At 37.4% G+C, this 283,147-nt stretch overlaps 1 long non-coding RNA gene and 1 pseudogene across 2 annotated transcripts; one reads left to right on the top strand and one right to left on the bottom strand.

Moving 5' to 3' along the window:
- Positions 1–40,007: 40,007 nt before the first annotated feature.
- LOC307189361 lies at positions 40,008–162,921 on the top strand. The gene is made up of 5 exons (XR_013829168.1): positions 40,008–40,211; positions 104,642–104,717; positions 125,346–125,464; positions 136,510–136,671; positions 162,643–162,921. It is a non-coding gene; the product is annotated as an uncharacterized lncRNA (long non-coding RNA).
- A 57,101-nt stretch (positions 162,922–220,022) lies between these two features.
- Positions 220,023–220,745, bottom strand: LOC307189160 (ribosomal protein eL42-like; annotated as a pseudogene). The gene has a single exon. The product of its transcript is annotated as a ribosomal protein eL42-like (transcript).
- Between the last annotated feature and the right edge of the window lie 62,402 nt (positions 220,746–283,147).

Here is a 283,147-nt window from a genome sequence, read left to right as displayed (position 1 = left end):
TGACAGCTGCTTAACATTTTCCAGGTCTTTTATCTTAGGCATGAATTTTTTTTTTTTACTCCACTTGGATCAATTTTGTTTTGTTTTTTGTTGTTGGTTTTTTGTTTGTTTGTTTTTAATTTTTAATTTTATCTAGCATTGCTATGTTTGGAGCAAATGAGGTTTCAGGGCATAAACTTTATTCATGGGGTAACCTCCAAAAGTCAAGATACAAGGGCATAGCACAAATAATAAACTCAATGATTAAAATCATAGATATCTTGGTAGGCACAAAGGAAATAATGTAGTGGTAAAGTATGACTTTTGTCATTTCACTGGAAGGTTTCCATATACATATATATATATGTATGTAGTGTTATGTCTTCCCTAAAGAATATGGAAATGAGAATTGTTTACTCCACTATAATAGTCAGCAACAGTAATATTTATCGAGAACTTACTATGTACCAGGCAGTGTTCTAAGTGTCTAAAATGAATTAATGCACTTAATCCTCACAACAAGATTAGGTACAGATCTCATCATTAGCCTTCTTTTAAGCATGAAAAAAATGAGGCACACAATGGTTAAGTACCTTGCAAATGTCACATAGCTAGTAAATGATAGAGCTGATATTTGAGCATGTGTAAGCTAGGGTCTATATTCTTAACTAGTGTTCTGTGCTGCCTTTCAGTGACTGTGATGGACAACTGGACACATTGTAAGGTCACCCACAATGATTCACAAACTTGTCCTCTTGAATGAGAGCAAGACTTATGACTTGCTTCTAACCAATAGAATATGGCAAAGATGATGGGATGTCACTCCTATGATGATGTTGCATTACATAAGACACTGTCTTAGTGGACTGGAGCAGTAGACTCCTCTGTTGACTTTAAATAAGCAAGCTGATATGATGTGAACTGTCTATGGAGCAGGACCACATAGAAGGGAACTGTAGATAACCTCTAGGAGATTACAGCCTCAGTCCTACAACTAAAAGGAACTGAATTCTGCCAATAACTATTTTATCTTGGAAGAGACAATGAGCCTCAGAGGTGTCCAATAGACACCTTGATTGCAGCCTATTAGACCCTGAGCAAGGAACCAAGTTAGCCTGTGCTCAGACTTCTGACACAAAGAAACTGAAATAATAAATGTGTATTGTTTAAGCCACTATTTGTTGTAATTTCTTATGCAGCAATAGAAAACGAATACAGCAACGTGGATATGATGATGTTTTCCTTTTCTAGAGCTATATTTGTCCTCTATTGTTCCCATGACTATATAAGTTATTGTTATTCTTTATTGTTATTTTATTATCATCATAATGATGTTGAAAACAGTAGGTGTTACACAGCACTCTAACACACTAAGTGTTACACTAAGTCTCTATTCTTTCTCACAGGGCAATGTTATTCAATGCAAAAATTCTTAGGATATGAGCTTAAAAGGAGAGTAAAATAGAAATAAGCACACTTTATGGTACTAAAATTTTTCAATTCAAGTTTATTTTAAAGCCACCTCAAAGGAAAAAAGTATGCTTTGAAAATAAGGTCTGCTAAAGTGCCCCCAAATACTTGCACAAATAAGAACACCCACAGAGAACTAAAACCCATATTATACACAGAAAGGGTCATCTGCCAGCATCAACAAATTAATGACTTGTATAAGGAATTTCTTAGTGAGAGTGGATGTAAGGGTAGGAGCATGTCATCTCTTTTGTTAATGATGTTGCAGCAGTGAGCATATTCAAATGCCTTGGCTCTGAAGATAGTGTCACTTAATGAGCATAATCATAGCATATGACGTATTGCCTCAACTCAGAAATGTGTATGCAACACACAGCTCCAAGCTTTCAACGGCTTTAAAGAGCCCTCACAAACTACAACTGGTCACCTCCTCTCTGACCCTCGCAGACACATATAAAGCAGTGCTGGGGTTAGGTGTGTGCATGCAGGCATATTTTATCACCATTTTCCCCAAAGCATTTTATTTGTATAAACTCCTTGTGTTACACCCATTTTCATTAACCTTGTATCTCAGTCTTAGCCCAAAGGTGGCAGTTAAAAAAACAAACCCCCTTATATGATGTATGGATATGTCTGTACAACTTGTAATGTTTAATTAAAATAAATTGTTATCAACAGACATCATCTTTCTGCAACCATGTATGAGGAGCTTTATCTGTTGAAAATTAACTGTAGATTGACTTGACTTTTAAAGGCAGTATGTGAGTTTCTCATTAGCCTTATTATCATTTCTGAATCATAAATATGTAAATGATGAGTTTCACACGGGAGATTTAATTCTGCACTCTTATTTCTGATTAGCTGGAAATACACTCTGGCTCTGTCAGATAATTGGTAACACTGCACACCAATAAGGCATTTCCCTACGCTTCATCAGAAGCAGTTGAAATTAAAGAAGGCAGGGCTGTTACGTTTTTGACAGTTTTGTAATACCAACTTGTTAAAGTTTTAACTCAGCCATTAATGTAGTCCATGAATTATTAATACAATTTTTATGTCAAGGTTTTTTTTTAAAGTTGAGATCTAAGACTAAAGTAAAATGCTCTGGAAAAGAGAATGCTTTCATTTTTTCATTATATTTTTAAAAACATTCTACATTAAACAATAAACACCAACTCAATTTGAGTCAAGGGGGAAAAAGAATTGACCCCTTGCTGTGAACCCTCTACTCCCTAGCTCTTTGTGCCAAAATATTTGTAAACCTCTAAGTGTTTGGCACTAGATGAACTTTTACTACTTTAATATATGATGTTTTATATTAAACATAGGCAACTTAGAGTTTTTTAAAAATAGGAATTGCACAAGAGAAAAACCTTTTATCAATTTTTCACAAGTTGCCTAATCATTCTAGAAGAAAAGCATTTCATTTTGCTTCAACCTAGAGAACCTAAGCAATTTTCATTCATAAAGAATCCATTTTTTTCCTGACAGGGTGATGCTTATACCCCCCAACAAGATAATGAACTCCTATGGGTAAGAAGTAACTCTCTTTATCTGTACTCTGTGCATTAAATATCTGTTTACTAGAGAAATAAGTTGTCACTTAAAGAAAAATAATATTTCAAAGTATGCAAGTCATAATCTTTAGTGGAAATTTACGTGAACTTTTAAAATATATAACAAGTGGCCATACTTAAACTTAGTAGACAAATTAGTTAAAGGGACAATCTTTGGATGGCTATTATCATTATATTTCTGTTTCAAAAATTAATATCAATATATTTATGAAGATTTGTGCTATATTTGATTATAAGAAATTTCAAAACAATTCTATTTTCTTTAAAGTTTTCCTACGGAATGCATTCCTTATTATCATCTTTACTTCATAATGGATAAAATCAAGGTGTAGAATGACTAAGTAAGAATTTCAGTAGGTAAGCTAGAAAGGCACCCCAAATGCCCTCCTTCCAATGGGCAGCATTCATGTTATTGATATTGCGTTCATTCAACCTCATTCCTCCTAGCAGCTTTTCTTGATTTTCACTACTTTCTTTCAGAGCTGATCACTACACAGCAACTTACTTCAGAGTAAGATCAGTTTCCTATTTTGAGTCCAAAGCAAAGAGTATTCCAATGCCAATTAAAACACTAATATTTAAAAATCAATACATATTTTCCTAGTGTAGGTTCATTTTCTTTTCAATAAAACTCATCTGTTTTTAAGAAGAATATGTTTAGAGTTGAATGAATAACATCTGTAGTATAGGTAAAAGATCACACAGTTACTTCCATAGGCCTTCATTCTGGCCTCTCTAAATCTAATTAATTCACAGCTGATCTTTCAGCATAAGTAAATTTTCCCTTAAAAAGATAAGTGAGCTATTACATGGAAAACAAGATTTGGTGTGAAATTTAATTCCGATTGTCAGCACACATGATTGAATGTAGTACGTTGTGCTTAATCAATCTTGTGCTCATGTGCATCCACACATTTGTTGATTCTACAGTAAGTTATGAAACAAAACAAAACCAACAGACAATGTGCTGAATATTACAAAATTGAGAAACAGCTAAATATGTAAAATGCTATATCCAAGACATGTAAATCAGTCCTATGAGGACTAAATAGAAAGCAAGACATAGTAAAATTTCCACTGAGATTGGAGTGTGTATGTTAGGATGTGAAGGAATTGTTCTATGACTATGAAAATATGATACTAGATATTCTTGGTAATTAGAAATGAATGCTCACTGCTGATCTGAGACCTGAGCTCAGGTGCACTTATCTTCACACAGGAACCAACCATATAACGTAGAGTGAAATGAGAAATGAGCTATCAATTCCCAACTCAATTATCAGCCATCATGAGCTGAAGAGTAAGGCAGCGTAACACCACAATTAGCCACGTGGACTGTGGGCCCAAATAGGCCTAAATTCAAATTCTGGTTTCATCATTACCTGGGCACAATATCTTTGAACTTCAGTGTCCTTATTAATAAGACAGGGAAATGAGATCTTCTTCATATGTTCTTAATAGGATTAAGTGAGATAATGTAAGGCTTGTTACATAATAAGCATACTCATTGCTTATCATGAGACTTTTTTCTTTAATTTCTTTTTCCTGATTATCAAAGAAATACTTGTAAAAATGAAATACTTGTAAAAATTCAAACACGGAATATCTCTCTCCATATATATATACATATTTATATATATATAATTTCAATATATATAGTTAATTCATACTGAAATTAGCCTAAAATCTTACCCTTTGAAGAAAAGCAATATTGACAGTATAATTTTCCAGATTTTTTTTCACACTGACTAGTTTAAGTATTTCACTTTTGGAAGGCATTGCTCTGAAAGCTAGAAAATTTAAAGAAATTATCAATTTTAGGATTTTAAGGGATCAAAAAAATAACACTATTCTTCCCATCATAAGGCCTGACTCAATTAAGTGATAAACCACAAGAACAAATCAGACAGAATATATATATATCAGCTTTATTGGTGCTAAAGTTGGTATTGCCTAAACAATAACACTTGTTTATTCTATTTGGTACCATCGCTCATTCTCAAGTCTCTGAGTACAGACAACAACATATATGGTCACCCCCATAAATTTTATATTGAAGAATGTTGACTAGATATGGGACAATATTTGACTTCCTAATAAGAAACCCCATAATTAAACAGACATGTCTATACAGTCACAGGCAGTAATGTGTCACCACAGGCCTTCCCAGGTAGCATGGCTTATTCTGACAAATGCCGTCAAGGAGGAGCAGAGCAGAATGCTTCCTGCTGTCCTTCTGGCTCTTTAGAGAAATGGGGCAGAAAGGCTGTGTGAAGCATCCCTGACATGTTTCCCTAACCTACCAATCTGGTCACCCATTCACCATTTATAGATAGGAGGAATAGCCCGGACACCAACCCAATAGGGTTTTACTGTTGCATGGTAATCAGTGTAGAAACACAAGTTGTCAAAAAAGAAGTGACTGCCTCCTGAAAAAATGAATCTGGCTTTCTGTCACAGAGAGGTCACTCAGTGAAAGCCTGAAGGAGCCCAATATAAATACAGTTAGATAGATGGAAAGAAAGGATAAACAGCAGTTACCTCCTTTACCTCGTGACACTTGAGGATTTGTCCTTTGATTGAATACTCCTTTTAATGATAATTCAAGGAACTTTTTGGAATATACTAAGATCCCAGAAAAATGAGAAGCTGTCCAAAGTAGCATGTACAGGATCTCCAAACACCTGAAACTTGTTGCCCAGATTGTTTATTGAGTAATGATATTTATGAAATGTGGTTGTACTAGTAAATGGAAGTTAATCATGTATTCCTCAAGAGACTACATAACTATAAGGCACAAAAGCTGAAGTCACCATAGATCTGTTAGCATCCCTGAACTGAGGTGGTTGATACCCAACGAGTCTAGAATTTTGTATCCATGCGGATCCCAAATGCAAAGTGGTTGAAGTGGATGGGACATTCAAAAGTCTCATGGAAGGGAATTCAGATCTCAGCTCCACTATGGAGTTGTCTCGTTTTGTTTTTCTACTGCTGTGTATCAAAACTTAGTGGTTTAAATCAGCACCATTTATTTGTCATCCGGACAGGGCAGGAGCAAAGCCCAACTTTGCTCCTTGTAGCATCAGCCTGGACAGCTCAACTGGGGATGGAGTATTGACATTCACATGGCTGATGCTAATATTCCCCAGAAACTCAGCTGGGGCTATGATCTTGGCACCTTGATTCATGACATGAAGCTATCCATGTAGCTTCTTAGCAGTCACATCACAGTAAGGAAGAAGCATAAACTGCCAGGCTTTCATGATGCTTAGACTCAAAATCCCAGAATACCAGAAAGCAGTTAAAGGTTCAGCCCAATTCAAGGAGAAAGGATATATCTCCACCTCTTGATTGGAGAAATGGTATGTACATAGAGGGAGGGAAATAATTTGTGGAATGAAGGGAGAATCGTTGGTCTCTAGGTAAACAGGGTTTATTGCGTTGCCTGTTTTATGTCCTTTCTTAACACAAGATAATCTTGCTGCTGGGGGAACTGAATCTTTACTCATGAATCCAAAATCAAGACCATTGCTGTTGGCTGAATAGAGTGGATGTTGCAATAAATACATTTGCTTGAATACATCAATGTCATTACAAATATGCTGTTGTGTATCCTTTTTATTTACTTAATATTATATTTTCAGCAACCTTCTCTGACATCAAATGTTTTAAAAGACATACTGTTCAAGTTCTGGGTAGTATTTCTTTAGATGACGTATTCGAGTTTCTTGACCATTGTTATTGTTGGATATTTGGTGTGCTTTTACTTTTTTATAAATAAGTATTTAATGATGCCATTGTTATATAAATATTGGTACATACCTGGGTTATATAAACCCCTAGAAGTAGAATTGCTGGGTCAAATATGTTTAAGGTGTGTCGTGAGTTAGCTTGACAAAATTTCTTCCAGAAATGTTTTCCATTTTATTGGTTTTTTTCAACCAATCTTGGATTTATGATTTTAAAAGTCTTGTCAGTACTTGCAAATGCCATCTCATTTGTTTTGGTTTGTGTTTTCCTGATGCCTTGAATATTGTATTACTTGTTAAGCACATTTACCTTTTTTTTTTTTTTTTTTTCCTTTTTTGTGGTACGCGGGCCTCTCACTGTTGTGGCCTCTCCCGTTGCGGAGCACAGGCTCCGGACGCGCAGGCTCAGCGGCCATGGCTCACGGGCCTAGCCACTCTGCGGCATGTGGGATCTTCCCGGACCGGGGCACGAACCCGCGTCCCCTGCATCGTCAGGTGGACTCTTAACCACTGCGCCACCAGGGAAGCCCCACATTTACTTTTTCTAAACATCTTTCATCTTTTTCCAAATATGATAAGTTATCATTTGTTTTCACTTTATTCTAGAAGATACCTTCTAAATTTTAAAAGTCAATGATACAAACAACACAAGATGGATTTACAATACAAGCATCTTGTGTATCATGGCTTGTTCTTCCCTTCCCTTAACTCATGGATAAACACCTACACCTCCTGTAAAACTCAGCTCAACTCTCCTCTTACCTGGGCTGACTTCTCTGAGTAGGAGCGTGAACTTCTTTCTCTGTGCATCCATTGTGTTCCATGCATACTATTACAGACTTTTCTTAGCATATTGCAACTATTCCTTTCTCTTACCAGACTGAGATTCTTCATTAAAATTCAACAAAATTTGGGTGCGTACTTTATAAATAGCATGCTAAGTACTTAGATTACAAAGGTAGGAATATATTTTCTCATTTACGGACAAAATAGACACCATATCTTTTTCTTGTATCTTCCATTGCTTTCCTTGAATATAGTAATTGTAAAATGTTGCTCAATATTGAATAAATGAATTACCAGAAAATAAAAATAACTCAACCTCAAGCCATTTTCAGAAGGTCCTTTTCTAAAAGGATTAACAAAGAATTGTAGTCAAGCCTGAATCGGCATAGCTTTGCCTATCAAGTTTTTAAATGTTTCTTTTTTCAGTGAGTATTTTTATCCCCTCAAGCATAATTATTAGGCATCATAAACAAGACGAAATAAAGATTTGCTTTCATCTTCTATTATTTTCATTTAAAAATCACAAAGCATCATAGGACCTTTCTTTCTATCTTGCTGGTTAGATGCTTCTATTCCCTGCTGCTATTAGTCCCAAGGATAAAAATGTGAAGTTTCTATAAATGACTGTGTCAATTTTATTTAGAAATCTGAAATTTCAAACTGACACCAAGTCAGGCAACTCCAAATGTTATTGAACTTCACCCTCATATGTATACCTTCAGGGGAATTTTCTTACCCAAGAAAGAAAAAGTAGCAGCAGACCATTGTTTTCTAAAGCACAAAATGATTTCCCTTGCTACCAGTGCCACCTATGTGATGACAGCAATTTAAAAATATATATTTGAGTTTTCCTTTTTGTTTTCTTTAGATCAGTCCTCAGAAGAGATAAATATTTTTTCAATACGTTAGATAAACTTATTTTTCTTTATCGCTGTACCTATTGGGCTGTGTTACTTAATTTCTGCACAGCCTGCCACAATACACTAAAGCAACAGAGGATAATTAAAATATTGAGTATAACTATATAGAATGTGGTAGAAAACAGATGAAGTAATATTTTCACCTGGGTTAAATAATAAATTTTATTGTCCTATACTGTAAGCAGGAATAATATGGTCAAAGTGTGAAAAAGCAATACTTTATAGAATAAGTAGTAGGGAAGGGAAGCAATGAAATAGCAAAAAGAAAGACTAAAGGGCTTTAGAAGGCAAATTGAATCATAATAGAAGTGTAGATAATGAAGAAGTTATAGGGTTTCTGAAATAGTGGCACATCTTGGAGTTGTATCAAAGTTATTAGAGCCTCAAAACAAGTAGTCAAAACAAGCTTAATGACAAAGGAATAACTTCAAATTGCCTTCTGAAAAATTTTAATGTGTTCATGTCCATTTACAGTATTCTCTATTTGAGTCTGTTGAGATTTTAGGTTTGTTTCGAAAGAAAGGCAGAACAAGTACTCTCATAATATCTTACAATAATACTCTGTCACGCCTTCCAGCTAGGGTTGCTGTACCTCAACCTCTAAGTTTATTCTAGCACTACTCTCACTTGAATCAGAATGGACTTAATAAATCCTTCCCAGCCAACTGTTTGGGAACTACACATCCTGAATCTCTCACTTCTGATTTGACTCTGACCTTGTCTCTCAGCTCTATAACTGGAATTAGGCATTGTTCCTCAGACAGCATCTTCATTTTGTGCCCCAGTTTGGATAACTGGATTTCTGTCTTCTTTCCTCTACCTTAGTCCCTATTTTTTCACCTGAGAAATTCCCTAATGCCATTAGGTCTGCACCTTTGCTTTGTTCATCATAGTCCCCTAACCAGGGAAGAGAGTGTGGCCTCTGGATCCCAGCCACATACTGGAGCCCTGGTACTCACTGACAGACCAACCCTTGCCTGGTAGCTTATGTTGCACTTGTTTTGTCCACCATTAGCCAACACTGAAGGGCATTATAAAAATCAGCCAACTCTGTGAAATCCATTTCTGTGAGCAACAGAAGGCTGCTGTTTGAACCTAGAAAGAGGAATCGTTATATTTTACTTGAAATTCATTATTTTTTGTTTATCGGCTTGTTTGTTTGTATTTTTTGGATACCTGAATTATGTAACTGTGTTTTCTACCTTTTGATAGCCTTTAGAAAAATTTAGCATCCACTTCGACCAATTATGCAGGACCACACAGCCAATATTTGTTTGCAGTAATCTCATCCCTGACACTCTCTACCAAGTTCACCTCCCCAAAGTCCAGAAAGGCTCACATAATTATTTTTAGTTTGCTTTTATCTTGCTGAATTGAGTGTATTTTTATAAGCTGTTTATAGTTTTGGAGAGGATAAAGGAGGGATAAAATGGATAAGTACTATAGAAACACTGCTTCCCATTCCAGCCTGCAATCATGTAATGCCAGTTACATTAGGGAGAAAGCTCCCCACTCCATACATTCTCCTCTGACTGCTGGTTTTCAGAATCTACACATAGGTCTGTGTCCACAGTATCTGCCCTAGGCTATAGGGGAGAATAGTCTAGGGTCTAAGTCTTCTCAGTCTGCTCCATGTTGCTGAAGATGACTTGTAAAAAGAAAAGTAAAATAGTCTAATCTTTCATCTGCTGGCCTGCAGGTATAATCAACTTCTAAAGCATCCTTCTCACCTTTAACAAACTCATTTTTTAAGTTCTTCAAAGAAATACATTTTACTACTTCCTTCAATAATCCATTTCAGTGTACGAGGTATTCCAGGTTTAGGAAATCCTGTTTGTATCTAACAGAAGCCTTATTGCCTTATATCAAGATTATTGTTAAGGCTCAAGGGTGGAAGAGAACATCTGTTTGTTCTTTCCTCATTATCTTGAAGATGATCAATCAGTAACCATAATCCCAGGCCTAAGCATTTTAAGAATATTCAACTGATATATTCGTTAGTTTTAAAAATGTCATCAAACATCCATCGGACAATGCATGTGGAGGAAGAACATACAGGGTTAGCTAGTATTATTATTATTGGCTGTCAGTTATCTTTCATACACTTATACATATGAATTTATGTAATTCTCTAAAAAGCCTTATAAGATGGAAGCTATTGTTATCCCCCTATTGCAGATGTGGAAACAGATATTTAGGAATCTTTTCCTGGTCACAATCGCCTTCAAGTGATGGAGCCAGAATTCAAACTCTGAACATCTGACACCAGAACCCATGTATGCTCTACTGCCTCTGAACTTCAAGGTCTATGCAAGCAATCAAATGTCCCCAATCTTTGTAGAAATCTCATTTTTGTTTATTTATTATCCTCTAAGTAATGCAAATTTTACTGAAACAACAATATCTAATATAACACTGCATATTTTATATAAAATTTGAGTATTTTGGTTTAATGAGTGCTATCATAACCACACAGTTTTATATTGTTTTCAGTGCAAAGGGACATTGTTTTAGTTTCAGACTTGTGTGAGCTTGCCTAGACTTGGCTCTTCATAATTGTAATCTTCTTTCTATGGACAAAAGGAAAAATAAAAACAATTCCCACTTTCTATATATCTGAACTTGAGGACTTCTAATAAATGAACAATATTCGTAATTCATAAATTAAGAATGTAACTCTATTTTACATGAAACTGATGAGAACTATCCTTACAACTATCAGTAATCATTATAGCAATTATTTTGAAAAATGATATCATCATATCAACGATCATATCACAGCTCTCATTTTCAACAGTCTACAAAATCATGGATCCAAGTCCTTGTAATATATTCTCTCATTTATTGTACCCAGGAATTCTATGACCTGGAGAGAATTATTAGCCCTATTTTACAGGTAAGAAAAATCAAGGCTCAGAAAAGTTAAGTAACTGGCCTAAGCTGATTTATTTAGTTCTGAAGGAGGATTAGAATGTCTTTTGCCAAGTGTGTCTAACAGGAAAGAACAAGGTTTTATGATAAGGGCATCATAATCCAAATCTTGTGGTCCAAGTGTAATTATTTACAAACATGCAATACTTGTCAGACACTCACAGCATGATTGCCCCTTTGCATCAGAGTTTACTACAATACTTTGCAATCTCTCCCCAAACCAGTTTTGCAAACCAGTCAACAAAAAGCAGGATCATGAAGTATTACCCCTTGGCCACCAGGGGGACTAAGGTCCAGCTCAGCCATTAGCCATGTCCTGAACTCAGCAGGCTTTTTCTTATTTGTATAAGAAATTCTGGTGGTATGTGGAAAGGGAGAACCTCTCAGGAAAAGCACAGAGTAAATCTAAGGGGTTTTGTAAATCAAAGGTCAACATCCCTTTGAACTACCCCTGGTGGTAAATGTATGTCTTTGAGTTATGAAATTTGATCGAGGACTGACAGAATGTGATAAAAAGAAATCAAAGAAATGAAACCTCTACTTACTCTACACTATTTTCAGTGTTATAAAAATTTGAAAGTGCCTGGCAGAACAGTTAGCCACAAGGGTTTTTAAGGTATTGATTTCTGGGAGACCATTTCTCTTGATAGACAGTCTGCATTTTAATGATGATCACTTCTAAAGGTGATCTTGCCTGTCTACATGTCAAGTCATGCAAATTGCATAGAGTAGGGTATATATGCCCAGCAAGGCAGAATGTGGATTCAACTTTGTGTACCTTTCTTTCTCAAAGCCCTGTTTGTATATCTAAAATTTATGTGAAATCTTGTTTCCTTAGGTATAACGCAACTGTTGTCCTATACCTGGGTCACTTTTGTTTGAATCTTTCCATTGTCATGCAGATTGTCAGCATGGTCCACAATTAGGGAGAGTTCCTGATCGTAAAATAAAACAATAAAGAGAAAAATCAGTAGGAGAGTGCCTGGGGTGAATATATAATGCATTTAAAGTGTGAAGCTGTCCATTTAACCCTTAACAATATTCATTTTCTTCACAGTGTGCAAACCTTGTCAGTAGTTTGAAAAGCTATGAATTTAAATAACCTTAAGCAGCCTGAGAAATGAATAATTTGATAGGTATATCTGGCAGATGGTTGAAATGTCTAAATTTTTTTTCTTTTTCCCTGAGAATATGCTGTAGGGTTTCTGCCAAACTTAGGTTGTAAGGAAGGCACAAAAATCAAACAATAAATGCTCCATATTTGCAAACTACCAACACTAAGGTAGCATTTAAGGAGAATAGTTGCCAGTCCCTCCTCCCTTGATCCTTTAGAGAAATGACCTGAAAATCAACAGCTTTTCTGTTATTTTTTTTAAGATGTATTTTTTTTTTTAGTTTGTCAAAATGAATATTTAATCTAACTAAGATTAAAACCAATGACTTTCTGGTACCTCTCCAGCTTGTCTTTATTGTCTTGTAAAGCTTAATGCTTCTTTCAGTATTAGTGTGGGTACTGACAACTAGACTAACATACTTTGATTGACATCTCATTGAAGTGACTCTAGTGAGAAACAGAACATATCTTTTTCCTTCTGGCTATTGTTGATGTGTGGCCACACACTCCTTATCTTGTTCAAATAGCTGAAAAAAATTAGCTGAAAATAATATTGTTGGCCCAGGTCAACACTCACTATTATCAACATCCGTTTATCAAAAGCCAGTGTGTTACCAGAAGTATGGTCTGGATGTAGAGTAGATATCCCAATACACCTGGTGCTGTAAAAGAGGATCCTGATATGAGGATGCCTAGGATTGATCTCATTACATTCACAGCTGAGTATGCCATGATCCAACCAAGAAATATATACCCAAGTCTTCAAAAATAACCCCAAGCAATAAAAAATAGCAACATGGTAGCATTCTTTGGAAAGTATCAAGGTGGGAGAAGACACTTTTAAGTAAGAATCAAGAATATACTAAAAATAATAATATAAAAGTCCATTAATTTATTTGCCTCCAGAGGGTATGTTCAAATCACAAATGTTTGAGGAAATTTCTGATAACAAAACTCCAACTTTTAATTCAATGACTACAATTTCTTAAATACTTCAGAATGTTGAGATAACAATAACAGCTAAAGTATAAAATATTTTAAACGTCAAAACAACTTATATAGGGCTTCCCTGGTGGTGCAGTGGTTGAGAATCTGCCTGCTGATGAAGGTGACACGGGTTCCTGCCCCGGTCCGGGAAGATCCCACATGCCGCGGAGCGGCTGGGCCCGTGAGCCATGGCCGCTGAGCCTGCGCGTCCGGAGCCTGTGCTCCGCAACGGGAGAGGCCACAACAGCGAGAGGCCTGCGTACCGCAAAAAAAAAAAAAAAAAGAAAGAAGGAAATAGAGATGAAAATACTGATTTTAAAAAGTATATAATGAAAAAATCAACAAATACAAATGTTGGATATTTGTAAAGAGTAATAAAATGGATATGCTCCCAAGAATACTGATCATTGAAAAATAAAGAGATGGTAAATACAAATGACTGATATTGAGAATTTTTAAAGGACATTACTAAAAATACTATAGTTACTAAAACTAGCATAATATGACATTATACATAACTTAATGGTAATAAATTTTAAAATGTAGATTTTAAAAACATTCCTAAGAGTGAAAATAAACAAAATTGAAATTAGAAGATAGGGTAAATCTGGATAATCTTACAACTATTAGAGAAATTGTTTCTTTAATTTAGAATATTTACACACAAAAAGAGTTGAGGCACAGGTGGCTACTGTAGGAATTTCTATCAGGTTTTAAATTTCCAGGCTGAGTCCAGTTCTGATGCTTGATAAAACATCTGATAGAATTCGGTATATTTTTCTGAACATGAGAATGCATACAAAATTAAGAGTAGAAAGGAATTTCCTGGATATGGGTTAAAAATCTACAAAAAAATGTGTATCACATATTACAAAATCTACACCAAAAATCCATAACATATATTTAACTGGATATATTGAATACTTTCTCTTTCAATTAGGGGAAAAAAAGCAAGGTGCCCAGGACCACCATTCCTTTTCAATACTCAACTTGAGGTCCCAGTAATGCTGTAAAGAAAGACAAACAAGCAAGCAAACTGACATATGGTATAAGGATTAGAGAGGGAAAAAGTAAAACTCTCATTATTTGCAGAAGATATGAGTGGGTATAGAAAATTTTAAAAAATCCACAAGCACAGTATTAAAATGAATTATTGAACTTAACAAGTTTGCTCAACACAATTTATTTTATATACCACTAACAAAAAGTTAGCAAATAAAATTTTATAACAGATACTCTTTACTATAGCATGAAATTTATCAAATACCTGAGAATAAATCTACCAGAAGAGTATAAGATATAAATGTAGAAAGCTATAAAGCATTTGATAAAATTAAAGAACTAAATAAATGAAGACATATACCACATTGATGAAAGACTTAACATTGTAATTGTCAAAGCTTCTCCAGTACTTTATACCACAATGGAGAGAAGAAAGATAGAAAAAGGAGAAAAGATGGAAAAATATAGGGTGAGAGAAATAGAAGGAGGACAAGGAAGAGAAAGGAACAGAGTGAAGAAAACGGAGGGAGGGAGAGAGACAGAGAGAGGGGGAAAGGGGGAGAGAGAAGGGCAGGGCCACAGAATCGTTTTAATTAGAAAGGTATCATTTCATATGTAGTTTTATTTCAAAATCAGTGTTCAGATAGAGTTATAATTACTTTAGATGGGAAGGGCTTCTCTATCTCCTTTCACAAGTGAAGAATCAAAGTTCTGCTCTGATCACCATGATTTTAAATGTCATTCTACTGGCTGAACCTATGAGGTTGGAAGTGACATAATGTTTATAGCATCTGCTTGGATGTCATACACATGAATTGAGCCTGTGTAAAAAAAATAGTAATATATATTCTGCATCATTCAGCAATCAAAAGAACAAGAAAGACCAAGAAAATAGCTTTTACATTTCCCTTTTCCCCAACAAATACTAAGAAAAAACAATAAAATGCACAAACAAATTTACTTACACAAACAGGCAAACTGGTCTTTTAAAATCTAGGAGCAAAATGCTCAGAAAAAAAGAAAAAGAGTGGATTGAGGTGTATTGTCATACAAGATTCACTTTTCTTTCCATATTTCAACTTGATTATTGTTTACAGTAGAGCACTGGAGTACCTGCATATATCTAAGGTACATTTCCCAGCACCAATGCAAATTATTCTTTTGCATTAGTTTAATACTTTACAGCAGTATGCATTGCATTGAGACCTTGTAAAGCTCAGTGTTACTTGTGAAACTTTGATCTCCAAAAAAATATCAGGATCAAAGTTTTCCCTGATTTGGACATAAATCTCAGCTAAAATAAAGTGATAATAGTCTAGTCAAGAAAAAGCAACCTGGTAAAAATGCCTTCAAATTGGTGTTACCGTACATGGTTGGTGCTTTACTGAGTTAATTAATCATTTCTTTGAACTTCCATATTCTGCTGTCACTAAGTTAGGAGTAAATGCCAGTCACTGTTACTTTATTTGATATTCATTTTCCATGCTTAATATTTGGTAAATAGAAAGAGAAATGAGTAAAAACTTGTGGCTCTGAGAAACACAATGCAGAGAAAGCTCATGAAGAAATGCACAGACAGGATTTAACATCTTTACTATTCTTAACTGGAAAATTCTCATCCTAAATAAAGGACTGATTGAATTTGTGGTTGTTATTTTTTTGTTGAAGTTAATTTGAGTGTCAACTGCTGTAATTAATGTAGTTATTAATGTGAAGTCAGGCAGCATGAGCTTGGATCACAGCTCCTCCAATTACCAACTACTTGAACTTGAGCCAGTTACATGACCTCTCTAAGCCACAGTTGCTCCATTTGCAAAAGGGGGATGCTAATAGTACCCATTATATAAGATGGTCTTAAACATTAGTAAGATAACAATTGTAAAGTGTTTTCCATAGTAATTGACTGTGCAGTATTTCCAACTCATAATTAATTAACTTATCATAGAGATTTCGAAAGTATTCATCAATGGCAGGAACTTTAAAGTTTATTCTGAGGAATTATAAGGATTCCATAGAAAAGCATCTAAGGAGATGAGGAAACGGGCCTGAGATTCTCATCCCTTGCTTTAAATAGGACAGTTCCACTCAGTTTCTTTCATGCTTTTTTTTTTTTTTAATGGAGAGTTTTAAACACATTCAAGAGTAGTGAGAACATTATAATAACCCCCCATACATACCCAGCTTTATATAATCAACATTTCAATATGTTTATGTAGTGTTTTCCTTCACAAGATTTGGCGTGCAAAGTACTTCTGATGCTAAAAAACATAAATAAATTTGAAAAACACTGATTTATAGGCTGAATACATTCTAGCGAAAAATAAAATCTTTCTTAGCCATCAATTTGAGTTCAGGTATCCAAAAGAATGCCATATATTAAAAGTACTTTAGGGCTTCCCTGGTGGCGCAGTGGTTGGGAGTCCGCCTGCTGATGCGGGAGACGCGGGTTCGTGCCCCGGTCCGGGAGGATCCCACGTGCCGCGGAGCGGCTGGGCCTGTGAGCCATGGCCGCTGAGCCTGCGTGTCCCGAGCCTGTGCTCCGCAGCGTGAGAGGCCACGGCAGTGAGAGGCCCGCGTACCACAAAAAAAAAAAAAAAAAAAAAAAAGTACTTTAATTTTGAGTCAGTTGTGTGCTCAACTTTCTCATTTCCGTCTACACACTCTCTCTAGATAATCCAATCCAGCTCCATGGCTTTAAACTCCACATGGATATCTCATAAGCATCTCAAACATAAAATGCACCAATTCTTTTCATTTTCCCACCCACGACCATCTCAGTCTCCCCCCTCTCAGTAAGTGACACTGTCATTCACCCAGTTACTCAAACCAAAGCCGTAGTGATTATTTTGCTCCCCACCCCCCTTTTTCTTCACTATTTGCGTAAGAATGTTGACGCTAAAAAAAAATATACATCTCATTTCTATCGACTCCTTACCATATCCTATGCTAACAATCCTAGTAGGTCTCCATGCCTGTTCTCTTGCTTTTTTTTTTTTATAATCTGTTCTCAGTGCAGCAACCTGAGGGATCTTTTTTTTTTTTTTTTTTTTTTTTTTTGCGGTACGCCGGCCTCTCACTGTTGTGGCCTCTCCCGTTGTGGAGCCCAGGCTCCGGACGCGCAGGCTCAGCGGCCATGGCTCACGGGCCCAGCCGCTCCGCGGCATGTGGGATCTTCCCGGACCGGGGCACGAACCCGTGTCCCCTGCATCGGCAGGCAGACTCTCAACCACTGCGCCACCAGGGAAGCCCATGAGGGATCTTTTTAAAACGTAAATCAGATAGCGTCTTTTCCATGCTCAGAATCCTCCAAGGGAATTATGTTGTCCTGTAAATGCAATCCGAACTCATCCCAAGGACCTGTGTTATCTTGCCCACCACCTCCTGTGTTACTCTCCTCCATATTCACCAAACACGTGGCTCTCTGCCATTGTTAGGTTTTCTTCACATAACCCACCAAGCTTGTTCCTGTCATATGCATTTGTGCTTTCTGTTCCCTTTTCTTGGAGCACTTTTCTATCAGATTTTAAAAGGCTGTCCTCTCCATAGACTCTTCATATCCTACAGGTCTCTGCTTAAATAGTACCTCATCAGAGAGTCCTTTCCTCTCACCCAGTCTAAAGTCATCTCTTTCCCAGTTACTCCTCTCCCAGTAACTATCATTGGAAAACCATATTGCATTGTCTTTACAGCACTTACCACTATCTGAAATGACTTTTTTCCATCATTTGTCTTATTTTTTGTCTTCTTATTTTCTAAAAGATAATCTCAGCAAGAGCATGGACTTTTGACTTTCCCGTTAAGTGAATTTTCCCCCAACATCTAGATATTGGGTGACATAATACATAATTTTGATAATATAAAATAAATAAAAATTTTATTTGTGATGGAGATAATTACTAAGATACATTATTGTTGAAAAGATGGCATGAAATGATATAAAGCTTATACCCCAGATCTATTTTCTACCCCTCTCCACTCTACTCTTGGCCATGCCTGACATCCATGATATGTATCACCTAGATTCATTTTCCCTTAAGCTTCTCTTTGAGATTCAACAATGAGAGGAACTTCCTCTTCCTGTCAGGTCCCCATCCTTTTCCCTGTGTGGCTATGATTTCTTCACTAGCTGACCATGGTAACAGCTTCTGCCTGGCAGCTCTCTTCTTTGCTTAGCCCAGCTTTTATCAGGCACTGGTAACTCCATTTCTTCCTCTTGCCATTTCACAGGTAGTAATGTCTTCCTGCTGTTTTTAGTGCCTGAATACCTCACTGCCCAAACCTTTGTAAATAGTCCTTTTCTTGGGTAGCTTTCGCTAAATCCTTAGGTGAGCATTTGTTTCCTGCCAGGACCATGACTAACACAGATATTGTATATGAGCATTTTCTATGCTTTCTAACACATGCTTTATTTCTTCAAATATTGAGTGCCTACTGTATATCAGGCACTAAGCACCCAATCAACACTACTTGTATCTGACATATATACCTGAGTCCTATGTAACTATTTTAATAAGATGGCAAGGTTTAGGCAAAATTAAAATTCAAAGTAAAGCACCACCAAATTAAAATACAGGTTAAGAAAATCATGCAGCAAATGATTTGTGTTCTGGTGTGTTTCTGTTAGAGTTTCCGTTAATTTTATACACGTATTCTGGAAATAGAAAATAGATATATACACATACACCCACATACATAAATAGGTTTATTTATACTTGATCTTATTCAGAGCTGCAGCTTATCAAACTGCAGGTATGAGTGTGTGTGTGTGTGTGTATATATATATATATATATATATATATATATATGGCAGCTATGCATTCACTGGCATGATCTACAAATGCAGTACTGAATCAGATGAGGCAAATACAATAGTGCTTATTTACTTTTTGTTTCATCAAGCAGCACTCCCTGGTAATCAGCTATCTGTAGGTCCATACTGTAGTGATGTTTCTACATATCCAAGGCAGGGTGGCATTGGGGCATTGGTTCTCAAGGGCTCTGACTCTGGAATCAGAGTTCTTAGGTTCAGATCCAAGCTTCGCACCTTACTAGCTCTTTGACCTTGGATAAGTTACTTAAACTTTCCAAATCTCAATTTTCTCACCTATCGAAAAAAGGTTAAATAAATAATTGTACCAGCTTCATAAGGCTACTGTGATAGTAAACGGGAATAATACATACTAAATGCTCATCAAAAGAGGATGGTAAGTGTTCATAAAATACTTATTAGTAATGTGTTATTAGTGATAATCCTGAAACTGGGTAAGATCCTGAAAGATATTCATATATCTAAAAGTTGTAGTCTACGTATTTGCAATAGCATATGACACTTGACATCCTTTCTGTATCAGACATTCTACGAACTACTCTATATTATCATCTTACTTGCCTTGTCGACTCTACACACACCCATACCTATAAAATATATAAATATATATTTCAGATTATATATAGGGACTTGATAGACCAAATATAGTATATGCTACCTCTGTACTAATTCAGGATAATTACTAAGCTCTACAAGCCCCAGTGAAGTCTGTGGATAATCTAAACTAATAGAAAAACAACAATAATTCTGAAGTGGGAATGATGCTATCTTACTAAACTTGCCTCTTCCATGAAATCTTCAGGAAACACAAATAGATCTTTTTTTCTATAATCTCTGGTCTTCATCCCTCACCTATAAAGCAAAGGAAATGAGCTAGATATAGTGCTTCTGAAAGAGTCATATATGAAACACATATTTAGGAATGACCTAAGATCTTGATTTTTAAAAGAAGATTGCTGGCCTCTATGCCCACATTTGTTGAGTCTAAATCTTAGAGAAAGAAAAGGAGGCAACAGAACTCTTTTTTAAAGAAGGATCTCTTCCTGGTAATTCTTATCCACGTTGAAGCGCTGAGAACTGCTCGAGTAGAAGATGGCCTAAATGATATCTTCCAACTTCAATCTCAATGAAATATGTCAAACTATTATCATTATATTTGAGATATATTCTTGAACTGGTGACTGCCCCCATGGATTATTGTGAAAATCGACATGTTTTAAAACATACAGACCTTGCTCTCTGTTAAAACTATTAGTATCTACCTTATTTTTTAACTGGAGTTTTTGTATCACCACAATTTTAACATCACCAAAGAGAAAAAAAAAAAAGCATAGCCTTAATGGACTGTGAAGCAGTGAGCCAATCACAAAGGCAACACAAAATTCAATCACAAACACCTGCAACTCATTACAAATTTAGCAGCACAAATGCCAGAGGCTGTAATGGGTCTCAGATAGTCTGTGCAACTCTGCCAATACTCACCTATAATTTGGACTTGACATTTACAAAAAAAGACAACATTTACAAAAAGAAAAGGGCAAAGAGTTTTACCAAATAACCCCACTCTTTCAACTTCCCCCTCCTGCCAAGGCACTGCAGGAAAAAAATCAGTTCTAAATACAGATGCTATTTGTATTCCTTCTGGAGTGCTTATGAAACCAAATTAATTGATGAAGAATATTCACTAAGGGATTTGGAGGTATTATATTTTCCCCCAGAATGTAACATTCTCTATAAATGTCTTTAGCATAAAAATTAGGGACCAAAAAGCAAAAGGAGGAAGAGAGATTGGAAATAAGAAATAATGTCAGTTTTGTTTTTAGGTTATCTTCCTATTTTGATTTAAGGATTAGGTGTATACGGTAAATGTAGACTCGAAATCTTACAAATGAAAACTGTCATACTTGCAGGTATGGAATATTATGGTTGTCATTGTGTGGAGTGGAAAGAAAACTAAACTCAAGCACCTGAAGAGTTTAATACTGGCTCTGGATTCGTTGCTAGTTGGGTGACCTTGGAAAAGTTGTTTAGCAACCTGGGATTCTCTTTCCCCCATTTTAACTTCTGAGAACTGCAGACTATGGCCTGATATCTCCCTCAGGAGCCTCAGTTCCAGACTAAGGACTCCTCATAAGCTCTGACCTATAGACAGTTAGTTCTCCTCTCCATACTTCCTTCAGCGTTCATTCTCTTCCCTATTTTTCATGATGTATACCTGAGAAACAGACCCTGTCACTGGGAACAGACTTTTAATGTGCCTACTGCTAATGCATCTGCTATCCTAAGGAGAAATTTTACTTTGTACCTTGTTCTGGAGTGTTCTAAAATCTTGGCATGATTTTCCTTTGCCCATTCTCTCAGCACATTCTGGAAATTGCTTTCCTTCCACACCATTTGATGTAAACTGAGGAAAGCAGATTCATTTTACTACTTGAAATATAAAAATAGTCTTAATAAGCAAATCATAAATAAATAAAATAGTTAAGGGTTACTCTTGGCTCTAGCCCACCATTCACAAGCACTATTGAAAGTTTTACAAGGAACTACAGTTTGTGTCCTACAAATGTGTGATTTCCCATCAGAAGTCACTCTCATTTCTTTTCTCACATGTTCCATAATATTTTTTGTTATTTCTCCATACTTCAGCTAACAAATATGCTTAAAGTTGACATATAAATACCTTCCTTTTATCTGTCAAGCATGCTGCTAAAAGCACTAACAATCTATGATTTAGGAGACTCACTCTCATGTTTTAGGTGCGGTATCATAACTCTCATCTAGAAGATACTCACAATTCATTTTCAAAGAAGTTCCAAGATATTCCTTTCAACACCTCATGCTGTTTGGGAAGGTTCTTTCTTTGAAAAAAAGAACATATACAGTTCCTGAGTATCACGACAGTGTGCAACAGTCAGGTATGAAGGGAAGAAAAGGAACTAGAAAAGGAAAGTGATAACCAAAGATAACTAGAAACTATATACAAATGAAGTCTGTCTATGTCTTACTCTGCTTGGGCTGCCATAACAAATACCATAAACTGAGTGGCTTAAACAACAGAAATGTATTTTCTCACAGCCCTGGAAGCTGCAAGTCTGGATCATGGGGCCAGCATGGTCTGGTTCTGATAAGAGCCATCTTCCTGACTTGCAGACAGCTACCTCACTGCATCCTCACATGGCAGAAAGAGAGAGAGAGAGAGAGAATCTGTTGTTCTTCTTTTCTTCTTCTTACAAGGCCACAGTCTTATGACTTAATTTAATGCTAACTACCTCCTAAAGACCTATCTAGCTCCAGACACATTGTGGGTTTCGGTTGCAACATGTTGAATTTGTCGGAGAGGACACAATTCAGTCCATAGCACTATTATAAAAGTAATGAGGAGGGGAGGTATCTGAAACATGTACTAGTTAAAAGCAACAGCTTACCGTGATATTGTGATTTATAATAAGAAATACATATTTGGTCTTCGTCCACTGTTTGTGGCACAGAGCTCTTAAAACCTCTGGAATTTCCTAAGGCTTCTTTTGTTATGTTAATCAGATGACTTTTATAAAGCTCCTAGGTAACCTAAGGATGGGGGGCTGGTTGCTAGAGAACCAACCATGTGATTGGAGGGTTGGAACCTTCAGTCCCACCCCCCAACATTGGGAGAGGGAAGAGGGGCTAGAGATTGAGTTCAATCACCAGTGGTCAATGATTTCATCAATCATGCCTATATGATGAAGCCGCCATAAAAAAAACAACAGGATGGTTGGAGAGCTTCCAGGTTGGTAAACACATGCATATCTGAGGCGAGTGGGGCAACTGGAGAGAAGCCCCACTCTCCTTCACAATGGAAGCTCTGTGCCCTTTCCCCATATCTTGCCCTCTGCATCTCTTCCATCTGACTGTTTCTGAGTTGTATCCTTTTATAATAAACCAGTAATCTAGTAAGTAAAATGTTTCTCTGAGTTCTGCGAACCTCTCTAGCACATTAATTGAAACCAAGAAAGAGGTCATTGGAATTTCCAATCTACAGCTGGTCAGTTAGAAGCAGAGGTGGTGATTACCTGACCTTGTGACTGGCATCTGAAGCACGGGTGGGGGCAGTCTTATGGGACTGAACCCTTAACCTTGTGGAATCTGATGCTTTCTCTCAGTGGATACTGTCAACTCAACTGAGTTGAACTGTAGGACACCCAGCTGGTGTCACAGAATTGCTTGGTGTTGTGGAAACCCTCCCCCCACACACTGGAATTGGTGGCTAGAACTTTTACTTACAAAAAATATATCTTAATATTTTGTATACATATTTATATATTCATAGAAAAATGACTAGAAAGATGTGCTCCAATATATTTATGGTAATTGTTTCTGGGTGGTTGAATTATGAGTAATATCTAATTAACTTTAATTTCTATTTACACAATTTCCTATAATTAGGAAAGTATTATTAATAAATATTATCCAAGTGAATTGACATACTCTGGAAAATAATTTGCTAACTTCTCTGGTGATTTATAACCCTCTAACTCACATCACTGTAAGTGAAACTATTTCTCTGTTCCAATGAATTCTTAACCTCAAAATGCTTTTGTGAGTTCTCCTAGAGTGTAAATTATGAGATTATTCCTAACCTTGTCAGGTTCTGGTGACATACTGCCTACTATAATATAATAGAAGCAATTCATAAAATATTCCTTCACCTGAACCAGTTTCAAGTTCTGTGGCTTTTCAGCTACCATTGTTCTTGTTCCACACAGAATGTTTAGTACAAGAGATCCTTTATGGAACAGACCAGATAGTGGAGAGCTGATTTTACTTGCTAATTCTTGACATTGTTACTCTGTCTTTAAGGTGGCAATTAGAAAGATGCAAAGCAGATGCTTCATGAAAGGGATCCATGTTCTTGTTGGTGCTCTGCAAATGCTTTAAAGGGATGGTACATGATATTGAGTCAGTGCATCTTTGGAACTTCTGGGTAGGGCCTGAGGTACGCAGAAACCCTAGGTTGGTTACAAACAGACTCATCAAGGAATTCTTGGATAGTGGACCAACAGCACCCTGCTGTCCTCACAGGCAGCAGGCATTGTAAAGCGGGGTTCAGCACTCACTGTTCCTTAGGGGTGTACACAGCGTGACTCTACTGCAGCACCTCAGTGCTGAAGGTGAACCATCTTCGCTCAAACAAGGCAGTCAAGACTTTGCTAAAGGAAGTTGTGTTCCAATCTAAGGAGGGCTGTGCTCAACCTGAGGTATGCGTAGTTGGGTTCAGGTGTAGGGGACAGTAAGAGTCCAGGCAGGGCTCTTAGCATGCAGTGTTTTGAGCGTAAATCTTCACATTTAAAATATGCACTTCATTTTGCAACTGATGACCCCTTTCAGTGGCATTCAAACTTACTTCATGAGTGATATCTAGGACAATATGCACTTTTTTTTCAATAGATGTATTTATTTTTGGCTGCATCGGGTCTTTGTTGCTGCATGCGGGCTTTCTCTAGTTGGGGCGAGCGGGGGCTACTCTTCGTTGCAGTGCACGTGCTTCTCATTACGGTGCCTTCTTTTGTTGTGGAGCACGGGCTGTAGGTGCGTGGGCTTCAGTAGTTGTGGCACACAGGCTCAGTATTTGTGGCACATGGGCTTAGTTGCCCCGCGGCATGTGGGATCTTCCCAGACCAGGGCTCGAACCCGTGTCCCCTGCATTGGCAGGTGGATTCTTAACCACTGTGCCACCAGGAAAGCCCATATGTGCTGTTTTTAATGTGCAATATCTGTATTTTCTATAATATTAAAAAGACTGGGAAGCAATGGGTTAACCAAATAGCATTTTGCCATCCTCTAGATTCAGCCCAATTGTGAGAATTTAAAGCAAAGGAAGAAGATTTGGGATATTTGGTAGTAAAGTAAAAATCATTATATATGCACAGTCCGTGTCTCTGCCCACTTAGCTGCCTCTGTGACTAATGGTCTAATTTGCAGATGACTTAAAATTCAATTTATTTAGTACTTCCTTTGCTGTTAAGCAAAACCTAGTGCACACAGTTGTCTAAACGCTCTGCTTAGTTGTGTCGCCAGTCATACACCGCTCTGGCTGGCAGCTTACCCCATCATAGGGCTAAGGGACCTTGAAGAGTGTTTATTTCACTTTCCACTAATTAGGTGTGTGTATTTGACCTTACAAATCTCTTCAGATGAACCAGAAGAGAAATACTGCTTTTTTTGACATAATGCTCTCTGAGAGCTAGTATGGGAGACAAAAGTAAAGCCCCAGACACAGTATTCAGGAGATGCAAATATCCTTCTCTATTTATATAATCCGAGGAATACCTCTCATTCTCTTGATCCAAAAAGTAGACTTAATATGTGCCCCACCAAAGGATGTCTGGTCGTCACAGATAGGGTATGTCTAAATGACATCATCAGGTTCATTTTTAAAATATGATGTATTAAACACAGGGATAATATTGGAGGAGCCCACACTGGAGAGTTCTTTAATGGGTTGGTTGACTTTCTCTGTAAGTATATAAGCACTCATTAACACAATAGATTATATCATCAATATGAGTTTTTCTTAAAAAAAAATCCAAATTCTATTTCTATTTAGTCTATTAGTTTCTATTTATAATATGCTTCTACTTTCTTCTTTAGACTCAATTACCTTGGAAAGCCATGAGGGCCACAGGGAAAATGCTTTGTTGTGATTTCAGATTTATTTCTTTGTAATGATGAACTCATATTTACTGTCTTTTCTTGGGTTTTAAAAGAAAAAGAATAACAGAGGCTTCCAGAAATTTCAAAATCTTCTTCAGTTTTATTCACATTCTTTCCTTCTCCCACTCCCACAGCATCCTACCATTTTAAAGTTGATAAAAGAAAGGAAGCCATCCATGGTGGCGCAGTGGTTGAGGGTCCGCCTGCTGATGCAGGGGACACGGGTTCATGCCCCGGTCTGGGAGGATCCCACATGCCGCGGAGCGGCTGGGCCCGTGAGCCATGGCCGCTGAGCCTGCGTGTCTGGAGGCTGTGCTCCGCAGCGGGAGAGGCCACAACAGTGAGGGGCCTGTGTCTGCAAAAAAAAAAAAGGAAGCCGTGGGTGAGACCTTGGTGCTTGAGCTCTCACGCAGGGAAAGGGCAGATCCAGTGCCTCGGGGGAGCCCCTGCCTCACTACTCGTATATGGCAAAGTTTCTCACCAAGCTCCTCAGCTGCACATTTCCAAGCAAGGGCGCCTCTCCCATGTTTGAGCTGTGTGGCAGACCAGGTCTTGGTGCTCTAGCCGGGTGTCACGCCTGAGCCTCTGAGGTGGGAGAGCCGAGTTCAGGACATTGGTCCACCAGAGACCTCCCGGCCCCGTGTACTATCAAATGGCGAAAGATCTCCCAGAGATCTCCATTTCAATGCTAAGACCCAGCTACACTCAACGACCAGCAAGCTACAGTGCTGGACACCCTAAGCCAAACAACTAGCAAGGCAGGAACACAAACCCACCCAATAGCGGAGAGGCTGCCTAAAATCATAATAAATTCATATACACCCCCGAAACACAGGGGCAGGATCTGGTGGGCAGGATGTGGTCCTGCCCACCAGAAAGACAAGATCCAGCCTCATGCACCAGAACACAGATACCAGTCCCCTTCACCAGGAAGCCTGTACAACCCACTGAACCAAGCTTAGCCACTGGGGCCAGACACCAAAAACTACAGGAACTATGAACCTGCAGCCTGGGAAATGGAGGTCCCAAAAACAGTAAGTTAAGGAAAATGAGAAGACAGAGAAATACACAGCAGATGAAGGAGCAAAGGAAAAACCCACCAGACCAAACAAATGAAGAGAAAATAGGCAGTCTACCTGAAAAAGAATTCAGAGTAATGATAGTAAAGATGATCCAAAATCTTGGAAATAGAACGGAGAAAATACAAGAAACATTTAACAAGGACCTAGAAGAACTAAAGAGCAAATAAACAATGATGAACAACACAATTAATGAAATTAAAAATTCTCTACAAGGAATCAATAGCCAAATAACTGAGGTAGAAGAACGAATAAGTGACCTGGAATATAAAATAGTGGAAATAACTACCACAGACCAGAATAAAGAAAAAAGAACAAAAAGAATTTAGGACAGTCTCAGAGACCTCTGGGAAAATATTAAATGCACCAACATTTGAATTATAGGGGTCCCAGAAGGAGAAGAGAAAAAGAAAGGGGTTGAGAAAATATTTGAAGAGATTATAGTTGAAAACTTCCCTAATATGGGAAAGGATATAGTCAGTCAGGTCCAGGAAGCACAGAGAGTCCCATATAGGAAAAATCCAAGGAGAAACATGCCAAGACACGTACTAATCAAACTATCAAAAATTAAATACAAAAAAAAAAAAATTAAAAGCAGCAAGGGAAAAGCAACAAATAACATACAAGGGAATCCCCATAAAGTTAACAGCTTATATTTCAGCAGAAACTCTGCAAGCCAGAAGGGAGTGGCAGGACATATTTAAAGTGATGAAAGGGAAAAACCTACAACCAAGATTACTCTACCCAGCAAGGATCTCATTCAGATTCAACGGAGAATTAAAACGTTTACAGATAAGCAAAAGCTAAGAGAATTCAGCACCACCAAACCAACTCTGCAACAAATGCTAAAGGAACTTCTCTAGGCAGGAAACACAAGAGAAGGAAAAGACCTACAATAACAAACCCAAAACAATTAAGAAAATGGTAAAAGGAACATACATATCAATAATTACCTTAAATGTAAATGGATTAAATGCTCCAACCAAAAGACATAGACTGGCTGAATGGATACAAAAACAGGGTATGTACATGTGCTGTTTACAAGAGACCCACTTCAGACCTAGGGACACATACAGACTGAAAGTGAGGGGATGGAAAAAGATAGTCCATGCAAATGGAAATCAAAAGAAACCTGGAGTAACAATTCTCATATCAGACAAAATAGACTTTAAAATAAAGACTATTGCAAGGGACAATGGAGGACACTACATAATGATCAAGGGATCAATTCAAGAAGGAGATATAACAATTGTAAATATATATGCACCCAAAATAGGAGCACCTCAATACATAAGGCAAATGCTAACAGCCATAAAAAGGGAAATCGACAGTAACACAATCATAGTAGGGGACTTTAACACCCCACTTTCACCAATGGACAGATCATCCAAAACGAAAATAAATAAGGAAACACAAACTTTAAGTGACACATTAAACAAAAACAACAGAATACACTTTCTTCTCAAGTGCTCATGGAACATTTTCCAGGATAGATCATATCTTGGGGCACAATTCAAGCCTTGGTAAATTTAGGGAAACTGAAATTGTATCAAGTATCTTTTCTGAACACAACAGTAGGACACTGGATATCAATTACGAGAAAAAATCTGTAAAAAATTACAAACACGAGGTTAAACAATACACTACTAAATAACCAAGAGATCACTGAAGAAAACAAATAGGAAATCAAAAATTACCTGGAAACGAATGACAATGAAAACATTATGACCTAAAACCTATGGAATGCAGCAAAAGCAGTTCTAAGGGGAAGTTTATAGCAATACAATCCTACCTCAAGAAACATGAAACATCTCAAATAAACAACCTAACCTTACACCTAAAGCAATTAGAGAAAGAAGAACAAAAAAAACATAAAAATAGTAGAAGGAAAGAAATGATAAAGATCAGATCAGAAATGAATGAGAAAGAAATGAAGGAAGAGGTAGCAAATATCGATAAAACTTAAGCTGGTTCTTTGAGAAGATACACAAAATTGTTAAACCATTAGCCAGACTCATCAAGAAAGAAGGGAGAAGACTCAGATCAATAGAATTAGAAATGAAAAAGGGGAAGTCACAACTGACACTGCAGAAATACAAAGGATCGTGAGAGATTACTACAAGCAAATATATACCAATAAAATGTACAACTTGGAAGAATTAGACAAATTCTTAGAAAAGCACAACCTTCTGAGACTGAACCAGGAAGAAATAGAAAATATAACCAGACAAATCACAAGCACTGAAATTGAAAGTGTGATTAAAAATCTTCCAAAAAGCAAAAGCCCAGGACCAGATGGCTTCACAGGTGAATTCTATCAAACATTTAGAGAAGAGTTAACACCTATCCTTCTCAAACTCTTCCAAAATATAGCAGAGGGAGGAACACTCCCAAACTTAGTCTATGAGGCCACCATCACCCTGATACCAAAACCAGACAAAGATGCCACAAAGTAATAAAACTATAGGCCAATATCACTGATGAACATAGATGCAAAAATCCTCAACAAAATACTAGCAATCAGAATCCAACAGCACATTAAAACAATGATATACCATAATGAAGTGGGGTTTATCCCAGGAATGCAAGGATTCTTCAATATATGCAAATCAATCAATGTGATGCACCATATTAACAAATAGATGGAGAAATACCATATGATCATCTCAATAGATGCAGAAAAAGCTTCTGACAAAATTCAACACCCATTTATGATAAAAAAAAAAACCTTCCAGAAATAGGCATAGAAATTACCTCAATATAATAAAGGCCATATATGACAAACCCACAGCCAACATCATTCTCAATGGTGAAAAACTGAAAGCATTTCCACTAAGATCAGGAACAAGACAAGGTTGCCCATTCTCACCACTCTTATTCAACATAGTTTTGGAAATTTTAGTCACACAATCAGAGAAGACAAAGAACTAAAAGGAATCCAAATCGGAAAAGCAGAAGTAAAGCTGTCACTGTTTGCAGATGACACAATACTATACATAGAGAATCCTAAAGATGCTACCAGAGAACTACTAGAGCTAATCAATGAATTTGGTAAAGTAGCAGGAAATAAAATTAATGCACAGAAAATCTCTTGCATTCCTATACACTAATGATGAAAAATCTGAAAGAGAAATTAAGGAAACACTCCCATTTACCACTGCAAGAAAAAGAATAAAATACCTAGGAATAAACCTACCTAAGGAGACAAAAGACTTGCATGCAGAAAACTATAAGACATTGTTGAAAGAAATTAAAGATGATACAGACAGATGGAGAGATATACCATGTTCTTGGATTGGAAGAATCAACATTGTGAAATTGACTATATGACCCAAAGCAATCTACAGATTCAATGCAATCCCTATCAAACTACCAATGGCATTTTTCACAGAACTAGAACAAAAAATTTCACAATTGTATGGAAACAAAGAGGACCCTGAATAGCCAAAGCAATCTTGAGAATGAAAAACGGAGCTGGAGGAATCAGGCTCCCTGACTTCAGACTATACTACAAAGCTACTGTAATTAAGACAGTATGGTACTGGCACAAAAACAGAAACATAGATCAGTGGAACAGGATAGAGAGCCCTGAGATAAACCCACGCACATATGGTCACCCTATCTGTGGTAAAGGAGGCAAGAATGTACAATGGAGAAAAGACAGCCTCTTCAATAAGTGGTGCTGGGAAAACTGGACAGCTACATGTAAAGAATGAAATTAGAACACTCCCTAACACCATACACAGAAATAAACTCAAAATGGATGAAAGACCTAAATGTAAGGCCAGACACTATCAAACTCTTAGAGGGAAACATAGGCAGAACACTCCATGACATAAATCACAGCAAGATCGTTTTTGACCCACCTCCTAGAGAAATGGAAATAAAAACAAAAATAAACAAATGGGACCTAATGAAACTTAAAAGCTTTTGCACAGCAAAGGAAACCATAAACAAGACGAAAAGACAACCCTTAGAATGGGAGAAAATATTTGCAACTGAAGAAATTGACAAAGGATTAATCTCCAAAATATATAAGCAGCTCATGCAGCTTAATATCAAAAAAACAAACAAGCCAATCCAAAAATGGGCAGAAGACCTAAATAGACATTTCTCCAAAGAAGATATACAGATTGCCAACAAACACATGAAAGGATGCTCAACATCACTAAGCATCAGAAAAATGCAAATCAAAACTACAATGAGGTATTACCTCCCACCGGTCAGAATGGCCACCATCAAAAAATGTACAAACAATAAATGCTGGAGAGGGTGTGGAGATAAGGGAACCCTCTTGCACTGCTGGTGGGAATGTAAATTGATACAACCACTATGGAGAACAGCGTGGAGGTTCCTTAAAAAACTAAAAATAGAACTACCATACGACTCAGCAATCCCACTACTGGGCATATACCCTGAGAAAACCATAATTCAAAAAGAGACATGTAAGGCAATGTTCATTGCAGCCCTATTTACAATAGCCAGGACACAGAAGCAACTTAAGTGTCCATCGACAGATGAATGAATAAAGAAGATGTGGCACATATATACAATGGAATATTACTCAGCCATAAAAAGAAACGAAATTAATTTATTTGTAGCGAGGTGGATGGACCTAGAGACTGTCATGCAGAGTGAAGTAAGTCAGAAATAGAAAAACGAATACTGCATGCTAACACACATATATGGAATGTAAAAAAAAAAAAAAAAGGGTCTGAAGAACCTAGGGGCAGGACAGGAATAAAGACACAGACATAGAGAATGGACTTGACGACATGGGGAGGGGGAAGGGTAAGCAGGGACGAAGTGAGAGAGTGGCATGGACATATAGACACTACCACATGTAAAATAGATAGCCAGTGGGAAGCAGCCACATAGCACAGGGAGATCAGCTCAGTATTTTGTGTCCACCTAGAGGTGTGGGATAGGGAGGGTGGGAGGGAGAGGCAAGAAGGAGGAGATATGAAGATATATGTATATGTATAGCTGAGTCACTTTGTTATACAGCAGAAACTAATACACCATTGTAAAGCAATTGTACTCCAATGAATATGTTAAAAAAAAGAAGAAGAAAGGAAGCTAACATCATAGGTTCTAAGGCTTTATTTTCATTCTCTACAGAAGTGGAAATACAGGATTGTAGTTGAGAACCTGTGTTCAACAGTTAAAAAAAACAGGATTCAAATTTTCTTTTAGTAATATCTGCAAAGGTTAATTATGACAGTTATTGTTATTTCCAATTTACTATCGAAAAATAAAGACTCAAAGTATTAAATATCATGTCAGAGTTCATATGATTGTTGAATCACAACCCAAGTCTTTTTAACTCCGTATACCTGCCTATGTTTTTCCTCCATATGCAATTATATGTATATTAGGTTTTTTATTTTTAAGTTCTAATAGTCTAGGTCATAAAACTATAGAAAGGAATTCAAAACAAACAAATCTTTTAAGAAACCCAAACCTGCTGGTTACTCCTGGTCCTTGATGGAACATGTATTAATTGTTAATGAATTCCAACCAGAATGGCCTGCTTCAACCTTTTCATCTTCAAATCCATCTGGTCCTGGCTGACCTGCACCAACAGGAAATATCCAGGATGCTTCTTTGCTAACTGAATTTGTTTGTTTGTTTGTCTGTCTCTCCCCTACTAGGTCTGCATTAACATTTTCTTTCTCTTATGAAAAAATATTCAAATGCAAAGAGGAAGCAAAACACTTAATCCATTCTAGTAGGTCTGTGAGACATATGGCCTGTGGAGTAATTTAATCCAGCCCACCATGGAATCTGAAAATTGCTTATTCCATTCCCTGCTGTACCTAAAGCTGAATGCTGGAAGAACAGTCTCAAAAACAAGAGCTTCTGAGTGCTGTTTCTAAGGGGCACAGCTACAGAGATGTACAACAGTGGGGGTTTTTAATTCAATTTACTCATATTCAGAACAGTTGAAGAGAAATGACTGTAGTTCCACTCTCATACAGAGCTCTAGGTTAGAACAGGAAGAAAAGAATGCAAAGGTTCTGACTCATGTAAGGAAATATACTGCCAGATTGGATCCAGGAGCAGAAGGGTAATTTCTGGAAATTCAGATAGCTCCAATTGATAAACTAACTAATCCCTTGTTGAGACAAATCTAACATTGTCACCTCCTCAATAATGATGGAGCTTTGTGCAAACTACCTTAACACACACACACACACATTTTTCAGCTGCTGATTTGTGGAATTTCTAGATTCTTTAGGAAAAAAATAAGATATAAACTTGCTTGAACCCTCCTTTAAAAGGTTCTTGAATACTCTTCTTTGAGTACACATGATTAGAATAATTAATGATGCCTCCTTACAAAAATAAAAGGCTCTCCATTCCGAGGAGTTATACCCCTTGTAAGAGTCTCATTAATTTGTTCCTTCTTAAACCCTATTCCAATTTATTTTATTTTATTGTTTTCTATTTAGTGAGCTTTCATTATCCACAGGGCTGGAGCATGTCCTAACAAGAACATGACAACTACATTGAATTAATCCAGTGGCCAGGAAATGTAATTCTTCATAAAATATAAGGCATATCAAGAAACAAAATTTGGTAGAGAATTCTCAAGGGTTAACATAATTTTTCCCAGCAAAGTATCATCATTATATCCCAGAATACTGCAACACACACAGAAAATGGCATACAGGCCTCCTCTAACTGCATGTCATTGCTGAATTTGGACTCCGAGAACCCGTTGTCTCACCTTCGTACTGTCTCTTCATCCAGCTGTCCATTCAGTCAGTTGATTTAACAAATAATAAAATAATATTGAATTTTTTTATGCCTGTAGAGCCTGTGTCATATTCAAAGATGAAGAGACAAAGTCCCCGAGGGCTAGCTTAATGGATTAGCCATCTCTTATTTGCTCTTCTAGCCTAGTCAGTTAAACTCCCTGAGTTCCAGTTCTAGCATTTGCTGAATGGGGATACTGCTACTTTATAGCCTTATTGAGAGGATTAAACAAGATTATCTATGTAAAAGTGCCTAGTATATGCCAACTGTTCAAGGAGTATTAGTTGGTGTTGGTTTCACTCCAGATCCAATATTAAAAAAAATATACACAATGAAATTACTATCCCTGTCTCTGCTCATTTTTCCATGTTCAGGAAGGGCCTTCTCACTGAGAAAACATGCTCTAAGGGACATTACTGGAGCAACTGACAAAATTGGAATACAGATAGCAAATAAGGGAAAGTTACTAGATCAATGATAAATTTACTGAAGTTGGGAACTACACTGTGGGTATGTAAGAAAATGCTTACTCTTAGGAAATTCACACTCAAATATTTAAGGTACAGTATCATAATGTAAACAATTTACTCTCAAATGGTTCAGAAAAAATTGTACACACACGTATATGTACACATATACACACACATATACATACATATTTAATAATGGAGAAAGAGAGAGTGGGCATGTGGAAAGCAAGTGGGGCAATAGATTAGCAATAGGTGAATCTGGGAAAAGGGTATATGGATTTTTTGATACTATTCTTGTAACTTTTCTGTAAGTTTGAAATTAAAGCTTACAAATAAAAACTAAAGTTATGATAGTAGTAAAGACAATGTAAATATAGCTATAGTTCAGCAGTGCTGCAACCGAGGAGTGAGGAAGGGAGTTAGAGGGTGCTTGAAGTACAAAGAAGCATCTAAGGAGAATCGGAATTCATCCTGGGGAAATAGGAGAGGTATAAGATGAAGAAGGGCCCCTTGTGACTTACAAAAAATAGATATAGGAAAAAAATCAGATATAATTTTTTTAACGGGCAGAAAGAAAACTCATTATTCCCAACAGGTGGTACAGCAAAATGTAATATGTTCAAAAATATTTATCTGAGTTCATGGCTGAGAAATCAACCTACAGTGGATCAGGAGAATTGCTATGCCAATTCTCTAACCCATTTTCTGCAGAACAATAGTCTGGTGAAATGTTCCTGGGGAAAAAAGTGACTATCAAGTTCGGGAAATGCTGTACAGCAGAGTCTGGTCTCAAAGATTCTTGATGCATAAGGGCATTTATAGGCTCTAAGAATTCAGAAGGAAAAACCTGGATGATTTCCCAAACGTTTAGTAGGGAGCCATTTTTCTGGTGTCCTGGATTGTGCTCCCCGATGTAGACATTGAGATGGAGCTCCAGGGTGCCAGGGGAAATGTCCTACCTCAGTCACCAGATGAGGGAGACCAAGAACGCAGTTCTCTGCAGCTGAGGCCTGCCCTGAAGGAGCTGAGAACTGGAGAGAGTCTGATGACCGCTGTCTGCCCTCCACAACTTCCTGTAGCCCAGACACAAGTCCTTCCTTGAAGAGAGCCTATCTCCATGTTGATCACATTTAGTTACACCGATTTCCATCCTGCATAATACACTTTAGGAAATGATGCTTTAAACTTCTGAGAGCAAACAAGTTATCTCTCAAGCCAAATATTAATTAAACTGCCAGAGATAGAACACTGAAGGATACAATTATTGCTTTCACAAGTAACTTTTCTTTCATTCTTCTGTGTCTGCCCCTGGTTGTATGATCCTGGTCGTAGAATATAAGTTGTTTAAGGAATATATTTCTTTGGCATAGTGTTTACACAGCATCATAGAAGTAGACTGTTAATACTTTGATAACAATATTCTCTTTTCTCCTAATGCCTCCTTTAGATAAAACCTTACATGTTTAACATCATGAAACCTCCTTGCTCCTCAATACCTTTCAGCTCAAGATAAATCATTATGGTCACAGTTCAGTATAATTAAAGAAGTCCTAGAATCAATGACAAAGGGACTTACCCGGATGGGAGTTACCAATACTAATGACCTGTAAAAAATAAGTGAATTCAACTCTCCTTTCTCTGTGAAAATTGGTTGACTCAATATATGTGAAAAGATTTTGCAAATTGCAATACAGTCTAAAATGCAGGGGATTTTCTTGTTATTATCATCCTCATCAAACCTGGCAATATTATTACATAAACAATGGAATACAATCACTCAGAAAGATATAGCAGGGTTCAGCCTTCATTATTTATACATTTGTTCAATCAATGATTTTTTTTAGCATCTATGATGGATCAGGCAATGTTTTTGGTGTTCATATCGAAGGATGAGTGCATTATTGCAGCAAAAGAGGCATCAACAATAAAAGCTTTAATAAGATGTGTATGTAATTTGTTGTTGGGAGACTTGTGGCTTCAGGCACAGCCACCTATTAATTAAAGCTGATTATTAGTATTACAAATCTGTGCCAGAGTACAAGCAAGTGAAGAATAATTCCCCGTTGTTAAATATTTACCATTTGGGTCCTGCACTCTGGTCTCTATCAGGCACAAGCAGCGGCTCCTTTGAAAACCACTTGACAGCGAATTCACCAAGTGTGCCTCCCCTCAAAGTAACTGAAGACCAAAAACACATGATATATTCTAGAATTGTGTTATCAAGACAATAAAAGTGGACTACAAGAGAGCCCTGCTTGATCTCAGTGAGAAAGTGTTTTCCTCAGTTTTTGCAGCAGTATCAGTAGAAGGAACTGGGGAGCGGATGGCAGAAAAAGAAAGGAACGCGGGTTAATAGTCTTTTTTTTTAAATTAGAGTGCTGTTAAAAACTTCCCAGGGCTCTTAAACATATAAATCTTGTATTTCACTCATCTAAAATGTTCTATCAATTCTGACTGCTATATAACAGAATAAATTAATAACATCTTTGGTATATCTCAGACCCTTCCTATTATCATCTTGGAGGGCAGAGAGGTGAGTAGAAGTAAAGGAGAGAGAAGTAGGAAGAGAGGGAGGGAAAGAGGGAGAAAAAATGAATTTGGTTTATTTCATTTCATTGACAGGAGATTTTGTAAATTATTGGGGAAAGATATTTAGACAAAATTTAAGCTAAGTGAATTATTTAATAAACAGATGCCAACTGGAAATGCATAATTTATTGCTAATATGCATAAGCTAGTTTAAAGATTCCAGGGTTATTCCTTGTTTGTTAGACTAAAATATTTCCACACATAACTGTGTACATTTGAGGAAAAAGTGCAAAAATAGTTTCATTCAATCAATCCATTTTCAATTTAGTTCAGCAATTATTTATACAATGTATATATTTTCTTATGTGTTTTAAGGGGTAGAGAAGTTATTAAATACACAGGAATGTAAAGAAGAAAAATACATAAACACCAAAAATTGTTTCCAGATTAATCTCTTTTTCCAAGTATCTTATTATGCACACCAGAGTACCTGCTTGCACTGTAAGGGCTACAACTTCCCATCTGACCCACTACTGCTCTTTCTTCTGACCTGTTTTCTCCTTTCCACAGCTGTTTTAAATGTCCAGTTGTCCTCTACTTCTTTCTCAACTTCCTAACTAATCAGTTTTCAAGAGCTGACCATTCTTCTTTTTGATGTCTCACATCCCCCCACCCGTTTTGGGGTTTTTTTTGGTTTTTTTTCTATTGCAGCTGCTAGCCTTCTGTTCAGGTCAGAGGTGTCACTTATGGTTTTCTGTACTGGTCTCGGCTCAGTTGAATTCAGTAAGCACTTACTGACGACCTAAGCAAGACTGCTTATTGGCCAAAATAAGTTAACTGACAAATAGCAACAATATACGTCCACTATGTTTCCACTAAGATTATTTAATTATTAAATTTTGAGTAGAAAGGTCTTTAAAAATAGTCCAGCGCATTCCAATAAAGTTTGGTGCAATGATGGAAACCTTCTATGCATGTGGCTACTGAGCACTTGAAATGCGCCTAATACTACTCATGAACTGAATTTTAATTTTATTTAATTAGTTTTAATTTTAATGTAAATAGCCATATTTATATGTAGCTAATGGCTACTGTAAAATGGATTTTATATATGAGAAAATATACCGACAAAAGGTAACGTTAGTAACCCAAGGTCACATAGCTATAAAACTCCTAAAATTAAATCCTCTCTTTTCTTTAAAAACTCATAATCATCCCAACAGCAAATTATAACTTTAAACTATATCCAGTATCTGAAAACTTCTCACCATTTCTACTGTTACCACCCTCCTCCAAGCCACCATCTTCTGTCTCTGCTCTCATCCTTGCATACAAGGAAGGCCTACAACACCTTACATGAACTGGCTCCTACTGCCTTTCTGACATCGTCTCACCCATCTCGCACTCATTCCCACTATGTCCTAGCCACACTTGTCTCCTTGCTGTTCCTCCAACACTCCAAGCACTTGTAGTGCCCTCTGCCTTAGAGCTCTTAACCCAGGTGTCTGCGTGGTAGGTTTCTCCATTCTTCTCAAATGTCCCTTATCAAAAAGAAATATATAGAGTTGTGTGTCCCCTTAATATCTGTGCACCATTTTGAATGAAAGTTTTGTGAGAGAAATTGGCTAAATCCTACACATACAGAGATGGTAATAGGGTCAACTGAGAAACATCAAAATGCCAAGGCTATGCCTCAGTTTGAAGTCTCAGTTGATACTATTTATCCCAGAATAAAGGTTAATATAAAAACTGGTCTGGAACCAGTAAAAACACTTAGGTTCTGAAGGGAAAACTTGGAAAATGCCTTGTAAGGGTACTTTGAATTTGAAATTACAAGGTGTAAGGAATCCCCACCACAAAAATAACTCCTGCTGAAGATGAGCTCATAGTCAAAATTTCCAAAAGCACTAAAGGAAAGGAGTTCTGAATGATAATGAGTCAATTTAACGAATGGGAGGATTCATATCCAAGAACCAATGTTAACAGAAAAATGTGTAAGTGACTTTCAAATGTGTCATTCCATTCTGAAACATGTTGGCAAGTCCCAAAGGTGCAGAGCAGTCCAGCAGACTGGAGACTAATGAAAGAATTCATGTTGTAGCTGGAGTCCAAAGGCAGTCTGTAGGCAGAATTTTTCCTTCCTCTGGGAACCTCAGTCTTCTTCTCTTAAGGTCTTTAACAGATCGAATGAGGCCCACCAGCATTATGGAAGGTAATCTGCTTTACTCAAAGTTGGCTGAATAAATGTTAAGCTTATCTAAAAAATACCTTCACAGAAACATCTAGACTCATGTGTGACCACATATCTGGGAACCATGGCCTAGCCAAGTTGACATATAAAATTAACCATCTTAAGCCCCAAAATGTTGGCCTAAATGCAAGGCAGCAGTGCAGGTTGCAGTGTCCTGTGATTTCAGCAATTCTGTTTGAGTGTCTGGCCTTATAAATATTATATTATAATATTTCACCATAAATTTCTATATTCATAGCTAGAGAAAACACAAGACAACTTGTGTTATGAATGTGTGCATTTATTTAGCCTGTAGCAATCATTTCTTTTTGAAAAGTTGTATCATCTAGTTCTGAATTTGTTTGCATGACCATCTCACTCTCTGATTGAAGCAGAGTGGCATTTTAAAAAGAGATTGAAATAAATCATATTTTTATTATTACTAAAATATTTGTATGATTTTCCTTCCTGTTTCTCCCCGCCCCTATAAGAAAATAAATCACAGAAAGAGATGACACTATGTTGTACATTGCCCTATCTTTTTTCCAACTCTATTTTCATCACCAAAACAATTCACAAACATAATAAACAGCACTTTTCTCTAAGAGAGGCAGAATAGAAATCCTTTAAGACTTCTTTTCAAATTTCTCTTTTAAGGTTTTTATCTTTTGTGTGTGTGAATATTTAGCATCTCATTATTTATATTGTTACTAAGTAGGATATAAATGACCTGGCTTTTCCTATGTGTCAGAGTACCAGTGTTTAGTTTTCATATGCCAAAAAGCATTTGCACTTATGCTACATAAAAAATGAATGCAGGGATTTTTTTATTTTATAATAACCTAAACATACTCAAAGAAGCTATTTTGAACTCCCTCAAGCCAATCAAAGACCTCTATTTAGATGCATAAAGTACAAGAGATAAGAGGACATTTTCCTTGTCAAAAATAATTATTCTATTTAATAATATGTTTTCAGCAATGACTACACTAGGCATCATCATACAAGACACTCACAGTAAAAAGTGAAAATGAGAAGTTTATCTATGCCATCAAGGAGATTTTAGTCAAGTAAACCACCTTTAACAAAGAAAATAAAGAAACTAGAGGTAAGTCCTCAAGATCTAGAAATGGAACTAATCTTGCAGAGAATCTTTTCAGCCCAAGCACGTCTGGCTCAGAAAAATAGAGGTAAGAGAACTTAGGTGGGTTTCATAATTGCTTTGTTCCTGATGCTAGATGCTCAGCTCAAAGCATCCCAGTTGTGTCTGAACATTTGGCTTCCCTAACAAGCTGTGTACACCACAAAGCCCCCTCCTATAGAAGGAAATTGTCAGCTTGCCCAGACACTTTTTCCTGTCCCAGCAGAAATCCTCCTGGTTGAGATAACATGTTTCCTCTGTACCAGGATCTGCATAATCATTATTTAACGTGCACTCCGCGTGCCATCCACTGGATGTTTAGTATCTATGAATGTCCTCCATTCAGATTCTTGCCTACATTTGTCCTCACCTACTTGCCTGGCTTTTAACTCACCCTTACCCCAGTGTTTAATATTTTGGACTTAGTGGCCTATTCTGTCAGCATTGTTTCAGCTGACTGCCCTTTTCCTAAACTATCTGAACTGCTTAAAGGTTTTCCTTGCAAGACACCAAGCCTGGAGTAACAAATCTGGAATGTTTACACTTTCTTTTAGGCAAAGTTTCCAGCCCTGCGGCTAGGCTCTACCAGCATGTTATAGTACAGACACAGTGAGTCTGAGTTCAGGTGTCTGATTTGCTAATTAGTTACTATAAAACTATAAGTAAAGTAGTTTTTCTTTCTTTCTTTTAGGTTATTATTAAAATGAATTGAAACATTGCTGGAATATATGGGGAAAGTTCCATGTAATCAGTGATTTGTAAATCTAGATGTGTATATATATATATAATGAGAGAGAAAAGAGGATAATATTGTGCTTCATTATCTTGGATATATTCTAGGTGCCACTTAGTGATACAGCAAAAGATAACATGAGCCCTGATCTTTAGCAACTCATGACTTAAAGGGCATAGTGTGACTTACATGGAGTTTGGAGAATTATGATTATTTGCATAGAATATTGAGGCTTATTGAATTTGATGTATTACAGTTACCTCTATCATTGGAAATCCAACCTTTCTTGATAAAATCCTGCTACCCTGATGTTTTGAAAGGTAATTCTTAAAACATGTAATATTTAGTATGAAATCATTTTACTTCCATGGATGAAATAAATTAGGTGGAATAAGTAGAAAGTGGTATGTTTTCTTCTGCTAGAATTCTTGCCTTCAGTAACAAAGAGAAGAGAGCTAACAATAAAGATTTACTAAGAATCAGTTATTCTACTAGGCTCTTTACACACATTAGTGCTTTTAATTCTAATAGGAATCTAATAATCAAAACATATTAATAAATTTTATACAATGGGTAAAATGTGGCTCAGGATAACTGAACAAATTTCTACAAATAAAATAACTAGTAGATGGAGCAGAGTCAAATTTGAAATCATGTCTATTTGACTTTAAAATCCATACTTTTTAAATTGCATCCTAAGAAGAATATCTTCCTAGAACTAGACAATAGGAATTAAAACCCTGGGTAATCCTAAAATTACCCTCCATAAATGTAATAAAATTTTATTGGCATTTTTTTCATGATACTCTACTCTGGCTACTCCAGTATACTCATACGGGGATATTATTCGCTTACATATTCTTGATGTATATTTTCTTCATTTTCTGTAAATTTTCCACTGAGTGGGTCTAAGAAGCAAGTCTGCTTAGGCTGTTACTGCGTCCTTATTGACTTATATTAAAAGATGACACACTCAATACAGTATACTTATTTAATAGAATACAAAAGGACTGTGAAGAGGGATAATTTTGTTTTGAATCACTCATTTACCTTGTTTTTATAGAAATCTAATGATTATCACTAGTCATTTGAATTGTAGATTATTTTATGTTGGAATATTTCTTCATTTCTTTTATTTAAGCCAGGAATATGATGTTTTAAAAATATAAATTGAATAGCATCTGTTTATTATTATTCTGAATTTTATAATTTACCATGTTTACCATAAAATATTGAGGAATTTAGTGTTACTCTCTGGTATAATATCTGATTTTACGAGTATTATAGTGGAAAAAATGCATTAAGCACCTACTTCTAGGTGTTGTTGAAGGCTAGGAGATCTCTATTACACTGTGGCTTTGATGTTACATCTATAGTTCTTTTTATTTTTAACACCTTTATTGGAGTATAATTGCTTTACAATGGTGTGTTAGTTTCTGCTTTATAACAAAGTGAATCAGCTATACTTATACATATATCCCCATATCTCCTCCCCCTTGCATCTCCCTCCCACCCTCCCTATCCCACCCCTCTGGGTGGTCGTACAGCACCGAGCTGATCTCCCTGTGCTATGTGGCTGCTTCCCACTAGCTATCTATTTTACATTTGGTAGTGTATATATGTCCATGCCACTCTCTCACTTCGTCCCTGCTTACCCTTCCCCCTCCCCGTATCCTCAGGTCCATTCTCTAGTAGGTCTGCATCTCTATTCCTGTCTTGCCCTTAGGTTCTTCATGACCAATTTTTTTTTTTTTTGTAGATTCCATATATGCGTTAGCATATGGTATTTGTTTTTCTCTTTCTGACTTACTTCACTCTGTATGACAGACTCTAGGTCCATCAACCTCACTACAAATAACTCAATTTCATTTCTTTTTATGGCTGAGTAATATTCCATTGTATATATGTGCCACATCTTCTTTATCCATTCATCTGTTGATGGACACTTAGGTTGCTTCCATGTCCTGGCTATTGTAAATAGAGCTGCAATGATCATTGTGGTACATGACTCTTTTTCAATTATTGTTTTTTCAGGGTATATGCCCAATAGTGAGATTGCTGGGTCTTACAGTAGTTCTATTTTTAGTTTTTTACGAACCTCCATACTGTTCTCCATAGTGGCTGTATCAATTTACATTCCCACCAACAGTGCAAGAGGGTACCCTTTTCTCCACTCCCTCTCCAGCATTTATTATTTGTGGATTTTTTGATGATGGCCATTCTGACTGGTGTGAGATGATATCTCATTGCAGTTTTGATTTGCATTTCTCTAATGATTAATGATGTTGAGTATTCTTTCATGTGTTTGTTGGCAATCTGTATATCTTCTTTGGAGAAATGTCTATTTAGGTCTTCTGCCCATTTTTGGATTGGCTTGTTTTTTTTTTTTGATATTGAGCTGCATGAGCTGCTTGTAAATTTTGGAGATTAATCCTTTGTCAATTGCTTCATTTGCAAATATTTTCTCCCATTCTGAGGGTTGTCTTCTCGTCTTGTTTATGGTTTCCTTTGCTATGAAAAAGCTTTTAAGTTTCATTAGGTCCCATTTGTTTATTTTTGTTTTTATTTCCATTTCTCTAGGAGGTGGGTCAAAAAGGATCTTGCTGGGATTTATGTCAAAGAGTGTTCTCCCTAGGTTTTCCTCTAAGAGCTTGATAGTGTCTGGCCTTACATTTAGGTCTTTAATCCATTTTGAGTTTATTTTTCTGTATGGTGTTCTAGTTTCATTCTTTTGCAGGTAGTTGTCCAGTTTTCCCAACACCACTTATTGAAGAGGCTGTCTTTCCTCCACTGTATATTCTTGCCTCCTTTATCAAAGATAAGGGGACCATATGTGTGAGGGTTTATCTCTGGGCTTTCTATCCTGTTCCATTGATCTATATTTCTTTTTTTGTGCCAGTACCATACTGTCTTCATTACTGTAGCTTTGTAGTATAGTCTGAAGTCAGGGAGCCTGATTCCTCCAGCTCCGTTTTTCATTCTCAAGTTTGCTTTGGCTCTTCGGGGTCTTTTGTGTTTCCATACAAATTGTAAAGTTGTATAGGAATGCAAGAGATTTCTGTACATTAATTTTGTATCCTGCTACTTTACCAAATTCATTGACTAGCTCTAGTAGTTTTCTTGTAGCATCTTTAGGATTCTCTATGTATAGTATCATGTCATCTGCAAACAGTGACAGCTTTACTTCTTCTTTTCCGATTTGGATTCCTTTTATTTCCTTTTCTTCTCTGATTGCAGTGGCTAAAACTTCCAAAACTATGTTGAATAAGGGTGGTGAGAGTGGGCAACCTTGTCTTTTTCCTGATCTTAGTAGAAATGCTTTCAGTTTTTCACCATTGAGGATGATGTTGGCTGTGGGTTTGTCATATCCCTTTTTTTCTTGATGAGTCTGGCTAATGGTTTATCAACGGTTTTTATCTTCTCAGAGAACCACCTTTTAGTTTTATTGATATTTGCTATCATTTCCTTAATTTCTTTTTCATTTATTTCTGATCTGATCTTTATGATTTCTTTCCTTCTGCTAACTCTGGGGGTTTTTTGTTCTTCTTTCTGTAATTGCTTTAGGTGTAAGGTTAGGTTGTTTATTTCAGATGTTTCTTGTTTCTTAAGGTAGGATTGTATTGCTATAAACTTCCCTCTTAGAACTGCTTTTGCGGCATCCCATAGGTTTTGGGTCGTCGTGTTTTCATTGTCATTTGTTTCTTGGTATCTTTTGATTTCCTCTTTGATTTCTTCAGTGATTTCTTGGTTATTAAATAGTGTATTGTTTGGCCTCCATGTGTTTGGGTTTTTTTACAGATTTTTTCTCTAATTGAGATCTAGTCTCATAGTGTTGTGGTCAGAAAAGATAGTTGATAGGATTTCAATTTTCTTAAATTTACCAAGGCTTGATTTTTTTTTTTTTCTTTTCGGTACGTGGGCGTCTCACTATTGTGGCCTCTCCCATTGCGGAGCACAGGCTCTGAACGCACAGGCTCAGTGGCCATAGCTCACGGGCCCAGCTGCTCCATGGCATGTGGGATATTTCCAGACCGGGTCACGAACCCGGGTCCCCTGCATCGGCAGGCAGACTCTCAACCACTGTGCCACTGGGGAAGCCCCCCAAGGCTTGATTTGTGAGCAAAGATACGATCTATCATGGAGAAAGTTCCATGAGCACTTGAGAAAAATGTGTATTCTGTTGTTTTTGGATGGAATGTCCTATAAATATCAGTTAAGTCCATCTTGTTTAATGTATCATTTAAAGCTTGTGTTTCCTTATTTATTTTCATTTTGGATGATCTGTCCATTGGTGAAATTGGGGTGTTAAAGTCCCCTACTATGATTGTGTTACTGTCGATTTCCCCTTTTATGGCTGTTAGTATTTGCCTTATGTATTGAGCTGCTCCTATGTTGGGTGCATAAATATTTAGAATTGTTATATTTTCTTCTTGGATTGATCCCTTGATCATTATGTAGTGTCCTTCTTTGTCTCTTGTAATAGTCTTTGTTTTAAAGTCTATTTTTTCTGATATGAGAATTGCTACTCCAGCTTTCTTTTGATTTCCATTTGCATGGAATATCTTTTTCCATCCCCTCACTTTCAGTCTGTATGTGTCCCTAGGTCTGAAGTGGGTCTCTTGTAGACAACATATATATGGCTCTTGTTTTTGTATCCATTCAGCCAGTCTGTGTCTTTTGGTTGGAGCATTTAATCTATTTACGTTTAAGGTTATTATTGATATGTATGTTCCTTTTATCATTTTCTTAATTGTTTTGGGTTTGTTATTGTAGGTCTTTTCCTTCTCTTGTGTTTCTTGCCTGGAGAAGTTCCTTTAGAATTTGTTGTAAAGCTGGTTTGATGGTGCTGAATTCTTTTAGCTTTTGGTTGTCTGTAAAGATTTTAATTTCTCCGTTGAATCTGAATGAGATCCTTGCTGGGTAGAGTAATCTTGGTTGTAGGTTTTTCTCCTTCATCACTTTAAATATGTCCTGCCAGTCCCTTCTGGCTTGCAGAGTTTCTGCTGAAAGATCAGCTGTTAACCTTATGGGGGTTCCCTTGTGTGTCATTTGTTGTTTTTCCTTTGCTGCTTTCAATATTTTTTCTTTGTATTTAATTTTTGACAGTTTGATTAATATGTGTCTTGGCGTGTTTCTCCTTGCATTTATCCTTATGGGACTCTCTGTGCTTCCTGGATTTGATTAACTATTTCCTTTCCCATATTAGGGAAGTTTTCAACTATAATCTCTTCAAATATTTTCTCAGTCCCTTTCTTTTTCTCTTCTTCTTCTGGGACCCCTATAATTTGAATGTTGGTGCATTTAATGTTGTCCCAGAGGTCTCTGAGACTGTCCTCAATTCTTTTCATTCTTTTTTCTTTATTCTGGTCTGTAGTAGTTATTTCCACTACCTTATCTTCCCGGTCACTTATCCGTTGTTCTGCCTCAGTTATTCTGCTATTGATCCCTTCTAGAGAATTTTTAATTTCATTTATTGTGTTGTTCATCACTGTTTGTTTGCTCTTTAGTTCTTCTAGGTCCTTGTTAAACATTTCTTATATTCTCTCCATTCTATATCCAAGATTTTGGATCATCTTTACTATCTTTATTCTGAATTCTTTTTTAGGTAGGCTGCCTATTTTCTCTTCATTTTTTTGTTCTGGTGGGGTTTTCCCTTGCTCCTTCATCTGCTGTGTTTTTCTCTGTCTTCTCGTATTGCTTTTCTTACTGTGCTTGGGGTCTCCTTTTCGCAGGCTGCAGGTTCATAGTTCCCGTTGTTTTTGGTGTCTGTCCCCAGTGACTACGGTTGGTTCAGTGGGTTGTGTAGGGTTCCCGGGGTGGGGGGGGACTAGTGCCTGTGTTCTGGTGGATGAGGCTGGATCTTGTCTTTCTCGTGGTCAGGTCCATGTCTGGTGGTGTGTTTTGGGGTGTCTGTGGCCTTATGATGATTTTAGGCAGCCTCTGTGCTAAAGGATGGAGTTGTTTTCCTGTCTTGCTAGTTGTTTGGAATAAGGTGTCCAGTACTGTATTGAGCTGAGTCGAGCTGGGGCTTGGCGTTGAGATGGAGATCTCTGGGAGATTTTCACCTTTTGATATTACATGGAGCTGGGAGTTCTCTTGTGGACCAGTGTCCTGAACCTGGCTCTCCCACCTCAGAGGCACAGCCCTGAAGCCTGGCTGGATCACCAAGAGCCTGTCATCCCCACGGCTCAGAATAAAAGAGAGAAGAAAAAAGAAAGAAGGAAAGAAGATAAAATAAACTTATTAAAATGAAAAATAATTATTTAAAAAATTTTTAAGTAATAAAAATATTAAAAAAAAGAAAGAAGAGAGCAACCAAACCAAAAAAGAAATCAACCAATGATAACAAATGCTAAAAACTATACTTAAAGAAAAAACAAAAAAAATGGACAGACAGAACCCTAGGACAAATGGTAAAAGCAAAGCTATACAGACAAAATCACACAGAAGCATACACATACACACTTATAAAAAGAGAAAAGAGGGGGAAATGCATATATCATTGCTGCCAAAATCCAACTCCTCAATTTTGGATGATTCGTTGTCTGTTCAGGTATTCCACAGATGCAGGGTACATCAAGTTGATTGTGGAGATTTAATCCACTGCTCCTGAGGCTGCTGGAAGAAATTTCCCTTTCTCTTCTTTGTTCGCACAGCTCCCGGGGTTCAGCTTTGGATTTCGACCTGCCTCTGCGTGTAGGTCGCCTGAGGGCGTCTGTTCTTTGCTCAGACAGGATGGGGTTAAAGGAGCAGCAGATTCGTGGGCTCTGGCTCACTCAGGCAGTGGGGGGGGGGGGGGGGGAGGGGTACGGAGTTCGGGGCAAGCCTGCGGCCGCAGAGACCAACATGACCTTGCACCATCCTGAGGCGCGCCGTGTGTTCTCCCGGGGTTGTTGTCCCTGGATCACGGGACCCTGGCAGTGGCGGGCTCTACAGGCTCCCGGGAGGGGAGGTGTGGATAGTGACCTGTGCTTGCCCACAGGCTTCTTGGTGGCGGCAGCAGCAGACTTAGCGTCTCATGCCCGTCTCTGGGGTCCGCGCTGTTAGCCATGGCTTGCGCCCGTCTCTGGAACTCCTTTAAGTGGCGCTCTTAATCCCCTATCCTCGCGCACCAGGAAACAAAGAGGCAAGAAAAAGTCTCTTGCCTCTTCGGCAGTTCCAGACCTTTTTCCGGACTCCCTCCCGGCTAGCTGTGGCGCACTAACCCCCTTCAGGCTGTGTTCATGCAGCCAACCCCAGTCCTCTCCCTGGGATCTGACCAAAGCCCGGGCCTCAGCTCCCAGCCCCTGCCCGTCCTGGCGGGTGAGCAGACAAGCCTCTCGGGCTGGTGAGTACTGGTCGGCACCAATCCTCTGCAAGAATCTCTCTGTTTTGCCCTCCGCACCCCTGTTGCTACGCTCTCCTCTGTGGCTCTGAAGCTTCCCCCTCCTCCTCACCACCCGCAGTCTCTGCCCGCAAAGGAGCTTCCTAGTGTGTGGAAACCTTTCCCCCTTCACAGCTCCCTCCCACTGGTGCAGGTCCCATCCCTATTCTTTTGTCTCTGTTTTTTCTTTTTTCTTTTGTCCTACCCAGTTACGTGGGGAGTTTCTTGCCTTTTGGGAGGTCTGAGGTATTCTACCGGCATTCAGTAGGTGTTCTGTAGGAGTTGTTCCACATGTAGATGTATTTCTGACGTATTTGTGGGGAGGAAGGTGATCTCCATGTCTTACTCTTCCGCCATCTTGAAGCTCCCTCCTATGGATTATTTAATTTCTCCATTTTAGTTGACTAAAGGCGAATGTTTCCGACTGGCTCCCAGGTGTCAGCCTGCTGCATGCTCTTCTCAGTAGTACAGTATCTTTATTTCAAGCCCAGGATGTCTGGAAGCAAGCATAAAAGCAGCGGTGATATAGCTGGTACTGCTAAGAAGCGCCAAGCGATAATGTTGGAAAGAAAAGTGAAAGTAATTGAGAGAGTGGAGCGAGGCGAAAGGATGGAATTGGAGGCCCAGAGAAAGGCTGAAAAGAGACAAGAAGAAGAAGAAGTAGCTGAAGAACCGAAGAGATTCACGACGCAGGAAATGGCATGGAGATTTTCTTCATTTGAGGAGGCACTGTTAGTTTTTGAGGTACAGGACCCACATGTAGAACAGTACACGAAGGTTGCAGCAGCCATTTGGGATGCAATCCAGTGCTACCGTCTCATCTATGATGAGAAAAGAAAGAGCTACTACCCAGACATCACTGGATCATTTTTTCAAGAGAATAGATAGAACTGAATCCAGCAAGGAACCAGAACTTGTGCCATCAACGTCAGGCGTGAGTGCAATTGCAGCCTGCCCTCCATCCCCTGTTGCTGACGATCCTTCAGCTCCACCGTCTCCCACCTCTTCTCCCTCCTCCAGTCAGTAACTCTTCTTGCCTGTTCACTAGATGCCAGCTCCTGTATGCCAGCTGTTGTACTGTACACTGTACTTTTCAAGGTACTGTACTGTAGGATTAAAAATGTTTTCTTTATTTATTGTGTTTGATTTTTATGTATTATTTGTGTAAAAAGTATTATAAACCTGTTACAGTACAGTACTATATAGCTGATTGTGTTAGTTGGGTACCTAGGCTTAGTTTGTTGGACTTACAAACAAATTAGATATACAAAGGTGCTCTCAGAATGGAGCTTGTTCATATGTAGGGGACTTACTGTATCAGGAAATTTATTTCAGTGTTGTTATTATTGCAAAAATTTGAAAAAAGAAGTAAATTCCCCCAGTAGAGAATGAATAGATAAATTATCATACAGATAGTATATTTTGCTGTAATTAAAAATAATGTTTTAAACGTTTTAATAATATGAGAAATTGTTAACCATTTTATATTGAATAAAAAATGCCAGACATAAAATATGCAGCAGGATTTTTAAATTATATAATATTATATATGTGTACTTACTTTTTATTTATTTCTGAAAGATAATATAAATGTGAACAAAATGTTAATGGAATTTTCCATGGTTAATAGAATCATAGTGGGTATATATTATTCTTTATACATTTCAACATTTTTTTCTAAAAAGAGTATGCATTACTTTTGTAATCAGAAATATTGGTAATTAACATTAACCATTTTTATATAATTACCATATTAAAATTTTTCTATAATACGTTATATAAAGACTTTAATTCTTTACATTGAAAATACTTTGAGAAGATTTATGGTATAGCAACCAGGCGCATTGTGAATATCTAAAATCTAAATAAGCCCCTTTACCTTTTTTTTTTTTTTTTTTTTTTGGTATAGCAGGGGTCCCCAATCCCTGGGCCACGGACCGGTACTGGTCTGTGGCCTGTTAGGAACCAGGACGCACAGCAGGAGGTGAGCAACGGGTGAGGGGCGAGCTAGCGAAGCTTCATCTGTATTTACAGCCTCTCCCCATCACTCACATTACTGCCTGAGCTCCTCCTCCTGTCAGATCAGAGGCAACATTATATTCTCATAGGAGCTCGAACCCTACTGTGAACTGCGTGTGCAATGGGTCTAGGTTGCACGCTCCTTATGAGAATCTAATGCCTGATGATCTGAGGTGGAGCTGAGGTGGTGATGCTAGCGCTGGGGAGCGGCTGCAAATACAGGTTATTATCAGCAGAGAGGTTTGACTGCACAGACACCATAATAAACCAGCTGCTTGCAGACTCATATCAAAACCCTATCAGTGAGTGGCAAGTGACAATTAAGCTGCATCTTATGGAGTAGAGTGGACATAAGCAACACACTTGGGGTGTCACTGTCTCATATCACCTCCAGATGGGACCATCTAGTTGCAGGAAAACAAGCTCAGGGCTCACACTGAGTCTGCATTATGGTGAGTTGTATAAATATTTCATTATATATTACAATGTAATAATAATAGAAATAAAGTGCACAATAAACGTAACACGCTTGAATCATCCTGAAACCATCCCCCGTCCCGGTTCATGGGAAAATTGTCTTCCACGAAACTGGTCCCTGGTGCCAAAAAGTTGGGGACCACTGTCATACAGCACTTAGCATGTCACAATTCTATATTTACTGGAGCCTGACAATTAGATTTCATTTTCATGATAGCTTATGTTTTGTTTCAGTAGAATTAGGGTTTTTTTTTTTTTGGTATTACCACAATAGACCTAATTCATAGGTAGTACTTTTACTCTTTGTAACTGGCTTTAGCTCTCTCTTACTTGATTCAGAAGGAAGTTGTGATCTTTGGCTAGTTTCTCAGTCTGAGACACTGCAGCTCAGGTCCACTTAAACACTTCAACCTGCTTCTTGTCATCTAAACTGTGAGTTTTTATCATATTTAAGACAAGAAATTCTGTTTCTTGTTTATTTTTTTCAAACCCTTGCTTTGATGGACCAGACTTATTTGACATGAACTTTGAGTGACTTTTGTAAACCTTCATTTGGTCTATCTCTTCTCAGTTGTCTGTGAGTGCCTTTGGAGAATAGAAACAACCTAACTGTATTAAACCACCAAAAACACTAGTCTAGTTCAAGGACACCTTGTTTGATTACAGATATTCAAATCAGTCTCTTTTCCTCTAGAGTGAAATAAAAAAAAATGTATTTATAGGCTTTAAGTGATTTGGCACAAAAGTTGTTTCCAGACAGTTTGATACCAGCCCCTTCCTTTAAGTTCTCAGTTCTTCAAAATATATTTGGGGAAATCCATCTAATGCATTGAACATATATTATATGTTGAAGCTTTGGCAGCAAAAGGTTGTTGACTTTTTCCCCCAATACTAATGCAGTATTTATCACTCTCCTGTATATTTGTCTCTATGCTGTGTATTACAGATACAAAGATGGCAAGATAGCTCTAGCTTCAAGGAGTCATGTTCTGATGCAGGATACGGACACATACACTTATACTACTGATTCCTTAAGTACTGTGAACATAAGGGGATATATGCACAGGGTGTATGAGAAAAGGGAGGTACAAATCAAATCGGAACCCAGAAGTTCATGTGTTATTTCAGAACGATTAAAAAATCCTTCCTTAGACCGTATTTTATGTTTATTTTCATCAACAGTAGGACAAGATTTATTCTTTTAGACACCATTATTCATTTAATTTCATTTCCAACATACAATACCTTCTTTTCATCACCATCATTTAATAGTGAACTAGGTTCAAGAATGTGGGAAGTGAAGTTTGCATTGGTAAAAGATGGAAGAGATTTAATTTCCCTTAACATAATTACAATTGAACTCTGCCTCATGCTGCCCACTGTCTTTTTTATTTATGGTAGTGATTGTTTTGTATATACATTTCAAACCAAAACTTTTCCCTTTGTTTGGGCTTTTGATTCTTTCACCACTTCAGTCTGCAGCTGGCATGTACTTAATCTTTTATTAAAATTTGCAGTGATTTTGGAGAATGGCATGGGCAAAATTTCTACCACAGATTCAGGCAGAATATTTCTGCCTAACTTTTCCCATGAAAGAGTAAATCATTTAGCCCTGGGAATTTTGCATTTAAAAGTCTAAGAAAAATTTTTCACATTACAAAATCACTTTGAATTTTAAAGTTATTCTGATTTGATAACAATATATATGGAATATCAGTTAGTTCACATGTTTGAAACTGCTAATTGAGTTCTCCTAGTTTTGGAAGCACATATACATCCTTATATAGAGATGATGATCAATAGTTATTTGAAGATGATGGTAATATTTTTCTAAGATTGTTTTATTTGTTATTAAATTACTAATCCAACCAATATGGAATTGGCAGGTTTTGGCACAATTTGGATAGATGTTTCACCTTTTGGAAGTTCAATTTAAATGCTCTACTTGCGATTTCAAGCTGTTCTGTTTTCATGATTTCATTATAGGGATGTATATAGTTCTCACACATTCCAAATATCTTACCCTTATTACTTTATGCTTCCTTCTTTAGTAATCCAAACTATAGCATCTCATGCTCAGTATGTTTATTTCCAACTTCAGCTGTAATGTCTTCCTTTGTTCAGTTTAGAGAATAATTATCACCTGTAACCCACCACCTATGAGAACCTAGAATATTCAACACTAATGAGGTACTTAGAAAACTTTTCTTTAATTGTGATTTTATTTGTGACAGAGAAAAAGACTGGATCATAAATTTTTGTATTTTTAAAAGATAAAGTATGTGATGTTACTTGACACATACAAATTACTAAGACATATTAGTATCTTCTATCCTCAATTATAGAAGAGATAAGAGTCAGTGGCATTGAAAGTAGTATATGCATACCTTTGGTGGAAGGAGGGTGAACAGAGGTTCCATTGGTCACATTTATTTTTTATTATTACATTCTATTATGTTGTCTATTTTTGTATGTCTTAAATTACATATATTTATATAGATTTATAATAATTTAATTTTCTTGATTGGTACATCAACAGAGTTTGGAATAACACTGGATTAGATTAGTTTTGCTCAAACATCAGTCCCTCACTCTTTCATGAATTTTGCTATATTTGACTAGCACTAAAGATAATTTTAATGCACTGCTGAAAAGGACACAGTGAAGGGCTTGGAAATTCAGAAAGTGAAAACCCATATTAGATAGACAATAGATAGACATATAAATGATAATTGGTGGGTGGATGAATGGGTAGATAGAGAGATAGATAGATCTAAATTACCTTTCTCAGAAGCTTTCAGCTAAACTTTATTTAATTAACACTTGGAACATTTATGGTCACCCTCAGTACCACACCAGTAATTCGTGTGTTCTATGTAAACTGGATTAGAATGCCCCTACCTTATTTTCTACTTTGTCCTAAAAAATGATGTAGCTGGATATGAATTATAGTAAGCTATTGACATTTGTATAATACATATTAAAATAAATACTTAACTATAAAAATAATATAATTTGAAGCCAATGCCATCTAAAAATATCCTCATCATTCACTCTCAGTACACATATTCCATTCCATACTCAGAGTAATTAACACTAAATGCCCATGTGGCTTGATGATCCCAGAGGCAGGTGTGTACAATGAACATGAGATGTGGCAGAGATCTTTCTCTTACTTCTGTCTACTAGCTTTAAGTCATTGAGCAAATGACTCACATTCTCTGAACTTCAGATTTCACTGCAAAGTGAAGATGGTAATGCTTACCCTGAAGGAGAGTAATGAGAATTTGACACCGTATAGGGGACTACCTCAGTGTTAGACACATAGTAGGTACTCAATAAATTAGAGCCACTAGCTGCTATAACTATTAGTGTCCTTGTGTTTGCATTTCCACTTGGTCAGAGTAACTTTTTAATATTGATGCCACGAATCCAACCTTACTTAATAAGCTTCCATGTGCTGTCCTATCTCCCCTCTGTGTTGAAAGCCTGGATTTATGACTGTGGCAAACCAGGAAATTAATTTCAGATTCAATTTTGCAATCTCCAATATTCCTTTCTTCAGGTATCTAAATGTTGATTTTCTACATCAATGTTCATATACCACATATGAGGAAATGATCTGGTATCTATCCCCAAAATTGTTGCTAGATCTCAGTGCTCACAGCTAATATTGAGTCCTCTCAGACTCATTTCTCCAAGTTTCTGAATTCCTTGAACTTCATCTAAGGTGGATACACATATCAGTCTTTCTCATTCCCCTTTCAAAATGAAATTTCCTTTCAGCCTTCTTCTCTGCCCAAAGCAGGAAACAACTCTCCTACTCCCCAGCAGTTCTCACTATTTTTACAATATTAGGAAGCACTGTCTGCAATTTGGAATCATTTTGGCTTATTATAAGGGCTCATACTGTACTTCATTAGCAGGGCTGCTGTGAAATTATGAAACATTTTGGTGAAAATTATAAGATACTTAGACTTGTTTCTTGCTGAAAATATGCAAAGCCCTTCAGGGAAGATACAGGCAGATAGTATTTGAGACATTTATTGTTTTCCTATGTATTTGTAAACAAATACTATAAATTAAGAGTTTCAGAATGTTCTTTAGGAAATCTAGTAGCAAATTAATATATGAACCCTCAAATTAAAGAAACTGTTATATCCATTTCCATCTTACCAGTCTTTTTCTTTCCTGTATTTAATGTTTTGAAAAGGTTTCAGAATTGATCCAAAATTGATTGTTGAAAAGCTCCAGAAAAGCAAAAGCAGCAGCCTCTTTTTTTTCCAGGTATAATTTTTGTAAGTCCTGTGTGCTCTATAATTAACACTACCAAAAATATTATTATTTCTCATGATATATAGCAATATTGCTTGTATCTACCCAGAAAATCTTAGGTAGCTCAAATCCACAGTCATCTAGAAGTGAATTGAATTATTCACTTATTTCCATTTAAAAGTCTAAAAATGTAATTTATATTCTTCGTGGGTTCTTTCTGAGGAAAGGCTGTGATTTTTGGAAGCTTACAGTTGCTACCTTGAGGACTTTATTGGAGAAAGTGATAGCACATGAGCAACTATGTATTCATAGTTTCTAGCTGCTTTGGCCATATATTACAAGCATCTAAGGCAAGAAATTATTTACTGGTTGTAATAGAGTTCAAACGGGATTCTCATGCAAATCAAGGAGGTACATTCTGAAAGTATAAACCATCTATATCCCTCCACTAATTGATTTACACTGTTCCCTTCTACTTTGCCTAATGCTATTTCCCCTTATTCTCATAGCAGTCTGTCTTCTCATTCTGTTCTCTCATTTGCCAATTTTGTTTATAGAAAGGCAGAGAAAAGGTCCAAATGTGTGAGTTGTCTGATCACCAGAAAATGTTTCTAAGGGGTATGAAGTGGAAATAAAACACCTTTTAGAGCACACCTTTGAAGATATGTTATTGATAAGCAATTTTATTTTAGTACAAGACATTTAATTGTATTTTTTTAATTTTTAAAACTTTTTATTATGAAAAATTTTAAGTATATACAAAGTTAACAGAACTGTATAATGAGCTCAATATGACTATCACCAGCTTCAACTATTATTAACATTCTACCAATCCTATTTCATCTTTGCTTCCACCCACTCACTTCCCATTGTTGTTTGACTATTTTGTTTTTTGCAGTTATTTTCTTTTAGGGGGGGATTTTTTTTTTATTTAAACAGAAAGTCACAAAAATTATAATCATCCTTATCAGTTCACTCAGTCCCATGTAATTAATTTTTTTTCATCTTGATCTTTTGTTAGCACTTTTATGAGTTCATCAGTTTTCCATTAGAGTTCTGAAAATGCTTATTCATTCAGTTCAGCAGTATAGTCAGTTACCAGAAACCTGTACTTGTCAGAGTCTTTTCCATGAATTCCTTGAAGGTGAAACCCTTTTATAGGAACACATTTGCAAAAGCATCAGAGTACACCCAGAGCTGTGTGTAAATGACAAAAGACTTAAAAATGACCACAGTTAAAGATTTGATGAAAGTTCATAATAATGCAATTGACAAGGAAATTTAGTTACTTCTGAGATATACATTTTAAAGTAATAACTAGAATTATGACTTATAACATTATACCAGAACATACAAGATTTTTAGAAATTTCATGTAATGTCTGAAATATTTATATTAACATATTTCCATACAAATAACCCAAAGAAAGTTTAGTATTAGTTGTTTTGTTTCTTTGTTTGTTTGTTTGTTTATACTGCAGGTTCTTATTAGTCATCAATTTTATACACATCAGTGTATACATGTCAATCCCAATGGCCCAATTCAGCACACCACCATCCCCACCCCACTGCAGTTTTCCCCCCTTGGTGTCCATACGTCTGTTCTCTACATCTGTGTCTCAACTTCTGCCCTGCAAACCGGCTCATCTGTACCATTTTTCTAGGTTCCACATACATGCATTAATATACAATATTTGTTTTTCTCTTTCTGACTTACTTCACTCTGTATGACAGTCTCTAGATCCATCCACATCTCAACAAATGACTCAATTTCATTCCTTTTTATGGCTGAGTAATATTCCATTGTGTATATATGTACCACAACTTCTTTATCCATTCGTCTGTTGATGGGCATTTAGGTTGCTTCCATGACCTGGCTATTGTAAATAGTGCTGCAATGAACATTGGGGTGCATGTGTCTTTTTGAATTATGGTTTTCTCTGGGTATATGCCCAGTAGTGGGATTGCTGGATCATATGGTAAATCTATTTTTAGTTTTTTAAGGAATCTCCTTACTGTTCTCCATAGTGGCTGTATCAATTTACCTTTCCACCAACAGTGCAAGAGGGTTCCCTTTTCTCCGCACCCTCTCCAGCATTTGTTGTTTGTAGATTTTCTGATGATGCCCATTCTAAGTGGTGTGAGGTGATACTTCACTGTAGTTTTGATTTGCATTTCTCTAATAATTAGTGATGTTGAGCAGCTTTTCATGTGCTTCTTGGCTATCTGTATGTCTTCTTTGGAGAAATGTCTATTTAGGTCTTCTGTCCGTTTTTGGATTGGGTTGTTTCTTTAATATTGAGCTGCATGAGCTGTTTATATATTTTTGAGATTAATCCTTTGTCCATTGATTATTATTATTATTATTTTTTTTTTTTTGCAGTACACAGGCCTCTCACTGTTGTGGCCTCTCCCGTTGCGGAGCACAGGCTCCGGACACACAGGTTTAGTGGCCATGGCTCACAGGCCCAGCCGCTCTGTGGCATGTGGGATCTTCCCAGACTGGGGCATGAACCCGTGTCCCCTGCATTGGCGGGCGGACTCTCAACCACTGCGCCACCAGGGAAGCCCTGTCCATTGATTGTTTTGCAAATATTTTCTCCCATTCTGAGGGTTGTCTTTTCGTCTTATTTATGGTTCCCTTTGCTGTGCAAAAGCTTTGAAGTTTAATTAGTTCCCATTTGTTTATTTTTGTTTTTATTTCCATCACTCTAGGAGGTGGATCAAAAAAGATCTTGCTGTGATTTATGTCAAAGAGTGTTCTCCCAATCTGACATTCAAATTAATTTTCTCTGGTTGAAGTTGAACACAAATACAGGGAGAAAACATTCTATTTTAGTGAAAAAGGTTAAGGTAGTGAATCATATTGTTTTTCTGACTTTTACAAATAGGCATAGTCATTTTCCCCAGTATTCTCATAAGAACTGAAGTCATAAATTAAATTGCCCATTCTTTTTCTTTATCTCTCTCCTTTGCTGTATTTCCCTCATATTCTCATATTGACACAGATATACGTGTCAGAAATTGCTGGGAGTTTATGAAGAAGTATATTGACTGTGAAGATGCTCCTAATGTCATGGACAATAGCCAGGTGTCCCTCTTAAAACTGGTTGCTGTTGAAGGATGAGCTCCACATTCTTTACAGACTGTCCATATGGGTAGTCTAGTGAAAATTATTTGTATTAAGTACCAGACATTTCAGTATGAAGAAGGAACAGTCTCATCTATTGAATAACTGTCCATCTAGAGGGGGAGATAATTACAATATAGTTCTCTAAGTCTTTATTAAGTACAAAAATAAAGTTTTAAAAAATGGTTTAAAGAATGCAGTACTGAAAGCCTCTTCCAGGATGACATGAATCCTTTCTTCATTTGTTTATACCCTGCTTTTGAATGTGAGTGACTTAATTTATTAAAAAACATTCCTGAGGTGAAATTTTTTAGCTTGCAGCAGAGCCTCCTAATTGCCTCAACTCCCAGTCCACACTTTTCTACTTTGTCCTTAAGTAACCAATAAAATGTTTTAAAAATACCGTGTAGAAACCGTGATACATCATGCCAATGGATTGAGGAAGATGAGTACACTTATTCCAGACCCAGAAGACCTAGACTATAACCCACTTTCCTCTGTTCTTCACAGGAACATAAAAGCACCTGGCGATACCACACTCATCGTCCCTCTTTGCCTCTCCTATGCAGAAAAATAATTATAGGTGCATTACATACGTTTTCCAGAAAACAGTTCCCTGGTACCTCCCTCTTTTTTTTTCACTCCTTTCCTGAAAAGCAAAATCAACTGCTTGAAGTTCACTCACATAAATAGAGAGAAAGGATATCCATACAGTATCCAGAAAGTCCTGGAAATAGAAACTTGGTTTCTTCAGAGGGTATATATATATATATATATTAAATTTATTTAATTAACTAATTTATTTTTGGCTGTGTTGAGTCTTCGTAGCTGCGTGCAGCCTTGCTTCTAGTTGCGGCGAGCAGGGCCTGCTCTCCATTGAAGTGCTCCAGCTTCTCATTACAGTGGCTTCTCTTGTTGCGGAGCACTGGCTCTAGGCACGTGGGCTTTAGTAGTTGTGGCTCGCGGGCTCTAGATCGCAGGCTCAGTAGTTGTGGCGCATGGGCTTAGTTGCTCCACGGCGTGTCGGATCTTCCCAGACCAGGGCTCGAACCCGTGTCCCCTGCATCAGCAGGCATATTCTTAACCACTGTGCCACCAGGGAAGTCCCCCAGAGGGCATATTTGTTTCAGAAAGATGGAAAGCATTCATGATATAATTACCTGTAATACCGTAAGAACAAAAAGTGACTGCTTTGGCACCCAGTGCACACGTCCCAGAAAATAAACCACCTTAATCTTCTGCACTTTATGAAGTTTGCCGACTCATGTTGTCGAACTTGGGAGCTTAGAAGTACCCAGCTACTTTGAGTTAGTGGATTTGTCACCCGATAATGAAAATTCTGCTTCAAAAATAAAATTATACTCTACAAATGACTTTGAACAATAGTGATGAATAGTTTTTGAAGAGGAATCACAACTCCAGCTTCAAAAAATTGAGCTTGACTAAACCATGCTGAAACAATATGCCTGAGACACAGCGGCAGAAGATGGCTCTTCCTATTGTGCGGAACTATTCATAGCTGACTCAGGACCAACAGGTGCATGAGATCACATCCAGGCATCTTGACATCTTGAGGAGATCCAAATTTAGCCTTCGGGCTCTTGAATTTTTCTGAAACAGGATACAACCTCTCATTTCTGAAATAAAATGGGGTGGAGAGAAGGGGGTGGAAATTTTAGAATTGTGAATATATTGAGTGAAGAGACTTAAAAATGATCTCAGGCATCCCCCTTATCTTATAGATTGTGAAAAAACAGAACCCAAATCAATGAGCCACACCAGTAAGTCAGGGACTAATCATTATATGGTCCATTCATTTAGTGAATATGTATTACGTGTCTGCTTTACGCCAGGCATTATTCTAGGTTCTGGAGATAAAGTAGTAAACAAAACAACATCTTTCTCTGACTGGACTTGCTTTGAGTGGGGAAAAGTGACAAACAAATACACAAGTAAATATATAGTATATATGAAAGTGATTAGTGCAATGAAGAAAAATAAAGTGGCAGATAGGGAAGAGGGAGATAAGGAGGTAGGGGAAAGTTATTTTCTTCAGTGTCTTCAGGGACGGCCTCAGTAACATTTAAGTGAAAACTGAAAGAAGTGGGCCGTGTAATTATCTTCTCATTTCTTTTTCAACACTTTCCCAGCAAACCAGGCTATTTTTTGATTGCTTACAACCATTAGAATCTTCAATTCTATGGAACTAATGCAGACTTTGTATCATTGACAGTGTGACCATAGAGGAGACCACCTTTCTTCAATCCAAGGTGCTCCAGAAGTAGCTCTCCTGCAGAGACCATACTCCTAATCACCTGAACTAACGAACCTCACGAGGTCTTCATTCTCCTTGATAATCCCCATCACCGTAGATCTCACCTTTTATGAAATGCTTTTCTATCTTGGATACTGAGAAACTACACAATTCAGATTTTCCTAATGACTCTCCAGGGCATGCTCTCTTTTGCTCTCTTCTTCACCATTTCCCTGACTTCATTTGGCCCATCAGTGCAAATTATCTCATAATATTCTGTGACCCACCTCTCTTCTTTCTCTACCATCCTCTGTACTGGCTGAAATTCAAGCTTTGTGACTAGATTGCATGGGTTTGAAACCCTGACTCTGACACTTCCCAGCTAAGTGATTTTGTGGAATTTACTTAACCTTTTGTTCCTCCCTTCCCTTGTCTGTTAAATAAGCACAATAATAATATCTACCTTCCAGGGTTGTTGTGTGGATTAAATGAGTTAATTTATGCGAAGCATTTAGGACAATCCCTGGCATACAAAATGTGCTCAATGTTTGTTAGCCATTATTATTAGTCCTTAAATGTCACCTCTTGTAGATTACAGATTTTTAAATTAACATTTCAAGTTCTCAATTCTGTTCTAAGATTTATCTTCATATTTCCCAATTTATGTTGAGAATGTCTTCCTAGATCAAAACCAGTACCTCAAATTACCAAACTTCACTATTTATTCTTCTCCAAATTACTCCTTTCTTGTTTCCTGGACCATCATATCGTTCCTCTTCTTATACTGTTCTCTACATACAGAGAAAAGAAGTGTAAGTCAGAATATGCTAAGAAAAACAATCCTAAATGGGGGGTTTTTTCTTCAGAATTGCCTCATTTATTTTTAAATAAAATTTAAAACCTAATACCTAAATAATTATTAATAATGTTTTATACTAAAATGAATATCTTAAAACTCGATCTAGAAGCAGGATGTGACAAATGAAATATTGGGTTATAGGTCAAGTAAGGAAAGGCAGTACACAACTTTTATTTCGCCTTTTCTTTTCCCTTTTCCTTTGCTTAATATTTCTGTTTTGTTTCACTCAGTTATGGTTGCTAAGGTAAATGAACATCTTCGTTTTTGTAAATCAATATTTATAAGTCTACATACATATGTGTACATATCTATAAAATGAAGAAAAATGTATTTACCAGGAAATCTCAAGAATTTCTGGTAATAATAACTTTCAGAGTGAGAAAATGGTACACTTCCTGGTACAGGTGCTATGAAGTTGCTGGGACCCCAACCATCATCAAAGCAGCCTGCATGACTCATGAGTGGCCGCAGATATCCTAGAAGCCACTTCCAGCCAGGAAGCACATAAAAGATCAGAGGAAACAAAAGGAAGTGAGAAAAAGAGGGATATATTTTTCATGGTTGCCTGTGAAATATGAGAACCCAGAATGTGTGCCTGCTAAGAACTGTGTGTGTGTGTAAGAACTGTGTGTGTGTGTACGAACTGTGTGATGTGTGTAAGACCCTGCACTGGCCTCTTTAGGAATAGGTACCTATAATTACAGTCATGTTATATAGGGTTCTAGATGGGATTTGTGATTTCTTCAAGAGAAACTGCATGAAAAAACTGAACCATGTATAACATACATAAACAGAAGTTATTAGAATATAACCCCTTAAAAATTTTATTCTCTACTCTTACGGCTTGAGATGAATGTATAATAACTAGTGGTATGAAGTCCCCTGTAACCAATGTTTACTAAAATCCTAGTCAAGAAATCAGTATCCAAACACATACAGGTAAATATAAACTATATGACTGACAAGTCTCTTACAGTTCTGATTCTATACTGACCAGACTCAACTTCAAAATCAGTGACATTGAATACAGGAAGAGATGTATTTACCGGATGCTACAGGTACGTTTCAAAATTAGGCTTCTACTTAAAGACAAGTAGATGAATCAGAGAAATGTATAGGGTCAGCAAAACGACTAACATTAACCTGAGTCCCATTTCCTTTCTTCCTTCCAACTTTTGCTAATGTTTCTGCTCCCTATTCTGCAGATGCTGTCCGTTAGAAATAAGACTTCTACACTCATCATCGATGATGTGACTGCCACAGAGAAAATCCAGGCCAGTTACAATGCATGGTACAAAGCTATCTAAAACACAAGTGTAGGCGTTTCAGCTTGGGTCTTATCTCATTTGAAATTGAAATATGTTTGCAGTGCTTGAATGTGGGAAGATTAATTATCACCTCTGTTTCAAAATAAGCAGCAGTAGAAACCCATCACATGAAAATGTGGAAGTGACATTGTTGACAGCTAAAAAGAGAGGTTTTCAGCTGGAAAAGTGTGCAAACAGAAACAAATACATTCATATTTCTCATCTGCAGTCAAACAAAAAACGTGCTTGATACTGGTGAGCTTGCCTCAGAAAGCCAGGGCCCCATTTTAGTTAGCACACTAAATGCAGCAAGATGAACCATGGAGTTTTGCCTCCCAATTATGTCAATGATCTTACATTTCCAAAGTCAGGCAGCTCTCATTTTTGTTTTTCCCCACTAAGAGAGGGGAAAACCTGCAAAGGCTCACCACTGACTAACAATGTGGCCTTAGGCAAAGCAATTGAGCTCTCTAAGCCTCAGTTCCCCTGTCTATAAAATGGACATACTAAGTACATGCTTAACTCATAGAGTGGATGTGAGTCTATCGTGTATTGGTACAAACAATTAGGATAATATCTGGCATGCAGTAAGAGCTCAATAACTGTTAGCTACTGCTACTGCAGTTATTCCACTACCTTAATACAACGAAAACAAAAATTCTTCCTTCCTGTCTGAATGCAGCTCTATCTCAAGTAGTAAAGGTATTATCCTTTCTTCTTAAACTTCATTGATTATAGGAGATCATTTTGATGCTTCATTCTGGAAAGATACTTCTTTTTGTTTTGTTTTAAATGTCATGTCAGGACCCCCATAGTTAATATCAGGTCTTTAAGAAAAGTCTCTTGGGTCATTTGAGCACTGGCATTGTGAAGCCCAGGTCTCCTTACGGATCTCTTTTGTTAATAGGAAAGTTTGAAGTTAGTTAAGTCTGCTGTCTGTACCATTAAGATAAAAATATGAAAATGGTATAAATTCAAATCATTTGGCTCCCTCCCCCATCTCTATTTCTTTCAATTTACGTTGCACAATGACATAAAGTACCACCTTTGGAGGTGAGCCTGCCTCGTGGTTAATCATCCCCATACGTGCTAAAATACCCCACACTATAATTTAACGTGAAGAACAGCTCCGGGTTGTGTTGAAACTGTCATGACTCACAGAAATCTACTAATTTTGTCCTATTCACCTTCATTCTACAACTTTGCAAGAATTTCTGCCAACATCGGCGGGGGTGGAGAGAGTGGGGGAAAAAAAAAAGAAAAAAAGAAGCTCTTTGTAAAATGGCACCTCGAGTCTATCCCATTGATAGTGTCTTCCTGAATCCCCAGGCAAGCTCTTCCCGAGCTACTCTAAGCCCTCCAGAGACAATTTCTCTTACGAAAGTGAAGCTTCCTTCTATCAGGCTCTCACATCTCCAACAACGGTAATCATTCCTGAAGCTGGAAGTGTTGTCTGCTCTCTTGATGTTGCTGGTTCTACAAGATGCAAACGAAGCCAGCTTGATTGTTTTAGGTCTGGATGAGTCTGGAGAGTATAGAGAAACATTTTAAAAGACTTATTTTGACTATCAAAGTGAGTCGATGTGACAGCAGTCGTCAGGGGAAAAAGGTGCACCACGCAAACACACGAACATCCCACAGCAACCAGCTCCAGCTACTTTGCAGTAGCACATTAGAGGAGAAACTGCTTTCCTGAACATCAGTGAGAAAGAGGGCAGTTCTCCAAGTTACTTAGGAAAAGATACAACCACAGAGTGGCATCCAGGATGACACAGAGGTCAAAGGGGTTTGGAAATAAACTCTTAAAGCACATAATCTCATTGCAAGGAGGGTAATTTGGGTTAGGAAATTGGGGAATAACAAAGTGACATATAACAACATAAAAGTAAAAGCGAAATTAATGACTAGTTATGGTAACATTTACTTGCTGAAAGCAGTTTGAGAGTTCAGCTCAACCACCTAAATATCTGAGTTTGTGAATGGAAAGCTATCTCGACGATTATGGTTATATTATGAGGTACATTCTTAGATTTGTCATTCAGGTAAGAAAACTCCCATTAACCTGGCATGGCAACTGCATGACTCCTCACTAAAATGCATTAAATTAAAGATGGACTTTTGCTATTCCTTCCAAATAATCAAATTTCTATTTAATCAGTTAGAAATGTCATATGATTGCCATTTTCCAAGAGAAACTAAATCTGCCAGCATTTATCCCAGCAAAATATTGATGTCTACCTAAACACAATTTGCATTTATCAGCTCTTTTTGTTAGAAAATAGAGCAAAATATATCTACTCACTTTGGCACAAACAAGTATTATTTGGAAATAATCATCCTCAATATGTTTCCAAGAGGTAGACACACTTGCTTGCTGTGTGATACGAAAACAAAATGGGGTAATTTCTTTCTATTACTTACAAAAGAGTTGTACAGAATTCTCTTTCAGATCATCTGGAGAGACTATATGAAATCGTATTTAAAAATACTTCTAAAAGTATTCAGAATACTTTTTTTCTGTATGTTTGTGGAAATTTCTTGCCTCTTAGTAGTTAGATTCCTACATCAGGCAACAAAACATATTTCAGATTTATTATAGAGATAAATACCTTAAAAGGTCATAAAGGTAACAAAAGTATAGTAGACATTCATCTTGTTTAAGAAGCATTCTTATGATTTTTAAGGCACGTGCTCAGAAGCTTCTATCAAGAATATAGACTTCTCATAGGAAAGCCTGGACTTCTTACCCACCTTGGGGTAACAGCTGGCCTGAGACCTGACCCTCTCCTCAATACTGGGAGGACAAGTTCAGTCAGGCCTGCAATGAAGTCCCTGATCCAGAATTCCAAACAAAAGAAAATTTGTCCTGAGATATTTTAGACAGAGTAGGCCTAATCCTATAGTCTTGATTTATCTCTGTTCTCTTCATGAATATGTATTCCTAGCATGACCTTCCTTATTATTTCATTTAGAGAGCCTGAATTCCAAGGTTAATTTTCTTCTCTCCAGGAATGCTCTTTAGGTATAGTAGACCCTTCTAGTGGTCAGGGCCGTTGTTGTCGGTAGGGGCAGAAATGTAACTTGAATTAGGCCAATAAAAAAGGCCTAATTGCCCCATGTACATTTTCCCTTTGATGGTTTTGTTTTCATTGCAATAAACTTAACCATGAGTACAGCTATACGTTGGGTTTTGTGAATCCTTGTAGCAGATCATCAAGCCTCTAACTTCCTAGCCACTCCCCTCAAATTCAGTACAACTTTCCGAAATCTCTTGTATACCAGCCTATGGCCTATTTCCTGTCAGTTCTACACAGATCCCACATGCTCAGGGACTGTAAACCTGAATATACACCCAAAGTAGTGTTGGATTTAGAATAGCAGTTATTCTTTCTATGATAATTTGCCCGTAGAGTTAGTTACCTAGATAAAGAAAATATAACCATATATTCTATATATAAAAATTTCAGTCTATGTCCCTAGTTAAGTAAACACATTTGATTATTTTACATGTGTAATTGATGCCCCAAGTGTTTATGTCATATGCATATTTATAACACTTTTAGTCTAGAGAAGTTTTAAAATAGGCATAACCAAGGTGCCTGCCTGAACCATACCAAAAAAAAAAAAAACCCAGAAACTTGTAGAATGCCTAATTTTTGAGCAATGCTCATTTATAGTGAAATTTCCAAAATAAAATAACTGTAAGGTCTATATCAAAGTTACTGGGTGAGATGACTGATGAATAGAATTCTGTGTATAACCAAGCATTTAATCATGGTAGAATAAAGATATTTTTAGTCATGCAAAGAATCAAAGGGAATTCCCAGGTGGTCCAGTGGTCAGGACTCTGTACTTTCACTGCCGAGGGCCTGGGTTCGATCCCTGGTTGGGGAACTAAGATCCCACAAGCCACGCAATGTGGCCAAAAAAAAAAATCAAAAATTTAACTTTCCTTTTACCCATCCTGTGGGCATGTGCTCACTAAAGTGAAATAGTAAATATAGAAAGAGAAAAAAATGGGATCCACAAAAACAGGGCAAAAAACAGTGAAGAAAAAAAAAAAAGGCAAAGGAAATTCCTAAAATGAAGAGGCCTAACAAACCATCAATCCAGTTGGAGCAGAAATATGGACAGCTCTGGAAGTGATATCTTACAGAAGAATATGGAACCTTTAGTTTGTTGATGTGTTTGTCCCCAATGAAAAGAATTCGTCTCTTCTGTCAAAGAGCTTGAGGAATATTTTATGATCTAGCCATTGAAAAGTTTCACAGGAGAAAGAAAGATCACTTTTAACTTATAGGAAGGTAAAGTTTTGCAAGAAATAAATGTATTTGTAGTTTACTATATAGTTTAATGCTGAATTATATTTACATAGTTTAATATTATTATGATAAATATTGATTGAACCAAAATTTTAGATATCATTATTTTGAGATTTGGAGGAAGAAGGGTTTGTGTATGTGTGTGTAGAAAGAGAGAGGGTGGTGTCATAAATGAGTCAATCCTAATTTTCCATAATAGAGTATCAATAAATTATGTCATTATGCCTAATATTATAAAATCAAAGTATTACAGTCTAATCATATTTATAGAATTGATCAATTAACTACATGAAGAAATATCTAAAAGTGATGAGATTGGTTTCAGAGTGGGTTGAAGATGGGAAGAGGAGGGAAAGAGGACCAGAGAACTCCAGTTATTTATGATAAACCTTGGCTATACATATGTACGTGTATATACATATATATACACAAATATACATATGTACAAACATATTTTTGTACATGTGCATATAAACATATATAAATATAGGTGTATATTATATATTTTTAAAGAAATAAATATTTGATTGTGGAAAACAAAAAAAACTAAATGCATTATGTGATTATTTACTATAGAAAAATATATCATGAGAAAAAGCCCTAAGGAAAATAGAATTTAATAACAGAGCATAAGTAAGTTGGAAAGAGGAAAAACTATAGAGAAAGAATTTTTATGGAGAATATAATATTTAGGGCTTCCCTGGTGGCGCAGTGGTTGAGAGTCCGCCTGCCGATGCAGGGGACACAGGTTCGTGCCCTGGTCCGAGAAGATCCCACGTGCCGCGGAGCGGCTAGGCCCGTGAGCCATGGCTGCTGAGCCTGCGCGTCCGGAGCCTGTGCTCCGCAACGGGAGAGGCCACAACAGTGAGAGGCCCGCTTACCGCAAAAAATAAAAAAAAAAGAATATAATATTTAAAAAGATCTATGACTAATCTAATTTTAGTGTGATATAATTCATAACAAATTTGAATGTCTGGAGCAATATAGCATTCAAAACTGATCCCCATTTTTCTCATGTCTCTTAAAGCAAATGAAAGGATCCAAGTGCATAGCTTTTCACAAACCTTACAGAAATTCCCTTTCTACAATATGTGTCTTCTCTAGAATGTTAGATCACTTGATACTCACAGCCACTACACAGATCTTGTGCTCAGGATGATTCATTCCAAGGTCCTTGTCTTTGCCTCAGTATAACGGACACTAAATGACTCAAAATTCAGCCAGAAGTAGAAAACTAGTCGATTACAGCTCTTTCTATATGGTTCATTAAAATTTGGAAACCAAATAATTGGTTTGAAAGAAGCCAGCTTCCTCACTTGTGTCACTCAAGGCACAATTGTGAATTTCCAGGTAGGCCATGATAGACAGCTCCTTGCAGGTCTTTGGCCCACATGCCCACCTCAATTGTAGCAGACAAAAGAATTGACCAAGATAAGGCAGAAATACATATTTAAAAACAAAACATGTGACTTTGAATTAAAAGAAGAGGTGATAATTTAGAACGTTTAAATATTCTTCATAAAAATTCTTTCTCTATAGTTTTTCCTCTTTCCAAGAAGAGGTGATCATTTAAACAATGATTATAAACACTGCAGTTCAGTGGTGGGGGAAAAAAGTTAAGAAGCCATATTTCCCATTAATTAGTGGAGGTAGGCATAAGAAAATATATTATAATACCCAGGATTGAAATCAGGGTTAATCAGAAGGACCCGAGAACCAGGTACCTGCACTGTACCACTATACAGATTCTATTGCACCATAGGGACAGGTTTTCACATCCAGTTTAAGGGAATGGTACCCTCTGGAAGGATGGAGAGTAACTTTGAATGGACATACATGGAAGCATTATTTACAAATTTCCACGTTTCTGTAGTGGAAACCTAAATTTAGTCCCTCCTTTGAAGAAAAGGGGGTCTTGTGAAACTGGAAGAACAACTTCTTGTTTGGTCCAAATACAGTGAGAGTTTGAAGGCAAACACACCTGATTTGGAGTCACTAACGCCTTCCATGTTTCTGACACTATTGGGACTTTCTCCGGCTTAGGGGGTCTTCTTCTATGGGCTCGATATTGTGGCTACAGCCTGAAATGTCTGTTGCCCAGTGCAGCTTATTCAAATTTTGAGAATTTTTTTTCCTATAGTCTCAAGACTTTGCCTTAGTTTTCTTCATTTAAGGTTCTACACACAGTGGTTTAATGGCTATCTCTATTCCCCCAACCCCAACACACACACACACACACACACACACACACACACACACACACACACACGTTTTTTGCAGTTAGCATCTTACATTGAACATGTTTAACGTTTCCATATTTTTATTAATTTTAGTATGCTTAAAGATTAGCTCACATCCTCTAACACTGAGTGACTTATGAATAGATCACATATATGGATCCTCTATGTGATGAAACATGAGGGAGAAAACTGTGTGAAGTTATACAACTTTATCACTGTAAGGATTCAAAACAACCTAAAAAGGATGAAACAATAAGTAAACTGTTACTGTCTTTTGGGGCTTTTTGGGGGGTTTGTTTGTTTGTTTAAACACATTTATTGGAGTATAATTGCTTTACAATGGTGTGTTAATTTCTGCTTTATAACATAGTGAATCAACTATACATTTACATATATCCCCATATCACCTCCCTCTTGCATCTCCCTCCCACTCTCCCTATGCCAACCCTCTACGTGGTCACAAAGCACTGAACTGATCTCCCTGTGTTATATGGCTACTTCCCACTAGCTATCTGTTTTACATTTGGTAGTGTATATATGTCCATGCCACTCTCTCACTTCGTCCAAGCTTACTCTTCCCCCTCCCCGTGTCCTCAAGTCCATTCTCTACGTCTGTGTCTTTATTCCTGTCTTGCCCCTAGGTTCTTCAGAATTTTTTTTTTTTTTAGATTCCATATATATGTGTTAGTATACGGTATTTGTTTTTCCCTTTCTGACTTACTTTACTTTTATGACAGACTCCAGGTCCATCCACCTCACTACAAATAACTCAATTTCGTTTCATTTTATGGCTGAGAAATACTCCATTGTATATATATGCCACATCTTCTTTATCCATTCATCTGTCGATGGACACTTAAAAAACTTCCATGTCCTGGCTATTGTAAATAGAGGTGCAATGAACATTGTGGTAAATGACTCTTTTTGAATTATGGTTTTCTCAGGGTATATGCCCAGTAGTGGGATTGTTGGGTCATATGCTGGTTCTATTTTTAGTTTTTTAAGGAACCTCCATACTGTTCTCCATAGTGGCTGTATCAATTTACATTCCCACCAAAAGTGCAAGAGGGTTCCCTTTTCTCCACACCCTCTCCAGCATTTATTGTTTGTAGATTTTTTGATGGTGGCCATTCTGACCTGTGTGAGGTGATACCTCATTGGAGTTTTGATTTGCATTTCTTTAATGATTAGTGATGTTGAGCATCCTTTCATGTGTTTATTGGCAATCTGTATATCATATTTGGAGAAATGTCTATTTAGGTCTTCTGCCCATTTTTGGATTGGGTTGTTTGTTTTTTTTTGATATTGAGCTGCATGAGCTACTTGTAAATTTTGGAGGTTAATCCTTTGTCAGTTGCTTCATTTGCAAATATTTTCTCCCATTCTGAGGGTTGTCTTTTTGTCTTGTTTATGTTTTCCTTTGCTGTGAAAAAGCTTTTAAGTTTCATTAGGTCCCATTTGTTTATTTTTGTTTTTATTTCCATTTCTCTAGGAGGTGGGTCAAAAAGGATCTTGCTATGATTTATCTCATAGAGTGTTCTGCCTATGTTTTCCTCTCGGAGATTTATAGTGTCTGGCCTTAATTTAGGCCTTTATTCCATCTGAAGTTTATTTTTGTGTATGGTGTTAGGAAGGGTTCTAATTTCATTCTTTTACATGTAGCTGTCTAGTTTTCCAAGTACCACTTACTGAAGAGGCTGTCTTATCTCCACTGTATATTCTTGCCTCCTTTATCAAAACTAAGGTGACCATATGTGTGTGGGTTTATCTCTGGGCTCTCTATCCTGTTCCATTGTTCTATATTTCTGTTTTTGTGCCAGTACCATACTGTTTTGATTTTTGTAGCTTTGTAGTATAGTCTGAAGTCCAGGAACCTGATTCCTCCAGCTCCGTTTTTCTTTCACAAGATTGCTTTGGCCCTTTGGGGTCTTTTGTGTTTCCATACAAATTGTGAAATTTTTTGTTCTAGTTCTGTGAAAAATGCCAGTGGTAGTTTGATAGGGATTGCATTGAATCTGTAGATTGCTTTGGGTCGTATAGTCATTTTCACAATGTTGATTCTTCCAATCCAAGAACGTGGTATATCTCTCCATCTGTTTGTATCGTCTTTCATTTCTTTCATCAGTGTCATACAGTTTTCTGCATACAGGTCTTTTGTCTCCTTAGGTAGGTTTATTCCTAGGTATTTTATTATTTTTGTTGCAGTGGTAAATGGGAGTGTTTCCTTAATTGCTCTTTCAGATTTTTCATCATTAGTGTGTAGGAATGCAAGAGATTTCTGTGCATTAATTTTGTATCCTGCTACTTTACCAAATTCATTGATTAGCTCTAGTAGTTTTCTGGTAGCATCTTTAGGATTCTCTATGTATAGTATCATGTCATCTGCAAACAGTGACAGCTTTACTTCTTCTTTTCTGATTTGGATTCCTTTTTTTCTTTTTTTTGCTCTGATTGCTGTGGCTAAAACTTCCAAAACTATATTGAGTAATAGTGGTGAGAGTGTGCAACCCTGTCATTTTCCTGATCTTAGAGGAAATGGTTTCAGTTTTTCACCATTGAGAATGATGTTGGCTGTGGGTTTGTCATATATGACCTTTATTATGTTGAGGTAAGTTCCCTCTATGCCTACTTTCTTGAGGGTTTTTATCATAAATGGGTGTTGAATTTTGTCGAAAGCTTTCTCTGCATCTATTGAGATGATCATATGGTTTTTCTCCTTCAATTTGTTAATATGGTTTATCACATTGATTTGCGTATATTGACGGATGCTTGCATTCCTGAGATAAACCCCACTTGATCAGGGCATATAATTTTTTTAACGTGCTGTTGGATTCTGTTTGCTAGTATTTTGTTGAGGATTTTTGCATCTATGTTCATCAGTGATATTGGCCTGTACTTTTCTTTCTTTGTGACATCTTTGTCTAGTTTTGTTATCAGGGTGATGGTGGCCTTGTAAAATGAGTTTGGGAGTGTTCCTCCCTCTGCTATATTTTGGAAGAGTTTGAGAAGGATAGGTATTAGCTCTTCTCTAAATGTTTGATAGAATTTGCCTGTGAAGCCATCTGCTTCTGGACTTTTGATTGTTGGAAGATTTTTAATAACAGTCTCCATTTCAGTACTTGTGATTTGTCTGTTTATATTTTCTGTTTCTTCCTGGTTCAGTCTTGGAAGGTTGTGCTTTTCTAAGAATTTGTCCATTTCTTCCAGGTTGTCCATTTTATTGGCATATAGTTGCTTGTAGTAATTGCTCATGATCCTTTGTATTTCTGCAGTGTCAGTTGTTACTTCTCCTTTTTCATTTCTAATTCTGTTGATTTGAGTCTTCCCCCTTTTTTTCTTGATGAGCCTGGCTAACGGGTTGTCAATTTTGTTTATCTTCTCAAAGAGCCAGCTTTTAGTTTTATTAACCTTTGCTATCGTTTCCTTCATTTCTTTTCCATTTATTTCTGATCTGATCTTTATGATTCCTTCCTTCTGCTAAGTTTGGGGTTTTTTTGTTCTTCTTTCTCTACTTGCTTTAGATGTAAGGTTAGGTTGTTTATTAGAGATGTTTCTTTTTTCTTAAATTAGGATTGTATTGCTATAAACTTCCCTCTTAGAACTGCGTTTGCTGCATCCCATAGGTTTTGGTTCGTCATGTTTTCATTTTCACTTGTTTCTAGGTATTTTTTGATTTCCTCTATGATTTCTTCAGTGATCTCTTGGTTATTAAGTAGTGTATTGTTTAGCCTCCATGTGTTTGTATTTTTTACAGATTTTTTCCTGTAATTAATATCTAGTCTCACAGTTGTGGTCAGAAATGATACTTGATACGATATCAATTTTCTTAAATTTACCAAGTTTGATTTGTGACCCAAGATATGATCTATCCTGGAGAATGTTCCATGAGCACTTGAAAAGAAAGTGTATTTTGTTGTTTTTGGATGGAATGTCCTATTAATATCAATTAACTCCATCTTGTTTAATGTATCATTTAAAGCTTGTGTTTCCTTATTTATTTTCATTTTGGATGATCTGTCAATTGGTGAAAGTGGGGCGTTAAAGTCCCCTACTATGATCGTGTTACTGTCGATTTCCCCTTTTATGGCTGTTAGCATTTGCCTTATGTATTGAGGTGCTCCTATGTTGGGTGCGTAAATATTTACAACTGTTATATCTTCTTCTTGGATTGATCCCTTGATCATTATGTAGTGTCACTCATTGTCTCTTGTAATGGTCTTTATTTTAAAGTCTAGTTTGTCTGATACGAGAATTGCTACTCCAGGTTTCTTTTGATTTCCATTTGCATGGAATATCTTTTTCCATCCCCTCACTTTCAGTCTGTATGTGTCCCTAGGTCTGAAGTGGGTCTCTTGTAGACAGCATATATATGGGTCTTGTTTTTGTATCCATTCAGCCACTCTATATGGCTGAATAGTTGTTTGGAGCATTTAATCCATTTACATTTAAGGTAGTTATCGATATGTATGTTCCTGTTACCATTTTCTTAATTTTTTGAGTTTGTTTTTGTAGGTCTTTTCCTTCTCTTATGTTTCGTGCCTGGAGAACTTCCTCTAGCATTTGTTGTAAACCTGGTTTGGTGGTGCTCAATTCTCTTAGCTTTTCCTTACCTGTAAAGGTTTTATTTTCTCCGTCGAGTCTGAATGAGATCCTTGCTGGGTAGAGTAATCTTGGTTGTAGGTGTTTCCCCTTCATTACTTTAAATATGTCCTGCCACTGCTTTCTGGCTTGCAGAGTTTCTGCTGAAAGATCAGCTGTTAATCTTATGGGGATTCCCTTGTATGTTATTTGTTGTTTTTCCCTTGCTGCTTTTAATATTTTTTCTTTGTATTTAATATTTGATAGTTTGATTAATGTGTGTCTTGGCGTGTTTCTCCTTGGGTTTTTCCTGTTTGGGACTCTCTGCGTTTCTTGGACTTGATTGACTATTGCCTTTCCCATATTAGGGAAGTTTTCGACTATAATCTCTTCATATATTTTCTCAGTCCCTTTCTTTTTCTCTTCTTCTTCTGGAACCCCTATAATTCAAATGTTGGTGTGTTTAATGTTGTCCCTGAGGTCTCTCAAACTGTCCTCAATTCTTTTCATTCTTTTTTCTTTATTCCACTCTGCAGTGGTTATTTCCACTATTTTATATTCCAGGTCACTTATTCGTTCATCTGCCTCAGTTATTCTGCTATTGATTCCTTCTAGAGAATTTTTTTTTTTAAAGAAGATGTTGGGGGTAGGAGTTTATTCATTTTTTAAGTTTATTTTTGCTGTGTTGGGTCTTTGTTTCTGTGCAAGGGCTTTCTCTAGTTGTGGCAAGTGGGGGCCACTCTTCATTGCGGTGCGCAGGCCTCTCACTATCGCGGCCTCTCTTGTTGCGGAGCACAGGCTCCAGACGAGCAGGCTCAGTAGTTGTGGCTCACGGGCCTAGTTGCTACACGGCATGTGGGATCCTTCCATACCAGGGATTGAACCCATGTCCCCTGCATTAGCAGGCAGAGTCTCAACCACTGCGCCACCAGGGGATCCCCCTTCTAGAGAATTTTTAATTTCATTTATTGTGTTGTTCATCATTGTTTGTTTGCTCTTTAGTTCTTCTAGGTCCTTGTTAAACGTTTCTTGTATTTTCTCCATTCTATTTCCAAGATTTTGGATCATCTTTACTATCATTATTCCTAATTCTTTTTCAGGTAGACTGCCTATTTCCTCTTCATTTGTTTGGTCTGGTGGGTTTTTACCTTGCTCCTTCATCTGTTGTGTGTTTCTCTGTCTTCTCTTTTTGCTTAACTTACTGTGTTTGGGGTCTCCTTTTCACAGGCTGCAGGTTCATAATTCCTGTTGGTTTTGGTGTCTGCCCCCAGTGGGTAAGGTCGGTTCAGTGGGTTGTGTAGGCTTCCTGGTGGAGGGGACTAGTGCCTGTGTTCTGGTGGATGAGGCTGGATCTTGTCTTTCTGGGGGGCAGGACCATGTCTGGTGGTGTGTTTTGGGGTGTCTGGGACCTTATTATTATTTTAGGCAGCCTCCCTGCTAATGGGTGGTGTTGTGTTCCTGTCTTGCCAGTTGTTTGGCATAGGGTGTCCAGCACTGTAGCTTGCTGGTCGTTGACTGGAGCTGGGTCTTAGCGTTCAATTGGAGATCTCTGGGAGAGCTTTTTCCATTTGATATTACGTGGAGCCATGAGGTGTCTGCTGGACCAATGTACTGAACTCAGCTCTCCCACTTCTGAAGCACATGCCTGACACCCGGTCGGAGCACCAAGAGCCTGTCAGCCACACAGCTCAGAAGAAAAGGAAGAAAAAAGGAAAAATAAAATAAAATAGTTATTAAAATGAAAAATAATAAATGATTATTAAAATTTTTTTAATTAAAAAGTAATAAAAAAGGAAAAAGAAAGAAAGAAGATAGCAACTAAACCAAAAAACATATCCACCAATGATAACAAACACTAAAAAATGTACTAAAAATTAAAAAACAGAAAAAACCCCGACAGACAGAACCCTAGGACAAATGGTAAAAGCAACGATATACAGACAATATCATACAAAGAAGCATACACATACACACTCATAAAAAGAAAATGGAAAAAAATATATGTATCTATATATTAAAAGAAAAGGAGGAAGAGAGCAACCAAATCAATAAACAAATCTACCAATTATAATAATCTCTGAATATGAAACTAAGATAAACATAAAGCCAGGAACAAATTAGATGCAGAAAGCAAACCCCAAGTCTACAGTTTCTCCCAAAGTCCACCGCCTGAATTTTAGGATGATTTTTTGTCTATTCAGGTATTCCATAGATGCAGGGTACATCAAGTTGATTGTGGAGATTTAATCCGCTGCTCCTGAGGCTGCTGGGAGAGATTTCCCTTTCTCTTCTTTGTTCGCACAGCTCCCGGGGTTCAGCTTTGTATTTGGCCCCGTCTCTGCGTGTAGATCGCCTGAGGGCGTCTGTTCCGGCTCAGACAGGACGGGGTTAAAGGATCAGCTGATTCGGGGGCTCTGGCTCACTCAGGCCGCGGGGAGGGAGAGGTACGGATTGTGGGGCAACCCTGTGATGGCAGAGGCCGTCGTGACGTTGCACCAGCCTGAGCGCGCGCTGTGTGTTCTCCCGGGGAAGTTGTCCCTGGATCACGGGACCATGGCAGTGGCAGGCTGCACAGGCTCCCAGGAGGGGAGATGTGGATAGTGACCTATGCTTGCACACAGGCTTCTTGGTGGCTGCAGCAGCAGCCTTAGCGTCTCATGCCCGTCTCTGGGGTCTGTGTGATAGCCGTGGCTCGCGCCCATCTCTGGAGCTCCTTTAAGCGGCGCTCTGTATCCCCTCTCCTCACGCACCACGAAACAGTGGTGTCTTTCCTCTTCAGCAGCTCCAGACTTTTTCTCCGACTCCCTTGCGGCTAGCTGTGGCGCACTAGACCCCTTCAGGCTGTGTTCACGCAGCCAATCCCAGTCCTCTCCCTGGGATCCGACCTCCGAAGCCCGAGCCTCAGCTCCCAGCCCCCACCCCTGGCAGGTGAGCAGACAAGCCTCTCGGGCTGGTGAGTACTGGTCGGAACCGATCCTCTGTGCAGGAATCTCTCCGCTTTGCCCTCCGCACCCCTGTTGCTGCGCTCTCCTCCGTGGCTCCGAAGCTTCCCCCCGTCCACACCCAGTCTCCACCAGTAAAGGGCCTTCCTAGTGTGTGGAAACCTTTCCTCCTTCACTGCTCCCTCCCAGAGTGCAGGTCCTGTCCCTATTCTTTAGTCTCTGTTTCTTCTTTTGCCTTACCCAGGTACGTGGGGAGTTTCTTGCCTTTTCGGAGGTCTGAGGTCTTCTGCCAGCGTTCAGTAGGTGTTCTGTAGGAGTTGTTCCACTTTTAGATGTATTTCTGATGTATTTGTGGGGAGAAGGTGATCTCCACTTCTTACTCCTCTGCCATCTTGAAGGCTGGTCCCCCATTACTGTCTTTTGGAATGTAAAGTTATGTGTGTTTGTCTTCCTCATGTTACATGATCTGATTGCCCATCAGAATGGCAATCCTTTGTAAGAACTTCTCCACTGTACACTCAGACAATGGATATAATTGCCTTGATGGTGGGTTAAAAGAAAAAAGGTATAGTAGAGCAATGTACAGAGCTTCCCTAACTTGTTCTCAGTCACTGAAAACTCCAAAGCCCTATGGTTGGTCCCTCAGTCACTGAAAACTCCAAAGCCCTATGGTTGGTCCCCGTGGTCAGGTTCCATCTAATCTTCCAATTATGATATATGCCATTCTTCAGCTGGTGACCAGGGGAATCTGGATATAGTTGCTTCAAACTATTAAAGTGACACATTTATTCATTCAGCAAATGGTTAAGAAGCACACTCTATGTCCCAAGCACTATCCTATGCGCTTGCCATACAACCATGAACAGACAGAAATCCCTGCCAACATAGAGCTTGCACTCTAGCACAGGTGTTCTAGGGATGAAGAGGTGTTGAAAAAACAATAGACATAATAAGCATGTAAGTTATAGAGTATATTATAATGTGATAAGTTTTATGGTAAAAATTGGAATCAGGGAAAAGTGATTAGGAGTGCTGGGGGCTATAGCTGCAATATCAAATAAGGCCATTAGTGGAAGCCTCATTATGGTGATATTTGAACAAAGACTTGAAAGAAATGAGGGAGTTTACCAAGCAGGTATCTGTGGGAAGTGTATTTGAGGCAGAGGGACAAGCCAGTGCCAAGAACCTAATGTGAGAGGTTGTCTGGCATGTTGAGTAAATATAAGGAAGACATTTTGCTGAAGACATTTTACCTTCAAGTGTTTTTCTTCTTCCTAGCCAGAGTACTAGCTCTTACATTTCCCTTTCTGGCCCACGCTTAGGCCCTAGGGTATACTCTCTTTTCCTCTGATCCTGTCTAAAACTAAAACCCATTTTAATGATAATCTGAAGTTTAACCTATGCTATTGTCTTTTGGTTTTGAACCTGACAAAAGGTGGACATAAACACCCACACAGTAAAGATGAAGATTCTGATATTCAGAGAGTTTAATTCCTTAAATTGGATGGCCAAAGGCAAACAGCAAATCTTTCACTTCAAGCCCAATGGTCTGTCTCTGCCTATTATGTCCTGGATTTTTTATTACTAAAGAAAACCTAGTCAAGTCTCTGTTTAGGAAAGGTGAAGAAAAGAAATCAGAGAAAAAAGGGAGGAAAGCTGACATTAAAAATGTTTGGGTGAAAAGCAACCTCCGTTGTGTCATCATTCAGGTATGGATATCACACTACTGCCAGGGGAAAAAAAACCCAACTGCACCTGTTTCCTACACACACACACACACACACACACACACACACACACGGACACACGCATGCTTATTTATGAAACACTCAGGCCTTCTCCACACTTCTTTACCCTGCTTTCTGCCATAGGAGTGGCAAACAGAAATTATCTGGCCCAACGTACAAAACAAATGTACAGCGTCATCTTGACTAAAAGTCTGCATGCATTCTCTCAAATGCATATTGTGTATTTATTGTTTCAGACTTTTTAGGTGGTTCTGTCTTCACAGTGATAAAGTTGCATAAGCTTACACAGTTTATCTCTCCCTCACATTTCGTTGCATAAAGAATCCCTACATGTGACCTCTTCATAAGCCAGTGTTAGAGGTAAGTGTACAGTCAGGCCATTCACAATGGCTGTTCTCTTGCTCTCTGTACATTCCCTGCTCAACCAGTCCCTGCTTCACTCACATCACTACCCAATTCCCTTAATTATAGGGCTTAATTAGTCCCTGGTAACTGATGAGCCCACCTGACGTCAATTCCCCCTATAAGTGGTAACCTCCTTCTCCCTCAACAAGCAAAGACTGTTGCTATGTCCTGTCCACTGCCTGCTGTGCACGGTGGATGTCGCTCCAGGACCTTTCATGTAAGATCCCCGTCCAATAAACCACTGATATCTCCGTCACTGTCTCTGGGCTCTTCGGTCTGGAGGCTGGGCAGCTACGAGGCTTGCAGGCCGGCGGGGTACAGCCCAACAGTAAGGTAAGATGCAAATTGCAAAAATCACCCAAATGAGGGTACTGTAAATTTGTGCGTACGTGTGAAGGAGAGGAGATATAGTTGAATTTTTTTCCTTGTCCATACAAAGAACAATTCTGTCCTCTTTCCTTCTTCCTCCGTTAACCATTCCCTTTCCTCATGTCTTAAGGTCCTATTCCGTACTAAAATATGACAGTGTTCTGGAATATGACAGTACCAATTTTGATTCCCTACACCCTGAAAACATCTTTTTCAGTGGTCCCTTTTTAAAACTTGCCTTGAATTATCCTAATTTGAGCATACCATCTGTTTCTTGCTGGAACAGTAACTGATAAAAGCACCATCTTCCCTTCTTCTAAGCCCACAGAAATAATAAAATATAAAATGATAAAAGTGAAATGAAATATTGGTGTCCAAAAGGGAAGATAAGCACTGCTATGGTCTCATAGTGAAAGAGGGACAGAGTAATAATCTGTCCCAAAAAGCAGATCTATAGAGCCTCAAACTTGCAAGTAAGGAGATCTATTCCTTTGGATAATGAAAGTTAAAAATTCTTCACGTGAGGGCAAAGTGGGCTGGATCTAGGCTCCCTACGTGAAATGTGTGGCTGCAGTTTCCGTTCTCTACCTACTAAAGGAGATATAAAACTAATCTCTCAACCTTACCCTGAATTATGACTGTCTACATGAAGCTGAAAACTCAGGCAAGAAATGAGACATATCCTGGCAGATAAAGACTTGAGACAAGCTAGTAACTCTCAGTGGCTGCAGTGTCCCAAATTATAACCTCATCAAGATCTTTGAGCTGTGAAGGTGTGACTGCATCTGAATTGGGACCCCTAGGGAGATAGGTAGAAGCTTTACAAAACTGTTAGACATTGTAGTTTGGGAAAAGGGGGAGGAAGAAGAAAAAGAGGAAGAGAAGCAGGTTTCCTTGTTGATGAGCAATTCAAAAGACATGAGTAAAACTCATTGCAAGTGAAGCAATGAAATCAAACAGAAGATGGATTCTCCCTAGAAAAAAATGAAAATCACAAAATAATCAAAAATGACTTTTAAAGATGCATATTAAAGTGTTAATGATTTAAAATAATGCTATATTAAAAATAGGAAAATCACGCTAAGAGACATGAAGAAGAAGATTCATGAATTTAAATAGAGGTTACAGAAGAAAACAGAAGAAAGGGAGAGGGAAGAAAATCACTGAAGAGATACCAGCTGAGAATCTTCCTGAATTGAATAGATACATCCTCATATTGAAAGTGCATATCAAGTGCTGTGCAGGATAAATAGCAAAGTCCACATAAAGACAGGAGGATACTAAAAATATTTAACCATCTGAGTGACACAGGCATCATTGCATCAGAGGGATATACGCCTTAGTGCTAAAGCAGGACTCAGGATGTCCTTACTAAAGTTTCTTAAAACTACAGTTTTGTTTTTTTTTTTTTTTTTTGGTTCATAGGGAAATCTGGAGGTTTCAGGGAGTGGGCTGAGTATAAAAGTCAGGGGCTTGGGCCAGTAGCTATGTACCAAAGGCTATGGAAGGATTTCAGTATTTCTACAACCAGTATGACCCTACTGATAAACAGTAATACCATCTCCTGCCTACTGTTTGTGCTAACTTGTTCCCATCTCTCTGTTGATAATACAATTGCTGTTTCTCTTCTCCTTATCATCATTTGCCTAGGCAATTGCAACATTCTGCTATTACAGATCTCCAAGTCCTTTCCTCATAGCTCTGCTCTAGATAGTGATAATTCAAATCCTGCCTATTACTTTCTTCACTTCTTGTGTTTTTGATAAAATCAACATTACTGAGGCATTATAAAAATAGTGTTTGCTTTATTTATATTTGCTTCTTCTTTGAGACTTTGTTGTCTCTTTTAGGTATTAGATGGTATAGGTCTTTACAGTTTTCAGGGAACTTTCAAAAAATAAGTGACGTTTTTGCATCTTTATTTTAAATAGAGCAACTTTGTTTTACATCCAATAAAGATGTAAAAAAAAATGTTACTTCATCATACGTTATAGTTCTGCTAGTGTTAACTAATATAACAGTTTCAAATAATATATTAAATATTATTTACAAAATAGAACAGCATATGTATGTATATGGCAGTGCATAGTAATATTATATTCATTATTATTATGTCACCATAAAAATTGTGTAATAATATTTGTATAATAAGATCTAAACCTATCTAATGTGTGTTTTAAAAACAGGAAAGTTCAACCAAAGGATTGAAATTCTAATACTTGAATTCAGGGGCGTAGCAAGCCCTTAAAAATATTAAGAATCCCAGATCACATCATGTTGGGATTTAGATATAAGCCATTTTGAAATAAAGAGAGAAACAGTAACCAAAGTTACTGTAACCAAAGATTTTTATTCTGACTTATTTTTAAAACTGTATATAACAGTGGCCTTCCTGCACAAGTAGTTTTGAGATGATAAGGGTTTTGATATTCCCATTAGAATTGAATCCCAAGAAGAACAGGAATTATTTTCTGCTTTATTCACCTCTGTATCACCAGGACCTTGTAGGTGCTCAATAAATATTTGTTGTGTGGCACAGAATAGGTATTCAATAAATATTTATATAATATATTTGTTTAATAAATAATTGATTCTTAGAAAGACAGAATGCTGATCCAACATATAAGACTTCGTTTTAAAAAACATTTATGAAAGACAAAAGTTTCTATTCTTGATACACGGAGAAAGAATGCAGCAAACGAACTGAGAGCATGAACAGGAAACTTACAAAAGAATATAAACAATTGATAAACACTAACAAAACATTCCATCTTGCTAACAAGTGTTCATAAAACAATACAAATACTTTATTTTTTTCTTATAAAAATTGGAATCTTTAAAAATGACAATAACCAGTCCAGAGGTGAGCAAGGAAGACCAAATTGACATCAACTCTAAAGAACTAAAAAATTCCCTTTTTGAACATTTAAATATTTACCCCAAAAATTGTTTATAGCAATCCCTAACCACAGTTATAGTCTCTAAAAACTATTCACCATTGAAAGGAATCGGGTCTGCTGAGAGGGAAAAAAATGGCAGATTCTAGGTCTAGGGCAGGAAAACTTGTCACACTAGGAAACAAGTTTATCAAAGACTACTGGAATCAGGACTTCCCTGGTGGTCCAGTGGTTAAGGCTCTGTGCTTCCAATGCAGGAGGTGCAAGTTTGATCCCTGGTTAGGGAACTAAACCCACATGCGGTGCGACCAAAAAAAAAAGACTACTGGGATCATGTCAAAAGGATGTAAGAGCCAACTCAAAGATTCCCACTGGCCAAAGACGGAGCCATTTTAGAATTTTTAAAACTGATTTTAAAAATTATGTGAGAGTACTTTTCTGCATTTTTTATCATAAGGATGATTGATAGATGTGTTAAAGCTCTATTCCAAAGAAAAATCTAATACACTACAGCCACTGTGATTTAAATACAGTACTATTTCAGTACAGCAAAGACTGAATGTATAACCAAATTTGTGAAAAAATGGAAAGCTTTAGTATATGAAAGTGTTTGGTTAGCTTTTAAATTTGAAATCAATAACCTATACTATTTCATTACAATTTAATTAATTATATTTATCATTTATACATTCATTATTTTAGTGCTTAACAAATGCTAAACATTCACATCTTCAAAATCATTTATTTTGGCTACATTTTCCTTTTTAAATAAATAATGACTTCTATACCATTTTATTCAAACTTAGATTTTACCAAGGAGAAATTTTGAAACTCCTGCTTCTGGTATACTCTTGTTTTGTCATTCAATATATAAAAATCTCTCTCTTTCGGTGTTGGAAACTCAGTTTCCATATCAGCCCTTAATGTGCTATCATTGAACTAACAAAACACCCATTACTCTCTACCTGGATTAAGACCAACATCTACAGAATCCTTGGTAAAATGACCCTCTCTTCTAAGTCCTCTCATACATCCTGATATCACATAGATTGCCAAAAATGTCACAGATAAATAAAGAGGAGCATCTTTCTACAGAAATTGACATCTAATATCTCAGGACTTCCTGCCAATGTAATGTTAAATTTGACAGAAATTTATTTATTCAAATAATCCTAGAATTCCACATGAAATTACTATCTTCCATGTGACCAATTTACTTCCAAAGTAGGTAAACTGCAGGAGATGCTCAGTTTAATTAAGAAGATTGAACAGCAAATTTTAAATAAAATAAAATAAAATGACAATTGAGTTTGCTCTCTCTTGAATTTTTCACTCAAATTATATTAGAGAATGTGGGCAACTCAAAAATGCATATTCCTCATTGTTTCTCAAACTTGATCATACGTAAGAATCACCAGGAGAGCTTCTTAAAACACAGATTCCTACGTCCCTCCCGCAAAGATTCTAAATCTTGAGTTCACTTGGGAGGGGGTTCCAGAATTTGCCTTTCTAACAAGCTCCCAGGTGTTGCAGATGGCCAATTGGAGCAGCTAGAGGTTGGCATTCCCAGTTGAATTTGTCTTGGTCCTTAGATAATTTGGCACTAGTATTTCCCTAATCAGTTTCCCCCCTTCCCACCTCTCTCCCTTACTTTTAACAGTGCCTGCTTTTGTGTCAGCTTTTATTTTAAAATGTCCTGGGAGCTACTGTTCACATGCTATTCTTTTACCCAGAAGATGACCTTAAGTAGTTCTGCTTATCATTTTATTGAAGGAAACACTCTACTATAGAGGCAAGTTTAAATAACCTATGGGTCTTGGTCATTGCCCCATACATTGCTGGAATTATAAACAGCTTCACTTCAGCATCTCAAGAAAATCTTTTTGCTTTGGGTAATAGTGTTTATGTGGCACAGTCCAAAGTAAAATTATTTATCTGATTTTGCCTTTGAACTTGAAAAGCTTTGTTCCCTAAGTAAACTTTTTAGAAAGAAATTATACAATATCCCTTTTCTCATTATCATACTTCCTATGGAATCATGTTCCATAGATTTAAGATTCATAAAATGTTAGGTTAATTACCACTTTATCTGTAAATAGGTTAATTACCAGTTTATCTGTAAATATCGATTCATTGTATGGTAGCACTGACAGAAAAAAATAATAGCAGATACCAATATGTTACAAAAGATTTCTATGATAAAATATATATGTATATGTGTATATATAGTACTGTGTATCTGTTAATCCCAAACTCCTAACTTATCCCTCCCCACCTTTCCCCTCTGGTAACGAAAAGTGTGTTTTCTATGTCTGTGAGTTTATTTCAGTTTTGTAAATAAGTTCATTTGTATCATTTTTTTGATTCCACGTACAACTGATATCATATGATATTTGTCTTTCTCTTTCTGACTTCACTTAGTATGGTAATCTCTAGGTCCATCTATGTTGCTGCAAATGACATTATTCCATTCTTTTTATGGCTCAGTAATATTCCATTGTATATGTATACCACATCTGTCAATAGACATTTAGGTTGCTTCCATGTCTTGGCTATTGTAAACAGTGCTGCAATATACATTGGGGTGCATGTATCCTTTTGAACCATGTTTTTCTCTGGATATATGTCCAGGAGTGGGATTACTGGATCATATGGTAGCTCCATTTTTAGCTTTTTAAGGAACCTCCATACTGTTCTCCATAGTGGCTGTACCAATTTACATTCCCACCAACAGTGTAGAAGGGTTCCATTTTCTCCACACCCTCTCCAGCACTTATTGTTTGTAGATTTTTTGATGATGGTCATTCTGACTGGATGAGGTGATACCTCATTGTAGTTTTGATTTAAATTTCTCTAATAATTAGTGATGTTCCTATGCCTGTAGGCCATCTGTATGTCTTCTTTGGAGAAATGTCTATGTAGGTCTTCTGCCCATTTTTTGAAGGATTATTTTCTTGATATTGAGCTGTGTGAGCTGTTTGTATATTTTGGAAATTAATCCCTTATCTGACTCATCATTCTCAAATGTTGTCTCCCAACCATAGGTTGTCTTTTCATTTTTTTACAGTTTCCTTTCCTGTGCAAGAGCATTTAAGTTTAATTAGGTCCCATTTGTTTATTATTGCTTTTATTTCCATTACTCTAGGACACAAATCCAAAAAAATATTGCTGTGATTTATGTCAAAGAGTATTCTGCCTATGTTTCTTCTAGGAGTTTTATAGTATCCAATCATACATTTAGATCGTTAATCTATTTTGAGTTTATTTTTGTATATGATGTTAGATAATGTTCAAATTTTATTCTTTTACATGTTGCTGTCCAGTTTTCTCAGCATCACTTATTAAAGAAACTGTCTTGGTCTTCCCTGGTGGTGCAGTGGTTGAGAGTCCGCCGGCTGATGCAGGGGACATGGTTTGTGCCCCAGTCTGGGAAGATCCCACATGCCGCAGAGCGGCTGGGCCCGTGAGCCATGGCCACTGAGCCTGCACATCTGGAGCCTGTGCTCCGCAACGGGAGAGGCCACAACAGTGAGAGGCCCGCATATTGCAAAAAAAAAAATAAAAAATAATAATAATATATAAAGACATCATATAATTCTCCATCATATAATCTTACCTCCATTGTAGTAGATTAAGTCACCATAAATACATGGGTTTATTTCTAGGCTTTCTTTCCTGTTCCACTGACCTATGTGTCTGTTTTTGTATCAGTACCATACTACTTTGTGTACTGTTGCTTTGTGGTACAGTCTGATGTCAGGGAGCATGATTTCTCCAGGTCTGTACTTTCTCAAGATTGTTGGCTATTTGGGGCCTTTTGTGTTCCCATATAAATATTAAATTTATTTGTTCCTGTTCTGTGAAAAATGTCATTTGTAATTTGATAGGTATTGCATTGCATCGGTAGATTGCCTTGGGTAGTATGGTCATTTCAACAGTATTGATTCTTCCAATCCAAGAACCAGTATATCTTTCCATCTGTTTGTGTCATCTTCAATTTCTTTCATCAGCATCTTAAAATTTTCAGAGTACCGGTCTTTTGCCTTTTTAGGTAAGATTTATTCCTAAGTATTTTTTTTTTGATGCAATGGTAAAGGGGATTGTTCTTAATTTCTCTTTCTGATCTTTCATTGTTAGTGTATAGAAATGCAACAGATTTCTGTAATATTAATTTTGTGTCCTGCAGCTTTACTGAATTCATTGATGAGCTCTAGTAGTTTTCTGGTGACGTCTTTAGGATTTTCTGTGTGTAGTACCATGTCATCTGCCAACAGTGACAATTCTACTTCTTCCTTTCCAATTTGGATTCCTTTTATTTGTTTTTCTTGTCTGATTGCTGTGGCTAGGACCTCCAAAACTATGCTGAATAAGAGTGGCAAGAGTGAACATCCTTGTCTTGTTCTCGATCTTAGAGGAAATGTTTTCAGCTTTTTACTGTTGAGTATGATGTTAGCTGTAGCTTTGCTATATATGGCCTTCATTATGTTGAGGTATGTTCACTGTATGCCCACCTTGTGGAGAGTTTTTTATCATAAATGGATATTGAATTTTTATCAAAAACTTTTTCTACATCTATTGTGATGATCATATAGTTTTTATCCTTCATTTGGATAATGTGGTGTATCACATTGGTTTACAGATGTTGAAAAATACTTGCATCCTTGGGATTAATCTCACTTGATCATGGTGTAGGATCCTTTTAATATATTGTTGGATTTGGTTTGCTAGTATTTTGTTGAGAATTTTTTCATCTATGTTTGTCAGTCATATTAGCCTGTAATTTTCATTTTTGTGATATCTTTGTCTGGTTTTGATACCAGGGTGATGATGGCCTCATATAATGAGTTCAGAAGTATTCCTTCCTCTGCAATGTTTTTGCAATAGTTTCAGAAATATAAGTGTTAACTCTTCTCTAAGTGTTTGGTAGAATTCACCTGTGAAGCCATCTGGTCCTGGACTTTTGTTTGTTGGGAGTTTTTAAATTACTGATCAATTTCAGTAATGTAATCAGTCTGTTAATATTTTCTATTTCTTTCTGGTTCATCTTGGGAGATTTTACCTTTTTAAGAATTTATCCATTTCTTCTAAGTTGTCCATTTTATTGGTGTATAGTTGCTTGTAGTAGTCTATTATAATTCTGTGGTGTCAGTTGTAACTTCTGCTTTTTCAGTTCTGATTTTATTGATTTGTGCCCTTTCTTTTTCTTGAGGATTCTGGCTAAAGGTTTATCAATTTTGTTTATCTTTTCAAAAAAACCAACTTTTAATTTCATTGATCTTTTCTATTTTTTTAATCTCTATGTCATTTATTTCTGCTCTGATTTTTATGATTTCTTTCTTTCTATTAACTTTGGGTTTTATTTGTTCTTCTTTCTCTAGTTCATTTAGTTGTAAGGTTAGGTTGCCTATTTGAAATTTTTCTTGTTTCATGAAGTAAGCTTGTATTGCTATAAACTTCCCTCTTTGAACTGCTTTTGCTGTATCCCATAGGTTTGGATTGTCACATTTTCGTCTTCATTTGTCTCTAGGTATCTTTAATTTCCTCTTTGATTTCTTCGGTGATCCATTGATTGTTTAGTAGCAGGTTGTTTAGACTCCATGTGTTTGTGTTTTTTTCAGTTTATTTCTTGTAGTTGATTTCTAATCTCATAGTGTTGTGGTTGGAAAAGATGCTTGATAGGATTTCAGTTTTCTTAAATTTACCGATGTTTATTTTGTGGCTTAGCATGTGACCTGTCCTGGAGAATGTTTCATGTGCACATGAAAAGGATGTGTGTTCTGCTGCTTTCACATGGAATGCTCTATAAGTAGAGCATTCCATGTGAAGTATGTTATGGTCTAATATGTTATTTTAGGGCCTGTGTTTCCCTCTTGATTTTCTGTCTGAATGATCTGTCCATTGATATAAGTGGGGTGTAAAATCCCCTACTATTATCGTGTTACTATTTATTTCTCCTTTTATGTCTGTTAATTTTTGCCTTATATATTGAGGTGCTCCTATGTTGGGTGCATGTATATTTACAGTTGCTATACCTTCTTCTTGGATTGATCCCTTGATCATTATGTAGTGTCCTTCTTTGTCTCTTATAACAGTCTTTATTTTGAAGTCTATTTTGTCTGATATGAGCATTGCTACTTGGCTTTCTTTTGATATCCATTTTCATGGAATAACATTTTCCATGCCCTCACTTCAGTCTGTACATGTCTGTAGATCTGAAGTGAGTCTCTTTTAGGCAGCATATATGTGACAGGTCTTGTTTTTGTATCCATTCAGCCAGTCTGTGTCTTTCGGCTGGAGCATTTAGTCCCTTTACATTTAAGGTAATTATCAATATGTATGTTCTTATTGCCATTTTGTTAACTGTTTTGGATTTATTTTTGTAGTGTCTTTTCTCTCCCTTGTTTTGTTCTCTTGTGATTTGATAACTATCTTTAGTGTTATGTTTGGATTCCTTTTTGTGTGTGTTATATATTTTTGGTTTGCAATTACCATGAAATTTTTGTACAGCAGTCTATGTATATATATGTGATTGTTTTAAGTTGCTGGTCTCTTAATTTCAAATGCATTTTACAACCCTGCGTTTGTACTCTCCTCCCTTCGTGATTACTCTTCTTGATATCATATTTTACATCTAATTCTTTGTATATCTGTTAACTGCTTATTGTGGATACACATGATTTTACTACTTTTGTCTTTTAACCTCCCTACTACCTTTGTGTGTGGATGATTTCCTACCTTTACTCTATGTTCGCCTTTACCAGTGAACTTTTTCATCTTGTAATTTTCTTGTTTCTAGTTGTGGCTTTCTCTTTTTTGCCTAGAGAAATACCTTTAACATTTGTTGAAAAGCTGGTTTGGTGATGGTGAATTCTTTTAGCTTTTGCTTGTCTGTAAAGCTTTCAATTTCATCATCAAATGTGAACAACAGCCTTGCTAGAGTATTCTTAGTTGTCGGTTTTTCCTTTTTATCACTTTAAATATATCATGTCACTCCCTTCTAGCCTGCAGAGTCTCTGCTGAAAAATCAGCTGATAGCCTTATGGGAGTTCCCTTGTATGTTATTTGTTGCTTTTCCATTGCAGCTTTTAATATTCTCTCTTTATTTTTAATTTTTGTCAGTTTGATTACATTGTGTTTTTGTGTGTTCCTCTTTGGGTTAATCCTGTATGGGACTCTCTGTGCTTCCTAGACTTGGATGACTATTTCTTTTCCCAGGTTAGGGAAGTTTTCAGCTATTATCTCTTCAACTATTTTCTCAGGCCCTTTCTGTCTCTCTTCTTCTTCTTCTGGGACCCCTATAATGTGAATATTACTGCATTTGATGTTGTCTCAGAAGTCTCTTAAACTGTCCTCATTTCTTTTCATTCTTTTTTTTTCTGTTCAGTGGCAGTGATTTCCACTACTATGTCTTCTGACTCACTTATCAGTTCTCCTCTATCATTAATCTACTATTGATTCCTTTTAGTATATTTTTCATTTCAGTTATTGTATTCTTCATCTCTGTTTGGTTGCTCTTTGTATTTTCTAAAACTCCTTATTAAAAACTTATAACTTCTCATTCTGTGCATCCATTCTTTTCTCTAGTTCTTTGATCATCTTTATGATCATTACTCTGAACTATTTCTTCGGTAGATTGCCTATCTCCATGTCACTTAGGTCTTCTTCTGGGATTTTATCTTGTTCCTTCATCAGAACATATTCCTCTGCGTCCTAATTTTGTCTATGTTTATATTTGTATTTTTGTGTATGAGGTAGGTTAGTTAAGTTTCTCAACCTTGGAAAAGTGGCCCTCTATGTAGATGTCCTATGCATCCCAGTAGTGCACTCCCCTCTCATCACCCAAGCTATGTACTCTAGGTGTTCCCCCTAACAGGGCTGCATGGGTCCTTCTGTTGTGGCAGGCTGACTGTGTGGACAGTCTGGTAGGCTTGGTTGACCCCATAGTCCAGTTCGTTGCCAGACCCTGCCTTGTGTGGCTGTTGCTAGCTGCTGTTTAGCAGGGCCTCGTTATGAGGTGGCTGGTTGTGGAACCCTAAGGGGCCCTGGGGATAGTGGTGGCTCACTGGTGGAGGAAATCAGAGTCCCAAAGGCTCTGGGGCTGTTTCCTGCCCACTGGCAGGTGAAACCAGGTCCTGGAGTTAGTACCAGACTACTGGCAGGTAAAGCTGGTTCCTGGAGTCCGGCTGCAGGGCCCAGGGATCCCAGAGCTCATTTCAGACTGTTGTGTGGGGAGCGGTTCCTGATACCATTGTGTATGGGGTCCAGGGTGTCCCAAAGGTTGTGTTGGCCTTCTAGTAGACAGGGCCAGGGCCCAGCTGGTCCCAGGATAGTATCTGGCCTGTGTTGGTAGACCCATTCCACAGGCTGTGGGATTGTAGTTTTCTTGCATCTAGTGTCTACCCCTGTTAGGTGAGGCTCATCTAGAAGCTTGTGCAGGCTTCCTGGCAGGAGGGACAGGTTCCTGTCCACTGGTAGGTGGAGCTGGGTCTTGGCTTTCCGGTAAGGAGGGCCATGTCTAGAGGCAACTGTGGGCTCGGGAAGTCTTTGGGCAGCCTGTCTGCTGATGGGTGGAGTTATGTCCCCACCCAGTTAGTTGTGTGGCCTGAGGCATCCCAGCACTGGTGCCTACAGGTTGTTGGATAGCAACATGTCTTGGCTCTAATGAGCCAAGGTGTCAGCCACCAGCAGCAGCAGCAACATTCACATGGCTGAATGGTCCCAAATATGTTTGCCACAAGTATCTATGTCCCTGGGGAGCCACAGCTCCCCCCACCCACCTCTCCAGGAGACTCCCCAAGACCAGCAGGTAGGTCTGGCCCAAGATCCTATCAAATTACTGCTTTTGTCCTGGGTCTCAATGCATGTAATATTCTGTGTCTGCCTTTTAAGAGTGAAGTCTCTATTTCCCCCAGTGCTGTGGGGCCTTTGGTTAAGCCCCACTGGCCTTCAAAGCCAAATACTCTGGGGGCTCACCTTCCCAGTGTCATAACCCTGGGCTAGGGCACCTACATGGGGCTCAGAGCTCTCACTCCTGTGAGAGAACTTCTACAGTATAATTATTCTCCAGTTTGTGGGTTGCCTCATCCAGGGAGGTATGGATTTGATTTTATCATAAGTGCACCCCTTCTACCCATCTCATTGTGATTTCTTCTTTATGTCTTTAGTTGTAGAAGATTTTTTCTGGCAGGTTCCAGTCTTTTTCATCAATGGTGGTTCTGCAGGTAGTTGTGATTTTGGTGTGCCCATGAGAGGAGGTGAGCTCTGGCTCTTTCTACTCCATCATCTTGGCCACTCTCTTGCCAGAAAATATTTTTATAAATCACTGGAGACTGAAGATAAGGTGCTGAGGGAGTCCGACCAACAGTAGCAAAGGAGATGATTTTTTTACTAAACATTTTGTTGCTTACTCTGTGCCAAGAACTATTCTAAGTGCTAATATGTGTTAACTTATTTAATTACTATAACTACTTTTATGAGATATGAATTATTTTCTGCTCCATGTTACAGATGATGAGACTGAGGTATAGAGGTTAAGTGACTTATCCAAGGTCATGCCACTGTAGGCAATGCTGTGATTTGAACCAAGGAAGCCTCAACCCACAGTCCATGCCTCAACCAGCATGCAATACTGACTTCATCTGATAAAAAATTTTGTAGGTGTTTGTTGTTTATCTGTTTTTTCTATGAAAAAGAAAGGGGAAATGGGAAAAAAAAGTGAAGCAGGAAGAGAAAGGAACCAGAGGAATGGCAAAAAGCCAGAGGATGATGAGGCCCAGGCTCTGCTTTCAGAGGTGGTATGACTGAAATGTTTTTTAAGAATGTTACTGAGTACAATCTCATACTGCTTACTGCACAACAGGCCAGTAAATTGAGAGACAAGTAGTTGGGGGAGGAAATAGCAACTTTATGTAGAAAGCCAGGAGACTGAGAAGATGGTGGACTAGTGTCCCAGGGAGCCATCCTACCCAAGTTAGGATTCAGGCTTCTTTTATACTAAAAGGGGAGGAGATATAGTTGGTTGTTGTAGATTTCCTGGTGTCAGAGTCTTTTGTTCTTGCAGCTGACCAAGTAGATCAGGTCATGATGTTCCTGTAAACCTCCAACAGGACAAATGTTCTTCCCTATTACAAGAATAGGAGTGTTTTATATGAAATGTTACATTCTTTTATTTTTCAGTGCATATTATGGTCCCTCCTCCTGATGCCCAAATCAACAATAAATCTAAAATCACAAAGTCTTGTAGAAAACAGCAAAGGGGCAGAGTTTTACATCTGGGTTAATGTGGTACAGAATGGAGATTTCACAGGGACAAAAAAAAAGCCACAAAAAAAGCAAGAGCCCATAAATAGAGGTGATCAGCTGCTCAAAATCCTGGGTAGCCTCTGAAATCTTGAATCAGTCTTTGGACTTCCAGGCTATGGAATTGTATTGATAGTTCAAATAATCTTTTGTATATCTCAAGAGGAAGGGAGTTCCAACTCACATTTGCATTTCATTTTTAAAAAAAATTTTTATAGAAGTATATTTGATTTATAATGTTGTGCTAATTTCTGCTGTACAGCAGAGTGACTCAGTTATACACATATATACATTCTTCTTTTATTTTCCATTATGGTTTATCCCAGGAGATTCTATATGGTGCTCTGTGCTATACAGTAGGACTTTGTTTATCCATTCTAGATGTAATAGTTTGCATCTACTAACCCCAAACTCCCAGTCCATCCCTCTCCCTCCGCCCATCCCCCTTGGCAACCACAAGTCTGTTCTCTATGTCAGTGAGGCTGTTTCTGTTTTGTAGATAGGTTCATTTGTGCCATATTTTAGATTCCACATATAAGTGATATCATATGGTATTTCTCTTTCTCTTTCTGACTTACTTCACTTAGTATGATAATCTCTAGTTGCATCCATGTTGCTGCAAATGGAATTATTCCATTCTTTTTCTTGGCTGAGTAGTGTTCCGTTGTATATATGTGCCACATCTTCTTTATCCATTCATCTGTCGATGGACATTTAGGTGTTTCCATGTCTTGGCTATTGTGAATAGTGCTGCTATGAACATAGGGGGGCTTGCATCTTTTTGAATTATAGTTTTGTCCGGGTATGTGCACAGGAGTGGTATTGCTAGATCATATGGTATCTCTATTTTTAGTTTTCTGAGGGACTTCCATACTGTTTTCCATAGTGGCTGCACCACTATGCTGAAAGCATTGCATTTTAAGTTAGGAAGATTATTCCATTTTCTCCACAATAAATTGAGGATGGTGGTGGACTTTATTAGCCAATTTTAACAATGAAGCACCATGTCCAGCTTGAGAAATATCATAAGTACCTATTTTAGTTATCACAGGAAATTACATGAACACTTTAAAGTTAAGGTAAGATTAATAAACAAAAATACTTTCAAAGATTTCCCTTTATCTGTGGACAACTCAGTTTCCATTGGATAGATAATTCCCATTCCAGTTTACTTTCAATCATTAGACTGTGTTTGCTTTATCATAAAGCTATATTTCCATGAGGCATAAGTAAATCATTTTCTTTCATCTATAAAGCCAAGATTTTCCTTTCTCTTATATGTGGCACCACAGTCCAAACAAGGACAGGCTGGCTGAACGAGGGCCATTTCCAGGCTGATGACCTAGTTTCCTGTGTACATTGGCTGTTATTGTGAATTTGAGGCCATTTGAGTCCCTGAGGGTTCCCAGACAAAGACTTAGCGGGTGGGCTTCCTGGTAGTGTCAATGGGAACACTAATAAACTTGTCTCAGATGGATGATATCCTGTGCATATCTTTGCTTTTCCTTGCTCTTCCAAGGAAGTGCCTCCAGGAGAAAATTGATCCAGCTCACCACTTATAGTGCTCCCCATTGGTTTGTGGATGTTTCCACAGACTTATTTGTTGCATATACAACTAACTTTTTTGGTTGCTTCCTCTTAGTTGCCACAGATTTAAAAAAAAAAAAAAACAGTAAGGAACTTCAGTGATTTGAAAAAGAAGACATTTTTATTCATTCATTCAATAATTAATACATTTTTATTCAGGATTCAATATGAGCTTAACCCTATGCTAGGCACTCTGGGGTGATATAGATAATAATAACAGTATTTATTGTTTGCCACTGTGACAAGGGCTTTAAACTCACCATCATGTTTAACCCTCACTACAACCATATCAGATATATTGCTGAGGCATTAACTAGGAAACAAGCTCAGAAAGATTAAGAATTTTGCACGAGTCCAAACGGCCTCTAGATTGCAAAGACTAGGTTTGTCTCTGGTTATGTGACACCAGGATTGATTCTCTTAATACTTCTTTAATAAGTTGTTCTGGCCCTCAAGAAGTTTATAGTTTAGAGATATACAGAACTCAGTTTAAGAGAAATCGGAATGCACTAAGTGCTATAATAATGGCATGATCAAGGTGCATTAACAAGACAGACTGAAATAATTCCACACTTTGCACTTTTCACTGGGGACAATGGAAATTACTCCAAGTCCTTCAGGCAAGAAAATGCAAGGGCAGGTTTGGGACAGCATAGAGTTCCCTCTAGGAAAAGCATGAGGAGTTGAGTGTGATGCTTGGAAATACGAGTTGTGGCCAAATCAAGAAGTGTCTTGGATTTTACAATCACAATTAGAAAACGTCAATGTGTGGTGGCTTCCAGACATGAACACTAAGGAAAACTCAAACTTTAACCCAGCTTCTCACATCAGTGTGTACGCTCTCTATTAATTAAGACCACCAGGTTTTGTGAATTTCTTCTATTTTGTGTATCTTTCTTCCTCTGTCTAGTTAACATAGACTGGATTTCACTAAATTACATGGACAATCCCACGTAATTCTAGGTCATGAGGTGTAGCAAGCCACAACTATATTCTTGTATTCCCCTTAGGTTCAAAGTTTAGGTTACCTAATTGGTGGTTGAGACAATGTCCAATTTCCCTTGATAATTATGTGAACAAGAACTGAAATCAAGGTCTTTCACCTTTCTGATTCTGTTCTCATATGTTGAAGAATAAAAAGGGGAAAAAAAGGAAGGAGGGCTAGATATATCAAAGAGTTCTCTGGTACACGTAAATGCTCCTGTTTGTGTATGTATGTGTGAAAGAGAGAGAGAGAGAGAGCAAGTGGATATATATGGTTTCCCCTTTCCCCTGTATTATGTAAGTGAGCTAAGCATGTCCATAATAATAGGATAACCAGTATTTTCCTCTTTTAGTGAAGACTTTGAGTTAATCATTTTCTTCAGGGAAACAACAACATGGAGAGAGAAGAGGTGACAGAAATTAGAATTTAAAGACTAAACATTTTATTATATGTGTCTTGAAGTAACTCATTGAAGTGTCATTCTTCAAATATATTTCCTGTTCTTGGCTTTTTTGGAATGCTGTGGCTTTGATAGAACTTCGTAATGTGTATCTACATTAGACTCTGTTCATAGAATTTCTTAAAACTTCATATGTGCCCAATGGAATGTGGGTAGGAAAATGGTTTTCACCCTTGCAAATCTATTCATTAGGGAGTTTTAAGATTTTGCCTTTTAAAATCAATGTCTTTCTGCCTTGCTGAGTCCTACCAGTCAACACAGAGTGAAGTTTTTTCTTCAGGAGGCCAAGATAGGGCCGGGCAATAGGGAGTCTCCTGTTTGTTCGTCTCTGTGTGCAAAGCTGATATGGAGCAGAATTAATTCTGTAGTGCTACTGGATGACCTCTCCTTAGGCCTTCCTTGGGGAAAGGCAACGTTTCAGAGGTACCCATTTTGCCTCATAAAAGTGAAGTTAATCCTAGTAAAAGTGGTGCTTTCTCTCCTAAACATTTTTGGACCGTGGAGTATATGCTAATAGCTATTATACTATTTTTGCTATGGTGACAGCAGTGCGTTGTCATCTAAATCCTTGTGCATGCATAATATCAGAGGCATGGTGCCAATAGGACAAACCACATCAGGGCTGGGAGTTAAGTTGATGTCACTTCCCTCGTTTTGTTTTAACATCCTGCTGAAATGTCTCTGAAGCCTCACAAGAGACTTTGCTTTGATCAACATCTTTCAACCTTCAAAGGCATCCTGGAGGTGTTTGTGAGACAGCTGCTTGCTGAAATAACCTTGATTGCTTGTTCTAAGAATTGTCAGTGCATGCCTCATAGATTTGTGGGAGTCTCTACCAAAAACTGCTGACACTGGCACCCAAGTTCAACTATACTCACTGTACTAAGTCCCCCCACTATTTTTCATGAGTGACACCTCAATTTTTTGTGTGCACAAATGTGCTTAAATACAAGTCATCTAAAACGCTACCCATTTTCTTATTCTAAATATTCACATAATTTTTCTTGTACAAAAGTAACACATGCTCAGTTGTAGAAAAATTGAAAATTCACAAATGAGAGACAAGGAAAAATATCCTCTCTGAGACCACTACAGAAACATAAGAGTACTCCTCTAGTAATCTGTAATGTGAATGATTTTTGTTTTATGTATTATTATTAAATATAATTGTAGTAAAAATGTATACAGAATAGAGTGTACCAGTTTATTTTTAAGTAATTACATAAAATATGCCTTTCAATAGTGAAAAAAATCATCCTGGTGTTACACTGACTCTCTGATGAAAACTTCCCTTATTCCATTAGCATTCTTATATTTTACTGTTTCAGTTCCTCGAGCATTACCAATACTCCCTGTTGTGGAAAAGGAAAAAAGCCAAGTTAAATGGTTGGACACTTGAAGAATTGTTGGTTTGGAACACATAAAAATCAACTTCTGAATTGTAGTTTCTTTTTTTATTATTGCACAAAAAACACACTAGTCTTCAAAGTATTCTGATTCACTGGACTGTGTATAGAGAAAGTAAGTTTTGCAGTGACTGTTGGAATGCTCACAGAGAAGAGATTGTCAAGGTGATGGGTGGGAGATAATTAGCAGCCACCTGGAATGGACTGTGGAATAGTAATAGGGAGATATTGAAAGCCATATGAAGGAATTGGAGGAAAAAAAGGCATAGAGACTTAGAAAATTATGTAAACATAATAGTGAAAGAATAAGAATAGGATGAGTACAAGGAATTGATATTTTGATTTATTACTTGGGCCAGGTACTGTGCTAGTCACTTTCCAAATATTACCTCTTTTAATCTTTACAATTATGCTGTAAAGTAGAGTGATACAGTGAAACACAGAGATGTAAAGTAACATGACCATTTTCTTGTAGCCAAGAGTGACAAAAAGCTGTCAGGTAGATTTTCAAAGCAAACTGAATCAGGTTTTTGGTTTTTTGTATTTTTGTTTTTTTTAAGCAACTTTATTGGCAGATAATTCATATACCAATGCAATTTAGCCATTTAGTGTGTACAGTTCAAGGGTTTTTAGTAGATTCAGAAAATTGTGCAAACTTCACTACTAATTTTAGAATGTCTTCATCCCCCTAAAAGAAGTGTACCCATGAGAAGTCATTCCCCAGACTTCCCTTCCCCAAGCCTCTGGCAACCACTAATCTACTTTCTGTCTCTGTAGGTTTGGGTTCATCCATGTTGTAGCATGTATTTGTATTTCATTTTGTTTTATTGCTGAGTAGTTTTCTATAGTATGGATATGTCACACTTTGTTTATCCTTTTATCTGGTATGGATATTTGGGTTGTTTCTGCTTACTGGCTATGTTGTGGGTTTTTTTCTTAATTGAGGCAACATTGGTTTATAACATTATATAAGTTTCAAATGTACAACATTATATTTCTGTTTCCAAAGACCCCACAGCGTGCTTACCACCAAAAATTTAGTTTCCATCCATCTCCATACAGTTGATCCCCTTTACACATTTTGCACTGCCCCCAGCCCCTTGCCCTCTGGTAGCCATTATTATGGTCTCGGTATTGATGTATTTGTTTGTTCATTTATTTTGGATTGTCTGTTTTTTATATTCCATATATAAGTAAAATCATATGATTTGTCTTTTTGAATTGATAATAGCTAAGGTTTTGCAACATCTGTTTGAAGTTAATATTTTATTTCAAATTAAATATAATCAAGAGTTCCCCTTACTCCAGACGCTTTTATCTTCCTTCTCGCAGAAGCTACTATTCTCATGCATGTCTCCTATCTTTCCACCTTATTTTTTAATGTATTACATAATTTTGAAATGTTTGCTTTTAGCTGCATATTTTTGTACTGAAAAATAGATAACTATTTTAAAGAAGGTAGCACGAGGAACTCAAATATTGAAAAGCAACCAGTTAGACAAAAATGTAGGAGACACACTCTACTAGAAATTCATGTCAAGATAATCTTTGCCAGATCCATAAATTGAATTCATCTTAGCAAATTCCTATATGGCACATCAAGATAACTTTAATGTTTAAAAAAATACATAGCAATATTTCTGTTCTGTTGTAATTTTCATTTATGAGAAATAAATACATTATAAATAAAATAAGAAATTAGAATTCAAAATAATTCACATTGGTAATATGTTTTTACAGGAGAAATGCTTGCAAAAAGTACCTAGCATGATCTCTATTATTTTGTTATCTAAGATAACATATGGAAGTTATATTTTTTTAATTGCTTAAGAATTCCAAACACGAAGACATGAAAGCAGTTTTTAACTATTTTGATAAAATCATGTTTCGTCTAAACACACAAAATATAAAATAGAACCTTTTACATTTCTTTTTCATCAAAACTGTTTTTTTCTTACATATTTATTTGATGTGAATTAACAAATGGAAGAGACAATATAAATTTATACGTTGTGGATATGTTGGATATGGTATTTAATTAATTTTATGTTATTAGATATTATACTGATATGATTTTAAATATTTGGCTTATAATCTATATAACCCATACCAAAAGCTTGAAATTAATGAGAAATTTCCACAGCTGTTCACTCAAATTATTATTATCAAAGTGTTTAGCAAGTTAAAAAACGAAATCAAAAGGCAAAAAACAAAAACGCTGAATTGGAGGCTCTCCAAGGCCTTCCTCTCCTGAAATGTCATGACTAAAGGATTCTCCTCTTTCCTCCACCCACGAACTGAAGGCCTTGACAGAAAGAAATGGAAAAGAAGATATATAATGGCTCTGGTTATATTCACTCATGAGGTATAAATCTAAGGGAAAAGACTGGATTATTTTTAAGAAAATCTATGGACCCCCAACTCCAGATGAACTTACTTGGACAAAACACTATAAAAAAACAAAATGTGGGCTTCCCTGGTGGCGCAGTGGTTGAGAGTCTGCCTGCCGATGCAGGGGACACGGGTTCGTGCCCGGGTCCGGGAAGATCTCACATGCCGCGGAGCGGCTGGGCCCGTGAGCCATGGCCGCTGAGCCTGCGCGTCCGGAGCCTGTGCTCCGCAACGGGAGAGGCCACAGCAGTGAGAGGCGTGCACACCACAAAAAAAAAAAAAAAAGAAAAAATATGTTCAACTCAGTAGTTATACATAACACTAGTTCTCAAAACTATTTTGACTAACAGAACTTTAAATTTCCCTGACAGCGACATTTCTAATGTTACAATTTATTTTACTTTGTATTTTCTGCAGTGTTGGCTAGTCAACAAAGTTAAAATGTGTAGCATTTGGTAAACCTGAAATGGCACAAAATGACTGATGCCATCTGACCTTTCTTTGGATTGAATTTCATGTTGTATTTTGGGAAAGGTAGTGACTGTGCTAGATAAGTAATGAATGCACTTTGGTGTGAGAATTATGGAGAAATATATTAAAGGGTTGAATTCAGCATTATTACAAATTAGCTAATCTAGTCTTTTGGCACAAAATAAGCAGCCTGCTTTGTACACACTTGGAAGGTTTTAAAAACAAATCAATATAGCCATACACTCAGGACTATGCTAAAGAGAGCTGCTGATACACACACACTGCTCCTCCACAGTGGGCCCACTGTGGAGAGCTGCCACATCCAAAGCACCTTCCAGCTGTTGCAGGAACCCACCAGAGGAGTGAGTGCAGATGCAGACACCCTCAGTCAGATAATTACCTTGATTAAGATTCTCAGAATTAAACGGAGTTTAATCAAGGACCCTGTGAAATTGTGAAAGCGCCAGTTTCCTGGGCTTGCCCTCCTTTTCTGCGGATGGTGAGTTGCCAGACAAAATCAAAAGAGTCTTAATTACAAGGATGAGAGGCAAAATCAAAAGGGAATGAGAGAATCTGACTTTTGTGATGGAGATGGACCTGCACCAGTCCCAGCAAACTCAGCTCTGTTCTGTGTGGAGAGAGCCACAACGCATCGCAGCTGAACACCATCAACATTCCTGACAATTCGAAGGACTGAATTAGTAGCTATGCCAATATATTGGTGCTAATACTGAATTCTCTTATGATACAATGTTGTATGTGAACTTTTAGGAAATATTTGGGCTGATATTAGAAAAAAAAAAAAAATCCATGCCACTCCAGTTGTTACTAAGAAAGCATGACTCAGCCTAAATCTAAACTAAACCATTATTGGAAATAAATTCCCACATAAATGGAAAGCCTGAGAATCAGTGATACAGGGAGGTATAACTTTTTTCAACTTTCTTGCTTTCTTTTAATTTGGATCACAAATAGAAGTGATTATAAAAGTGATCCATTCCATAAATATGTCAATAGCTCCTAAAGTTCACTCACTACAACACTAATGTTCTTTTCATGTAAGCTGCTCCTAAGCCTTTTCCACTGTTCTGAATGTCTGTACTTGGTCTTTTGATGTGCAGGACCTTGTATTGATTCCTTTAGTTTTATTTTCTTAAAATTTGGCCTGGTATTATAAATAACATCAAAGAGTCATCATTTATTGGTGCTAATTAATTTGGTACAAGCACTCTGGGGATAGAATATTATAAAAATCATTGTACCCCCTCCCCAAGTCATACTTATGATAATATATCTTCACATATAAATTTCATATTTTTAATAATATTTTGTAAAGTAAACATAAATCCATCCCTGTCTATTTTCCTATTATTTACCATTATTATAAGCCACAAATGCGAACAGTTCATGGATAATCGATTTCCCTACAGGCTTTCCTCATGTCAATGCTCTGCAATTTCTATTTTTAGGATCTTTATTTATTTATTTTTATTACTTTGCTTAGTCCTTCAAAGATTTCCTTTGAACTGCTCTTCATATACTCCCTCTCGGTTGGCACCTAAAGTTTTACATTTTCTCTTTTTCTCAGATTTTATACCATTACCCTCCTATATTCCAGTATCTTCTTATTCTTCTGACTTAACCTTATATTTTCTTCCATTCATGCATCTGGAATGATCTGGAAATAGTTTCCATTTCTATACCTCTGTGAACTAAAAAGCTAACTCTCTGACTATATGGCTGTTAATTGCTTTCCCCCAGCAAGACCCATCTCTATACAGCATTTTTGCAACTGTTGCTCATTCATGCTTTGTTTTCCTTCTACTTCTTCTTCCTCTATAATTTGCTATCTTATTTTTCACAAGATGATACACAAAGCCTGAATATCACTATCAATGAAAGAAATTTAATCTGTTATTAAAATAAACCTTCCCACAAAACCAGTGTTAATATTTTCTATAATAGTAATATTATTATAGAAAAGACATGCAATATTTATTTTATATTATATGGTTATGTTATAATTATTAGTTCTATAATAGTTATTTGTTAATCACAAAATAATTTGAGGTATAAATTATGCATAATATTACATAAAAAGTATAATTTCATGTATTATGTTACAGGTTTATTATTACCTATATATTGTTTATTTTGTACCAGATATTTTACATATATCATCTCATTTAATACAGCCATTCTGTGAGCTAGGTGTTATTATCTTCACTTTATCGATGAAGAAATTAAAGAACAAAGAACTTAATTACCTTGCCTAAACTCACAAAGCTAGTAACAGGCACAGCTGGCTCTAGAGTCCTTTGAGATGGATTGAGTTTAGAAGGTGGAAGGAAGGATTTTGAGAATATTCAGGTGTTTCTAGCTATGGTGTCCTGTGTAAGGTGTTACCATTCATGAGTTTAAGAAAAAGTAATAACCAACCATTCAAGTTCTACATGTTTGTAAAACTCTTGCTAAGTGCCAGGTAGTGTGTTCTGAACAGTTCACAATATTATAATATTTTTTTCACACCAACTCTTAGATGTGAGAGAAGTAAGACCCAAAGATATTCAATAATTTACTTTCACTAGATTATGCAGCTAGCAAATGAAAAAGGCAGAATTCAGACTCATGACTCCTGAGTCTTTCACTTTTAACTACTATATTATGGAAAAATCAACCTATGCTGAAAGTGGGATGTCTTCTTGTTATCTAGATAAATAGCCTTCTGCTTTGAACCTCAAAATCAGTTACAGTTTTTGGGAATATCAGTTTTCAGGTAGTCACGAAGCCATATTAATTGTTGATATGCTCCATTCTGTTTGTGTAGAAAAAAGATCTCCCATTTTATTTTTAGGAAAGTGCAATAAATCTAATGAGAGACATATTAAAGCTGACGGCACATTTCCAGAGTTGACACACCAAGAATTCAAGTTCACCTCTAACCTCTTAGGTAGTATATAATTCAAACTGAAAATAAAAGAACATCTTGGTATACAAGTTCAGTTTTTAGTGTAGAAGGAAGAAAAGGGATGATGTCAGAAGAGAAGAAAGATTTTGAGTGCTTTACAGCTGGTGACATCTGAATTGTTTTGTGAACTCTGTTCTGGACCTAACAGCAAAACTCAAAATAAATGAGAAAAGTGCATTTCCGCCCATTTCAATATATAGGGACACTGAGAAATCCAGCCACCTCATCCCTGTTATAGGTGCTAGCAGGATATGACAGCTGTGCCACTACCCTGGCCAGGACCAGGGCCCACACTGCAGTAGCAAGGGATCTACGCATCCATACAGTGAGCTCGAGGGTATCAAGAGAGGAAGAGTGGAGACTTCGATGTGACCGAGTGACCACTGATTGCTCTGCCTGGGCAAGAGTCCGTGGGGCCCTGCCAAGAGGCCCAGAGGCAGAGGCTCAGAGTCTACATCAGTGATAGCAGGGAGAACAGGAGATTTGCTTCTTTCCATGATCCCGTGCATCCTATCCAACTGCCCTGGCTGCTGTGGCCTGAGCAAATACACGTTAGTAATTGGCCATTCTTTCCTGTCACCAGACAATTTTTCTGAGTTCCGCGTACCCAATTCTAGTCAGTCATTCTAAAACTTGCTCCAGAATTCCTGAGTATCTAATGTAAAATCAGGATTCCTTTTTATAGAGGATACGTACTAAGCCCTGGATATATACTGCAATGTTTTACTACTGTGAGCCACAAGTTAATATTTTCCAGATTATATTTATTTGACCTATAATTTCACTAGCCTCTTTGATAGTTAAAAAATAATGAAGTTTTACACATGCATAATTAGATATGATAAATGCTCAGAGAAGTATATAATGAGAGGTTAAACTGTCCCACAACCCCATACCCCTGAGTCTCTCTTCTTAAAGGGAGCCACTATTAACAGCTACTTCTGTAAGTCCAGAAACAGTTTCCGTGCATATAGCTGCATATCTCAATTTTAAAACGTAAAGAATGCTTATACTAGACTCACTTTTCTACACCAAACTTTTCACTTAATGCATCCTGAAGGTTTTTATTCAAATCAACATATACTTATCTACAGCATTTCAGTAGTGTCTATGTCATGTGAACATATCATAAAGCACTTAACAAGCCCCTATTTACAGTGACTAACTGGAACTATATTTGTTCTTACAAAGAGAGCTATAATCGAAATAGTATACTAATGTCTTAGTATACTTTATTATATTTATTTCAAATTTGGTAAATATTGCCAGATTCATTTGAGAGTAGTTTTTATCCAGTTCCAACTTCACCAGAGCTTCATACACTGTTGGTGAAATTGGAACCAGATGAGGCCTTATTTCCTCCCCAAAACTGATATTACTAACCTTTAAAACTCTTATTTAACTGATTAAAACATTAGAATATGCTAATTGATAATATTGGTAATATATGGCAGAAAGCTGAGCCTTTGAATATAATAAAAATAATAGTAACAGATGAGTACACCAGGTTTGTTCATTAAGTTCAAACTATAGTTTATGTTTCATGGATTAATTGTGGTTTTTTTACCCAATATGATATTGGGCTATTTAAAAAGTGAGAGAAAAAAAATCACTTCAAATTCTTTTGAAATTAAATAAGATAGATTTTCCTCCTGTTATGGATTGTGTATTTTCTACATCTTCCTTAACAAATCAGCATGGAGTTATATAAGAACTCCAAATATTGAATTTTCTGGAAAATTGAATATTTATGTTAGAAAGGAAAAATGACATAGTCACTAGGATGGTTAAATGAATTTACAAATAAGAAATACATTTTATCACATCATAGGATGTATTTCATTGACGTGAAGCTCTTACTATATTGATTTTAGAAAATAATTTTTATTGTGCATTTGTACTTTTTTAAACAGCATATTCACTGGAGAAAGAAGAATCAAGGAGAGAAAGAGTTTTGGAGGGAGATGAAGAGGAAAAGATGTCAGTAGAGTGAGTAAAAGGGAGGGATAGAAGGAGAGAAATACTTGTGTGAAATGGCCGGTTTTCATTTCCTTGTGGGATTCCCTTTACTTACCAATAGATATTTCTTTCTGATATAGAAGATTCATGCTGAATAATCCCCATGTATAACATTGTCTTCTGAATTTTGGTTTGATTTTGATGAAGCTGATCCCTGAGTAGACTGGTTTTCCATTTGGGGAATTATCAGGTATAAGTCAGCAGAAAACAAAATGCTAAAATGAAAATGAATGATAACAGAATATACTTCAGACAGTTCAACTTCAAGGAATTCTCATCTCATCTGAAGTGATCACATATGAAATGAACAAAGATTTATACACCATTGCTTTTGTGTTAAATAATACAGGATACTCTAGTGTTGTACAAATGGATAAACATGTGTTAAAAAAAAGAAACAGCAGGCCAAAATGGAGTCACTTGTGTTAAGCCCCAGGTCAGTAAAACAAGACTAAATACCTAACCTAATTATAGTTTCAGCCTCTCCTAGGAAGGTAATCTTAACCAGTCAGTCTGGAATTTCCTGGCAGCACTAGTGAGGTAGTCGATGTGCTAGACCCTTGCCTTCCCCCAGAGGAAGATGATCTTACCTGAAATAATCCTCTTTTTTTGTTTACGACTACCTTGTCCCTCCTACTTTCTACCTTTAAAAACCTTTTCTGCAGCTCTTTGAAGCTCCTTCTAAATGAGTATTACCCCAGGGGAGGGGATCTTGACTCTATCAGTTGCTCCTTCTGTTCCAGTGACATTACATGGCCCATCAAACTTACCTGAAGTAATACTCTTAGTTTATCACACTAAAATAGTCGTAGTACTACAGTGGACGTCTCAAAACAACTAATACAGAGGTTCATATTTGCTACTGTGACTCCATTTTGAACTACTTAACATAGCGTAAATCCTATAAGTTTCACACAAGATGACCAGGAATCATAACACAAAAGAAATGATGTCATAACAAGTACAGAGCACTTAATTCTTATCAAAGGAAATAGACTGAGGCTGTACAGAAAAAAAGCTGTATTTATTGTGGATATTTCACCACTGAGTAACAGAAAGGTCATGATTCCCATTTCCAAGGCTTACCACATTGAACTGGATTGTTTAACTCATTATTTTCATGTGAAGGACAAGGTCATTTTTTAAATCTCCAAATATCTCTTTCTTTTAAATTCATAAAACTAAATTAAGCTCAAATTCTAATCGCCTGAAATTTTTTAACTCCTTTGCTTGCAGTTTTTGGTAATTCTCAAAATAATATGCTTAATGTTCAAGCTCAGCCCATTGAAATGGTTTCAGCCCATTTCAATTCATGGACACATATTCTAACAAGAATATAATGTCTCCTTGATATTGGTTTTAGGGAAATGTGACATCAGATTCTTCTTTGGGTGTTCTATAAAGGGATTTTATTTGAGAGAGAGTGTTTCAAAAGAATGTGTTTGACCTGAGGCATATCTGAAGTGAAATAATGGAGACATGAGTCAAAATAAGCTATTCTGTTACCTAAAACATTTCCCCAAATCTCCCACTGGTAAAATAATGATATTTTGATTCTGAAAACTAGGTCCACTCTGGTGGGAAAAGGCAGAGTCATAAGATCATTACTTCTATATTTCCTAAAATCTTATGATACCAGAAAAAATGTCACATTTTTCCCATTTGAGAACTCAAGTTAAAATGTTTTAAAAATAGAAAATAGTGAAAACTTTATTGTTTTTTTAGATTTGAGGCAAGTACTTAAAAACTTTATTATGTTTTAGATTTGGGTCAAGCACAAAAAATGTTAAACCTTTTTATAATGTTTGTCTCTATAAGACAACACAGTTATGTTTTGGTTAACATTACATTGATCATGGGCATGATGGGAACCTCTGAATTTACAGCTGCACTTAGACCACTCATCACCCTTGGGCAAGCTAATAAGCCTCAATTTCTCCATCTTTACTTCACAGATTTAAAATGAGGATTAAAATGTGATCATATATATATAGCATGACCATTATGTAGAAGAACCTCAACAAATGCAAATTCCCTTTCACCTTATGAAAAGATTCCAGGGACATCATCACCCAGATGATTAATAAAAGAGAAAATCACTGTGATCCTCTGCCCCAATTACAAAGCTGTAGGTTCCTGAAATGCACTGCAAGATGCAGTAAGTTTAGACAGTTGAATTCATCTGTTCAAACAGCTGGCAATGGACCACCTTTCCCCACTAGCTAACCTGATTGAAGTAACATAGTATAGCGTTTAGAGATTGGCTTTTCGAATCTAACACTCATGAGTTCAAATCATGAATCCACCACTTAGACACTGAATCATTGACAAGTTACCTTTGCTTTCTGAGACCTAGTTATCTCACCTACAAAATGAGTTAAGTGCCAAGTCCAGTGCTTTCTATTGCATGTTGTATGCACTCAATAAGTGTTATATTTTCTCCAATGTTTCTTTTTTCAAAGAAAAAAAATTAGCTAATGTGTGGAGTTTGAAAGTTCCTGCTAATCAGGAAAAAAATAAGAAGAACATTAAAACAGGGCATTGACCAGAAGAAAAAGTAAAAGTATTAATTAGGTAAACATGTATTCACAAATGGCAAATAGTCTCCAGACCTCCTGGTTCAGAAGAAATATGTTTTCCTCTACAATCACTGATATTACAACAAAATGCTATGCCATCCATATGACATCTCAAAATATCAGAGTGGACCACTTTATTTGCCACAATGTGGTTCTTGAATTTGATTTCCACCTGTCAATCAAAATGCTACCTTTAATCTTAATAGTTCCTGTCACTGATTTTTGATATGAACCCCATTAAATTTTATTGAAAAGCAGCATTCACAGTACAGTTGCCACCCAAAGTTAATGAATAATATATTTTTCATGTTACTTCGTGAAATCCATAAATAATGACATAAAATCTAATCAGTACATTTTAGACATAAATGTTTAAGAATGTTGTGATGGACTATATTAAATTGTAAATGTTGTTTTGTTAAGAGATTTACAATTTAACTACCATGACATCTTTATCCTGCGCATTTTAGCTTACTCTCTAGGTGACTAGCCATCTGCCACCAAAATAACATATGGTAGAATTAAACAGATGTCATTACTTGTAGATGAGGCTTCAAATTTCACAAAAGTAAGACAACTATCTAACTCACAGAAAGCCGAAAGAATTCCTCTCCTCCAAAATAAGGTATGTGCCAAGTGGAATACAATTCTCTCAGAAAATAATCACCTCCAGGAAATCCCTGGAGGTGGAATGAATTTAATACATTGTTCCACAGCCTTGGTGCACTGATTCAGCATAAGATAGCAAGAAAATTAAAAGATTAGTTTTGTGTACGGAAGACACCATCTTTCTTTCAATATTTTTAAATGAACTCATTCTTATTCTTGGAAGGAAAACACCCACACACTTCTATGAAACCAAAGTCAAAGAAATATCCACATATCCAAAAATAAGGATTTTTGTCAAAGAGAGAAGAGATGTGCCCAAAGTATTCTTAACATGAATAACTCTGTTAATTTAATTTGACAATGTTTCTTTTGCTGAAGTAAATAGAAATGCAGCTCCAAATTCATAAGCTAAAAACTACATTTTTCAGAACCTGCCCAACTATCCAGAAGTATGAATTCTAGATCTCTTCAAATATCAATCAAGTGAAAGGCATTTATCCTTACTTAGAATTATATAGGTAAAAATTAAAACAATATTAAAAAATATTTTCAATTATAAGAACAAGGTTTTAACATATACAATATTGGCAAGCAAGTGAGTGGAGAAACTGGCCCTTTCATATATTTTTGTTCAGTGTGTAAGTTGGTGCAACTGCTTTGGAGGACATCTTGACAATATCAATCAAACTAATAATTTACAAGCCTTTGAAGTCAGAATCTTTCCTGTAAGAATTTATTCTGTGAATTTACTTGTGTATGTGAACACGAAAATGACAGTTGCCACATTTGTTTGTAATAACAAAACATTGGGGACTCCAGGAAAAAACAGCACCCAGTGAAAAATGTATGAATACAAATTTGGTTGCATTAAGCAGAGGTTTGAATCTGGTTCGGTTAAGCATTCAGCCACCAGAAGGATCTCAAATGAGGATATCCTCCTATTTTGGGCCAGGAGACAGTGAGCCATATTTCTAACATCAGATGGAAGGGAAAATGCAAAATGTTAAGAATGAATGAATGAATTAACATTTCTTTGGCACTGAACTGGTAAACTTAAGGCTATAAAATGCATAACACCTGGCTACCATGAAAATCTATTTCTGTCTCTTCTTATGCTTATATTTTACAAATCATGATCCCAAGCACAGTGATCACTATAGATTTATAGTCTTCTCCTCAGGACAAATATCATGGAAATTATCTTTACAATTAAAGATATTCACATACTGCTGTACCACTTATTGGTATAAAATGACAATGTAAAAAGAAAGCTTTCAAAACATGTATTACATTTGGTCCAATAATTCTACTTATTCAAATGTACTCTTCAAATTATTTTAAGATAATTTCAAGTTATAGAAGAGTTGCATGAATAAGTTCAAAGAATTCCTGTGTATCCTTCACCCAAGCTATCGAAATGTTAACATTTTACCACATTGTTTTTCTCTCTGTGTTTGTCTGTCTCCATAGATATTAAAAGCTATTCATTGGAGCATAATTTATAATGGAGAAAACTGGAAGGCATCTAAATAACAAGCATCAGGAAAATGCTTTCTTAAATTATAGAATATCTACTATGTGGAATATTAAACAGAAATTAAAATATTTAAAGTGATAATTGTGAAGTTTAGCCTTATTAGATAATGCTAAGTCAAAAGGAAGTTATAAATGATAATTATAAAGATTATAACACTTATTAAATATTACCCAGTGAAAACTCAGGATACAAATGTGACAATATGTAAACAGATTCATATGAAAAAATGACAAGAAGGGAACATACAAAAATGTAGTTCTATAAATTTGATTAAGATTATGGATAAAATTTCTCTATTTTCTAAATAGTACACCTCTTTTTAGACTGTTTTTTAGGATATTATGGATGGCTACTTGAAGGTAAGCAAGATAAAATACTGAATTGGGGAAATTACTCATAAGATTGTAGAGTAGAAACTATAACTTAAATCACATAACATAAACTATTATGTTTCATGAAAGAAAGAAGAAAAGGGGTCATTTTTCCCAAGGAGAAAATAAATAGGACTCAAAACAGAGAACAGATTATTTGGATTGAGATTTCATAAAATATCAAGCTCACATGGGTTTGTAAATGAATGTTTAACAAATAGAATTCTGCAACATATAAGGTTAGTTTTTTTTTTTTACTATATTACATGATGCAATCAGATTGCTTCTGACCTGAAATTTCACTGAGATGTTTTATTCTCTGGGTATCACTAATTGTTGTGTGCAATCTGACTGCCAAACTGAGCGCAGACCTATAAACCAGTGAAAAGGGGTATTTGTAAGCCGTTAGAATTTCTGATAATTAAAATCTAAAGGAAAAAGATGATAATCTCTTAGCAGTGAACATTCCATGTACATGACTTTTAAAAGTTTAATTGTATATTCGATAGAAAGGGAAACATTTCTGAAAATGAAATATTAAAAGAGCCACTGAGTTCTTCTGCCAAGGTGATTTGGGGTGTAAAGAGATCTGTTTTGGAGATTTCAAGTATGAGATGTTTATTAGTCATATGAGAGGAAATAAGTATCAAGTGGACAGTATTAGCAATAATACCTGATGAATTTCTGATAAGAAACCTCTTTGTTTATCAGAAAATCTAGTCTACATGTGGCAGAGATAATCAATTTGTAAATTAGTAAAACAATCTAGGGAGATACAATCTAAATTCCTTCCTAACATGAGATCATCACCAGGGCAGATTTAACACTTTAGAAACTGGTACTTGAACATCAGACTCTATTAAAGATATTATCTTTATTGTACCTAAGATATACTTCGTGGTACACTAAAACTGCACAAAGAACATTGAAAATCTAAAGCTGATCATGGTTCCAGGAGGAGACTGGCTTTTTTCTTTTTTTAAGAAAAGGATGCTTTTATTCTCCTCACAGCTGAGTTTGTCATCTATTGTTATTTCACAGATGACATAATTCACAAGTTATTAAAGTTTTCACTGCAGTCTGAACTTTTTATTCCTACACATTCCGAAACACTCTCAATTTTCTCTAACTACCCTCTAAAGTAATTTCAGTCCCAAAGAATAAAGGAGGAAAAAATATACATTGAATATATAAGAGTAGAGGCAGAGCGCCAATCTATTATGACATTTATAGCTATGAAAGAAAGATGGGTTGACTTGCTCATGGCTATATTATTTATAAGTTCTTTCTTCTCACTCATAAAGACACTTGTTATAAGAAATGTTAAGATTTCTTTACATTTTATACCAGCCATCTCTCTTCATCCTTCACCATTTTCATAATTGTCAACTTTCAAATACTACAGGACAACTTATTTTTTCATGGGTATCACGATGCCCTTCAACACATGGGCTACTGTTTAGGCCTTAGCCCTGAATGGAAGTATAACCATAGTTTAATATTTTATGTACAAAATCATACACAAATAAAAATATCTGTAAAATTCAAAATGGCATCCAGTTCTGATGATAATAGTATAAAAGAGACCTTCAATCCTTCAGTGTTATATTTGTTATTACTTTTAAATTATATAGTACTAAAAGCAGTTATACAAGATAAATCAGTCCGAGAGATGTGCTGTACAACATTGTGTCTATTGTTAACAATATTGTGCACTTCAAAATGTGTGAGAGGGTAGATACCATATTAAGTGTTCATAAATAAATAAATAGTTCTGTGTCCATACACATACCTATGTGAATATATAAAATAATATCAACAGGACATGTTTTATGTGTCTAGAAGTAAAGCATATAAACTAAATATACAAATAAAAATATATACTAAGTGGTTAACCATTTTCTTTGTGGAGTAGGAAGAAGAGCAATTATTACTTTTTATGAATTTTTACATTGTTCACCTTTTACAACAAGCATGAGTTATTTTGAAAAATGGGAAAAACAAAGTTATAAGGAAAAGAATGGGAAATATAGGAATGAAATAAATATACAATAATAAATAAAAGTCAGTAAACATTAGAGCAAATTCATATCTGTGAATCTGATTCAGAAGCTTAATGCAATGTTTTCATAACCCTGGGATGGGTAAAGTCAGGGGTCCCCAACTCCTGGGCCATGGACGGGTAGTGGTCCGTGGCCTGTTAGGAACTGGGCCACACAGCAGGAGGTGAGCGGTGGGCAAGTGAGTAAAGCTTCATCTGTATTTACAGCCACTCCCCATCACTCGCATTACCGCCTGAGCTCCGCCTCCTGTCAGATCAGCGGCGGCATTAGGTTCTCATAGGAGCGCGAACCCTACTGTGAACTGCGCATGCGACGGATCTAGGTTGCACGCTCCTTATGAGAATCTAATGCCTGATGATCTGAGGTAGAGCTGAGGCGGTGATGCTAGCGCTGGGAAGCAGCTGCAAATACAGATTATCATTAGCAGAGAGGTTTGACTGCACAGAGACCATAATCAGTTGCTTGCAGACATATCAAAACCCTATCAGTGAGTGGTAAGTGACAAGCTGCATCTGGTGTCAGGCTTTAAGTCAGAATCCGACACTTATTTTAGTACTCTCATGACCTGCCCATTATTTTATTTACCATTTCCATCCGTGCCTCTTTCCCACACTGCGCACTGTGCGCTTGTCTCAGTCACAGTTTTGGTAAGCACACATTTTGGTAGCCAAAATGAGTAAAACACAAACATTGCTGGAGAGCTTCTTTGAATAGGGGGAAAGACCCAATGATGAGACAGCAGAAGACTCTAAGACTGCCAACAAAAAAAAGCTACATTTAAAAGAAAATACCAAGAGTCCTACTTAAATTACGGGTTCATTGCAACAGGTGATTCACATTTTCAAAGTCTGCTTTGTATAATATGTGGCAACTGCTATCCAACAAAGCCGTGAAACCTTCCAAAGTGCTTCGCCAGATGGAGACCAAACACCCTGCATTAAAAGACAAGACTTTGGAGTTTCTCAAAAGAAAAAAATGTGAACACGAAGAACAGAAGCAATTACTGAAGGCCACCACTTCATCAAATGTGTCTGCAGTGAGAGCATCATTCTTAGCGGCTAACCGCATTGCTAAAGCTAAGAAGCCTTTTACTATTGGTGAAGAGTTGATCTTGCCTGCTGCTAAGGACATTTATCGTGAACTTTTAGGAGAGGCTGCAGTTCAAAAGGTGGCATGTATTCCTCTTTTGGCTAGTACCATAACTAAACAAATTGAAGAAATAGCAGAGGATATTGAGGCGCAATTGTTAGAGAGGATTAATGAGTCACCGTGGCACGCAATCCAGGTTGACGGGTCTACCAATGTCGACAACAAGGCAACAATGCTTGTTTTTGTGCAATATATTTTTCAGGAGGATGTGCATGAGTATATGTTATGTGCACTTCTGTTGCCAACCAACACCACAGCTGCAGAACTATTCAAGTCTTTGAATGATTACGTATCAGGAAAACTGAATGAATCATTTTGTGTCGGTATATGCACGGACGGAGCGGCTGCTATGACTGGATGGCTTTCTGGTTTCACTACTCAGGTCAAAGAGGTCGCTTCTGAATGTGAGTCTACACACTGTGTCATCCATAGAGAAATGCTGGCTAGCCGAAAAATGTCACCTGACCTTAACAGTGTTTTGCAGGATGTGATTAAAATTATCAACATTAAAGTACATGCCCTTAACTCACGTCTGTTCGCGCAGCTCTGTGAGGAGATGGACGCAGAGCACACACGTCTTCTCTTATACACAGAAGTGAGATGGCTTTCTAAGGGTAGATCACTGGCCAGAGTTTTTGAGTTATGAGAGCCACTCCAGAGATTTCTTTTAGAAAAACAGTCACCACTGGCAGCACATTTCAGTGACACAGAATGGGTTGCAAAACTTGCTTACTTGTGTGACATATTCAACCTGCTCAGTGAACTCAATCTGTCGTTTCAGGGGAGAACGACAACTGTGTTCAAGTTGGCAGATAAAGTGGCTGCATTCAAAGCCAAATTGGAATTGTGGGGGCAACGAGTGAACATTAGGATTTTTGACATGTTTCAAACATTAGCAGAGATTTTGAAAGAGACTGAGCCAGGGCCTTCTTTCTCCCAGCTGGTGCATGATCACCTATCTTAGCTTTCAGAAGAGTTTGAGCATTACTTCCCAACCACAAAAAACCCCTGAGCTGGGAAGGAATGGATCCGCGACCCATTTGTGAATAAGCCAGGTGAATCGGCTTTGTCCATGCTAGAAGAGAATCATCTGCTTAAGATCACAATTGATGGTGGCCTTAAAAGTATGTGTGAGACGACTTCAGATCTCCATACGTTCTGGATTAATGTCAAGGCAGAATATCCTGAGATTGCCACAGAAGCACTGAAAAGCCTGCTTCCATTTCCAACATCCTATTTTTGTGAAGCAGGGTTTTCTGCAGTGACAGCAACCGAAACAAGATTACGGAGTAGACTGGACATAAGTCACACACTTCGGGTGTCACTGTCTCCCGTCACCCCCAGATGGGACCATCTAGTTGCAGGAAAACAAGCTCAGGGCTCCCACTGATTCTGCATTATGGTGAGTTGTATAATTATTTCATTATATATTACAATGTAATAATAATAGAAATAAAGTGCACAATAAATGTAATGCACTTAAATCATCCCGAAACCATCCACCCCGCCCTGTTCCGTGGAAAAATTGTCTTCCACGAAACCGGTCCCTGGTGCCAAAAAGGCTGGGGACCACTGGGTAAAGTGATCTTAGAAAACACTGACCATAAAATAAAAAATTGATGCATTGCTCTTAAAAATTATAAACGTCAGCTCATTGAAAGTGTTTATTGAGAAAATGAATAGGTAAGCATGGGAACAAATATTCACAATACAAAGTGTGACAAAGGACTTGTATGCAGACTATATAAAGAACACCTTCAACAATAAGACAACATCTCAATAACAAATAGGTAAATTGGATACTTTGAAAAGGAACGTATACAAATTACTAATAAGCACTTGAAAAACTGCACATTAGTGGTCATAAGAAAATGCAAATTAATATTAAAGTATCACTATACTTCTAGAATGGCTTAAATTTTAAAAGCCTGACAATACTAAAAGTTGGCCAGGATATGAAGCAAATAGAATTCTCGTGAATTGCTAATAAGAGTGCAAAATGGTACTACCAATTTGGAATCTGGAAGTTTCTTATAAATCAAAACATACTACTCACCTTATGATCAAATAACTACTAGGTATTTACCAACGATAAATAAAAGTGTATGTCCACAAAAAGACTTTTGTACAATTTGTATAAAATTATTCATAGCAGCTATATTAATGATCACCAAAAACTGAAACAACTCAAATGGCCACCAACAAGAGAACAGATAAATTGTGTTACATCCATACAGAGAAACTGTATTCAGCAGTTAAAAGGAGGGGATAAGTTTGAATATTGCTAAGGTAGAATCAGTTTCAGTTAGTGACAAATTGAAAGAGTAGTGTGAGATAAAGAGAGGAACTGAAGATGGACTTGAGATGATTAGCCTACTTGTCTAGGAGAAAAATTGAAGAAAAAAATGCAGGGAGAGAGGAACGGCTTAGCGTTGGGAATAAAGTTATAGATGATGATTCTCTAGGATCTAAAAAACATTTTCTTTCATTGTGAAGTGGAGAAAGTTTCTCTATCAATCGAAGGTTCCAGCAGTCAGAATTCACTTTTTTCCATATATCAACCTCTTCATGTTTTTTCTCCTGGGCAGAATTTTCATTAACTTCGAAGGGTGCTTTGAGATTGTGAGAGTCCTGAGAACGGTCTGGAGAGATCACTTATCATGCTTTAGTACTCCTTCTTCTCCTTTCTCATGAAGTATTTGAAGTTTGGGTATTTGTGGGCCACTGATGAGATTGGTACCTGCTTGTTTACCCATCTCTTTCAACTGAGGGAATTTGTGCTGAGGTGTACTTATCTTTGGTGTCCAAAAATGATGGTAAGAAAGGAGAGGGAAAGCATCATCCCATATCATATCATATCATATCATATCGTATCATATCATATCATATATCATATCATGTCCTTCAGGAATTGATGATCACATTATTTATTTTCTACAATATAGTTGTTTTCTTATTTATTAGTTGGTGAATTTCTTGTGGGTAGGGACTGCCTTATTCATCTTTTTAATCTTTCCTCCCTAAAGTTTATCATGAAGTAAGCATTCGGTGAAAAGATGCTGAAAGAAGGACTAAATATGCCTCTAGAGATTTATTATTGCTACTTCCTCTGAGATATAAAGTTTTGTTATTAAAAACAACAACAAAAGTAAACAACAGTAATAAAGTAGATTTTTAAAGAAACTTTCCTCTCAAGAAAAAAGAAAATGAAGACAAGCCCAAGATGAAAATGGAAATATCCTTGACTGAAACTGACATTTAAAAATCAGATTAGAAGGATAAGAGAGAAAAAAGAGAGGGAAATCAGATACTCCAGCTTTTTGAACTCAGAAAGGAAAAAAGCAGGAGAGACAGATCAAAGAGTCAAAACTCCATTATGGGAAACAAGTGGAAAGTAAAGGAACTAGAGTATCCCTGCAAGGTATAGAAGCATTTTGATTTAGCTGTAGAAACAGAGGAAGGTCACACAGAAACAGAGGGAGGTTACTTGAAAACTGCCCATGGTTACTCAGGAGTGAAGCTGGCATCGACGTGCAGTTGGATCTCACTCTCCGCTCAGTGATCTGCTCTCTAGATTATGCACTTCTTGATATTTACCCATAAACCTGGTAACCAGTTTAGAGAAATGCCTGCCCGTGAAGGATTCATGCTATGACAACATAGCCACCTTGCATATTTCTAGCCACTGTTATGTCCCATTAACTCTTTAACCCTGACCTTGAAACCACTTCTGCTTTACTATTCAATGTGTTCCATTCAAAACACATTGTAAATTCTGGTATCCTCCACTTTTGAGGGGTTTAGTTTTAGGTGTATTCTTTTGAGTGTACAAGAATGAATACAAAGAAGGAAAGTAAAATAATTAATTATTACAGGCATACCTCAAAGCTATTGCAGTCAGTTCAGACCACTGCAATAAAGTGAATATCGCAATAAAGTGACTCACAGAAATGTTTGTGGTTTCCCAGTGCATGTAAAAGTTATGTTTCCACTATACTGTAGTCTATGAAGTGTGCAATAGCATTTATTTCTAAAAAATGTATATACCTTAATTTAAAAGTACTTTATTTCTGAAAAATGCTAACCATCACTGAACTTTCTGTAGTTGTAATCTTTTGGCTAGTGGAGGGTTTGAAATACTGCAAGAATTACCAATGCGTGACACAGAGACAAGAAGTGAGCAAATGCTGTTGGAAAAGTGACAGCAATAGATTTGTTCAATGCAGGGTTGCCACAGACCTTCAATTTGTGAAAAAAAAGTGCAATATTTGTGAAGCACAATAAAATGAGGTATTCCTGTACTTTAACATACAGAACACATGGCTCTCTTCCTCGAATATTATATGGCATTAGAGTTGAAGTCCTCAAAGTCAATTACTGTGGTCTGAGAAACAAGTTTCTTCTGTTCCAGTGTCACTTTTTAAAAAATCAAAATAGATTAGGTTTTATTTTTAAATATAAATATTGAAAGAGAGTTAATATTGAGAATAAAGGATGGTACATGAACAGAAATGCTTTCAGAACAAGGTTGTCATGAATTACATTTGGCCCTACGTGTCCGTATCTACAGATTTCACACCTGGGATTCAACCAAACTTGGATCAAAAATACTCGGAAAAAAAAAAACAAATCCAGAAAGTTCCAAAAAGCAAAACTTGAATTTTCCACATGCTGGCAACTATTTATATAGTATTTACATTGTATTAGGTATTGTAAGTAATCTAGAGACGATTTAAAGTATAGGAGGATGTGAATAGGTTATATGCAAATACTATGCCATTTTATATAAGGGACTTGAGCATCTGTGAATTTTGGTATTTTCAGGTGGTCTTGGAACCCATTTCCCATGGATACTGAGGGACAGCTGGATATATGAAACATGCAAATATTTCAACAGAAGCAAAAATCAGCTGTCCCTGGACGAATCATTGAGGTTTTGCTTCTTTGGTAAACAAAATTTGGCGTGAAGAAAATCTGGAAAAAAGGAAGTGGTGGTTTTATGCTTTGGGAGTTTGGATGGTCATTAGTTTCCTATTTGCTGCTGTAACAAATTATCACAAATGCAGTGGCTTCTAAAACCACAAATTTATTATCTTATAATTCTGTAGGTCAAAAGTCCAACATGAGTCTCACTGGGTTAAAATCAAGATGTCTACAGGGCAGTGCTTCATTCTGGAAGCTCAAGGGGAAAACCCATTCCCTTGCCTTTTCAGCCTCTAGAATCTGCACACACTCCTTAAGCCATGGCCCCCTCCCTCCTTCTTCAAAGCCAACAATGGAGGTTGAGCCCTCACATCTCATCACTTTGACCTCCCCTTCTCCTTCCCTCTTCTTTTTAAGAACCCTTGTGACTACACTGGGCCCACCTGGATAAACATCTCTATTTTTAAATTAAGTTGATTGTCAACCTTAATTCTAGCTGCAACCTTGATTTCCCCTTTGCCATGAGGATTTGAGCAGGGACATCTCTGGGTGACTATTATTCTGCCTGCCACAGCAGGCTTTTGACTTCTGCCTCTGGTGCATCATGCTATATGATGGCAGTCTCTCCGGAACTTGGACATTTCCAGCTACATTTGCTTTAAATATATACACGTTCCAGCCCATGTGCAGAATTGACCCAAAAGATTATGGGAAAACATTTGAGGCTATTAAAAATATGGAAAGCATTTGTGAGCTGCCTTTTGGGGTCTTTTGCTCACCAAAACTAAGTTATGAAAACTTGATCATCCTGCCAAAAGACTTCAAATAAATTATTTTGGAATTCTGTTTATAGTTAGCATGAGTAAGGATCAGGTTACCTTTTGGTAAACATGCCCTGTCACACTTCATTGACATTTTAGTGGATTTTATTTTTATTTTTTTAATTTAATTTTTGTTTTATATAGGAGTAAAGTTGATTTATAATGTTGTGTTAGTTTCAGCTGTACAGCAAAGTGATTCAGTTTTACATATACATATATCTATTCTATTTCATATTCTTTTCCCATATAGGTTATTAGAGAATACTGAGTAGAGTTCCCTGTGCTATACCGTAGGGAACAATCCTTGTTGATTACCTATTTTACATGTTGTAATGAGTATATGTTAATCCCAAATGCCTAATATATCCCTGCTTGCCACCTTTCCCCTTTGGTAACCATAAGTTTGCTTCCAAAGTCTGTGAGTCTGTTTCTGCTTTGTAAATAAGTTCATTTGTACCCTTTTTCTTTAGATTCCACATATAAGTGATATCCCATGATATTTGTCTTTCTCTGTCTGACTTACTTCACTCAGTGTGACAATCTCTAGGTCCATGTTGCTGCAAATGGCATTATTTCATTCATTTATATGGCTGAGTAATGTTCCATTGTATATATGTACCACATCTTCTTTATCCATTCCTCTGTTGATGTACATTTAGGTTGCTTCCATGTCTTGGCTATTGTGAACAGTGCTGCATTGAACATTGGAGTGCATGTATCTTTTTGAATTATGGTTTTCTCTCGGTACATGCCCAGGAGTGGGATTGCTGGTATCATGTGGTAGCTCTATTTTTAGTATTTTAAGGAACCTCCATACTGTTCTCCATAGTGTTTGTACCAATTTACATTCCCACCAACAGTGTAGGAGGGTTCCCTTTTCTCCACACCCTCTCCAGCATTTATTGTTTGTAGACTTTTTTATGATGTCCATTCTGACTAGTGTGAGGTGATACCTCATTGTAGTTTTGATTTGCATTTCTGTAATAATTAGTGATGTTGAGCAGCTTTTCATGTGCCTCTTGGCCATCTGTATGTCTTCTTTGGAGAAATGTCTGTTTAGGTCTTCTGCCCACTTTTTGATTGGGTTGTTTGTTTTTTTAATATTGAGCTGCATGAGCTATTTGTATGTTTTGGAGATTAATCCCTTGTCAGTCACTTCATTTGCAAATATTTTCTCCCATTGTGAAGGTTGTCTTTTTGTTTTGTTTATGGTTTCCTTTGCTGTACAAAAGCTTTTAAGTTTAATTAGTTCCCATTTGTTTTTTTTTTTTTAATTTTTGTTACTCTAGGAGGTGGATCCAAAAAGATATTGCTGCAATTTACGTCAAAAAGTGTTCTGCCTACATTTTCCACTAAGAGTTTTATAGTACCCAGTCTTATATTTAGGTCTTTAATCCATTTTGAGTTTATTTTTGCATATGGTGTTAGAGAATGTTCTAACTTCATTCTTTTGCATGTAGCTGTCCAGTTTTCCCAGCACCACTTATTTTCTCCGCTTTATATTCTTGCCTCCTTTATTGTAGATTAATTGACTGTAGGTGTGTGGGTTTATATATGGACTTTCTATCCTGTTCCATTGATCTATATTTCTGCTTTTGTGCCAGTACCATACAGTTTTGATTACTGTAGCTTTGTTGTGTAGTATAAAGTCAGGGAGCCTGATCCCTCCAGCTCTGTTTTTCTTTCTCAGGATTGCTTTGGCTATTTGTGGTCTTTTGCACTGCAATACAAATTCTAAAATTTTTGTTCTACTTCTGTGAAAAATGCCATTGATAATTTTATAGGGATTGCATTGAATCTGTAGATCTCCTTGGATAGTAGAGTCATTTTGACAATATTGATTCTTCCAATCCAAGAACATGGTATATCTTTCCATCTGTTTGTGTAATCTTTGATTTCTTTCATCAACATCTTATAATTTTCAGAGTATAGGTCTTTTGTCTCCTTAAGTAAGTTTATTCCTAGGTATTTTATTCTTTTTGATGTGATGGTAAATGGGATTGTTTCCTTAATTTCTCTTTCTGATCTTTCACTGTTAGTGTATAGAAATACAAGAGGTTTCTTTTTTTAAATTTTTATTGGAGTATAGTTGATTTACAGTGTTGTGTTAGTTTCTGCTGTACAGCAAAGTGAATTCGTTATACATATATCCACTATTTTTTAGATTCTTTTCCCATATAGGTCATTAAAGTATTGAGTAGAGTTCCCTGTGCTATATAGCAGGTCCTCATTAGTTATCTATTTTATATATAGTAGTGTGTATATGTCAGTCCCAATCTTCCAACTTATCCCTCCTCCCCCTTTCCTCCTTGTTAACCATAAGACTTTTTTCTACATCTGTGACTCTATTTCTGTGGAGAACAGTATGGAGATTCCTTAAAAAACTAAAAATAGAGCTACCACATAATCCAGCAATCCAACTCCTGGGCATATACCCAGAGAAAACCATAATTTGAAAAGATACATGTACCCCAATGTTCATTGCAGCACTGTTTACAATAGCCAAGACATGGAAGCAACATAAATGTCCATTGACAGACAAATGGTTAAAGAAGATGTGGTATGTATATACAATATAATATTACTTAGCCATGAAAAAGAATGAAATAATGCTATTTGAAGCAACATGGATGGACCTAGAGATTGTCATACTGAGTGAAGTAAATCAGACACATAAAGACAAATATCATATGGTATCACTTATATGTGGAATCTTTAAAAAATGTTACAAATGAACTTATTTACAAAACAGAAATAAAGGCACAGTTGTAGAGATTTCTATGTATTAACTTTATATCCTGCAACTTTACTGAATTCATTGATGAGTTCTAGTAGTTTTCTGGTAGCATCTTTAGGATTTTCTGTGTATAGTATCATGTCCTCTGCAAACAGGGACAATTTTACTTCTTCTTTTCCAATATGGATTTCTTTTAGTTGCTTTTAAATATCACAGAATTCTTTCCTGAATTTCGAATGAGTTCTCTCCTTCTAAGGGCAGGTGAACATAACAGAGTTTAAAAAGAAAAATCCTATCTTGATCCAGTTTTGAGATCCCAGCTACCGGTGAGTCAGTCCCCCTCCTTGAGCAGCTGATTAATCAGCTTTCCTTATCGGGTTCTTACACTGTGGGCCACTAGGCCACTATGCACCAGCCCTAATTACCCAGAGGCCAGGTATCAGATCATTAACCCCTATGCCCTGGAGTCCACAAAATCATTTAAATTAGCCAGTCCACAGGGAGTCCAGGAAAGCTAGCTAACCACATGGCATTTGCCATACACAAGCTGCCCTCTCTAGCTTCAGCTTGTTGTTATCCTGTCCTGGGTGAAACCCCCTCTATGACCTTGTCTGACAGCCTTCTCTTATTTGGAACCATAAGTTATATAGGGTTCTGCCTTTCACCTAATCTATCCACGCGTCAGTGTGTTGTATCCCACCATCAAAGATTCTTTAAGTCTTATAAAACAGCCCTTTGTATCATCCACCTATCCTTCCATACCACAAACATTTAATGCCTATTCACTATGGGCAAGCCCTATGGCAGGCCACAGAGATGATTATGGTGGTCCCTGTACCTGAAGGCTATTGAAGATGCAGATTTCTCTCCTACACTGAGCCTCTGCATATTGTCAAATGTTTCCTCCCCTCACCTCACTTTTCTTTTTTTATCATTTGTTGCTGAAATTAATAGTTCTTCATTGCTTTTGCACAACCCAATCAAGGTAGCTAGAAATCTGTGTGCGTATGAATTTTAGAAATGAGACATTCATTTGCATTTATACGGATATAATTTGCCACGCTACTGATTGGATATACTCTTTTAAATGTTATGGCCACTTGAAGACCTTGACTATTGCCAACAGTTTTCTTCAAGATACCTTTGACACATGAACTACTAAGGAGAAGAAAATACAGAAAACCTTTTGTAGTTGACATGGCGAACCAGCTATGTAATAAAAGAAATTCAAAAGAGTATATTGTAAAGAGAGTATATTTTTTCTATCAGAGGCAGCAGGTATAATGTTTATTTGAATGACCAATTCCTTATCTTGCTTTTGTAGGGCAGCCAGAGCCATTTTAGGATGGTGGGAGAGGTCACAAGCCATGTGAAACACATCTCTCGTGGACAGGGAACTGTATGATTCACACTTGAAGTTCTCTGTTTTTAGAAAGGGTTGAAAACGCTTTGACTTCTGGAGTACTGGAGGTGTTAGGAGCTGCCTGGCATTTTGGCTGTGTTTTCTATGACGAATATGTATGTGTGACTGCCTGGGGAAAAACCACACACAACAGAACCTGAAGAAAATAACATTGGGTGATATATTGCCCCTTACCATAAGTCATATCATATGCAATGTAAACAGAGTGAAATAATTTGCTACTTTCCTGGGTTCCATTATGTATATGTGTTTATTTAATCAGAACTAAATGATATTACATGAAGTTCCCCTTGCCCTCCTGAGGAATCCAGATTCAACACTTTCAGCACTGTTCAGTGCTGGAGAGCGAAGAAAGTGTAACCATAGTGATGGAATGGAAATGATTTTCTTTTGTTCAGAGGCTTCAATATCCAACAGACATTACAGTTTTCAAGGTCAAAAATATATTAGGATGAGATAAAAATTAAAGAAAAATGTGCTGGCTTAGCTACAAAAGCTAATTTAGTTTATGCATTATAAATTATGTTAAAATGACTAAAATGAGATTTCTCAGCAAGAACTAAATGTGTGGTTTCACGAAACTAATTTCCAAAGATGAACATGATTACAGAATTTAGCTTTAAAAGCTTTTCAGGCCATCAGAGAAAACAGCAAAGCTATCAATTATCAGACTTTAGTGGTGCCTCTGTCAGAAATATAATGGTATTTTTAGCATTCTGCTCAGCGTTTACTAAATTAAGAATGTCTACAAACAAATCAATTAATTGGAACATTATTTAATTAAGTAAAGCATGTGATCTGCCAAAGAACCTTAAGCACACAGTTATAACAAACATCCCAATAGCCTTCATCTTCTATGGAGGGAAATAGCTGGCCGAGCAATAAAAGGAAGATGGAAGCTATGGAAAATGAACCATTGATAAAACAAGCAAACACAGCCTCATGCTTTTCTGATTCATGCTGTATACTTATGTAATTTTAAAAAGTGCTTGTTTTGAAAATCTGTGATTTCCTGGGAGAAGGTCGATGCTATCTGTCAGTCATTCCAGTCCTATTAGGTGGATATGTGGCATTTGTTTTTTGTAACAGTGCATATATACACATAAAAGCATCTGTATTCTCATGCATGGTACATTTACGTTTCTGGATGCTAGGAAGTTACTGGGTTCCTGATGTTTGTTTCAGTGTTACTGGAAAGCGAAACAGCTCAGATTCAGTAAAAGTTTATTTTAAAGCTACTCTAAGTCTCTGCAACAAACCGTCTCGTTCAACCTTTTAATAGTCCTGTGAGTTAGGGATCAAGATCCCAGTTATAAATGGGAGAGGAAGGTTCAAAGAGGTGAAGTACTTCCCCTGTATTCATACACCTGGTAAGTTTCAGAGTTAGGGTTTAAACCCAAGGCATATGATAATACCAAGTCCCAAACACTTTCTATTATTCCAGAAAATCTTTTCTGCAGGAAAGCCAGCACAGCCCAGCCTGCATGTCAGTGGTCTGCACCAGTGAAATTACTACCATTTTGGCAATGAGTCGTTGGAATACATTGCCTCAAATGAGAGGTAGCAGTGATTTGGTTAGGGAAAGAGCAGACTAGCATCAAATACTGCTTGGACAAGTCAAAATATCAAATTGCCTAATCCCACTAGGCATGAGAGAAAAGGCAAGCAACCTATTCACCCACAAACAACCCAGAATAGAATTCTATCCTTATTTGAAGTAATTGCAAACATGGATCAAGGGTTAATGAAGTGTGATGGAGAAAAGTGAGGTGATGACAGTGGGTGTTCAATAGCAATGTTGTGACCTGTTGGAAACTTTGAAATCTGATTTCTTCCTTTTTGCTAATGAAGATTATCTTTTCACATATATCAGAATGGTGAGCTTATGTATTGGGGAACATCTCATGAGCTGTATCAAACATACTTGAAATCATTTTCAGAATCATTTGATCTGAGCAATTACAATTGTCCTACCCAGGTGACTCTTGTCATCCAAGCCAAGTAGGTCTTCTAGTCCTTTGCTCTGTCTTCCCTTGTCTCCTCAGCTCCAGGTGCATCCCCAATATGATTATGTATCTGGGCTTTCTCATCCTGCTGGGTTTATCTTTTCTGAAAATTTTTCAAACATGACATGGATGTAAGTCTACAAGTCATTGACACCCAATTACCTGAGAATGATAAAGAAACCATGAACATGAAAGTGCTTTCAAATTCTTGTCTCACTAAATATTAATTTTTAAGTCAAAATTTTGTTACTTGTTATTTTTTACATTTTTATTACTAAGCAATAGGTGAAACTTCTAATAAAATGCCATGTGGGAAATTTGTAATGTTTCCACTCAATTCGAAAAATAAAAGAAATTTGATGTTTATCTTCAAACCATAGAGAAGACATCATATTGCTCATCCCATACCTAATGACTGAGGTGGCATGCTGGATGTACTGGCTGGAGCTACAGAGAAGGACACAGATGGACTTCACTCTTTGCCTGGGATTGACAGCATGTGAGCAAAATGTTTTGCTGTAATTAGGGTAATTTTGTGTGCAATAGGGAAAAACAACCCCTTAAATATCAGTGTGGTATTCAATAGCAAAATATGTCTAGACATGTGAAACCTTCCACACTAAAAGAAGTTATTGAAAAATGATTCATTTTTACATCCTCCACCTGCTGCCTGATTCTTCATCATATTGATTTGCGCGAAAGAAAAAACTTTTTCCAAATCATAGTACTGAGAAATGTTGCTAATAAGATATGTAGCTTTTAGCTCTCAGTCTTTATTGAGCATCACCCATGTGCTAGATGCTGTTTAGAAAAATCAGGGTAAATGTCTTTATCTTAATAAATCAATTTTCATAAAAATTTTCTTTGTCACTCAGAGTTTAGGATCAACTAAACATGGATGATATTTGATCTTTTTAAGAGCAGGAAATTATGACTTTGGAAATATGCTTTTTATGCAAGGATAGATGTTTATTATAATAAGATTAAAGTTGTTTTTCTCTGTCATCTCACTAATCTGGATACTTTAGAGACATTGTTTTAGACATTCTTCTGTATCCATTGTTTTTTTAACCTGTAATTACAAGGATAACAATTAACAGTTCCTTAAACAAATAGTTTGCTTTTCTCACATAGCAGGGACTCAGGATGTAGGTGGCTACTCTTTGTTGTTTGAGCAGCTCAGTGTCAGAGGCAGCGTCTCTGCATTTTTCTTTACCTTTTCCTGATAGTCATTGGATGGTTATTGTTGCTCCAGGCTTCATGCCTATATTCATGCAGGATGTAGAGGGGCAGATGTACTGCTGGAGAAGTAAGCTTCTTTTATCATAAAGCAAAGTTTTCCAGATTACCCCAGCAAACTTCCACTTACAAATCACTGGGTAGAATTCAGGCATATGGCCATTCCTGGCTTCAAATATTCTGAGACATGTTTGGGAATGGATCTTAGATTAGCTATCCAACAAAGCCTGATAACTCTTGCAGCTAACTTTGTGTTTAATGACTAGACTTGATGCTGTGGCTGAGTGAAAACAGCCGTACATTGAAGCTTTGTTACAAAGGAAAAGGAGGTGGACTTAAGATCAAATCGTCTGGGTTTAAATCTCAACTCTGTAGTTCCTCTGTTGGGATCTTAGGCAAGCCACTTACTTTTATAAGCTTCAGTTTCCACATCTCTGAAAGAAGATAAGAATTCCTTTTTTATAAGTGTGATAAGGATTAAATAAGTAAGATGTCTTAGAATATCAAGTACAGATTTAAATAGAAATTTACTAAATCGTTGTTATATTCATTCTTTCATTCATATATTCTGTTGGTCAATATAAACTTTATTTAAGAGAAGCAATTGAGGAGAGATTATCACTGGTCAAGTTTGCTTCTATGAGGCCAAAGATGCAGTAGTTGTTCACCTCAGGGTCTTATTTCTGAAGGGGTGTGTGTGTGTGTGTGTGTGTGTGTGTGTGTGTGGTTACTCTAGCCTCCAGATGGCAATGAGACAAGGACGGAGGGAGGAAGGAAATTAACTTTTTTTGAACACCTCTTGACCTGCCTCTCTTATCGTCATATCATTTTTTACCTGATAAGCAGACATTTTTCTTTTCTTTTACTTTAAACTAGGCTATTAAACTAAAAGCAGAATGGCGTGACCTCTCATATTTCTAAGTTGCCCATATTGTGCAGTTTTTCCATCTCATTCACTCTTTTATTTCCCTGGGAACCCATCACAAGTCCCTGGAGGCTACACAGAAAGACAGTTTTGTTAAATACTGCTCAGGGTCACACACCAAATCTTTCCTTCCTTTCAACCTCCAACTAATATTCCACAAATAGATTGATACCCAATTATCTCTCTCTGAGAGTATATTTCTTTCCTATCTAGAACTCCTCTATCCAGTTCCATCCAGAGATAAAAAATAGCCATTACTCAATACTAATTTGGAGTCTGAACTTCAGGAAATGTTGTTCACTTCTTCAAGTATTGCCTCTTCTCTGAAGTTCATTGTGCCGTCTTTGCTGCCCTGCTGGTCTGTCCAGATGTAGCCAACATAGCATATCCACAGTTTGCTGTGGGTTTATTCCTGAGGCCTGTGATCTGGGAACCTTGCTGCATATGGGTTATATAACACTGTGTCATATGCAGTGATTTCTAAATATGAACATGTGACCATATGAACAAAAATATGTCTTCTGAATAAGAAAACATGATCTCTTTGTTCTTCCCTTTATCCATATATCCATCCTTCCCTCCCTTCCTCCATCCTTGTTTGTCTCTGTCCTCTCCCTCCCCCTCTCCCCATCTCTCTCATATCTGGGTAATCTACGGAAGGGGGCACTCTGAGAAATGACTAGTAGTCTGTGTGTAACACACTGATGTGTTACAGATTGAGAATTTATCTCTCCTGAAGAATGGTACATGGAATCTAACCAGTCATTGAATGGTTGCTAGAGATGCTCTGCTCAGTCTCTGTAAATAGATGAAAACAGGCATGAGGAAGATGAGTAGGGCTAAGTATTGACTCCAGACTTTCCTCTAGAGGGAGCTGATGGTCAGCCAAGAGAAAACCAACAGTGAGATTAGTCAAAAGCTAGTGAGGAGGGAGGGAGACGCAAGAGGGAGGAGATATGGGGATGTATGTATATGTATAGCTGATTCACTTTGTTATAAAGCAGAAACTAACGCACCATTGTAAAGCAATTATACTCCAATAAAGATGTTTAAAAAAAAAAAAGCTAGTGAGGAAGCTTTGAACGTGGGCAATATCACAATGCTGGGTGGGGCTGAGCAATTAATCCTATAAGCCTGTGGACTTAAAAAACATTGGAAACTCTCAGTATAATATCAGAGCCATCTTAATGCTATTTGCCCATGCTATAGTGCTAAAACCTTGATTTCCTCCCTGGAGACTAATTGAAAGATTTTATGAACTTTGAGCCACCCACCCATTCTTCTATTCCCCTCCCATTAAATATTTGCTGAGCTTATATTATGTGCTTAATGCTGTGCCAGATATTGGGGACGCAGAATTAAATTGTCATTGTCCCTAACCTCAAGGAAATAAATGAATGAAGCAGATAGTTACAATTTAGTGCAAAAGTGCTAATTTGAAAATATGTGTGTGATATGATAGTAGGGAATAAAGTATATGGGGGATTAGCATGAAGAATTGAAATGTGTATATGGTCAATCTACCTATAGCCATCTCAGAAAACTAGGGAACAGGCTGACAAGGCATGAAAGAGGACCATCATAAAATCCCTTGAGTCAGGGGCTCCCCGTCACCTACCATCTAAACTCTTTGCCTGGTACTCAAAGCTCAACATTTAATTGTTGGCTTGCAATACCCACTGGTGGTTCCCAGAACATGTCTTGTTATTTTACATATTCATTTCATTGTATATGTTGTTTCTCCCCATTGATATCTTCTCCTCTTTCACTCTACCCTCTTTTGTCCACCTGCTTTCAAGAACTCGCTACCCTAGGATTTTAGAATGACTTCATTTTCAGTAGGTATCAGCTCAGTTATCACTGATTCAGAGATGTCTTCCCTTTTAAAATCTAAAGTGGCAACGCCATCCACATTCTCCATCACATCATTCTTTGTTATTTTCCTCATGGCACTTTTCTATATCTGAGTTTGTACTTCATTTATTTGTTTACCATCTATGTCCACCTTGATTAACAAGTAAACTTCCTGAGACAGAGGCGTTGACAATCTTATTCACTGCTGTGTTTTCAGGGTCTAGAATCAAGCCTGGTAAATAATAAGTGCTTAATCAATATTTGTTGAATTGATGAAATAATTAATTAATAGACCATCGTTTTCCATTGGAGTACATGCCTCTTGGGAGAAGGGGTCATCAGTTTTCATCTGTGTGTTCTATATACACTCTTTGGCACATCATAGATGCTCAGTAAATAATTATTGAGTGAATGAAGGGGGACCAAGGAAGTTTTTGCAGATGACTCCAGGGCTGGAGCTAAGGTGTTAATATTGAAGTTCTTTTTGGAACATGAGCTATCTGCTCAGCTAGGACAGTTCCAGAGTGATTGCTTCTCCAATTGGAGCATGACTACTGACCTGAGACTGCCTCAGTTGACAAATTAAACTTGCTAGCCCTGAGCATAAGAATAGCCTTTGCAAACTCAAATGGCTGGGGATGTGGCGGGGAGAGGACAACCATCATACAGCCCTTTGATTTCCCATAGTCTTGGTTTCTGCAGCAATTATGGAATTGTGGGAGTCTTAGGACCTATGTTAAACATGGCAAAATTCAAATGAGTAGTATCAAAATGCCAGAATACTTGCCAAAAGTTGTTCACTTTGCTTGATGTCCTAAAAAGCAGAGTCAATATATAGTGTCCGCAGTTTGCATGCACATTTCTTACTTTTAAAAAATAAATTTCTTGTAAAATGTAAGACGTTTTAACCTTGCTGAGGAGTTTGCCTGTGGCTACATGGAAATTTTAAGATGCAATTGCTTGAGCAAAAAGTTACAGTATTTAGTAAAAATATAAGTTCGAAAGATGAAGCATATTATTTATCTTATTCAGACCAGTCAAAGTCCAAACTGAGTGTTCATGCTGCTTGTAATAATACAGGAATATTCCTGCCTTCATGTATGTATGAATTACTCTGACTAAAGTTTAGAGGAAAACAAAAATCATCCTTGGACTTAGATTCCTTAAAAAATCTTCAGATACAAGGGTAAAATTGTTTGATAAAATTATTAACAATCAAAATGTGTCCTCAAAATAGGTTTGCCCAAAAACATTCTCCATATATGGATTTGATTTGTAACAGGAATCATATAATTTATGTGCCAAGTGGTGTTGAAGAGCCTCTACTTAATTGCATTAGCATGAATAAAATGACTGAAGTCATTGGTGATGGAAAGAAGCGTGATTTAGTATTAGATTTTCTGGTGGAGGAAGCTTCACTGTTTGGCTTTCATTCCTCCATAGGCTCAGGCAGAGGGTGGGTGGTTAGGCAGTCACTTTCTCTCTGAAACATAGCCGGGGTCTGAATCCCTAACTTGAAAAGAAAGTAGTGAAAGTTCTTTCAAGTTAATCACACGTTATGATCTATCAGGACCTTGGAGATATTTTGAAATATTTTATAAATCTGAATGAATCAAATTATCTGGACCTTAATTTATTCAAAACATTGTCTTGAGTCATTTGGAAGGTGAGACTCCTGAATCCTTGCCCTTGATAGGCTTATAATCTGTTGTTACACATGGGATGATTTGCACATAAAATGTAAACTGTGCAATGAATGGGTCAGTCGTGAAATGACAGAGGAATTAAAAATAATGGCTGACATTTCTAGGTCTCATGCTGAGTAAAATTTAAGAATCGGTCAGTATATCTTAACATTCCTTTAAACTTTTCACACATATTCCCAGTTGGAGTAGAAATATTGGAAGTAAGGAGCATAATTTCAACCTTTTGAATGATTTGAAATATCTAATGTTTCAATGTATATATTGTTTTAAGTTAAAATAACTGGTTTTTCCACAAGATAATTGTATACTATGAGGATAATTATATTAAAAGAAGTATCTTGGAAAACACTTCCCCCACTCCCTGTACATTCCAATGGCTTCTAGTACTTCTTCCATATCAACTTATAATGACACATCATGAGTGGTTATCTCCCCCACTTGCACATGAGCTGCATAGGGGCTTGTTTGTCTTGTTCTAACAGAGTATTTGATGGACTAGGTGGTAAATAAGTATTCAGTGCCTTAAAGAGCAAATGAATAAACCCTCATATCCTTTATTGTGATACCCTTGGCTTATATTACTGGGTATCTCGAACCACATTGGCTTTGCTTTGGGTTTCTTTGAACATACCAATCTCCTGCCTGAAGTTTCTACAAATATCTTCTGTTTTCTTAGAAAAGTTTCCTTGTTCTCCTTCTCTAGCCTGTCCTCTGTCACCATTACCTCCTCAGAGAGAACTTTTCTGACCACCATGCCTAAAAGCCATCATTCTGCTACTATCTCAGGTCCTTTATTTTTTTCCATAATAGCATATATAATGTTATTATTTATTTTCTTTTTTCCCCCCATATCTGCTGTATTGTAATCTTCATGATGTCAGGCAAATGTCTTTAATGTCCACTCCTGCAACTCCCATGCCTAGCACAGTGCTGGATACATAGAAGTCAATAAATATTGGTTAAAGGAATAAATAATGCTCAGTGTAGGACACATTCATTAGCAAAATTTACTATCAAACTGATTAGATAGATTTATGCATAATTTCCTGTGAAAAAGATATAACTCCACTTTTTTTTTTCACTGATCTAGCAATTTGGTGTATTGAGACACCATGGTAGAAAGCCACTTGGATATAATGTATGGTTACAAAGAAACAGAAAAGAGCATTTTCCTTAGGACAGAATATTCCATTTGGGAAGGTGAAGTATGTGACAGGAAAGCACCTAGGTTGATAACTTCTCATGGCTTACTGTTTTAGATTTTTTCATCATCTGAATTCTTCACCTCTTTCCCTCTGTCTCTGTGTCTCTGTGTCTCTCTCTCTGTCTCTCTCTTCCTCTCCCCCTCCCTCCCTCCCTCACACTATTTCCCTCTCTCTCTTCTCTCTCCTCTCTCCTTCACCCTCTCTCAACTGTTTCTTGCTATGAGAATGCTGAAATTCTATATCACATTCATCTGTTTGAATATTCTACTTGCTAGACATTGTTTTTCCTACTTAGGTAAGATTTTTATATTTAAAAATTGTGCCCCACTTAATTCTCTGGCTTCACCCACACTAAAGAAACAGGAGAAAGTGCACCTGCCCACAGAAGTGGACTGGCTTGGGGAATGCTTTATTTCCAATGACCATCTCAGGGATATCATTCTCTTAAAATAAGGATGTTGATTCTAAGGATGATTGTAACAACAATAAAATGTAGATGATCACATAACCCACATTTCCCCAAATGACATCAGCCTGAGACCACCAGGCTCACAATAATACCAAGAAACGTTCTTACTCATTGCCCTTCACCAGTATCATTGGAACCTCAGCTGATGCCTCTTCATGACCATCCTCAGGGTATCACTGGAAAGTCTCACTTGCTCTTGACTGGCCATGACAGTCCGCTGCTTCAGTGTTACAGAATAGTAATAGTTTGCCCTGACAATATAAGCAATTCCCACTTGTCATCACCTGGCTTGATATCAGGAGTCAAGCAATGTCAACTCTTTCTGGAATTAGCAAGTCAACCATTTCTTCTCCTCCAGAATCCCCTGTTCCTGTGCTATGGTGGAGAATGCCCCACCCACTCTAACATGTTGCAGAAGTGTATCCATAAATTGGGCTCTCAGTTCCTTAAAATGACTAGTGAAAATTTTAATCTTCTAGATTCCCTAGGATCCTGGTGAAAATTTCCTTTAGGAATAGTCTAGAATAGATCTTCAACCACTCAAAAGGTAGTTCATGGAGCAGTGGTATAGGCATCATCTGAGAGCTTGCTAGAAATGCAGATTCTCGGGCTCTGCCTCAGTCCTGCCAAATCAGAATATGTATTTTAATGGGATTCTCAGGTGATATGTAGCACATTGAAGTCTGAGAAGCATTGATAGATGATTAGAGCAATTTTTCCTACTTTCTCCTTGGTGAAAGCCACCAAACTAGCTTTTTCATCACCAGCCACCCCCTCTTGCCTCAGTGGTTATGAATAATTGAGTTTCTTAGTGTCTTAAAGGTCTTAGTTCTCTGGACAGCCTTGAGCTCCCAGCAATGCCTTCCTCATAGGCTTCCCGGATACACACAAACTTGCCTGAACATGCAATAGATCTTTTATGAGCCCTTGCATTGGAGTTTCAGTCACACAAATTATACCTTAAAAGAGAAATCATAATAACACCAATTATAATACATGCCTTAAATTTCCATTGTACTTTTCTCTTTTTGAAGCATTTGAATTTGCTAGATTCATCGTGTTTCCTAAACAACTGAGTGAAGGGGCTAGAACTGGTATTATTATACCTGTTTTGCTGATGAAGAACTGATGTTACCAAGTCCAAGATTGTACTGCTCTCCACATGACAGGCCAATAAATCGAGAGACGAGTTGTTGGGGCAAGAAATAGCAAATTTAGGTGATGGGGCAAGAAATAGCAGATCGAGATGGTGGACTAGTGTCCCAAAGAACCATCTTACCCAAGTTAAAATTTAGGCTTCTTTTATACTAAAAGGGGAGGGGGAGTGGCTGGTCTTTGCAAACTTCTTGGTGCATGAATCCTTTGTTCTTGCAGCTGTGTAAGTAGGTCTGGTTAAAACGTTCCTATAAACCTCCAACAAGACAATTGTTTTTTGTTCTGCAACTTTTATCTCTGTATGGATAGAAAAGTGTTATACACTTAAAGGTCAGAGCCTTGAGAATGGGCTATCATGTATATTTCAGGCTATAGGCAACATTGTTTTACAAAGGTGCAGAGCCAGCATGACTAAGCACAGGTAACAGAGCACAAGGGTTAGAGCTAAAAGAACAGATCCAATATGGAGTCAGGTTTGTTCTTCTCTGTCACACTGAGGCTCATAGTGATAAATCTAGTTCCCAGAGAGCATACTTGGCACATCTTTTGACTTCAGTTCTTTCACTGCACAAGCCGAATCAAGTAAAAATGAACATAGGGCAAGTGAGAATGCAATTACGACAAAACGTGGCTGCTGTTTTGAAGATTTAAGTCATCAGGAGAGGTTTAATATTAGCTTTATGGTCCTAAGAACACATCTGCATGACTGGAGAGCTTTTAATGCTAAAATATTTTATTAAACAGAAAAAATTAACTGAGAAAAATATTTCAGAATAGATATGCTCCTGGAAAGCAGCTGAAAGCAATATCACCAACATTTTGACAGTCTTACTTAAGTTAAAGCAGTCACTATGTTACTTTTATTATCTTTGAAAATGTTAAAGGAATGCCAACTTTGTGTTTGCATCTCTTCAGTTTTTGAACTCAAATGAATTTTATTTCAAATGGGATTGGTTTGGAATGAAATGCTTTATGCCAGCTTTAAAATAAATCCTCAGGTGTAGTCCTAAGACTGCTGTACTCTTTAGTGATGAGGCAAAATGTTGGTTGGAAAGCAAGGCACTCTTTTAAATTCCTACCCAAAGTAAGCAGAAGATGAATTGTTTTTTATTTTTTAAATTTTACCTTGCTTTCTCAAGGGGAGATTGATTTGGCACCTTTGGAAAGGACTAAACATACTTTCTTAGGTTTTCTTCAGAACCCTTTGTTTACTTTTTGTGTCAAATGTAATAAACCTCCTCCCATCTATGGGAAGGGGTGCTTGACTGCTCGGCAGCACCCAGAGATTTTCTTGGCTGTGAAAAAATAGGAGCCAAAAGACAAGGTGGGTACTGGCTCAGCTGGGAGATATTTCTTACTGAGCTTTCTCTGCTCTGGATACACTGATGCAAGTATATACGGTTATTCCATTCCAGGCCAGATCTCACTGCCTGCATTACCAGCAAACCCAAGCTCTCTTATGTTTCTGGTTGCCTCAGTCCTATTTGGGTCCTTTCTCTGGACTCTCCCAGTAGCCTGTTGTGGTCCTTAGACGCTCCAGAACTAATGAAGCTTTTTCTTTTCATTTAGTATTTTTTAACACTCATTTCTTTTCCTTTTCCATCTCTCCTCCTTTCTTCTCCTGCTCTTCTTCTTCTTCCTCCTCCTTTTCCCTTCCTCTTTTTGACAATCCTCTACTTCTTTCAGTTTCTCTGTGGTTAATTTTTTATTTTAGATTAATACCAGTCTTTTCTAGTGAAATCGTAGAAGTCTTCAGGATATTAGTTGACAATCTGAAACAATCACTGTAGAAATTTATCTGTTTTACTAGAGAGTAGCATAGTTATTTTAATGACATCCCAAGCTTGGATACTGTGTGTCTGAAACTATATATTACCTGAACCAGCCCACTTCTGGACCAGGTGCTTAGCACCTAATAACAGAGAAGCCACTTGCCCCAGCTCCGTTCATGACAAGAATCTTGTACCTTCTCATCTTTTTGCTACACCTGCTCCATATTTTTTAGCTGCAATTGTCCAATTACTTAAGTTTTATAACTTCTCTCCCTATTTTTGACTTTAACCTCACCATGTTGGGTCTGTTAATAGACTTAAATTTCTGTGATTTGGGGTAATTTGTGATTTTCTTTCTGTATGTAACATAATTAAGTGCTGACCCTTGTGACCCAACCCTGGAACTGCTTGATGGGGTTGGTTTTCCATCTCTCCTACCCCAGCCTTCAGAAGTGCTTAACTGACAGAGGCAAGCCTTAAACCCCCTTTTCACAATGAAATTGAGCCAATAATCAATGTTCGTTAAATCCTTGCCTAACTGATACAATGAAGGGCAGGGTTACCCCAGATATAATGAATCTGATTTTCTTACAAATTCTTTATCTCTATCTCACTGTTAAATATTTATTTAAATTTATTGAAATTTACATAAGTGAAGAAGGCAACAAAGATGTAGATTACTTTCTCCAATAGGTGTATTCCTGAAATCGGGTGTAAATAGAAGGCCTGTACATGTATTCTTATTAAAATATCTTAGGGGGTATTTGAAGAAAGCTCAGGATAAACCTTTACACAGTAAAAGAAAAAAAAGAAAAATCCTTGTGTTCTGTATCAGTCAGCACAGGCAGGTTCATGCTACAGTAACAAATAACTCCCCAGTCATAACAAGCGTATTTATTCCTCATACTATTTTTCCAAAGTGGGTTGGTCAGGAAGCTCTGGAAAGCTGATGGAAGCTCCATCTTCACACATGCTTCTAGGATCACTCCAGTGGGTGAGGGGGAAAGAGAACTCAGGAGCATCTCACACCAGCATTTAAGTGTTCTGACTTGGAAATGTTGGACCAATGTCCAGACCTACTCTCATTGTCCTGCCCAACAAAAAAGGGCTAAGATAGTCTTCTGTATGGGTAGAAGGAAAGGAGAATGGGCAGCACTAATGACTATCACAGTCTGCCTTTTGGTTATCAAAATTTTGCTCCTCTCTCCTTCTTCCACAGGTAAAATACACTCTTTCCCTCTGGTCCCTAAGAGAGACAACCCAAATTCCATCCAGTCGTAACATCAAGCATCAAGTCTAGAATCTCTGGTAATCTTATATCAAGAATGAAGCAAGACATTGTCACCGGGTCCAGACATGGCTCCTGATGATCCAGAGACATGTAAGTTAAAAAGGCAAATCATCGACCTCCTTACTCACCAACCTCCCGACACCCAATAGACGGTGGTAAAATGGCACCTAGATAATTTCAATAAACACTCTTATTTGGAAGGTGTACAATTGGGAGGCATACACATCACTGGTTTATTGCAAGTCAGAATCCTCACCTGGTGAATGTTATCAAGGCCTCATCTCCTGGAGCAAGAAGGGCTCCTTGGCTCATTACTTACATGGTCTTTGACCTCTGGGAGAGTCTCCCTTTCTGTGATCTTTCTTGGCCACATTTGAAGTGGGTGTCAGGGAATACACCTCCCTTGGGGGTTAGGCACACTTCTTACCTTACATCTGATCCAATAATGATTGAAGCCTCAGTATTATTGTAAGCCATGAACTATCACATTTTCTTTTAGTTCAGGCTGATTCTTTTGGCAATATAATTCACTCAGAAACTTCACTGGATTTCTATCTCTTTGATTTCAGTCAGCTTCATGTACAAAAAATGCATGACAGTTCCTTTCTAGATAATTACTCGTATTTGTTGAGTGTCTTTGCTTCCTCACTCCCATGCCTCCCTCTATTTCTCTCTTGCTCTTACTCTCTTGATTTTAATATGGGTATCTTGTGTCTATCAGATGTCCAGAACCATGCTTTTCATCTGTTTTCCCTAAACAATTTTGTGATTTTAAAGCATTTTCTAGGTCTTACCGTGTGTATAATAATGTTCCCCGAAAGATGTCCACATCCTAATCCCTAAACTTGCAAATATGCTATATTATGTTGTGAAGGGGAATTAACGTTACAGATGGATTAAGTTTGTGAATCAGCTGACCTTAAAACAGGGAGGGAATCCTAAATTATCCAGGTGGGCCCAAGGTAATCACAAGAGTCCCTAAAAGCAGAAGTTAGAAGCAGAAGTAGTCAGTGTCAGAGTTAGAGTGATGCAATATTAGAAAGATTGGGCCATTCCTGGCTTTGGGAATGGAAGGAAGCCACAAGCCAAGAAGTGTAGGCAGCCTTTAGAAGCTGGAGAAGGCAAGAAAATGTATTACCCCCTAGAGCCTCCAGAAACACCTGGATTTTAGCCCAGAAAGCCCCATTTAAGACTATCAGAACTATAAGAGTAAATATACATTATTTAAAGCCAACAAGCTTGTAGTAATTTGTTACAGAAGCAACAGGAAACCAATACACATCTTGAATCTGTTCAGAGCTTTCAACACTAGCTTTTAACACTGTTGCCATAACCTTAATTTAGTGTTAGCTGCAAGGCTGAGTTTTAATCAGCCTTGTTGCTCAAAAACCATTTCTCAATTACATATTTTACTGTTTAAGTGTGAAAAGTATCATTTCTTCTAACACTACAAGCCCCTGAATTTGAGAATTTTCTATTTCCTTTTTATTATGACTTGTAAACCAATTAGTTCTTTCTTCAGCTTCTCTACACTATAATACTTTGTCATATAGAGCCAATAGCAGCCAAAACATGTTACTAACACTTTGTTTTCCAACTTGCTCCCCTAGTTCTCCACGATTATTAGATGTATAGTATGCCTTCAGAGTTATAGTACATGACATTTTATCAAATATTCTGCTCCTCCATAACATGGGTCACCATTCTTCCAGTGCCATGGACAGTATTCTCACCACAGTTTTTTTTATCATACTACATTTTTGTTATGGTAGGAGCCGACTTCTCTGTACTAATTTCCATTGGTTAGGATCTGTATCCAATCTACACAAAATGGGAGAGATTATACTGTGTAACAAATAATCCTAAAATCTTAAGTGACTTAAAAAAGAAAGGTTCATTTCTCATTCACACTCTGTCTATCCTGGGGGATCTGCTCTGCTTCATTTTAACTCCAGAATCTAAGCTGGTAGAGTAACCACACTCTGAAACATTGCCAGTCTCGAAGGCAGAGGGAGAGAATGCATGACTAATCACATACTGGCCCCTGTGCTTTCACTGACTGGCGGCACACACACATTCAGTTACATTTCCTTGGCCAAAGCAAATAGCACAGCTGCATCAAACTCCAAGGAAGCAGAGAAGTACATTCTTACGATATGCCTGTAAAGAGAGCAGGAAATATTTGATGAGCAGCACTAATGACTACCACACCCTTTACTGATTTTTGTATATTGAGGTTTATTATAGTAGGCTACAATGTATTCAGAATTGGGAACCATACTCTGGGAAAATACAACTCTGCAGAAATATTTTTGCATATTTGCAACAGAGTTCTAAATGAAAGACACTTGTAGTCATAACCAGATGCTTCTTCTGACTTCATATTTTAAAAACTTACTAGTTTGCAAATACATTTTAGAATATAAGAAATATATTTTTAAAAAACTGACATAATACCCCAACTCAACACCTAGGTATATATCCAGAAAGAAATCCAAAATGCCAATGATGTAAAAATGTGTAATTCAATGTTATTTATAATGAAAAATTTGCAACATCCCATGCAGTTTTAAATAGGGTAAAGTACAGTACATTCATGCACTGTAATATTGTGTGGCAATTATATAAATATTAAATACCAGAAATTGCTCTCAACCTGACATTAATTTAAGAAGTAGATTATAATAATGCATATACAGTTTGAACTTCAACTTCTATGAATATATGCAGAGAAAATGACTGAAAGAAAAATATAAATACTAATCATAGCTCTATGTGAGTGATTACAACTGGTTATAATTGTTTTTTCCCATTTTCATTTTCCAAATTTTCTACAGTAACAATATTTACTTTTATGTCCAAAACAGTAAACATAATAAAGGAGAATAAAAATATATTTCTTTCTAAAAAGGATTCATGGTGCCTGTCACTAAAACTGTTAAAATGGAAACTGAAAGTTAAAACCATGTTTGGTGGGCCAAATTCTAATGATGGGCCCTCCAAGATTCCCATCACCTGGTATTTAATTAAACACTAAGTATGCTGAGGCTGGAGTTAAGGTTTCTAATCAGGTGACCTTTAAATAGGGAGATGATCCTGGGTTGTCCAGGTGGGCCCAATGTGATCATGTGAGCCCTTAAAACCGGAGGAGGAGGGTAGAAGGATCAGTTAGAGAGAAGCGGCAGAAGGGGAGGTCAGAGAAGCTGTTGATGGCTTTGAAGATGGAGGAAGGCGACTGCAAGTCAAGGAATGCAGGTAAGTTCTAGAAGTTGAGAACAGCCCCTGGCTGACAGCAAAAAATTTCTGAGAGTTTGGAAGTAGCTTATTCCCCAGAGTCTCTAATGAGGAACATAACCCTGCAATACCTTGATTTTAGCCCATTGAGACTGTGAAGACTTCTGATACATGGAAACTGTGAGATAAATTTATGTTGTTTTAAGCTTCTAAATAGGTTGTAAGCTGTTATAGCAGCAATAGAAAATTAATACACCATGAAATGGAGGTATACCAAAATAGGCTGATTCAAAGGGCTAATACAGTTACTGTGAATGAAGATTAAATGTGGCTTTGAACTTCTTGGTAGTCAAAGCAGAAAGGGAAACAGTGGATGATAATTTTACTTATGAGAGCTCAAAACATCTATGTGACAGTTGCTTTAATGGGGACCTGTGTGCAATAACCTCCTCGTAGACCTGTTTGCCCTAAGTTCTAGGCCATCCCAAGTCCAATCTTTGTATTTATAGCATAGAATGATCATTCAACAATCAAACTGAATTGTCACTTTCCTGCTTAATACCCTTCAGTAGCTCCCCCTCACTTACAGGGTGAGTTTCAAGCTCCTCAACATGGCACAAAAGTTCCTTCAAATCTGACTCATTTCTACTTCCAGATTCACCTGCCATTACACAAAAGCACCTACAATCCACCTATATACTTGCAGGCCTCTCAACTCAACACCCTTTTTACAGTCTTAGCATTTACACATGTTCTATCCTGGGCCTAGAATGGCTTTTCCTTCTTTTCCTCCTGAGGAATGGTTCATATACCATGGTCCTGCTAAAATGTGTTCTCTTTGGTGAAGCCTCACTTCCTTATGGCCCCCCTCACCCATCCCCTGTAGGAAGAGTAAGTCATTTCTCTCTCTGTCCTCCTGTGGTGCCCTGTTCCTCGTTCAGTTGCAGTAGGTAGCTGTTGTGACAAAATCACTGGCTTACATATCAGTCACCCCTAGATGGTAGCTCTGATATCAAACCCCAAATAAGAATTAGGAATCAAAAGCTTTACAAAAAGCTTTACAAAACAAAATCACTCCTTACAAAATGCCTTTTGGAGTGAAGTTAATATTTTTAGTTAGGGAATTCTCAGCTGAAAAAACAGAAATGAATATCTGAGTATGGAAAAGATGAATTTGGTTAAGCCGATTTTAAAACTACAAAGCATAATTTAGGTGCATTTCTAAGTTATTACCTAATTCTTGTGTCAGATACACCTGATGTGGGGAAAAGCTCAAATCATCCTCTAGGGTGACCTCAGGTTACCAGCTTGAGGCTCAGTGAGAAATACAAAGAAACCATGGAATGAGGAGGCAGGAGGAGCTGTAATTGAGAGCACAGGTGCTGGCAGCTTTCTCTGTTGACTTGCTATAGCCCAGTTACCCGGGCCGGTGACTTAATACCTGCAAATCTCACATTTCTTCATTTGAAAAAGAAGCAAATCTGGCTGTTGAGAGAATTGAATTATATAATCCATGTAGAATGCTCAACACAGTTCTTGACACTTAGAAAGTACTCAGTCAATCTCTGATAACATTAACATTCTAATCACACTGGACATAATTCATTAGGAAACGTAAGACGGCCCTACTTTATAGTTACTGAAAAGAGACAATGTAAAACTAGCCCAGGGGCTTTGGGACCCAGTATTCACTATGTAATGACATCTCACCTTGGCCAAGTCATGTTACCTCTGTAATCAATCTTTAGTTTCTTTCCCTTTAAAATGGGGCTGTCATGTGCGTTGCCTACCCTCTAGAGCATGTGAAAGTACTTTGGAACCAGTAAAGCAAAGTGTCAGTGGACTCTACCGCTACTAATATGCCACCACTATTACTATTGCTAGTATCCACCCCCCTTTTTTTTAATTACTGGCACTATTTCCCATCCTGTGAAGTGGAATCACACAGTGGTCTCAAGAAACATTCACTCAGTATCTCCACAATGTGTGATCTAGTACAACAGGTGTCAGGCTTTAGGAAGGATATAAGATAGCAGATCAAGCTTTCTGCTTTATTCTAAGTAATATCAATGACTGATTTGAGAAGGAAGAGTTTGACTTGGGGAGACCAGTCTGGGGGATTTTGCAATAGCACAGGTCAGGAGTAATGAGGGTCTGCTGTAGGATGGGAACAAAGGAAAAGGAGATGAGGTGTTGAGCCCCTTGTGTCATAGTCTAAGCATGGGCTTTGGCTGGGTTTGCTTACATAGATATCCATCCTTGCTGCTGGAACTCAGTGTATCCCCACCCAGTGACTTCCTGTCACCTCTAGATCCTGGCACAGATGATAGTGATGATTGTCATAATGATACTAGCTAATGTTTATGGAGTGCCTACAGGTGCCCAGCATAAGTATTAGTTTACTTCTCAGAGAAATCTGACAAAATTGGTGCTGTCATTACCTCTATATTTCAGATAAATAGAGGCAGAGAAATGTAAAATAATTTTCCCAAGAATACACTTTATAATAAGTAGTACATACTAGATTAAAACCCAAGGCAGTCTGGCTCCAGAGTCTATACTCTTAACCACTGTTCCATGGTGATCTTAATGATAGTGGTATTAAGAACAAATATTATGGGCTTCCTCTGCTATACCCTGTGCTGAAGGCCATACATGAACTCGCCTCTTGATTGATCAAGTAATGGCAGCTCAGTCACATGCACTCTTTCAGCAAGACCTCCAATCTTAAAGCATTGAACTAGGTCAGTGCTCCTGACTGCAGCTACAATTCCTTAGAGTGTATGATCCACATCCAGGACATGGAGCATTCAGGGATGGAAATGGGCCTTGCAGAAAAGAATTTCTATTCTCTGAATTTCTTCCTGCTGCCAGAAGCCCTCTAGATCTCATTCATTTACTGCATCCAAAAGGAAGCCTGCCAATGCCATGACCCAGTATAGTGACATCCTTAAATCAAGGGGCATACCCTATGTCTATACAGAGAGTCTTCCAGGCTACCAGTTTACTAACATGAGGACCTTGAGCACATTATGCAACTTAACCATTATTACTGAGTAGTAGAAACAATGCCTATGAAAGGACATTACTTTTAATATTCCTTTTTAATTCCCTTAATTATACATTACACAGTTTTTTGTCCCTGAATTTTGGCTACCTCATTCTCTTGGGCAGGTTAATTTCTGTGAACCCTAGTTTCCTCATGTATAAAATTAGGATAATAGTGGGTGTTGGGCTTAAATGAGATAATCCATGGAATACAGAACTTAGCAGTGTTTGACTCATTTAGTAAGTATCCAATAAACGTTAGCTGTTAAATCATCTTCTTTTTCAACAACCTCATCCAATGTAAAGGCATCTAGAGCATTCTGGCATAACTAAAATTATTAAGTATGAAGGTTTTCCCAAAGGGCTGCCTTATATAAAAAGTAGAAAGATGGGATTCTTGTTCCCATCTGATTTCATGCACTTTAGGGTTAAGAATAATGTAGGAATACAGGCTGGTAGGAAATGAACTAGCCTTCTGAAACAAAACCTAAAATGCTAGAGAAAAATGTTGCATATTTCCATCCAAGGGGCCTGAGGGGGAGCTATAATTAGAGATATTAAGTCATTTCAACTTTTCCCATCCCCATAATCAACACTTTCATTTTACTTTTAGAGGAGAAAGGAGGTTGAATCTCAGATGGCTAGGAAAGGGTGGAGAGAGGGTTATAGAAGACTGAATAGACCATCAGTGACATAGTCTCTATTAAGAATGTCAGCGTAAAGAAAAATTCCAGGGCAAGGGAACAAAATTAAACTCAAAGAATTTAAAATGCAGAATTTAGGAGCAATATCTCACGGACATCAACATGCAAATGACTAAGGAGTGGAACCTGGAGTTAGGGGTTAGTACCTTTGAACATTGGCTCTGAAAGTGCATGAAAATGCTTGCTTTCTTTTTTTGTTTAAGCAAGATGGGGCAGAGGGTAAGCCACAATACCTAGCATTGCATCACCCTTTGGAGCCAAGCTGCCCCTGAGAGGGCTCCCCTGATTGTCAGGACTGAGGAGAAGTCCAGGTGATGGTGGAGGCTGATCCTGCCGAGTCCCTTTAAACCCTCACATTTCCACTGAGAAGGTGGCAACCAGAGCCCAGTGCAAATACAGGTGTCACCTCAACTTTTTCATGTCCTCTTGTCTAATCTGCTAATTCTAACCTGTTTTGCATTCAGTTCCTGAACAATTTCCATTCTTCTCAGGTTTCAGATACATTATTCTGATACGTACTTAGGACTTTTCTCTGCCTTTGTACCTATAACTACTTTTGCTACAGACAAGCACCTCAGTTTGCACATGACCTCGTCTACCCTGGTCACCACAGGACTTGGTAACTTGGTGTAAATAACTGGTTAATACACCTAAAGGGAGAAAAGGGAACCCTCTTGCACTGTTGGTGGGAATGTAAATTGATACAGCCACTATGGAGAACAGTATGGAGGTTCTTTAAAAAACTAAAAATAGAACTACCATATGACCCAGCAATCCCACTACTGGGCATATACCCTGAGAAAACCATAATTCAAAAAGAGTCATGTACCACAATGTTCATTGCAGCTCTATTTACAATAGCCAGGACATGGAAGCAACCTAAGTGTCCATCGACAGATGAATGGATAAAGATGTGGCACATATATACAATGGAATATTACTCAGCCATAAAAAGAAATGAAATTGAATTATTTGTAGTGAGGTGGATGGCCCTAGAGTCTGTCATACAGAGTGAAGTAAGTCAGAAAGAGAAAAACAAATACTGTATGCTAACATGTATATATGGAATCTAAAAACAAAAAATTTCTGAAGAACCTACGGGCAAGACAGGAATAAAGATGCAGGCGTAGAGAATGGACTTGAGGACACAGGGAGGGGGAAGGGTAAGCTGGGATGAAGTGAGAGAGTAGCACTGACATATATACACTACCAAATGTAAAATAGATAGCTAGTGGGAAGCAGCCACATAGCACAGGGAGATCAGCTCATTGCTTTGTGACCACCTAGAGGGGTGGGATAGGGAGGGTGGGAGGGAGACGCAAGAGGGAGGAGATATGGGGATATCTGTATACGTATAGCTGATTCACTTTTCTTTACAGCAGAAACTAACACACCATTGTAAAGCAATTATACTCCAATAAAGATGTTAAAATAAATAAATAACAAAAATACACCTAAAGGGTTTGTTTTGGCCGTACAAGGTTGAGGACAGGTTAAAAAAAAATTATAAATCTGTCTCAGCCAAAAAGTGCTTGGAGACTGGTAGGAACGGCATCAAGAAATTTATGCCATCACATGGCTTTTCTTTACTCATCTGCTCCAAATGAATCACCCCTCTCTCATCCAGGTACAGTTGCTCCAGCTTGTCTCAGTCTATACGGTTGGCCATCTGCATATTTGAATTACCCTAATAATAAAAAAAATTCAAATGAACAAATCCAATAAAGTAAAGAATTTCTAAACTGGGCTAGGTATTTTGAAAAATAAATACAAATGATTTCACTTTTTTAATTCAGAATATGCTCAGCCTAGAATGATATTTAGCTTCCCAGAAGGAACAGAGTTTGATTAAAGAAAAATATGCTTTTATGAATCCAAAAGGAACACAAGTTAAATTTGGTAAATGCAGACATTCTTATGAAAGAGGAACAAAAAACAGAAATCAAATGAGAAAATAGCCCCAGATATTAACATATGAAGGAATAAAAAAGAAGCTTCTCTGCTTCCAACTTAAAGTTTTAGAGTTAAGAGCAAATAAAAAATCCTTAGCTCATTTATGTGACTTGATTACCTTTTCAAAATGTAAAACAAAGAAAATCGTCGAGAGTAGATACTGAGAAATGGAAAATGTTTCCATGCAGCATTTTCTATTTTAAAGAGAAAATCTTACTCAAAGAGAAGTACATAAGCAGAGATCAGTAGCTCTGATATTTACCTTTCCTTGTGGAACAGATTACAGCAACCTACAATATCCGATTAGTTGTCTACACGCACCCCTACGGTTACCACTGCTGAGACAGCTGTACATAAACCCATGCAGGAGTGACTTTGTAAGGGAAGAAGATGCAAAAGTCTTCATACACTCTAAGAGATATCCAAGGCCCTATTCTCCTGAAAACAGGATGTGAAGATTATTACACAGTAGCAGAAGTGTCCCTTGATTTCACTCCAACATAAGAAATGTAGAAACTGAGCTAAAAGATAGATTGCTTAATAAAACAATTGATAAACACAAACCAATGGGGATATATACAAAGGAGAATGGACTATGACAACCCTAGGAGATTGTTTAATATAATGTCAAAAGCTACCAATATAAAAGACTCCAATTTACTCCTGTCTCCAGATTCTGGAAAAGCTTTTGACAGTTAATTGGAAGCTTTTATTTTTGACATTGAAAAGCATGGGCTTGCCACAAGAATTCATTTCATGGGCAGAAACATTATCTGATCATCCAAAGGCCAAAATTAAGGCTAATGTATATAATTGGAGACCCTTTCTTTTTTTCTTTCTTTTCTTTTCTTTTGACAAGGAAGCAACCATAGGTCATCCACATTTTCCTCTATTATATGGTTCATCAATAGAAGCTCTGGCAGGCAAGATGAAGGAATAAAATGGGGTACTTAAGGCCCACAATTTTATTGTGAGTAGATAATGTGGCTCAATTCTGGGTTGCATGTAGACTTGTGAAATCCACTTCTCACGAGTCAAGTGGGAGGCCAAATCCCCTCTCCTAGTGGAGGGGCCTATTTGGTTTAGCTCAAGAGGTATTTTCCTCTTAGGAACAAGTTCTTTATTGCTAAATAAAGTTGTGTGTTACAGATGGTGACTTCTTTGTCTTTGGAAGCAGTAACATATCCTAATTTCAGCCTATTTCTATTGTTCTTGACCAATTTTTTCCCCAGAATAATCTCTATGGAACAGAAGAGTAATATTATCTTCCAGTAATAGATTTTGTTATTTATTCTAATTTTTTTTGTAATCAAATGTATAAAGAACTCAGATTATATAAACAAAAAAACACATATGTTCAACAAATCATAAAGGAAGTATAGTAGAAAATTGCTTTATAACTAGTTGCACCTAAGAAAATACATGTAGTGGGAGATGTGGTTTATTGTGCAGTCTTATCCTTTTCTTAAACAGCTTTATTGAGCTACAATTTATATACCATGCAATTTTCTCCTTTAAACTGTACAATCCAATGGGTTTTGGTATATTCAGAGTTGTGAAACCATCACTGCAATCATCTTTAGACTATTTTATCTCAAGGAGAAATCCCAGTACCCCCTATTTCCAACTCTGAAAACTGTAGGCAATCATTAATTCACTTTCCGTTTCTGTAGATTTGCCTGTCTGGACACTTCATGTAAATGGAATCATATGATACGTGACTTTTCATGTCTGGCTTCTTTCACTTGCATAATGTTTTCCAGATTCTTCCATGTTGTGACATAAATCAATATAGTTCATTCTGTTTTATGGATGAATGACACTTCATTGCATGGATATACCACATTCTGTTCATCCATTCATCTGTTAATGGACATTTGGGATGTTTCCATCTTTTGGTTGTTAGGAACATTCACGTACAAGTTTTTATGTGAACATGTCTCCATTTCTCTTGGCTTTGTACCTAAGAGTGGAACCCCTAGGTCATACAGTAACTGCATTTAAACTTTTTAGGAACTGCCAGACTGTATTCCAATGAGGGCTACACTTTTTTGGATCCTCACAAACACCAGTTATTATCTGTCATTTTGATTATAGTCATCCTAGTGGATGAGAAGTAGTATCTCATTGTGGTTTTTATTTGTATTAATATGGTGACTAATGAAGTTAACCATATTTTCAGTTGCTTATTGGTCATGTGTATATCTTTTTGAGAAATGCCTATTCTGACCTTTGCTCATTTTAAACTTTGTCTCCTTACTGTTGAGTTTTAAGAGTTCTTTATACATTCCAGCTACAAGTCCCTTATCATATACATGATTCGCAAATATTTTTCCATTCTGTGGGTAGTAGGTTGTCTTTTCACTTTCTTCATAGCGTTCTCTGTCCCACGAAGTTTTTAATTTTGATTAAGTGCAATTTACCTATGTGCATTTAGTAGCATGTCTAAGAAACAATTACCTAATCCAAAGTCATAAAAATTGACACCCAAGTCTATGTCTCTCCTACCCATTCCAATGTGGTCTTTTTATGCTTTGTGGAGAGCAGTTCATCTAGTTTTCAGATCTTTTTCAGAGGAAAATGATCCATGCGTAGCTGTAGATTTGGTGTGTCCGTGGGAGGAGGCAAGTTCAGGATCTTCCTGTGCTGCCATCTTCCCTTTCTTATTCCCAGCTTTGTTTTTTTTCTTCAAGATTGTTTTGGATGATTCATCCATGTGAATTTTAGGTTCAATTTACAAATTTCTGCAAAGGAGTCAGCTGGGATTGGGATAGGGATTGTGTTAACTCTACAGATCAAAAGATCTGAGGAATGAGTCATCTTAAAAATATTAAGTCTTCTGCTCCATGAAACTGGGATGTCTTTAATCTCTATACAGAGATAATTTAATTTCTGTAATTAAACTCTTTAATTTCAGAGTTGTTTAATTTCTTTCAACAACTTTTTTTTAGTTTTCAGAATATAAGTTTTGCACTTGTTTTGTTAAATTTATTCCTGAGTACTTTATTATTTTTGATCCTATTGTAAATGGAATAGTCTTCCCAATTTCATTTTCAGATTTTTATTGCAAGTATCTAGAAATATAACTGATTTTTGTATATTGACTTTTTAAAAAATTGGCTGAATGCATTAGTTCTGAAAGATTTTTAGTGACATAGAGACTTAGAATTTCTATATACCAAATCATATTATCTGCAAATGATAACTTTGCTACTTCCTTTCCAATCTGAATGTTTTTTTTTCCTTTTCATTTCCTTGCCTAATATTCTTAACTAAAATATTTGAAGGAAAGTGGTGAGACCAAACATCCTTGTCTTTTCTTAGGGGAAAATCATGCAGTCATTCATTATTAAGTATGTTGTTTCTGGATTTTTTTTGTAGCTACCCTTTATCACATTAAGGAAATTCTCTTCTACTTATACTCTGAGTGTTTTTATTATGAAAAGGATTTGGGTTTTGCCCAGTATTTTTTTGTCGTATATTGAGATGATTATATGGGTACTGTCCTTTATTATCTTGATATGTTATATTACATTGATTTTTTGGACGTTAAAGCTATCTTGCATTCCTGAGATTAGTGCCACTTGATCATGGTTTATAATCCTTTATATATATAGTACTAGATTCAGTTTGCTAGTGTTTTGTTGAGGATTTTTGCAACTAATTCCTAAGAAAACTATAGACCAATATCTCTTATCTTGTGATGTCTTTCTCTGATTTGAAATGGGGTAATACTGACCTCATAGAATGGCTGGAAATGTATTCTCTCATTTTCTATATTTTGAAAATGTTTGTGAAGAATTGGCATTAATTCTTCCAACATTTGATAGAATTCACCAGTGAAGCCATCTGGGCCTGGGCTTTACTTGTTAGAAGCATGCTCAAATTTTTTAATTTCTTTTTTTTAATCAAGAAAATGCATTACCTCACCTAACAGAAAAGCCCAGAAGTACACTAGCTTTGGACATAATTTAGTCCAGAGGATCATGATATCATCAGAACAATGGCTCTTTTTTTTTTAATTGAAGTATAGTTGCTTTACAATGTTGTATTAGTTTCAGGGGTATAGCAAAGTGATTCAGTTATATATATATATTTTTCAGGTTCTTTTCCATCATAGGTTATTACAAGATATTGAATATAGTCCCTGTGCTACACAGTAGGTCCTTGTTTATCTATTTTATATATAGTAGTGTGTATCTGTTAATATCAAACTCCTAATTCATTCCTCTCCCTGCCTTTCCCCTTTGGTAACCATAAGTTTGTTTTCTACATCAGTGAATCTATTTCTGTTTTGTAAATAAGTTAATTTGTGTCATATTTTAGATTCCACATATAAGTGATACCATATGATATTTGTCTTTCTCTGATTTACTTCACTTAGTATGGTAATCTCTAGGTCCATCCATGTTGCTGCAAATGGCATTATTTCGTTTTTTTTTATGGTGAGTAATAATACATTGTATATATGTACCACATCTTCTTTATCCATTCATCTGTTGATGAGCACTTAGGTTGCTTCCATTTCTTGGCTGTTGTAAATAGTGCCACTGTGAACATTGGGGTGCATGTATCTTTTCATATTAGAGTTTTTGTCTTTTCCAGATATATGCCCAAGAATGGGGACTGCTGGCATATGGCAACTCTAGTTTTAGTTTTCTAAGGAAACTCTATACTGTTCTCCATAGTGGCTGTACCAATTTACATCCCCACCAACAGTGTAGGGGAGTTCCCTTTTCTCCACACCCTCTCCAGCATTTATTGTTTGTAGGCTTTTCGATGATGGCCTTTCTTACTGGTGTGAGGTGATACCTCATTGTAGTTTTGATTTGCATTTCTCTAATAATTAGTGATGTTGAGCATCTCTTTCATGTACCTACCTATAGGCCACCTGTATGTCTTCTTTGCAGAAATGTCTGTTTAGCTCTTCTGCCCATTTTTCAATCGGGCTCTTTGTTTTTTTGATACTGAGCTGTATGAGCTGTTTGTATATTTTGGAAATTAAGCCATTGTCATTGGCAAATATTTTCTCTCAGTCCATAGGTTGTCTTTTCATTTTGTTTATGGTTTTCCTTTGCTGTGCAAAAGCTTACTCAGTTTCTGCAGTTTGTTCTTTCTAGAAATTTTTCCATTTCATCTAAGTTACTTAATTTTTTGGTATACAGTTCTTCATAGTATTCCTGTGCAACATTTCACAGGAATTGTATTAGAAACACATAGTATTCCTTTTCAACATTGACTGGAATCCATATTACTGTGTTTTATCTAACAAGTTAATTTTGTATGTGTGTGTGTGTGTTATTCGGACCTCTCACTGTTGTGGCCTCTCCCATTGCGGAGCACAGTCTCCGGACGCGCAGGCTCAGCGGCCATGGCTCACGGGCCTAGCCGCTCCGCGACATGTGGGATCTTCCCGGACCGGGGCACGAACCCGTGTCCCCTGCATCGGCAGGCAGACCCTCAACCACTGTGCCACCAGCGAAGCCCTAATTTTTTTAATTGAAAAAGATTATTTTATTTTTACTTTCCCTGGTAAGAATCTAAAATGAGAGTTCTCACTTTATAAAGCTGCAACTTCACTATGATACAGAGACACCCCAAGTCATCAGCTGGGCCTTTCCTGGTGAACAATTGAGTTGCAGTGAACGTTGAACATATATACTGGGGAGTATAAACTGAGTTAGCTATTGTTTTTCACCTGGCAGAGTTTGGACTGGAAAATTTTGAATCCAAAGCCAAATTCCTATTTTCTTAATTTTTTTTAAACTTTAAAAAGTTTTTTGGTTAGAGTACAGTTGATTTACAATGTTGCGTTAATTTCAGATGTACAGCAAAGTGAATCAGTTATATATATACATATACCCACTCATTTATTTTGTTTTTTTGTTGTTTTTTTTTTTTGTTTTTTTTTGCGGTATGCGGGCCTGTCACTGTTGTGGCCTCTCCCGTTGCGGATCATAGGCTCTGGACGCGCAGGCTCAGCAGCCATGGCTCACGGGCCTGGCCACCCCGCGGCATGTGGGATCTTCCCGGACCGGGGCATGAACCCGTGTCCCCTGCATCGGCAGGCGGACTCTCAACCACTGCGCCACCAGGGAAGCCCCCCACTCTTTTATTTTTAGATTTATTTCCCATATAGGCCATTACAGAGTATTGAGTAGAGTTCCCTGTGCTATACAGCAGGTTCTTATTAGTTGTCTATTTTATATATAGTAGTGTGTATACATCAGTCCCAATCTTCCAATTTATTCCTCCTCCCCCTGACCTTATCCCCTGGTAGCCATGAGTTTGTTTTCTACATCCATGACTCTACTTCTGTTTGGTAAATAAGTTCATTTGTACACTTTTATTTTTAAGATTCCACATATAAGCAATTTCATACAATATTTGTCTTTCTGTGTCTGACTTACCTCACTCACTATGACAATCTCTAGGTCCATTCATGTTGCTGCAAATGGCATTATTTTGTTCTTTTTTTTTATGACTGAGTAATTTTCCATTGTATATATGTACCACATCTTCTTCATCCATTCCTCTGTTGATGGACATTTAGATTGCTTTCATGTCCTGGCTATTGTAAATAGCGCTGCAATGAACATTGGGGTGCATGTATCTTTTCGAATTATGGTTTTCTCTGGGTATATGCCCAGGAGTGGGATTGCTGGGTCATATGGTAGTTCTATTTTTATTTTTTTAAGGAACCTCCATTACTGTTCTCCATAGTGGCTGTACCAATTTACATTCCCACCGACAGTGCAGGAGGGTTCCCTTTTCTCCACACCCTCTCCAGCATTTATTGTGTGTAGATTTTTTGATGATGGCCATTCTGACTGGTGTGAGGTGATATCTCATTGTAGTTTTGATTTGCATTTCTCTAATAATTAGCAATATTGAGCATCTTTTCATGTGCTTTTTGGCCATCTGTATGTCTTCTTTGGAAAAATGTCTATTTAGATCTGCCCATATTTTTATTGGGTTTTTGTTTGTTTGTTTTTGATGTTGAGCTACATGAGCTATTTGTATATTTTGGAGATTAATCCCCTGTTGGGTGCTTTGTTTGCAAATATTTTCTCCCATTCTGAGGTTGTCTTTTTGTTTATGGTTTCCTTTGCTGTGCAAAAGCTTTTAAATTTAATTAGGTCCCATTTGTTTATTTTTGTTTTATTTTCATTATTCTAGGAGGTGGATCAAAAAAGAGCTTGCTGCAATTTATGTCAAAGAGTATTCTGCCTATGTTTTCCTCTGAGAGTTTTACAGTGTCTGGCCTTACATTTAGGTCTTTAATCCATTTGGAGTTTATTTTTGTGTATGGTGTCAGGCAGTGTTCTAATTTCATTTGTTTACATGTAGCTGTCCAGTTTTCAAGCACCACTTATTGAAGAGACTGCCTTTTCTCCCTGTATATTCTTGCCTCCTTTGTCATAGATTAGGTGACTATAGATGCATGCGTTTAACTCTTGGCCTAACTATCCTGTACCATTGATCTATATTTCTGTTCTTGTGCCAGTACTATACTGCTTTAATTATTGTAGCTTTCTAGTATAGTCTGAAGTCAGGGAGCCTGATTCCTCCAGCTCTGTTTTTCTTCCTCTAGATTGCTTTGGCTATTTGGGCTCTTTTGTGTTTCCATACAAATTGTAAAATTTTTTGTTCTAATTCCGTGGAAAATGCCATTGGTATTTGATAGGTATTACATTGAATCTGTAGGTTGCCTTGGGTTGTATAGTCATTTTCACAATATTGATTCTTCTGATCCAAGAATATTGTATATCTCTCCATCTGTTTGTGTCATCTTTGATTTCTTTCATCAGTGTCTTACAGTTTTCTGAGTACAGGTCTTTTGCCTCCTGAGTTAGGTGTATTCCTAGGTATTTTTTGTTGTTGTTGCAATGGTAAATGGGATTTTTCTCTTTCTGATTTTTCATTGTTAGTGTATAGGAATGCAACAGATTTCTGAGTATTAATTTTGTATCCTGCAACTTTCCTGAATTCATTGATGAGCTCTAGTAGTTTTCTGGTGGCATGTTCAGGATTATCTGTGTATAGTATCATGTCATCTGCAAACAGTGACAGTTTTACTTCTTTTCCAATTTGGATTCCTTTTATTTCTTTTTCTTCTCTGATTGCCATGGCTAGGACTTCCAAAACTCTGTTGAATAATAGTGGTGAGAGTGGACATCCTTGTCTTGTTCCTGATCCTGGAGGAAATGCTTTCCATTTTTCACCATTGAGAATGATATTTGTGGTGGGTTTGTCATATATGGCCTTTATTTGAGGTCGGTTCCCTCTATGCCCACTATCTGGAGAGTTTCTTTTTTTATCATAAATGGGTGCTGAATTTTGTCCTAACAAGTTAATTTTTGTGTTGCATCTATTTTTTTTTAATCTGTATTGGCTATTTGCATGTCATCTTCTGTGAATTACCTGTTTTTTTCTTTGCTCTGTAAGTCTATTAGTTTGTTTTATTTTTATTAGAGTTTATTTGTATATTAGTATTAGTACTAGTCCTTTTCCTGTTATACAGATGCAAAAATTTCTTCTGGTAAATTACTTATTTTTAGTATATATGTAATGTCATCATTCTTGAAGATTTTAGTTTTGAAATTGCCCATTTTGTTAGCTTTTACCTTCATGATTTTCTTTGTGTTTAAGAAGGCTTATCACATCTGAAGGGATTAAGATATTCTTTACTATTTATTTTGTAGTGTTCTCCACATGTATGTTTGTAATCTATTTGAAACTAGCTTTTATGAATTCTGTAAGTTGAAAATCTTGACTTTACCCTTGTATATATAGCCAATTATTTCCATAATTTTATTGAATATTTATTCTCCACTGGTTTGAAATGTTAAATTGTATAATATTAAAGGTTTTTGAATATATATTTAATATATTTTCCCACATATTCATAGGTTGGGTTTTGTTCTCTTAACTTAGTTATTTTTAACTTAAAACCCAAATAGCAATATTCTAATTACAGTAGTTACATACTATGTCTTGATGTTTGGCAAGAAAATATTACACTTTTGATTCTTTATTAAAAATTTCTTGACTACTCTTAAAAATTTAATCTTTCATATTAAATTTAGAATATGTATGCAACTATACCTGAAAAATCATATTGAGATATTGACTGTAATTTACATGAATTTAAAGGTTAATTTGTGAAAACTTGACAGCTCTACAGTATTGAATCTTCCTACCCAGAAACATGAAATATTCTAGTAATCAAGTTTTATTTTATATTATTTCATAAAGTTTCATTTTCTACATGATTATTTGAATATTACTTAATTTTTCCTAAATATTTCATAATTCTTGTTTCTACTGTTCCTTTTTCTACTACACTTTCCAATTCTCATCAGGGTTTTGGATTTTTATATATTGATCTTAATATTGCCTCTTTGCTTAATTAATTTTTAAAATAATTCACCAGTTGGTTTATTGATATTTATAAATAGACAATCATCATCTATCAGCAATGATAGTTTTGTCTCTTCCTCTTCCAAACTTTGTTATGTATCTTTTTCTAACAGTTCAGTTTCCAATAGTATCTATTAATAGCAGGGAATGTATTTTATGCCTGTTTTTAAAAGAGAATGCTTCATTGATTTACCCTTATATATGATATCTGCTGTAGATTTCTGGTGGAAATTCTCTATCCTTTGTCAGATTAAGGAATTTATACACACATACACATGTAGATATACTCACAGGATATAGATCAAAATGCTAAGTATGATTTTTTAAGTGTGATTTTTAGTTTTTTTCCTTATTTGCAATTTTTTAAAGTTTTATTACTTTTGCAAAATAAAATAAAATTTCACTCTTTTAGGGGAAAAAAACCATTTCATATGTGCATTACTCTTCCCAAGCTATCAGAAAAGGCACAAATTGTCAATGGTATAGTCAGTCTTCAACTATCTGCATTATGATAAGGTTTCCCAAAGTTTGTTCCTTAGGATGTTCCTTATATTCCTTGTAAAAAAAGCTTTTGTGGTCCAATAAATTTAGAAAATTAGTGGTAAAACAAAGTTTAACATGACTTTTTAAATGCAAGTTTTCTTGGAATCTTTAATATACAAATGTGAAGAGTGAAGCTGCAACAGGAGAATGTAGAATCTAGCATATATTTCAGGAGCATCTCTTAACCAGTGTGTCAGTCTTCACTATAGTTCAGTCGACTTCTCATGTTGTTGCTGTTTGTAAAACAACAGTCATGGTTATCTGTGCCTAATTGAGCACAATTTATGTCAGAAGCACTGTGCAAGACTAACTTGTATCAGTAGCTCTCTCTAGAGAGCTCTACACTTACTTGTCTTAAAAAGCAAACCAAGGAAACCAAACAAATTAGTCAACTCTATTCTGCCCTCTATAGAGTATTGGATCAGGTGGTATACATGGAGAGGATAAAGCATGCAGTGTTGAAGAATGACTGTGGCCCTCAAGGAGTTTCCAGTCTAATAAGACTTGTATCAAGTGATCCAAGGGAATAATAAGACCACTGAAACCAGTCTTTTTTTTATCAAATGAGGACACGAACACACAGATGGATTGGTGAAGAGTCCAAGTTCACAGAAAGTGGAATGTCAGTTGGGAACAGAACAGATTCATTTGACTACATTTCCAGTGCCTTATTTAATTGACCTGACTTCCTCTCTGACAAAGTAGTTATAAATAAGAGATTAGCTGTTGGGATGAGAAGAAATGAGTGAGTGGGAGCTAAGAATTTTAAAATATCAAAATAATTTAATTGGATCCTGAATGAATTAAGATGTGTGGGAGTCCACATTATACCCCAAATACTAAGTCTGCAATAAAGCCAATTTAAAAATAATTTAAACAAGCTAAATAGAATGACTGTCTCATGTTAATAAAAAGAATGCAAAAAAATTACAGTGAATGTGTTGAAAAGAATTTCATTCACATCAAATCATAATTATTAAACTCATATTTCAACAAGAAATCTTGTTGAAATCAACTTGAAGTATGAAAAATGATAGTGATCTATACCTAATTTGAAATATAGGTATTACTGGACAGAGAGTAAATGTATTGGTTTGGTTCCTTTCTAACGACCAACATATTTCTGAAGGTGACACTAGCTTTTTTTCCCAGTGATGAGTTCTAACTACACAGTTGTGGGTTGACACCTTTGTGAAACCTAATGCAGAGGGGAAGTGTTCAGGTTTTTTTCTTGCTTTCTCCCTCCTTTCTCTCCTTCTCTCTCAACTTTTAAGGTTCTCTCTTTTGCCCTTCAAGAACTGAGTGAGCCATTCTTGTGCTTTGACTATACATATCCCCCCAACTTCCATTCTCTTAACCTCTTTTGATCCAAATGAATCTCTGGCATCCAGTAAGACTTTTTACTCCTTCCTTGGGAGGCAGCTGGTACTAGGAGTATAACCTTGAGCACATACTGCACTGCAGATTCTCCATAGTAATAACTAACTTTTGAGATTGTAGTAAACGAATGACACGTGGAATTAAAACCAATATACGATTGCAGTCTTTATCTGGGAGGGAAGGTGGGACAATCAGGACAGAGCAAAATGGTCCTTTGTTTTCTCTCATTATTCCTGGGTTTCTTACGTGGGCAGTCAGATGTTTAAGGCCTTCTTTCAGTACAGGATTTCCATGGCTTAACTGCTTTCTAGAGAATTCTACTTCTCTAGTTGAGAGGTTAATTTCCTTCTGCATAGATCAAAGCAGCCAATTCCTGATGCTGGAATGACTCCACTGTCCCCTCTTGAACCACTGAATGCTACCCAGGCACTCTCGGGCTTTGAGCTTCAAAAAGAAAGCCCACTGAGGAGATTGATTGATTGGGGAGAGACATTTAAAGCAATTACCAGCGTCTTCTCATTCTTCCTTTGGGCAAGTGTTAGGGTTAATGGGTGAACCAGCAAATGGCTAAGAATGACATTTTTGTGGCCCTTAGCTCCTGAAAGTGCAGGATATTGGATGCTCCTGTTTCAGAAACAACTTCAGCTCCTGATTAAGGAATCAGGCAGAGTAGCCTCCTTCTTTGCCCAGTTTCTTTTCTCTTTTCCCTCAGTGCATTGGAAGAATTATTTACTTGGCTTAAATAAAAGCAACATTACTTATATTTGTTTGTGCTGTCTGACTTCATGCGCAGTGAACTTATGACACTATAACAATTATATTATTATGTATAAGTTGGATTAACTTTGTTATAAATTACATATAATAGTGCTGAGTTTTATTTAAATGAAGCTAATGGTGTTTCTCATCAAATGTAATTATTTGACTTTTAAAATTGAGGAAATTTCAGAAGTTGGTAATAAAACTTGTTGCAATGAAGTGCTGAATAAGGACTAAACTATGGATTTATTTATTCATCCATTCATTTATTCATGAGCTCAGTTAACATTTATTCAATGCCTGATACTGTATTAAGAGTATGAAAGCCATGGGTCCACAGTCTAGGAACTAACAGTCTAAGATGGGAGACATATAAGTAAGCTGACAACTGTAACACAGTCTGATGGGTTACTAGATAAGGGTGTATGAGGGGCCCCTCAGCCTCACTGAGGGGCAGGGCTGGTGAGATCAGGAGGCTTCCTGGAGTAGATTACACTGGAGCTGAATCTTAGGTGACATGTAAGATTTAACCTGGTAGAGAAATGGGGGTGAGAGAGATGCAGGCAAGGAAAAAGCATCATTAGAGGCATAGAAGCAGGAAACGACACGGCATATTTAGAGCACTCCAAATATTACTTTGATTACAGACTGGTGGGAAGAGTGTTTAGTGTGGTTGTAGACTAGTTTGTAGTGAAGTGGAAGAGATGACGTCAAAGAGAGAGGCAAGAGCCAGAAGATAGAGGGCTTTGGATGACTCTTCCTTAGTAGGAAAGAACAATCCATGTAACATGCATTTCAGTTTCTTGGCCAGAAGCTAGTCTGTTATGTAATGCATTTTCATGGTGATAAGTATTTACCATGCTCCCACTGTGCACCTAGAATTGTACTCTGTCCTGTGATGAGTATATTTGCTACAAAGAGGTCTCAAAGTTACCATCTCAGCTTGGGTTTTTATGTATAACATAAAAATTAGGAAACTATAACTGGTAAAGTATACACATCTTTTTTCTAATTACATGTTCTATATTTTTAAGCAAAATCTATTATCTATTAATCAGTTGAAATACATCTGGGGTCTTGATTGAAGTTGATCAGTGTCTTTCCAATATGAAGCATCTTTAGAGTGTTCTTGTAGTTTTGCTTTTCAGTTAATTTGCCAAAGCATAGAATCTCCAAAATGTAGGAGGATAATCTCAATGGTATAATGTTAGGGAGTTTCCAAGACACACAGATACTCATAAATTAGGAAAAAAAATTTATTGCTGTCATGTGATGGTGAGGAGGTAGTAGTCCTTCTTTAATATGATCTGTGCACTTATTCCTGCTACCACAGTTCTGCTTTTTTATTTTGGTTTGATAGTAATCATGCCACTGGATACCACATCTCTGGACACTATTTTGGTAGCCTCGAGGAGCAGAGAAATCTCATCTTAGTTGTGAACCTCTCTACGTAAATTTTGTAATATTCTCAGTCAACTGTTGGTTGAAAATCAACTTTACCACAGATGATTTGTACATGTTGTTTCTAAACTTGAGAACACCATTCTAGGATCCCTGATTTTCAGGTTAGGTAGCCATGGCCATGAGAAGCAAAATAACAGTCCTTATCTTGAAGCCAAAGCTTTTCCTCCTACTCTTCACACACACCCTCACAAGGAACATTGATTCTGTACAGATCAGGCTGGTCTTTCTTCACAGAAGGCTACAGGCTTCAAGATTTTTCTCCTTCAACTATTTCTTTAAATGGAGATAGAAGTTACATACCATAAAATTCACCATTTTAAAATATACAGGTCAGTGGTTTTCAGTATATTTTCAAGGTTGTACAGTACTTCATCATCTAATTTGAGAAGATTTTTATCCCAAAGAGAAACCTTATACCCATTAGCAGTCCCGCCCATCCTCCAGCCCCTGGTAGCCACTAATTTTCTTTAGGTCTCCCTGGATTTTCCTATTATGGACATCATATATAAATTGAATAATACAATATGTGGCTTCTTTAGCATAATGTTTTCAGTGTTCATCCATGTCGTAGTATGTATCAGTGCTCCACTCCTTTTTATGGCTGCATAATATTCCTTTGCATGGATAGACCACAAAGGATAGACTGGATCAACAAAGGATAGAATCCTTTGTTTATTGATTTGTCAATTGATGTTTGGGTTGTTTCTACTCTTGGCTCTATTGAATAATTCCGCTATGACTTTATGGTTTTAGGCTTCCCTAGGAACTGATTATCAGAGGACATATCACCTTGTCGTATAACTATTGTCTCTTCTGCCATTTTGTAAACTGTAAGTGCACAAAGCACATATAGCTTATTAGCCATTACATCAAGCATAGTCCATCCATGTAAGAAACATACAAATAAATAAAGAAGGCAGTTCTCTAGCTCTAGGTGAGAACTTTGAACTGCTCATCTAGCTTGCCTCATGTCACTTAACTTGAGGGGCTGTATTCTTCACTCTGTTTAGAGTGTGTGCTTGAGGTTAAGGATTCTGCTCTAGATTTTTCCTGCCATTTTTGATTGTTGGGAGAGAGGAGGTTACGTTGATACAGCAGCCTCATAATTTGTGTGGTTGAGTGGAGTGTTAACACCTATCAACAGAAGTCCCAGTAAAGCTGGATTTGTTTTGACAGTTTGTGCTGGGAGCATTTGGGACATTTATTAGTAAGGGAAGTAGACCATGATCCCAGGTTTGTCTGTTGTCTTGCCAATTAAAACTGCCTGCCTGGGCATGTGTCACAGTCGCCCAATGGGATTCTTCCCAGTGGGGACACTGGAAAAGTTCATCAGTGTTTAAAATTTATTTTCCCCATTTGCTTCTCTCACTCGCTCTTCGCCTAACTCTTCATTGATTATCTCTGAACTCTTTTGGGCAGATTTTCTGTGTTGAGTGCAAAATGTTGCCTAACTCCCAATTCTCTCTTTCAGAGATAAGAGGATTTAATTAGGGTAAAATCATCTCCTATATTTGTTGCTTCAAAGAAAGCCCTTGTTGTTGGGGCCTGCCTGTCCTTTGGGACACCTTGCTCGGGTGCTCAGACCCATTTCTCAGTCTTGAGCCCGGCCAGAGCTCCGGAGGAACACTGGGCACTGGGGGTGGGCTGTACTGGCAAGTTTGAATGTGGCAAGTGCTCTGGCAGCCTTTGCTTTCCCCTCCCTCCTGCATCTGTCTCCTCCTTAGCCTAGTGAGAGAGACACGAAGGGAGAAGGGAGCTGCCAGGTTTCCTGTGTGCGTGTCTGTGGGAGGGAGATGCGAGCGCTGGCAGCCATGAACTAAGTGGGCTCCCTTCCATCTATCTTTTCTGATTAAATTGAAGCAGATTCAAGCTGCTGCCTGTGAGCTGTGATGGGAGCCATAGCTCACAGACAATTCCTGGAATGACTGTTCTCGACATTACACCCATTTCTACCCCGAAGCAACTTACAGGCTGAGGGGGTTGAGAAGTCTAGAGCTGTCTGTAGTGTATGCTTGGTATTTGGATGATAATTTCCATGTACTATTATATAAACTTCAAAGAAAATACTGTGAAAATAAAGATGTCCTTGAAACTATAATGTGTGTTTTGGTGTGGCATCCCGTGGCTTCCAGTTTTATGCCATTTTACTGCTGTTGACATCTCCTGTTTGGGGGGAGTTGGGTTTGGCTTCCAAGTAGTTGTTATTAAAGGCTATGAGTTAAAGACCCAGTGTATCCCTAGGTTCATTAAGATGTGGGGAATGCCTTGTTTCATTTAAACTTTTGTGCCTGATTATTGCAACAGATTCCAGATCCTTCCAGATGATTCTATAAGCATTTATCCTCTTTTACATGAATTCTTAATTTCCCAGTCCAGTCTAGGGGAAGACTGTCAAGAATCGAGGTAGCAGTCACTATGACAATAAAAGCCTATTTTGAGTCTGAACCTTGATGGTGAAATTTCTGGCAAGGCCCTCCCACCTCCTTCCCCTTAAGCAGGATCCTGACATAGCTCATCAGCTCTTGTTGGAGCAACTATAGGTCTGCTATAGGCTCTGGGGTTAATCTCTGCTCCAACCATAGAAGGTGTTAACGGCTGTCAGCCTTTCTGCAGCTCACTTCATAAGATGTCGCTGCCACACATGTGGGCACCGTCACTCTTCCTGTTGCTTTGGGACCTCCTGTTCCCCCAGTCATTGTTCTTGCTTCCACGTCATTTTAATAACTGCTGAAGCAACAAAGAGTGCTCCAGTAAAATTCTTCTGTTTTCATTTTCTCCATTACTCAGAGGGTTTCTGGATTTTTAAAATTAAACTTTGAGGTTAGGCTCCCACTTTCTAGAGAAACTTGAAATAAATTCTCTTGGGATGTATCAGAGGAGATTTCAGAGGCATATTTCTATACTGCCCCTCAAAGTAACCTTCTCTAGTAATCAGAGCCCCAGAATAGATACGAGGCACTTCAACTCTTTCATATATCAGTATAATTCCCTCATCTTTTAAAAATGTCAGGATCTCTCCTTAGACACACAAAATTCCTTAGTGCTAGCCTTCCTAAGCGGGAAGGAAAGACTTCCAGGTGCTCACAAAAGGATTGCTGGTGGCTTTTTTCAGGATAAACTGTCACACTCGGGTAACAAACAACCCTAAAATCTTGGTGGCTTAAAACACAAGGTCATTTTTGCTCATAGATTCCTGACCATAGATAAGCTATTGTAGTTACTTAGAGGCTTAGACTGAGGGGAGGCTTCATAATCTTACGATGCCTCCATCATAAGACACGATGTCCAGGGCTTACTGCAGTAGGGGAAGAGAACAGGTGAACACAGCTCTTAGACATTCCCTCTGGGAACTGATACATGTCACTTCTGTTCACTTTCATTGACCCAAGAGAATCTTTGAACAGGAATCTTGGTGAATTCTGAAAGTGAGGGGATGAGGACTTAGCCAGCAAGTAGCTTGGGAAGAGGATTGAGTGGCCTGGAAGGGATACATGATAAGGCCAGAGGTCCCACAATTGATTTTCTGCTTATAGCATTTATCATTTCTTTCAAGGGAGGCTAAGGAAACTGCAATCAGTAGGCACGAGTCCTGGAACAAAATGATGCCCTTGCAGAGGTAAACTGATGTGGAACTTCACTCTGTGAGCGTGAGATGCCACAGGAGTGGCTGGAGTGGTGGAACGTGGCCCATGGGGCCACTAGGCTGTGTCTCTCGTACTCGCCACCATCGAGGGATTACTGGAGACGGTGGGGATCCTTGAATGCCGAATGCCGCGCAGTCCTGCTTACTGAACCTGCCTGGTGAGTACATACCATCTGCCCGTAGGAAGGACGGCACTCTCTGTGGGGTGGAAGTGAGAGTCCCCAGTGAACATGAAGCCGGTCCACTTAGACGGTGACTTTGTGAGAGGTACGTGCGTGACACATCTAAAACTTGCTTCGAGTAAAACCAGACCATAGGAAAAATGCAACTTTTTAAATGGTGTAGGATTTTCAACATTGACTAATACTTCTCTAAACACTTCTATTATTGTCTACTATCTCCTTTGGTTCTCAGAAAGTATATGAATCATTTTAGCCTCCTCGCCTGCTTGATCTCCTTAGCACTTACCACCATTTAACAGTCTAAGTATTTTGCGTGTTTATCTTGTCTGCCTTACCCACTAGAATTGAACCTCCCTGAGGCTGTTTTTTGCCAACTGTTATATCCTCAGAACTGAGAATGGCACCTGGCATAAAGCAGGCCCTCATCAAATATTTATTAAATACATGAATGAGTAGTAGTAATTCTACTTGAAGCTAGTTTCAGAGCACAAGGATGCATGGTGATGCTTTCAAACATTGCCGTATCTTCTGTGTTAAATGTGCTGATTATGGAAAAGTTTCCCGATTTACCTTCATTCACTCTTCGATATTAGATACTTTTTGAGCACCTACTAAATACCAGGCATTGTATGCATCAGTGAATAAAACAAAGATCCCTGACCTCATAGAGCTTCATATTCCCAGGAGTTGGGGTGGAGAGAGACAGTCAGCAAAGGTAATAAATCATGGAACCGTCTGGGCAGTGACACACACGTGGAATGAAGATTAGGTGATGGGAACTGGAAGTGCGGGGGATGGGTTAGAGGGCAGCAGAGCATTAATTTAGGTGCTGAGGGGCAGCCTCGGGGGCTAGGTGAGAGTCTATCATGGAACTTGAAGGAGGTAAAAGAGTGGACCTCTCCAGGGGGCATGGTGGGGTGGAGAGTGTTCTGGGAGGAGAAGATAGCTGGGGCTAGGGCCAAGGCAGGAGGTTTGAAAAACAGTAAGGAGGCCATTGTGGCTGCTACTGAGAGAATGGAGGGGAAAAGCAGTAGAAGATGGAGTCAGAATGGGGGTGGGGCGGGTAGGGCCTCAGAAGCCCCTATAAGGACTTGACCTTTGCTTGCAGTGAGACGAGCTGCCTTGGGAAGATTCTGAATAGAGGAATAACATTACGTGACAGAGGTGGACATCCCTCTGGTGGCAGTGTTGAGGACGGGTTCTAGGGCTGGAAGGCTAGAAGCCCTCAGGCCTGTGTGAGGCTACAGCTGAGTCCAGGCTAGAGGAGATGGTGGCTTCCAGGGGGCCAGTGGTAGCAGAGGTGGTAAGAAGTGGTCAGATTCTGTAAGTATTTTCCGGATTCGCGTCTGGTGGCTGCTTTCCGCCTTGCCTAATTGTTGGTAGGGGCATGTTGAGGAACACAGTGAAGCCACTGGGGTCTGCCTTCCACACCCAGAAACTCCTCTCTTGACACGCGGTACCTTCCTCTGCCGAGCCCCTTCCTCTCTTCCGAGTGTGTTAGGTCCCCTTGCGTCTCCTTCCATATCAAACAACAGCACTTATTTATTGGAGGATTATGGTTTGAAATTCACTTGCATTGCTAGCCTTCACTACTTGAATTGTTTAATATAAAATATGTGCTCCTCCTTCTGAAGGAACTTCAGGCATCACTAGTGTAAAAGGAGGAGTATGGCCTCGGAGCCCAGCTGCCCTGGCTTTATCAACTAATGCTTCTTACCTTTTAAGTTTGGCCCCTGAATCCCAATGGCCGCTGCATAGGTGAACCTTGAAACGATCCTAATTTCATATTTTTAGTATCATGGGAGAGGGTCAGAAGAGTAAGCCTGGGGGTGCTGTGTTTTCATGAGCAGATGACCTGGACTAGGGCAGTTTGAGGCTGGATGTCGTTGCTCTCGGGAAGGAAGGGACTCACGTCATTGGCCAGAAGACGCTTTCCCTTCAACCACTGACATCTCCAGCCCCTACTCCCCTTTCCAGCTCTTCTCTCTTTCTTTTCCTTATTTCTCACTCACCAGATCAAAAATAAACCCAAACTTTTCTCATGGTCTTGTGTTGAGCACCTTAACTGTCTGATACTTTTAGGGTCTCACTTTTTATCTCAAGCAAAGGTAGTTTCCTCACAAAGAAGGATTCTGATGCCAGGTATTACCATAATTTTTTTATAATCTCATTACATGTGTCACCTAAGTGAAATAATCTCCTTCCCTTCCCTTCTTAACCCAGAAACTAGGAGTCTTACCTAAGTTCATGGAATTGTTCAGTGGCAGAGTTAACACAGGAATTCCTTTCTGCCTTCATGTACTTTCCTCAGTTTGTAATAGGTGTTCTGCAAAGCCAAGGATTCGCAAGTCATGCTTGTGGGGCACAGTCAGGTTATGATAAAATTAAGACAGGAAAGCGACTGGGGTTTGAAGGTGTGTTGTGTGTTGCTGAGATTTAAAGAAGCATGGAGAATAAATACTGGAGATTCTCAACTAGCTCTGGGAAAGGGACTAAATTCCTAAGTGCTACTTTTTTAAATGCAACCGTTTCTCCTTTATTTGGCAGAACTGCATGGGACCAAATACAAACTTCCAGGGACTTTATATATTGTAATGAAGTCACATCTCACCCCCAGTTTCTTTGAATGTGCACAGATGGCCCCAGTTTTACTTCTGCAGGACTATAAAGGCATACCTCCTCAGGCATTGCAGGTTCGGTTCCAGACATCTGCAATGAAGCAGGTCACGTGAATTTTTTGGTTTGCCAGTACACATAAAAGTTATGCTCACATTATAGTCTATTACATGTGAAGTAGCATTGTGTCTAAAAAAGTACATACCTTAATTAGAATACTTTGTTACTAAACAATGCTAGCCATCATCTAAGCCTTCAATGAGCCATAAACTTTTTGCTGGCAGAAGGTCTTGCCTCCGTGCTGATGGCTGCTGATTGATGGTGGCTGAAGGTTGGGTGACTGTGACAATTTCTTACAATAAGGCAACAATGAAGTTTCCTGCCTCGATAAACTCTTCCTTTCACAGATGATTTCTCTGTAGCATGCAATGCTGTTTGATAGCATTTTACCCACAGTAGAACTTTGCAAAATTGGAATCAGTCCTCTCAAACCCTGCCTCTGCTTTATCAACTAAGTTTCTGTAATATTCTAAATCTTTTGTTGTCATTGCCATGTCTTCACAGCATCTTCTCTAGGAGTAGTTTCCACCTCAAGAAACCACTTTCTTTGTTCATCTTAAGAAGCAACAGATCCCTCACAGTTTTATTGTGAGATGGCAGCAATTCAGTCACATCTTCAGGCTCTACTTCTAATTCTCTTGCTACTTCCACCACATCTGTAGTTACTGCAATGAAGTCTTGAACCCCTCAAAGTCATCCATGAGGGTTGGAATTAACTTCTTCCAAACTCCTTTCAATGTTGATATTTAGACCTCTTCCCATGAATCGCAATTGTTCTTAATGGCATCTAGAATGGTGAGTCCTTTGCAGGAGTTTTTCAGTTGACTTTGCCCAGATCCACCAGAGGAATCACTATCTATGGCAGCTATAGCCTTAAGAAATGTATTTTAGAAATAAGACTTGAGAGTTGAAATTACTCCTTGATGCATGGGCTACAGAATGGATGTTGTGTTAGCAGGCATGAAAACAACATTAATCACATTGTACATCTCCATCAGAGCTCTTAGATGACCAGGGACATTGTCAATGAGCAGAAATACTTTGAATGGAATCTTTTTTTCTAAGCAGTCAACAGTGGGCTTAAAATAACCAGTAAATCATTTTGTAAACAGATTGTGATCATTCAGGTTTTGTTGTTCCATTTGTAGAGCACAGGCAGAGTAGATTTAGCTTAATTCTTAAAGGCCCTAGGATTCTGAGAATGCTAAGTGAGCACTGACTTCAACTTCAAGTCACCAGTTGCATTAGCCCCTAACAGGAGAGTCAGCCTGTCCTCGAAGCTTTGAGCCAGGCACTGACTTCTCTTCTCTAGCTATGAAAGTCCTAGATGGCATCTTCTTCCACTATAAGGCTGCTTTGTCTACACTGAAAACCTGGTGTTTAGTGTAGCCACCTTCATTAATGATCTTAGCTAGACCTTCCAGTTAATTTGCTGCAGGTTCTACATCAGCACTTGCTGCTTCCTTGCACTTTCCTGTTCAGGAGACGGCTTCTTTCCTTAAACCTAATAAACCAACCTCTGCTAGCTGCAAATGTTTCTTCTGCAGCTTCCTCACCTCTCTCAGCCTTCATAGAATTGAAGAGAGTTAGGGTCTTGCGCTGCATTAGGCTGTGGCTTAAGGGAATGTTGTGGCTGGTTTGTTCTTCTATCCAGACCACTAAAACTTTCTCCATGTCAGCAGTAAGGCTGTTTTACTTTCTTATAGCTCATGTGTTCAATAGAGTAGCACATTTAATTTCCTTAAAGATCTTTGCTTTCACAACTTGCCTACTGTTGGGCACAAGAGGCCTAGCTGTCAGCCTATTTCAACTTCTGATGTGCCTTCCTCACTAAGCTTCATCATTTCTAGCTTTTGAATTAAAGTGAGAGACGTGTGACTCTTCCTTTCGCTTGAACACTTAGATGCCGTGCTGGGTTACTAATTGGCCTAATTTTAATATTGTTGTGTCTCCGGGAATAGGGAGGCCCAAGGAGAGGGAGAGAAACAGGGAATGGCCTGTTGGTGGAGCAGTCAGAACATAAACATTTATCAGCTAAGTTTATTGTCTTACGTGGGCATGGTTTGTGATGCCCCGAAACAATTATAATAGTTGTAAATCAAAGATCACAGATGACCAAAACAAAATAATAATGGAGAAGTTTGAAATACTGCGAGAACTAACAATGTGATAGACACAAAGTGGGCAAATGCTGTTGGAAAAATGGCACTGATAGACTTGCTCAATGCATGGTTGCCATGCAATTTGTAAAAAAAAAAAAAAAAAAAAAAGCCACGCACAAAAAAGTAAAGAGCAATAAAATGAGGTGGTGCCTGTATCAATTTCCTGTGGCTTCTGTAAGAAATTACCACAAAATGGTAGCAAAAAATAAAATTTAGCCTCTCAAACTTTTGGAGGCCAGAATTCCAAAGTCAAGGTGTCATCAGGGTTGAGCTCACTCTGGAGGCTCTGGCAGGGAATCTGTAACTTGCCTCTTCCAGCCTCTGGTGGCTGCCGGCAGTCCTCAGTGTTCTGTGGTTTATGACTGCATCACTCCAATCTCTGCCCCTGTCTTCACGGGACATTCGCCTATGTGTGTATGTGTGGAATCTCCTCCTACCTGTTTCTTATATAGATACTTGTGATGGCATTTAGGGCCTATCCAGATCTTTCAGGATAATCTCATCTCAAAACCATTAATCCACATCTTCAAAGCCTCTTTTTCCAAATAAGGTAACATGTATAGGTTCCAGGGATTAGGACATGATCTTCGGGCCCATCATTCAGCCCACTACAAGCCTTAACCTAAATACTGTCCTTCGACTCCCTTCCCTTCTAATCTTTTTCATATGTCTTTTTTTTTTAAGACTTTTTATTTTGATGGACCATTTTTAAAGTCTTCATTGAATTTTCTACAACATTGCCTCTGTTCCATGTTCTGGCCTTTTAGCCGCGAGGCATGTGGGATCCCAGATCCCCAACCAGGGATCAAACCCACACCCCCTGCATTGGAAGGCCAAGTCCCAATGACTGGACCGCCAGGGAAGTCCCCACAAGTTTTTAAAATACATCAGATATTATTTTCTGTCACAATTCATGTTGTTTACATAAATATATACCTTCTGAAAAAGAGACACAGGGCTTTTTCTCTGATTTTCTAAAGCAGGTTTGATAAGTGTACTGGATACCAACGCTGTGTCCAACCCTGAGGTCCACATTCACAGTGAAGGAGGAATTTAAGAGGGGGTGGTTGTTTTTGAGATATTTAGGAGATCAAGGCATCAGGACTCAGTGGTGTGATAAGGGCACGAGGGAGAAGGAGATCTCAAGGACAACTCCTGTGTCTGACCTGACAGTGGCTGGAGAATGTTGTCACAAACTGAGGTGGAAAATGATGGAAGAGCAAGTTTCAGGGGGACTTATAGTTTGATATCGGGTGAGTTGACCTTGAGACATTTTTGAGGTCTCCTTTGCTCAGAGGCTTTTTCTCACTACCTACTTCCTCATTTCTTCCTCTTCTTAATGTAATTTAAATATTTTCCATATACATGTAAATGTATGTATGTGTGTGTATGTATGTATATATTAATGTGTGTATATACAAATATATACATGTAAACTAACATGAGATATTATCCCTTTGGGGACTTTAACAGTAATCTACCATAATCTTGACCCACTTGCTTCACACAGAAATTCTGGTAAGAGATAGGATAGTTATTCTGAAACAATTTATGCAAAAAGAAAACTAAAACAGCAAGTATTTCTTAAGCACCAGGTATAGATATATTTTTATTTCATTCTTACAACTAATCTATGATGTATGCACTAATGTTTTTTCTCTTATGCTGATATATGAAGAGAAACATAGAAAGGTTAATAATTCGTTCAACATCCGAGTTAGGATTTAAAGCCAGCCAGCCTTTTCTTATTCCTGAGTGAGCTGATAGACTTGTAAACAATTTGTTTATAACTTTGCACATTAAATGACACTTCACCTGCGAGGTCTTCCCAGAATACTCCATCGCTAACCCTAAAAATGTAGTCTACATGCCCCTGTCTATGAGCTCCCCAAATTCCATGTGTTTCCTTTTTCCATAGCATTTATTAAATTACCTTCTTACAGCCTAAGTTTTTTGAGGGCAAAGACTGTTTTATTTCCATTTTTTATAATACTAACCGCCAAATCAGTGCTTAGTTCATGTTTTCTGAATTAAGAGCTAATCTCTTCCCTGTTTCAGGGCTACTAAGCTCATATTTTTCCCTTTTATAGCATCTTGAGTACATATCACCATTGAATGGTTTATTAGTTTGGGACATCCCTGTTCTAGTGCTACCATAATTTTGTTCTGGAGAACCCCTTACTAAAACGGAAAGCAAAGCAAGCAGAGCAAAACAGAACAAACAAAACTCAGTAAGAATACAAAACGCTAAGGTATGAATCTCAAGATCAATGGAAGTCTGCTAGGAGGAATGTTTTTGAGTAGTCAGTCCTTTTATCGAAAGGAAAGTGAGCTCTTAAGAACTGCTCATGAGACGACATTCATCAGCTTCAGATATTGGTTGAAGCTCATACTTTGTTTCGATGATTTAAAATATCTATCTACTATGGCCAGTCTTAGATTATATATTTTAGATACATTGTTTCATTTAATACAACTTTGTAGGACGTATTTATTTTTATTGTTTAACATATGAGGAAACTGAGAACCAGAGATGTTAGGTAATTTGCCCAATGACACACAGCTGCTAAGTGGTGAGCACAGGTTTCAACCCTAGGAACATCTACTGCAAAGCCCATGCTTTCTTCATGATGCCACTCAAAGTACTATTCATTCACAGGTAATTTAGGAATTAGGTGACAACCTTCCAATTTTTCCTAAAGCACATCTAAACATTTAATATGCATCAAAATCATTTGGGGTTCTTATTAAAATGTTTCTGATTCAACGTGAGGCTCAAGTTTCCACATTTCTAACAAGTTCCCAGGTGGTGGCCATGATGCTGGTCCAAGGACCACACTTTACCAAAAGGCATAAGAGACTGCTGAAGGTAATCTCCTCTGTGACAGGTAAAATAAGGTACAGACTCTTCCCAGCAACAAACAGTGTCAAACCCTAGGGGAAGAAAAAGCTGTTGTCATGCTTGGTGCTGCTCTTGAAGATGAGCTGGCTTACAGGGGAAGGAGAGATTGATGACACTGTGGGAAAAAAAAAAACCAGGAAAGTAAAAAAGTGAAGATTTGTCTGTCATACCCTCCATCAGGAGTAACTGCCTTTGGCATGCTGTGTTATTTTTCATTTCTCAATATGGGTGCACTGATTTAGCTGGCTGTTATGTCAGAAGAAGGACCACATATAAAAATCTCCTTTCATTTTGGTCATTCCTGGAGATCTAGTCTTTTGTCAAAGCTTTTCCTCAACACAAAACTCTGAGTTAGAGATAGGTGAGATGATGACCTCTCTTCTCCCAAATTCCTCCTTCCCAGTCCAGACCATTGCAGAGCCTGGGGAATCTTAAAATCTCAGGGCTGGAGTGGAACCCCCGGTGAAAATATACACAAGAATGGTGCAAATTGCTGTACCAGCTTCTTACTCTCCCCAATGCTTATTTGTATGTCCTGGTTTTTTGCTTAGGGATCAGAAAGTAGTGGATTATATAAGATTCCTATCTTCTAATAATGGATTCGGGGCTTGGGAAACTCAGCATCTTCCAAGCAGCAGTGAAAAAATACTGAAAAGGAGGAGGAACAAAAGCAATAGAAAGCAATAGAAAAGGCTAATTTATCTTTTATCTTTGCCATTTCCATTTCTATTTAACATTTCATTCTATAGCAGGTGTTTGAAGGGATCCTTCAGTACCTAAAAAGTATATTTCAGTTAAAAGAGCATTTCCTTCTCTTTTCTCTGTACTATCCATGTCTTTTGTTCCATGACAGTTACGCTTTTATGGCCTCTTAGAACAGATATGGATAGAAAATGGAATTAAGAGACAGCATGAAATTGTGTCACAAAAACTGACCTAGGGTCTAAAGCCCTGGATGCTAGGTTTTTCTCTGCCATTAACTTGTCTACTGGGGAAGTCAGCTGGGAGTCTGTGGAATTCTAAATTAATTAAAACCTTGTTCCAAGAATTGTGGAAGTCTGAAGCCCTTCCCAGAATTTCTCCAGGTTCCCTGGGAGCTTATGCTTTCATGGTCACCTTATCCTCAATTTTCTGCCACTGCTGAATGATGTATGTTTTCTTTGCTAAACCTTTTATGTCCAACTAAATGAGAGCCACTCACAGCAGTCACAAACAGAAGGCTGCTGCAGAGGGGCAGAGGGCACAACTTCTGAATGTCCGTCGGTGACAGGGAGTGGTCATATCTCACACAGCTAAAGTTTTACAACTATGCCTTGTTGCCACACCATCACCAGGGATTTCCTCCCGCCCTCACCGCACTAGCACTCCCCTCCTTTAATACTGGAGCTCTTTGCCACCTTGCTGCTTCGCCTTTCTCCTCCTGTCCTTTCCCTTTCCCTTCTCTTTCCAAATAACTGGCAAGCTCAAAACAAAACTGCGAACTCCTCTAATTTTCTTTTGGAGAGTGCTTTAACTATCTCTAACATTCAAGGTCTCATTTTCTATCACAATGAAGTCCTTTTACAAAACAAAGAATTCTGATGTCAGGAATTACTATAATCAAGTTTTTTATCTCATTACATGTGTCACTTAACATGAAATAATCTTTTATATTTTTTGTAAGTGATGGATCAGAAATGAATTGACTCAATTACGTTTATAGCATTGCAGAGTTGAAACAACACAGAAACCTGTGCCTGATTTAGTTAAGAATACGTGCTCTACAAAGCCTAAGGTTTACAAACTTTATTTGTTGAAACACAGTGAGGTTAATAAAATAAGCAGGGAAAGTGTCTGGGACTGGAAAGTGTGTTTCGAAGAGAGGAATAGGCATGGTGGGTACCTACTGGATCCTTGCCAGTTAGCGCTGAGAAACAAGACTCACTCCCAAGGGCTATTTCTTAGGCAATAACTTCTTCTTTATTTGGCAAAACTGAATGGGACCAAATATATATTGAATGCAACCAAATATATAGTGAATGCTTTCAGGTACTACAAATACTGTGATGAAATAATTTTCTTAATCCAATGGCAGTTAGAAATTCATGAATAAGAGTTTTAAAAATATACAGCTTTTAAAAATTACTAGAGCAACATGTCAGTACTAGAGAAAATGTAGGAAAAGACAAAAGAAAGTTATTTGTAGATCCTATAGTCAAGTAAAACAAGCATTGTTTTATATTTCCTTTTAGATACTATCAGTATGCATGCTGTACTCTTGTGATTTTGTATCTTGATGTATTTCATCAGCATTTTCCATGCTCCACATAGTTTTCATGTCTTAAAAAGATTTGATCATTCTCCTTGGTTTATATTAAAGTTGTTTATGGTTCTGCATTATTAGAAATAATGTGAATATGATCTACAAATAGAATATAGATAGAATATACTTTCTTGGAATAAATTTCCAAAGACTGAATTACTGAATCAAAGCCTTATGTCAGTATCTCATGTTCCTTCTCTATGGCAAAGAGCTTTCTTTATCAGATAGAATATTATAACTTTTAAATGGCTAATTTCATAAGTGAAAAATGGTATGCCGTTGTTCTAATTTGCTTTTTATTGATTATTAGTAGAACTTGTTGTCTACGTGTAATTTTCCTTTTAATTTAGTATTTATATCCTTGGTACATTTATCTGTTGTCATTTTATTGTTTCCTTACCCATTTGTGGCTATCAAAAGGCCTTTTAGAATTATAAGAATGATTAAGCTAAGTGGCACTTTGTTTAAAGCACTAGACTATTTCTGATGAGAGTTCTTTGCTACTGAAAGCAAAGGGGTGTGGAATCCCATTCCATCCTGGCATGTGCTGACTTCTTTGGCAGATTTCAAAGCTGTCACTGGGCCTCATGTCAGTGTGACCTAGAAAGGAATGAAAGCACAGCCAGCCCAGGTCGCTGTCAGAGCTGTAACCTTCACTCTGATTTCCCGTTTCCCTAAGGTTGGCCTCAATATAGATTCCACATTCTCAAGCAAAGTGCATCATTGGATTTATTTTCTTTTTGCTTTGTCAAAGCAGATTAATGCACATTGAGGTTAGAGACTGCCCAAGAATAAATGGTAAAGAAGGCAAAACTCATTTTGGGATCGCCATGTCATTGACCGGTGATCTCCTGCCGCCCCCAGAAACTTCAGGATCTTCCCGTTGTACCTCATGTTCTGGACCTTTCAAAGGCTTCCCTTGACCATTGAAACCTCCCTGTCAATTATCTTCTTTCCTCTGAATCTCGTTGTCTGTCGGCTGTTCACTGCAGTGTCCTTGGGTTAGGTTTTATCAATTTTGGATTGCCCATTTTGAAAGAAACATAGAAACCAAGGAGAGGTCGCTCTGCTTTGCTCACATGCCTGTTTTACTTGTATGCTATCACTATTAGTTCTGTTAAAAATCTATCTTTTAAGATTCTTTGTACATATTTTCTTGTATACAAAGATTTTCCCAATTGCTTTTCTAACGGATTTTCCCAGCTGGATTATATCTCTTCTGGCTTTGACCCTCTCTAGCATATTTTTTGCATATATATATATATGTATATACATATATATATAATTATATACAATATATAATATATATAATTCAGTGTGTGTATATATATATATATATATACTGAATTATAATTATTTACTTATTTATCCTTTGCCTCTGTGGGTTATATACTCTATAAAACAGTTTGTGTCTACTTTTTTTTTTTTTAACTTTCTCACAACTAATCAATGTATTTCCCTCGTGTAGTGAGTTCTCAATGGTTGTTTAATTGAATAATTTGAATGATACTAATGGTTAGAATTTCAGGTGCTGTGGCAGGCTGAAGCAAAGGAAGGTATCTTTGCCTCACAGATTATTTAATTCAGGTGGAAGCCAAACATGGCTTACAGGAAGGGCAAACAGTTAAGTAAAGCAGTTCCTCAAGAAAAGCTAAAGTCAAGTTTTAGCTGTTTTGGTGGTGATTACTCATAGCAATATCCTTAAAAGTCAGTCTTAGACCTGAATTTTCTAGGCGACAAAATTGCTGGTCAAAATGAGTAGGAAAGGATGAATACTTACCCAGCCAGTAGGATGTAATTGTTCAGAAATCCACTGAGTAAAATGTCGTGTTCTCCTGGCCACAGGTGTTACTTTATATCATGTGGTATTACCCGGACAAACAGCAATGCTATGAGAATAGCACAGGAGGTCTGCTTTACTCTGTTGTGAAGAGCTTTCAAGCCAGAGCTCCAGCGTTGGTTCTTGTCTGTTGTGAAGAGCTTTCAAGCCAGAGCTCCAGCGTTGGTTCTTGGAGAAGACCCCACCCGACTTATATTAGTCTGTTGAGATGTATCTGTAGAAGAGACATGATTTCTAGAAGTGAACCTTTCATCCAGAATTGCTAATACACTAATGTGTCTTGATTTTTTCAGTACAATGAGTACATGACTATTTCACAACCTTTATTCTGGCAGTCTCGGTTTTTCAATTAGTAAAGGTTTAAACATTAAGGATTAAACTTTCTGTTTTAACATGTTTCAAAGAAACTCTCTCAACACATCCCTTCCCTATATTGTTAAATAGAGCACACTATAAACAAGTCAGTTGTTTTATACAGTTTTTCAAACCAAGCAATTGTTTTTGAATAGATTTAGATAGATGGCTATTAATTAGCACTGTTCCAAGCACTAGGGAGTGCTATAAAGATGAGGAAGGTCTTGTCCCTATTTTGAGATAAGTTGAGGCAATATATTGATATTTCATAGTATAAACCTGTTTGTGGAAGGTCATGTGATGGAGGTCAGAGTGCTGTGAGGTTCATGCGCAGATGAAGAGATGCAGGCCAGAGACCCTGCATCTAGCCAGTTGTGCTCGTCGAACTTACTTTTCAGGGAAAAAACCTTCAGGTTTCAGTTCACTTTTTAATCATTGGAATCCACTTAAAAGTCAATTTGACATTTGGAGGAGCGGACACGGCTGTTTTTTTTTTCACTCTAGATCAATGAAACAAAGCCTTAAGATATATTTTTATAGCTTCTTCAACTTCCAGAAAAACATCGTCTTCATTGTGATTGGTGCTTTGACTTGTCATCACTGTAAAATATCATTCCCAATTCCTGACTCATCAACATAGTGGACCACACCTGTACTCACTTGCTCCTGATGTGATTTTTGTAGTCTAAGATACATACTTGCTTCTGAGTTTTGAGTTATTGGGAAGGCCAATGGTTATGGGAAACTGGCAATCACGTAATAAAATCTTCTAGACTCTGCAAAATTTAGACTCTACAAAACTGTTTGTCTTCTGCTTCCTCTTTTCCTTCCCTTCCTTTTTCTTACACTGAAATTTCTATAGCTCAGAGTGTGGTGAAACCTTCTGCAGAAGGAAGGATATGGTTACTGAATTTAAAGCAAAATACATTAAGGATGCAAGACCAAATTGACATTTAAGTTTATTGGGTTCAGTATGTAAAGAATCTTGATTTTGTTTGGGAGGCCTGCCCTCTCCCAAGTGACTAAATGGTAGTGTGAGTTGTCTAAGCCAGGTATAATTTACATGTTGCCCTTGACAATTACTGAGTTAGGAAGGAGCATATGACATGTGAGAATATTGCTGGTGAGCAACGGTAAAATGTTTTCTCTCTGATAAATACAGATATGGAGGTTGAGATACCCGCTTTTTTTTCTGGACTTGGTTGTGTCATTGTGGGATGCCTCTATGGTGGGCATCTTGCCGACATAAGAAAATTTAGCTGAGACCAGCTGGGGGAGAGGCTGAGTTGGGTAGAGCAAAGAGGTGGGCAGCCGAGCACCTACTCAGTACTTGAGGATCCTCATATGGGGTCATAAAATATCCCTATCATTTTGACCACTCAAGTCAGATTTTATTACTTGCAGCCAAAGCCATCCTAACTACTAAAGTGCTGTTTGCTGGAGTAGGCTGAAAGACATTACATACAGATAGTTTTCTTTCCATACTGCCATGCTTCCAATATGCTCTTCTGTGAGTTATGTCATTAAGGCTGCTGTTGACTATAAATCTGCTTTCTGGAGGGTGTAACACATTCACGATTTATCTCTGTATTTAATACAACTCATGTGTCACCAAGTTCCTGAGAACATAACAAATGAAATAGCAAGGTTTGATGGTGAAAAAGGAGCTAGGAAAGAGGGGGAATGGGATAATGCCAGGAAGAGCAGTTTGAGAGGATGGGTTTCAGAATGAGTGAGCTACGAGCAGAGTGGTGACAGTACCACAGACGCAGTGGGGAGACATGCAGAAGAAGGGGCAGGGGCCAGGGTGGGCATCAGAGGCAAATATGACTTATCCCAAATGTGAGTTTGACAATCCAGGACTGCCCAAAAAGGCATAGTTCTGATCTGGGACACAGAAAACTGCATGGTTTCTCATTTAAATTTGGGGATTCTGTGATTCCTGCATCTCCCACTGTATAGATGCTATCACGTTTTACCTGTCACAGTTTTTCTGGTTGGCTGAAGAAACTCAGCCTCTGTGACATAATGGGATTTAATCCTATGGCAAAATATTTATTCCTAACAAGTAGACTCTGGGTCTAATGACTCTGGCATATACAATTTGATTTGGGTTTGATAAAACATATTGATTTTAGGTCTGCAAAAGAACATTCTCTTCTCTCCTTTTTTCCCTCCCTCCAGCTACCCACCATCCTCTTAAAAAAAATAGATTCTTTTCTCCTTTGTGTTTCAGAGTAAAGTTGTATTTTTTTCTTCTGGTGGCCATAGAATGAAAAAAAACAAAGAAATATATTCTGTAGAAGCTGAGGACATGTGTAGCTTCTGCAGTCATACTACGTCTCATTTTCTAAACAGAATCTTCAAAACTCTCCGCTTAGATGCTGATGTGCTCCCCCCAGGAGCTGCCCACATGAGCAGAGCATATGTTCTGCTAATGTGCAAGAAAACTTGAGAGAAACCATTGAAGCCTGCTCTCTTCTGGGAGCAGAGAATCTTTCCCATCAATTCTCCGATGATCCACCCATGTCCTCCTGGCACCTCCCTTCTGGGTCCTGCCAAGCATTAGCTCCTGGCTGCATTTCATCTCTGCCTATTTGCTCATAAGAGGCTAATCTCATGGATTCCATTTGCTACTTTTAGAAACGGGAGGAGGAGGTGAATCAAGAGAGGAAGTTGTTTTGGAGATCTCCTTAAGGCAATTTCAATAATCAATGACTACAGGGCTGAGTTTCACATCCTAATTATAAATGACTACTTGAGTGGATGGGCTCCTCTTCAAGGCTCTTGGAGTTATGGTTTGTGCTTAGCTTGGTACTATTTCAAAAATGCGCCTTAGGGCTTCCCTGGTGGCGCAGTGGTTGAGAGTCCGCCTGCCGATGCAGGGGGCGCGGGTTCGTGCCCCGGTCCGGGAGGATCCCACGTGCCTCAGAGCGGCTGGGCCCGTGAGCCACGGCCGCTGAGCCTGCGCGTCCGGAGCCTGTGCTCCGCAACGGGAGAGGCCACAACAGTGAGAGGCCCGCGTACCGCAAAAAGAAAAAAAAAAAAAATGCGCCTTAGCTTTATTATGCAGCCCATGGAGCGACCACTATAATTAAGGTGCCAAACAGCCCCCCTCACGTTTATCACCCTCTCTTTTCAATTACTGCAAAGTTTCTGAAAAAGTCAGCTTAGCGCCTTCAATTTCCTCCTTGATCCTGGCAAATGAGGCCAGAGTAAACAGATGGTGCTGCCACTATCCTCCTGCAGACAAGCAGCCTCAGATGCTGTTGAACTAGAATAAAAAACCGCTGGGATTATAGAGCTTGGGGGTCCATGCCATAGGCATCTTTACTCCGCAAATCAGAATCACAGGTCTTCTGATCTGAGCAATGGGATTATCTGAGCTCTGTGAGATAGTGCTCAGGGTAAGAAGTAACATAAAGGACATCAGCAGAGGAATTCAAAATTTTAATAAATAATTACACATTTGTTAAGGTGAAAATTAGTTAATCTGGCACTCTATCAGCTTGAACCCTCAATTAAGTAGCAATTTTGCCCACTTATAGTAATACACAATTAGTGCCTATAAGGAGGGCCCTGAGACCTTACTGTTATTGGAATGCCTTCTGAATCACCCAAGAGGGACACTGCTGTGTCGGCACAGTCAGTGTTATGGCCACCACCGACTGTGTCGGCACAGTCAGTGTTACATTTATTATATATTACCTTTTTAAAAGTATGGAACTCAGTCCTACAATGGTAATTGACAATCGTATGAAACTCACTCTTGTATCTTCTATTGGGATGTTGCTGAAAGTACTGTGTACACCTCGTCAGTTTCATCTCGTGAACCAATTTTAGATATTGCTGATTGACTCTATTGATTTGTGAAACCATCTTGTTTCCTGCTTTGCTTTGGCCTCTTGGAAGCTCAATGTCTACCGGCACTGAATGCATGGGATAGGATGCTAATCTTATTGCTCCATTTTATTTTCTCATCTAGTTTTCCTTATTCCCTTGTTCTCTCAACCATTTACTTTATCCTTTTTTATATGTGTTTTGGTAAACTCTCTCACCTTGTCTGTAGCATGATTGGAAATGTAAGTACTGTGTTTCCTTCCTAGAGACATGCTATTTTGTGAATCAAAATAAGATCACCTAATTTTAAGCAGTGAATATCTGCTAAGAGTTAGATTTATGAGAACTATGAAATGAAACTCTTAGTTCCTTCATGCAATTTTATGAATAGATAGCCATCCACTTTTTCTAGATTTATGTCTCTAAAACATGAAAACAACTTAAAAGTCTTGAATGGATACATGCCCCCACAAAGCTGGGATATTCAAACAGTTTTTCTATGACTTCTGTTACCTAGTACAGACCATTATGTGGCCTTAAGTCACAGCAATCTGATTCCAACACATAGTCTGATTTTTTTGTAATGCATTGTAAGATACTATATAACGAACAGAGTACATTATGCAGCTACTTAAACCTTGAATGTCCTGTCTTAGTCACAGTCTCATTATCCACTTTTAATGGAGCATTATACAGCATTAATACTCATTTTTCAAGTCTGTACCCTTTCTGCAAAATGTGTTTACACAAAAGGCTGAGGAAGAATTTTTTTTTCCTATTTAAATTGATGATGAACAAGTGGGTCACATGCTTTCAGTGATGTGTTTTGGGGCAAGAGAAAATGAGAACAGTGTGAGAATAACAGGGGTGTTTGGGTGAAAGCTGGAGCCATCCTACTTTCCCATGTCTCCTAGGAATGGTTATCCCAACTCCATTAGTACAGAATGAGAGGCCATTTGGGTAAATACAGTCACATAAATATATCATTAGGCAGTTTTGTAAAATTCACATTATTTACTCAAGCAAATACGTAATTAGAACATTTTTTAAAACACAGATGATCTACCAAAGAGACTCAAACTGTTCCTTTGGAGCATTTAAGCCTATTGGGTAAAACTGTAATTAGGCCATTAATTAAACCCAAATCATATTATTTATTAAAAGGTGCTTTGCTGATCTGATAAGCATTTTCTTTGCTCTTTTAAGGCATTTTAATAATTGATTATTGTAAACCCCTTGGCTATCACTTGCCCTTCATTCATTCCTTTCTGATTTGCTTCTCGTTTTATTTTATGATGATGGTTATAGATTTAGATTTCCCTGTGGGTAGTGTGTGCAAAAATGCCTGATCTAGCGCTGCCACCCTCCACCCCTGCACAGTCCTTCAAAGATATGAGGATGAAAAAGCAGCTCACTGTTTTTTTTAACTATATCCTCTTTGAATTTTTTTTAGGGGAAGTAGTTAGTAGTAACTGTCCTTTTATTTTTTCCTTGTTGTTACACATAGACTTGATAAGATCAAATTTCTTTCAACTTCTGAAACACTGAGATTGTGTGAACTTCTGGAAATGGGTTTGTTCTGAACCAAGTCAGATTCCCTTTTTGGGCCATTTTTGTGACCAAAGCATGTATCTGGTAAAATGTTTAATTCAATGTAGTCTTCTGTTTGTGGTCTTGAAAAGGAGTGCTGACCCATATAGAAATCAAGGCTTAATCCCATCTCTGGTTTATGTAGAGCAGTGTTCACTTACGGTCTTCTAAGGAACACAGGTCCCAAAGGATTTTAAGTGGATATGAGAAAAAGGTAACCTATTTTTGGCTTGCCTTGCTCCATTCTAGTCTCCACGTTATAGCTAGTGTTTTGGGGGGGGTCTTGCTTCTTCTTTCTAAAAATGCAAACTGATCAGTTTCTTAAAAGCTTAAAGTCCTTTTTTGCTCAGAGCCATTGCTTTTGCTCTACCCTTTGTTTGGAGCCCTGCCTGTCTGGCCTCTCCTTTGCCTAGGCAACTCAAAGGCTTGGTGCAGGGTGGAGTTAAGAACGCCGAAGTGCGACCCAGACTGTCTAGGTTTGAATCCAGCTCCCCTTCTAATTAGCTGAGCAAACTTGGCAAGTCATACACCTTCCTTGCTCCTCAGTTTCCTTATTTACCTCCCTCTTAACATCAGTGGGAATCACTATACCTAAAGCACCTACATAGTGATCACTATTATTTAGGGCTTTTGTATCTGGGAAACCTTCCTTAACCCTCCGCATCTTGGTTCTCCCTGGAACCTCTCCTGTTTTAACCCCTGCCACACATGGCATTGCACTTACTTACTGATTACCTTTCCTCTTACGCTAAACACTACATGAGCAAAGAGATAAAGTCCATCTTTTTTAATGTTCTATCTACAACACCTAGCACACTGCTGGCTCCAGAAACACCTACATTGTTCCAGGTGCTGTACTAGGTGCCACTGATACACTAGTAAACAGACAAGACATTGCTCACCCTCATGTAGCTCTCAGTCTAATAGGAAGATATTGAGCCAACAATTATGCTGAAAATAGAAAAATGCAATCAGACAAATGCTATAAAGTATAGGTATGTAGTTTCATAGGATTCTAAAATAGGGGCATTTTGTCTCATCTGGGAATTGAAGTAAACATCTCTAAAGAAGTGATGCTCAGATAAAATCTGAAGGTTGAGTGGTTACTAAGTAGAAGAGGGAGAGAGAAAAACATGTTCTAGGTAGAACAGATAGCTTGTGCCAGTATCCTAGGTATGAAACCAGCAGGTGTGATGAACTGTAAAAGGTCCATGTCTTCCAAGTGGAGACATTGAGGAAAAGAGAAATGCTAGATAAAGCTGAAGAGATAGACAAGGACCACGCGTGGAAGGCACTGAAGCTCTTTGTGCCTCAGTTTCCTCACCTGTAAAATGCACATGGTAATAGTTATGTGAGAGTTAATGCATGTAAAGTACTTAGTAGACTGTCTAGCAGTTAGTAAAAGCAATTTAAAACTTAGTGATTTTGATGATGATTAGAACATCAGGAAGGACATTATTTCTTTGTACTGTAACAAGGAATGAAATAACTAGTTTCTGTCAGAATATATACTGAGGAGAAGAAAATGGGGTCTACTTGGTAGCAAAGATGAAGAAAGCACAAACTGGAAGTATGCCCCATTCTCTGCATGTTTCAATATCTGCTTTTTAAAACAAATGTTTATGGAGTCTTTTCAAGGAGTCTTGTGCCAGCTTGACTGTGTGTGTGTGTGTGTGTGTGTGTGTGTGTGTGTGTGTGTGTGTGTGTGTGTGTTGGACATCTATTCAGATGCACATCTGGGTTAGGCATCTTACATTTCACAAAAGGAACTGGCCTTATCTTCCATTCATTTGATTACTGAAGCCTGCACATTTATCCTTCATATGTAACCCTTGGTTTTGCCAGGGTATGTTTGTTTGTTTGTTTTGTTTTTTGCGGTACGCGGGCCTCTCACTGCTGTGGCCTCTCCCGTTGCGGAGCACGGGCTCCGGACGCGCAGGCTCAGCGGCCATGGCTCACGGGCCCAGCCGCTCCGCGGCACGTGGGATCTTCCCAGACCGCGGCACGAACCCGTGTCCCCTGCATTGGCAGGCGGACTCTCAACCACTGCGCCACCAGGGAAGCCCTGCCAGGGTATGTTAATTGTGTGTTCAACTTTTATCAAAATCTTTGTTAAAAACAAAGTGACCAGCATTCTTGGAGAATTACATTAAAGATAATCAGTTTGATGTTTCCTCCAAGTTATTTAACATTTACCCCTAGATCATCAAGCTATGAAACGGGTAGGTTTATAACCCATTATGGTGACCTTGTGAAATTACTTCTTAACTGCTCTGTATACTGGGCGCACGGTGTGCCTCCAGGCATAGGCTACAAGAAGGAACTCTGTGAAAGTCACTCTTAGGGGTTCCCATGGAGCTTTTTATCTCAGGTTTTTTCATAAACAACTGACATATTATTAGTGGTAAATGTTCTGATTTTTGGAACTAATTATGTTTCTCATTTTATCCTGGCTGGTTGTTAGTATGTCTGTAACCGAATTAGCAAGCCCGTACTATGTGTTAGATGTCTCCTCCTTACCCCTCTTTCCTGCACACGGCTTTGGACTCTAGGACCTGACCCATATGGACTGTATTCAGGAGGCTCTCTGTCCTTGGGCTTCCATTAGATTTGGCCCATGTGAGGTACCAACAAAGAGATCTAAAGCTGGGAAGAAAGAGAGACTAGGTACTTATTCCATGAACTCTGCAGGTTTGGACACTGCAGGTTAGCTACTTCCCTTCGTAAGTCCACAGCTCCTATCAGGTGGCCTTTCCTTAGAGTTCTTTCTCTGGGTTCTAGTGAACCAACCACTCCTGTCCTTACGCTTCAGGTCTAGAGTAGTAAAAACTGGTGGAGTTGATTCTGTTATCTTCCCAGAGGCACTCCACTACCCACTTTTTCCATTTCTTAAACCTTTTCAACACCTTTGCAAACATTCCCTTTACCAAACTGTCCTTAATGGATTCCATTTGAATGTCCCATCAGATTTCTGCTGAGACCCTGACTGATAGACTCTTGTAGCTGTGCCAGGCACTGACTAACCGCCTTTTATTTTTACTCTGCTCTTTTATTTATGGATTTATCTTTTATTCCTTCGAATTATAAATACCTCTGTTCTATAAAACACCTCAAAATATTCTTTTGCAGAGAGTCAAGGTGTAAATAAACAAATGCATATGCAAATAAATGTGCTGGGTCCTCTGCTATATGCTGGGAATGAAGACAATTAAGTCCTAGTCCTTGGGGAGATGACAGGCTGTGGGGAAGAGGTTCAAGGAAGCAAATAATCACAATGCATTGTGATGAGTTAGAAAGAGGATGTAGACAAACTCCTGTGCGGACCTGAGTGATGGAGTTCCTTACTGTGCTTGGAGGTGGATGGTCAGTGGGACCAGAGGTGAAGAGGACTACGGTGGTCACAGAAGGGGGGGCTATTAAAGTCAGGTGGTGACAGGCACTTTATGTAGAGGGCTAGTCCTCTCTCTCCCTGAAACAGCCATGATCTTGCTTGGTGTGTTGAGGTTCCCATTTATTTCCTTTGGGATTGATCATTTATTATTTTAAAAATCTTTTAATTTTCAAGTCTTGATTTAGGGGAAAAAAACTTGGAAAATCCAGAATACCTTATTATTCTCCAAAGATGTATGTTTAACTCAAATGCAGCTAATGAGCCTTGCCAAAGATGCCTAATTCCTTTCCCCTTTCATGTACTACAAGGCTTACGTAAATCAGGTGCCCACTTCTTCAAAAATGTTTTTAAAACGTCAAGATAGGTTATTACTGGGAACATAAGCAGCAGGTAAGTAATGTCTAAGTAGTAGAATACACACACTGTGGTTTCTGTAAGAGGTGAAAATTGTAACAGTGTTTAAAAAGGAAATTGCGATTTACTATCTGATCTTAGAATAAGCTGAAGAATGGTCCATCAAGAGCCTGCGGCAAACACACTGTGTCCTTCTATGTGTACTAGAGAAGGCTATTTATTATCTGTCATATTTGTTTTAAAGAAAAAGCCTAAGCGATCAAAATCTCTGAATTGTTTAATTTTGGATTAATCAGAAGATGATACATGGGCTCTTAGTCTTTCATCAGACTTCAAAATGAGTCCCGACCTAGTCTGCTAACTTAAAAATAAAACCGAATGCACATCTTCCCTGCCGTGTGAAAAGGTTTGGCTAGCAGGCCTCCTGGACTTTTTTGTCTGTTGGGTTTTTAATGAGGACCAAAGTCTAGGTTCTGGAACATTGTGAATTTTGATTACAGTGGGGTTCCAGCCTGGTTGGAAGGGGGGAAATGTCAGAAACCTCGTGAGCTAACCAGCCAGCTTCTAGATGAAAGACTTTGGAGAGGCTTCTCAAATGCTGCTCACCTCTTGGTTTTTATCCAGACCCAAACTCTGAACCCACAGAGGTTCAGTAAGCAAAGAATCCCAGCCAATCATTAGCTTTATAAAATGCCAATCCCTCTTTCAGCAAACAATTATAAGGCATAATTGCTAGTAGAGAAAATCAATTGACCTTCATAGATTTTTAATTGCCCATTTTATTTTGCTTCCTCGTAAGTATCAAAGTGATGACATTGGATTTAGTACAATATTGTGTATCTGTTAAAATCCTGACATACGGAAAGTGAGGAGGAGCCTTGATGGTCTCCCCTGATCAAAGTGCCGTTTGACAGCACTGATCTCCAGGGAAAGCATGCTTCAAGAGTACACTGAAGCTAGAGAGTACTTAGTTTCTTAGCTTCTCTCTAGAGACTTCTATATGGAGTGCGCCAATTAGTGACCTGATGGGTGGTTTGTATGTGTTGATAGACACCAAGACATAAGGATCATTCCAGGCAGTGATCACTGAGCCACTTAACTGTAAGATGTCTTTAATTAAGTTAACCCTCATCCAATTTAGAGTAAATAAGCCTCGGTCAAAATAAACCACCAGATATCATTGTTGAGATCATGTGCGTTCATGTTGTTGTGCTAGGACTGTGGATCGCAAACACTTCAATTTTCCAACCCATGTGGAGATAGGTAGGTTCTGTGGGCCACCAGCAGTTTGGTTCTACTTACCCCTGATAAGGTGAGGAGATGGGGGTATGCCGGGGAGCATGTGTGTGTACACGCATGTGTGTGTGTGTGTGTGTGTGTGTGTGTGTGTGTGTAGGTGGGGCAGGGAGTAGTCATTCTTTGTTAGAAGGTGAATGATATAGCATTACATGGGATAAACTGGATTGGTAGCTAGCTTTTATTAAATATAAATTGGCCATTTATTGTTCCTTCATTCTTTGAATGTTTATTGAATCCTTAAGCCCTGTGCCAGAATTCCATGATAAGGGTTAGTTCTTGTCGTCATGTAAATGCCCTGATCGTTAAGCACAAAGCGCTAGGGACGCTCACATGAGGAACATCTAAGATCAGAGGAAGGGAAGCTTCCTTTGAGAAGGTGACACTTGAGCCAAATCTTGAAGACAAGGGGGACCATCAAAGAGAAAGAAGTATATCATAGGAAGAGAGAGCTGCATTACAAATGGCAAAGAGACAAGAGAGAACTGACATATCTGGGGAGCAAATTTTCTAAAGCAGATACCATCGATGTTAAAACTTTACACCTGGATCTACAGACATACCTAGTATATATAAATTCCGTAGATAAGCCTCACCATCACGGTATTGTTAAGTGATGGAGTCTGTATGTCCAAATACATTTCAAGTAGGAGAGAAATCACTGTCTTTTTCTGGTAATAGCATCCCCTATTTTTGTTTGAAAAATCACCCTCACTCCACTCTCAGTGTAGTTCAAATGAGGTTGAATCATCGCTGTAAGTCTGACCCACAGGAATCTGGTATGCCCGGGCCAACTACACTTGTGTTCAGAGTGATCAAGGCAGAGAGGGTTAATGGGGAAGACTGGGGAGTGATGAGACTGGAGCGGTGAGCTGAGGCCAGACCATGAATGATCCTGTAGGCTGGGGTCACAGGTTTGGACTTTTATTATCTGAGGTCAATTGGTAATTGTGGGATTTTAAATAGGGGACTGACAAAATTCAGCTGACTTCTTAGATAAAACTTAAGAGGGGGTAGGAACTGATTGAAATGTAGCAAGAGGGTCCTCCCAATAGGGCAGGTGAAAATGAAAAAAGCCTGGACTAAAACAATGACAATGCAAAAATCAGATGATTGTGGATTTGGAGGATATCAAGGGGATGGAAACCACAAAACAGTATTAGATTAATGAGTTTGCAAATTCTTTGGACATCTAAGTGGAGATGTCTAGTCAGATAACTGGATATAAATATATAGACTTAAGCTAAGGTAAATGCGCTTAAGGTATAAATTCCAAATTTGTCAGCAGTAAAGTTCATGTCCATGATGGCAATGTGTTGGGGGTGGAGGATAATTTGTGTAACAATTGGCAACTTACAAAGTCAAGTCACAGTTACCCCTCAGTGGAGGGCCCATGGGAGTGGTGTTTGATTAAATCAGATGTCACAGTGATGCCATCAAAAAAGCCCTTGGCTAAAACTCTAGTTTGGGGGACTTATTTCCAATGAACTATTATCTTTTTTAAAAAAAACATTTACAAAGCTGCTTAGCTTCTGAGATTTTTAGTTTCCTCGATTCAGAAATAAGGAAATTGGTAAGGGTACTACCTGCCAACCAACTAAAATAATCTTCATGAATTGTGTATCTTATTATTATAATAAATCAAACCCCTGCCAATATAGAAGAAAGTTGTGTAAAGAATACACTTAACTAAATATTTTCAGGAGAGGTGGGGTGTAGGAAAGAAAGGGGTGAGTTAAACTGTTCGTAATCTCCTTCAACTTCAATTATGCTTCTCCATCCCAAACTCAATTGTCTGTAAATATTGGTAGTCACAGTTGGGTCTGAAGGTGAATTTGGCTCACAGATAGATGTTTTCTTTAGTTTGCATAGTGCTTTGTTTTTTTAATTGAAATTGCTGCATCTTTGGAAAATCAAGTTTTATGTGAAATTCTAGTTTTCGCATAAAATAAAAAATAGAAGATTTGGAACACTGGTTCATGTGTTTTCTGTGGTTATCCTAACTGGGAACTGGATGGAGGTTGCCCCCTCTTTAGTTCACCGCAGTTCCTACCATTCCCTCTTTCCTTATACATGGGGATACGTTCTGTCATATCCCTGGCTTAGTTGCATAGGTTTGATTATGACCCTGGATTACCCAAATTCCCAAGCAATGATTGCAAAAAGACAGCAAAACATAAATTCAGAAATAGGAATAAAGTATAAAGTGAACTGTATTTTCATCATTCCTTTTACCCTGCTTTCTTCAAAGCAGTGATTTTTACTTGCATTGAAATGCATTTTAAATAGGGATAAAGATGCTAATTGTAAAATGTGATACAGTTCAGTTTCAGCTCTAGCCCCTGAAGACTTGAATATGCTTTTTAGAAAAATACAAAATGCTCTTCCTATGAAACTTTGTTTTCACACTTTGGTATCTATGATGACATCTTTTCAGGGAATCCATAAGAGCTTTGAGGACTAGAAAGTTTTATGTTTTAATTTTCAAAATGACTTTAAAAATTAATACTAACTTAACCTGGCCTACTTGGATGGCCAGTTTTTTAACTTTCCACTTGACATGTGACCAAATTTGCAATTGTCTTTGCAATTGCATTGTTGTGAGTGATGGCCAGAAGAGGCAGCATTCTATTTTTGGTACTGCATTTTTGTAACTTAAGTGCTCAGGTGACCGCTGAGCACTTGTGCTTTAGTTAATCCATGTTATTTCCCACCACCCCTCTTTTAAATGGTGGCTGTTTATTTCTCAGTTCTCAGAACTACTGAAAAACATTTTGGAGTTGGCATACTGAAATTTGTTTGAGATCTATCTATTGAAGGGAGTGCTGTGAGGATTGACCAAGAGGGCACATTTAAAGTCATGATGTAACAAGATATGCATATTTTCTATTTTCTTAAAGTGAAGGGTGGAGGAAAGATACTTACTGGGCACTGAGCGTACATGCTCGGCTATATGGCAGGAACTTTGCATGCCTTACATTGTTTAATCCACAAACCTTATGAGAAGTTATTAACCCTATTTTGATGAGGAGGAGTGAAGGATCAGAGAGTTTAAGTGCCTTGCACAGTATCACACTTTTAGGACTAAAATCCAGCTTCTTGGACCTGAAGGACAAGGGCTATTTGTCATATGGGTGTGATATACAGAAGACAGCTAGGGAAGGGAAGGAAAATGTCTCTTAAACAAGCAAATATTAAATTAGCTTTGCCATATTGTCTAATTCTTTGTAACTTAAATAATACCTGTTTTTCAAAGAACTATATTTGCTCATTGCTGTAATCAGCAATGAAAACCTATACTGTCCCATATCAGCAGGGTCTGCATATTTCCCTACAGCTGATTTCTGAGATGCTTTACTTGGAATGTTGTTACTTGTTTATTTTACATTGTTAATTTTTAGAGATATTATATAAAAAGGTTACCAAAACCTTAGTTTTTTGATGGTTAATTTTTAAATGGAAGTATAGTTGATTTATAATATGTTTCAGATGTACAGCATAGTGATCCAGTATTTTTATACATTACACTCCATTAAAATTATTATAAAATAATGGCTATAATTCCCTGTGCTGTACAGTATATCCTTGTTGCTTATCTATTTTATACACAGTAGTTTATATCACTTAATTCCATATTTCTATCTTGTATATCCTTGTTGCTTATCTATTTTATACACAGTAGTTTATATCACTTAATTCCATATTTCTATCTTGTATATCCTTGTTGCTTATCTATTTTATACACAGTAGTTTATATCACTTAATTCCATATTTCTATCTTTCCCCTCCTCCCTTTCCTCTCCCCACTGGTAACCACTAGTTTGTTTTCTGTATCTGTAAGTCTGTTTCTCTTTTGCATATACATTCGTTTTATTTTTTAGATTACACATACAAGTGATATCACACAGTATTTGGTTTTTTCTGTCTGACTTATTTCATGAAGCATAATATTCTCTAGATCTAGACACATTGCTGCAAATGACAGAATTTCATTTTTCTTTATGGCTGAGTGATAATCCATTGTGTGTATATACCGTATCTCCTTTATCCATTCATCTGTTAATGGACACTTGGGTTGCTTCTATACCTTGGTCATTATAAATAGTGCTGCTATGAACACTGAGGTGCATGTATCTTTTTGAATTAGTATTTTTATTTTTTTTTCCAGTTATATACCCAGGAGTGGAAATGCTGGGTCATATGGTAGTACTTTTTTAAATTTTTTGAGGAACCTCCATACTGTTTTCCATAGTAGCTGTACCAATTTACATTGCCACCAACAGTATACACAGGTGTCCTTTTCTCCACATCCTCGCCAATATTGTTATTAATAGACTTTTTTGATGATATCCACTCTGGCAGGCGTGATGTGATAATCTCACTGTTTTGATTTCCATTTCTCTAACAGTTAGCAGTGTTGGGCATCTTTTCATGTGCTTGTTAACCACCTGTATGTCCACTTTGGAAAAATGTCTATGCAAGTATTCTGTCTGTTTTTTGATTGGGTTGTTTGGTTTTTTGATACTGAGTTTTATGAGCTGTTTATATATTTTGGATATTAACCCCTTGTTGATCATATCACTTGCAAATATTTTCTGCCATTCTGTCAGTTTTCTTTTCATTTTGTTAATGGTTTTCTTTGCTGTGCAAAAGGTTTTAAGTTTAATTAAGTCCCATTTGTTTATTTTTGCTTTTATTTCTTTAGCCTTAACAGACAGAACAAAAAACAATTGCTATGATTTTTGTAAAAGAGTTCTGCCTATATTCTCTTCTAGGAGTTTTATTGTTTCAGGTCTACATTTAGGTTTTTAATCCATTTTGAGTTTATTTTTGTATACAATGTGAGTAAATGGTTCTAATCTCATTGTTTTACATGTAGCTGCCCAGTTTTCCCAATAAGTTTTCTTATTGAAGAGACTGTCTTCTCTCCATTGTATATTCTTGCCAACTTTGTTATAGATTAATTCAACATAAGTGTGTGGGTTTAGTTCTTGGCTCTCTATTCTGTTTCACTGATCTGTGTGTCAGTTTTTATGCCAGTACCATGCTGTTTTTCTTACTGTAACTTTGTAGTATAGTTTGAAGTCTGGGAGGGTGATGCTTCCAGCTTTGTTCTTTTTTCTCAAGATTGCTTTGGCAATTCAGGGTGTTCCATGGTTCCATGAGAATTTCAGAATTATTTGTTCTAGTTCTGTGACAAATGTCATTGGTATTTTGATAGGGATTGATTGTATTAAATCTATAGATTGCTTTGAGTAGTATGGGCATTTTAACAAATATTCTTTCAATCAAAGAGCACAAGATATATTTCCATTTCTTTGTATCATCTTCAATTTGCTTCATCACTGTTTTATACTTTTCAGAGTATAGGTCTTTCACCTCTTAGGTCAAGTTTGTTCCTAGGTGTTTTCTTCTTTTTGATGTGATTTTTAAAAGGGTTGGCTTTTTACTTTCTCTTTCAGATAGTTCATTACTAGTGTATAGAAAAGCAACAGGTTTCTCTATATTAATCTTGAATCCTGCAAATTAGTTGAGTTCATTTATTCTAATAGTTTTTTGGTGGAGACTTAAGGGTTTTCTATATAAAATACCATGTCATCTGCAAATAGTGACAGTTTTACTTCTTCCCTTCTGGTTTTGTTTTTTTTTTTAACTTTTACTGAGATATAATTCATATACCATACAATTAGCCCATTTAAAGTATACAATTCAATAGTTTATAGAATATTCACAGATATATGCAACATCCTACAGTCAATTTTAGAACATTTTCATCACCTCATAAAGAAATCCTACATCCTTTAGAATCACCCCACATACGACCCTTTTCTTTGCTTTTTTTTAGAACATCTTTATTGGAGTATATAATTGCTTTACAATGATGCATTAGTCTTTGCTTTATAACAAAGTAAATCAGCTATACATATACATATATCCCCATATCTCCTCCCTCTTGCGTCTCCCTCCCACCCTCCCTTTCCCACCCCTCTAGGTGGTCACAAACCAGCGAGCTGATCTCCCTGTGCTATGCAGCTGCTTCCCACGAGCTATCTGTTTTACATTTGGTAGTGTATATATATCTGTGTCACCACTCTCGCAATTCGTCCCAGCTTACCTTTCCCCCTCCCCATGTCCTCAAGTCCATTCTCTACGTCTGCGTCTTTATTCCTGTCCTGCCACTAGGTTCTTCAGAACCTTTTTTTTTTAAATTTTAGATTCCGTATATATGTGTTAGCATACAGTATTTGTTGTTCTCTTTCTGACTTACTTCACTCTGTATGACAGACTCTAGGTCCATCCACCTCACTACAAATAACTCAATTTCGTTTCTTTTTATGGCTGAGTAATATTCCATTGTATATATGTGCCACATCTTCTTTATCCATTCATCTGTCAATGGACACTTAGGTTGCTTCCATGTCCGGGCTATTGTAAATAGAGGTGCAATGAACATTGTGGTACATGCCTCTTTTTGAATGATGGTCTTCTCAGGGTATATGCCCAGTAGTGGGATTGCTGGGTCATATGGTAGTTCCATTTTTAGTTTTTTAAGGAACCTCCATACTGTTCTCCATAGTGGTTGTATCAATTTACATTCCCACCAACAGTGCAAAAGGGTTGCATTTTTTTCACACCCTCTCCAGCATCTATTGCTTATAGTTTTTTTAAATTAATTTATTATTTATTTTTGGCCATGTTGGTCTTCCTTGTTGCACGTGGGCTTTCTCTGGTTGCAGTGAGCAGGGGCTGCTCTTCGTTGCAATGCACGGGCCTCTCATTGAGGTGACTTCCCTTGTTGTGGAGCACGGGCTCTAAGTGTGTGGGCTCAGTAGTTGTGGCTTGCGGACTCTAGAGAGCAGGCTCAGTAGTTGTGGCATGCGGGCTTAGTTGCTCTGCCACACGTGGCATCTTCCTGGACCAGAGCTTGAACCCATGTCCCCTGCACTGGCAGGCAGATTCTCAACCACAACACCACCAGGGAGGCCCATTTATAGATTTTTTGATGATGGCCATTCTGACCAGGGTGAGTTGATACGATATTGTCGGTTTGATTTGCATTTCTCTAATGATTAGTGATGTTGAGCATCCTTTCATGTGTTTGTTGGCAATCTGTATATCTTCTTTGCAGAAATGTCTATTTAGGTCTTCTGCCCATTTTTTGATTGGGTTGTTTGTTTTTTTGATATTGAGCTGCATGAGCTGCCTGTGTAATTTGGAGATGAATCCTTTGTCAGTTGCTTCATTTGCAAATATTTTCTCCCATTCTGAGGGTTGTCTTTTTGTCTTGTTTATGGTTTCCTTTGCTGTGCAAAAGCTTTGAAGTTTCATTAGGTCCCATTTCTTTATTTTTGTTTTTATTTCCATTTCTCCAGGAAATGGGTCAAAAAGGATCTTGCTGTGATCTACCTTATACAGTGTTCTGCCTATGTTTTCCTCTAAGAGTTTTATAGTGTCTGGCCTTACATTTAGGACTTTAATCCATCTGGAGTTTATTTTTGTGTGTGGTGTGAGGGAGTGTTATAATTTCATTCTTTTACATGTAGCTATCCAGTTTTCCAAGCACCACTTGCTGAAGAGTCTGTCTTTTCTCCACTGTATATTCTTGCCTCCTTTATCAAAAGTAAGGTGACCGTATGTGTGTGGATTTATCTCTGGTCTTTCCTGTTCCATTGATCTATATTTCTGTTTTTGTACCAGTACCATACTGTCTTGATTACTGTAGCTTTGTAGTATAGTCTGAAGTCAGGGAGCCTGATTCCTCCAGCTCCGTTTTTCTTTCTCAAGATTGCTTTGGCTCTTCGGGTTCCCATACAAATTGTGAAATTTTTTGTTCTAGTTCTGTGAAAAATTGGTAGTTTGATAGGGATTGCATTGAATCTGTAGATTGCTTTGGGTAGTATAGTCATTTTCACAGTGTTGATTCTTCCAGTCCAAGGACATGGTATATCTCTCCAACCATTTGTATCATCTTTAATTTCTTTCATCAGTGTCATATAGTTTTCTGCATACAGGTCTTTTGTTTCCTTAGGTATTTTATTCTTTTTGTTGCAGTGGTAAATGGGAGTGTTTCCTTAATTTCTCTTCCTGATTTTTCATCTTTAGTGTATAGAAATGCAAGAGATTTCTGTGCATTAATTTTGTATCCTGCTGCTTTACTAAATTCATTGATTAGCTCTAGTAGTTTTCTGGCAGTGTCTTTAGGATTTTCTATGTATAGTATCATGTCATCTGCAGTGACAGTTTTACTTCTTTTCCGATTTGGATTCCTTTTGTTTCTCTTTCTTCTCTGATTGCTGTGGCAAAAAATTCCAAAACTATGTTGAATAATAGTGGTGAGATTGGGCAACCTTGTCTTGTTCCTGATATTGGTGGAAATGGTTACGTTTTTTCACCATTGACAACAATGTTGGCTGTGGGTTTGTCATATATGGCCTTTACTATGTTGAGGTAAGTTCCCTCTATGCCTACTTTCTGGAGGGTTTTTATCATAAATGGGTGTTGAATTTTTGTCAAAAGCTTTGTCTGCATCTATTGAGATGATCATGTGGTTTTGCTCCTTCACTTTGTTAATATGGTGTATCACATTGATTGATTCGTGTATATTGAAGAATCCTTGCATTCCTGAGGTAAACTCCACTTGATCATGGTGTATGATTCTTTTAATGTGCTGTTGCATTCTGATTGCTAGTATTTTGTTGACAATTTTTGCATCCATTTTTATCAGTGATATTGGCCTGTACTTTTCCTTCTCTGTGACATTTTTGTCTGGTTTTGGTATCAGGGTGATGGTGGACTCATAGAATGAGTTTGGGAGTGTTCCTTCCTCTGCTGTATTTTGGAAGAGTTTGAGAAGATTAGGTGTAAGCTCTTCTCTAAATGTTTGATAGAAATCTCCTGTGAAGCCATCTGGTCCTGGGCTTTTTTTGTTGGAAGATATTAAATCACAGTCTCAGTTTCAGTGCTTGTGATTGGTCTGTTTATATTTTCTATTTCATCCTGGTTCAGACTTGGAAGGTTGTGCATTTCTAAGAATTTATCCATTTCTTCCAGGTTGTCCATTTTATTGTCATAGAGTTGCTTGTAGTAATCTCTCATGATCCTTTGTATTTCTGTGGTGTCAGTTGTTACTTCTCCTTTTTCATTTCTAATTGTATTGATTTGACTCTTCTCCCTTTTTTTTTTTTTTTTGTGTGGTACGCGGGCCTCTCCCTGTTGTGGCCTTTCCCGTTGTGGAGCACAGGCTCTGGACGCGCTGGCTCAGCGGCCATGGCTCACGGGCCCAGCTGCTCCGTGGCATGTGGGATCTTCCCGGACCGGGGCACGAACCCACGTCCCCTGCCTCAGCAGGCGGACTCTCAACCACTGCGCCCCCAGGGAAGCCCTCCCTTTTTTTCTTGATGAGTCTGGCTAATGGTTTATCAATTTTGTTTATCTTCTCAAAGAACCAGATTTTAGTTTTATTGACCTTCGCTATCATTTCCTTCATTTCTTTTTCATTTATTTCTGATCTGATCTTTATGATTTCTTTCCTTCTGCTAACTTAGGGATTTTTTTGTTCTTCTTTCTCTACTTGCTTTAGGTGTAAGGTTAGGTTATTTATTTGAGATGTTTCTTGTTTCTTAAGGTAAGGTTGTATTGCTATAAACTTCCCTCTTTGAACTGCTTTTGCTGCATCCCATAGGTTTTGGGTCATCGTGTTTTCATTGTTATTTGTTTCTAGGTATTTTTTTATTTCCTCTTTGATTTCTTCAGTGATCTCTTGGTTATTAAGTAGTGTATTGTTTAGTCTCCATGTGCTGGTATTTTTTACAGACTTTTTTCCGTAATTTATATCTAGTCTAATAGCATTGTGGTCGGAAAAGATACTTGATACAATTTCAATTTTCTTAAATTTACCAAGGCTTGGTGTGACCCAAGATATGATCTATCCTGGAGAATGTTCCATGAGCACTTGAGAAAAATGTGTATTCTGTTTTTTTTGGATGGAATGTCCTATAAATATCAATTAAGTCCATCTTGTTTAATATATCATTTAAAGCTTGTGTTTCCTTATTTATTTTCATTTTGGATGATCTGTCCATTGGTGAAAGTGGGGTGTTAAAGTCCCTTACTATGATTGTGTTACTGTCAGTTTCCCCTTTTATGGCTGTTATTTTTTGCCTTATGTATTGAGGTGCTCCTGTGTTGGATGAATAGATATTTACAACTGTTATATCTTCTTCTTGGATCGATCCCATGATGATTATGTAGTGTCCTTCTTTGTCTCTTGTAATAGTCTTTGCTTTAAAGTCTATTTTGTCTGATATGAGAACTGCTACTCCAGGTTTCTTTTGATTTCCATTTGCATGGAATATCTTTTTCCATCCCCTCACTTTCAGTCTGTATGTGTCCCTAGGTCTGAAGTGGGTCACTTGTAGACAGCATATATATGGCTCTTGTTTTTGTATCCATTCAGCCAATCTAAGTCTTTTGGTTGGAGCATTTAATCCATTTACATTTAAGGTAAATATCAATATGTATGTCCCTATTACCATTTTCTTAATTGTTTTGTGTTTGTTATTGTAGGTCTTTTCCTTCTCTTGTGTTTCCTGCCAAGAGAAGTTCCTTTAGCATTTGTTGTAAAGCTGGTTTGATGGTGCTGAATTCTCTTAGCTTTTTCTTGTCTGTAAAGGTTTTAATTTCTCTGTCAAATCTGAATGAAATCCTTGCTGGGTAGAGTAGTCTTGGTTGTAGGTTCTTCTCCTTCAACACTTTAAATATGTCCTGCCAGTCCCTTCTGGCTTGCAGAGTTTCTGCTGAAAGATCAGCTGTTAACCTTATGGGGTTCCTTGTGTGTTATTTGTTGTTTTTCCCTTGCTGCTTTTAATATTTCTTCTTTGTATTTAATTTTTGATAGTTTGATTAATATGTGTCTTGGCATGTTTATCCTTGGATTTATCCATATTGGACTCTCTGTGCTTCTTGGACTTGACTATTTCCTTTCCCATATTAGGGAAGTTTTCAACTATAATCTCTTCAAATATTTTCTCAGTCCCTTTCTTTTTTTCTTCTTCTTCTGGGACCACTATAATTCGAATGTTGGTGCATTTAATGTTGTCCTAGAGGTCTCTGAAACTGTTCGCAATTCTTTTCATTCTTTTTTCTTTATTCTGGTCTGAAGTTGTTATCTCCACTATTTTACCTTCCAGGTCACTTATCCATTCTTCTGCTTCAGTTATTCTGTTATTGATTCCTTCTAGAGAATTTTTAATTTCATTTATTGTGTTCATCATTGTTTGTTTGCTCTTTATTTCTTCTAGGTCCTTGTTAAACGTTTCTTGTATTTTCTCCATTCTGTTTCCAAGATTTTGGATCATGTTTACTATCATTATTCTGAATTCTTTTTAGGTAGGCTGCCTATTTCCTCTTCATTTGTTAGGACTGGTGGGTTTTTATCTTGCTCCTTCATCTGCTGTGTGTTTCTCTGTCTTCTCATTTTGCTTATCTTACTGTGTTTGGGGTCTCCTTTTTGCAGGCTGCAGGTTCGTATTTCCCGTTGTTTTGGGGGTCTGTCCCCAGTGGGTAAGGTTGGTTCAGTGGGTTGTGTAGGCTTCCTGGTGGAGAGGACTAGTGCCTGTGTTCTGGTGGATGAGGCTGTATCTTGTCTTTCTGGTGGGCAGGTCCACATCTGGTGGTGTGTTTTGGGGTGTCTGTGGCCTTATTATGATTTTAGGCAGCCTCTCTGCTAATGGATGGGGTTGTGTTCCTGTCTTGCTAGTTGTTTGGCATAGGGTGTCCAGCACTGTAGTTTGCTCTTCGTTGAGTGGAGCTGGGTGTTAGCGTTGAGAAGGAGATCTCTGGGAGATTTTCGCCGTTTGATATTATGTGGAGCTGGGAGGTCTCTTGTGGACCAGTGTCCTGAAGTTGGCTCTCCCACCTCAGAGGCACAGCCCTGACGCCTGGCTTGAGCACCAAGAGCCTGTCATTCACACGGCTCAGAATAAAAGGGAGAAAAGAAAGAAAGAAAGTAGAAGATAAAATAAAATAAAGTAAAATAAAATAAAGTTATTAAAATAAAAAATTATTATTAAGAAAAAAATTTTTTTAGTAATTTAAAGAAACAAATGGACAGACAGAACCCTAGTACAAATGGTAAAAGCAAAGCTATACCGACAAAATCACACACAAAGCATACACATGCGCACTCACAAAAAGAGAAAAAGGGAAAAAACTATATATGTATCGTTGCTCCCAAAGTCCACCTCCTCAATTTGGGCTGATTCGTAGTCTATTAAGGTATTCCACAGATGCAGGGTACATCAAGTTGATTGTGGAGATTTAATCTGCTGCTCCTGAGGCTGCTGGGAGAAATTTCCCTTTCTCTTCTTTGTTCACACAGCTCCCGGGGTTCAGATTTGGATTTTGACCCGGCTCTGCATGTAGGTCACCTGAGGGAATCTGTTCTTCGCTCAGACAGGACGGGGTTAAAGGAGCAGCTGATTCGGGGGCTCTGGCTCACTCAGGCCGTGAGGAGGGAGGGGTATGGACAAGGGGCGAGCCTATAGTGGCAGAGGCCATTGTGACTTTGCACCAGCCTGACGCGCACCATGTGCTTTCCCACAGAAGTTGTCCCTGGATCACGGGACCCTGCCAGTGGCAGACTGCACAGTTTCCCGGGAGGGGCAGTGTGGATAGTGACCTGTGCTTGCACACAGGCTTCTTGGTGGCTGCAGCAGCAGCCTTAGCATCTCATGCCCGTCTCTGGGGTCTGCACTGATAGCCGCAGCTTGCGCCTGTCTCTGGAACTCCTGTAAGGGGCGCTCTTAATCCCTTCTCCTCGCGCACCAGGAAACAAAGAGGCCAGAAAAAGTCTCTCGCCTCTTAGGCAGGTCTATACTTTTTCCCGGACTCCCTCCTGGCTAGCTGTGGCGCACCAGCTCCCTTCAGGCTGTGTTCATGCACCCAACCCCAGTCCTCTCCCGGGGACCCAACCTCTGAAGCCCTAGCCTCAGCTCCCAGCACCCACCCGTCCCGGAGAGGGAGCAAACAAGCCTCTTGGGCTGGTGAGTGCTGGTCGGCACCGATCCTCCGTGCGGGAATCTCTCTGCTTGCCCTCCGCACCCCTGTTGCTGCGCTCTCCTCTGTGGCTCTGAAGCTTCCCCCCCTTCCACCACCTGCAGTCTCCACCTGTGAAGGGGCTTCCTAGTGTGTGGAAACTTTTCCTTCTTCACAGCTCCCTCCCGCTGGTGCATGTCCCGTCCCTATTGATTTGTCTCTGTTTTTTCTTTTTTTCTTTTGCCCTACCCATGTACGTAGGGAGTTTCTTGCCTTTTGGGAGGTCTGAGGTCTTCTGCCAGCGTTCAGTAGGTGTTCTGCAGGAGTTGTTCCACATGTAGATGTATTTCTGATGTATTTGTAGGGAAGAAGGTGATCTCCACATCTTACTCTTCTGCCATCTTGAAGCTCCTCTGAGAGTTTTCTTTTTATTAGCAATTCAATTTCACTTCTAGTGATGGATCTATTCAAATTGTCTCTTTCTTCTTGATTCAGTCTTGGCAGGATGTATGTTTCTAGAAATTTGTCCATTTCTTCTAGGTTGTCCAATTTGTTGGGATAGTTGTTCATATCATTCTCTTATGATGTTTTGTATCTCTGTGGTGTCATTTGTTATCCATTCTATATATAATGGTTTGCGTCTGCTAATCCAAAACTCTCAATCTATCCCTCTCCCACCCCCCTTCCCCTTGGCAACCACAAGTCTGTTCTCCATGTCTGTGAGTCTGTTTCATAGATAAGTTTATTTGTGTCATATTTTAGATTCTACACATAAGTGATATCATATGGTATTTATCTTCCTCTTTCTGAATTAGTTCACTTAGTGTGATAATCTCGAGGTTCAGATTTTTCTTATTTCTTGAGGAAGCCCTGTATTACTATAAACTTCCCTCTCAGAAATGCTTTTGCTGTACTCCATAGATTTTGGACTGTTGTGTTTTCATTTCCATTTGTCTCAAGGTATTTTCTGATTTCCTTTTTGATTTTTTCATTGACCCATTGGTTTTTTAGTAGCATATTATTTAGTCTCCACATGTTCATTCTTTTCCCATTTTTCTTTCTGTAATTGATTTCTTGTTTCATTCTGGTGTAAATTTGTTGAGACTTGTTTTGTGGCCTATCAAGTGATCTATCCTGGAGAATGTTCCATGTGCACTTAACAAGAATGTATATTCCGCTGTTTTTAGATGGAATGTCCTGTAGATATCTATTAAGTCCAACTGGTTTATTGCATCATTTAAGACTACTGTTGCCTTACTGATTTTTTGATTTGTCCGTTAATGTTTAGGGGTGTTAAAGGTCCTTACACTTATTGTATTATTGTCAATTTCTCCCTTTATGACTGTTAGCATTTGCTTTATATATTTAGGTGCTCCTGTATTGGGTGCATATATGTTAACGAGTATAATATCTTCTTTTATTGATCCCTTTATCATTTATAATACCCTTCTTTGATTTTCATTATAGCCTTTGTTTTCAAGTGTATATTGTCTGATGGGATATTGCTGCTAGAGCAGACCCTCTCTCTTCCCTGCCTTGGGGGCAAGCCAACATGCACATGCTTCTCACAGGTGGAGTCCAGGCTTTGCCCAGCCCTCCTGTTAATCCCAGTGGTCCAACCAGCCAAGTGGGCTCATCTTAGGACACCAGGACTGGGGTGCCCAATCTGTGCTTCTTACCACTCACTTCCCAGGGTCAGAGTCCACCTCTGTATTCTCCCTGTTCCTGAGTCCCCTCCCAGGGACACAGACCCTGACTCCATCTGCTTTTCTTCCCTTCTTCCCTGATTACATGTATGTCTTTCTTACAGCTTTGGTTGTATAGAAGTCCTTCTGCCAATTTCCAGTTCATTTTCAGTGAGAATTGTTCCACATAGAGATGTACTTTTGATGTATTTGTCATGGGAGGTGAGCTCCATGTCCTCTTGCTCCACAATCTTGATTAACCTCCAAAACCTAAATATTTTTTATGCTTCTGAGAGAGCTTAAACTTTTCAAGGCTCAGCTGCATTTTAGTAAATTTGGTCTATTATCCTCACATCTTAAAATTCTGCAAATATTTAGGTAATTAACTTTTTTCCATTATAAGATTGCTGTTGTTCCCTAGATAGTATTTGTGATTGATTGTCATACAGTTTCCCAAACTTTAGGTTAATTTAATTTTGCTTAGAACTAAATAGGGGAATTATTTCTTTGAGAAAACTCTAGATGTAGATATGAAAGGCAATACTTATTCCTATTAATTATTATAATAAATTGATCAAAAAGAATATAACTTTATTAATTGCAAAACTCAGAGTTTTAGGATGAGGGTGACCGTGAATATGAGAAGCCCTCCAGAAGAATAATTGAAAATTTTATCAGTAGTCTGTGAATGTCCATACCCCTTCATCTATTTTTGACACATCTAGAACACTTAGTGGTCTTACGTATGTGATAGCTTGTTTTGGATCAATTGCAACCATGCAAGTGGAAGGTTTAAAAACTGGCCTTCCAACTAGGCCAGGTTATGTTTGTACTAGTTTTTTAAAACATTTTGAAAAATAAACAGGAAACTTTCCAGTCCTCAAAGGCTTTGGGAATTCCCTGAAAAGATGTCATCATAGATGCCAGCTTCAAAAACAAAGTTTTGGAAGTAATTTTTGGAATTGATCATGTGACAACTGTCCCCTTAGCTATGAGTTTTACCAGTGAGGATTTTTCTGAGCAAAGCACTTCCAGTAGAGAAGTGTAAACCAGTGTATCCTTCTTGGATCTGGGGTTTGGGAAAAGTACCCACTGCTAGAACATACAGAAAGTGAAAACTAGGCTAGTGTGGAGAGTTTGAGGGGTAGAAAGGAGGAAAATCTAAATGCTAAAGAAGACAAGATGGAAGTGTAAAATTAGGAAAGACATCATCAGAAGCTACCCACAAACTCTTTGGGTCTCATTTACCCCATAATTGCTTATGTGTATAATTGCATATGTGTATAATTTGCTCCCTAGAGCAAACAAAGCAAAATCAGGTGGGCATTTTCACCTCACATTCTACACGTTATGCTTTGTTCTGTTTTTATACATTCTTTGGATCAAATACCCTGGGAAAGTGTCTGAATAAGTAATTCTAGGTTTTCCCACGAGAGTTCTGAAGTGGAAGAGTGTATTGGAGAAAAGAAAGAGAAAATGCAGAGACTGTGCATCCCCATGTAAAGGGGGCATCAACATGAAGATTTCCCCAACTTTTGTAGGGGAAAATTAAGATGGTCCTGGGATTTATTATTAATAGTTACATGGGGAAAGGTAAGAGTTAACATTTATTGAGCATCTTCTAGGTACCAGGCACTATTTTGAGCAATATGAACATAAACCAAAACAACTTGGGCCCTGTCCTCATTGAGGTATATTAGGAAAGAGAGGCAATGGCCAAGTAACTAGAAGTGTTTTGAGAGTTCCAGAAGCAAAGTACAGGGTACTAAGGAAATATATACAGAGTGAATTTAACCTAGTCTAGGAAGTCTGGGTAGTGTCACTAAGGAAGGATGGGTGCTAATTCATCAAAGAAATGGAGTTGTGAGGAAGGGAACCTTCCAGGCAGTCATACCCACCACCTCCATGAAGGAGAAAGGTAATAAGAAACACAAATATTGGGTGGGCCAAAATGTTCGTTTGTTTTTTTTCCATAAGATGGATCTAGTAGCACTTAGTTGTCTTTAACTTCATTTGAAACAATTTTATTAGATTGTGTGTGACAGCTGTCATATCAGTGGGCATTTAAAAAAAGACTTATCCAAATTGGTGAATTTTGTGTAGCCATTTTAATATTGAAGATGGAAAAAAAAGCAACATTTTCAGCATATTATGCTTTATTATTTCAAAAAAGGTAAAAACACAACTGAAATGCACAAAAAGATTTGTGCAGTGTATGGGGAAGGTGCTGTGACTGACTGGACATGTCAGAAGTGGTTTGTGAAGTTTCGTGCTGGAGATTTTGTGCTGGAGATTTCGTGCTGGAGATTTCGTGCTGGAGACGATGCTTCACGGTCGGGTAGACCAGTTGAAGTTGCTAGCAATCAAATCAAAACAATAATTGAGAACAATCAACATTATACCATGCAGGAGAGAGCCAACATACTCAAAATATCCAAATCAAGCACTGAAAATGATTTGCACCAGCTTGGTTATGTTAATCACTTTGATGTTTGAGTTCAACGTAAGTTAAGGAAAAAAACCCTTTTGACCATATTTCCGCATGTGATTCTCTACTGAAATGTAATGAAAACATTCGTCTTTGAAACAAATTGTGATGGGTGATGAAAGGTGGATACTGTACAACAATGTGGAATGGAAGAGATCGTGGGGCAAGTGAAATGAACCACCACCAACCAAACCAAAGGCCGGTCTTCATCCAAAGACAGTGATGTTGTGTATATGGTGGGATTAGAAGGGAGTACTCTATTATGAGCTCCTTCTGGAAAACCAAATGATTAATTCCATTAAGGACTGCTCTCAGTTAGACCAACTGAAAGTGGCACTCGATGAAAAGCATCTGGAATTAGTCAACAGAAAATGCATAATCTTCCATCAGGATAATGCAAGACCACATGTTTCTTTGATGACCAGGCAAAAACTGTTACGGCTTGGATGAGAAGTTCTGATTCATCTGCCGTATTCACCAGACATTGCACCTTCAGATTTCCATTTATTTCGGTCTTTACAAAATTCTCTTAATGGAAAAATTGTCAATTCCCTGGAAGACTGTAAAAGGCACTTGGAAGAGTTCTTTGCTCAAAAAGATAAAAAGTTTTGGGAAGATAGAATTATGAAGTTGCCTGAAAAATGGTAGAAGGTAGTGGAACAAAAAGGTGAATATGTTGTTCAGTAAAATTATTGGTGAAAATAAAAAATGTATCTTTTACTTAAAAAACCGAAGGCATTTTTTGGCCCACTCAACATACGAATGCAAACTGTAAAAAGCTATAAAGAAAACCAATGAACACCATGATATGAGGACCTATTTGATAAAGTGGTCTGAGAAGACCTCTTGGAGAAAGTGAAACTTGCAATGAAATCTGAAGAATGAGAAGGAACCAGCTATAAGAGCAGGGAGTAAGGTGATTCAGGTGGAGAAAACAGGACATGAGAAGGCCTTGATAGGAGACACTCCTTGGTAGATGTAAGGAACTGAAAGTAGGTCAGAGTCCCTGAGCATGCAGTGTTAGGAGAGTAACATGAGATGGAAATGAAAGGAAAGCAGGGCCAGGTTTAGCAGGCATGATAAACTCTATATAGCCAGAGTCATTGGGGAGTTTTTGACAGGTGGCTTGACAGCATGCATAGAGAATTCACAATAACTCTGGAAGATGAGGAAATTGAGGCTACGAAAAATTAAATAGATTTCTAAATGTTTTGTGCACTGTAAATGACAGAGTCAGCTTTTGAACCTACACCTATTTAACCCCAAAGCTCATGCTCATTGGGAAGGTTATCTGTAAGTGAATCATTTAGACTAATGATTGACAAGGAAGACCCCTGAGAGAAACATATTCAGAAAGAACTTCTGTATTTTTCAAAATCCCTGCTCTATAGAGAAAGACACTGTGAATAGGCACTCTTAGATGCTTGTGAACTGATTGTACCCAGATCGAATGCTAGAGGAAGAATAAACTCTACAACAAAACAAAACCAACCAAAACCACCCCAAAAGCCCATACACAGATGATCTCTAAGTTCTCTTTATTAATTCAAATATATGAAGGCAAAAAAAGACATTTTTTAGACTGAGCAGTGTTCTCAAATTTTATAAATGCGAAATGAAATAGATTCTTCCCTCCTTTCTCTTTTGTAGCCCATTTGTCACTTATTTCCTGTTCTATTTAAATATTGTCTTGGCTTTTGGAGTCCCCTGAAATTATGTTGTGTTCTTTATTGATAGTGACAGTCAAGTAGCTAGTGAGCTGGCATCTGCTTCCCAATTCCCCATCTCTATTGGCACAGAAGGGAGTCCTTCACTGGACACCTTGGAAGAATGATTGGACATGGAGTGAGGTCATGGTCAATGAATAGCTCGTAGAGATACACTTTTTAATCCCTTACTCCAAGGTAGTTTTGTTACTTTCCTCAGTTGCCTTCTTGAAGAATCCATCTGGTTAAGAAATTTCCAATGATCATTTTCCAGAGTCTTTGAGGAAAGAAGAATAGATTAAATCATTAGATAGGAGAAAAGGGTTTAAACTGAAAACACAGCCTAATCATTGTGGTGAACACCGTCTGTTCGCTGGTGATCTGGGCAAGTAAGGGAGTCCTGGAGACCTGACAGCTGGCTGACAGACTTCTGAATGAGTAAGGAAATTTTCCAGTTCATCTGTGGAGAATTTAGTCCGACATTACAGCATTAGGCTACCCATCTGCAGCCTGCAATTGGTACAGACAAGAAAATCACTATTACTTTGTGGAGACAAGCCACAAATCTGGAATAAGGAAGACTGGCATGCCTGTTTGGGGTTGGCAGGGCTGAGGTTTAGTCTATTGTTGCAGGCCTGCCTTGCCAAAGGAGAGTAAGAGTCCGATTGCATTAGGCACTCATCACACACAATGTCTTAGAATGGACAGAATGCGTGGAATGAACTGAGAAACCTTGACTTTATGAAGGCTATTGTCCACACTCCCTTACTTGTTGTTTGTGCCCTTCCTAATGGGCTTTATCTTTTCCCTCTAAAGGCCATTTATTACTCGAGTTGGATGGCTGTTTTGATGCTGATATCAGTTTATGGGTTATTATATATCCATTTGCAAATCATGACTAAAAAGGGGAAACTCTGGAATGCAAAACACTCCATATGCCCATAAATCACAAACTGAATCAAAATTGGCAACATGAAAGTGATTGTGTTGGGAGTTTGAAAGCCTCAGCCATACATCCTTTATTGAACTTCTGATATTGTATGCTGCATTACTTGGGGGATTGCAAAGGAAATAAAGACTATGGAAGAATATATGTACAGAAAAGAATTTAGAGGTCATGCAGTCCAAACTGCCATCTCAAATAGAACTCTGGTTCCTTACCATTGAACCTGTGTTTTAAAGGAGGATAGCTAAAACAATAAGAGCCTATGTGTTGGCCCAAATAGAGCAAATAAAATGTGGCCTTAATTTTTTTTTTTGCCTTAATTTTTTATATATATTTTTTGGCAAGGTTGATTCATTGATTCTAAAATAGTTTTATTATTTTTTCACTTATATTAGTAATAGTATAAGTGGTTGCAATTTATTGAGCTCTTACCAGATAAGTTACTTTACAAGCAATGTATCATTAATGCTCACAAAACTCTATAAGGTAAATACTATCATTTGTTCCACTAAAAATATATAAAGGTTTTTAATTTCACCTAGATTTCATGACTTGCCAAAGATCAAAGAGATAGAAGTGGACAGAACCAAGATTTAAAGCCAGGTTGAAGAGCCTCGGCTTATCTCTACATGGGAGGAGAAAGTAGATGTAGAGCCATAAGAACGAGATAAATGCCTTTTCCAGCACTTAAATGTTGAATAAACTATGATAAGACTTTTCCACTCTCTGAGACTCAATTTACTCATTTGAAATGGCAAAAATTGTGACCTGTCAACACACAAGGTGGTTGGTTGGGATGAACATACAACATAATGTATGTGAACAGACATTAACCTCCATTGTGTTCAACACTTATAATAAGACATGGTGGAGACCACAGACAACCCAGCCTAGTGTGGGAAGAAATAAGCATGATTACATTGTAATGAGGTAATTGTCATGGTATCAAGAGAAGGAGAAACAACAAATACTGTCCGGAGAGGTTGAAGATTACTTTATAGAATAAGCAATGTCTTAGATTTTTGTCACATGGAGAAGCAGGCTCATGTCTGACCAAGAAAACATCATGAGAAGGAGAGATGAGAAGGACATGTTATGTTAGGATAAAGATAATTTTTAAAGTATTTTAAAATAAACTATTTTAGATTTACACAAGAATTGTGAACATAGCCCAGAGTTCTCATGTGTACCCTGTACCCAGATTTTCTTAATATCTTAGTATGATAAAATTGTCATACTAATTTGTCATATTAATTAATGAAATAATATTGACAAATCATTAACTAAAGTCAATACATTATTCTAATTTCCATATTTTTTACCTAACATCTTTTTTCTGTTCTGGGATCCAATCCAGGATACTACATCACATTTAATCTTGTTTCTTTAGTCTCCTTTTGGCTGTGACTGTGTGTTTCCTTGTTTTTGATGACCTTAAAAGTTTTTGAGGAGTACTAGTTAGGCAGTTTGTAGCATATCCCCCATTTGGGATTTGTCTGATGTTATCTTTGATAGACATTATCAATATGCCTGTGATTTTTTATATTAATCTTGATCATCTAGCTTCATCAGTGTTATGTTTCTCCACTATGGTATTTTTTCCTTTTCTCCATTTTTCATACTGTACTTCTAAGAAGAAAGTCACTATGCACAGCCCTACTAAAAGAGTGAAGAATTATACTCCACCTCCTTGAGAGTGAAGTAGCTACATAATTTGAAACTGTTTTGCATGGGTGATTTTTCTGTTATCCTCACTTATTCAATCAATCATATATATGTATATAAAATCAGTATGAACCCATGGAAATTTATCTTATACTTTGGATTATAATACAATACTCCTTTATTTGTTGCTTAAATTGGTCCAGCTTTGCCACTGGGAGTTCCTTCAGTGGGCTCCTGTATCTCTTTGGTTTACTCCTCTCATTATGTTTTCTTCCCCATATTTTCTTTCTGACACTACTCAATGCTCTAGGCTCATCTTGTATACTTTGTATGTTTCCTATTTGTGTCCTAGCATCAGCCATTTCTCCAAGGATGCCTGGTTCCTTTTATTGGCGATTGGTATTAGAAATCAGGATCTGGGTGCTAGGTACACTTGTTGCTACTGTGACATCATTGCTGCTAGGTGTCTCAGCTGACAGAGAAAGAAAAAAAATATGTATAAATTAACCAGTTGTAGATATTTAGAAATATTTTTATATGTAACCATCTTATCAATACTGAGCTGAGCATGAGTTCATACTGATGTGCCAAACTCTCGTCCATACAACATGGCTCATTCTAACATTCTCTTGTAGATTCTTTGGGATTTTTGACATAGACAGTCATGTCAAATAACAAGTTTCACTTCTTCCTTTCTAACATGTATAACTTTCGTATGTTTTTCTTGTTATATTGCATTAGCTAGAACTTCCATTAAGATATTGAACAAGAACAGTGATAAGAGGACATCTGTGCCTTGTTCCTGATCTTAGGGAGGAAGCATCTAGCCTCTCATCATTAAGTATAACACAGAACGTAGGTTTTTCTAGTTGTTCTTTGTCAAGCTGAGAAAGTTCTCTCCTATTATTCCTAGTTGTCTGACTTAAAAAAAAAAAAATCATGATTGGACGTTAGATTTTACCAAATGCTTTTTTGGTGTAGATTGATATGATCATGTGATTTTTTTCTTCTTTAGCCTTTTGGCTATAGATGGAGTACATTGATTGATTTTCGAATGTTGAGTCATCTTTGCATACCTGAAATGAATTCTACTTGGATGTCATGTTTAATTCTTTTTAAACATTATTGGATTCAATTTGCTAATATTTTATTGATGACTTGCATGTAAATTTATGTATTATTATCTGTAGTTTTCTTTTTTGTAATGTTTTTATCTGGTTTTGTTGTTAGGGCTATGTTGGCCTTTATAAAATGAGTTAGAAAGTCTTTCCTCTGCTTTTATTGTTTGAAAGAGATTATGGAGAGTCAGTGTTCTTTCTTCCTTAAATGTTTTGTAGAATGCACCAGTAAAACCATTTGGGCCTGGTACTTTTCTTTTCGGAATTTTATTAATTATTAATATAATTTCTTTAATAGATAGGGTTTTTTCAAGTTACGTCACCATGTGTGAATTTTAGTAGTTTATGTCTTTCAGGGAAATGGTCCATTTCATCTAAGTTATTCAATTTGTGGGCACAGAGTTGTTCATAGTACTCCTTTGTTATCCTTTTAATATACATGATATGAACACTCTTTTCTTTCTGATATTGTTAATTTGTGTCTTCTTTATTCTTTGTTACCAATTTTATTGAAATTTTCAAAGAACCAGTTTTTGGTTTTACTGATATTTGTCCATCATTTGCCTGTCTTAAATTTTAGTGATTTATGCTCTAATTTTTATTATTTTTTTCTCCATGCTTTATGCTTAAATTATTCTAGTTTCCTAAGGAGGAAGATTAGGTTATTGATTTTCTACCTTTGTTATCTTCTAATATGTGATTTTAACACTATAATTTTTTCTCTAATTACCTCTTTTGCTATATTCCACACATTTTGATAAATTGTGTTTAAATTTTCAACTAGTTCAAATGTATAAAAATTTCTCTTGAGTATTCATTGACCCATGTGTTATTTAGAAGTCTATTGTTTTTAAATGACTGGGATTTTCTAGCTATATTTCTCTTACTAATTTCTAGTTTAAGTCCATTGTGGTTTGAAAACACAGTTTGTGTAGTTTGTTCTATTTTGGTTAGGTGTTTTATGGCCAGTGATGTTAAGCTCAGCTATACCCTTACTCCTATTCTGCCAGTTGATCTATTACTAACAGAAGTGTGTTGAAATCTATAAATCTAGTAGTAGATTTATCTAATTTTCCTTTTAGTTCTATTAATTTTTGCCTCATATGTTTTACTGCTTTCTTATTAGGTACATGTTTAGGATTGTTATGTATTCTTAGAGAATTGATCAGTTTATCATTATGTAATGCCTCTCTTTATCCCTGATAATCTTCCTTTTTCTGAATGTAGATTTGTCAGAAATTAGTATGGCTACTTCTGCTTTCTTGGATTAGTGTTAGCATGGTATGTTTTTCTCAATCTCTTTACTTTTAACTTGTGTCTCTTTATATTTAATGTGGTTTTCAAATAGACAATATATGGTTAGGTCTTGTGTTGTTTATCCAGTTTGACAATGTAGGTGTTTAATAGGTGTATTCAGACCATTCACATTTAAAGTAATTATTGATATAATTGTGTTAACATCTACTGTGTTTGTATCTGTTGTCTATTGTCACTTGTTTGTTTTTCCCTCCTTTTTTTCTGTTTTCTCTAGTCTTAAAATGGAATCATATAAAATGTTCAGTAATCTCCTCTCAGCATTACAATTATACTTCTTTTCAAATTGTTTATTGACCTACAGTTTACATATACACTTTTTAACAATCTAACTCCACCTTCAAAACTATACTGATTCACAAGTTGTATAGGTATTTTATAACAGAGTATTGCCGTTTCCTCCCTTATATACTTTGTGATACTGTTTTCATTTATTTCACTTAGCCACATGGTACAATCATCCAATAAATTGTTACTCTTATGACTTAAAACTGTTATCTTTTTAAAAATTTTTTATACTGGAGTATAGTTGATTAACAATGTTGTGTTAGTTTCAGGTGTACAGCAAAGTGATTCAGTTATACATTTACACGTATCTATTCTTTTTCAAATTCTTTTCCCATTAAAGTTATTACAGAATATTGAGCGGAGTTCCCTGTGCTATACAGTAGGTCCTTGTTGGTTATTTTAAATATAGCAGTGTGTACATGTCAATCCCAAACTCCCAATCAATCCCCACTCCAACCTTCTCCCCAGTAACCACAAGCTTATTCTCTAAGTCTGTGAGTCTGTTCACCCCAACCTTCTCCCCAGTAACTACAGGCTTATTTCTGTAAGTCTGTGAGTCTGTTCACCCCAACCTTCTCCCCAGTAACCACAAGCTTATTCTCTAAGTCTGTGAGTCTGTTTCTGTTTTGTAAATTTCATTTGTATCATTTTTTTTAGATTCTGCATGTAAGCAATATCATATGATATTTGTCTTTCTCTGTCTGACTTACTTCACTTAGCATGATAATCTCTAGGTCCATCCATGTTGCTGCAAATGGCATTATTTCATTCTTTTTAAAGGCTGAGTAATATTCCATTGTATACATGTACCACATCTTCTTTATCCATTCATCTGTTGATGGACATTTAGGTTGATTCCATGTCTTGGCTCTTGTAAACAGCACTGCAATGAACATTGGGGTGCATGTATACATTTGAACCAAGTTTTTCTCTGGACATATGCCTAGGAGTGGGATTGCTGGATCATATGGTAGCTCTATTTTTAGTTTTTTAAGGAACCACCATACTGTTCTCCATAGTGGCTGTACCAATTTACATTCCCACCAACAGTGTAGGAGAGTTCCCTCTTCTCCCCACCCTCTCCAGCATTTACTGTTTATAGACTTTGTTGATGACCATTCTGACTGGTGTGAGGTGAAATCTCATTGTAGTTTTTATTCGCATTTCTCTAATAATTAGTGATGTTGAACATCTTTTCCTGTGGCTCTTGGCTATCTGTATGTCGTCTTTGGCGAAGTGTCTATTTAGGTCTTCTGCCCATATTTGACTGGGTTGTTTGTTTTTATGGTATTGAACCGCATGAGCTCTTTGTAAATTTTGGAGACTAATCCTTTGTCAGTCACATCATTTGCAAATGTTTTCTCCCATTCTGTTGGTTGTCTTTTCGTTTTGTTTATGGTTTCCTTTGCTGTGCAAAAGCTTCTGAGTTTAATTACGTCACATTTGTTTATTTTTGTTTTTATTTCCATTACTCTGGGAGATGAATCAAAAAATGTATTGCTGTGATTTATGTCAGAGAGTGTTCTGCCTATGTTTTCCTCTAAGAGTTTTAGAGTGTCCAGTCTTACATTTAAGTCTTTAATCCATTTGGAGTTTATTTTTGTGTATGGTGTTAAGGAGTGTTCTAATTTCATTCTTTTACATGTAGCTGTCCAGTTTTCCCAGCACCACTTATTGAAGAGACTGTCTTTCCTTCATTGTATAGTCTTGCCTCCTTTGTTGTAGATTCATTGACCACAGGTGTGTGAGTTTATCTCTGGGCTTTCTATCCTGTTCCACTGATCTATATTTCTGTTTTTGTGCCAGTATCATATTGTTTTGATTACTGTAGATTTGTAATATAGTCTGAAGTCAGGGATCCTGATTCCTCCAGCTCCATTTTTTTCTCAGGATTGCTTTAGCTATCTGGGGTCTTTTGTATCTCCATACAAATTCTAAAATTTTTTTGTTCTAGTTCTGGGAAAAAATGCCATTGATAATTTGATAGGGATTGCATTGAATCTGTAGATTGCCTTGGGTAGGATAGTCATTTTGTCAGTATTTACTCCTGCAATCCAAGAACATGATATATCTTTCCATCTTTGTGTTGTCTTTGATGTTTTCTTCAGCATCTTATAGTTTTCAGAGTACAGGTCTTTTGTCTCCTTAAGTAGGTTTATACCTAGGTATTTTATTCTTTTTGATGTGATGGTAAATGGGATTGTTTCTTTAATTTCTCTTTCTTATCTATCATTGTTAGTATATAGAAATGCAATAGATTTCTGTGTATTAATTATGTATCTTGTCATTTTGCCAAATTCATTGATGAGCTCTAGTAGTTTTCTGGTAGCATTTTTAAGATTTTCTATGTATAGTATCATACTGCAAACAGTGACAGTTTTACTTCTTTTCCAATTTGGATTCTTTTTATTTCTTCTTCTTCTCTGATTGCCGTGGCTAGGGCTTCCAAAACTATGTTGAACAAAAGTTGCGAAAATGAACATCCTTGTCTTATTCCTGATCTTAGAGGAAATGTTTTCAGCTTTTCACCATTGAGTATGATGTTAGCTGTAGGTTTGTCATATATGGCTTTTATTATGTTGAGGTATGTTCCTTTTATGCCTGCTTTCTAGAGAGTTTTTATTATAAATGGGTGTTGAATTTTGTTAAAAGCTTTTTCTGCCTTTATTGAAATGATCATATGGTTTCTATTCAATTTGTTGATGTGGTGTATCACACTGATTGATTTGCAGATATTGAAAAATCCTTGTATCCCTGGGATAGTGAGATCAAGTGTATGATCATGGTGTATGATCCTTTTAATGTATTTTTGAATTCAGATTGCTAGTATTTTGTTGAGGATTTTTATGCCTATGTTCATCAGTGATATTGGCCTGTAATTTTCTTTTTCGTGTGTATGGTTTCTTTGCCTGGTTTTGGTATCAGGGTGATAGTGGCCTTGTAGAATGAGTTTGGGAGTATTCCTTCCTCTTCAATTCTTTTGAATAGTTTTAGAGGGATAGGTGTTAATTGATTTAAAAGATAAGTTTTTTTTTTAAGAATAAGAAAAGCAAAATTATTTTTTCTCTCTCTTGTCTTTAGGGAGATCCAAATTTCTGACCTGTATTATCTACTTTCTGCATGAAAATCTTTTTTTGGATTTCAGGGCAAGTCTGATGATGAATTCCCTCAGTTTTAGCTTGTCTTGGAAATTCCATATTTCTTCTTCCCTTATAAAGAATGATTTCACTTAATATAGAATTATAGATTGGAGGTTTTCTCTTTCAACACTTCAAATATTTCACTCCAGTCTCTTCTTTATTATATGATTTCCAATGAGAAGTCCACTGTCATTCTTATACTTGCCCCTCTATTCATAAGTTTTTACTTTTTCCCCTCTGATATCTTTAAGATTTTCTTATTGTAGTCAGTCTTCTACAGTTTTAATGTGATATGCCTAAGGGTGTGTGTGTGTGTGTGTGTGTGTGTGTGTGTGTGTGTGTGCGCGCGCATGTGAATGGGGGGAGGTGGTTTATCATTATTTTACTTTGTGTTTGTTGAGCTTCCTGGACCTGTGGTTTGGTATCTGTCATCAGTTTTGAAGGTACTTGGAAAATTCAATTGCGTTCAATTATGTGTTCATTACACCTTTTGAAATTGTCTCACAGTTTCTACACATTCCATTCTGTTTTTTAAATTCATTGTTCTCTTTGCACTTCAGTTAATAATTTCTTTTGACCTATCTGCAAAAATCACTGGTTCATTCCTCAGCTGTGCCAAGTTTATCGATAAATCCATCAAGTACTTTCTTCATTTCTGTTCTACTTTTTGTGATTTCTAGAATTTCCTTTTGATTCTTTCTTGGATTATACATCTTGCTTACATTACCCATGTGTTCTTGCATGTTGTCATTAAAATCCTTAACATGTGAATCATAGTTATTTTAAATTCCCTTTCTGATAGTCCCCAAATCCATGGTTTATCTAGTTCTTGTTCTGATGATTGCTTTAGCTCTTACAACTGTTTTTTCTCTCATATATCTTATAATTATTTTGTTGCTGATGAAAGTTAGATGTGTTTTAGGTTAAAACATAAATAATAGGTAATGGAATTGAGGTATATAGGTATTTGGTTTGAGAATTTATGTAAGCTGGTTAGGAGTTTGGTTGTGTTTAATATTTGCTCTAGCTTTAGGTGCTAAAGTCTTCACATTCCTCTAGTGTCTGCATTTTTGTCTCCCTATTTGACTTTGGGCTTCCATAAGTACTCCACCTTTCAGAGTTTGTGTCTTGCTGCTCATTCAGCTGCAATCCACTGTTATTATACTGGAGCCCTGTTTGTCTTGTGGTATTTTATGGGGAAGGGGGAGCATTCTATAATCTTTAGATTAAATCTGTTTTGCACAGCCTGTGTCTTGGGCCTGTGACTTTCATAAGTGTTTTTCCATTGGTGTAGCTTTCCTCCAATACCCCACTTTCAACTGTTTTTTCTTGGCTGCAGCATTCTCAATCTATTTTTTTGAGGCCTGGTCCCCTGTTCACTATGTTTTCATATCCTTAGGTTAGACCAGAAGGCTAGAAGTGACTGGAGTGAGAGGCATGCACTTCCCCAGCAGGAAAAGTGTTCTAGAAGGCTTCTCACCTGGAGTGTAGATCTTTATTATGGAGAAATCTCTAGCCATATTTCACAGTAATTACTCTTTCCTTCCCCCTGCCAGAGCCATGATGGGATCTTTCTCAGATCTTCACCATGAGAACCTGGTGAGTTTCCAGGTAGTAAAACCCATGAAAGTGTGTCCTCTAGCCCCTAAGACTGCAGTCTTCAGGAGTTTCTCACTCTCCAGCTATTCCACCCACAGCCTCCAGCAGTTCATCAAAATGCCATTTAAGTATTACTACCAATTCATGGCTCCAGTGGGTTTCTGATCCAGGTAAGAAGATCTTGGCTGTGTGTCTCTGGATGAGCCTATTTCTCCAGCTTTCAGTATTATAGTTTCCCCTGCAACCTCAGTTCTCTCTGATGGTCCCAAGAAAAGTAATTTTCAGTTTTTCCAGGTTTTAATTGTTATAAGGACAGGAATGATAACTTCTAAGCTCTTTACTCTGTTGGAGTTGAAACTGAGAGTCCAAGGAGACAATTTTCCCATGGCTGGAACATAGGAGTTATAACTAAGGTAAGGGAGGCAAGGCAAGGAAAATAGGTGTGGTCATGCTTCTCCAAGGCTTTTTGTGCCATGCTGAAAGTTTGGACTATGTGCTGCAGGTCAGAAATGTGAAACCACAGAAGAGTTTTGGCTGGGTAGTGACACAGCTGGAAGGATTACACTGATGTTAGAGTAGGAGTGCTTCTCCTGGGGACCAGAGGCACAGATATGATCTGGTGAGACACAATTGCCTGACACAAATGTATCCCATTTAGGTATCTTAGGTGCATTTGATGTTATTGTTATTTCAACAGGGCACAGTCACTGTTTACTTTAATTGAACTAGAAAGAAAGCTTTTTGTGTTCTGTTCTGCACTGCTTTCCCAATGACCTGGACATAGCACATACTTAAGCAGCAATTGAACTGAGTCAGCTGAATCATTCAGGAGTCTCAATGCAATTCCAGCCCAAGTTACCTATAGCGGCTATGTTGTTAGAAATATAGGTTAGAGGTAGATTTATATATTATTCTCTAAAACCTTTATAAAGTCATGTTAATTTCATACTTTGGGGTAAAAAGGAGGCAAAAAGGGATAGTTCCTGTCCTGCTGCTTTTTCGGGGACAATTATGTGCAAAGCTCTGGAGAAGACAATTTATAACAGCATATATATTTATGCTGTTAATTTAACACAAATGATTTCATACACATGAATCAACAGTTCTGATATAGTGGTACATTTTCCTAGCCAAGCCCAGGAAATCATTGTATCAATGATTAGGCAGGTATGCAGTTATCTATAATACCAATCAGATTGTGATGAATGAGAAAATACTAATAAGGTAATAAAAGCAATGTAAGTACCTTCCTTTGAGTTTTAACTATGTAGCCAAGACCTATGCTAAGTGTTTTGTATCCATGATCACAGTCAATCTTTACAGCAACTCTGACATGTTGATATGATTATACCCACTTTATAAAAGAGAAATAGGAGGTTCAGAGTCCTTAAGTGTTTTGTCCAAGGTCAGAGTGAGCAGAGGAACCAGGATTGGAAATGAGATCTTTCTGGCTCCCAAGCTTTTGCTTCCATCTGTTCACTCTACATTAAGGTATGGGAACACAGAAAGTGTGATTAATTCTATCTGGATGAGTAAGAAAAGCTTCACAGAGAAGGTGGCATTTAAACTAGATTTTGACAGAGGAGTTGGATACTGCCAGGATGAAAATGAAGAAAGAATCATATAAAACAGAAGAAAGAACAAGGGAAAAGTTATGGACGAGTTCAAGGTTGATGAAACGTGTGGTATGGCAGGAGCGTGGTACATGGATGGGATCTGTGGGTAAAGAGGCCTGACCTGGATGGGGCTGAAAATAGAAGATGAAGGGCATTTGCTGCCATGCTAAGGCATGAATTATGAACCATGGAGGGATTTTGGAACATAAGAGTTAGTGACCTGATAAAATCTGGGTTTTATCAAGGTTATGCTGGAGGCATGTGGAAGATGAAGTGCAGGGAAGCAAGCCTGGAGGCAGGGAGATCTTTTTGAAAGCTGTTATGAAATACAGGAAAAAGAAGTTAAAGATCTATTTCTTAATAAGTCAAAAAAGTAAAATAAATAAATAAATCTATCTATCTATCTATCTATCTATCTATATATATATATATATATATATATATATATATACAGGATCAGAATACTTTAAGTTTCTTTATAAGAAGAAACTTTTGATTCCCCTGAAATTTCTAACAATTCAAGCGCTCAGCTATAAGTTGAAATGGTTTCAATGCCTGGGTGACAGAAGAATTAATCCCAGGCTCCATGTTCTGAATACTAGAGAGGAAGTCCTCCAATTTCTCCTGAATTCAACACAAAAAAAGAACAAAAAATATTGTTCCAGATTAGTCATGCCCAGGGTATTAGTCAACATTCATTTATTATTTTAGAGATTAATTACTCAGTTTCTGTACTGTGCTAGGTATTCCTTTATTGAAGGAATTTATTGAGCACCTGCTAGATATCAAGCACTGTGGTAGGCATTAGAGAAAGAGTGGCGAACAACACAGATATGGAGTCTGCTTCCAGAGGGTTTATTATCTAACAGATTTGGGGTGTGGTAGGAAAATGCCCCAACTTTGAGAAAAAAAAAAGCATACCAAAGTTTAAAAAAACACAGAGCCAAATTCTTTCCAGAGCTGATCTCATTCTGCATGCATACATTATTTGTTCCCTACTCTTTTGTATCCAAACCACTGCCCTCTTCTTCTGGTTTACTATTTCTTTCAGGTTTTCTTCAGATGTGGCAAGTTTTGGGCCCATTACTTTGCTATGTAGCTCATACCTTGATCCATGTTACTCAGGCTGTCTACTAACTATCATGAGCTGACTGACCTGGTCAAAGGATCCTCTTATAAACAGAAAACTCCCTTCTCCTCCCTCAAGGTAGACTCCTGGTTCTTGGCACTAGACACTTAATCTTGATGGTCTTCAGACTCATGTTGTTTTCCTTAAATGACACTGGAGCTCAGGATCCTAAACTTTGAAAGTTAAAATATGCCTGCTAATCACAATATCTTTTTACACCCATTTTTGTGAAAATTTAAATAAATTCCATTCTTCCAAAATGTTACAATCCTAAAATGTGTTTAGAAAGAACAGCTAATAAAGCCCATTTCTGTGATAGAAGGAAGTCAAAACAAATCTCATGTTTAATCCATGTCTTTGAAGTTCTTTTACAAAACACAGACACATTTCTTTGTTAGTGATCAGGCTAGAAGGGGTGTGAAAACAAAATGTAGCATAGAACTGAGGTGAGAAGTTTGGGTAAAATCCAGACATTCATTAGTAAGTATCAATGAAATATTGCACAGAACTGGTCATAAGGGACTTCTGCATTTCTGGAGAGGTCAGTGATGGAAATGAATAGTGGGCAGAGTCTGAGAAAATGGTTAAGCCGATTATCTGTCACAGGAAAGTACAGATTCCCTCAGCCAAGACCTCTTTTAATTGGCAACTGGTCTGTTTGGGATTGGATCAGCCTCTCATCAAGTAAAGGCAGACCATCATAGATGGGCCATCTGCTCCATTTCCTGCACAATGGCACTTGTTCAGTTCTTACCTTTAGAACCTGCTCCTCTTGATGAGATAAACAATATGTTTGAAGCACCAGAGATGCTGTGCAGCTTAGCAGAGAAATGATGTTTTATGAAGTGTCATCCTGTGCAGCCATCTGCAGAGAATCACATTTGACCATCCTTGGGGACTATTCCATTAATCCTGAGTTCTGATTCCATCCACTGAAAACTGTCAATTTTTTCTTGTTTTAAAAATAGCATACTTCACTGCCCCTTTTCTTAGATGGAAAAAGGGTTTTCTATTATACAGTGACTCATGGATAAAAGTCAGAGTTACTAGAGATGAATTATTTAATGAGAATATGATATAAAAAATGATAATGCCTCAAGAGTTAGTTATAAATCTCTTTTCTGCCTCCTGTGAATTATTGGGAAATATGAACTACCCCACCTCAAGATTAGCTAGGAATTGAGGCAGTATAAATAAATGTTATAAAAAGACTTGTACTTACATTGGTCATTAACACATAATTTAAAACATGTAAAAAGCTTAATTTCTACAAATGATGTAGTGAAATATATATAGTATTTAACACCGACAGTAAATGCATTTTGTCATTTTAATCCACTTCTGTATGTATATATTCTTAAAACAGGTATTTTGTCACATAACCATAATACTATTATTACACCTAAAAAAGACCCCAATAATTCCCTAATAGCTTAGAATGCCTAATCCATGTTAAAATGTCTTCAGTGGTATAAAAAATATGTTTTTAGTTATTTTTTCTCAAAAAAAGATTTACTCATTGCATATGGTTGTTATGGCTCTTAAGCATCTCCTTAACTATTAGTCTAGAATAGTCTTTCTTTCCCTTTTTTCTCACATGCCATTGACTTGTTGAAAAAATTGGACCAGTTGTCTTTTACGACTGGATTTACTTACAGTGGCACAATTTTACTTGCTCCTGCATGATCCACATTATGGCAGAATGAACTTAGATATAAAGGCATGACTGGATCACATTAAATTTTTTCCCTAAACCTCATAAATGGTACTGTGTACCTCAAATTCACAGCTAGAAACATATAAAATGTCCAGTATTCTAATGTTTGGTAATGCTGAATGCTTCTTGGTCACTTCAACTTTTCTCTTAATAGTTTTACTGTGCATTCATGACAATTTTTTGAAAATGTTTTTTCAAACTTGCAAAATGGCGAGTTTCTAATTCTAACATTCCTCATGTGTTTGTTAGCTATAAGTATTCTATATAGAAAAATTGCCAATCATCTACTTGGTCAAGAGGGTATGAGCTATGGTCGACTTGGTTTCAATCTTTTCCCAGAGAACTTCCTCCTTCCTTTTTGTGGGTAATGGGAATTAGAGATCACAATCTGGGTTCTAGGGTTGCTCATTGCGCCTCACTTTCCACTGCTTCCAGGTCTTCTTTAAAACAAAAGAGATGAACTAATTTTACATTAATATTTCTAATTCAATTTTGAGATGTAGGGTTTTTATTTCTAGGACTTTTGTCTCTCAAACTGAAAATCCTTATTCTCACCAACATTAAAACAATTACTTACTCAACTTATCCAAGTACCTATAATGGTTTAAAAATAGAAAAACTAATAGTAGTACTAAAATTAAGCCTACAGAATATAGTTAAAAATCTCCATTTTCCTAGTTAGGAATAAGAAGTTAGCATTAGTTTCTCACATACACACACACACACACACAGATGCATCTTAATTTCCTTTTCTGTGTTCTCTTCATATCTCTTGTCAATTTTTGTATTAAGAACTTGATCATTTTCTTCTCAATTATGAGTGCTTGAAATAATAAGGATATCAAAACTCTAAGTTGCAAACATTCTTCTAAGTTTGTCATTAATCTTTTTTTTTTTTTGAAGTGAACATAACCTCAAGATTTTATTGTCTTCATAGTAAAACAAGAGGTGAAACTTAGAATTGGATCACTTGGCCCTCTATTTTCTTATCTCCTCCCAGTTCAAAATGCTTACATCTCTCTTAGATCTGCAGCTGGGCTCAACACATTCAAGCCTGAGCACAATATTCTTTATAGTTTTAGCCTTTTTCTGGAAAACTGGCTTAGTCCGCCTACCATAATAATTCAGCTTCCTGTCAAATCCTCCTTCCCTGGGCATATAGAAAATCCTTACCTTTTTGTGTACGGTGCCACTTTGTGGGGTTGGTGCTTGCCATATGTCTTACAGAAAGTCCAGCGAGTTTTAGGAACATTTACCATGTTGGTTGGGACACTATCATCATGGAAAGAAAGCTCATCTACTTTTTCACTCTGTATATAGTGTTTCATTATGCAAATTTTTTAGTTTTTAATTTTGATGTAGTTAAATTTGTCAAGTCGTTCCTCTGTTGCTTCTAGATTTTGAATCAGAGGAAAATTATATCTGCCCTTGCCTTATAAAGGAATGCATTCATGTTTTTTCCTCCTATGTAGTTTCTTATTCTGATCCACTTAATATTCATACAGGTGTACAGTGTGAAGAACAGACTCAGTTTTATCTTTTTCCATATGGCTCCTCAGTCGGCACAGCACTGTTTTATTAAAATCTATTTTAGACCTTTACTTCTGGATGGAATGGACTGGCTTGTGTCTTGATAAGACAAAAACAGTAGAATAAAAGTGATAATAATATATGGAGACGCAAGAGGAAGGAGATATGGGGATATAGGTATATGTACAGCTGATTCACTTTGTTATACAGCAGAAACTAACAAACCATTGTAAAGCAATTACACTCCAATAAAGATGTTTAAAAAAATAATATACAAAATGAATTGTTTACTGGTATTGCTGAGCTTTCATGTCCTTCAGGACTTGAGGGCCCCAGTTACTGGAGAGCACGGAAATGCATTGAAATGAACCAAATATTTGCTGTTGTCCTTATCTTCAAGGAGTTTGATGTATAAGTGCCCAAGGCTGAGAGGCTGAGAAGCCAAGCATAAAGCAGAATAAGAGACTGAGATGATCTTGAGTTCACAATTTAATGAATTTTGACAAATGTATCCTGTCTTGTAACTAACACTCAAACAAGATATAGAATATTTCATCACGCTAGAAACTTCCTTTGTGCTTCTTTCCAGCCAGTACTCTGCAGAAGCAACTACTGTTATGATTTCTTTCACCATAGATTAGTTTTGCCTGTTCTTGAACTTCTTCTAATGGAGTCCTAGGACATATACTCATTTATGTCTTTCTTATTTTATTAAACATAGTGTTTTTGCTATTCATCCATGGTGTTTTGTATCAGTATCTGTTTGGGTTTTAGATTGGCTAGTTTACTTTTGAGGTATGTAGCTCTATTCTAAACTATAATCCAGTTACTTGGGTCATTGGATACCTTGTATCCCTGCCTTACTTATTTACCTTCCCTCTGGGGTTAGATTTTTCTGTTCTTTGTACCCCCACTGAATCTTATATATACTTCTCCTGTGACACCTATACTCTTTGTAGGCAGAGACTTAGCACAGTTTGATGACAGAGTAGGTAGCCAGCATATGAAAGACTTGACCAGGATTCTGCTTTTAATGGACCAATCACGTACAACTGTAGCACTGCCACTCCACAGTTTGTCGCCTTTGAGCCAACTGTCTTCCCTTGCCTTGGACAAACCCTCAAATTTGTTGTCTTGGCTTGATCTTTTAGTTAATTAGCCAATATTGTAAGTGGCAAGCTAAGCACTGAGTCAGGTAAATAAAAATGCAGACTGACTAGCATACTACCTGGCATGCATTAGTTGCTCAGTCAAGTGGAGAGAAAGTAGAGGGAACTCAAGCTCAGTACTTTTTGGGCCAATCATTGAAGCTGCAGAGTTCCCACTGTGTCCTGTAGCTGAGCCTGGTCAAACTATAAAACTATTCTTACTGTGTCATAAGTACAGCAGATACATTTTCCTTTACTTGTGTTTCTCGCGTACACATTTTTTCATGCTATTTGTATATTCTATCTACATCAGAGAGGAAGTACCTTGTATAAGGACCTATGTTGTCAGTACTTTCACTTGCCGTAGGACCGAGCTACAGTTTCATACACACAGAACATTCAAACATGTAGAGAAAGAGATGGTAATGAGTACAGAATGGAGAAATGAATAGATCCAATCCCTGAGGTGCTTGATAACATACAATGTCACATAGAAGTTTATAAAAACCACCACTCTAAATAGCACAGCCAAAGGAACAAGGAAATAAAAATCAAAGAGAACATCTGGACCAAAAGTGAGAGGAAGCAACAGAAGAGAAACTTAGCCATAAGAATGTTGTATAACTGAATTGCCAAACTCAAGGGAAAGGTTTAGAAAAATATGATAGGCTCCACTTACAGGGAACTCGGTTTTCTTAGCAAATGGATTCGGTAATTGGAATTTTTGTTCCTTCTTTTCCTCTGGGACTGTGTGGATGAGAGTTCATTAATGTGGTAAGATTGTGCAGTATCTTTGAAAATGGTAACTTGTTAATAAAGACCCAAATTGCACTATATCTGTGTAATTTGGGTGATGATATGGGAATGGGTAAAGAAGACCCAAACCTACCAGATCTGTTCCCTCTCAGATTTCAGGGCCCAGACTTAAGATTATATAACTGGAGAAGAAATAAAATGGAGGAAGACAAATGCCACAGATTTATAACAGATGATTGGAAGCCTATTTGTATAGCTTTGTGCATAAACCTTACCTGTTAGGCTACCTGTTAACAACTTTCAAATTTGCATACTGAAGATGAGTTCTGCAGTCTCTGAGTCTCCAACCACTTCATTATTTTTTCTTCTCTCACATGTTTTCATGAGTTGTTCAAGGAAATTGCTGAGTAATAAACCATCCCAAACTTAGTAGTGTAAAACCACTGTTTTGTAATGCTTATAAATTCGGTGGGTCAGACATTCAGACAAGACACTGCAGGGATGGCTTGTCGATGTTCTATGATATATATCAAGCTTCATATTGCTGGGGGTGAGTGGAACAGTGTGGGACAAATATCTGGAGGCTCTGTTCCTCACATATCCGATGTCTGGGCTGGGGTGACTCAAAGCTGGGCTCATCTGGGACCGTCTCTAGAGCCCCTCTCAGCATTGTGGCTGTGTTCTGAGTTGGATAGTGTTGAGACCAAGCATTCCAAGAGAGCCAAGCAGAAGTTCTCTGGTCTTATAGCCCAACCCCACAAGTCTCATGAATTCACTTCTCCCATACTTTATCTTCAGAGCAGCCCTAAGGACCCCATGATTCTAGGGGAGGGAGAGGACATAGAATACACCTCTAGATGGGAGAGGTGTCAAAGAATTTGCATCCATTAAAAAAAAATGGCCACCACATCTGTACATTAAAAAACAAACAAAAGATGGTATTTTTTGTCAAGTAACACTTTCCAGACTTGCTCAGGAGAAAGCTTATGCGTTTGTTTCTGGCCCTTTGGCTATTAATAGCAATAAGCCCTGGCTAATAGGGCTCTAGGTTAGATTCTGCCAATGAGACATTTGCATGATATTTGGAAGTGGGGAAAGAGGTCACTTTTGTTAGCAGGCAACAGTGGGCACATGGCAGATCTCTGCTTCAGTGCGACAGTCAGCTGAGTTCATTAGTGGCAATTTCCCTAACCGTCTACAGTATCCTAATTTCCTAAAACCCAGCAGTCTTTTCCTCTATCTTTTCCCCGCAGCCTTTCTATCAGGTCTGTAAGCACTAACTCCCTGTATTAAGTTCCTTTTTTGAAATGCCTGGAGAAATTCCCCTATTTTTACAACTGACTCTTTTTCATGATAAAATTTATTTACATACTTATATTTAATTGGATCAGGGAATTTTTTCGCAGGTATCAGTTTCTAGTGGTCATGCATATTCCATTTGGGGATTGACAAAAATTATCTTTATTATATGGTAATAGCTCATTTTATTTACTCAGTTAATTTATGTTGAAGGTCTTCAAATAATTTAAATAGGAAAATAATTTTTGCAATCTAGTTATTAATTTGAGCCTGAGATAATTTTTAGTAAGAAAATATTCTGACAAAACTCCACTTTGGGATAAAATGCCATGAATACAAAGGAAACCTAAATAATAAACCCCTAAGGGATATGATCTATATGGAATAAACTAGACTAGTACTCATAGAATTGATATTTTAAAAGACATTTGGGATAGTAAAGAAGAAAATGTGTTGTAATTTAGCTTATTTTGTCCATTTTTCGAGTTCTGTCCCCGTTGAATTTTTATCAGAATGTATATCTATATTACACTTAGAGGCAAGCATATCTATGCAACTTCTCATCTATGTCTATGGAACAGAAAGTGGTAATGAGATGTCTTATGTATATATATATTGAATGTGATATAATATACAAGGACACTACTAATTCTGTGGAAGTCAAAGGTAGAAACAACATTGTCTTTACTCCTCAAGATCATATTATTCCTTTAATTACAAAGAAAATAAGAACAGGTTTTAAAAAGGTTATAGTCAAGCTTGAATTTAACAAAGTTGGGTAGTGCAAAAAATAATTTGGGGAAAAATTTCCATGACTTCTGAATACTTGAAGGAAATTAGAAAAAGCAATACATTATTCTGTATCCTCTTTATATCTAGATGGTCAGAGGGTCAGACTGTTAAAAAAGAAAAAAAAAAATTTTTAACTTGGGGTTTGCCAGGCAAATACCCTTTGTTAGTTGAGATAGTTTTAGCTAAATTTAGGAATCCAACTTTGATAAATATTATGTCTTTTCACTTTGCACTAAACCCTTTGCCCTTTGATGTCAGCTTATTGACAAATCTGCACCCAGTGCCTAGAGAGAGAGAAAGAGAGAGTGTGCATGTGTGTGTGCAGCAGTGCATGTCCATGAGTGATACCTGTTAGTGTGTTGACTGTGCTGCATCACCCGGCTTCACTGGTGAGAACACAGGGTTGATTATTGGATTGTGAGTCACCTGTACCACTTGGAAGCTCTTTGCTCCTTGACCACATCATAATCCTTACTATACTAATCAAGGTTTTTGATCACTGAGGGAATTGAACAAAGATTGTTAAAGGATGGGAAAATTCTACATTGCTCAAAAACAAATTCTGAATTCATGCATGTGGAATGATAGTTGCCTTATAGGACAGTATTATCAAATGTAATTTCCTGGAGCAATATGTCTGTATCTGATGATATTCTGTCATACATTCTGGGTAAAATATGATTTACATGCATCTATGGAGGCTTCAAGGAACTTGGATAGAGATTTATAAAGAGAGACATATAATTTAAGCCAATGAACATAATAAAGAGTTATAGGGGTCCTGATAAGTCTCTATAAAGTAGATTGGGGGCACAAAGCAAGGACTACTGTGGCTGTAGATTCAGGAAAGTATTAGGCAGAGAAAAGAATACAAAATATACTGTGAAAATCAATAAGCTTTCAGGGTGATATAGGGGAAAAGGGAACTGTCCTTGGAGGGAACAACATTCGTAAGGATGCAGGGCCGTTTGGAAAAACTAGCAGCTTGTTTCACGTTGAATATATAGAGCAAGCAGGTTCTGGGAGAAGAAACTCCAGTGAAAAGAAGGAACCCAGAAAAAGGGCCAGATGTGGAGCAGCTGTCTGCTTGTCTCAGAGTTTCACTTTGTATAGAAAGGGGAGTCAAAAAGGATTTGAATCATCATCATATTGCAATGTCGTGTTTTAGCTAAGATCACTCTGGCAGCATTATGGAGAATGTGTTAGAAGTTTATTGAGGGACAACTTGAGAAAACTTTAATGTAGCTTACATAAATGAGGTAAAAAAAAGTCGGGCTTCCCTGGTGGCGCAGTGGTTGAGAGTCCACCTGCCAATGCAGGGGACACGGGTTCATGCCCCGGTCCGGGAAGATCCCACATGCCGCAGAGCGGCTAGGGCCGTGAGCCATGGCCACTGAGCCTGCACATCCGGAGCCTGTGCTCCGCAACGGGAGAGGCCACAACAGTGAGAGGCCCGAGTACCACAAAAAAAAAAAGTCTTCTTAAAAGCTGAATGTGGGTGGGGCTACCTTCAGGACTCCTCTAACACTTTTCACCTTTCATTGTATGTGTGTTTTGTGGAGGGAGGGGTATGTGTCCACAGAGAAACTGCATCCAGCATAGTGCAATATCTGTAGCTATTTCTCTCTAAATGTAAGTTCATAATTCAGACCTTACATCTGCCTCCTACTACATAGGGTAAACTAGTGTGATGAGAACAGAGAGGAAGTAGGAAAAGGAAGTATTTAAAACTAAAGCCAAGGCTGGGATAGTTAAACATGAGTTACACAAGCACAACGATGCCCAATTTTGACCATTTCTCAAAGACAGAAAAGGGGTAGATAGAATGTTGGTGGATGAAAGGTTACCAAAAGACTCTATGTACAAAGAGATCAATAAATGAAGTAGGATCAGAGAAAAATCCACAGCTAAGAAAGGAGCCCAGTGTAAGGATGCTTGCTGAGGTAGGTCAATCTAACTTAATTGGTGATGCCTTGAAGAAAGATAGTTTTTAAACAATCATCAGGAAAGACAGGAGATTTTTTTAAAAAGGGATAATTAGAAATATATTATGCTTCCCAACCTAAGTGTCCATCGACAGATGAATGGATAAAGAAGATGTGGCACATACATACAATGTAATATTACTCAGCCATAAAGATAAACGAAATTGGGTTACTTGTAGTGAGGTGGATGGACCTAGAGTCTGCCATACAGAGTGAAGTAAGTCAGAAAGAGAAAAACAAATACCATATGCTAACACATATATATGGAATCTAAAAAAAAAGGTTCTGAAGAACCTAGGGGGAGGATGGGAATAAAGACACAGACATAGAGAATGGACTTGAGGACACAGGGAGGGGAAAGGGTAAGCTGGGACAAAGTGAGAGAGTGGCATGGACATATATACACTATGAAATGTAAAATAGATAGCTAGTGGGAAGCAGCCACACAGCACAGGGAGATCAGCTCAGTGCTTTGTGACTACATAAAGGGCTGGGATAGAGAGGGTGGGAGAGAGGGAGATGCAAGAGCAAGGAGATATGGGGATATATGTATATGTATAGCTGTTTCACTTTGTTATAAAGCAGAAACTAACACACCATTGTAAAGGAATTATACTCCAATAAAGATGTTAAATTAATTAATTAAAAGAAAAGACCTAAGAAAAGGGAAATCAGCCAACTCTAACCTCCTCTAGTCTTCTTGTCTCATATAAGGGGAGGGAGAAGGCTGAGGAACATTTCTGAAGGCCACAGCCCAGGGACTCAGGCCCACTAAAAAACTGACGTTTAATCATAAAATTATAAAACACCTCCCCCCACCCACATCCAATCACTAGACCAGCAGGGCTCCACTACAATTACAGTGGCATACAACCGAGAGCTGCAAGACACAGATTCTGTTTAAGAAGTGTTTAGGGAGACATAAAAACAACATGAGAAAGAAAAAAATAAGGAAACCAGAAGAAATGAAGCCTCTGGCACCTACAGCTGCAGAAGATATTAAACGTAGCACAGCTCATACTAAAAGCCTAATTATCTCAGTTTCTTTACCCAATATATCATGTCCAACTTTCAGCAAAAAAGGAAATGGCATCCTAGAAAGCAAGGAAAAACATAGTCTGAAGAGACAAAGGAAGCATAAGAGACTCAGGCATAACATAGCTTTTGGAATTATCAGGGAGTTTAAAATAACTATGATTAATACATTAAGTGCTCTCAAGGAAAATGAAACAACATGTAAGAACGGATGGGTAATGTAAACAGAGCAATGGAAACCTTAAAAGGAATCAGTGAGCTTGAAGATATGTCATCTCCAAAAAGAAGTGCAAAGAGAATGATTTTTTTTAATGGAATATCAAGGAACTGTGAAACAAATACAAAAGGTAGAACAAATGTGAAGTGGAAATACTAGAAGAAGAAGAAAGAGAAAAAGGAACAGAAGATATATTTGAAGTAATAATGGCTGAGAAATTCTCAAAATTAATGACAGACACCAAACCACAGATCCAGAGAAGCTCAGAGAATACCAAGGAGAATAAATACCCAAAAAATCTATATCAAACTACAGAAAGCCAAAGACAGAGAGAAAAAATTTTTTAAAGAAACCTGATCTGTAGAAGATCAAAAATAAAAATTACATTGGACTTCTCTTCAGAATACATGCAAGCAAGAAGAGAATGGAGTGAAATATTTAAAGTATTGCAGGAAAAGCCATCAACCTAGAATTCTGTATCCAGTGAAATTATCACTGGATATACAAAGAACACATAAAAATCAACAATAAGAAATGAACAACCCAGTTAAATAATAGGCAAAATATCTGAACACACCCCTCGCTAAATAAAAATACAGACTTTAAATAAGTACATGAAAAGATAACATCATATATCATTAGGGAATTGTGAATTAAAACAACAGTGAGCTACTACTACACATCTATTAGAATGGTTAAAAAAAAAAACAAAAACTGACAGTACCAAATGTTCCACACTAATGCAAGATGTTAATAATAGGGAAACTGTGCTGGTGGTGGGGGAACTGCATATGGGGCTCTCTGTACTATCTGCCCAATTTTTGTGTAAATCAAAAACTGTTCTAAAAACTGAAGTCTCCTAATTTTTAAAAAACCAGTACAGGGTAAATTGAGGACACATGGAAGATTCACAGAGTAAAAGAATGACAAAGACCAAATGGGTTCAGAGCTAGAAGAGACCTTAGGATTGGTCATTCGTTCATCACATATTTATTGGGCACTTACAGAGTGTTACTCTGTGTGAGGCACGGCAAGTACAATGAGAACAAGACGGCCGCATTGCAGTAGAGTACTAAGTGAACAGGTCATTTCCTTTTTTGATACGTGTGTGTGTGTGTATATGTGTCAGGGGTGGAGGAGAACTTTGAGAGGATGGTCACTAAGACATTAACAGTAGTTATTTCTGGATGGGCTTTATTTCCTTTTACTGGTTCATATCATTTTGTAGTGTTTCTATGATATGCATGCTTTGCTATTGTAATAAGAAAATAAAATAATAAAAGTAATTTTTCTCTTATTCTAAAAAAATATATAGTGCTTCCTAGCAGGAAACATTGCATTGATTTCTTCTTAATAAAAATGTTAATGGGCTCCTCAGAAGAGTCCTTGGCTTAAAATTTGGGAGACATGTTAAACTTTGTGAAGAAACCAAGACTTTTGCAAATTTACCAAACTACTGGCAAAGTAAAACGATTTAGGACTTAATTTTAAGGATGCCAATACTAGTCATAGACAAAGAATTAAAAATGGATAAACTCAAAGACAATTTCATTCACAAGAGCCTAAGAAATTATAGAAAAATTATGTGTGTGTGTAATTTTGTGGTAATTGAAGTTGAGAATAAGACCACCTAAGTGCCCAGTTGTGAGTTAAGGAACTCCCAAGAATATAGCTGAACTGAGCATTTAACCCTGATTACTATATACCTTTAAGTCCTTAAAAGTCTGAGATTGGGACCAAAAAAATTCATATCCAGAAACTCAAATATTTATATTTTTCAGAAGTGATCTCTTCCAGATGAGCTACACTAACCAGACTCATACAAGAGTGATGAATAAACCAGATTAATGCATAAATTTATAATGAGAAATTTAGCTTTCAAGCAAATTGGTATCCTTGTGTCAGCTGATGTGCTTAGTGTCAAAAAGCTATGTAGAAAGGCAACCTATAATCAGAAGACTTCTTGGTGATAGGAGCAACCAGAATAAGTGGTATAATGCAAATATCTGGAGTCTTAAGGTCATTATATCTTCGGGTTCACAAATGGACCGAAAATACCAACTAGGCTTGCTGGTTCTTAAGGGTATGCTCACCCATGAATGAAGCGAAGGACATGTTCATAAATGTTCCCCTTTGTGTTCTCTTTCTGGGCACTGTACAGACTATTTTCCTTTCTAGTTCAGGCAAATGTTAGAAGGAAAGATAGGAAATCTAAGATATTTTTAATGAGTTTAGTACAAACTAGAGAGAGGGAAGAGGTAGGAGATTCCTAAGGCTGGAGCTAAGTTAAGCTTGAGGAATATAAGGAAGTTATAACTGGAGAGATTTTTACCTGAAGCAAGAATAATGAATCAAGTCTCTAGGGGCAAGCATCAGGGATGCTAGAATTGCTCAGAGTTGAGGGTAACACGGGCTTATGTTGGTAGGCAGCTGTGATGTCAGTGATTTTGACCTGAAGCCAAAGAGATAGATGTAGGGGAAAAGTCTTTTTTTGCGGGAGAGCAAACGGGAAACTCAGGGGTTAAAGGAAGAGGAGGAGATGGTATAAGAGCATGAGTCAGAAAGAAAGACATACTTACAGAAACCTTAAATAGGATAGCATCTGTGAAGATTTGGTGAAAGCTGCTTTAAATTGTGAACAATCTAGACTCTTTCTAAAAGTCCTTAATTTCTAATAGCTTATGCATTAACTACCTCAAGGAAAAAACAAACTTGGGCAGGAACTGGAAAGTCGAAGGCTAAACATCCTAGTTCAACAGTCTAATACATCCTAGACCAATAGTCTAATAAACCCAAGTCTGAAGTTCACAGAAAATTTACAAGTGATGTTACCTAGTGTGGATATCCCTCTGTACTGAGCCAAGGGGAGATAGCTGCATGAGGTGCTGTGTGCCCCCATTTGAAAACTACATTTTTGTTTAATATGGTCCTATGGGACTTGAGAATACTGAGCCCTGTTGGCTATAACAACTAGGTGACTCGAGGGCCTATCCTTTGGATGTAAGCCACAAAAGCTGGGGTGCTAGATGGGTGGCCAAGCTCCTTCCAGAGAGAAGCTGGAGAATTGTATTTATTGTTGGAGCGAGCCAGAAGAATCAGAATGGATATTAATGGTGGTATAGCGATGAAATCATCATGCCCTTATTTACACAAAGTGGGTGAGTATATCTTTTGTTTGTAACCCCTTTCCAGGATCTATCTTGTCCATGAAAGGGATCAGAAATGGTCATGGTTCCCCTCCAGCAACATGCAGAACTCATGCCAAACACCGACCACATGGGGCACTCAGATGCAGGAGATGAACTACAGCATCAAGGAAAGAATATGAGGACAAATTAGTGGCAGATAATTCTTCAGAGAATGTTGTGGGAAGTAAGGGCTTCCTAGAGATATAATTACTAAAGCTAGTACTTAAATTTAACTGTAAGCAGGCATCATAAAGAGACTATGAATAAGTATCGTGATAAAATGTTTTTTTCAGCCCAAACCAGTATGAATAAACACAGCATGGGGCCCACAAAAGAGGTTTAGCAGAGCCTGAATGTTGCAAGGAGAGGAAACCATGCTGGATTAGAACTAAGATTACTTTTTAACACTCTGTCAAAGGGTTTTCATGAACCTTTATTAGACAGGAGCTGAATGTATATTCCAGACCTCCCACCGTAATAATTGTATGAGCATGCTCAAGTTAGCTAGGCAATAAATTGCATATAGTGTTCATCCCATGTAAGTAATATTTTTAACAAATTCCTTCATCATTTTCATGAAGTCTTAGTTACAGACAATAACAGCACACACACAAAAAAACAACAGTCACCTCTGGTATTGATATAGGTGGGTATATGAATTGAACAAACTTGACTGATGACTGGAATCAAGGATCTAGATCTCAGTGGGATAAACTAGGGGGGCGCTAATAGCTAACGTGGTTTTTACTCAGCGTGCTCCTTTCTCAGTGATACACTTTGAAAACAGAGAGAAAGCAGAAATAGCACTTGTCCCAGCACCAAAGTTGAGGACCTTGTGAAGGTAGTTGGAATGACTGGCATAGTTAAGAATGTAGGTCAAGGTACTGGGTTGAAGGTTGAGTCGGCTATATTGGGCAGATATGATAAAGGATATATCGGCTTTCAAAGATGTTTCCAGGGCTCTCCTAGGACATGAACAGGTATATTCATGCCTCAGCCTTGAAACGTCAGCTTTACAACTATTTTCGGATCTCACTTGGTGTGAGTAGGGATTCCCAGTCAACCACTGGGTCTGGCTCTTGTTGGCTCTGGGTCTATTGTTCAAGGAAGCTACAAAGTGGCCACTGTCAGTAGGCCCTAAAAAAGCTGTTAATTCTAGACTTTACCTCTTTGATGGGCTTGTGATATGGACTCAGGTGGTAATTTTTAAATCCTCAGATTTTACAGCTGTATAGGGCTGGGAAAACTTGGTCTGACGGCAGATGTGAGCATTTTGTAAAATCTGCCAGATGATGGCTGCTGATAGAGTAAGAGAAGGGGTTGGGAACTGATTTACTTGTGTGATCAAGGGCTTAAAGCCTGGCTATTTAGTATCAACATACTCGGGAAGACCTTTTGTTTTCAAATCATTTAAATTAGTTTTTCCTCCCAAGGGCTGCTGATTAACTGGCAAACTACGGAGGAAAGTACAGCTTGCAACAGGGGGTAACAGACTGCCCAGGGCCACTGTGGCTGTGAGGGCAGAGCTGGTATGAAAACGGAAATCCCTGGAGGCCTCTCTCAGCCCACAGAGTCCCTCGCTGCTCCCTCCAGCGAGGTCTGTGATTCTTAAAGTGACTCTCGCCGCAGGCAGTTCACAGATCATCTATTTCATGTCCACAACTATAAATAATCTCTTGGCAAAATGTGTTTGAGCTACAGAGTAAGTAATAGAGATAAAATGCCTTCATTTGACTCTTGAGTCTGGTAAAAACCAGTTTTCTTAAGCCTCCCCTGTACTCGGTGTACAGCTTCTCTGGAGGCCTGTTGGCCTCTAGAATATTCAAGGAAAGATGGTTTGTGTTTGAGTGAAAATATGTTCATTTCTGGCCTTGGCTTACTAGCATAATCGTCTGAGAAATGTAATCATGAGACAGTGAATTAAGGCAATGCCCCATATATGACTCTCACATCTGACAACCCAACTGCATAAACTGATAGGCCTTTTGGTTTTCTTTTTCTTTTAAATCAGTAAGGCTATTGGAAAATATCGAAGTTTTTATTCCTCTTAGCTGTTACCAAAATTTAGAATATAAAGTTATATGGCAATTTTCTAAATCACATAATTGATGAATTTTGAGACGATCTATCTGCTTCTATGGCATGTGAGGAGATGAAGGCTGATTTTAACTTTTACCATTTGGTATAGACCGTTATACTGTTATCGTCTCATATCTGAATAGTCAAGAGGCAATATTACACTGAAAACTGGGAATATGTCGAGTCCAGGACACATTTTTGAAGTATTTATCCTTTGTTTTTAGGGCCTTCCTACTTCTTTTTCTTTACTCCTGTCCTTACTTCCTCACACCTCTGGCTGCTCTAACCCTTGATTTTTAAGTTCGACCTAAGCATATCTTTACCTAAAGCCTTTCTCCTCATATTCCAAAACTGCTCTTCTGTTTTCTAAGCCTCTTGCTATTAAAGCACTCATTACTCTGGGGATATCTCAACTGGAGTTTAGGAGGGAAGTAATTTAAGGCAGCAAGTGCACTCTCCATAAAGGACTTAATTGTTAAACTAATTCTGTTAGAGTTATTTACCTTTCAAAATGGGCTTGTTAACCAAAATGAATCTTGATTTGGTAGAATTTCATGCCTGAGAAGCGGGAATGAGACATAGTTAGGCAGTGCGGAGAAGAGATTTTAGGGCAGTGGGTCCTCTCACTCCTTGTTTATCATATGTACTTATACATGAGGTTAGATAACTGCAAATATTGATCAAATTGTTTATAATTTCATCATTACTGCCCTGTAGAATATTGATCAATACAAATAGATAATTTTGAGATGACATAGATGAAGATTTAATAAGAAGCATTTAGTTTGTTGGTCTGGTTCCCATCTCAGAGACAGTCATGCACGCGGCAACGTAGATGACTTGTTTAGATTCTAAGGTACTTCTAAGTGTTCTGCCTTGCTTGGTATGGTACCCTTCTCACCCTGCTTGAAGTTCACACTATAGGTCACTAGTGGGTTATAAAACAAATAGAAATAAGCTCTAACTTTTTTTTTTTTTTTTTTTTTTTTTTGCGGTAAGCGGGCCTCTCACTGTTGTGGCCTCTCCCGTTGCGGAGCACAGGCTCTGGACGCACAGGCTCAGCGGCCATGGCTCACGGGCCCAGCCGCTCCGCGGCATGTGGGATCTTCCCGGACCGGGGCACGAACCTGTGTCCCCTGCATTGGCAGGCAGACTCTCAACCACTGCGCCACCAGGGAAGCCCAAGCTCTAACTTTTAATAGTGGTTTTCTCTCCCTCTTCTCCTGGTATGTGGTGAATTGATGGCATTCACCACTTGGTGATTTAGATTTTACAGGAATGAGATATAAAATAATTCTAGGCTATGGTTTTCTCACAGCTGTGATAGGATGACAGCATATATTCAAAGGAACTGGTTGAAAGCCAGAGGAGAAAAGGAAGCGTGATGGCAGACTTCACTCCTATCATATTTCCCCCACAGGGACAGGCAGATGTGGGCTTAGGTGAAATGGAAAAAATTTGGTGTCTAGTACTTAGGATTTCAATTCATTGTTCACATTCCTTTGAATTTCTGGGGTAACTTAATAAAGAAAAAGACCAATCTGGTTTTCAGGAACTTGAGAAAATCTACTATATTTGTGAAGCCAACACACCTCATGGACTCTGCTCTGAGCCCTCTCTCTTTCTTAAATTCACTCTCTTTGTGAGATATCTGTTTCCTTGGCCTTAATTACCCCATAGATGCTGACAACTCTCAAATATATACAACCAGCCAGGATGTCTCCCTTGGACTCCAGACTTGAATATGCAACTTTCTGCTTGATCTGCATTTGAACGTCTCACAGCTTTCTTAAAATTAATTTTTAAATAAAATGCTTAAACTGTCATGTAGCCACCCTCACTAACCAACCAGTGAATGAAAAAATGAGCAAACAAAACAGTAATCAAACAAAACCCTCCTTTCCCTGTCCTGGCTTTGTAAATGAGACCACCTCCCACACAATAACTCAGATGAGAAAATTAGGAGTCGTTCTCGAGTTATCCTTTCCTTAACTCACATAGCTACTCGATCTGAATGTCCTATTATTTCTACCACCAAAAATTATCTGGAAATTTTATCTTTTCTTTCTCTACTGCTGATGGATTTCCTTCCACTTTTATTCTTTTTAACTAAAAACATTTTTAAAATTGAGGTATAGTTTATATACAACATTATATTAGTTTTACCTGTACAACATACTGATCTGACGTTTATATACATTATGAATTGATCATCATGGTAAGTCTAGTAACCATCTGTCACCATAAAAAGTTATTAAAATAGTATTGGCTCTATTCCCCATGCTGTACATTATATCCCCATGACTTATTTATTTTATAACTGGAAGTTTGTGCTTCTTAGTTCCCTACACCTATTATGCCCAACTCCCCACCCCTATTCCCCCAGGTAAACCACCACTTTGTTTTCTGTAACTGAGTCTCTTTGTTTTGTTTTGGTTTTTTGTTTTTTAGATTCCACATATGAATAAAATTGTATGGTATTTGTCTTTATCTTATTTCTCTTAGCATAATACCCTCTAGGTCCATCCATGTTGTTGCAAATGGCAAGATTTCATTCTTTTTATGGCTGGTAATATTCCATTGTGTGTGTATGTATGGTTGTGTGTGTGTGTATCACACTTTCTTTATCCATTTATTCGTAGATGGACACTTAGGTTGCTTCCATATCTTAGCTATCATGAACAATGCTGCAATGAACATAAGGGTGCATATATCTTTTCAAATTAGTATTTTATTTTTTTTAATACCCAGAATTAGAATTGCTAATTTGTTTAGTAATTCTATTTTTAATTTCTTAAGGAAGCTTTCCATAGTGGCAGCACCAATTTACATTCCCATCCACAGTGCACAAGGATTTCCTTTTCCCCACCACCTTGCCAACACTTGTTATTTGTTGTCTTTTTTTATAATACCCATTCTGATGGGTATGAGGTGATATCTCAGTGTGGTTTTGGTTTGCATTTCCCTCATGGTTAGTGATGTTGAGCATCTTTTCATGTGTCTATTGGCCATCTGTATGTCTTCCTTGGAAAAGTGTCTATTCAGGTTCTCTGCCCATTTTTTAATCTGATTTGGTTTTGGATATTGAGTTGTGTGAGTTCTTTATATATTTTGGATATTAACCCCTTATCATATATATTCTTTGCAAATATCTTCTCCCATTGAGTAGGTTACCTTTTCATTTTGTTGATGGTTTCCTTCACTGTGAAAAAGATTTCTAGTTTGATGTAGTCCCGTTTGTTTATTTTTGCTTTTGTTGCCCTTGCCTGAGGAGACATGTCCAAAAAAATATTATTAAGACTGATGGCAGAGAGCATACTGCCTGTGTTTTCTTCTAGGAGTTTTATGGTTTCAGATCTTACATTTCAGTCTTCAATCCACTTAGAGCTTTGTTTTGTGTATGGAGTAAGAAAGTAGTCCAGTTTCATTATTTTGCATGTAGCTGTTCACTTTTCTCAACACTATTTATTGAAGAGACCAGCTTTTCCCCACTGTATATTCTTGGCTCCTTTGTTGTAAAGCAATTAATCCTGTAAACATGAGTTTATTTCTGGGCTTTCTATTCTGTTCCACTGATCTATATGTCTATTTTTGTGTGAGTACCATACAGTTTTGATAGTATAGTTTTGTAGTATAGTTTGAAATCAGGAAATATGATACCTCCAGCTTTGTTCTTTCTCAAGATTGCTCTAGCTATTTGGGGTCTTTAGTGGTTCCATACAAATTTTAGGATTTTTTGTCCCAGTTTTGTGAAAAATGTCATTTGTGTTTTGATACAGATTGCATGGAATATGTAGATTGCTTATGGAAACTGTAACAATATTAATTCTTCCAATCCATGAGCACCATATAACTTTGCATTTATTTGTGTTATGTATGACTGTTAGCATAATGGACACCATCTTGGGTCCTTCCAGTTTCTCCTATCCTTCTGCTGACCCTACCCAGGGCTGTACTGTGCAGTAAATTACCACTCTGTCATCAAGGGCTTTGTAGTTAATAGATTTTGTTTAATAATCATTAGGACCAGGCAGCCTCTAAGCTCTGCTAGTCCCCATACAATGATTAAATCCTTCACTGATGTGTTCCTGGTGCCCACAAGAGTAGTTATCCGTTCATAAATCTTCTTTTTTTTAACATCTTTATTGGAGTATAATTGCTTTACAATGGTGTATTAGTTTCTGCTTTATAACAAAGTGAATCAGTTATCCATATACATATGTTCCCATATCTCTTCCCTCTTGCGTCTCCCTCCCTCCCACCCTCCCTATCCCACCCCTCTAGGTGGTCACAAACCACTGAGCTTATCTCCCTGTGCTATGTGGCTGCTTCCCACTAGCTATCTGTTTTACGTTTGGTAGTGTATATATATCCATGCCACTCTCTCACTTTGTCCCAGCTTACCCATCCTCCTCCCCATATCCTCAAGTCCATTCTCTAGTAGGTCTGTGTCTTTATTCCCATCTTACCCCTACGTTCTTCATGACCTTTTTTTTTTCCTTAGATTCCATATATATGTGTTAGCATACGGTACTTGTTTTTTTCTTTCTGACTTACTTCACTCTGTATGACAGACTCTAGGTCCATCCACCTCACTTCAAATAACTCAATTTCGTTTCTTTTTATGGCTGAGTAATATTCCATTGTATATATGTGCCACATCTTCTTTATCCGTTCATTTGTTGATGGACACTTAGGTTGCTTCCATGTCCTGGCTATTGTAAGTAGAGCTGCAATGAACATATTGGTACATGACTCTTTTTGAATTATGGTTCATATAATTGACTTAGGAATGCACATACTATTTCAAAGTACCTACCACCATCCTCTAGGTTAACTGTTTTCTAGTATCAAGGTGACTAAGTTCAGTGGGCACTTTTCATTTCCTCCATCCTCCAACAGCATCATGTTCAGTTTCTTTCATCACTGCCTTATAGTTTTCAGAGTACAAGTCATTCACCGCCTTGGTTAAATTTATTCCTAAGTGTTTTATTCTTTTTGATGCAATTGGGAATGGGATTATTTTCTTAATTTCCCTTTATGACAATTTGTTATTAGTGTATAGAGATGCAGCATATTTCTATGTATTGATTTTGTATTCTGCAACTTTACTGAATTCATTTCTTCTAGTAGTTTTTTGATGACATATTTAGAAATTTCTATATATAGTATCATGTTATCTGAAAACAGTGACAGCTTCTTTCCAAATTAGATGCCTTTTATTTTGTTTTTATTTTTTTATTGTCTGATTGCTGTGGCTAGGACTCACAATACTATGTTGAATAAAAGTGGTGAGAGTGGGCATCCTTGTCTTGTTCCTCACCTTAGAGGAAAAGCTTTCAGCTTTTCACTGGGTTTGTCATATATGGCCTTTATTATGTTGAGGTACGTTTCCTCCATACCCATTCTGAGAAATTTTATCATAAGTGAATGTTGAATATTGTCATTTTATTCCATTTAGTTCAGAAAAGATACTTGATATGATTTAAATCTTCTTAAATTTATTGAGACTTATTTGTGGTCCAGCATGTGACCTGTCCTGGAGAATATTCCAAGTGCAATTAAAAAGTGTGTACCAATACCATACTGTCTTGATTACTGTAGCTTTGTAGTATAGTTTGAAGTTGGGTAGCCTGATTCCTCCAGCTCCATTTTTCTTAAGATTGCTTTGGCTATTCAGGGTCTTTACTGATTCCATACAAATTGTAAAATTTTTTGTTCTAATTCTGTGAAGAATGCCATTGGTAGTTTGATGGGGATTGCATTGAATCTGTAGATTGCTTTGAGTAGTATAGCCATTTTCACAATATTAATTCTTCCAATTCAAGAACATGGTATATCTCTCCTTCTGTTTATGTCATCTTTGATTTATTTCATCAGTGTTTTATAGTTTTCTGAGTACAAGTCTTTTGCCTCCTTAGGTAGGTTTATTCCTAGGTATTTTATTCTTTTTGTTGCAAAGGTAAATGGGCTCTATTCCTTAATTTCTCTTTCTGATTTTTCACTGTTAGTGTATAGGAATGCCAGAGATTTCTGTGTATTAATTTTGTATCCTGCAACCTTACCAAATTCATTGATTAGTTCTAGTAGTTTTCTGGTGTCATCTTTAGGATTTTCTATGTATAGTATCATGTCATCTACAAACAGTGACAGTTTTACTTCTTTTCCAGTTTGGATTCCTTTTATTCCTTCTTCTTCTCTGATTGTCATAGCTAGGACTTCCAAAACTATGTTGAATAAGAGTGGTGAGAGTGGACGTCCTTGTCTTGTTCCTGATCTTGTGGAAATGCTTTCAGTTTTTCACCATTGAGTATGATGTTTGCTGTGGGTTTGTCATATATGGCCTTTATTATATTGAGGTAGGTTCACTCTGTGCCCATTTTCTGGAGAGTTTTTATCATAAATCAGTGTTGAATTTTGTCAAAAGCTTTTTCTGCATCTGTACGGTTTTTATTACTTAATTTGTTAATATGGTATATCACATTGATTGATTTGCATATATTGAAGAATCCTTGCATTCCTGGGATAAATCCCACTTTATCATGGTGTATGATCCTTTTAATGTGTTGTTGATTCTGTTTGCTAGTATTTTGTTGAGGTTTTTTGCATATAGATCAATGGTACAGGATAGAAAGCCCAGAGATAAACCCACGCACATACGGTCACCTAATTTATGACAAAGGAGGCAAGAACATACAATGGAGAAAAGACAGCCTCTTCAATAAGTGGTGCTGGGAAAACTGGACAGCTACATGTAAAAGAATGAAATTAGAACACTCCCTAACACCATACACAGAAATAAGGTGCACATGGATTAAAGACCTAAATGTAAGACCTGACACTATAAAACGTTTAGAAGAAAACATAGGAACACTCTTTGACATAAACCACAGCAAGATCATTTTTGACCCACCTCCTAGAGTAATGAAAATAAATAACTGTGACCTAATTAAACTTAAAAGCTTTTGCACAGCAAAGGAAACCATAAACAAGACCAAAAGACAACCCTCAGAATGGGAGAAAATATTTGCAAATGATGCAGTGGACCAAGCATTAATCTCCAAAATATACAAACAGCTCATGGAGCTCAATATTAAAAAAACAAACAACCCAATCCAAAAATGGGCAGAAGACCCAAACAGACATTTCACCAAAAAAAAACCATACAGATGGCCAAGAGGCACATGAAAAGATGCTCAGCATCACTAATTATTAGAAAAATGCAAATCAAAACTACAATGATGTATCACCTCACAACGGTTAGAATGGGCATCATCAGAAAATCTACAAACAACAAATGCTAGAGAGGGTGTGGAGAAAAGAGAACCCTCTTGCACTGTTGGTGGGAATGTAAACTGATACAGCCACTATGCAGAACAGTATGGTTGTTCTTTAAAAAACTAAAAATAAAACTACCATATGACCCAGCAATCCCACTACTAGGCATATACCCTAAGAAAACCATAATTCAGAAGGACACATGTACCCTAGTGTTCATTGCAACATTATTTACAATAGCCAGGACATGGAATTAACCTAAATGTCGAATGATAGATGAATGGATAAAGAAGATGTGGTACATATATACTGTGGAATATTACTTAGCTGTAAAAAGGAATGAAATTGGGTCATTTGTAAAGATGGGATGGATCTAGAGTCTGTCATACAGAGTGAAGTAAGCCAAAAAGAGAAAAACAAATATTGTATATTAATGCATATATGTGGAATCTAGAAAAATGGTACAGGTGAACCTATTTGTAGGACAGATATAGAGACATAGACATAGAGAATGGACATGTGGACACGGGGAAAGGGAAGGGTGGGATGAATTGGGAGATTAGGTTTGACATATATACACTACCATGTGTAAAATGGATAGCTAGTGGGAACCTGCGGTACAGCACAGGGAGCTCAGCTCAGTGCTCTGTGATGACCTAGATGGGTGGGATTTGGGGGGGGAGGGAGGTCCAAGAGGGAGGGGATATAGGTATACATATAGCTGATTCACTTCATTGTACAGCAGAAACTAACACAACATTGTAATGTGTCTTTTAAGGCCAATGTTTCCTTATTGATTTTTGCTAGATGAGCTATCCATTGGTGCAGGTGGGTGTTAAAGTCCCCTACTATTATTGTGTTAGTGTCAATTTCTCCTTTTATACCTGTTAGTATTTACTTTATGCATTTAGGTATTCCTTTGTTGGGTGCATAGATATTTATAAGTGTTGTATCCTCTTGTTGCATTGATCCCCCTTTATCATTATGCAATGCCCTTCTTTGTTTCTTGTTACAGTCTTTGTTTTAGTCTATTTAGTCTGATAGAAGTACTGCTACCCCAGCTTTCTTTTTGTTTCCATTAATATGGAATATCTTTTCACTGCTTCATTTTCAGTCTGTGTGTGTCTTTAAAACTAAAGTGGGTCTCTCATAAGTAGCATATATGTGGATCTTGCCTTTTTTATCCATTCAGCCACGACGTCTTTTGATTGGCACATTTAGTCCATTCACATTTAAAGTAATTTTTGTTAGGTGTGTACTTATTGCCATTTTGTGAATTGTTTTCTGGTTTTTCTTATATTTCTTCTTGTTCCTTCTCTTGTTCTCTTCTCTTGTGATTTGAAAACTTTATTAGTGGTACATTTGTATTCTTTTCTCTTCATTTTTTATGTATCCGTCATAGGTTTTTGTTTTGTGGTTACCCAAAGGTTCATATATAAAAACCTATGTATATAGCAGTCTATTTTAAGTGGATGGTCACTTATGTATGAGTTCTAAAAACAACTGCATTTTTACATCACCCACTCCATATTTTATGTTTTTGACATCATATTTTACATTTTCAAATTTTGTGTATCACTTAACTATCATTTTAGATATGCAGTAAATCATCCGTATCTCTCTTTATCTGAGGTAGTGTCTTGTCTTTCGTTTGGAAGGTATTCCTTTGTCTCTTCATTTTGGCTAACTGGCTTTTTTCTATGTACTGGGTATATCAGCTACATCTCCTGTTCATGAAGAAATGGCCTTGTGTAGAAGGTGTCCTGTGAGACCCAGTGTTGCAATTCCTCCTGATCACTGGAACCAGGTGCTCCAGGGGTAATCCCGTGTAAGCTATATATGGTCACCTAGTGTGGGTGGGCCACAGTTGCTGTGGTCTCCTCCTGCTTTTAATAATGCTGTACCATTATAATTTCTACTCTTGACCTGCAGCATTACATTCCACATGGCAGTCATAAATCAGGTGCTGCTGCTCCCTGGCTTAAAGCCCTCCTTGATTTGACACTCCTAACTGTGGCATATGAGGCCATAAAAATATCATCCCAGCCCCTTTTTCTAGTCCCTTCCTCACCCATCATGCGTCAGTTATACCAAACCTTTCTCTGTTTCTTGTAATTGTCTAGCTCTTGCCAACCTCAGAATTTTTACCCAGGTTAATTCTTACATGAATTCTTTCTTCTGCTCATTATTGGGCTGAATTCTTATCTATTCAAGTCTCAGAAGAATGTTCAGATGGCCCATGTATAAGGGGTTTTTCTTCCTGTCCTACTCTCTTTCTCTAGACCCTCTTCATTTGAAATTTTATATTGTGGAAATCGTAACAGCTATTCACTGAATATTTTTTACTTTCTTCCGTCTGAGCATATTGTGGGGTTGCACTACTTTACTCTTTCAATTTAAGTATGTGTATGCGACTTGCTTTGCAAAATGAAACATAAGCAGGAGAGATGTGAGCCACGCATGAACAGAAACTTTAAGACCACTGTGGGATTTGCCACACTCATTTCCCACTGCTGTGGAGATTGTAGGAAGCACATGATAAGATAAAGCCTCTGTCAGCCTGAGTCCCTGAGTGACAAAGGTGTGCAGACCCTTCCTATAGACTTGTGCAGAGAAAACTGCACAAGCAAGGGAAAAAGCTTTGCTGGTGTCAAGTCATTGAGATTTGGGGGTTTCTCATTAACATAGCATAATCTGACCCTTCCTGACCAATGCATACACTAACTTGCTTCATTTCTTCATTATCTTCATCCCACTAGACTATTAAATTTAGAAGAACGGGAACCATGCTTGTTTTATTTATCAATGAGTATTTAGAGATTAACTAAATACATAACACAATAGGCACTTTAAAAATAATTTTTAGTGAATGAAAGAACAAATGAAAGTCCCCCGACCTTGATTGTAAATGTAACCTGAAAAACATGTTATAAACATTTTGATGAAGTTATTGTAGATAGTAATGCTAGCATGTATTTGGACAGTACTTAACAAAATCCCATAAAATATATTCACCCATTTACAAGTCTGTTATGCTTCAACATCTGGTATATGTGGTAAATGCCAAAAGTACATAAGAGTATATAGATAAAGGCATGGTGGTCACCTATTGAATTGTTAAGGATGCAGTACAGTGTGTGGAAACAATTAATTCAAAGTAAATCCTCTAATATACATGCTATCACTGCTTCCCTGTTCCTCCATGCTGATTTTGTAATATAGGTGGACTTCTTAGGACTTCTGTCCTTGATTTAAAGGGAACAGGACACCTCCTCTCTAGAATGATGGTAACAGGAATGGCACTGAGAGGATGGTGGCAGAACAGGGAGTAAGTGTTTTGGCTGGGTGTGAGAGATTCCATCAGATACCAAGAGATTAACAAATTCTTATAATTCCATAGTTAAAATTTTTATTATTATCAGTATAGTTCTTTTGGCAGCATTGTCTCAGTTGCTTCTCTAAATAAAAACATAATCAGATAACTGAGGCATATAGACATGACTAGCTTCACTTTTCATTTGAGAAAATTGAGATTCATAAAGCCCACGGTATGATGAGTAAGTGGCACAGCTGAAGCTTAACCACAGACCTTTGCCTCTAATCACTGCAATCAATTTTTTGGTGAGCTTTTATATACAAAATATTTTATTGGATATTTTATCAATAGATAACAATAGTATTCCTGTTGTACAGATTAATAAATTGTGGCTTGATCAACCTCACAAGTTATATAGTAGCAGAGCTGTTTACATACTGTCTTCCTGTTTCTTCCTTGGACAATGGTTCCTGTGGAATTGCACAACCAGAGGCTATTTTGGCCAAATGATATCATGCTATCAGATTGTTTTCTTCAATTTTTTGCTTTTTGTTCAAGATATAATAATTAACATTTGCCTAAACTACTAAGACTCCACTATAAATATTAGCCCCGAAAGTAGCACTGTGTTATAACGCAACAGCAAGGCCAGGGTTCTTAGTGTAAAAGTCAGCAACGTGAAGAGGGAGCTAACTCATACTGACAGATTCACTAGTTACTAGTGGCAAGTTCAACCCTAGTTGCTTGCTCCAGTAGCATTCTGTAGCATCTGTTCATATCGGCTAGGAGGCAGAGCATATATGACAGAAGCCTTTTGACTTTCGAGTGGCAAATATGAAGACTGTTCTAGCTACTTAGAGGAAGACAGTTTTAGGAAGCTTGAAGGCTATAAACCTTGCTATATGGGCCCTATAGTCAGTGACTATTTCAGGCAACATAGTTTGCTCATACTATTTTGCTCATACTTTGTTCTAGAATGTTCTGTCAAGGATTAAGCATATAGGTTCAAATTTTGATGGGAAGGCCCAGGAACAAAGACAGCAATAGCAAAACAAGTTTTGGACCTTGACTGAATTGCAGTTGATAAAAGCACTTAGCCTTGGTCCCTAAAGTTTCCCTTTCTGCCCCTTACTGTCCCATTTCTTAATACCAAACCAGGTACTTCAACTCTTTTTTATATTAGGATGATCCTTTGTATCAGGGGCACTTCCTCAGAAGTAAAGATTAGCTTTTGTCAATATTAATGATTACAAAGATCTTGGGAAGTGATTACACCTCAGTTTTCTCATTTGAAAAGAGAAGATGATAATAGCATCTATTTCACAAAAGGACAAGTAGAATGATAAATGTAAATGTGTTTTGTAAAATGTAAAAGAGCCTAGTTTTTATTAGTATAGCAATGTGTTAAATATAGAGATAATAATGACTATCTCAAGCTTACAGAAAATTTGAGAAAACTAATGGGATTATATTTATAACACTCTCAGGCTTCTTCACAAATAATTGGCATATAATGCAAAGCATAATTAATGATTAGTGATTTATTTTATACTTGTACTCAGTTCAGGGAGGCAGTGTCTTTTACTGTTTATTAAAAAATAATTATTAAGTTGATAGACCACACACCTAGACATACCAATAGAATTCCTAGGATGTCATATTATCTTTGAGATACTGGACTTAAAGAATATCTAGCTCTTGTCTAGTATTTCTCAAGGCTCTGTGAATTTAATGAAGGTAGTCTCAGCTGGTTCAGCATGGTAGAATAGAACTTGAAGTTGATTGTTAACCTTGGTCGAGTGACCAAATTAAACTGCTATTTTAAAAAAGGAACATACATCAACTGGAATAAAACTTAAAAGTACTAGACCAACTGTGTATAATACTGATCGATAGTGAGAGTTGTTAACAGTAAGAAGAACTGGCAAAGAAAGCTCTGAAAACTTCCTCTTTGTAGATAGGAAAAGAAAAAAGTAGGTATGTGTTAAGTTTTCATATTTGATCTTCCATGGAAGAATCTGTTTTAAAGGTCTTCTGCAGTCTTCTGATTCCCTAATCATCAGTATTTAATAGCTACCCTCTGCAATGTACTGTACCAGACTTGGCTCCCTCAAAGATTTATAACATACTGTTTAGTGACCATTCCAAATCTGTGTACCAGACTGGTAGTCAGGGCATGTATACGTAAGAACAGCTAACAATACATCATAGATAGTAAGTGCTAATGAAAGATACGGCAAACAAATACACAAGAAGAGTTTGAAGAGGAAGAGATCCTTGAGGGGTGTGGTGTTCAAGCTTATAAAAGTGGTAAGAGTTTATTAGTTATTCATATATTTTTTGGTATAATGTCTATTCAACATTTTTCACATTTTTTCACTGGGTTTATCATTTTATTGTTGAGTTGTAATTTTTATGCATCACAAATACAAGGTGTTTATAAAATGTATTATTTGCAAATATTTTATCCCAGTCTGTGGCTAATTTTTTCATTTTCTTAATAGCACAAAAGCTTTAATTTTATCATGTCCAGTTTATCATTTTTTTCCTTTATATATCATGTTCTGAGTCTTGGATCTCAGAACTCTTTGTCTAACCCAAGGTCATGAGGATATCTTTCCTACACGTTCTTTTAAAAATGTAAAATTTCAGCTTTACATTTAGGTATAATATCCATTTTAAGTTAATTTTTGTGTTTGGTATGAAGTAAGGGTCTAAATTCATCTTTTTATATGTGGATATTCAGTTGTTTCAGCACTATTTATTAAAAAGACTATTTTTCCCCCATTGAATTTGCCTTGTCACATTTGTTAAAGATCAACTAACCATAAATGTAAGAAATTACTTCTGAATTCCCAAATGTTTTCCTTTGATTTATTAAATCTTTTCTTTTGCCAGTGCCACACTATTTTGATTACTGTATGATTATAGTAACTTTTGAAATTGGAAGTATAAGTCGTCCAACTTTGTTGTTGTTTTTCAAAATGGTTTTGGCTATTTTCAGTCCTTTGCATTTCAACATAAGTTCTAAATACAGATTGTCAATTTCTGAAAAGAAGCCTGATGGTATTTCAATAGAAATTACTTTGTAGATCAATTTGAGGAGAATTGCCATCTTAACAATATTGAACATGAACATGGAATGTTTATTTATATCTCCTTTCATTTCTCTCAGCAATGTCTTGTAGTCTTTGGTATACAGGTTGTTATCTTATTCTAAATATGTTGGTGCTTCATTGCCGATACATAAACAGTTAATTGATGTTTCTGTATTTATCTTGTCTCCTTTGATCTCGCTGAACTCTTGTACTCTAATGTGGTTTCTTTCCCTCAGTATTTTCTATGTACAAGGTCATTTTGCTTACAAGTAAAGGAGATTTTATTTTCTAATATGGAATTCTTAAATTTATTTATATTGCCTTATTACATTGGCTAGGACCTCCAATATAATGTTGAATGGAATGATGAAAGTGAACTCGTTTACAATTTTAGAAGAAAACATTCCATCTTTCACATTAAATATAATATTAACTGTAGATTTTTAACAGATGCTTTAACTGAGGAAAATCCTTTACCTTCCGAGTTTGTTTAGAGTTTTTTTTTTTTTTGTTTTTTGTTTTTTGCGTTACGGGGGCCTCTCACTGTTGTGGCCTCTCCCGCTGCGGAGCACAGGCTCCGGACGCGCAGGCCCAGCGGCCATGGCTCACAGGCCCAGCTGCTCCGCGGCATGTGGGATCTTCCCGGACCGGGGCATGAACCCGTGTCCCCTGCATCAGCAGGCGGACTCTCAACCACTGCGCCACCAGGGAAGCCCCTGTTTAGAGTTTTATTTAGAGTTTAGAGTTTTTCAATATTTATCTAGCATAGATATTGAATTTTTTCAAATATTTTTTGTGTATCTATTGAAATGGTTTCTATATTTTTGTCATTCTTTTACTGTAGTAAATTAATTATCAATAGAGATAAGTTATTCAAAAGAACCAAGTGGAAATTTTGGAGGTAAAATATAAAACTGAAATAAAAAATTTACTAGGGGGCTCAACAGCAGATTTGAGATGGTAGAAGAAAAAAGCAAAGCTGAAGAAAAACAAAATTGAACAGAAGGGAAAAGAAAAGAAAAAGAGCTTCAGACACCTGTGAGAAACTGTGAATATATGCATAAAGGACTCCCAGGACAGGATAAAAAGAAAATGGGAAAAAATTATTTAAAGAAAATATTAGCTTAAAACTTCCCAAATTTGAAGAACACATCAACTTAGACTTCCAAGAAGGCCAACAAACTTGAGGTAGGATAGACACACTTAGAAATGTCATAGTCACACTGTTTAAAACAAAAGACAGGGCTTCCCTGGTGGCACAGTGGTTGAGAGTCCGCCTGCCGATGCAGGGGACACGGGTTCATGCCCTGGTCCAGGAAGATCCCACATGCGGCGGAGTGGCTGGGCCCATGAGCCATGGCCGCTGGGCCTGCGCGTCCGGAGCCTGTGCTCCGCAACAGGAGAGGCCACAACAGTGAGAGGCCCGTGTACTGCAAAAAAAAAAACCAAAAAGACAACAAAGGACATCTTGAAAACAACAAGAGAAAAACAACTCATACAGAACAATATGATTAACAGCTAACTTCTCACCAGAAATGAAGTTCAAAATGTAGTCAGTGCTGAAAGAAAACCAAGAATTCTATATTCAGCAAAACTATAAAGATGAAAATGAAAATATTTAGATAATATTATTTGGATATAGGAAATCCCAAAGAATCTATCAAAAACTTCTGAAACTAATGAGTTTAGCAAGGTCACAGGTTACAAGGTCAATGCACAAAAGTCAACTGTGACCATACATATGCTATCAATTACCATGTGGAATTTGAGACTTTAAAAAATGACCTTTATAATAATTTGCAAAAATAAAGAATTTAGGTATAAGTCTAACAAAATATGTACAGGGTCTGTATGTGGAAAACTGTAAGACACTAATAAAAGAAATTGAGGAAGATCTAAATCAATGTAAAACATACGGTTGTACCTTGGGTCTTTTTAATAATTTATATCTCTATTGATATTCTCTATTTATTATATCACGGTTGTCATACTTTGCTTTAATTCTTTACATGTGGCTTCCTTTAGTATCTGGACCATATCTAGTCATAGCTCCTCTAACGTCTTTGTTTTCTTAGTCCAACACCTGTACTCTCTCAGAGACAGTTTCTACTGACGGCTTTTTCCCCCGAGTATGGTCACATTCCCTATTTCTCTGCATGTCTTAACAGTTTTTTTGTCTGAAAGCTGGACATTTTAGGTAGTATTTTCTAGCAACTTTGTATCTGAGTCCTCCCAGGATTGTTGTTATTGCTGTTTGTTTGGTTTTTGTTTAGTGACTTGCCTGTACTGATGCTGTGGTCATACTCTTCCCCTATAGTTGTGATGGTGTGTGGCCACTGATGTCTGTTCAGATTAAAAAAACAAATCTTGTTTTAATTTTTTTTTCCTATTTGAGTAAGTAAATTCTTTTATTTTCTACAATTGTAGTCATTGAATGTAAATATGCTTCAACACATATCTTAATTTTGAAATAATATCTCAATTTCTAATCATACTCAGGTAGGTATCCTACATTTCTAGGGAACTCATATAAATTTTTTACATTTCTTTTTTTTTTTAAAGTCTTTTTCTAAAAGAGATAAACAATCCTTGCTTCGTTAAGGAGGTTTTTTTTTTTTCCAGTTCTTTCTTTTGGTTTGTTTCTTTGTTTGTGCTTTTTTTTTTTAAACACCTTTATTGGAGTATAACTGCTTTACAATGGTGTTTAGTTTCTGCTTTATAACAAAATGAATCAGTTATACATATACATATGTCCCCATATCTCTTCCCTCTTGCATCTCCCTCCCTCCCACCCTCCCTATCCCACCCCTCTAGGTGGTCACAAACCAGCGAGCTGATCTCCCTGTGCTATGCGGCTGCTTCCCACTAGCTATCTATTTTATGTTTGGTAGTGTATATATGTCCATGCCACTCTGGCACTTTGTCCCATCTTACCCTTCCCCCTCCCCGTATCCTCAAGTCCATTCTCTAGTAGGTCTGCATCTTTATTTCCATCTTGCCCCCAGGTTCTTCATGACCATTTATTTTTCCGTTTTTTTTTCTTTTTTTTAGATTCCATATATATGTGTTAGCATACAGTATTTGCTTTTCTCTTTCTGACTTACTTCACTCTGTATGACAGTCTCTAGGTCCATCCACCTCACTATAAATAACTCAGTTTCATTCCTTTTTATGGCTGAGTAATATTCCATTGTATATATGTGCCACATCTTCTTTATCCATTCATCCGATGATGGACACTTAGGTTGCTTCCATGTCCTGGCTATTGTAAATAGAGCTGCAATGAACATTTTGGTACATGACTCTTTTTGAATTATGGTTTTCTCAGGGTATATGCCCAGTAGTGGGATTGCTGGGTCGTATGGTAGTTCTATTTTTAGTTTTTCAAGGAACGTCCATACTGTTATCCTTAGTGGCTGTATCAATTTACATTCCCACCAACAGCGCAAGAGGGTTCCCTTTTCTCCACACCCTCTCCAGCATTTATTGTTTGTAGATTTTTTGATGATAGCCATTCTGACTGGTGTGAGATGATATCTCATTGTAGTTTTGATTTGCATTTCTCTAATGATTAATGATGTTGAGCATCCTTTCATGTATTTATTGGCAATCTATATATCTTCTTTGGAGAAATGTCTATTTAGGTCTTCTGCCCATTTTTGGATTGGGTTGTTTCTTCTTTTAATATTGAGCTGCATGAGCTGCTTGTAAGTTTTGGAGATTAATCCTTTGTCAGTTGCTTCATCTGCAAATACTTTCTCCCATTCTGAGGGTTGTCTTTTCCTCTTGTTTACGGTTTCCGTTGCTGTGCAAAAGCCTTGAAGTTTCATTAGGTCCCATTTGTTTATTTTTGTTTTTATTTCCATTTCTCTAGGAGGTGGGTCAAAAAGGATCTTGCTGTGATGTATTTCATAGAGTGTTCTGCCTATGTTTTCCTCTAAGAGTTTGATGGTGTCTGGCCTTACATTTAGGTCTTTAATCCATTTTGAGTTTATTTTTGTGTATGGTGTTGGGAGTGTTCTAATTTCATTCTTTTATATGTAGCTGTCCAGTTTTCCCAGCACCACTTATTGAAGAGGCTGTCTTTTCTCCACTGTATATTCTTGCCTCCTTTATCAAAGATAAGATGACCATATGTGCATGGGTTTATATCTGGATTTTCTATCCTGTTCCACTGATCTATATTTCTGTTTTTGTGCCAGTACCATACTGTCTTCATTACTGTAGCTTTGTAGTATAGTCTGAAGTCAGGGAGCCTGATTCCTCTAGCTCCATTTTTCTTTCTCAAGATTGTTTTGGCTATTCGGGGTCTTTTGTGTTTCCATACAAATTGTGAAATTTTTTGTTCTAGTTCTGTGAAAAATACCAGTGGTAGCTTTATAGGGATTGCATTGAATCTGTAGATTGCATTGGGTAGTAGAGTCATTTTCACAATGTTGATTCTTCCAGTCCAAGAACATGGTATATCTCTCCATCTGTTTGTATCATCTTTAATTTCTTTCATCAGGGTCTTATAGTTTTCTGCATACAGGTCTTTTGTCTCCTTAGGTAGGTTTGTTTTGTTTTGTTTTGCAGTACGCAGTCCTCTCACCGTTGTGGCCTCTCCCATTGCGGAGCACAGGCTCCGCATGCGCAGGCTCAGCGGCCATGGCTCATGGGCCCAGCCGCTCCATGGCATGTGGGATCTTCCCAGACCGGGACATGAACCCATGTCCCCTGCATCGGCAGGCAAACTCTCAACCACTGCACCACCAGGGAAGCCCTAAGTAGGTTTATTCATAGATATTTTATTCTTTTTGTTGCAATGGTAAATGGGAGTGTTTTCTTAATTTCCCCTTCTGATCTTTCATTGTTAGTGTATAGGAATGCAAGAGATTTCTGTGTATTAATTTTGTATCCTGCGACTTCACTAAATTCATTGATGAGCTCTAGTAGTTTTCTGGTGGAGTCTTTAGGATTTTCTATGTATAGTATTATGTCATCTGCAAACAGTGACAGCTTACTCCTTCTTTTCCAATTTGGATTCCTTTTATTTCTTTTTGTTCTCTGATTGCCATGGCTAGGACTTCCAGAACTATGTTGAATAATAGTGGTGATAGTGGGCACCCTTGCCTTGTTCCTGATTTTAGAGGAAATACTTTAAGTTTTTCACCATTGAGAATAATGTTTGCTGTGGGTTTCTCATATATGGCCTTTATTATGTTGAGGTAGTTTCCCCCATGCCCACTTTCTGGAGAGTTTTTATCATAAATAGGTGTTGAATTTTGTCAAAAGCTTTTTCCACATCTATTTATATGATCATATAGTTTTTATTCTTCAGTTTGTTAATATGGTGTATCACATTGTTGATTTGTGTATATTGAAGAACCCTTGCATCCCTGGGATAAATCCCACTTGATCATGGTGAGTGATCCTTTTCATGTGTTCCTGGATTTTATTTGCTAGTATTCTGTTGAGGATTTTTGCATCTATGTTCATCAGTGATATTGACCTGTAATTTTCTTTTTTTGTGATATCTTTGTCGGGTTTTGGTGTTAGGGTGATGGTGGCCTTGTAGAATGAGTTTGCAAGTATTCCTCCCTCTGCAACTTTTTGGAGGTGTTTGAGGATGATAGGTGTTAGCTCTTCTCTAAATGTTTGATAAAATTCACCTGTGAAGTCACCTGGTCCTGGACTTTTGTTTGTTGAAAGATTTTTAATCTCAATTTCAGCACTTGTGATTGGTCTGTTCATATTTTCTATTTCTTCCTGGTTCAGTCTTGGAAGGTTGTACCTGTCTAAGAGTTTGTCCATTTCTTCCAGGTTGTCCATTTTATTGGCATATAGTTGCTTGTAGTAGTCTCTTATGATCCTTTGTATTTCTGCAGTGTCAGTTGTAACTTCCCCTTTTTCAGTTCTGATTTTATTGATTTGAGTCCTCTTCCTTTTTTCCTTGATGAGTCTGGCTAAAAGTTTATCAATTTTGTTTATCTTCTCAAAGAACCAGCTTTTAGTTTTATTGATCTTTGTTATTTTTTTTCATTTCTATTTCATTTATTTCTGTGCTGATCTTTATGAATTCTTTCCTTCTGCAAATTTTGTATTTTGTTCTTCTTTCTCTGGTTGCTTTAGGTGTAAGGTTAGGTTGTTTATTTGAGATTTTTCTTTTTTCTTGAGGTAGGATTGTATTGCTATAAACTTACCTATTAGAACTGCTTTTGCTGCATCCCATAGGTTTTGGGTCGTCATGTTTTTGTTGTCATTTGTTTCTAGGTGCTTTTTATTTTCTCTTTGATTTCTTCAGTGATTTTGTTATTTAGTAGCATATTGTTTAGCCTCCATGTGTTTGTGGGTTTTTTACAGTTTTTTTCCTGTAATTGATTTCTGATCTCATAGTGTTGTGGTCAGAAAAGATGCTTGATATGATTTCAATTTTTTAAATTTACTGAGGCTTGATTTGTGACCCAAGATGTGATCTGTCCTGGAGAATGTTCCGTGTGCTCTTGAGAAGAAAGTGTATTCTGCTGCTTTATGTAGTGTCCTTTCTTGTCTCTTGTGACAGTTTTTATTTTAAAATCTATTTTGTCTAATATGAGTATTGCTACTCCAGCTTTGTTTTGATTTCCATTCACATGTAATATCTTTTTCCCTCCCCTCACTTTCAGTCTGTATGTGTCCCTAGGTCTGAAGTGGGTCTCTTGTAGGCAACATATATACAGGTCTTGTTTTTGTATCCATTCATCCAGTCTGTCTCTTTTGGTTGGAGCATTTAATCCATTTACATTTAAGGTAATTATCAACATGTATCTTCTTGTAACCATTTTCTTAATTGTTTTGGGTTTGTTTTTGTAGGTCTTTTTCTTCTTCTGTGGTTCCTGCCTAGAGAAGTTCTTTTAGCATTTTTTGCAAAGCTGGTCTGGTGGTGCCAAATTCTCTTAGCTTTTGCTTGACTGTAAAGCTCTTGATTTCTCCATCGAATCTGAATGAGATCCTTGCTGGGTAGGATAATCTTGGTTGTAGGTTTTTCCCTTTCATCACTTTAAGTATCTTGCCCCTCCCTTCTGGCCTGTAGAGTTTCTGCTGAAAGATCAGCTGATAACATTATGGGTATTCCCTTTTATGTGTTGCTTTTCCCTTGCTGCTTTTAATATTTTTCTGTTTAATTTTTGACAGTTTGATTAATATGTGCCTCAGCATATTTCCCCTGGGTTTATCCTGTATGGGACTCTCTGTGCTTCCTAGACTTGATTGACTATTTCCTTTCCCATGTTAGGGAAGTTTTCAACTATAATCTCTTCAAATATATTCTCAGACCCTTTCTTTTCCTCTTCTTCTGGGACCCCTATAATTCAAATGTTGGTGTGTTTAGTGTTGTCCCAGAGGTCTCTGAGACTGTCCTCAATTCTTTTCACTCTTTTTTCTTTATTCTGCTCCCTGGCAGTTATTTCCACCATTTTATCTTCCAGCTCACATATCCATAACTGAGTAGCCTCAGTTATTCTGCTACTGATTCTTTCTAGTGTATTTTTAATTTCAGTTATTGTGTTGTTCATCACTGTTTATTTGTTCTTTATTATTTTTTTTGATGTGGACCATTTTTAAAGTCCTTATTGAATTTGTGACAATACTGCTTCTGTTTTGTGTTTTGGTTTTTTGGCTACAAGGCCTGTGGGATCTTAGCTCCCTGACCAGGGATCATACCCAGACCCCCTGCATTGGAAGGCAAAGTCTTAACCACTGGACCACCAGGAAAGTCCCTCTTCTTTTGTTCTTCTAGGTTCTTGTTAAAGGTTTCTTGTATTTTGTCCATTCTATTTCTGAGATTTTGGATCATCTTTACTATCATTACTCTGAATTATTTTTCAGATAGATTGCCTAATTCCTCTTCATTTATTTGGTCCTATGGGTTTTTACCTTGCTACTTCAACTGCAATATATTAGGTGGGCCAAAAAGCACTTTTGGTTTTTTAAGTAAGAATAGAGACACATTTTTCATCTTCACCAAGAACTTTACTGAACATATTCACCCTTTTGTTCCACTGCCTTCTACCATTTTTCAGGCAACTTCATAATTCCATGTTCCCAAAACTTCTTATCTTTTTGAGCAAAGAACTGTTCCTAGTACCTTTTACATTCTTCCAGGGAATTGAAATTTTTTCCATTAAGAGAATTTTGTAAAGACCAAAATAAATGGAAATCCGAAAGTGCAATATCTGGTGAATATGGCAGATGAATCAGAACTTCTCATCCAAGCTGTAACAGCTTTTGCCTGGTCATCAAAGAAACATGAGGTCTTGCGTTGTCCTGATGGAAGATTATGCTAATTCTGGGAACTTTTCATCGAGTGACACTTTCAGTTGGTCTAAGTGGGAGGACAACTTTTTGCAATTAATCATTCGGTTTTCTGGAAGGAGCTCATAACAGAGGACTCCCTTTTAATCCCACCATATACACAACATCACCTTCTTTGGATGAAGACAGGCCTTTGGTGTGGTTGGTGGTGATTCATTTCTCTTGCCCCAGGATCTCTTCCATTCCACATTGTTGTACAGTATCCACTTTTCTTTGCCCATCACAATTTGTTTTAAAAATGGAACATTTTCTTTATGTTTTAGTAGAGAATCTCATGAAGAAATATGGTCAAGAGGGTTTTTCTCCCTTAACTTATGTGGAACCCAAACATCAAAGCAATTCACATAACCAAGCTGGTGGAAATGATATTCAATGCCTGGTTGGATATTTTGAGTATGCCAGCTATCTCCCGTGTGGTATAAAGTTGATTGTTCTCAATTATTGTTTCAATTTGATCGCTATCAACTTCAACTGGTCTACCCAACCATGGAGCATCATCCAGCGAGAAATCTCCAGCACGAAACTTCACAAACCACTTTTGACACGTTCAATCAGTCACAGCACCTTCTCCATACACTGCACAAATCTTTTTGTGCATTTCAGTTGAGTTTTTACCTTTCTTGAAATAAAGCATAATATGCTGAAAATGTTGCTTTTTTTCATCTTCAGTATTAAAATAGCTACACAAAAATTCACCAATTTTGATGTCTTTTTTTAAATGCATGCTGATATGACAGCTGTCGCATACAATCTAACAAAATTGTTTCAAATGAAGTTAAAGACAACTAAGTGCTGCTAGAGCCATCTTATGGAAAAAAACTGAAAGAACCTTTTGGCCCACCCAATATTTCTCTGTCTTCTCATTTTGTCTAACTTACTGTATTTGAGGTCTCCTTTCCGCAGGCTGCAGGGTCATAGTTCCTTTTGCTTCTGGTATCTGCCCCCAGTGGGTGAAGTTGGTCCAGTGGCTTATGTAGGCTTCCTGGTGGGAGGGACTGGTGCCTGTGTTCTGGTGGGTGGAGCTGGATCTTTTCCCTCCGATGGGCAGGGCCACATCAGGTGATGTGTTTTGGGGTGTCTGTGGGCTTAGTACGACTTCAGGCAGCCTGTCTGCTGATGGGTGAGTTTGAAACATCTCCCTTGTCTGAAACACCTCCCTCGTCTTAAAGGAGAATGCATTATGATAAGAAAACAGATGAGCAAATGACTGATTGCAATATAGTAAGAAAGTTCTTGAAGTCTTCATTTTCCCTTTGAAGGTCACTGCTGGGGTAGCAGGGGAGAGAGGCAATAGTTTAAGTAGGGTCCATGTGATTCTGAATTAAAACTGTAAAGTCGTATGTGGATTAGACTTCCATTGCTGCAGTACTTAGACTTTTGAGTAACTCTTCAGAAGTCAGAATAAAGACAAAACTGAGCTGGAGCATGGTGAATATATATCCCTGACTATTGAGATTTGTTCTGTACTTGTGCTAGAAAAATGACATGTCTAAGCCACAGTAATGATCATACTATTTAGTATTCATCTGTATAAGGATAATTGATTTACTAAAATCTGATTAGATTAATGCTATTATTATGATCTGGAAATTATTTTCATTTTTTAAAAAAAAGCCCAAAGTCAGTGCCATAGACAGAGACTGAGGGTGTATATTCCATCGGTACCACTGGGGCTTGGTCCACTTATAGTGTAGAGGACTATGAAAGAACATTATCTTACTTAGTGTGAGGAGTATTTCTCTGAGTTACTAGTTAATGCAGTAAACTCTGTTTTCATTGATGAGAACATTGGAATTTCTTTTACTATAGAAAATTCCTTTTCTTTTTCCATGAAGTTTATGTTTTTCATTAGGAAATTAAATATTAATTATATAAAGAGGGAAAAAGAACAGTGAAAAGGATAAATATCTATTTTTTTATCATCCAAAATAATCACTGTTAATAACTATATGTATTCTTACATTTCTTTTCTATACGTATTTATGTATTTTTTGCTTTATAGGTTTGACATTGTCCAGATTGTAGTACCCCAAAATATGTTTTTTACTATTGTTTTAACGTATATAATAGCAAATACAAAATAGGCATATCATGCCTTTCGTATCTCCTGTTACTAAATCACTTAGCAGAAGGGGAAGGGGAGGGGAAAAAACAACTACAATGAATTCTATACTTGTGATGTATATCTTTAATTCATTTAATTAACATAAAACCATGTATGGAAAATGTTCTCTTGACTTTAAAGAAATGAAATCTTAGAGAAGGACTTGCCTGAGTTTGTAGAATAACTTTATAAAGGTGTATTTGAGATTTGAACCCAAGACTATAGAACTCCTAAAAATGTTCTTAGACTTCTCTACAGAAGCAAGAGAGAGATAAAAAATGGAGGAACCATCATGGGAACTGTAGAATGATTGGCAGAAAGGTGAGGGGATAATGAGGTAATAGGTTCATTTCCAAAGAGCAAAAGTTTCTTCAATTTAACCTTCCTGATCTAAAATTTGAGAAAATGCAATTGAACAAAGGGAGAAATGGCAGGAAGAAGAAATGGGTTAAATTCTATTTCCATTAAATTTTTAATTTTTAAATATTTTTTAGCTAAGCAATCCTATGGCTACTTGAGTAACATTTTTACACTATATTTGGAACCTTGTTGTTTTAACAAGTGCTATCCATTTGCCATATTATTTAAAAGAAAAGCTTCTTTTAAATTAGTTATTTAGTCTTTGTTTCTAAAATATCTGTCATCTTACAGGCCTGTGAAGAGTTATGTCTCCTGTCTGTAAAGGATAGGCTGACTCTGCTTAGGTAAAGTCATCAGAGGTGGTTTAAAGATTGGGTTTTATTGTTGGATGGTCTGGATGCTAGTTTGTGACTCTGAGTTGGTAATGAGCTATTTTTCTCAAAACATCGTTGAAAGATCAACCAGTTCACTTATGTTTATCTTAAGATTTTCAGAGAAAAATGAGGTGAAGACCAATGCATCTCTTCTAGGGAGATCCTCACCTTGAATTTCTGTATACAGAATAGCCTTGAATAATCCAACCTCAAATCAAAATCACCACATATGAATATCCAAAAACCCAATGAAAACTCTTGTTTTTCCCCACAATCATCTGCCTAACATTTTTTGCTTTTTTTATCCTAACAATCCCATATCTGCAAGGAAAACTGTGATAATCCCCATGAAAGAAATCAAAGAAGATATTTATCTCTTTCTTCTCTTACTTCCATCTATCCAACCACTTACAAAACTCCATCAATGTTTTTTTCAACTTCATTCTGTTTTATTCTTTGCTCTTCATTACATGGAGTCATACCCAGATCATTACTCCCTTTAAATTTCTTTTGTTTGTTTGTTTTATTATGGCAACTGCATCCTACCTGGCTTTCCAGGCTTCAAATTTCCCTCTGTTTTCATCACACACAATGATGCCCAGGTAGTCTCCTTTGGTCGCCACTTCAATCATATTGTCCATGTGCTGAATGTTCTGTGATGCTTCTAGTATCACCAACCTGTAAAGTCCCAGGTGTAGAGTCTTGTCTCATTTAATACCTGTGACACTGTCTGGTACCTAGCAGAACATGAAGATTTATTTAGTGAATAAAGAGTGAATGTTCACTAAATTAATGGAGCTAGGGGGTGGGGAACTAGTATAACTATATGGATTTTTTCTGTTGTCTCAAAATTTCAGGTCAGACCCCAAAGCAAACAAAAATATCTCCACATGCTAAAGAGAACACCCAGCTGCAACTGGTTACCATACCTCTAGGACAGTGTATCTCAGCTGGGGTGATTTTGCCCCCAAAGACTATTTGGCAATGTTTAGAGACATATTTGATTGTCATACCTCAAGGGGAAGGGAAGCTTCTGGCATCTAGTGAGTAGGGAGCAGAGGCACTGTTAAATATCCTACACTGTACAGCTCTGCCTCCTCAAACAAAAGAAAAAAGATCTTATCCAGAGTGTTAATAATGCTATGGGTGAGAAACCACCTCTAGGATTTAAGAAGATCATTTAAATTTTCTCACTCACTGTTCAACCTATATAGTCAAAACAGAGAAAATGAAGAAAAAATTTGTACGAGTCGGGAGTAATAGCTTTAGGGGTGAAGTATTTTTGTTTTTCTCTTCTCCTTTACCTTCAAATCAAGTGAAGGAGGCTCCAAGAAAATCTCTTATGGTTTTTGGAGGAGGTTGCAAGCTGGGAAAATGGCATCTCACACCCGAGCTGGGTGTTTGCTGAGCTACAGAGACTAATCTACTTGCTTTATCTAAGACCGGAGCAGAATGAGGAAGGCAGTTCTTAGAAGTGCTTGACATGCATTCTGAGAGTTTGAGAGTGTACGTGAATAAAGAGACTGGTTCTTGGCTCCTGCCTGGAGAATTCTCAAGTTGAGAGAGTGAGTGGAGTAGTCTGTGACAGCAGGCCATGGGAGGAGGGCAGTGAGAAGCAGATGGAATCTTCAGGTTTTGGTTTGACAAGAAGACATGAGTTTTATACTTTAAAAGGTATCTGGACTCAAGATAGTTTGATGGAACTGTGCCCGTGAGGACAGCCTGCTTGGGCAAGGAATCTCCAGCAGTCTGAAGCTCTAGAGTATCTGCTGGAGGCAAGAGATGAACAGTGGGGTGTTGCAAGAGGTCAGGTGGTTATTGTTTTCCTTGCTTGAGGAAATTGGATGGTAGGAAGGTCACTGCAGGGCCTATGAAAGAGCTGGGAATATGCTCTGCAAGAAAGCAGGTGTTTGGGCATCTGCCACACTGAGGGAACAAACGGTCAGATTACAACAGCACTTTATGCTTGTTTCCCACCCCCATACCCCCATCCCGAGTCCTAATATAGTGCAGGAGAAGAGGACCAAATAGCATCCCAGAGGAAAAGGAGGGGCAAATAAAAGAAGTAGGAAAGAAAAAGTCCAAGAACAAGGAAGAGTAAAAGCCTGTCTTTCCGTAGAGGTTTCTAAGCCTGGGTGATGTGAGGAGAGACTGAATTGGGTATGAAATTGCAGTTTTGGTTTAGACTAGACTAGGCTATGTAATATCTGAAAGTGAATTCTCAGTTGCCAAAGTGTGATTTTTTTTTTTTTCTCGTAAATGAAAGTGACCAGAAAGCTAAAGGAATCACTCAAGGTGTTGTCTAGGACCAGAAAAGAGATCTACTCCAGCATGTTTGAAGGAACTAGTTGGGGGAAAAAGTGTTCCTGTCTTGTTTTCCATAGAGTTCAGCCTGATTAAAAATCAGTTATGTTAGCCTTTATTGCATACTTTATATGGGTCAGTATCATGTTTGTTAAATGTTTACATGTGCTAAAACATTTAACAATTCCAATAGTCCCCCAAGATAAGAAGATTTTAAAATGAAGAGGAAAAGTTCTGTAAAGGTTAAATAATGTATCATGATGAAATAAGGGTAAATCCTTTCTAGATTCTGTTTTGAATGTCTTCTCTAATAGCTAATAATTTAAGAACTAAAATTTTTATTTCTGGGAGTTTTGAACAACCAAGAATGGAATTTTAGCCATATTAATAAAAATTCCATCTTATATAGAAATTAACAGGATAATTTAAGCCTAAGGACAGTCAAGTTTGTTCTGCTTTGACTCATAGCCACACGTTTTGTCATGAGCTCTTAAGATTATGCGCTTTTCTGACAGGTTAAGAAGTTCTTACCTTACATATTGATATTGCTATCAGCCAAAGCATCCTATCCTTTAGTACTAGAGCTGTCTCCATTCTGAATTATTAAATATGCTTACAACTGAGTGAGAAATGAGTTCGTCTGAGTTGCATTGAAAGCACCGTTTAAGGGTGCAAAAGCTCATTTAGGTGATGATCTGGTAAGTTAGCATATACTAGCTGGCGCCCCTTCTCCACTCTTACTTATAAGTGTGTGCATATATGTGTGGCCAGAGAGGTGCTAAAATGCAGCATCAAATAATTAATTTTTATTACATCTTGCTGTTTGTTTTCACAGTTTTGATCTTAAAACTCCCAGAGAGTTCTGATTCCAGGGGTGAAATGATACCATTTTGCTACCTTATTTGTCTTTTACAAATCATACTAAAATGATCATTAAATAAGCATGTACATATCTAAGGATGTAGTAAGATAGAAGTCAACACTCATTATGACGGAATCTGAAGTCGAAACTGGGCTTCTTTGAAAGCATTAACGAGGATACCATTATTTATAACTGTTCATCTCCTTGGGAAAAATGAATACCTATAAAGTATGCAAACCTCTGTTTGCATTCTTAAATGGAGCTTCATCAGGCCTCAGTACTGTTTCTCTTGTGGATTTTATCTTTGCTCTGCACTGAGCATCTTGAGTATTAGACTTCCTGAAATTGCAAGACTGACTCCATTTTGAGTGTAAGATTTACCACCCTGCTGATGAGGAAAAAAATCTTTTCATGCCCATTGCCTTCCCCCCTCCATGAATTTTGTCTCATCCATTTACTACTTCATTTACTCATGAACTTATTCATTTGTTTATTCCCTCACATCCATTCTGGAATTCAATCATTCATTCAATAAACCTTTATTGAATGTGTTTAATGAATATGTGACTATAAAGGGAGAAACTTGCACAGGACTATTCAGTTCATTTTACAAAACTGTCACTAAGGATTAATGCCTCTTGGTGTCAAGTTTGACATTCCTCTGACTTCTTTACTTACAATTCTCTTTTTGATCCCTTACTCCTAGATTAGTGAAAAGCAACACCATCTCGCGAGCTGTTCACACTGACTCTGGACATCACCTCGATCTCTCCACTTCTAGTCAATTACCAAATTTCATTGATTCTGCAAATTAGTATCTTGAGAATCCAGATCCTTGTCTCTCACCTCATTGCTCCTGCCTTCGTCCAGACCACCCTCTCCTATCATATGGGTTCTTGTAAGAACTTATTAAATGAACTTCTTGACACTAGTCTTGCCTACTTCTCATCTACTTTCCAAAGAGTGATATTTAGAAAGTAAAAATTTGGTAATGTTAATTCCCACTGAACAATGTTTCAGTAGCTTTGTATTGTCCTGATTATAAAGGCCTAAATCCACAGCAAACAAGTAAGTCCCTTCACAACATGGCTCTGCTTTCCCTACAACATCGTAACTCGACACTTGCATCATACGTTGTGCTAATGGGCATAGAGAGAGACTTCTTGTAAAGCAAAAAGACCATTCTTTCATTCTGTTATTCCTTCTGTCTTGAACATTCCCTTTGTTTCCTCATAACACCCCTCCCTTCTTTTTCTTTTTGCCTGATTAGTTCTCAATCATCTTTAAGTTTTCGACTCAGTTTTATTACTTTCCACTTGAATTGAGTTGGGTCTCTGGTTACCTGCTTCCTGTAGCTCTGTACTTCCTGTGACTTACCATTTACCACACTCCACACTCTGGACTCTCAGCTCTGGGAGACAGAGGCTGTGTCTACACTTCTTTCCACTGAATTCCCAGAGTTTGACACATAGTAGGTGCTAAATAATACTTGTTAATTTAATGAATTTCTCTGAACCTAGTACTTTTTTATATTTCAAGCCTAGTTTAAAGAATTTTAGATATTGATAGATAAATGTATACACAGATCTTCCTCAGCTTAAGATGGGATTATGTCCAATAAACCCATCCTAAGTTGAAAATATGCACCTAACCTACTGAACATCAGAGCTTAGCCTAGCCTACCTTAAACGTGCTCAAAACACTTATAGTAGCCAATAAATAGTTGGACAAAATTGTCTAATACAAAATGTGATTTATAATAGTGTTGAATATTTCATGTGATTTCTTGAATACGCTACTGAAAATGAAAAACAGAATGGTTGAATGGGTACAGAATGGTTGCAAGTGTATCAGTTGTTGACATCCATGATCAAGTGGCTGATTGGGAGCTGCCCAGAGGGTATCACTGCATATCACTAGCCTGGAAAAAGATCAAAATTCAAAATTTGAGGTATGATTTCTACTGAATGCATATCAAATTTGTACCATTGTAAAGTCAAAAAACCCTAAGTTGAACCACTGTAAGTTGGGGAATGTCTATACACACCTATACACCTTTTCCTTTCCCTTGGTTATTGCATTTTATGTACCCTACTCAGGGAAGAGTGCTATACAAGCCTAAGGACTGGATTGGAGAATAATTCTTTACTTCATCAGGCTGTTAATCCTACATGCCTGTGCTGATAAACCCCAGAAAATCTGGATAATCCTATATAGTGTTCAGAGAGAGCTGGAAGCAGCTATAAATACATATCATACTGTCAAAAACCATTATCATTTAGACAACTTTGCAGTTCCTTCCAAGTTATATGAGGTTATTCTTGCCTCATAACGTCTTTCCAAGCCTTTTCCCACTTATTTCCTGTTATTCCCTTCACTTTCTATGTTCCTCCTTGGTCTACCAACCCCCTCCCATTTGTCCCTTTCCTTCTTCCTTTTTATTCATTTTTGACACTTTTCCCTTCTACCTCAATTTTGCATCTAGGAATTCTGTCATTCCTCTGACATTGCTCTTCCTTCCTTTTCTCTCCTGTCCTTCCTTCATTGCATTTGTTTTTTCCTTTGGTGATACTTCTGTGTCTTTCTTGTTTCTCTTCTTTTACATTCTCTTTCGTCTTCTACCCTCTGCTCCTAGTCGGGTAGTGTGAGTACCTGACACGTGTGTGTGTGTGTGTGTGTGTGTGTGTGTGTGTGTGTAGGGGGAGTTGCCTGATGGCCACAGTAAACCCCAGTGTTCTCCAATGCAGCCCCATTTATTCTAGATTCGTATCCATATGACTCACAGGCAGGGAAAGTAGTTGAAATTCCATAGATAAGCAAATAATTCTTGGCAGTTTCAAAATGAAAGCAACTGCACTGCCAAAAGGCTCTGTTTACCACACAAAACAAATGTTGTTACTATTTCAATTCCAAAAAAGCTTCTTAAAAGCATCCTTTCACGAGAACATTGTTCTAGCCTTTATGTCTAATTAGATGTAAAGAAAATCTTTTGTTATTTTTGTTACACAATTTAGGCTTGGCTAATAACCAGAGATAAATAATGGTTTACCCCTGCTGGGTTCTGTAGCAACACCCTTCTGAATAAAATAAGTGCACATGTGCAGTACAAATCCTGTGAAAGGCCTTTCTTTTCTACGCTTATTTTTCTTTCATCCTCATCCTGATTCCTTTCACCTAAGAATAATCCTCTTTTATTTTTTCTTGAGGAGCTGTGCAGCATGATTTCCATAGATATTTTGGGGAAAATAGCCTAGTTTTTTTTCCTTCATTTCCCCATTTTGTATGTTTTCAACTAGAACATAGCCAGAGTCTATTGACTTCTTTAGTTGTAACTAAGCTATTCTATTGAGATAGGGTGATTAAAAAGACATCAGAATAGAGAGATGATTGGCCCATGCTGTACTGGCAAGGTAAACTACACTAGGGCGTTTTTTTTCCCTCCATATACACAATCTTTCTTTTTCTCCTCCAGAAACCGAGATTCCTTTATTCAGTATGTTGTTTGTTCTTTTTGCTTACACAGTTTTGACTTTGTTTTTTACACAAGAAACACATTGTCTGCTCTGAACACAGTGCATAGCTTTGATTTTCTACCTATTTGTGTTTGCTGCTGCTCTGATATTCAAGTACAGATAGGAGGGCTAATGTATGGCAAGCACCCAGAACCCTGGAATAGGTGCCACCTGGAGCTAAGGTGAAGAGTACATCCTAGCACACAACTGAAGTCGGGAGATTTGGGCTTTCGTTTCTGACTTGACCCCAGACTTCCATTTGGACTTGAGCAAATCTCTTGACTAATCTGCATCTTTAAATTCGTCTTTACCTTTGCATTCTCATTATGGAATCAAACGAGATGCCATGCCTGACATTTTTGAATAAAGAACTTGAATGTTATTTTAACATAACTTGTTTTGTGCTGCTGAAAGGGTTAAATTGTACATATTATTTGACCTTCTGTCAATTGCAAAATAAGTTGGTTTCTACTTTCCTTTGGGGAAAAAAGTGACCTATCAATGTGTGTGCCATGCTCCATGCTAGACCCTGATCACTGTTTAGGCATTGTCCTCTCAGAGTAATAACTGGAAGTAGGTTCTATTGTGTCTATGCTCCAGATGAAGAAACTGGGGCTCAAATTTTGGAATTGATTCATGAATTCACATCAAGTGAATGGCAGAAGTAGGACTGAACCCCAGGGTTGCTGGACTACAAAGTCTATGCTTTTTCCATTACCAACATGTGTACAGACAGTCCATGACTTAACAATGGTTTGGCTTAGGATTTTTCAACTTCATGGTGGTGCGAAAGCAATATGCATTCAGTAAAAAGCTGTTCTTGGAATTTGGAATTTTGATCTTTTCTGGCCTAGTGGGTACGCAGTATGATATCTCCCTTGTTGCTGGGCGGAGGCAGTGGGCCACAGCTCCCAGCTGGCCACACGATCATGAGGGTAAACAACTGATTCATTTAACAACCATTCTGTACCTATACAACCATCTGTTTTTCACTTTCAGTACAGTATTCAATAAATTACATGAGATAGTCAACTCTTTATTACAAAATAGGCTTTGTGTTAGATGATTTTGCCTAACTCTAGGCTAATGCAAGTGTTCTGAGCAAAATTAAGGTAGGCTAAGATAAGCTATGATATTCGGTAATTGGTGTATTAAAAACTTTTTCAACTTAGGCTATTTTCAACCTACACTGGGTTTTTGGAGATGTAACTCCATCACAAATCAAGGAAGATCTGTATACTCTATTGTGAATAATTTCTTATTCACCTGCTAATTCTTTTTCCCCTATATTTTAGCTGCTGCTCTTAATAGGATTAATCCATCAAAAGAGGATTTTTCCTTAGTGCACGAGCAAGGTGCCCTTCAATTAGGAGAAATAGTAAAGACAATACTAGATCAATCATGTTAATTTCCTATTTCCTAATTATAGTTTCCTAATTATGATTATATCTTATAGTTATATATTCAGGTAAATGTTTGTTTATGAATGTTTATTCAGATAAATATTGCCTGAATGTGCTTGGCGGTATTTACCCAAAGAAATGCCATCAATAGCCATGGCAATTTACTTGTTTAAGTAAATAATGATTTAAATAATTTAATCGAAATTGGATCATTTAAATCTACTTTAATTGAATCCTTTTATAAACACATATTTGCAGTACTGTGCCAGGTAGAGGCAGAAATGAGTATAAATCTAACATTGTTTAGAGTGTGCTAGGTAAAGTCAGAAATAATGTGCAAATTAGAGGGCATAACAAAGTCTCTGAAAGCTAGTTATCATTGTTATGCATATTTTTCAGGTTTGGTGAGTTAGCTGCACTCAAGCCTGTGAGTAGAATTATGTGTTTTTAAAAATGATAAAGTTAAATTCTTCCAAATAAATCTTTTAATGTGATTTTCTTGTCTTTCTTTAGGGTATCACCAAGGGCAGCAATGACAATTCCAAACCCTGCATGATTTGTGGGACCAGGATTTTTGTAGTACTTACTATCTGGCTTTTAACTGACTCTAGATGAAGTGTGAGAGTGGCTTGCCAATAATAATAAAAGGAGATGTAGCCATCAGCAATAGTAGAAGTTGTAAGAGTAGTAGTTAGTGGCTGTTCTAATAGTGGAAGATAGCAGCAGGAGTGGCTGCCCAATGCCCCTTTGCTTGGTGCTAGCCTCCTACATAGGAGTGGATCTTTAATGGTGGTGTCTGTGGATTCCTGTTCTTGGCTCATGGATGCAGGAGTACTAAATATCCTGAACCGTGTTGGAGCAATAAGATGCTATCTCCTTGAATCTGAATCTTGGAATGAAGACCTAGAGCACATTTCAGGTTGTGTGCCATTAATGCTGATGACACTAGACCCCTGCAGCTGTGGCCCCTGGGTGGCCCTAATTGCTGTGTATCTAAAGCATTGATTTTCGAATTCTTCCACCAAGTGTCCTTCAGATACTCTACCCTGCTCTCCCCTTTTTTAATTAATCTAGTTATTTTATTGACTTGCAACCAAAAACATTTTAACTACTACAATAATAGTGTTATAATTATTATAACAATAGTGTTATATTGAGCTTTTAGTACAAGCAAGCATTGGTTTACTTCATACTCTGTATCACATAATCTACACAATAACCTTATAGAATAGATATTATTATTATTTCTATTGTAAGATTATTATAAGGCTGACAGAAATTAAGTAATTTAAAATTACACTCATGGGCTTCCCTGGTGGCACAGTGGTTAAGAATCTGCCTGCCAATGCAGGGGACACGGGTTCAAGCCCTGGTCCGGGAAGATCCCATATGCCGCAGAGCGACTAGGCCCGTGCACCACAACTACTGAGCCCACGAGCCACAATTACTGAAGCCTGTGCGCCTAGAGCCCATGCTCCACAACAAGAGAAGCCACCACAGTGAGAGGCCCACACACCGCAACAAAGAGTAGCCCCTGCTCGCTGCAACTAGAGAAAGCCCACGCGCAGCAACAAAGACCCAATGAAGCCAAAAATAAATTAAATTAAATTAAAAAAATTTTTTAATTACACTCATAATAAGAGTTAGGCTGAACCCAGTTTTCTGATTCTGCGCCGATGATCTTAGCATATGTGCTGTGCTCAGTTAGGGCAGCTTCTGCTAGCTAATTTATGGGAACAGTTGGTGTTAGAAATGGGAAGGAGAACATAAAGGAAGGGTGTTAGAGAAGAATGGGCAGGAGCATAGGAAAGATGTAACAAGTTTTTTTAGAATGGTAGGAAACAAAGAATGGAGAATTCATATTAGCTCTTGGGAAGAATTTCTTGACCATATCGTTAGTAAGCAGAGGAGTAAGTTACTGAGGGGATAGTAAAATTAAAAGCTCTAATAAAATATTAAATAACTATTCATATGGAGCAGTTTATGTAGGCTTTAATGTGAAGGCAGGGAATTGGAACTGAATTCAGCCTTGAAAAATGTTGTGGACTCCTACCAGCGTAAAAAATTTAGTAGCTAATAAAAAGATTTTTTTATCCCCATAAGGAGAGGCACAGCTTATAATATCACAAATATCAAAATTATTTACTTTAAGCATGAATGATCAGAAGTAGTAGCTGATTATAAAGACAGGGATTAAATGGAATTTTAAATTCTTTTGTACATATATAGATTAACATGGAATCATACTGATTATTACTATTTGAGAAATCATGGAAACACCCTCAAGACTGGAGATGAGTAAATTATTTTCCAGTTTTTCACATAGGTTCTTAAAACCTTAGGCAAATAATTCTGATCTCAGTCTCCTTAATATTTTGAACTGTATGAGAAAATCTAGAATAGACTGTGGTAATCCCCAGGGCCAAGCATAGAGTCACTAACAAAAATCAAGCTTCCTTATTCACATATCCAGTTTGGAGACTTGCTAAGTTTTTAGCAGGAGAAGATCAGTGATATTGAATATCATGGTCATAGATAGTAATAAAAGAATCAAATAGGAAAATATGACCAATATTCTTAAAAACACTTGAAATTGTCAGCTATTACAAGAGTATTATTGTTATTCAATTTGGAGGGAAATCTTTAATACTGGATTGCCATGACCAAATAAATTTCCCCATAAAGTCTTATTGTTCTCATCTCTGGTCCAAAAAAGTCATCAAGTGATTGGAAATGCTACTTTAATGTATATTAAATATTCGTGTATACGTGATTTTTCTCTCTTGACTCTGTTCTTTATTTTTAACCTGAACTTTGTAAACTGAAGTATAATATACATAAAGATGAGTGCCCCACACATAAATATGTACCTTAACAATTTTCATAAAATTAACTGATCCCTGTAGCCAGCGCCCAGATCAAAAAAGAGAACATTGCCAAAACTTCAGAAGGCCTCTCATGTTGCGCTTTTCTTATTACCATATGCCCCTGAGAGGTATCCTGATTTCTAACACCTTAAGCAAGTCTTGCCTATTTCTCAGATTTATATTCATGGAATCATATAGTCAGTATTCTTTTATGCATGGCTTATTTTTCTCAGCAGTATGTTTGTGAGATTCATCCATGTTGTTGCATGTAACAGTAGTTTGCTCATCCTCGTTGCTGTCTACAGTGCTTCAATGCATGAACATTGCCATAAAATATTTTAAACCCATTCTGCTGCTGGTAGACATTTGCCTTTTTTCAGTTATTATATTCTTCAGTTTTGACTGATTCTTTTTGATGTTTTCTGTTTCCTTGTTAAAATTTGCACTGTTTTCATCTATTTTTTCCTAATTCAGTTAGCATTCTTATTACTAATGCTTTGAATTCTTTATCTGGTAAATTGTTTACTTCTGTTTCATTTTTAATTTCTTCAGAATTTTTCTCTTCCTCTTTCAATTGAGACCAGTTCCCTCTGTCTTTTCATGTTGCTTAACTTTGTCTCTAGGAATTGAGGTGAAACAGTTACCTACTGCAGCCTTGAAGGGGTATCCTTATGTGTGAGTGTCTCTCTATACAGTCTGTGTGTACCCAGTGCTTTCGGTGGGAGATTTGGATTTGATGTGAACAGAAGTCATGTCTTTCCTCAGGGTGTGCTGTTAGCCTTCACCTTAGTATAAGGTGGGGCTGGAGATGGAGGAACTAGGGCCAGAGCCAGCTGTGAGATGGGGCCTCCCTTTTGCTCAGTGGCCATCACTTCCCTATCAGGGGCAGGGTCAGATCCCAAGTTGATGGAGCAGTAGCTTTGAGGGTCAGGCAAGCTGGGTCTGTTCCCTGTAAGTGTGGTCTCCCTTCTCCCAGCACCAGCACTCTTGTCCCAGAGGGGAGCAGTACTGGACCAAGAGGGAGCCATGCAGGTTCTCATCTCATGAGAGGACGTGGGCAGCCTCAGGCCAGCCACAGACAGAGGTCTGGGTTGCCTCCAATGTGTCACCTGTGCAAGCACCAGCAATGGCAGCCCCTCCTGCATCTGAGTCTCCATTTCCCTCACAGCCAATCACTCCCCCAGCCACTGCCACCCCCCTCCTGTTGTGGATTCGTGCTGCCAGGCAGGCAAGGCCTGCATGGGCTCTTGGTATATATCAGGGCAGGCTGTGGAGGTCCAACCAGCATCAGATATTGGGTCGAACGCTGATGTGCCACCTGTGTAAGCACCAGCAATGGCTGTCCCTGCTGTGCTCAGATGCCACCCTGGGTCCGAGTCGCCCCTGCATCCCATGGCCAAGGTCTCTCCCTAGTCATGGAAGCTCTCACTCCAGTGCGGACCTGTGAGGTGAAGTAAGCAGGGCTGGAGCATTTGCTTAGTTTAGACTGGGCACGTGCCAGGGAAGTCATGGGAAACCAGGCAGGCACTGGAGTCATCCACAATCCACCCTCTCTGCCTTGCCTCAGGAGCAAGGCAGCATTCACGCACTCTTCACACGTAGGCTTCCCACAGCCCTCCTGTTAGTCCCAGCAGCCCTCCAAGCAACCAAGGGGGCTTGCCTTCCCTGTGCTGGATGCCAGGACTGGGGTGCCCAATGTGTGGCTTGCACCGCTTACTCCCCAGGGCAGATCTCCCTGTTCCTCTCAGTCCCCTCCCAGAAGCACAGGTCCCAACCTGATCACTTCTTTTCCCTTCCTATCTGATTCCATATCAATCTTCTTTACAGTCTTGGTTGTATAGGAGTCTTTCAGTTTCCAGATAGTTTTCCGTGAGAAATGTTCCATATGTAGATGTATTTTTGATGTGTTTGTGGAAGGAGGTGAATTCCACGTCCTCCTACTCCATCATCTTGATCAGTCCCCAGCTGCACATGTGTTTTTAATCTAAGAATTTTATAGTTTTAGCTCTTCCATTTAGATCTTTGATCCATTTTGAGCTAATTTTTGTATACAGTGTGAAGTAGGGTTCCAACTTCATTCTTTTGCCTGTGGATATCCAGTTGTTTCAGCCCATTTATTCAACAGACCACTCTTTCCCAGTGAATCGTCTTGGCACACTTGTTAAAAATCAATTGGCTATGAATATTTGAGTGTTTCATGGTTATTTTTATTTTCCCTTATAAATAATCATACTTAGCACTATACTGTATGCTTATTGCCATTTAGAGATATTCTTTTGTGAAGTCTTTTGCACATTTCTGCCATTGCCTTAACTGATTTATAGGAATTCTATATATTTTTATATTAATCTTTTGTTGGTATATGTCTTACAAATACTCTCTCCTACTTTGTAGCATGATTTTAACTCTCTTAAAGGTGTCTCATTAAATCTTCAAATTTTTAATATAGTCCAGTTTATCATTTTTCTTCACAGTTAGTGCTTTGTGTCCTTATTAAGTAATTTTAGCATATGCAAGTTCTTGAAAGTATTTTTCTAAAATCTTTATTGTTTTATGTTTTACAGTTAGGTTTATGATCCACCTGGAATTGATAGTTGTGTATAGTGTGAGAGTAAATTTAGTTTTCAATATATACTGACCCAGATGATTTACTAAAAAACCATCTTCTCTCCACTGAACTGTAGCATCACCTATGTTATAGACAAGAGTACCATATTTATGTGGGTATGTGTCTATACTATCTCTTCTAGCTCATGTGTCTGTTTATCTTTCTATTCTGTTCCATTGGTATTTTTAAAACTGCATTTAGCAACAGCATACTATTTAACCTGCTATCACTTTATAATAAGCCTTGATATTTGGATAAATCTTACAGATTTTTTTGTTTTTCAACACCATGTCAGCTATTCTTGGCCTTTTATTTTCCATGTAAGTTTTAGAATCAACTTGTCAGTGTCTTCAAAAAAATTTTTCAGGATTGGGATTGGGATTTCATTGGATCTACAAATTAATCTGAGGAGAATTGATATCTCTATAATATTGAGCCTTCTACTCCATGACCAGTCTATGTTTCTTTATTTATTTAGATTCAAAAATTTCTTCCCCATAATGTTTTAGATTTTTCACTGAAGAGGTCTTCTGAATCTATCATTGGATCTATTCCTATGTATATGATTTATTTGATGCAATTGAAAACGATACCTTCCTGGTCTACCATTCTTCTTTATCATTGAGAAATGTCTTCCTTTATCTCATTTATTGCCTCAAATCTGTTTTTGATATTACTATAGCTATACAATCTTATGATTGGTTAATGTATATCCTTTTATTTTCAATTTTTTGTAATTTGTATATTTAAGGTGGTTTTCTTATAACTAGCATGTCATAAAGTTTGACATTTTTATCCAGTCTAATAATAATATACTTGTCCTTGAGTATTTACTTACATGTGTGTTTATTGTTCCTACAATCTTAGTACTTATCTCTAGTTAGGCTACCTGTTTATGTTCCCTTTTTGTCTTTTCTTGCCTTCTTCTTTAGTATTTAAATATTTTTATCAGTCTGTTTTTCTCCTTGACTAATTTGTTAGCAATATTTTTGGTTTTGTTTTTTTCCTAATATTTTACTGGCTAACTTGGGGATTTCAATATTCGTCCTAGCTTAATGCAGTCTAATAAAAATGATTACTTTGACCACTTCCTTGATAATTTTAGGACCTTGACACATTTCACCTTCATTTACCGCCTGCTGCCCACAATTTGTGTTGTCAGGTGTTTTAATTATACTTATTAATTATATTGTGATACTTTTTTTGAGTTGATATATTTTGATTTATCCCATTTCCATTGCTTGTTACTTCTTCCTGAATTTACATGCTTCCTGCTGCGGGTTATTTTTCTTCTGCCTGAAGAACTCACTTTATCATTTCTCTTACTGCATGTCTGGTGAGGACATGTTTCTCATTTTTTTATTTGTTTATTTTGCCCTCATTTTGGCTTAGACAAAAGGATCAGATGATATTATAATTAATCCTTTATTCCCTTCTACTTTCCCTCTAGCTGTAGAAACAGCGTATCTGAGAGAAGTTTTGATTCTCCAGAAAAGATACATTTATCCAGTATCACGTTCTCATGGTCACAGGCAGAAAGGGAATGAAAAAGACCAAATCATTAATATTTGGGTCTTTTCGTAGATTAAATCCTAGGAACTGAGAAATGTGGACCCACGGGTAACTTTCATCTGCCAGGTACCTTACTCCTCTGGTGTAACGGGATAAGAAAGACATTGGAAAGTGGTCAGGAGTGTTGCTTCAGTAAATTGACTCCACATGGAAACCTGAGGAATGGGGGGGAGGGATAAGTGGTCCTCTTCTGAGCTATTTTCCACATTCTTAGCTCTTGCTTCTCTTAACCCATTTGCCTGGAATATTAAGCCAGTGTAAGTTCTGCTTTCATTTGCATGAGGTGTCTCCCCTAATACTAACAATTATTCTTCTAAGGATTCTCCTTGAACTTCTGGTTATTGGTGTGAATTTTGCCTCTGTAAATCTCAAAAATGGGTTAGAACAGCATATTGATTAAATCATATCATGACTTCACTATACTCAGGAATGAAAATTCACTTGCCCTTTAGTTATCATTGCAAAATTCCCAGGCATGTAGTCCAGAATAGGTCAACATAAGTTTTAAAATGAGTTTTTGACAACATTAAGTTATACTAATAATTCAAGGCCAACACTATAGAGGTGCCCCAAATTTTAATATAAATTCACTCTTACTTTTTGAACTTTAATTTCTCTCTGGAAAATTTATAGTAAGTTGCAAGTTTAAGCCCTTAGAAGTTGGAGTCCAAGCCTTTAAAATTCCAAATCACATTGTCTTGAGATTTTGCATTAAAAGATGAAAGAAATTAAGCTATAAAATTCATTCTTGCCAGTTTATTATTTTACTTTGTCTCTGTAGGAGGGATTTTGGGACAGTGGATATGGTGTTCTCTACCTAGGCCTGGCACGAGCAGTGAACCTAGAGCCTTATTAGTACTCTGTGGCATTGGTAGAACTCAACTGCCTTTGCAGTCCTGGCCTCCTCCTCTGCAAATCACACTGAGAAAAAGATGTTGTAAAAAGTTGTTCTCCTAATTCTTAAAAAGCCTGTCTACACAAAGACTTTCTTTGCTATATAATTAAATCTGCCTCAGCTGTGCTGCTTATATAAAAACAGTACCTGTATATTTCAAGGTGAGTTGCTGAGGACCACACATTATGCCTTATTATCTTGAATTTTCTAAGCACCCCAACCCATTAAAACTAACTTCAGCAAACAAGTACTAGCCACAATTAGCTATGACGGCCAATCAATGTCAGAGTCCCATGTGGCCCAAGTTTACTGAAGTCTAAGTCCTTAAGCACTCTCCAAATACAATTCATGATCTTTTTTTTCCTAAACACCAAATCAGAGGACCAAAGGCTGAGATTTTAGGGGCTAATAAATTATGCCCATTTGTTCTTCACCAATATTTAATAAAATCTGATGGAAGTATCACAGTTAATTCTGTTTGGAGAATATGGTTTAGAAAATGACCATTAAATGTTATTTCCAGTCTCTTTCTTCCCCACCAACCATTCCTCATTCTTGCCTTATTGTCAGTCTACTTCTTGGAACAGTTTATCCCTAGGAAAATTTTGTTTTCTCCAAGTCATTGTTTTTTCTTAGTATTGGGCAGAGAGGGAAGAGACTTAATCCCCACTGCTTATGACCTATTAATAGATTATTGTTATAAAAACTGAAGCAATGGTCATCACTCGTGAACTTGGCAACTCACATCCTCTGGGGATGCATGAGTAAGGGAAGGGCAAGAGGCCAAGAGCATTACTTTAGGAAGTCCCACACAGAATATGAGAATAGAAGGACTGGTAGTTTGTTCTCATAAAGAAGTCAGGTGTTTGACTGTTAACTCCAGAGATCTACCATTTTATCAAAAATCTTAAATTTATAAAGTATATCAGTACGTTATGAAAATGTTCATTATAGCTCATGGTTGCAGAACAAGTGTTGTTCATTTTTCTTGGGGAGAGATGGAAAGCTTCCTAACCTGTCGACATTTGTCTGTGGAAGTGGGGAAAAGAACTGAACAAGATCAGGGGAAACTAGAATTGTTTAGTGTGGAGAATAGTAGGCTGGGAAAAAAAGTGTATAATGATGGCTATTTTCAAGAACCTTAAGAGCAATCAGATGAAAGAGGCACTTACCCTATTGTGTGTAACTAGAAAAGGCAGAATAAGGGCAACATGATAGAAGGTTCACAGAAGTAGATTTAAATTCACTAAAGAATATTTTTTTAATAGGAACTGGAAAAAAAAGGAAAGGGCATGCTTGCAAAATACTCATCTTGTATCATTTGTATGTGGGCAGAGGCTGGGTAAATCAAGAAAGCTAGAGCAGAAGATATGGCACGGGGTGGGCAGTAGACCAGATCACTCAAGAGTCCTCTGACTTCTGGGCTTCCCTGGTGGCGCAGTGGTTGAGAGTCCGCCTGGCGATGCAGGGGACACGGGTTCGTGCCCCGGTCCGGGAAGATCCCACATGCCGTGGAGCGGCTGGGCCCGTGAGCCATGGCCGCTGAGCCTGCGCGTCCGGAGCCTGTGCTCCGCAGCGGGAAAGGCCACTACAGTGAGAGGCCTGCGTATGGCAAAAAAAAAAGAAAGAAAGAAAAAAAAGAGTCCTCTGACTTCTGATCATGTTAGGAGATTGTCATGGTAACAAGGACATTGCACAAGCACTGCAGCTTATCTGGTCTTCCATAGTTCCTTTATGTCTGCTTACTGGGACTAGTTTTGCTCCTGACCCTGAATGAAAATTTGGGCAGACAGTAAGATTTCTCTCTTCACTTGAAGGAAATACAAAGGTGTGCAGTAATTTTAAGTTGCAGAAAAGAATTCCCAATTCCCTAATTACAGTGTTCTCTCCCATGTTAAAGTATAACCCCAAATGTGATAGAAGGTTGAGGCTTTTCCTCTTTTCTTCTATGTTGGGCCTGTTGCAAATGGGAAGCCTTTATAGGGGAAAGATGTCAACATCTTTCCTTTAGCTCACTGTTCTACTTCCCCTTACCCATCTTATGAATCAAGATTTCTGGCTTCTTTGGGGTGAAAGCTGAGAGGGTAATGAGGTAAAGAGAGCTGGGACATAGTTATTTGCCTGGTATAGTTGTGGTGATCTAGTTTTGACACTTCTTAGATGAGGTGTACCCCACAGGCACATTGTTTATCTTGAGAGAATTCTCACTTGCAGTGCTCTTTTGAGGGTGATAAAATCATCTTCAGTGTCTTGTTTATTCCTTCCTCATTCCTTGGGAATCTGGGGATACCTTTAACACCCCTCTGTTGACAACAATTTTTGTCCTTTAAGTGTCCCGTGGATAGGATGTGACAAGCCCACCACCAGTTTTTTTTCTGCTGGGTTTAAAGGCCATGTCTGGCCCACAGGAAATACTCATAGATCTTTTGTCTCAGAAAATTCTGGGAGTGTCGTTATTTATAAGTCTTGGTCTTCTAGTCTGCTATCACTAGCTCATGAATTCAGCCTCCTAATTAGTAGTTCATTGGTCTGTAGGAGACACATATTAAACTCTCCACCCATGTTGTAAGGCAATACCTCCACCCACTGGAGGTCAGTGGAGACCAGAGTAGCACCCTCTCAAGAAAAAGAGCATCATGCACAATTCTTTGGCAATTTTTGTTTCGGCCCTTTTATACAACTGTAATGGAGGTAAGAATTCTCTTATACTAAGAGTCTCATATATTTTTCACACATCTATTTTGAAACTCTTACAGGACATTCTGTATTACAAATGCCTTTGATATCTAGTAACTATTGTCAGAGGGTCATAGCCAAAACTTCAATTTTAATACTGTCATATAATTTATTGGAAAATACTTACTGAACATTGGCTAAGTGGAGCTAAACCAAAGAAGGTAGTGAGACAGTACCCACTGAAAAAGGAAATAACAGATTACCTAATATTACTTTATATAAAGTGACTTTCAAACGAATGGTTTCAGCAATATAAACAGTTAATATTTTTGCCCCCATAACAGAAAATTTTTCAACTTCCTAATAGTCTTCTTATTGATGCCCCAAAGAGATCTCAAACTCAGCCTGTTGAAAGAATGATCTTACTCAGTCTGTCTTACCCTGAACAATTGTGTTTCTTTCCCTAGAATCTCTATTTTGGTTAATAGCATCACCAACTACTCTATTTCCCAAGCTAGAAAATTTAGTGTGAAGGCTTTAAACTCTTAGAACAGTCCATGGGAGAAAACTCGTAATCTTCTAGGATATAACCCTGCAGATGCATTGGTGACAATTCCCTTTGTGCCAATCCTAGATTAAGGACATAGAACTGTATTGCTACACTGTCTAGTTTCTAGTTGCCAGGTAACCAGTTGTTACATGATAATCAGCATTGTTTTTTCACAGACCTAAATCATCTACCAGTAGGAGGCAAAATGGTCTCCTTTATGGTGATAGCACGTTATTGAAATTGTTTGTCTCAACATTGCTTCCAAATGTATTACATGCAAATATATGTGTATACAATGTGCTGGAGCAAACTACATCAAAAACATTCTACCCAGTTACATATGCATATTCTATTCTACAGAGGATGAAGAGGGAGAATAACATTATTTTCATTTTTATGAAGCCATGTGTAGGGTCAGTGGACTAATAAATGAAATCTGAATTATTCATCCATCTGTATGTCATTCAGATCTTTAAAATCAATGCTGATGGAGTAGTAGAGATGCGTCAACTCTCACCAAACCAATATAATGGTCTCCTTCCTTCTCTCTCTTTCATTTTTAACCATTTACTTTTATTTGGGATTTTGGAATCTGGATACATTTCCATACATTGCCCCTAACAACCATAACGCACATTAATAATTTATGGGCCTGAAGTGTGGAGGGTGTTTGTGAAGGAGCATTTCATACAGAGTGTAATCTCACTACCCCCAGATTTCCAATTCCCATTTGTTAATTTAGGCAGAGTCTAATTTAGGAATTTTCTATATTAACAAAGAGGATATGTGAATTCTTTGGAATGTATTAGGCAAGGATGAGTAGGACTTCATGTGTATTTTTAGCAAACAGATTGTTTTCCCTTTTTTGTTTTTAATACAAATCTATACAGAGAAAATGGAATTCATTCTAAAGGGTGATTTATTGATTAATTTCTTTTCCATTCCACTGATTTTTGCCTCTACTTTCATCCCTTTAGATACATTTCTTTGTGTTTTTCTTTGGATTTTTTGAAATTGCCCATAAAAAATGCTTGGTATTTGCTGAGCAATTCTCTCTCCTGTGTTGCTTTAAAACACAACAGATTAAAAAGAATATAGGTAGTGTTGGAAAGATTAATTCCTGAGCTACTGAAATATTTTTTTCCATGTTAACTCTTTTTTTTTTTTTTGACAGCTTACTTTCAGGAACAGCTACAAAAGAAAGGCTTCTAATTTAATACATTACTGAAAATATAAATAGAAGAGGGGAAAACCCCTTACTGTTCAAGCACACACTGACTGTCATGGACTTAGATTAATAATAATTCCCGATATTAATAATGATAACTGACATGTATTGAGGGTATACTGTATGCCAAGTAGTGTTTCAAGTATTTTACATTTATTGTACTTAATCTGCACAGCAACCAATGAGATAAGCTCTATGATTATAATACCTCTCTTACATAGGAGGAGACTGAGACACAGAGAGGTTAAGGAACTTGCCAAGTTCACACAGCTGCTAAGTGGAGAAGCCAGATTTAACTCAGCCTGCCTGGCTGCAGAGCTTTCACTACAAGCCGCTGCCTCTTGATGCCTGGGCCAGGCAGTGCCCTGTGAGTCGTAAAATGATATGGAGTCATTTCCTTTCCACTTAAGTAACGTGAATGTATGTTCTGGGTATTCTTCAGCATGTAAATTTGAATGCTTTCCATTTTTCTGCATGCTCTGTGTCTGAGGATGAGTAATATGCACATAAATGGCATTTTTGTACAATGTTTAACGATTCTAGATCTATGTTCTTTGGAGGTGGGACCTAGGTATTTACATTTTTCATAAGTTCCCCAGGAGATTCTGATGCAGTTTCTAGTCAGATAAGCCTCTGGAACAACTATTTTAAATCAAACCTATGAAAGAATATGCCCATATCTACATAATAACATGTAATTTTTTTGGCAAGGAACCAAATGGCACAGATGGGTGTAGGTGGTAATTAGTTCAACTAGAGCTACCTTATAAAACATTTCATCACGCTGTTGGTTCCAAAGCAGTGTGTCTTGTCCCTGGAGGGCAGAAGGGTTGACTGCCAATTTTCTAGTAGCTCAGTTTAGCCACCAGGATGGTGTTCTGTTCACAATGGCCATTCAATAAATAATATAATGATAATAATAAACACAAATTCAGCACTCACCACATGCATGCCAGGAGGTGGTCGAAGTGCTTTACATGCATCAACTCTTAATCCTTTCACCTTTTCTATGAGTTAGATTCCTTTTCATGCCCATTTTTCTGATCAGGAAACTGAAAACAGAGATGTTAAGAGCAAGTGACAAGTACCAGAACTCGGGTAAGATTGGATATGAGCTCCAAGAAAATGTCACCAGTGATAGCTTAAAACAAATAACTGTACTCGTCTTTGCTCTGCCAGTCCAAAGATGAAGATGATGAGGATTTTATATGATTATACTTTCAAAATATGTCTATTTAGATATAAGAACTTTCCCTTCCTGATGTGCGTCACTCTTCTTCTCTCTCTCCCCTTCCTTCTCTCTCCTTGGCTTTTCTCCCTACCTCTCTCCTCTTCCTTTTTCTTCTTTCTTCCCTCTCCTCTTTCTTCCTTTGTTACACTTTAAAATGTTTAGCAAAGCCCACATTTATTAAAATAGAAAGGGAAAATAGTTCTCATTCAAATACTTTAATGAATATATTTGTATATATTATTTAACATAAACATAAGTTTCACGTGAGCATAAACTAAATCAGTTTTTGAGACAAATATCCATTTATCTGAGCACAGTCATGGGCTCTGCTTGGCTGGATAAGAGAGCTGTGATTTTCTGTACTTGGCTACCTGTGTATCTCCTAGGAATACTCAAGATTGGAGGAAGTGTTAGGGCTTAGTAAATATTTCAACTTACCTGAAGGCTGTTTTAGGCTATCACCTTTTGTGTTTTTAATATTATAAAGGAAATAGTGACTAGCAGATAAAATTTTTCACTGATTTAGAGAGAAATGATGAAAATAGTCTCTTGAGTTTCTGATCACCTGGGATTTCTGAGGCAACCTGGAGCAACGTGGGCTAAGCTTCATATTGCTAACATTCAGCATATGGAACTTCTATATTTTTGCAGGGCAGGACTATGACTTTTATTTCTGTACCTTTGATATTGAAAACAGTGGCAGATATACTATAGGTGGCCAAAGAGAGATATTTTTTGCTGGAAGTAAAAGAATGAATTTATCTATTCAATTTCCCAGCAATGGTATAGTATCATTACCAAACTTTCCCTAAATATCTTAATGTAAACCCTCATCATTTTTTCATGCAGGGCAGTGTTTCTTAAACATCAGTAATATGTGTCCCCTTTTAGGAAAAACTTTCAACAAACACCAACTGTTTATTTAAAATTTTATCACATAACACTAAGCATAAACCCCTTGTGCTTATAATTTGTAATTAAACTTCAAATCAAAACAAATGTAGAAATTAAATACAAACAAAACAGCAAAACAATAGCATTTGAGATAACATTTATTTAGTGTCACAGACCTTTGTTTTCTGCTGAAACCAAGGTGCCAAAGTTTACTATTGAAAATGTATTATCAAGTTCCATGTTTTATTTATTGTCCACTTAATTCTTTTGACTCTAAATTTAATAAACTATCATTTATAACATAGTCACTCTCATCATGATCATTTTAGGTACCTTTTTAACAATGGTACTTTAATGACTAAATTATTTTAATGGGTCTACCAACTTAATGGAGTTAATTACTATCAAAATGTAATGAAAAGTTCTTTTACTGTGTGTTTACTGATAACCTTCTAACTGGTATGTATGATACTAGGAATTGTACTTTCGATGCTATAGCACTGCTTCTTTTGAGTTTATTATACTTATACTATATGCTACATGATCAAATTTTCTTGTCACTTTTTCTCATTTGAAAATTCATCATTTAAAAATCTGAATTCATTCTTTTATTACTTGACTTAGACAATCAAAATAGTATGTAAATAATTTGTCTATTACATCATTCTCATGATACCAAATCTGTCTCATTTTATTAAATAACTTAAGAAACTAAAGCCTTATTCTATGAAAAAATGTCTTTCCGTTGAGAATTATAATGGCGAAAGAGAATTTTATCTTATTAACTGGTAAAAGAACAATATGAATATGGAATTGTGCCTGAGACCATTGTTGTCATTTTGGCATTAGGAATATGAATGCAACAACAGGGTTCCAAGGCAGTAATTGATTATAAGATTGTCCTTCATGTGCTCAAAACACTATTTAAAAAGCTCTATGTTTAGGTGTCTCGATGTTTAAGAACTTATTTACTTTTAAAATCTAGTCAGATTTGAGCACCTTTGGCCATCTTGTCTCTCTGTCTGCGGCTTTCATCCCATTACATCTACTTAAAGACTTAAATAATCTATCTAAAATGCAAGTCTGTTCAATTCATTGATATAAAATTCTTCAATAACTCCATCTTGCCTGAAGCCTATAATCCAAATTCTTTGCATGACGTACAAGACCATGATTTGACTCCACCCATCTTTTAAATCTTGTCTCCATTCATTCCCATTTGAGGGAGCTTCACGCCATGCATCTTAATTAGATGTACCTTGCTTTTTCATACCTCCATGCCTTTTACCTTCTGTTCCTTCTGCCATAAATGCTCTCTCCCTTCTCAAACCTCCCCTTTCTACTACACGTGTCTAGGAAATTTTCCCTTCAAAATTCTGATCTGGATTGGCTTCCTTGGAGAACTTTTTCCTTAACCCCACCAGACAGTTCAGCCATCTTTGTGCTCCTATAGGAACCTGAGCATGTTTTCCTCATTCCATGTATCGGGCTGTATGTATTGTATTGTTTTCTCGTTCCCATGGGTCTCTTCCTGCATACACAGATGTGCTAATAGATGGTGACTTTGTACCCACAAAGTTTAAGAGTCCTTATGAGGTCAGTATTTACAAAGGAATGGCAATAACAAGCACCCCTCCCTTTTTTAAAGAAACTCTTCAAGACGGGTATTTGCTAATTGTATCCTTAAGTGTTGATTAACTTCATGCTTTATATGACTTAATCTTTCCATTTTTCCCTGATAGGCCAAATAAAGTAGTTGTTAAGAGCAGCAGTTTTGGATTCAAACACGCTTTGATTCAAATCCATGCTCTTCCACTAATTCTCTATGTAACCTAAGACTTATTCACTTGTATTTACTTGCTGTGTAAAGTTTTTTTTAATGAGAGGTGATATTATGGGTAGTACATAGTAAGCATTCAATACAAGTTAGCTATAATTGATAATAAAATATTCATATATAAAATTACAAATCAACAGAAAAAATCCCACTTAGATAGCAAATACTGACTTGGGACAGAAAGTAAGACCACCATGTCAAAGACTGTAGGAAAACCCCTTTTGCCTCTTTGGCATTCCAATTTTTCTCTTATGACAAACTGGAAAAATGGACCATGGATTTATTTTGTGCTACTAAATTGACAAATTTTTTCACTCCTCTCCCCCAGTTCCTCTCCTGTGCAAACTTGTACCATTTTGAATTCTCCATGTGGAATAGTGTATATTGTTAACATTTATAAGTAATTGGTGAAGAAAATATCTCTTCTGTCCTCTACCCTACATGATGTATCCCAGGTAGTTTGTGCCACTGAACATGTTTTGTGACTTTTTCTCAGGAACTGAATCCAAGGCACAGGTAGAATATATCTGTTTTTTAAAAAAAGAAGCAAAGTTGTTTCTTTTTCTCCCCCCCATATATCAAGAATGTGTCATTTGGAATCATGGATGAATCATCTGTCATTGCTGAATGGCAAGATAATGGCCTTATGTTAGTAAAAGGAGAGACATAGATGATGTGTTGCAAAGTAATAACAGAAGATTGCTTAACAGGTATGTGAAAATGGCACTAATGCTTACATATACAAATGCAA

Source organism: Stenella coeruleoalba, assembly GCF_951394435.1.
Source record: "Stenella coeruleoalba genome assembly, chromosome: 7".
Taxonomy (NCBI): domain Eukaryota; kingdom Metazoa; phylum Chordata; class Mammalia; order Artiodactyla; family Delphinidae; genus Stenella; species Stenella coeruleoalba.
The sequence above is the reverse complement of the archived record's forward strand: the minus strand, read 5'-3'. Positions and strand labels throughout refer to the sequence as shown.